The sequence below is a fragment of the Callospermophilus lateralis genome, unplaced genomic scaffold, assembly GCF_048772815.1.
Source record: "Callospermophilus lateralis isolate mCalLat2 unplaced genomic scaffold, mCalLat2.hap1 Scaffold_84, whole genome shotgun sequence".
Lineage (NCBI taxonomy): Eukaryota > Metazoa > Chordata > Mammalia > Rodentia > Sciuridae > Callospermophilus > Callospermophilus lateralis.
In genome coordinates, this window is record NW_027516477.1 from 6,589,184 (window position 1) to 6,877,541 (window position 288,358).

A 288,358-nucleotide genomic window follows, 5' to 3' on the forward strand; every position below is an offset into this window, starting at 1 on the left:
ACTGAAGTAATTAAGGACTAGGGAATAAAGGAACAGCATCACAATAACTGTCCATTCCTCATTAGATCTCATTTTCTTTTATGAAAATTTAAACACTTTTTAAGAAATGTCATGGGGCTCAACTGTTCTCTTGCTGTGTGGCTGATTTTTTAAAGGCAGAATAAAATGTCCATTTTCAGCAGTAAATAGAAATGAGGTCATTAGCAGAAGATGAAGTCACCTTGCCACATTGTTTTCTTACCAGGAATAATTAATGACCCCTTAGGACTTTGGAGAAATTTATGCTTTATTCCTGTCTTGCTTACACCCATGTATACACCCACATGGAGCACTGGCCCTCACTATCAGTTGCACATCAAACATTTCATCAAAGCACATTTAGCACCATTTTAAAAGGAAGCTCCATCTTTTCTGATCTAAATTTTCCAAATGACTAGATAAATAAAAGGTGATGGTTTCATTGTCAATTACACTATGGAAACGGTGTAAAAGTACCTGACTTTTAAGAAATAGTGGCTATTTAATATTTGATTAGAAAAGGGCAAGCAATTAAGCCTGAATCTGAAATAAACATGGAAATGAGGAAAAGTGATGCCCAAATAAATCAATAATCAAAAGTAATTCCTGTGTGTCCTCCTACTTAGGAGGGCTCTGTCAATGCTAATTTCTTTGGACTCAAAGGATAGGCTGGAGATTTTACACAGCATCGAGTTCAAGTCAGATACAGAAGGCACTTAACAGGCTCTGAGGAAAGTGGTAGAAAACAGAGTTGGAAAATCAGCATTTGTGCTACCTCAAGGTCTCTGCTTCTTATGCAAAGTAATAAATATGTACTCTTACACACTCGTTGGTTCGTTGCCCCAACAGTTTCTAGGCCTCCACTGTCTCTGCTATGCAGAGATATAAGGAAAGATCTATATCTATCTCACCATTGCACTGTAGAAATTCCTTGCAAAGTCTGGGAAACAATGACAGCAGCAGTTTCTGCAGTTTTAATAATTCAGCCCTAAGAAAAGGCTGCTTGTGTTAAACAGGATATGTGTGCATGTGTGTGACCACTCAATTTCAAATTTCTCAGAAATGTCTTATTTGTATTGTGTTTGAACCTTATGCGAACTTTTCAGCTCTTTAATTTTAGTTGACAATAACTATATATTTTTAAATGAGATATGACATGATTTTCCATAGAGGTATATAATATGAAATGGTTAAATCAAGCTGAATATGGTATCTATTAGATCACTATCATACTTATCATAATTTATAAGTATCATAGTTATCATTAGTAAAAGTACCATATACTAAATATTTCATTGTGAGAACACTTAAAATCTACTCTTTGGGCAACTCTGAATTATAAGATACCTTATTTTTAACAATGCAATAGATCTCAAAATCATAATCCTCTGTCTAATGAAATGAAACTTCTCTCCCTTCGACCAACCTGCCCATTCCCCTATTTCACACGTGGTAACCCACCATTCTACTCTCTGCTCCTATAATTTCTATTTTTTAGATTCTACATATTACTGAGATCATGCAGTCTTTGTCTATCTGTGCATGGCTTATTTCACTTAGCATAAGGTCCTCCAGTTCCGAACATTCAATTGCAAATGACAGAATTCACTTCTTCTTAAAGATGAAATGTCATTCCTTTGTGTATACATACCACATTTTCTGGTCCCTCTACCAGTTGAAGGGTGGATTCCACATCCTGGTCCTTGTGAAAGATGGACATGGGAAGGTGCCTCTGTCTCCAAAAATGATTTCATTCTCATCTTTGATTGCAACCATTTACTACATTGACCAACCAGCATATTGATCAAATCCTCATACTGCTATTACTTTACATTAGATGCCTTTTTATTAATCTCTCCCTCTTTATCATACACCATAATCAATGTAAAGAATAGTTTCTGGACAAGGAAAGATTCATGACTAAAGGAATGAACCTTTGTAGCATACTCACAACTTCTATTTTCTTTTGGGGAAAAAAGAAAAATGAAAGAAATTAATTCAATTAGTAAATACAAATGTTGCTATAGTTCAGGGACAACTGTAAATAGAACCATCATACTTAATTAAATATTTGGATTGGTTTAAAAGAGTATTCACCTTTCTAACCACTGAGAGCTACTTTCTAACAATTGAGAGTAACCCAGTCTCTCTTCCACTATTTGCATTGATCAGGAACAAGGAACAGTTAGATGAAACTTAGCTAGAATAATATGTTGCTTTTATTCTATCCACACCTTTTACTTATGAGCCTCTTGAAAATGACGGCTGTTTATATCACATGAGATTCTTTAATGTTTTTCTGATCTAAAATTGATTTCTACTAGTAGTTGTCTACTCTTGAAGTTAAAAGGACTTTCCTTATCTCTTATTTATCAAAATTCCCCCTTATAGTTTACTAATATGCCATTTTCAGTAACAGACCAATATGCTGTGTTAGCCAATAAAGGCATATAAGTAAGAATGGGTGGGATTTGGAGGTCTGCTGTGACCAAGCAACATTGTAACTACATGGTTCTGTATAAGGCCACATTGTGACCATGGGATTCTCTAATGCTGGGTCCCTGCATTGCACAAATCTCAGGTGACTTTTTCCGGCTAATGGATTAGTGACCTTTCTACTCAATTCTCAAGGAGAAAACTATTCTGACTCATGCTCTAATGCAAAAAAAAAAGAAGAAAGAAGAAGAAGAGAAAAAGAGAAAAAGAAAATATAATGCTTCAGCTTCAGTGTGATTTGCAAACTGTAGAGCAAGTGTCCATTGAGGTAGGTAGAGTTAAAAAAAAAAAAAAAAAGAAAGGAAGAAATAAAAAGAAAAGAATTCAACTTAAAATAGGCAGCTAAGCTCATTTTGTCCCAGGCAAAAAGGTTTCAAAATTCATGCCATAACTCTCAATTGTTAAAAAGGGAATGGCCTTTTAAAGTGACCCAAATATTTAATATAATCTAAGTATTGTGGTTCTATTTACAGTTGACCCTAAATTAAAGTAGTTTATATTTAGTAATTCAATTAATTCCTGTCATTTGCATCCCCCCCAAAAACGAAACAACTTAAAATAGAATGTAAAAACACCTGTGCTTTTCTTTAAAAAAATTTTTGTCGACTCCAAATATATTTACCTGAAACAATACGAAGAAAGAAAGAAAGAAAAAAAAATAACAAAGAAAAGAAAATCAATGTAACCACCTGCTCCTTCTTTCAGACATTTCTCTATAAGGCAATTCTAATAAAGGAAACAGGCCCATTTATGAAAAGAAAAACCATCATGCAAGTAATTTTCAACCAACAAGATGCAAAGTTTTTCTATCAAGAAAAAAAAAAGTAGACCTGCAGTTGAAGAGCAAAGGGCTCCACCTTGATCAAAGTAAAGAATCAGTTACCTAGGTATTCTGAACAGTTTGACATAAATGTTCACTGTTCCTCTTCCCCATGAGGAATAGTAAACTTCATTTCATCAACTACTAATTCAATAGTGCACCTTCAATATATTTTCCCTAATGAAACTGTATTTCTCTTTTCCATAAATTCATAAGAAATAAGTTGTTCTGCTGATTTCCCTTGTTTCCTTTCATTGTTTTCTTTAATATGATGTCAGGTGACATAAATATCTCTGTTTTTTTTGTTTGTTTGTTTGTTTTTGCCAATTACAGTCAGGCAGTCGCTGGTATACAGCATGTGACAGCATTGCCTCTATTTTAGTTGTACTGTCACACTCAAATCCTCTGCTACAGAGTTTTCCCATCTTCTACAGATCCTGTTGTTTAGGACCCTGAGAATTATAACTGCCACACTGGTTTTGTATTGTATTTTATTTCAACAACATATCTTCTGGGCAATTTATGAGCAAGTTAATTTCTTTCACCTCTTTATTTTATTAATTCAATTAGCTGACCCTCATCTGGCAGGCAATGAACTTCATAACTTCACCTTGAGTGTGTTAAATATTTAGACTACAATGTTTCTCATCTAGTGACCTCATAGCTATGTATCATTTCTAATGCTCATTGACACATGTCGTGCTTGGGCTTTGCTAACAATAATAAATGTATTGCTTCTCTTCAGAGAAAGATTTTCAAACTTAAATTAATGAAACTGTTATTGCACCAATTTGTTCTTCAGAGGAAATATGCACAAAGGTAATGGGAATAGTCTCAGCAACAAGGATTTGGTCATCAACCCGAGGTGGCCAGATGACCATGAATGGAGGCAGGGAGAAAGAACAGGAGACGTCCCTCCAAGTCTCCTTTGGGATCCTGTAAGACATAAAAGGAAGTGCTCCATAACTTAACCAGGAAAACCAGCAAAGATAATGCCAGGTAAGAGAAATCCAGAGGGTACAAATATTGTGAGAAAGAGAGAGAGGATTGGAAGAGCTAGTCCTGGGGGCCAACATGCATGGTGTGCATTCACTGGGAACTGTGGAACTGCCAAAAGACTGGAAATCCAGTGTATGGAGGATCCATATACAAGCTGTAGCTGATGGAAAGATGGAACACTCATATGTCCTGTAATATACACTGAGCACTTGCTATTTAAAATGTGTGAATTGTACTAAAAATAGCAAAACCATGCCATCAGTTAAAAGGTACTAAATCCAGCATATCTTTTGTAAACCAGATATGTTCTCTCTGAAAAAATACAAAACATCCATGACTAGGGGTTTAGCTCAGTGGGAAAACATGCTTAATATGTTGGAGTCATTCCACTGTATGAGTTACTCAGCTTGATCCCCAGTCAATCAATAGCAACAATAAAAAAAAATTAAAAAGAAAAATAACTAGCACTGAGTACCAATTGTGATCCAGATGATAAAATTTTTAATTTATACATATTAACTTCTTATTACTCACATTACTCACCAAAGTGCGTGTATTATCACCCCACTTCACAAATGAGGTAACTAATATAATGGTGGATGGCCATGCAACATAGTAGAGGATTTAAACCTAGGAAGCCTGGGTCAGACCATGAACCCTGCCCAGAGCTGATTTCTCCACATAGTCACACATTCATGTGAACAATAATAAAATTTTGACACTTCAAATGAATTCATTAATTCAGAAAGTTTGGTGACAACTGGTGTTTAAGATCTTCTATATCTACTCCTTCAAAGATTCAATCTCCTTTATTATTTTTTATTTATTGGTTCTTTTTAGTTATACATGCCAGCGGAATCCACTTTGATATAATTCTACAAGCATGGAAACTTTCTTATTCTAGTTAGAGTCCCTTTCTTATGGATGTACATGATGGTGGGATTCGCTGTGTTGTTTTCATGCATGTACATGGGAAAACTATGTCGGAGTCATTCCACTGCCTTTCCTTTGCCTATTTCCTTCCCCCTTCCTTCCCTCCATTCCCCATTGTCTGATCCATGGCACTTCTATTCTTCCCCCTGCTTATTTTGGGCTAAATGTTTAAATGTATTACTTTAAATGTATTACTTCTTATAAAATATTCTAGAGTCATGGTAAAAGTACAGCTATTGGTCATATAAAAACTAAAATTTAAAACAATCATAAAAATCATGACTAGAATCCAACTTTGGTTCTGGGACCTGCTAGGTGGGCAGGTCAGGGCAAGTGTCTCTTCCACTTTATGCTCCAGTTTCCTTGTTTGCAAAGTCAAGATAATAGTAAAAATACCTGTCAGACTGGCTTATTGTATGGATTAAATAATACATTATGATTGTCCCTCAAGATGTTCAGGGACTGTTTCCAGGATCCCTGCAGATACCAAAATGAGCAAATGCTGAAGATCCTTATATAAAAGGGTGTGGCATTTGCATATGACCTTTGCATACTCTATTCTATCCCTTAAATGAAATCATCTATATTTATGATATCTAATATAATGTAAATGTCTTCTAAATAATTGCAATAATATATGGGTACTCCATGCCTAAGATGGGGTTATGTCACTATAAAAAATCAACAACTAGAAATATCATAGGTCAAAATTCTGATAACCTCCTGGACATTAGCAACAGGGTACAGGGTCAAGTCTTGGTAGTTTACTCTCGTGATTGAGTTGCTGACTGAGAGCTGCACCTGGCTGCCACTGCCCAGCACTGAGAGAGGATTGTACTACATAGGTGCATTCACTCATCCAAGGTAATAGCAAAATTCAAAATTCGAAGGACAGTTTCTTCGGAGGGCATATGGCTCAAAAAACTGTATGTGAAACTATCCATCAGTGCATCAGAGACCGTCTGCATTGTTTAGGGGATAATAACAAAAACACCTGCAATGTTCAGTACAGACATTTTTTTAGGAATGTATCTGATCCATCGTCAGTTGACTCTTCCAGAAGTAGAACTTTGGGGTGCAGAGGGCTACCTTTCCCTGCAGTGTCCATTCAGACACACTTAAGAAAAATGGTGTTAAACAGATGTTCCAGGGTTATGGCTTTGCTTGCGTGTCTGTCCTGTTTAACTTCCTCAACCAGAATCCTAAGAGGAAGTCAAGCATTGCACCTGCAGATGTCGTGGGACAAGCAGGGAGGCAGGGCGGAATAACACACAAGGGCAGTAACCAATCCTCCCAATCCCACCAGAGCAGATCCTGCAGGCAAGAGGGCAGGCAACCACCAGGGACTTCAGGATGCTGGTATCAAGGTGGCTTTCTGTGCTCTGTTGGCAGTGAGATGCTCCACAGTGATGAGGTGTGGAAACTCCTGACTCTCAAGACCAAGCAGGGCGAGGCATGGGGTGTTGTTTTCTAACAGTATTTTGGTTTCACTCAGATAAACACTATTGGATGCATAACAACGATTATATGTAAAATAGCTGAAGGTGGCTATTGTCAGAATAGACTTTCATCAAAACAACTAACCAAACAGATGTGCACAGATAGGTCAAAATAAAAGAATTTTGCAAGGGGGGAAAAACAGAACTAAAATTTTTCTTCTCAGGAGAACAGAAGCCAAGATTTTTTTCTGGAAAAAAAAATCTTCTCTACCCTGAATAGAAAGTGAAAAGGGCTGAACTTTGATATTGAGAGATATTAAAAATGCAGGGATGACAAAACACAGCATCCTTTCTGCTAAATTAGAGTGACAGTGTGGCGTGAGTAGCACAGGCAGGGTTCACAGTACAGGTGGCAGAGCGGGAGCAGGGAGTGGGTCTGCCTCTCTGCACGGTGGTGGACCCAGCAGTGATCAGGATTCTATTTTGAACTCGCTTTTGGAAAGATTTCCAAATGGGAGCAATCATTTCTAAATGTCAGTTGACTGTCTCTAATCTTAAATCGTGGAAGCACCTCGTCACACCCCTGAGAGGACAGGGGGCACTGGCTTTGCCTCTGAAATCAGAACAGCTGCTCATTAAATGCTCATCCCTGAGCTCTTTGTTTTTTGGTAGGATTCAGATATTCAGTGAGAATGAGAAAAAGGTCCCAGTTCCACTTAACTTCTGAACCTTGAAGATGACACATGGCATGAGGAAGGATAAGAGACTTAATTTGTATTTAACATTCTGGCATCATACGTATAAAATGGGACCCTGATAATTAGAAATGTCCTTTGCTTTACTTTTGTTTGATGAACTCTCAGTCTGGGGTTAATGGGAGATGTGGAAAGGTGGGTGTTGGGTCCCTGGGAGTCCCATGGCTAACGGTAGAGGCTGGATGGTCTAATGGGGCCTCTCTGTGGAACCCCAGAGCCCATAGCAGTGCCAGGAGGACTTCTGAAAAAGTCACTCAGACAAAATCACCTGACTCCTTCTCAAAAGGTGGGTGCCTAACAGGCAGTGAAAAGAATTCAAAGTTAACCCTGATACATTTCAAAGGGACATTAATTTAAATAAGTGTCCTCATTGTAAATGCTGAGAATCTAATATGTTAGATGCTTTGGGGGTTCATAAAACATCCTCAAATATTAATTAAAAAATTCTTATGATACCAATTGAGAGGCTGTCAAATCATTTATTTTAGAATCCAACTATTTTAAAATATGAGTCTAAAACTAGCTATAAAGCAAATTACAGCATATGAATACTTAAAGACTTTTATGACTGCTCAATATGAAAAAACACCCTAAGATATAGATAAAATAGTTCTGGGAAATGAGTAATGTTTTTATTCTTATTAAAAAGAAGAAGAAGAAGAAGAAGAAAAGAAAACCCTCACTAGCAGTTAAAACATAAAATGAACTCTGGCAATTACATTTATTTTTAATAAGGTTTCTGGATAGGTGAGATTCCAAGGGTCAGCTAAGAAAGAGTCCTTGAACACACAATCTGTCCTTTCTTTGTCTGGAGAGCATCCCACAAAATTGCCATCAGGTACTCAGACAAGCGAAAATTGACTGGCCCTTTACAATCTCAGCAAAGAAAGTGCTGGTGGTCCACATGGTGGGTTGTCCTGGATACAGTCAGAGAACTCAGATTTGATAAGAGCTCAGCCAGCCAGCTCACTGGACTTTCCTTTTTTTATCTCTACATTAGTTACCACATTTTACTTTAATTATTGAAGCGAATTCCTGCTGTTTTGTGTATTAGAGATCAATATGTGTACTCTTGGCATTTGTCCGACAAGACTGATTAATTTTTCAGTTTGGATGCACACTGTCAACATGCAGCTTTAACTGACTTTGTGTGAAAAATACTGATGGGAGAAATGGAGTCTAATATTTTAAATAAAACTTTAATTTTTAGAAACGACTCACTTGTCTCTCAAATACTATAGATTTCGGTAGACATTTATAGACAGCTTTATGAAACTGCTTCTGCATTTGTCAAAAGACTAAATCAAATTAAATCTCGCTGATAGCATCAGTAAATTTAACAAGTTGGATTAATTTTGGAAGCTATTTTAACACAGGGATCAATAACCAGGAGGTTTTTCTGCTTCCATTAAAGAAATCAGGTGTTCCTGCTTTCTCCTGGCTAGGTCATGCCCGATTCGTATAAAGACCTAATAAAAATTATTTTATATAAACTAACATGATAAATAAAAATAACTTGCAAAGGGATGTGATTTTTGTGCTTTACATGCTTGCTTTTACATATACTCGGAAGACTATTCAATAGTAGTAAAAATGACAACAATAATAGTTGAAGTAGGTACAGCAACAGTTCACAGTTCATCTGCTACATTATTAAGGTTACTTCCCAGCCTCCTATGACACAGGGTACGATATCTCTACTTTGTGTCAACTCCATACTACAGACAGGAGCCTATAAAGAGTAAGTAAGACCTCACTAATTCAAGTAAGGGAAGAAAAGTCTGCACCCAGGCAGATTTCTAAGTCCTGCTCTTCACAGCTACACAGTTCTGTTCCTACTGACCCAGTCTTGCTGTTGTGTTTCCTTTTCTTGCTTAAACCCAAGATCTTTTCCATATGCCAAAGAAAAACAGTCTGAATATTCTGATACCAAACCCAATGCATTGAAAGCAAGCTTCCTTATTCTCTCTGAAATAAATAATGAGCTCCTGAAAGACATAATTAAGATTCCTGGGAACATGCACAATAATCATTTGCAGGAGTCAACACTAAACCTTTGCCTTTCTTTAGATGTCCTTTTTTTAAATTGATCCCCTACTCACATGCCTCCTTCACCTCTCATTGTAGTTAAAAGTTACAGGGAATTACATGCAATGATCTTCAAAAAGTATTGTGTGAACTATAGAGAACAAAAATGGCATTTATTAGTCAAGTAATCTCATTAAGGAGCCTGACTCCAACAGTTGATTCCCAGCTCTGATAGACCCGGATTCCCAAGACCTGCAGCACTTGACCTGGGGTGGAACTGGGGCACAAAATGTGAGCTTTTGTTAAAGGGTTTGACTATATGTACAGAAGAGGAATGTTAAACAATTCTAACCGCATGCCATTTTATACTTCATCTCTGCTGAGAGTCTGCTTTTTTTTGAAGAAAAGCCTATTTCATGACAGAATAATTCGCTGCAATTCCACAGTTCTCTATGTCAATGTTCCTCCATCTATACACCCCAGAAAGCTTTGAGCTGTACTGGGGGAAAAAAATCAAGAAATAGACATAAACCATTTGGAAGCTCCACAACACAGTCTCAAAGATAGGCATCGGAGAGCAAGCAGAAAAGCAGAAAGAATCAGGGACAGAAAGCACTCCTTCCCTGGAGAAGTGTGCCTTGTCATCTTGCTGGCAAAACAGCCACAGCCTACCAGGCAAATGGGGCTGGCCCCACATCCTCCCTAGCTGACAGCATCCACCCACCATAAGTTTGTCAAATACCTGCTTTACACTCAGCTTTCTCAACACAAACTCCACCATTGTAAGGGTGGCAATGGAACTGCAAGAAAAGTCAGATTCAGCAGTGCTCAGACGAATGGGCATATGGAACCAGGCAAGCAGGATTATGATATGAAGGTTAATTTAGGTGAAAAGGTACAATTAATAAGGCATTACGTAACTCCGAAAGTCTTTTCTTTTACATTTATTAGTTTCTCTTCCACTACTCTATTCATCAAGGTGTAAAAGGAACTCATTTCTGGCTATGAATTACCAGAGAGGTGTTTCACCAGAGGAATTACATGCCTAACAGCCCGTAATGTGAATAAAGGCGTTTTAATAGTTTTGAATTTGGCAGCACAGTAAAACATTATGATCACCTTGAGATTTATAGGGAAGTTAGCCACCTTGCTCAATGGGAATAAGCTCCACCTGAATATCTGTGCTTTGCCTATATGGTTCCTTCCTAAAATGCCAATTTTTCAGATTAAAGAAGATAAGAGATACTATGGACATACAATGGCTGACCATGTGGACACTGTAAATACTTGCTTATCATGTGAGGAGATAGCAACAAGCACTACTCAGGAGCGTGGGCTTTGCTCTGGCTCTGGTTTATCAGCTCTGTGACCTGGAGCTGGGTACTAATACTGAGCTGGTTCCCCAAATGTAAAATGGAAAGAATCATGGGGCCCCTGTGACCATTAAATATGTAATCCATGCAAAGGGTATTACTGTAGCAGGTACTAAATGCTCAATAAATGCCAAGTGTCATTATTATAATTATTCTTTCATACTTTCATATTTTTTTCTAGTTTGGGAATTGAATTTTTTTCTTTTTTCCCACATGTTCATTGGTGCATCATAGTTTTACATAAAGATGCCATTTGCCGTTAACATATTCGTACATGCACATGATGTGACAATATGCATTGGCCAATATCACTCTCTAGTACTTCCCCCCTCCCTCCCCACCTTCTACCCCTGGTCCCTTTCCTCTGTTGATCTCCCTTTGATTTTCATGAATTGAGACACTGTCGTCTCAATTCTACCAGAATTGATACGTGACTTTACTCTTGTGCAGAGAAAGGCTCTTGGATGAAAAGGAATGGGAAAAGGAAAGAAGGAAGAATCAGGAGGAAGTGGAAATGAAGGCTGCAGAGGGGGTTGGAAAACTCAAAGGAAAGATGGGAGAGCATGTAAACCAGACTCGAGGAAGGTCAAGTGCTGAATGTCAAGTGCTTCTGCGAAGACAAAGGGGCACACTTAGGCAAAGAGGGGTCCTGATAATTGGAGGTGGCAGGATGAGGGCAGGCTCAGGTCCCCTCACACTTCCTCCCATCCTCCCCCTCCTCCCCCTCCTCCCTCTCCTCCCCTCCTCTCCTTTCCCTTCTTCCTTTCATTCTACCAGCAAACATTTGTTCAGGAGCCATGAAACCATTAGATCACCTTTAAAAGAATGTCTATAAAAATCTCAATGACAAAAGTCCAAAAGATTGGACCTTAGGGAGAAAGGATATTGTATAGCAGAACAAAAACAGAGCGCGCACAGTGCGAGTTATGCATGCGCACAAAAGATGAGCAAAAATGGAGGAGCTCTCTTCCAGCATCTGGAGGTGGCGTGTTGATGGACAGTGGCACACGTAGTTATATTCGAAATGTACCAAATGACATCGGTGCTATTAAGAGTCTACAGAAACAGACTTGGGCAGGGTAGTCTGGCACAGGACTCATCTTTTAAACTTCTGAATGGAGTTTTAGCATTTCTCTGTGTTAAATGGACAGCGTGGTGGGTTTTTACATAGTAGCACCCATGAGACCATCACTGAGATCAAGAGCCTAGCAATTTGGTTCCTGTATTTTGGAATTGTATTATATATCTTATGCTCTATTGTGATTTTTAAAAACCAGGTGAAGATCTAGCCAGGCTGTACCTTTGATCTGTGGCTTCTAATCACTGGGATCTATTATGTACATCAACCACAACCAATTGACTTCTCCTCCATCCTACCAGTAGACTCCAAATTTATTTCCAAAATCCCAACAGTTCAAACACTGAAAGGAATATCTTCAAACATGAATCTTTACCCAACTATGTGAAAGCTTGCTTGTTCTAATGTAGGACCATCAGCAGAACATCTCACAAACCAATGCCAGTGTGTATTCCACAATGCACATCCCTCACATCCCTAAGTATTCCCCACCAGCAGTGCAGATCTGATTGTAGTAGTTAAAATTTGTATGCTTTGCCATTCCATAATTTAATTAAAAAGGAAAAAAAAAAACAAAAAGAAATCAACTTACATTCTTTTAAAACTTTTGATTTTCTTCTTCTTTTTTTTTTGGTACCAGGGATTGAACCCAGGAGTGCTTAACCACTAAGCAACCTCCCCAACATTTTTTTTAAACAGGGTCTTGCTAAGTTGCTTAGTGCCTCACTAAATTGCTGAGGCCAGATTTGAACTTTGATCCTTCTGCTTCAGCCTCAGGAGCCACTGGGATTATAGGCATAATCCATGTAGCCCAGCTTGATTTCCTTCTCTTAAATTTAGTGTTCCTTCCTTGACATATTTTCCAAAATGTGTGCCTCTCCCTTTCTTAATGATTTGCAAAGGGATGTTATCAGAAGTAACACTGAAACGGAGATGTGATTATCAAGAAAGAATAAATTCTCCAAAATCTGGGAGTTCTAAGCTGTGGAACAGCTAGGACAAAGGTCCTCAGGCAGGACAGAGTCTGCCCAGGGGAGGAAGAGTCAACAGAGACAGTGTGACTGGAACTTGGTACAAAATGTGGAAAGGGTTACACATGAGGTCAGAGAGCAAGAAAAAGCCAGAAAAAGCTCCATGATTCAAAATCTGCCAGACAGTGTAAGGTTTTCCTGTTTCATTTGCAGTATTTGCTACTGTTGAATCTGACCATTTACCATCCATCAATGGATCAACAATGACAAGCACAACAGCAGCTGATATACATCTGAGAACTTAACAGCAATAAAGTAGATCAATGATTGTGACTCAGAGTACTTGGAGTGTCATAAGAGTACATTCTACAAAAATCTCAATAACAAAAAAGTAGCCGATGCAGATATTAAGCAGAGGGGATATTATGCAGCAGAGCAAGACACTTGGCTGAGAGACCTCAGAAAACTGCTTATTCCTCATAGGAAAGTCTTAAAAGAATGATAATAATAAACTTATCTAATTAGAGCAGTCTGTGGAGATGCTCATCTCAATTTAATATAGAAATGAGCCAATACAAGATGAGGGATTTTGAGATTTAAATTTATGGACAAAAGTGTTCTTCTCAATTATTAAGTCAAAAACTCAAAGGGTAGTAAGTTAATAGCTATAAAATTGAAGGAGAAATAAAGACTACATTTGATTAGTGAAACTATTATATAGTAAGTCTCAGTAAAATACAAACACTTCCAAGATGTTAATTAAGCATATAGCAACAGAAAGATGTGATTTTGAAACACTATGTTATAAGGCTATTAGAAAAAACAAAAATAGAAGATTTAATTTTAAATCCAGTAGAATACTTAATTTTAAATCCCATCATGGCAGAGAATCTGTCTGTTGTTCAGATGGCATGAAGGATGCACTCTTTATTGGGACATGTGACATTCTCCATTTGTCTGTGGTTAACCGTTAAAAGTTATTATGAAGATGATAGTGGTGGCGGCCATCAGAATTTTCCATGAAAAGAAAGATACAAAGGACAAAAAAAACTAAGGAAAGTATATTTATATTTTTCTGAATATAAATGAAAATTTGTAAATATTAAAGGAAAATTAATCCCACTTTGTAAATTTGCTGGATTTTAAGAAGCCTGTGAGGAAATAACAAAGCTAAACAAAGGCTAGTTTTAAAGCCTTTGTGATAAATGTTGAAACAACCATTACAAAAAAGAAAACCACTAACTTCTTTTGACTATCAGTGGCTCTTAATTTTAAAAGAAGATGAATTTTTTTCATTGCTCTTTGTTGGGCAGCCATGAAGATAATAATTTTATGAGCATGGAATTGCTTTGAACTCATAGAAAAGAAGATTGTACAAATACAGTAAGCTTGTTTTTTTTCACATAAATAAATATACAGAAAATGTTAAATGTGCAAGGAAAATGAAATACACAACACATTAAAACAAAATCAAATAATATAAATTGATACAATGATATTTTAAAGATGTAATTAACTGGATGCCCTGAGAAGTCCTGATTAGAAATTTGCGTGTATAGGCCAGGAGTATTTATTTAGTTCCTTGCCCAGTGTTTCCATTATTTTCTATATCATCTGCCAGACCCTAAGCCTCACTGGACCAGAACAACTCTATCTCTGTGTCATCAAAGGGTGCTGGAATAGGAGCTCAGAATGCAGGATTCAGCAATCAAGCTGTCCTTACCCAGCCAGCAGCTGCCTGTTACTGCTGTGTGTGCGCGTGCACATGGACACATATGCACACCCCAAAGAGACACCAAGACCACCACAAGACAGAAAGATAGATTAGAATGTAGCTTCCAATAATTATATATTAATAAAGCATTCATTTTAGTACCTAGCACTAAGCAAGGTAATTATATTAGTGCTTTTTAAAAACTTAGAGTCCAGCCATCTGGGCCTTCCTAGCTATTAAAATGCCAACCTTTTGACAAGTTATTTTAATATTGTGAAACTGGATCTCCTTATCAACAATCTTCTTACTCCACATGATTTTTCCCCCCAGGGGTAAAATGTGAAATTGATCAAAGAAGTATTCAGCATGCAGGTTTTCAAAAAAATACAACTTTTGCCCCATTGTTTCTGTATTAATTCAATTACACTATTTAAATGAGTATCTCAAATTTTGTTCTTAGTTTACTTTTAGTATTATAAACTATCTTAAAAATGGAAGTCCCACAGTCAGAATGGCAGTGAAGACATTAGCTAAGGGTGAGAACTGTTAACACCCAGTGTCCTTTGTACACATCTGGATCCATCACTTATCACGGGGCTGAGAGGTATCTCCTGGAAGCCTCTGGCCCTCACTATACAATGAGCAACATGAAGGCAAAGCTAGGCCTAACCCATTATTGTATCCTTATGGCAACACAGAATTCATGTAAAGTCAGGCTTGCTTAATTAAATGAACTACTTATGCTAAAGGGATTAAAAAAAAAAAAGTCATGATCCATCTGCTTATGCCTGGCTGTATTCTACAAATAAAATGGTGAGCCAATTTTGGATGGAGATTTATAACCGGGTCTTAAAATCATTAAAAGTAAATTTCTGAATGATGTGTCTAATTAAAATTTGTCAGTAAACTTTATGCAAAGGAAAGATTCTCTAGATAAACAGGAGGCTCTTTCTTCTTCTTCAAAGATCCAATTACTTTTTCTTTTAACTTCCTCATTCGTTTATCTTCAAACAGGAGGTGTTCATTATAATCTCCATTTAACAGATGGGAACACTGAAGTTCAGAGCTGCTAATAAATTGCTTTCTCAGGAAACGGCAGCATCCCAGTAGGGTCACGGTAGAAGTCTCCCATCTTCCATTACTCTTTCAATTAGAATCTGCTTGCGAGTCATTAACACATTTGTTTTAGCCTGAAAAATAAGCCTCCTTTGTAGCGTTCCAGAGTGGGAAATTTCCACCTAAGAAAGACTTATTTCGGCAGATTTTGTATGAACTTGAAATCACAGGCCATGGTGAAAACACTGTGCTCCTTGGGTTTAAAGGTGTCTTTGTGATCAACAATTCCCAGCAACTATGGCAACAAGACACCTCTAGCTGTTTACTTTTAAGGTACTATAGAATTATTTATGGATTAAGGTTACTATAACATTGCATAAAGTGAATTTTACAAATGAGAAAATAAAAATTCTGAATATGTAGCTTTGTAAATTAGTGCTAGTAATTTCCTTGGGTTATGTAGTCATATATGAACATTTCTGCTCTTGGGAAACAAGAGCCTGGCAATAACTAGGATGCTTTATGGATTAATTTGCACACAAAAGGACCATTTACCATAGCATTTTTGTTTGCTTAAATGTGTGAATCAGTGTTCAACATCAGTTAAACAGAAACCAAAGGCAAGACTGTCCCTGTATTTGAGTTTCAAAATAAAGAGCATAATCATGATTTTCACTTGTTTTATTAAAGATATTAATGCCTGTGTAAGAAAAGAAGGAAGAAAAACCGAAGAGGAAGACACTGTGACCTTGGAGTAGAGAAATGCTTCTGAACAGATATGTGACATGTGCCTGGCTTCTAGGAAAAAAAAAACTTGTTATTAATTAATGAAAATGTCCAAAGAGAGGTCTAATGCTTTTGGGTTCCAGGACTTAACAAGTTCCAATTCAAATTTACCCTTGAGACACAAATACTCACAAGATGAGTGTTTCTTTAACCAAAACATATTAATTGTTCATACTCAATGCCATTTCAAACTATTCTTACTGTAACTAAACTATTTTTCATAAAAGTAAGGGTACAATATGAAAAGAATTAGAAGACAGCCCTCCTCTGTTCAAATTTGCATACTGTATACTCATATTCTCATTGATTCATCTTTCTCCCTATACCTGGGCCCTCCACCCAGAGTTATTGAAACTAAGTAATCAAGGGTCCACATAAACATTAAAAATAGTATTACTGAGAATTGCTCTAAAATGTACAAGACTCTTTTCTTAGTAAACCGAGTCTGGGAATGTGACTAAACTCCTGTTGCATTAGCCTTAAGCATTCTGGTGTGATGGGGGAAACTGATGTCAGGAGTGCTGACAGAAGCTCTGGTGTTGGAGAGCTGTGTGGCTGCTTCCCCACCCTCTCCTGTCCCCCATTCTCTCCTGTCCCCAAACCCCTAACTCTCTGCTACTCAGCAAGCCATTTTTCCAGAGCAGACATTTTTCCAACCATTCTCATCTTTCCATAGCAATCAAATTTTTACCTCTGCAGGCATTTGAAGCTGAGTTTTAGGCAGTAACTCTGGCTGGGAAACACTAAAGCACAAAGCCCACATTCTCAGAGTCAATTCTGCAAAGGATCCAGGGTCTTTCATGTTGCTCAGACTGGAGGGTGAGCTCCCGAAGAGCAGAGCCTGGGAGACCTGAGCCCTGGGGTTCACACAGCACATCTTCCTGGGGCATCCATATCACCATGTGGAGACATTAAAGGGTAAAATGCAAAAGCTGTACGAATCTTCAAAGTAAGGGAGGAGGCTTCAAAGGAAACTCAGGTTTATGGTTGCTGTCCTGCGGGTATGTTCCACATTCCCTAAGGTCTGTTGTTCTCTTCCTCCTCTTAACGAAAGATACAGAAACACTGATCAAGGCCTTTGTATGGGACTATGTCATGAACAGGTGAGGTTTCTGATAATCTAGCTGGAGCCTTTAATAACAGGTTATTTTCCCCTATTAATGGCCCTCCAAATGAAATCTCACCTGAGCCCAGAGCAGTTTCAATCTTCAGAACTGAGCATCTTCCTTCTGTTTTATTTAGAAGCATCCCTTTTTATTTTCCTATTACATTACGAACTATACCTGAAATTTATCTTTATGACAAAAACCTACTCTAGTACATTACCTTGAACCAAGTGGGGAGCCAAAAGCATCACAAGAATCCAGTGGGATCCTGGCATCTCTTTATTGAGCACCTTCTATAAACTAAGTGTTATTCCCATACCTAAGGACACAGAGCTGAAAAACGTAGCAAAGCCCTAACTCAAGCAGAGGTAGATTCTCATTGCTGTGGTAAAGGATGGCAATTTTTAACATCTTCAAAATGAATAAGCAATGAAATGAAAGAAAATGAAAAATACTACAAAGAAAATAAACCACCCCAGGTGATGTGCTGTATCTGAGAGATTGGGAGGAGAGGGTGCTTTAGATGCAATGCTCAGGGAAGGGGCCATCTCTGTTAAGCCTGAAAGGCAAGGAGTGAGGAGGTGGATCTCTGAGGCAGAAGGAAAGCCAACACAGAGTCCTTAGCCTGATTTCTAGAAGGAACAAAAGGGCATGAGCCTGGGTAACCTATAGAAGGGGATAATGAAGAAAGGACATTGTTATGGTTTAGATATGAGGTGTTCCCAGGAAGCTCATGTGGGAGATAATGCAGGAATGTTCAGACGTGAAATAATCAGATGATGACAGCTGCAACCTAACTGGTGGATTAACCCATTGTTGGACTATTAATCTGAATGGCTTAATGGGGTTAACTACAAGCAGGCAGAGCATAACTAGAAGTATGTCACTGGCCATCTGCCCTTGGGGAATTATTACATTATCCCTGTCACCTTGTAGTCAAGCTCTCTCTGCTGCCCAGCTGTCATGAAATGAAAGCTTTCCTACCCCACACTCTTCTACTATGATATTCTGCCTCATCTCAGATCTAGAGCAATGGAGCCGGCCAACCTTGGACTGAAACTCAGAAACCATGGACCCCAAATAAACTTCTCCTCCACTAAGTTGTTCTTGTGAGGTATTTAAGTCACAGCAACTCAAAAACTTACTTATACAGTGGCTAGCAGGCACTAGATGGAGACTAGTTGTTTTAGGCTTTATGGGCAAATAAGAAATTTGTATTTGACTTTTCTCTGATAAGCAGCTGCTCAAGTGTTGTAGGCAAGAGAGCAATGAGGCAGGTTCTGATGATGTGGACAGCTGCTGCAGGAGGAGGCTACAGAGGAAACAGATAACCAGACAGGAGCCACCTCCAGTGACCAAGACTGATGGTTTCAAGGAGCCTTAGTGAGTTGTAAAGATGAGCAACATTTAATTAAGAACTGTGGGAAGAATGTGAGGAGAAACTGGAAGAGAAGAACACACCTCAGATGTGATATTACATATCAAGACACCTGGGAAAGGTCAGGAAGCACCAAGTGGTTAAACCCACAAACCATATGAAGCAAATTTATCACCTTAGGTTTCTTTTTTTGAGGAATGATTCAATCCCAACCTGACCTAGCCTGGGATTTCATTTGCAATATATGAAACCTGGGAAGCAGTCTATGCTCAATATTTAAAATTTCCAATCTGTAATTTTATAGAGTATTTACCATTATAAAATGGTTAAAGGAAAACAGAAGCCTGTTTGAAAACAGGATATTTCTGGGCCTCTGGATATACTCTGACCTCCTGTATTTTTCTTGTTAGTCATTAAACTAATTAATCCAGAGCAGCTGAATTAAAATTCCTCTTCTGATTTTCTTTTTCTCTCTTATCTCTGGGCTCCTCGATACTCCCTGTTCTGTCTCCTCAGGGTTTCCATTATCAGGAAATGGCCCCTCCTTATCACATAAAGTAAACTTTCTACTTGCTTCCTCCTCCCTGTGGCCCCCCCTCTTCTGACCTCAGGTACCCTCATGCTCTAGGCTCCTGCAGGACTCTGTTCTTTCTCTTGTCTTACATATGGCCCGGTCTACACCTGCCTCTGAAAATCGCAGAGTAATTAGAGAAATGTGAATCAAAACTAAGATTTCATTCTCACTCCAGTCAGAATGTCAGGGGCTATCAAAAATACAAACAACAATAGGTGTTGGCGAGGATGTGGGGGGGAAGGCACATTCATACATTGCTGATGGGACTGCAAATTGGTGCGACCACTATGGAAAGCAGTATGGGGATTCCTTGGAAAACTTGGAATGGAACCACCATTGGACCCAGGTGTCCCACTCCTCAGTCTATACCCAAAAGATTAAAAATCAGCACACTACAGGGGCACAGCCACATCAATGTTTATAGCAGCTCAATTCACAATAGCTAAACTGTGGAAGCAACCTAGATGCCCTTCAATAGATGAATGGATAAAGAAACTGTGGTACATATACACAATGGAATATTACTCAGCATTAAAAGAGAATGAAATCATGGCCTTTGCAGGTAAATGGTCAGAATTGGAGAATATCATGCTAAGTGAAGTAAGCCAATTCATAGGCTAAATTTTCTCTCTGATAAGAGGATGCTGATTCATAATGGGAAGGGGGGGACATGGGAAAAATAGAGGAACTTTGGGCAAAGGGAAGGGAAGATAGGGAGGGGGCATAGGAGCAGAAAAGATGGTGGAATGAGATGGACATCATTACCCAGGTACATGTATGACTGCACACATGGTGTGAAACTACATCATGTACAACCAGAGAAATTAAAAGTTGTGCTGCAATTGTGTGTAATTAATCAAAATGCATTCTGCTGTCATATATACCTAATTTAAATAAATTAATAAATAAAAAATGCAGAGTAATGCTGGATGATCTATCCCATAGAAATCCCACTCCCAGAACAGAACTTTGAATACTGGAAACACACAAAACATATGTACAAAATAAGCAATGACATGAATTGCTAGGCTAAACTGATCTCCTTAAGGAGTTCACCGTCCTGTTCAGCAAGTGCCAGGAGATCAGGGCTGTTCTTTCTTCACCAATCTGGTTGAAAGTAAATTTGCAAACATTCACTAGCTAAGCAAATACTTTCTTAGGCTTAGCAATGTGCTGGGCATTTCATCACACTGGAGAAGCAGAGGAAAGGAGGATGGCTGCCAAGTCCTTTCTGGGTCCTTGACCCTGGGATGAACTACTTACATTCCAGTCTCCCTTCCACTATGAAGCTACCTTTAGTTCCCAACAAAATGTTTGTCTCCATTTCAGAAAAATCTTCAAATAAAAATATTTTTCCATGCAAAATTCAACATGTCCTTAGTATCACCCAAGAGACAACAATATATATAGGTAGAAAGGTTAGAGACATCAAGACATCTGATTTTAAGTATGACCCTACCATATATAGTAAGATTGGATCCAAATCAATTGACCTGTGGTGGTCTCATTGTCCTCAAGAAAAGAAATAAGACTAGATTTTTCTATTGGGTGTTTCATGCTCAGCACCCTACTAAGAAGATTATAAAATAAAGTATGTAGCTTACTCCATGGTCACTGATACATATTTTTTTTTGGGGGGGGGCAGGAGTTGGGGGTGGCTATAGAAACATTTTGAAATGAAGAAAAAGAAGTAAAAGAACAGATGGATTAGACAAAAATGGTTCATATGCCAATTGTAGAAAGATCACTACCAGTCTTGGCTAATTGTGCTCTTGAAGTAAAATCACACACACACAATGTTTCAAAATAGTCCAAACTACAGACTAAACTTCATGATCAAAGATTCTCATCACAGCCCTAGAATAGCAGGATTACAACTGGATTGACCAACAATAGACAAAGGAAGAATGAGAGGCCACTCCTGTAAACATGAAGAGCATCTGTCAGGACTATGGAAGGTAGTATCCTTGGTGATAAAAGCAATGGAATTATCTTCAGAGATCATTCAAAAATGACTCTTACAATTGCATTTTCTGAGAATTGATGGAAGGCATGCAACAATTCTCTAAAAACTAAATGTCCCATAGACTTAGTAAATGAATATGGAAAAATAGTATTTTTTATAATAGTCACAATCATTTAAAAGCAATATGTAAATGGATATCTTTCACAAAAGAAATCTGTAGTTTAATGCATAAAGAAACTGTAATTGGCTGGGAAATGTTAAGACTTCATGTAAAGATATAAATCACATTCATGAATGTGAAATTTCAATATTATAAAGACATCAATATTCAAACAACATACAAATAATAGAAATTAAAAATCTTGAAATTTTAAAAATGATTCTGATTTGCATTTAGAAAGTGAATGTATTTGATATATAACATACATATACATGAGTATATGTAGACATGTGTCTATTTGCAAAACAAGCTGTATAATAATATAACTTTCCATAAAACTGCTAAAACAAAATAAAATTAAAACAGGCAGAGCATGTAAATAAAGTGAGGCTGTCAGAAAAGAATAATAAGACAGAATAAAGCAATACAAAACTGATTCTTGTATGTATTTAAGTATTTGTTAATCTAACAAATATTATCTGAATGAAGTAGCTTTTTTGGGGGGGTACTAGGGATTGAACTCAGGGGCACTCAACCACTGAGCCACATCCCCAGCCCTATTTTGTACTTTATTTAGAGACAGGGTCTCACTGAGTTGCTTAGCACCTTGCCATTGCTAAGGCTGGTCTGGAACTTGTGATCCTCCTTTCTCAGCCTTCAGAGTTGCTAGGATTACAGGTGTGCACAACCGCACCTGGCATGAAGTGGCATTTAAGAGAAATAAGAGAAACAGTTGATTGAAGAATGTTGGGGTAACTAGTCATCCGTTTGGCAAATATGACAAGTTCCTCCACTTAAATTTAAAATTTTAATTTGAAAAATTTAACAATAGTTAATATTTGTTAAGCCACTACTAGGCGACAAGTGCTCTGTTAATAAGCTCTTGTGAACACATGCATGATTATACACCATCTGTATAGCAACCCTGTTGGAAGGTGACACATCTATTTTATACACATGGAGAATGTGTATATTCCCAGAGCAGGACAGCTAGTGTGGACAGATCCAGGATTGGGACTCAGATCTGTGGAATCCTGGGATCTATCTAGGTTTTTTTCTTTTTTCCTTTTTCTTTTTGACAGATAAATACAAATACAAAAGTTTTTAAATAAATAAAATACTTTTTTATTTTAAATATAAGTGCTAAAAGAAGCACACAGATGAATGTTTTCAATGTAGGGATACATGGTTGGCTTTATCAACCATGACAGAAACCACATATCTAAGAGATATAACTATGTAGAATTTTCATACATCAAAGGCAAAACCAGAAAATAAAAATAAAACCCACTAAATATAATGTCAAAAGGTATAAAAATAAGAAAAAAAATGAACTGTACAGGGTAATCAAAATAGTGTCTTAAAAGATAAGGAATGATTGAAGGGTATTATTTTCATAGTTTAGTTATTTATTTTTACAAAAAAAAGATTGTTTACAAGGTGTTTTCACTAACATTGGCAAGTGCTTTAGTTATAATGATAAAGTGCAAATTTATTTGCACAGGGATCCTTGATTATGGGGAAAATGTACACAAGAGAAGAGGGAGAATAAATAGAGCAAAATGATGGTTGTTTTGGCACTGGGAAAATATGGATGATTTTATCTTTGTTATTTAAACTTGCTTAATTTTCCCAATCTTCTAGAGTAAGCATCAGTGCTATTATCATCTGAAGAAACCACCAGGGACTTCTCCTTTTTAACTGTCTCTGAGGGGAAGGCTGGGGCTTGCTGTGAATCCTGCCTTCTCTGTCTTCTCAGGCTACCTGCAAGCAGTGGGGGTAGAGGTGGGTAAACACTTCCTCCACCCATGTGCAATTTCCCTTCATCCAGGCAGTTTACTGTCTTAGCAAATCTATAATTCCACCAAAAAAGAAAAGAAACTACATATGTTTGTGCCTGTGCACATTTACCCAACGGACACAGTGAAACATAAATAACAGCTACATTATCTCTTATTGCTTGTAATTATTTTGTTTCTGCCAGAGGAAGAAAGCAATAATGAAAAGATAAATAGAAGGATTTCAGCAGAAACATATACTTATTAATTCTTTTAAGAACTAAAATGTCAACTCCACTTTGTTTATTATAGCAGACCTTGAAAATTATACAAAGGAATAAAGGAAAAATACAAATTCTCCTGCTCAGCACCTTATTCTCAAAACACAGGATTTATGGAAGGAAGTCACATGATGGAAGGCACCCTGAATTCTCAGTTTAGTTCTAATTTCAGTTTCAGTACTAAAACTAGACTTTGTCAACTCTTTTGTTTAATGTCATGCTTAAGATAAAGCAATGTGGGACCCTGGTCAAACAATGAAATGAAGGCTTTACATTATCTCTGAGCACTACAAGAATCACCACTAGAAAATATAAAGGTACTGGTAGAACAGAGACATGCCCAGTGTCTAGCAGAAGATCCAGAACTCCTGGGTCCCTCCAAAGCGTCTTCAAACAATGTTGAGAAAATACCAATAAATAAATGTTTGTGACAAAGCAGGACCCCTCATTGCGTGGACTCAAAGGCATCTCATTTTGAAGCAGGATAATAATGTGTCCACATTTAAGGGAACCATACTGTCCCTCCTCTGTGAACAAGCAGCTTATTTGCAGAAGCCACACACAACAGGCTCTCATGACCACTGGTGCCTGTGGGCAACGTGGTGGGTCTCCAAATAACCTTTGATCCGTTATTTTCCCTGCTTAGCCATAATGGTCCAGGTAACTGTTGGCATCCCACAGTCAGCTTACAACTCAGAATAGGTAGGACCTTGAGAGGTCATCAACAATGCTTCAATAAATTGTGCTCCGCTCCAGGAAGAAGTCAACTTCAAGCTAATGTGCTTCAAAGGAAATTAATTTCCCACTGGTCTTACAACTTTGTGTTATATAAATCCCCGGATTTAAGACTAGGAATAGGGCTGAGGTGCTTTTGGAAATGTCTTAAACTAGTGTTTAAGAAAAGGAAAAAAAAATCGTTAGAACATGGAGTTGTGAACCTTTCATAAAAGGTTTGTGTTGAATTAATCTTATCCCTGGATTGCCTCCATGATAAAGCAACAGTGGTTGGTTTTTAAAAGGAACCACAGAAATAGGAAAACAAGAAATTCTCAGCAGTTAGTTTATGTTTTCTTTCACTTAACTGCTTTTAGATCTGGAAGAGTCTTTGTCTTAGAGGGCACACGCCTGAGCCTGAAGGGCTTTTTGTGTAACTCTACTGTACATGCATTTCCAAACCAGGCCAGGCTGTGAGGGCCATTCTCAACTACAACCTATCTAGATCCCAGCCCCCAAGATATGGCAGCGATTGTGTTGAGCCTTTATACTGAGAAGTGGTGTTCTCCAGAAAACATCTCAGGCTTTCCATGTGGAACCTTGCATGCAGCTTTGTGAGGGACACCTCTTCTTTCTCTAAGGCACCTCTTCCTTCTCCAAGGCTCCCTACAGTGGGTGCTCTTGCACTCTTCCCTTCCAAAATAATTTCCATAGTCCATCTCTCCTTTCGTCTTGCACTGAGGATTTCATTGAGAACACCTGGAGACTGTTTCCTCCTTGTCATCATAGACTTTTTCTGGGACTAAGATGAGTGTCATTGTTGTTTTAGCCAACTTTTTGCTGCTATAATCAAAAAACCTGACAAAAACAATTTTAGGAGGAAAAGTTTGTTTTAGGGCCTACAGTTTTCAGAGGTCTCAGTCCATAGATAGCTGGCTCCATTCCTTGAAGATTGAGGTAAGGCAGGATATCATGGAGGAAGAGAGGGGCAGAGGGAAGCAGGTCAGGACATGGCCACCAAAATCCAGAGAGAGTGTGCCATTTCAATAAGGACAAAATATAAATCCCAAAGATATGCCCCCAAGGACCCACCTCCTCTAGACACATCCCACCTGCCTCCAGTTACCACCAAGGCAGTCCCTGTCAGGGGATTAATGCACTGATTGGGCTAAAGCTCTCATAACCCAATCATTTCACCTCTAAACCTTCCTCCATTAACTCCCATATGAGCTTTTGGAGACACCTCACATCTAACCCATAACAACTGTCCATGCAGTTCTCAGCCCTGGTAAATTTGTTCAATTTCAAGGGCAAATGTTCTCTATTCCTTTTGCTAATGATCTACATTCAGCTCAGAAGAAGTAGTTTTCCAGGATACAAATTATTCAAGGACCCTGCTTACACACACACATATGCATGTACTCCCTGTTATGGTCCTTATCAGGAGATCTTATCATAGTCCTAGTAAAGCAAATGAGGAGGTCATTAGCCTGGGGCTGTCTCTATAGCTTGAGTTCCAATCAAACTGAACTTGGAAATATTTGTTGTAACCAACTAAAAGTGCAACAAACAAAAGTCCCAGCCAATCACAAATAGCCAACCAGCTTATTGATTACACAGTTAGACACCTCTGACTAGACCACATCCAAATAGATCAAATGCTTCATCACATCATACCCAATTTAGGCAAACACCTAGCTTAGCCAACTCAATGACATTTCTACTTAAAAGCCACTAGAGTACAAGTCTCCGAACCTCTTTGGGTTTTGAGGGCTATTGTATTCATGAATCATTCCTGGCTCAAATAAAGTCTGTTAAATTCATTTTGTCTAAAGTTTTAATTTTAACAAGTCTGATAACCTAATTCCTACTCAAATTTGCTCTATAATCTGTCCTTGATTATGTGTATAAAAATGTTCACTGGGTGAGGTGGCACACTTTTGTATTCCCAGTGGCTCAGGAGGCTGAGGCAGAAGTATTGCAAGTTCAAGGTCAGCCTCTATAATTTAGCAAGGCCCTAAGCAAATTAGGTAGACCCTGACTCAAAATTAAAATAAATAAATAAATGAATAAATAGGCCTGGGGTTGTGGCTCAGTGGTAGAGTGGCCCTGAGTTTCAATCTCTAGTACCAACCAAAAAAAACCAACAAAAAACTGAAAGTTCAAAACAACATACTGAGATACTATTCCTTGAGCAACGCATTCTTTGGTATCAAATCTTCTATATACCATTTTTGAGAATTACAGGTTATATATTTAATGCTTACTTCCTTTTGCAAAAAATAAAAAATAAAAAAAGTCCATTCTTTGCTTGTTTTAAGTTCTGCCAATATGGAGCCATTCAGTTATCCACTCAGCTCTAAATTCCTCAACACTTTCAACTTCCTGGAAAATTCCATGATGGGATTACGATGCTCCAATCATGATGACTTGCCTTTGGCAAACCCTCATTTCTTTCAGTTTAGCTCCAGGTTCTTGTTGATGCTTCCTATCTTGGAGTATGTATTTTCAATATACCTCACCAGGAATCAAAAGAAGTGGTGAATTCTTTAACACCTTCTGTGGAATGCAGGATGAACACTGCCTTTACAGAGGGAATGTTGCTCCTCCTAAATGCCTAGAAAGATCCAGAGTATCTCAGCTGTCCCCTCTGGGTGTTATGCCCCTCCTTAGGCATCTCTACCTTTTTCTAATAGTCCACAATTTGACTGATTATCTATTGCTGAGAAAAAAATCCATTCGTGTGCGGCTCAGGATGCTTCATCATCTGCCTACTTCTAACTTAAGACAATAAATCTGAGACTCAAAACTCCAGCTACAGACCCAAAAATAACTTTCATAGATTTCTAGTACTGGATTAAGAAAACTCATACAAAATCTGTGTTGCTGCCTTGGGAAAAACAAAATATATCACATGAGTATCTTAAGTGGTTGGTAATATTAAGTGTGTGCCAAGAATTAACATTTCATGTTTACACCAGATGTCAGGTAGAGTTGTTCTCTCACAGAGCTGTCAAAAAACATAACACAGAGAGAAAAGAGCAAAGATTCCTGGGGGAGGTTAGCAGTGCTTAAAGGTTATAATGATTGAAAACACTGCTTAAGGTCTACATCTATCACCACTTCAGTTGTCATTTCCTATCTCAAGTGGAAACAGAATAGACCTTCTTCAGAGGTTTGTGGAAGACTATATATTTTGGCAATAGAGTTAAGAACACGCATGGCTACTGGCACCAGCCAGAATGGATCCCCCTTCCTCTGAAGATCAGTGATTATAAATGATGGATGGACTGGTTCCCCTACCAGAAAACACCAGCCTGTTGTTATGAATAGAACAGATGTCATGTCATCCACACATAATTAATTGAATTTACAAAATGCCAGAAGTATACTAACTAGTCAAAGCAAACCTTTAATTTTCTCCCCCAGATTTCATACTGATATAATGAAGAAACTACCCACTAAATATCAAGAAGTCTACAGCCAGGCTGACTCTGAACAATTCAGGCCAATACCTCATTTGCTCAAAGAAAAAGTAAGAAGAGAGACCCCTCCTTTCCTCCCTCCTGGTCTCTGATCTCCCTTCTTTCTTGGCCTCCCTTCCTCCTTCCTTCCTTCTTTCCATCCATCTTTTCTTTCTCTTTGCAATGTGTCAGTACAGGATTTCATCTTTAATGAATATTCATATGGAAGTTGATTCACATATTTGAAGAGGAAGTTGTAGCTATTAGAAGGCTGTATACAAAGCCAATCCTAAACAACATTCTTTAACAGAGCACTCAGTAGGGAGTATATGCAACTTCAAGCAAGGTCAACATTTCCTAAAGGGAGCATTTCAGGATATTTGGTCCTGTGGGATGATCGCTGAACACAGGGCTCTCTTCTCAAGTAAGTTTGGGAAATGCTGTGTGCTAATTCCTACTCTTGCGCATGTGAAGTTAGGATTAAAGGACTCTGGTAGCAAATGTTTCTTTCATTTGCTTTCCTCCACATTTATGAAAACATTTTTTAAAAATCACACTCATATTTTCTATTATGCTTAAAACAACTGCACAGGAACACACTGAAAATGCCACTTAGTGTGAGAGTGAACTCTGAAAATAACACTTCGATACAACCACAAACCTACAAGAGAAAATGCGAAGCTTGCTCTGGCAGCGGAGTCTTAATGTTCACTAATTGTATCTAATGTATCAATCCGCCCATCCGAGAGTCCTGTCAGGGAGGCAGTAAGCTTACTGGTTTATGCAATGCAATCAGTAAATGAGTGATGGTACAGAAGGCCTGCCGCATGCTGCGAAAAATTTCAAAAGGAAATTTAAAAGCAGTAAGAGGAGTGTGATGCAAAAGTGTAATATTTCCTAGTATGACGATGTCACTAAAAACACACAGTTTGTAACAAAAAGGGGTAAGAGACCCTCAAACTTTCCATATTTACATAAAAATGGGCATTTGGGAAAACCAGTAGTTTACTTGTAGCTGCAGTAGAAGGATTCAGTACTATCCTACTTATTGTGCTTTTTGGGGGGGCATCTTCACTAGAATGGGCTTTAGCTGACACCTGTCATTCATTTTTGAGGTTTACCTCTTTCCAGATAATATCAATCCCCAGCATTCCTGAGTTGGGGTGTATATTTAATGGACTCACTCATTATACACCTACAACTCTGCTGTGTTTAGCTGACTGGTTTGCCTCACACTAGGGACATAAAACATTTGCTAAAGAAAGGCAATAATGCAAACTAGATAAGAAGGGAGATGCTTAATTACCTCAGAAAAGTATGTAAAGCAAATATGGAAAACTCCAGAATGGAGATGCTACTTTGAAATGCTGCAGGCCTCCAAGAGCCCATGAGGAGATGCTTTAATTAGCCTTGTTTGGAATCATTTTATGTACTGCTGAACCTAATAAAGGTGAATTTTTAAAGACTACAAATCATACCCTGTCTCTCAGATTTGTGTCCCCTTGGATTATGGTAGGAGTGGGGCTTATTCAATTTTTTTTTTAATTTGCATTACTTGAATGTCCTTGAAAAGAACTTTGAAAATTTTTCTGACAGATTTTCATGCTTTTCTTTTGAAACTGTACAAGGTACTTTCTCTGTGGCAATCATCAGTGGGGGCCGAGCATCACCTGCACTCCTTGGGTGTGGCATGCAGGGGACCATTGTCCTTCCCAGGCTGGGGGAGGGTGCCATTTATCATTATAACATATTGAAATTATTTCAATGTTTTCTTCTTGGTAAAGGTACAATATGATAAACTAGCTATGGTTTCTAGATCTCTATCAAATGGGGAAGAACTCACAGATGAGTACAAAGTTCAGAGCAGAAAAAAATGAGAGAACATGATAAATCATGGTACTATTAAGATTTATTTTTTGTTCTTCTCTATGTATGACAGGATGGGTTTTGGCTCATTTGGTTAGCACTGGACATGATATTTGTTCTGTAAATGGAATGAGGAAGAGAATTAAGACATATAATTATACACATATATACATGTATATGCTCACATATATATGTACACACATCTTTTATATATATATATATATATATATATATGTATATATATTATATATATATATAGATTACATGTGAATTATATAATATATATAAAATATGTATTATGTGTCATACATAAATTATATATCTTATATTTGATATGGGTAAATTATATATTTGCAAATAGAATAAAACATTGAATTTTCTCTGTGTCATTAAAATAGTATGTCTTCATTAGAAACAACTTGTTTCCAAAACAAAGATGTCACATGGAAAACAGTTCCTCAAGGCTACAAGAACATGAAATAACCTTCATTATCATGAAACACTGAAGCTTTAGAGTCATTTGTTACTGCAACATAACCTAGTAAATGTTGACAGATACAGAGCAAATTTCATATAAATGGTGGAAAATGTGTCTCTGTGGTTAATGGGCAAAGTGTGTCTGTGTCTAATGAACTTAACTTAAAGGGATATTAAGAATAAAGCCATGGTAAGAATTGTGGCCTGGAAATGGGAAATATGTGTGACAAAAAACTTAATGAATTCAAATAAGAACTGCATTTTCTATTTTTTTTAATGCAAGTAAAGTAAATGATGCTGTTCAAGAGAGTCAGCTATGTTGCCAGAAAAAATAATTGCCCAAGCCTCAAACCGCCTTCCCCCTTCATTTGAATCACTCGGCTGGCCTTGCAGACTCTGAAACTAGAGAGCTGACTACCACACAAGCTCTGTGAACCAGTTCAGAGACAGTCTGGAAGTCTCCCTGAAAGCTGCAAACATGACCCCCTTTATAGTTTCTTACCTTTAAATCCTGCTATTTATTTCAATGTCCAACTTACTAATTTTAATGCAGAAAAACACACTGCAAATAAAAGATGAGTCTAACCAGAAAGGTTATTACCAATTTTGAAACTCATTTCTATAAGATTAATCTGGGGTTTACTCTAGAAAGAGACTCCTCCTGTACCCCCCTAGGATTCAACACTCAGACACAGACACACAATGACCACAACAACCACAATAAACAAATTCAAGTACTCCTGTACAAGGTGCCAAGCAGGACCTGTGAGGATCAAAATCTAGGCAAACTTAGCTAGGTGCCAAGAGGGGTAACTGTGAGCATCCACAAACACAGCAAATGCAGGGTGCCCACCCCTGCTCCACACTTGGGAAGGGGGAAGAGAGTCAGGGTGCCCTGTGATGTGCAGCTAGACACACCAGCTACGCTGCTCCTCTGCTCTGCAAGGCAGTAGGGTTCATGAAGAAAAAGTGCTGCTGAGATAGGGACTACCCAGCTTGTCGATCAGTGAGCATCACTGTTCTGGATAAACCAAGAATCTATTCCCATTTTTGAGTTTAAAATGTCCCATTTAATAAAATTCACCCACTAAAATACTTGGAATCTTACACATGCTCCAGCATATATCTCTATCCTTTCAAATATTCAAATATGTATGACTTAAAGATAAAGTGAGACTCAAAGAGCACCGGAATCAAAAATCCCCTGGATCAGGAATAGAGAAGTAGATTACCAGGAAAGCTGCCACTCTGTGGAGTTGGAATCTCTGGGAACAGGACAGTGCAATCTAAATTTTACAAAAGTGCTCCAACTCCACTTGGTAAAATGGCTGACAGAGATTGCAAAGCACTGGCCTTAAGGCACAGGACAATGTCATGTGTTTGTTTGGTTCCCAAAGGGCTTATTTATAAAAGCACAGATCTACGTCACTGTGGCAGAGATGTATTCTGCCAATAAGTTTCCACTGCCCCCTTGGCACAGGGTGGATTCCATTTCCTCACATCTTTGGCTCTCAGATGGGAACTTGTGACCAGGGACAAGGCCACAGTAGGTTTAGAAACAGATTCTTGGAATCTCACTGAAAAACACACCATGCACACAACCCCCTTTAAGTTGAGAATGTTTAAATCCTGGTATCATTTCAAGTCCATCTGGGTCCAACAAGGAAGGGGATCAATTTTGAAACTCCAGTCCTACTAGATTAAATTGGATTTAACTCTACATAGCCACACCCCCTTGGGATGCAACACCCAATAACAGTGACAACCACAATCGACAAATTCACACCATCCTTGGGAGAGATGCAAGCAGAGCCTGAGGTGCTCAGAAGCTTTGCAAATCTATCCAAGAGAGGTGTCCGGTCCTGTGTCCACAACAAGGACATTTGAGGGTACTTGGGTGATATGTGGCCACCAGGCCTACTCCATAAAGACCACAGCTCACCCTTTTCCCTCTGCCAGCTTGATAGAGTCAGAAAGATCAATCTTGGAAGTTATGTGTCCCAGTAGAAGAGCAAAGTGAAAGGAGCTATAGTCTTATGGTCAGAAACACTCAACTTGAACTGACCTGAGCGAGAAACAGCACTTGGTGTGAGTGAGCTACACACATTTTCAGGTTTCTTGGTTGCAGCCGCTGGTGTTATCTTACTTAAAACACAAAGTGCACATGCACATAGTTTGAGAACAAAGCAACCAACACTTTTACTCTTCTCTTTGTTAGTGCACAGATTAATTTTTAGTCTCCAATTAGTGGTGATACTACCATGTTTTTCTGCCTGATGATAAACAATGAATAATCATCCTCGCTTTTTTTTTTTCATTCTTTTTTTTTTTTTTTCCTGGAGGGTGTCAGAAAACAAAGCCTTTACCAGATCTGATTTGCACTAAATTCACAACCTAATTTTTACCTAGAGGAGAAAACATCCGTTAAGCTCTGCCATTTTAAAGTAAATGCTTGCTGAAGCTCTATCTCGGTTACATGAATTTAAACTCCCAAGCTTCCACATGTAATTTTCTTGATGGGCTTAAGGCTCTGTCTGACTTTTGTCTGGGGGTGGATGGAATGAGAGGAAGGAGTACTCTGCTGTCTTTCAAGTGGGAGAAAATGATTTTCTCATCATACCATGGCAGACCATTTAGGGCATCTGAGAGTGGATTGGGAAGAAAAGGCCTGAAGCATGGCTACTGGGATAAAAATATATAAGGAATGGCTGGTGGCATCTCTGATCTTCAGGACAAGTTCACCCCTGGACTTAAAGTGTAAGCAGTAGTGAATGAATCTATAGTTTCTTCAAATTGTCTTCCATGTCCCGACTCTCTCCAGGGCTATGTGTGATGTGTTCAATGCCGACTTTAATCAAAAAAAGGATGCTGGGATAGCCCATGGGGCAGCTGTCAAATGTGTAGCTTTTGTGACTTTTTTTTCCTTCCTATTCTCCATAGCTTGGTTTCATTACTAAACACACACTACATGTACACATAAATACACACACACACACACACACACACACACACACACACACAGAGTGGTGTAGCTGTAATCATAATGCCCATTGCAGAAGACATAAACCTTTGCTTGCAAGAAATAGAAGCTTAAGTAAAGGCAGGATTGCAATATCTGGTTGCAGGCAGGCAGGGCTCCATCTCTGCTCCCTGAACAACAGCTTTCCCAGCTGCCTACTGCACATGATAAGAAGGAACAGCTTAGAGTTCCCCAATTCAAGATTACAGACTCTCAGGTCAAGTACCAAGTCCCCTGGAGAAAACATCTGATTGGCCCAGCTTGTGGCAGGCATATCCCTTGGGCCAATCAGTGGAAGTCAGATGAAACAGAGTACCTGCAGGCTCTACCTGTGCCTGTGACGAGGGAGCCCCAGGGAGGGTCCATCACTGATGCTCCCACAGTTTGGACACCTCAAAGGCAGCCCTTTCCTCCATCTCTGAACATAACTGTCCTGTTACAAAGCAATCAAGTCTTCACCCTCAACCACAGATAATCCAAGAAGCAGAGAAACCCAGCCATTTTCTAGAATCATGTTTTCCAAAGGGTAAAACATTTCCAGGCAAGACAGTCCCCTGAGGTGTAGGCAGGAGGAGAATCTTTATAGATTTACTTCTATATAATTTTAATTTGTGCCCTTCCAAAGGGTAAATATTTCTAAACTTGCAGTATATTTCTATCTATGTAGATAAACCAGGTATTTCAAACAATTCACATAAATTACCTTCTTAAATTCTCTCAAAGATAGCAGAAGGCTAGGTGCTATGGCCTTCCCCCATTACAGAAAGAAACAGATACAGAGTTTAGGCTACCTACCTCAAATTCCACAGGTAATAATGCTAGGTTCAAGATTGGAATTCAAGTGTAATAGCTCTGCTGATAACATCTATGGTGTGTGTGTGTGTGTGTGTGTGTGTGTGTGTGTGTGTGGTGAATGATGCTTAAAAATGATTTAGTTATACCATCAGGAAGATTTGAAAAGCCCAGTTCTAGAGGGTGAAAAATGTGTGACTTTAAAAAAAATTGCAAAACTTAAGACTGTGAGCATAAGAAAACTGTTCATATTTTTCATCACAAAGCAATGGACCTAGACCTGAAGACTACATCTGGTGCTTTGTGAGTTTGCAGGAATCACAGCACTGCCCTGAACCTCAGCTGGTCAACACAGAATGAGAGTGCTTTTTCTCTCCTTGAATAAACCCAGTACCACTAAATAATTGCACCTATTATTATCATTTTAGAGCTACTAGGTTAGTTACCAGCAAACACCTGTCCTGCTCCCTAGAGAGGCAGAAGTCCCTACAAACAGGGAATCTCCTAATTACCTTTCAATTTACAGCAAAGTCAGCTCAGTTTTTCACCTGGGGAGTGGTTTTTGATGAAACTCAACAAACACTGATTTGAAAATATTCCTATAAAGTTTATCACAGCAATGCTCTCAGGTTTTCTATTTAACATCAAGCTTATCCAAGTGAAGGGTCATATTTATGATGGTAAGACATACAACATCTTCTACATATCAGGGGTTTGGCTGCATGAACAAATTAATGCATGAATAAAATGAATGGATAGATGGAAGGACAGAGTGATGGATGAATAGACAGATGGAGAGAAGGCAGGCAGGGAGACAGGCAAGATGAGTATTTTTAATTCACAGTTTCCACATTCCAGCAATTTGAGAAACTCAGGATTATTCATCTTCATTCTCCACTATGAAGTAGCTGAGCATCCATTAGGATTATCCATTACAATGGCCATTTCTTTCAGAGATCTAAATATATCCTGGACATCTATACAATAGTGCCTGACGTTTATGCACAATTGATTCAGAACATATGTGTCTCAATGCACTATTAATCCACTAATATTTTAGACTCTAAAAAACGTTAGCAGTTACATAAGCATTGTCATATATTCAAAATACAGTTTTGCAATTGTGATATATTGTTTATTCAGTCTATAGATGGATTCTCTAGTTCTCCTAGTTAGAAGCAATGTAATAGAAACAATGCCTTGAGATATAGATGCTAATTCTTCCATAACCTACAGTTTTAGTTTTTGCAGCTGTGACCAAAAGACCTGAGAAGAACAATTAGAACAGGACAACTGGTTCATGGTTTCCGTTGATGATCAGCCAACTCCATAGTTCTGGGTCCAAGGTAAGGTACAACATCATGGCTGAAGGGCCAGGTGGAGGAAAGCTACTCAGGCTCAGGACATGGCAATTAGGAAGTGGAGTGAACTCCATTCACCATGGACAAAATACATACTTCAAAGGCACACCCTTAGTGACCTGCCTCATCCAGCCACACCCCACCTGCCTATGGTCACCACCCAATTAATTCATATCAGTGAATTAATGAACTTATTAGGTTAAGGCTCTCATAACCCAATAATTTCACCTCTGAACTCCCTTGCATTGTCTTACACATGAGCTTCTGGGGACACTTCATGTCTAAACTATAATACTTACCAAACACCTACTTCTTCATATCTTGATTTCTTTGAAATCACTTCCATTGTTATTGTTTGGTTCATTATTGGTATGTCATTCAGAGGTGTGTCTTTTCTCACCAGAGTAACCAGTAGGCAATTTGCTGTCTGTAAAATAGAGATAAAAATATCTAATTACTTACTTAATTTAACTCAAAACATTAAATTTTAAGTTATAGGCTTGATTAACACTTAAATGATTAGAAAGTGAAAAATTATGAAAATAAATGCTTATGTTTTCTCCAATTCTTTTATATTTGCATTTAATTGACAAAATAACCAATGTCAAATGGCTGAAAAGTTCATGGTGCACATCTGTATTCTCAGCTACTCAGGAGGTTGAGGCAGGAGGATCACAAGTTCAAGTCCATCCTGGGAAACTCAGTGAGACCATATCTCAAAACCAAAAGGTCTGGGAATGTAGCTCAGTGATACAATCCTCAGCGTATTGCCAAATTTCTTTTTTTAAAAAGCAAGATTAAGATAGAGGATATAGCTCAGTGGTAGAATGCTTGCCCAGCACAAGAAAGCCCTGGGTTGGATGCCTAGTATCTCAAGAGGGGGTTAGAATTAAATTACATTCTCATTATTCTGCATCTTGTCTTCCTCCCCACCTTGTCCTTTCTTTCTTTTTCTTCTTCTTCTTCTTCTTCTTTTTTTTTTTTTGGTGGTATGGAGAATTGAACCCAGGACCTTGTGCATGTTAGGCAGGTGCTATACCACTGAGCTACAACCTATTCCTTTGAATGTTTTTCTTTCTTTCTTTCTTTCTTTCTTTCTTTCTTTCTTTCTTTCTTTCTTTCTTTCTTTCTTTCTTTCTTTCTTTCTTTCTTTCTTTAAACAGGGTCTTACGAAATTGCTAAGGCTGATCTTGAACTTGTGATCCTCCTACCTCAGCCTCCCAAGTTTCTGGAATTACAGATGTGATGCCACTGCACCTGGCTTCTTTTGCCTAATTTTAATGTTGAATCTCTAGCACATATATGCTTAATTTCTAAAGGACATTTTTTAAAAAATATTTTTAAGTTGTACATGGACGCAGTGTCTTTATTTTGTTTATTTACTTTTATGTGGTGCTGAGGATGGAACCCAGTGCCTCACACGTGAGAGGCAAGCACTTTACCACTGAGCCATACCCCAGCCACCTAAAGGACATATTTGAATTCTGTTTTTATAGGTTTATAGAATTTTAAAATTAAGAATTTTGGGGAGATGGGGGGTGCTAGGAACTGGATGATAGAAGAGACCTCTAAGCTATATCCTTTAGTCCTTTTTACTTTTTATTTTGAGACAGGTCTCACTATGTTGCTAACCCTGGCCTTGAATTTGTGATCCTTCTGCTTCATCCTTCCAGGTTGCTGGGATTATAGACAGACATGTACCACTGTGCCTGAATTTCTCCCAACCCCATGCTGTGAATTGAACCCAGGTTTTCTTACATGCTAGGCACATGCTTTTCCATGGAGCTATACCCAGAATTAATTTTTTTTCTTTTTTCTAAATTAGGGTTTTTTAAGTGACTTCACAATTATTGTTTGTAAGGTTTTTTAAATTATTAATTCAACAGTAATAAATAAGGCAATGGTCATAGTATTTTTATTTGAATGAAATAATATTTATTTAGTATCTGCTGTATTCTAGTCATTGTGGTACACTCATTTCATAGGCTCATTTTAATTTTTAAAACAACTATATTTTTTACAACAAAGGGAACTAGTTCCCTATGGTTGAATCTCCTTGGGTTGAAATTGAGGAAATTTGTGATGGGGTACAGTTTGAAGATACCCATTGTAACCCCTTTTCTATTCAGATGAGCAACCTGAGCTCCTAAAAAGCTTTTCTTGAGCAAGTAGTACTATAGCCAAATATCTTGGCCAGACTGGAATTCCTTCTACTATCCCTAGAGTAGTTTGCCTTAGCTTTGATCTTAAAGTAATTTTAAATTAACAACCATAAGTGAAAAGTATGATTGTATTTTGTTTGCAATATATTTTACTTAATAGAATGAGAAATTTAATATTTGCTTTTAATTTTTTAAAAAATGTTTTCTTCTTGAATTGTTAAGCATGATTTGACCACATATATTTAAGTAAAAGTAGACTATTAGACTATTAAGAGCTATTTTTTGAGGTTCTTTGCTTAAAAATACAGAAGTTCTTCATTTTATTCATTGTAATTTTTTTAATATTTATTTTTTGGTTTAGATGGACACAACAGAATGCATTTATTTTTATGTGGTGCTGAGGATCAAACCCAGGTCCCGCCCATGCTAGGCGAGCGCTCCACCACTGAGCCACAATCCCAGCCCCTCATTGTAATTTTTAATAATTAATTTTTATTTTTTGTGGGCTGGGGAATAAACTTAGGACCTCACCCATTGCTAGGGAAGTGCTCTACCACTGAGCTATACCCTCAGCCCAAGTTCATCATTTTAATATATGTGAGTTTATTAATATTTTCCTTTAGTCATTTTTTATAATATAAAAGATATTCTCCAATACTCTCTTCTGAAAACTTTTTTGATATTTTTAGATTCATAATTGATCTGGAGTTGATTTAGTGTATAGTGTGAAGTAAAATTCCAATTTCAGTTTCACATATTTATACCCATATTACCAGTGTGCATTGGAAAAACAACACTTTTTGTGTTCATCTGCAGAGCCAGTGTCATTAATTCTCTATATATCTGTGGGTCTCTTTCTGAAGTCTTTTTCTCTTATTAGTATTTGTCACCCTTATACAAATACTATGCTATCAATTTATACAGTTTTTAAATAAAATTTGGTTTCTGACTTAGCAAGTCTTTTACATTGTTTGACTCATTTAGGCCCTTTTCACTTTCACACCAATTTTAGAATCATGTTATCAATTTTTGCAAAGACTAGTTGGGACTTTAGTTGGGATGGGATTGCAATTTATTTATAGGTTAGTTTAGAAGAAATAGACAACTCTTGTAATGTGAGGTTTCCATTTAATTGACAAATCTCTTAATTTTTAAAGGCACTCTATAATTACTTAGTAAAAGGTTTGAATGCTTTTGTTAAATTTAGACCAGGGTACTTAACTGTGGTTTTTAATGCTTCAGGAAAACTTTTTTTTTTTTTTTAAATCTGCAGTCCTTTAAGCTAGGTGTGTTTGAGAATTGAAAACTTGCATTTTAGAAATGTTAGGCATGATTACAGTTGGGGCAGACTCTGATGTCCATGTAGTATTTCCTGTACATTAGCATTTCCTGGTAAAAAACAAAAGTAATCATGCCTTTTGAGTTACATGAAAACTATAAATACTTTTACTTCAGTTCAGGAGAGGTTTTGCTGTCAAATGAGTTAGACATAAACCTTGTCTTCACTTTGGATTTTGGAGTTGTGGACCTTTATTATGATCTTTTTTTTTTTTTTTTTTAAGAAACCCAGTTTTACCAAGCTCAATGGTACACACCTATAATCCTATCAGCTCAGGATGCTGAGGCAAGATTGCAAGTTCAAAGGCTGGGGTTATGGCTCGGTGGTTGAGTGCTTGCTTTTTTCTTTCTTTCTTTCTTTCTTTTTTAATACTGGGAATTGAACTCAGGGGTGCTTGACCACTGAACCACATCCCCAGCCCTATTTTGTATTTTATTTAGAGACAGAGTCTCACTGAATTGCTTAGGGCCTTGCTAAATTGCTGAGTTGGCTTTGAACTTGCTATCGTCTTACTCAGCCTCCCAAGCCACTGGTATTTACAAGTGTGTGCCACCATGCCTGGCTTAAATTTGATTTAGTATTCAACACTCTTGCTGGATATGTGTATGTGCATGTGCTGTGTGTGTGTGTGTTGTTGAGGATGGAACCCAGGGCCTCATGCATATTAGGCAAGCACTCTTCTATTGAGCTACATTCCTAGCCCAGAAGTATTGTTTTATATAAATCATTACAATTTACTTATTTATTCTGTCAATGAAAATGTTTTTTATAATTATGAAAAATAATTGCTTTAAACATTTGAGTAGATAAAAATTTGAGTACATCTCTCAGATAGTTATCTAGGAGAGGAATTACCAGGTCATAAGAGATGTATCTTTTTGCCTTTAGAAGATATGACCATTTTCCCTAAGTTGTTGTCCAGTTTCACACTCAGCAGTAGAATGTAAGTAGTTCCATATTTCTCCAATGCTTGGTATTTCTAATTTTTAAATTGTAGCCATTCTGTCTATCAGTTAATCTTTGTTCAGGTTATGAATGGAACATGTGTTATTTCCCCTTGTGTAGGCATTTGCCCAGCCTGGATGGTGCTTAGCCTCTTGGTTTATTTAATTCTATTAGCCAATAAGTTTCTGACCTGATTATAATATATGGTAGTTGACATCTAGAAAGATATTCACTCACTTGAATCAGATTTATTAAATTCCTACCAACTTCCTGGTGCCACTGTCAGAACCAGGACACTGAACAAAATAATAGATTGAATATAGGTTCTCAGCAATCAGAGATTAGTTTCCAAATCTTTCAAACAACCCACCCCCTACTAATAACATTGTGCATATTGAAAGTATGCACAAAATAAAAAAAATATAAAATAAATAATATTTTGAAATGTTTTGCTTATTTTCACAGGAGCATATTATCATTAATATATAAAAAGTTTAACATATATTGTAGGTAAGACTCTGTGATAGCAAACAAATCTAACATCTCAGTGGTTTACAAAAACAAATATTTTCATTTTGTTCATTTTGTAAGTCTGTTATGAGTTGGTAATGGCTTAGCCCAATATTGTCATCACATTGCTTTCATCTGGACTATGTGATGGAGTGGCCTCTATTTGGAATTTTTTTAATATAATTTTTTAAATTGTTGATGGACCTTTATTTAATGTATTTATTTATATGTAGTAATGAGAATTGAACCCAGTGCCTCACACATGCTAGGGAAGTGCTCTACCACTGAGCTATATAACCCTAGCCCTGGGATGTTTTTAAGTGGAAAAGAGAGCACAGCCAACCATACCCTAATTATTACAACTTCTGCTTGGAAGAAGTATTATCTATTATTTCCATTCATATTGAGCCACAGCAAGTCATATAATTCTTCCCTAGAACAGGTAAGAATAAAAAATGTGTGAGTGTGTGTGTGTGTGTGTGTGTGTGTGTGTGTGTGTGTATCAGCTTTATTGAGAAAGAATTCAGTTGTGCAGTTCATCCTTTTTTTTAAATTGTTTTTTTTAGTTGTAGATGGACACAATATTATTCTATTTATCTATTTTTATGTGGTGCTGAGGCTTGAACCTAGTGCCTCACACATGACAGATGAGTATTCTATCACTGAGCCTCAACCCCAGCTGCAGTTCATCCTTTTAAAATGTGTAGTTAGTGTATTCAGTTGTGCCACCCATTTCTGCTATCAATTTTAGAACATTTTTATCACCCATAAAAGAAACCCATTAGCAGTCACATTCCTAATTTTCCACCAGTCTCCCCAGTTCTGGACAGCTACTGAATTACTTTCTTACCTACTCTTATTACTTAATATAAATGGAATCATTATTGTCTTTTGTGACTGGCTTCTTTTACTTAGCATACTGATTTTAAGTTCATCTGTGTTGTAGCATATATCAATGCTTCATTCCTTTTAATTGCTGAAAAATATACCATTGTATGCATATACTTATGGATATATCATTTTATTAATCTGTCCATCAGCTAAGATAATTTTTGTTGCTTAGAATTGCTGGTTCTTATGAATAGTGCTGCATGAACAATTCATGTGCAAGTTTTTAAGTGAACATGTTTTCAGTTCTCTCATGTATAAATACAGGAATGGGCATTGGTCACTCAGTTTTTAACATTTTCAAAGGAACTTCAAAACTGTTTTCTGAAGTGGATCCACATTTTGCATTTTTAGCAGCAACGTATGAGACTTCCAGTTTCTCTACATCTTTGCTAACGTGGTATTTTTTTTTAAATATTTATTTTTTAGTTTTAGGTGGACACAATACCTTTTTTTTTTTTGAGGGAGAGAGAGAGAGAATTTCAATATTTATTTTTCAGTTTTTGGCGGACACAACATCTTTTTTTGTATGTGGTGCTGAGGATCGAACCCGGGCCGCACGCATGCCAGGAGAGCGCGCTACCGCTTGAGCCATATCCCCAGCCCGCTAACGTGGTATTTACCTGTCTTAACTTTTTAGCCATCCTAGTCAGGTGGTAGAAGATATTTTTGGATAACAAATAGAATGTACAACACTCAACTTGTCTGCCCATACCTACATAATAATGTATTAAAAATGTTTTTGTTGTTGTTGTTTTTGGTGCTAGGGATTGAACCGAGGAGTGTTTTACCTCTGACCTACCTCACCAGCCTTTTATTTATTTATTTTTAATTTTATTTTGGAAGAGGGTCTCACTAAGTTGTCCTGGCTGGCTTTGAACTTGCAGTCCTCCTACCTCAGCCTCCCAAATCACTGGGATTATAGGCCTATACCACTATATCCAGCAAAAACATTTTTTAAAATCAAATATTTTTCTCTTCAGAGTGGTAGTTCTTTGATGGATGAGACCAGCTCACTCATCAGTTTCAATTTAGGGCCAAATGAATGAATGAATGAATGAATGAATGTTAAAGACATGTTAAATGATATAGAGACATAACAAAAGAACTTTGTGAGGGTTTACCATGAGAAACAGTAATTTCACATCTGGAGCTCAACCATTTTAAAAGAGTTTTGAATGGCATATTAATCTGTTTTATGAATAGTGGAGTTAACTAAATCTCACATTAGTGCCACTTTTGAGGTTAAGGAAATTATTTAAGTTGTCTATAATCTTCATAGTGTGCACACTGAGCTATATCCCCAGCTCTTTTTAATATTTATTTTTATATTTGTAGTTGAACACAATAACTGTTTATTTATATGTGGTGCTGAGGATCAAACCCAGGACCTTGCACATGCAAGGCGAGCACACTACCCCTGAGCCATAACCCCAGCCCCTCCCCAGCTCTTTTGATTTTATTTTAAAATTGGGGCTGGCCTTGAAGTTGTGATCCTCCTGTCTCAGGCTCCTGTGTACCTGGGGATATAGGTATATACCATAGTGCCAAGCACAGAACATGTGTTCTTAATTCAACATTAAAAAAAATTGTAATGTCTTGGGACTGGGATTGTGGCTTAGTGGTAGAGCACTTGTCTAGCATGTATGAGGCACTGGGTTTGATTCTCAGCACCACATATAAATAAAAAATAAGTAAATAAATAAAGGTCTACGAATAACTAAATTTTTTAAAAAAATTGTAATGTCTTATTTTAAAATAATATATTTGAAATCTGTGAAGACTATCATAATTTCTACTTCTGAGAATTTGAGAAAAATCCTCCATTAAGTTAATTTAGGGAGGAAGAACTTGGTGAAATTTAATAGCATAAGAGTTCTAGAAACTGTTGAGTTCCACATTCAGAGAAAAAATAATGTCATATGCTCTTTACCAAATAAAGCAGATAGTGTCCCTTTTTACTATGGAAGAGGGAATTGAGGGATGAGTAGGGAAAGAGAGGTTAAAAAAAATTATTGTTTTTGAATGCTGTAGAATCAGAAATCTACAGCAAAAATATTTGAAATAACTTTAATTCTAGAGAAAAATGTAAAATCAGGTGTTAGAGGAGGTAACCTAAAAACTTCCATTTGGGAACTGAGTAACCTGATGACTTTACTTAAAAACAAACCCCCAGTAATTTTGATAACTTAGGGTTAGTTAATAAATGCTATGAAACAGTGTTCCCTTGGCAGTGTTGTACTTAAAATCTGATGGATTTCTATTTTTAGCCTGTTTCATTATGCCCTTGGATAGAAAAGAAAAATGCTTTTTATATATAAAATGAGAATGCTTTGTATCCCTGCTTGGCCGGGCAGTATTTAACTCATGCTTATAAGTTAAAGTGGTCCAGCATTTATTCATTTTTGAATCTTATTGGTAAAGGAAAGTGTAGCCAATAGAGGAGACTTGGCCTGGACAGGAAGGTGGAGCTTTTCAGCCAGGAGAGTTTCTGGCGAGGATGGAAGGAGCTGTGTATGGTGTTTGAGAAATATACATCAAACATGTGTGTGTGTGTGTGTGTGTGTGTGTGTGTGTGTGTGTGTGTTTATATGTCTCACACATATTGAAGTAGTGCCCTTAATGAAAACATTCTGCCTCCAGCAATTAATGAAAATAAAAAGAAAGAAAGAAAGAAAAAAACCAACTCAACTCTGCTTGTTTTTCCACATGACTGCTGAACAATTGCAGCTTCTACTAGGAGCCCTTCTCCTGTTCCTGGGAAAATACTCAGGCTGCTGGCATTTGCATAATCGTCTTTATGGCTATTGTGGGCGGGCTTGGGCTGCTGACACAGAGCTGCAGACTGGCCACCTGTCCAAAACAAATGAACTCAGCCTTTGTGCAGTATTATCTGGTTCTCCACAGTGTCACTTCTGAGTAATGAATAATTTGATTAAAATATTATGAAACTATTATTTAGGAAATGTTTGTGTTGAATTTAAATCCTCCATTTTGAAAAGAGAGAAATTTCCTCTTTCTTGAACTGGCATAACTGTTTTCATGCTCTTCTGGCATAGTTTGTATTTGCTTTTGTGAAATTATCCTCATGAATATTAATTAGGGCTGTGAGAATTTTAAAAGAAACTTTGAAGATGATTTGTATTTATCCTAATATAAATTATAAATTAAATGTTGTCTAATGTTTTCTAGCAGAGCATTTCACTCATGTGGAATAATGAATTAAACATTTAAAGTAAACAAAGAAAGAAAAAATATCTAAGGTCCTGAAATAGTAACCAATTCATCATTCTTTTTCACTGATAATCAATCCAATAACTCATACATGAATTTAGGAAGATTTTGTCCTCACAGCATACACATTACTATGTTAACTAGTTTTATTAATCATCTGCATTTAGCTTGTTATTACACATATACATTGAGATTATTTTTAATTACATATGATAGACTTACATGTGACACACTGTTGACGTTTATTGTACATAATGATCAACTGAAGTGAATTTATATGTTAGAATTGTAATTGTTGTAGTCATATATAACAAAATTCAAATGTCAAATAAGTGCTCAGTGAGTTAGTAAACACACTTTAATAATTACTTGCTTGAGTTTGTTTTGCTTATCATAGTAATCACTTCTCCTAGTTTTCATTAAATATTTATTGAATGTGAATGAAAGATCCAGTGCCACTAAGAGATATTGTCAACAACCTGTAGTAGTAAATACATGTGATATATATTAATGTTTTTATTAATGCATAATAATTATACATAATAATGTGTTACATTCATTTTGACATAATCATACATGCGTGGAATTAATTTGTTCCATTTTAGGCTCTAGTAGTTCCTCTTTTCTTATCATCCTCTCTAACCCTGCTCCCCTTTCTCTACTGGTCTTCCCTCTATTTATTATTTTTTAATTGATATATATATATATATATATATATATATAGATAGATAGATAGATAGATAGATAGATAGATATACACATACATAATGGTAGAATTCAGTGCACTGAATTCTATAGAATATGTGCACTATAATTTGGTCATCTTCATTCCACAGTTCTTCCTTTTCCTGTCTCTCCTCAGTCTTCCTCAGTTTCCTTTCTCTACTCCACTGATCTCCCTTCTAATATCATGGGAACCCCCCTCCTTATTTTGTTCTAGCTTCCACATATGAGAGAAAACATTCATCTCTTGACTTTCTGACTGGCTTATTTCACTTAGTGTTACATTCCCCAGTTCCATCCATTTTCCATTAAATGCTATGATTTCATTCTTTTTTATTGCTGAGTAAAACTCCATTGTGTATAAATACTGCCTTTCCTTTTCCATTCCTCTGTTGATAAGGCATTGGGGCCAGATCCATAATTATTGATTTTTACAATAGCTGTTATGGTTTGCATCTGGAATGCCCCCCAAAAGTCTCATATGTTAAAGGCTTAGCCCCCAGTGCAACAGTGTTCAGAGGTGGAAAAGTGATTAGGTCATGAGGGCTCTGACCTAATTGGTGAATTAATCCATTGATAGCTGAGTGGACTACTGGGAGATGATGTAAACTATGTAAGAGGTAGGTCTAGTTGGAGGAAATAAGTCCCTGGGTCTCTGCCCTGGAAGAGTTTTATCTTGTTCCTGGGCCCTTCCTTACTTGCCTGTGTTCTCTTTCTCTCCCCCAATCTCTGCTTTCTGGCTGCCACACTTTTCTGTCATCACATTCTGCTTTGCTTTAGGCCCAAAGTGATAGAGCCAGTTGACCATGGGCTGAAGCCTGCGGAAATCAGGAGCAAAAATAAATCTTTCCTCCTTTAGGTTGTTTGTTAGGTATTTTGGTCACAGCAATGGAAAGCTAACTAATCCAACATGTTTTGAGACATATTGGAATTGTCCTTGTTGTATAATAAGACTAATTTTCAAGAGTAGTTTTAGTTTCATAAATAAATTGAGCAGAAAGTTATAGAAGTGGGCTCATATACTCTTGTTCCATTCAGGCACAGTTTTCTTCTCTGTCAACATCCCACTCCTGTGGTATATTTGTTACTGTCAATGAGCCTGACACACATTATCACCCTGAGACCATGATTAGAGTTCACTCTTAATATTGTACATTCTGTGGATTTTGAAAAATGTAAAAGGACTTCTGTCCTCCATTATAGTGATACATAATACTTACACATAGTAATTTTACTGCCCTAAGAACTATCTTCTGTGCTATTTGTTCCTCTTTTCCTTGAACCCCTCACAATCACTGATCTTTTTACTGTCTCCAGCTTTGCCTTTTCTATAATGTTATATAATTGGAATTATATAGTATGTAGCTATTTTAGATTGACTTCTTTCACTTAGTAATATGCATTTAAGGTTCTTACATGTCTTTTCAGGACTTGACGCTAATTTCTTTTTAGTGATGAATAATGCTCCGAAGTCTGGATGTACCATGGTTTATCCTTTATTTACTGAAATTCTGTCCATATTTTATGACTAATGATACTGAATCTGAGATCTAGTAAATTGCTCAGATTCACATATATAATTCATATGAAGTTGAGAATAAAATCCATCATCTAAATCTAAAAGTAGAAAGTTCACACATATTTGGTGAGTAAAAGATGATTTTATATACATGAATTGGTTTTTAGCAGCACCTGCCCTTTTGTTTGCCTTTGTGTATTGACGTATATAAAAGTGTTCATGTGACTATGTGGATTTATGATGATACTTTGAAGTTTAATTTTTTTTTGCAAACTGCGCAAATAGCTGTAGATTATTCCTGGAAAAATAATAAAGAATATATTGAAAATAATTCTGATAATGCAAGCACAAGCAAACAGAGCAGAGAAAAGAGCAGAGATGAGGCTTCTTTCCAAAAAGCTCATGAGCTTAATTTTAATGTAAAAACAAAGATGGCCCAAACAGACCTGAAATGGGTAAGGCAAAAATAAGTTGTAAGACCACTCAAAAATAGATTTATATATAGCTACTTTTGTACTGATGAACTGTATCCTATAGTCTCTTGAGAGAGTAACCATCAATATGTAATATATGAACCTTTACAATTAGAAAGACATTGGAAAAATTGTTTTATATTTATCTTATTCTTTTAAGTTATATTTTATGATCTAAAATAAATACACAAAGTATCTGGATATGTTTTATAACTAAATATACTTGTTTATTTATTTTAGGAGCATGTATCCAAAAGTTGTTTTTACTAATGAATTATATAGTCACAAGGATTTGGAGATCTATATTCTAAACTGTATTAGTACTGTTTTGAAAAGTTTCATGCCAACTTAACTGAGTTATTTCAATGTTGTATCTTTCCTTTCCCTATTACATTTATGTAGATATATGTTACCTTCCCTTCCTTTAGTGAAAGACTCATTCATCTTTCTAACTAAGAACAGGCCTTCTGCCTTTGTGATTTTGACCCTAACACTTTCCAGTTTTGTTGACTTTGTTTTTATTACTCTCACCCATTTTCTTCTGGATTTCAGTCCCTCTTTTGCCACTAGCTTCTCCTCAGCCTATAAGTTTTTCTTCCATTTTTTAAATTAACCAATAAATGCTTTCCTTAAACATATCTCTTTTAAATCTTCTGCCTTCCCTTATTTTATTTCCACTTGAAAATTTATACTCAGGGCTCAGTGGTAACGCACTTGTCTGGCATGTGTGAGGCACTGGGTTCGATTCTCAGCACCGTGTATAAATAAATAAAATAAAGGTCTATCAACAACTAAAAAAAAATTCTATACTCACTGAACTTTTTGAGGGCTGACAATACACAAGAATCACCTCTGTTCTTTCCAGAGTTCAGTAGGTTCTGTGGTATGGGGTAAATATTTTCTAAATGTTTACCTAATGATGAATATTACATTATGAGTAACTCACAGTTCTAGTCACAAAGTCTCAGACCTGGCCCTGCAGAAACTTAGGCTCCATTAGGGAGGTAAGACCTGCTTATGAGGAATCAGCAGGAGACCAAGTCCAAGTAAAGGAGTTATTTCTTCCCAGTGAGCCAGCTGCAAACTAGATTGTGAGAAATAGATAGGATTTGGAGAAGAATGGTATTACAGCTTGAAAGTGATTGTGGATAAAAATAAAGTGTTTCTGAAATTATTATGAGGACAGATAACGTTGGAAAGAAGTAAGAAGATCCATTTGGGATATGTCAAGTTGATATAACTTGATAGAGGTAATGAGGTGAGTATTATTTTTGGTACTGGGAATTGAACCCAGGACGACTTAACCACTGAGCCATATCCCCAGCCCTTTTTTGTATTTTATTAGAGATAGAGTCTCTCTGAGTTGCTTTGGGCCTTGCTAAGTTGTTGAGGCTGGCTTTGAACTCATGATCCTCCTGTCTCAGCCTCCCCAGCCACTGGGTTTACAGGTATGCACCACCATGCCCTGCAAGCCAAAAAAATTATGTGTTGGAAAAAGAACTTTGAAGTAGAAGTCATTGTCATAATGTATACGAGTGCTGTCCCTCTTCCTTAGTAGTGGTCTTGTGTAAGTAATTTGTTTCCTTAGTCCAAGAAAGTTCAACTGGATAAATTCTAAGTCCCTTTTAGAATCAGTCATCAAAATTTCTTTGTGATACATGGTATTGTATATGATGTTTCACCTGGAAAGGTGACTGTCACTATTTCTGAGGGTCTGCACTGTGCATAACAAGTTTTGTAAAGCTAGAAGGAAATTAGGACTCATATTCAGAATATAAATTCTAATTGATAAGATAGATATACATAATAGTTAAAAATTATATAATGTCATTAGAGTTAATCAGATTTATATAACTAAATGCCACATTCACGACATAATGTGTAAGGGCCCTAAATTTGTAGGAAGATATGAAATGTGGAATTAGAATAGGTAGAAAACATAGGTATATTGAATAGATATGGAGTAGGAGTACATTCTTTTTGACCAGTGAAAGGATTTTATCAAAAATGCAGAGTTAAAAATTATAGCCAAAACTATGGAATAATTACAAAGTCAGTGTTAGCCAGGGGATAGGAGAAGAAGAAACAAGTGCATAGAGCATAGAGGACTTTTTTTAGGGCATTGGTAATACTCTGTATGATAATACATCTGTTTCCAGTTGTGTTAATGTTTACCTTTAAAGCCTGCCCGTACTCAGTTCCAGGAAGCTTGGAAGACCCTTGTTTTGATCCCAGTTGTGCTCTTGGCTCACTTTCTTCCCTCTCCAAGCTGGTTCACTGTTAGCCTTTGGTTTCTTCATCTAACTCAGCAACACTGAAGTAGATAATATTGTTGCCTTTATTTTTGTGATAAAGAAATGCAAGATAAAGGCAAGCAAATTAACTTACTAAGGTCCAGGAATTAAACTCAAGTATGTGTTCTTCACCACTGTACCAGTGATTTCTCAATAGTGCTTGCCCATCAAAATCACTTGTGAAGTATGTTAAAATAATAATGTCTTAACCCTATTTCTGGAGTCTCATTCAGCAGGTGACATTTATTCTTAGCGGCCCTGTGAAGTTATTTTTAAAATTTTGCTTCAAAAGTTCTTGTAGTACTTTATACCCAAAGGATTTTCATTGGTATTTGTGTTGTCGACAGATCAGAAGTCTTGCTTGTTCTGATTTTCAGTCCTAGTGTATAGGTATTCTCTTTTGTTACTTAGAAGTTCTGTGTCAAAGTTTACCTGATCTTTGATAAATGAATTAAAATACTTAATTTTACTTGAAAATTTGCAAATAATTCATTTTTTTGCAAATCACTTTATTGAAGTTGAAAAGAAAAGAAAAACTTTGGCACTGTAAGGAATGTAGTATCAAAATAGTTGAAACTTACTTTGACCTTTTCATTGAGTGCAATTTATCCACCAATAGAGATTTTGTTTTTCTCCCCCTTTGTACTGGGATTGAACCCAGGGACTTGCATACAATAGCAGGTGTTCTACCACTGAACTACATCCACAGCCATTTTAAAATTTATATTTTAAGACAGGCTCTCACTGTGTTGTCCAGGGTGATTCTCCTAGGTGTCCTTGTGATTCTCCTGCCTCAGCCTCCTGACTGTAGGATGCTATGTTTTGTTGATGTAGTCCTAAATTGAGATTTTTTTAAAGAGTAGGGAACTGTAAGCCTGTATCTTATTAATACAAGCTTAGCCTCTGGTACCTAATTTTAAGATTGGTAGTAGTTTTTGGAGGATACTCATTTATGCTATAAGCTTAGATAGCTGGAAATTACTTTAGAAAGAGTAATATTTGAATCTTTGGTGCCATTAAAGTCACCTTAGCTACTTGACAAATTTTAGCTTTGTGTTTTGAAGTAGGTACAGGCAGTTTTAAAAGGCTTTAAAATTTTTTAGATTTAACTTATCTGTAAGTGTAGTTAAAGAAAACTTTAAAAGGAAGCAATAACTCTTTAAAAAGGCAAGATATTTGCTAATAATGATAAATTGTGGGTTTTTTTGAAAAAATGTTTATTTTTTGGTTATAAATGGACACAATACCTTAAATAGAGTATTTTATGTGGTGCTGAGGATTGAATCCAGGGCCTCAGACGTGCTAGGCAAGTGCTCTCCAACTGAGTCACAACCCCAGCCCCTGATAATTGCTTTTTTAATTTCAGTCATTTCTATTTTTTTGCAATAGTTATATGCAGGAGCATCACAAGTTTGCAACCAGCTTCAGCAAATTAATGAGACAGTGTCTCAAGATAAGAAGTAAAAAAGGGCTGGGGATATAGCACCCTGAATGGGAGAGCATCCCTCAGTTTAATTCCCAGTACTATAAAAATTAAAAAAATTAAATGACTAACAGTGCTGAATGTTCATGTCATAAGCAGTGCTCAACATTCTGTGTAAACCTGTGTACTCTTTTTTCAGTCTGATCACTAAAGACTCCTTCACCTTAATTATTGAGATATGTTAAAAAAAAAGATGTAAAATGAAAACTTCTGCCAAGAGGAAGATACTGTTTAAGTATGAAAAAAGCCCACAGACGGAGAAAATATTTGCAAATATGTATCTGATAAATTTATATCACCAAAACATAAAGAAGTCTTAAAAATCACCAGTGACAAAACAAACAACCCCATTTAAAAGTGGGTAAAGACCTGAACAAACAACAAAGATACACAGATGACAAAAAAGCCTTTGAAAGATGCTGGGTATCATCTTACGAAATTGACGGTGAGATACCAGTACATACCTGTTTGAATGGCTAGATTTCAAAATAATGATACCACCAATATAAGCTAGAATATTGAACAACAAGATGTCTTCATTGCTAGTAGAAATGCAAAATGACACAGCCATTTTTGGAAGCTAAACACATTCTTATCATATGATCAAGCAGTTGTGTTCCTGGACATTTTCCCAAATGTGTTAAAAACTTATGTTCACACAAAAATCTGCCCACAAATGTTTGTAAGCCACTTTATTCCTAATTACCAAAACATGGACACAACCAAAATGTCCTTCAGTAGGGTGAATGGCAGATAATGTATCAAGCCACTAAAAAGAAATAAAGGGACCTTAAAATGCATATTACCAAGTGAGAAAAGCCAATATGAAAAGACTATATACTGTATGATTCCAAATATGTGTGGGAAAAAGCAGAACTATAGAGATAGTGAAAATATCAGTGATTATAAGAGATTGTGGGGAGGAGGTAGAGAAGGAAAGGTTGAGTATATGGAATATTGGAGAATTTCAGTACAGTGATATGTTATAATAACTCAATGGTGAGATATGACATTGAGCATTTGTCAAAACTTATAAAACAGGGATGGGGTTGTAGCTCAGTGGTAGAGGACTTGCCTAGCATATGTGAGGCAATGGGTTCAATTCTCAGCACTGCAAATAAATAAATAAATAAATACATAAATAGATGTCCATCAATAACTAAAAAAATATATATTAGAAAAACCTTATAGAACAGTACAGAATGAATCTTAATGTGCCAATTAACAATGTGCCAATATTTTTTCATCAATTGTAACAAACATATCACACTAATTATAATAAATGTATTATACTAGTAAAAAATATTAGTATTTAGGGAAACTGGTAGGAGGGACTAGTCAATTGTATTGTGTAATTGTTACATACGATAGTGTATTGTATGATTGTTCACCGAAATGGAAAATGGGTCAGCTCAGCAATTATTTACTAAATACTGAAATGGGAAATGGGTCAGTTTAGAAATTATTTACTAAACAAAGACTGTGAACGACTAGGTTTTTATAGCCCCATTCTTTAAAGAACTTATAGACAGCTTTTTAAAAAAGTTTTTTTTTAGTTGTAGATTAACATAATACCCTTATTTTATTTTAATGTAGTGCTGAGGATTGAACCCAATGCCTTACATGTGCTAGGCAAGCACTCTACCACTGAGCCACTGGGGTTGTGGCTCAGTGGTAAAGTGCTTATACACAGCTCTTAGTCAAAACAAATAGTGATTTGAGATAGCATATAATTATATCTGAGTAAGTTGAGTGGTCTGAAATTATTTTAATCTTTGAAAGACCTGGGATTTAGATGTAGGCTTAACTAGTTAGGTGATCTTATTCCAGTTACTTAACCTTTCAAGATTTCCTGTGTATCTGCTATATAACGTGGTAGTCATAAAAAGTTCATTAAGAAATGTGAACCATCTGATACAAAGTAAGCACTCAAATATTATTTTCAATGATTAGTTATATATTTTTTTCATCTGAATGTTTACCTTGAATGTTCAATCCCATTTTGGCTATTTTTTTCCTGGATTTCCACCTCCACTTCCAGATCACTACAGTCAAGCATGTGGGATTATTATTTGCTTGCTGATTTAATGCATTCTAGTTTCTACATTGGAGAAGGAATTGCTTTTACAGCTGTCTTCAGACCAAGCAGGCAGCCCAATTATGATAATATAACACTTTTTTAAAAAATAATTTTAAAACAACAGAAACCAGCTCATGCCCATAAAAATGTACATGTCAGGGACCTGAAGAATAGGTCTCAGATAATCTTTTCCTTGAAATATAAGTTTAATGAAAAAACTTTTTTCAAAAATTACAATTTTAAGGATGTTTTCTGACTTATTAATGTTCTAAATAAACCAAAACTATGGATATTTTACTCTAAAAATCCAGAAGTTATTTTTCTGTTTTCTAATGTTGTAATAGACTCCCCTAAATTCAGTCTTTAACACCTAATAATTTGATTATTTATAGAAAGATGACTGTAACTGTGTATCTTTTTCTTTTTCCCAAAATATAGGGAGAAGGAAACAAGAAATAGTTACAAAAGTGTAACTATCACTTTTAGGTTAGACAATCTACAGAAAAATAGAAAACAAATTTAAAATTATTGAAATTATAGAATGAGCCTAAGTCAGTACATTCTATTTTGTCTCTAACGGGAAATTGCTTTAAGAATAAATGGAGGAACTCTACAGGACAAAAAAAAAAATTTTTTCCCTGGGGGAGATGGTTTAAAAACTTTAAAATAAACCAAGTATTTATTATTTAACATTGGGTAGATTTGGCCTTGCTCCTCCTTAAAAGGAGAATACCTTTTTTTAAAATATTTATTTTATAGTTGTAGTTGTCAATACCATTATTTTATTTATTTATTTATTTTTGAGGTGCTGAGGATCGAACCCAGGGCCTTGCACATGCTAAGCAAGCTCTCTACGGCTGAGCCACAACCCCAGCCCCCACCCCAGGAGGACACCTTTTATTAAATAAATTTCCAAGTTCTATACTCATATTGATAACAGCATTATGTAAACAGGACAGTTAACATGTTCTCAGACTGATGCCAATGTAACCCGTTTATGTATGTATGTATGTATGTATGTATGTGGTGCTGGGGATTGAACCCAACATTTTGTGCATGTGAGGCAAACACTCTACCAACTGAGCTATATCCCCAGCCCTAACACATACTTTCATGAAGTTGTCAGAATGATACCAGCATTCGGTAAAGCTGAGCATATGTTAGACAGATGACTTCTGTGTCTTTTCTGTATATTAAAGGCAACGCTGAGTTTTGCGTAAACAGAGTAAGTTGAGATGATACATCTAAGTTATTATTAGAACTGTAACTTTCTGAGGAAATGTCTTCTAAAATTTTTTTATGATTCTACTTTAAAAATGATAATAGTAATGTTGCTGTTAATCTGAATTCAATAAAAGAAAGACATTAGGCTTTTTAAAATTTAAAAAAAAAACAATTTTTATGGAAAACTACTTTAAGGACAGAGATTTCCTGGGCACTAAAGAAGAATTCATTATGTAAGTAAGAAAAGCTTCAAAGAACAAATTGGATGTGTACAAGTTAAAATTTGTTCCAATAACTCAATCCCACTTTCTCCTATTTTTTATATCACCATTTTTTTCAGTTATGTCAAATTATTACTCAAATAAGTAATAAAATAAAAAAAATTTTTTTAAGAAAAATCTTTTTATTTTTATAGATGGACACAATATATTTATTTTGTTTTATTTTTATGTGGTGCTGAGGATCAAACCCAGTGCCTCACATGTGCGAGATAAACACTCTGCCACTGAGCCACAACCCCAACCCATGCACTTGTTTCTGAACATCCTAATCTTGAATGTCCAGCTCCCAAAAGGAGCAAAAACTAAAGAGAGAAAAAGGGAACTGGTCCATTGAGCACCTTGGAAATGACTCCAGCCTGAGCCTGATGTGCTTGAAACAGTTGGGGGAGAGGTGCAACAATGGCTTCCTACTTTATGTCTGTGCCTTCATGATCATAATGAGTAATCAGTGATCGTAGCACAACATAGGATACTATTTGCTCACTCTGGTTCTCCCTAACTGTATGGAAACGTTACAAGAGCGTATGTATGACTACTTGCTACTGGGCTGGGGATAGAAAATGAATAGCCACTCCTAAGCTAAGACTGCAGTTGACCAAAATTGTCCACCATTTACTGTTCAGATCTTCTGTGGAAGTTGGAAACTGTGTTAGTCAGCTTTTCATTGCTGTGACCAAAGTACCTGGCAAGCACAAACTAGAGGAGGAAAAGTTTATTTTGGCTCACAGTTTCAGACCATGGTTGGCCAACGTCATTGCTCTGGACCAGAGGTGAGGCTGACTATCTTGGTGGGAGGGCATGGCAAAGGAAAACTACTCAGATCATTTGGCAGTCAGGAAAGAGTGGGGAGAAAGGGCTTTGAGAAGTTAAACCCTTCCAGGACATGCCCCCAGTGATCTGTTTCCTCAAACTAGATCCCACCTCCGAGCAAATTAATCAATGGATTAATTCACTAATGAAATCAGAATCCTCATCCTTAAAAGCCCCACCTCTGAATTTTGCTGCATTGGGGACCATGCTTTTAATACTTGACCTTTTGAGGGGACATTCATATCCAAACCCTGACAGAAGCCTTCAGTAGTCTTCAAAGTTCCAAAATAATTGCATCTGACACATTCTGCCAGTGTCTGTATTGGGAGACCTACTGTGTCTTCTATTCTGCTTGTTTCCCCAAATCCTCTCCTGTGATGTTCTAAGTGGTTTCTATAATTTTTGCTTAATCCCAATTTTTATTTCCACTTAACTATGAAAATGATGTTTCAAAAATACAAATTGAAGGGGCTAGGGATATAGATAAAGTAGATAAAAGTGCATGCCTTGCAATGCACAAGGCCCGGCACCATACACACAAACAAAAACTGATTTCTAGCCTCTTATATACATACCTGTAATCCTAATAGTTCTTGAGGCTGAGGCAGGAGGATTATGAATTCAGAGCCATCCTCAGCAACTTAAAGAGGCTCTATCTCAAAATATAAAAAGGGCTGGGATGTGGCTCAGTGATTAAGCACCCCTGTGTTCAATCCTAGCAATCAGAGAAATGCAAATCAAAACTACTCTAAGATATCATCTCACTCCAGTCAGAATGGCAGCTACTATGAAGACAAACAGCAATAAGTGTTGGCAAGGATGTGATGAGTCCCACTCATACATTGCTGATGAGGCTGCAAATTGGTACAGCCAATTTGGAAAGCTGTATAGAGATTCCTTGGAAAAGTGGGAATGGAACCACCATTTGATCCAGCTATTCCTCTCCTCAGACTATACCCAAAGGACTTAAAAGCAGCATTCTACAGGAACACAGCCACATCAATGTTCATAGCAGCACAATTCACAATAGTTATACTGCGGAGCCAACCTAGATATCCTTCAGTGGATGAATGGATAAAAAAAAAATGTGACATATATACACAATGGAATTACTCAGAATTAAAAAAGAACAAAATCATTGTATTTGCAGGTAAATGAATGGCATTGGAGAAGATAATGCTAAATGAAGTCAGCCAATCCCCCAAAAAACAAATGCTGAATGTTTTCTCTGATATAAGGAGGTTGACTCATAGTGGGGTAGGGAGGGAGAGCATGGGATAGATGAATTCTAGATAGGGAAGAGGGGTGGAAAGAAAAGGGAGGGGACAGGGGATTAGCAAGGATGGCAGAATGTGATGGACATCATTATACAAAGTACAAGTATGAAGACTTGAATTGGGTGTCAGCATACTTTATATACAAACAGAGATACAAAAATTGTGGTATATATGTGTATTAAGAATTGTAATGCAAAAAAAAACAAAACCCCAAAACAAAAACAACAAAGTACATATATAAAGGCATAAAAAATAATTAGCATGATGAGTTACTCTATAAATAATGTAATAATTTGTGCCAAAAAATTAAATAATGGTTTCTATGGAAATAAAAATAAATTATCTCTAGATTACTCAAAAACAAAAACAAACCCAAACAAACAAAAGACCTTTTAATAGCATTCTGTTGTTTTTAGTATATCCTCTTATACTTGAGGTGTCTGTTATAATTTAGACATGAGGTGTCCTCCAAAAGTTCATGTGTGAGACAATGCAAGAAAGTTTAGAGGTGAAATGATTGGGTTATGAGAGCCTTAACCTAGTAAGTGCATTAATCCACTGATATGGATTAACTGAGTACTAACTGTAGGCAGATAGTGTGTGGCTGGAGGAAGAAGGCCGCTGGGGGCTTGTCTATATTATTTTGTCTCTGGTGAGAGCAACTCTTCTCTCTTCCTGTCTCCTGTTCCCTCCCCCTTCCTTCTTGGTAGCTTTGTTATGAGCTGCTTTCCTCCATCACATTCTACCAGGAAGTTCTGCCTTCACCTTGGGCCCAGAGCACTGGAGCCAGCCATCTGTGGACTGAGACTTCTGAAACCATGAGCCCCAATAAACTTTTCCTCTTTTTCGTTGCTGTTGTTGGTTGTTTGGGTACAGTGTTCTTCCTGGTGTTCCTAGTGTATCCCTTGACTGACTCTCTACTTTTATTGCTGCATGCCCTGCTTCTCTTAGCCAGTTAACTATGATATGTCTTTTTGATCTTTAATTATGTACACATTTGTCAACTAAGTCTCTCTGGATATGCAACCCATTTCTCCTTACTCATAGGTCCTTTTTCCATTCTTTCTTAGAGCACTGCATATCTACTTTTCATATGACTCTGCACTATTATTGTATTTATCTGTTTAATTTTTTTTTCACTGAGAACACAGCTTGTAGAATGATTTTGAGACAGCTGAAGATTGTTACTCAATTGGTATATCATTTAGCAGAACACATTTAGATGTGGTCTGGGACTATTTAGCTTTTTAAAAAATTCTTAATCATAAGGATATACTGATAGAGATAAACTTTAATCACAATAAAAATTATAATTCTGTAAACTAATTCCAGATGATCTGTGTTTGATTCTTAAGTATTATTTATTGAAATTATTATCTAAACAAAACCAAATATGTTGCCAGGTGCAGTAGTGCATGCTTGTAATCCCAGAGACTCAGGAGGCTGAGGCCGGAGGATTGCCAGTTCAAAGCCAGCCTCAAGCAATGTTGAGGCCCTAATCAACTCAGACCCTGTCTCCAAATAAAATACAAAATAGTGTTGGGGATGTGGCTCAGTGGCCGAGTGTCACTGAGTTCAATCCCTGATACCCCCCAATGCTCCCCAAAACAACCAAAAACTAAATATGTTACCTTTTTAACCATTGCCTCCAGGCACTGCACATGTAAATATTTATTTTTCTTTCTTTAAATTTTTATACATTTAAATTTTTTTATTAGAAAAGGGGGCAAAAATCCTGCTTAGCCTATCAAAGTGTCTTAAAGTACATTTAAAAAATATGGTAGCTATTAAATTCAGTTTGCCTTTTTACTTAGTAGCAGTAAATCTGCACGTATCCATATGTTTTGAAGTTTTCTCATATTGTTTAAAGTCAACAAAAATTACAAAATATTTTCCTAAGTGTTAAATTAGAAAATTCTAAAATAAGATTCAAAAACTGTTTTATTTCCATTTTTAAGAATAGCTTTTAATTTACAGACAAATTGCAAAGATAATACAGGGTTTCCATATGTCCCTCTCCTGATTTCCCTTATTACTATTACTATATTAACATCATTTTAGTGCATTTCTCACAACCAAGGTATTAACATTGGTACATTTCTATTAATGAACATGTGTACTTTTCTTATTTGGATTTCACTAGTTTTCCCCTCTGTCTTACCTTTCTCCTTCCCTGGTTATCTAGTATACCACATTATATTTAGTTCTTGGTCTCCTTAGGTTCTACTAGTCTGTGATTATCTTTTTTTTTTTTTTTTTTTGGACCAGAGATTAAACCCGAGAGCACTTAACCACTGAGTGACGTCCCCAGCCCTTTTTATTTTTTTATTTTGAGATAGGGTCTTGCTAAGTTGCTGACACTGGCTTTGAACTTGTAATCCTCCTGCCTCTGTCTCCTGAGCCACTGGGATTACAGCCTGCACCACCACACCTGGCTTTCTGTGATCATCTTGTTTTTGATGATCATGATAATTTTGAGGGGGTATCAGTCAGGTTTTTTTTTTTTTTTGTACAGTGTTCCTCAACTTGCATCTTTCTTAGGTTTTTCTCATGATTACATTATAATTATAGGTTTTAGGGAAGAACACCTCAGAGGTGAAGTACCATTTTCAACATATTACTTGAAGGGTACATGCTGTTATGGAGATTACTCAGAAAACTTAGAATGAAACCACCATTTGACCCAGCTATCCCATACCTTGGTTTATACATCAAAATCAGCATACTACAGTGATGCAGCTACATTGATGTTTATGAAAGCTCAATTCACAACAACTAAACTATGGAACCAATCTAGATTCTTTCAACAGATGAATAGATAAAGAAAATGTGGCACACACACACAATAAATATTACTCAGCCTTAAAGAACAATGAAATTATGGCATTTGCAGGTAAATGGATGGAACTAGAGAATATCAGGCTAAGCAAAATAAGCCACTGCCAAAAACCAAAAGCCAAATGCTTTCTCTGATACAAGGAGCTGTGGTGATGCGAAGGATGGTAGAATGAGACAGACATTATTACCCTATATACATGTATGATTTTACTAGTGGAATGACTCTGAATCATGTACAACCAGAAGAATGAGAAGTTATGCTCCATTTGTGTACAAAGTGTCAAAGAGCATTCTACTGACATGTATAATTAATTAGAACAAATTTAAAACTTTTTTTTAGAAAGGGTACATGTTGTCAGTATGATTTATTACCGATGATTTATTATTATTTATAACTTTTATCACTTGGCCAAAGTAGTATTTGACAAGTTTCTAAGTTACTTTCTTTCCTCCTTATTAATGTACTCAGTGAAGCCATCTTCAGGGGGTGGGGATTTAAGCTCTATTTCTTTGAGTGGCAAATGTCTATTCAAGTTATTTGGAATTCTATATGGGAGATTTGTCTCTTTTCCCCTTTTATTTACTCAATCATTTTTTAATATGAGAATGAACTTGTGAGTATTCATTTCATACTTTTTAAATATTTTTTAGTTGTAGATGAACACAATATCTTTATTTTTATTTATTTGTTTTTATGTGGTGCTGAGGATCGAACACAGGTCCTTGTGCATGCAAGGCAAGCGCTCTACCACTGAGCCATAACCCCAGCCCTCATTTCATACTTTAGGTTGATCATAATCCTATACTACTTTATTTTGTGGTTTAAATTGTTCCATTCTTGGCCTTTGGGAGATCTTTTAGGTTGATTCCTCGATCCCTTTGACAGGGTCCCCATTTGCAGGGAGGGTACACTTTCTTACCTTCTGGCATATTCCCTACCCTAGCCCTTGAATCAGACTTTTCTGTAAGGAATCTTGCTTCCTTTTAGTAGAGAATGGAATTTGACACCAAGATCTGGGCACTACTTTGGGTAGTGCAGTTTTGTGGGATTTTGACAAATGCAGTCATGTATCCTCAACTGCAATACCATATAAATAAAAAATTGGAAACAACTGACAGTAATATGAAGTCTTCCAGCCCGTTAACATCATATCTCTCTGTTCATTTTTGATTTCTTAACTGTATTTTGGAGTTTTCCACATACAGATCATGTGCATATTTGTCAAATTATACCTGAAATATAATGATCATAATTTTTAAAAAATACCAATTTCTCACTGAAATTATATAGGAGAACAGTTAATTTTGGTATAATGACTTTGTTTTTTTTTATTATTATTTTTTTTATTGGTTGTTCAAAACCCTACAAAGCTCTTGACATATCATATTTCATACATTAGCATACATTAGCTTCAAGTGAGTTATGAATTCCCTTTTTTACCCCAAGTACAGATTGCAGAATCACATGGGTTACACATCCACATTTTTACATAATACCATAATAGTAACTGTTGTATTCTGCTACCTTTCCTATCCTCTACTATCCCCCCTCCCCTCCCCTCCCATCTTCTCTCTCTACCCCTTCTACTGTAATTCATTTCTCACCTTGTTTATTTTCCCATTCCACTTACAACCTCTTATATGTAATTTAGTATAACAATGAGGGTCTCCCTCCGTTTCCATGCAATTCCCCTTTTCTCTCCCTTTCCCTCCCACCTCATGTCTCTGTTTAATGTTAATCTTTTTTTCCTGCTCTTCCTCCCTGCTTTATTCTTAGTTGCTCTCATTATATCAAAGATGACATTTGGTATTTGTTTTTTAGGGATTGGCTAGCTTCACTAAGCATAATCTGCTCTAGTGCCATCCATTTCCCTGCAAATTCCAAGATTTTGTCATTTTTTAGTGCTGCGTAATACTCCATGGTGTATAGATGCCACATTTTTTTAATCCATTCATCCATTGAAGGGCACCTGGGTTGGTTCCACAATCTAGCTATTGTAAATTGTGCTGCTATGAACATCGATGTGGCAGTATCCCTGTAATACGCTCTTTTAAGGTCTTCAGGGAATAGTCCGAGAAGGGCAATAGCTGGGTCAAATGGTGGTTCCATTCCCAGCTTTCCCAGGAATCTCCATACTGCTTTCCAAATTGGCCGCACCAATTTGCAGCCCCACCAGCAATGTACAAGAGAACCCTTTTCCCCACATCCTCGCCAGCACTTGTTGTTGTTTGATTTCATAATGGCTGCCAATCTTACTGGAGAGAGATGGTATCTTAGGGTGGTTTTGATTTGCATTTCTCTGACTGCTAGAGATGATGAGCATTTTTTCATGTACTTGTTGATTGATTGTATGTCCTCCTCTGAGAAGTTTCTGTTCAGGTCCTTGGCCCATTTGTTGATTGGGTTATCTGTTATCTTATTGTCTAATTTTTTGAGTTCTTTGTATATTCTGGATATTAGGGCTCTATCTGATGTGTGAGGAGTAAATATTTGTTCCCATGATGTAGGCTCCCTATTTACTTCTCTTATTGTTTCTCTTGCTGTGAAAAAACTTTTTAGTTTGAGTAAGTCCCATTTGTTGATTCTTGCTATTAACTCTTGTGCTATGGGTGTCCTATTAAGGAATTTGGAGCCCGACCCCACTATATGTAGATCGTAGCCAACTCTTTCTTCTATCAGACGCAGAGTCTCTGATTTGATATCAAGGTCTTTGATCCATTTTGAGTTAACTTTTGTGCATGGTGAGAGGAGGGGGTTCAGTTTCATTTTGTTGCATATGGATTTCCAGTTTTCCCAACACCATTTGTTGAAGATGCTATCCTTCCTCCATTGCATGTTTTTAGCCCCTTTATCAAATATAAAATAGTTGTAACTTTGTGGATTGGTCTCTGTGTCCTCTATTCTGTACCATTGGTCCACCCGCCTGTTTTGGTACCAGTACCATGCTGTCTTTGTTACTATTGCTCTGTAATATAGTTTGAAATCTGGTATCGCTATACCACCTGATTCACACTTCCTGCTTAGAATTGCTTTTGCTATTCTGGGTCTTTTATTTTTCCATATGAATTTCATGATTGCTTTATCTATTTCTACAAGCAATGCCTTTGGGATTTTGATTGGCATTGCATTAAACCTTTATAGAACTTTTGGTAATATCGCCATTTTGATGATGTTAGTTCTGCCTATCCATGAACAGGGTATATTTTTCCATCTTCTAAGATCTTCTTCTACTTCTTTCTTTAGGGTTCTGTAGTTTTCATTGTATAAATCTTTCACCTCTTTTGTTAGGTTGATTCCCAAGTATTTTATTTTTTTTGAGGATATTGTGAATGGAGTGGTTTTCCTCATTTCCATTTCAGAAGTTTTGTTGCTGATATACAGGAATGCCTTTGATTTATGCGTGTTGATTTTATATCCTGCTACTTTGCTGAATTCATTTATTAGTTCTAGTAGTTTTTTTGTAGACCCTTTTGGGTCTTCTAGGTATAAAATCATGTCATCCGCAAATAATGATAATTTAAGTTCTTCTTTTCCAATTTTTATGCCTTTAATTTCTTTTGTCTGTCTAATTGCTCTGGCCAGTGTTTCGAGAACTATATTGAATAGAAGTGGTGATAGAGGGCATCCCTGTCTTGTTCCAGATTTTAGAGGGAATGCCTTCAATTTTTCTCCATTCAGAATGATGCTAGCCTGAGGCTTAGCATAGATAGCTTTTACAATGTCAAGGTAATTTCCTGTTATCCCTAGTTTTTCTAATGTTTTGAACATAAAGGGATGCTGTATTTTGTCGAATGCTTTTTCTGCGTCTATCAAGATGATCATATGGTTCTTATCTTTAAGTCTATTGATGTGGTGAATAACATTTATTGATTTCCGTATATTGAACCATCCTTGCATCCCAGGGATGAATCCTACTTGATCATGGTGCACAATTTTTTTGATGTGCCTTTGTATCCGATTCGCCAGAATTTTATTGAGGATTTTTGCATCTAGGTTCATCAGGGATATTGGTCTGTAATTTTCTTTCTTTGAGGTGTCTTTGTCTGGTTTCGGAATCAACGTGATGTTGGCCTCATAGAATGAATTTGGAAGAGCTCCCTCTTTTTCTATTTCCTGAAATAACTTGAAAAGTATTGGTATTAATTCTTCTTTAAAAGTTTTGTAAAACTCCGCTGTATACCCATCCGGTCCTGGGCTTTTCTTGGTGGGTAGTCTCTTGATTGCTTCTTCAATTTCCTCCATTGATATTGGTCTGTTCAAATTGTGTGTATCCTCCTGACTCAGTCTGGGCAAATCATATGTCTTAAGAAATTTATCGATGTCTTCACTATCTTCTATTTTATTGGAATATAGGTTTTCAAAATAATTTCTAATTGTCTTCTGTATTTCTGTAGCATCTGTTGTGATATTGCCTTTTTCATCCCGTATGTTAGTAATTTGAGTTCTCTCTCTTCTTCTCTTTCTTAGCATGGCTAAGGGTCTGTCAATCTTGTTTATTTTTTCGAAGAACCAACTTTTAGTTTTGTTGATTTTTTCAATAGTTTCTTTTGATTCAATTTCGTTGATTTCCGCTCTGATTTTAATTATTTCTTGCCTTCTGCTGCATTTGCTGTTGTTTTGTTCTTCCTTTTCCAGGGCTTTGAGATGAAGTGTGAGCTCATTTATTTGTTGGTTTTTCTTTTTTTTTGAGGAATGACCTCCAGGCGATGAATTTCCCTCTTAAAACTGCTTTCATTGTGTCCCATAGATTCCGATAAGTTGTGTCTGTATTTTCATTTATCTCTAAGAATTTTTTGATTTCCTCCTTTATGTCTTCTGTAACCCATTGATCATTCAGTAACATATTGTTCATTTTCCATGTGATATAGGATTTTCCCATCCTTCTTTTATCATTGATTTCCAGTTTCATTCCATTATGATCAGATAAAATGCATGGTATTATCTCCACCCCTTTATATTTACTGAGGTTTGCCCTATGGCATAATATATGGTCTATTTTTGAGAAGGATCCATGTGCTGCTGAGAAAAAAGTATATCCACTTGATGATGGTTGATATATTCTATATAAGTCAGTTAAGTCTAGGTTATTGATTGTGTTATTTAGATCTATAGTTTCTTTATTCAACTTTTGTTTGGAGGATCTGTCCAATGGTGAGAAGTGTTGAAGTCACCCATAATTATTGTATTGTGGTCTATTTGATTCTTGAACTTGAGGAGAATTTGTTTTATGAACATCGCAGCACCATTATTTGGTGCATAAATATTGATAATTGTTATGTCTTGTTGGTGAATGGTTCCTTTTAACAGTATATAATGGCCTTCCTTATCCCTTTGGATTAACTTAGTCTTGAAGTCGATTTTGTTCGATATGAGGATGGCCACACCTGCTTGTTTGCGAGGACCGTGTGCATGGTATATTTTTTCCCAACCTTTCACCTTCAGCCTGGGTATGTCTTTTCCTGTCAGATGTGTCTCCTGGAGGCAGCATATTGTTGGATTTGTTTTTTTAATCCATGTTACCAGTCTATGTCGCTTTATTGGAGAGTTTAAACCATTAATGTTTAGAGTTACTATTGCTATATGGTTTGTACTTCCATCCATGTTTGATTATTTGTCTCTCTCTCTTTTTTTTTTAATTTAGTTTATTTCTCCATGATTAGCTTTCCCCCCTCCGTCAGTCTTTACTGGGGCACTTCCCACTGTTGGCTTTGGTTATTGTTTCTCATTTCTTCCTCGTGTAGTGTTTTGCTCAAGATATTCTGCAATGCTGGTTTTCTGGCTGCAAATTCTTGGTGTGTAGCCAATATTGTGGTGAGCATCACCGGTGCACTCAGGATTAGAGACCCGCCCAGTCCAGGAGGAAGAGCTGCTGCAGAGTGACTGGCTCCCGCTTACTGAGAGGAGAAGCGTGGCCCGGGGGGCACAGCTCCACCTACTGGAAGAATAGGGAATCGAACTCTAAGACTGCATGTTTTTTTTTTTTTTTTCTTTTCTCTGGTCTCCTGTTTTATTCACACTATGGATGATCTCTCTCATACCATAATTTTAGTTAACAATCTGAATTGATGAATCTAAAAGACTGCATGTATTAATTTTTTTTTTTTTGGTTTTGTTTTGTTTTTGTTGTTGTTTTCCCCCAATTTTTTTTAATTCATTTTATCTTATTTTTTAATACTAATTTTCATTTTTATTATTGCAATTATGATTTCTTTTTAATTCTTTTTAATTTTCTGTTTCCTTTCTCTCTCTCTTCTTTTCTTCTGTCTTTGCATTTATTTTCAATTCTCATATTCCCCCTTCCTTGAATTCTGCCTGATTACTCTCATTCTCTTTGGTGACTTATTCCCTCCCACTATAATACCTTTCCTCCCAAGCAGCAAATAAACTTATAGGAGTAATCAACAACTCAGTAGTCAAACAGAACAAGAAGCAATATGAAAAAGCAAGGAAGGAAAGGAGTACAAACAATGCAGGAAGGCCTAAATATCCAGGAGAATATAGATTCATCAGAAAAATGGTCATATAAAGACCTCAAGGAATACCTTAGACAGATGGAATGGAACCTTAAAGAGGATACGAGACAGCAAATTCAAGCAGCAAAAGAACACATTGAGAACGAATTACAAAAACAGATAAAAGAAGAAGTTAAGCATCTTTATCAGGAGATAGAGATTATAAAAAAGAATCAGACAATAATCTTAGAAATGAAGGAACTTATAAACCAAATTAAAAACTCAAATGAGAGTATCACTAACAGAGTGGAGCAAGTAGAAGCCAGAACGTCAGATAATGAAGACAAAATATATCATCTTGAAAAGAGTCTAGCCAACTCTAATAGGCTGGTTAAAAATCACGAGAGATGCATCCAAGAGATATGTGATAACATTAAAAAAACCAAATTTAAGAGTGATCGGGATAGAGGAAGGCACAGAGATTCAAACCAAGGGAATGTGTAATCTACTACATGAAATAATTACAGAAAACTTTCCAGAAATAAAAAAGGAAACAGATATACAAATTGTAGATGCATACAGAACACCGAGCATACAAAATCAAAGTAGACCAACGCCAAGACACATTGTTATGAAGATATCCAATATACAGAACAAAGAGAAAATATTAAAAGCTACAAGAGAAAGGAGGCAGATTACATTCAGGGGTAAACCAATAAGGTTAACAGCGGATTTTTCATCTCAGACACTGAAAGCGAGAAGATCCTGGAACAACGTATTTCAAACACTGAAAGACAATGGATACCAACCAAGAATTCTGTATCCAGCAAAATTAAGCTTCAGGTACGACAATGAGGTATAATGACTTTGTATCTTGCAATCTTGCAAATAACTCAGTTATTAGTACCAGGAGTTTTTTTAAGATAAAAAATCATGCTATGTGAAAAATTATAGCTTTATAGCTTTATTTCTTCCTTTTAAATCTGTAAGTCTTTTATTTCTTTTTCTTGCCTTATCATACTAGGTAAATAGGACTTCCGGGAAAATGTCAAAAAGAATTAGTAAGAGAGGACATCTATACCTTATTCCGAAAGTATGTTAGCAGCAGAGTTTTGGTGGATTTTTAAATTTAGATTAAGGAGGTTTCCATCCACTTGAAGTTTTTTGAGTTTTTATTATAAATTAGAGTTAAATTTCATACATTTCTTATTCTATATTTGATCTTTAAATCAAGACAAGTTATTTAAAATGTCTATAGCTCTTATTTTTTACATAATTAAATAAAATTAATCTTTATTTTTCATGAAAGCAAAAAAACTAAAATATATATTTAGTGTTTAAGCACATAATAACATTAGATTAATATTTCATTTCATCATGAAATTAATAGAAAAGTAATTAAAGGTAATTTATTATGTTATTTAAAAGATATACTGCTTAACTTTTTTTCCCAATTATGTATTATACAAAACCATGAAAGATATTTCATAACTTAAGGAATAAAGTTCTTAATCTTTTACTGTAAATGTGATTTAAGAATATAGCAAAGACAATTATTTGATCATTCCATCAGTTTGAAAGTATTTAGCTTATGTAGTGAACCTAATTTTTAAATGATACTTTGCCTGATGTTGGGAAATTCATGATAAAAAAGTGTAGTATGGGGCTGGGGATGTGGCTCAAGCAGTAACACGCTTGCCTGGCATGCGCGGGGCACTGGGTTCGATCCTCAGCACACATAAAAAAAAATAAAATAAGATGTTGTGTCCACCAAAAACTAAAAAATAAATATTAAAAAAAATTCTCTCTCTCTCTCTCTCTCTCTCTCTCTCTCTCTCTCTCTCTCTCTCTCTCTGTTAAAAAATAAAAGTGTAGTATGTCAAGACTATGGTTCCTAATATTCCTAAACATAGTATTAAAGAATATGGTTTCCTAATATTTTAAAGAGTCATATGATGGTAAACCTTTATTTTAAGTTTTATTTAAAACATTAAGTTTCAGTATATGCTGGGTCAAGAACAGTATACAAAATAACCTGTGCCAGAGCCATGGAGGATCCTCCTGCTTAGCTTGCTGTGGTGAATGGGCCAAAGGTTAAACCATCAGTCCATTTCCCAGTATCTACTCAACAGTGGCTTTCTTTGTATTTCTTCATTTGTTAAAGCAATAAAGCAAGAGTTATTGAGAGGTAAAAAAAAGCAAGTCTCACATCAGACACTGATGGCTTTTTAAAAAGTTGGAATGGGATGTCACTGAATGTTCTAAAGGGCATATTGATAGAACTACATCTTTATGGAAGTCACTGCTCCAGAATGAACTATAGTAGAAATCAACATTATGCATCAGTGATACTCCTGTCAATATAAATAAACGTACGTCACGTCTAGTGGACAAATTTCAGAGAGTAATGCTATAGGCTGGGAGAGTGAATTTTATTTTTTATTCTAAGCCATAGTTTATTTTCCTTAGCAAATTAATTAGGGTAGATAATTTTCTATATAAATAAACCTTTCATTCATCACATGTAACTTTAAGCATGATGTAAGAGAAAAACTAGTTAATTTAAGTGTAGAATGATACTAGAGGCATGAAATATTGTTTAGGGCCTTTCCTGTAGTGGCCCCAGTGTATTTCTTAGCTTCCATGCAGATTAGGTTTTGAACAGCTGCGCAGAGCACACAGAAATTGTGATTCCTGCCTCTGTGAACTAACTTGAATAAAGTCTTTCATCTAGAGATCGCACTGTTTTTGTCTGATTCATGAATCCCTCATCTTATCTTTGAAGGGCCCATTCAGTTTAATACAGTTCAACTTTGTGGTTTAGAGTTCTAGAAACTGATGTTGTAATTTATAATGCACAAAAAATTTTAACATAATTTCATGCTTTTTTGAAAATTAGATAAAATCCACTTTAAAATTATGTCTTTTGTAAAGACTTTTTGATAACTTGCAATTCTAGCTTAAACTTAACTAGGCGCCATCTTTATGACTTTAAGAATCTTAGCAAATGTCCTATTTTTCTGTATTTATAACAAGGTAAAAGAAATGTATGTGTGAAAGGACTTGGTAATTTAGTTCATTTGTTCTGTATGGAGAGTACTGTCACTCTGCACAGTGTTCTGGTCCTGCTCATGAGTGAGAAGAGGTCCATGTCACATCTATGTTCTGTGTGAAGTGTTCTGCAAATACCTAAAGAGCCATTTGATAGTTGTTCAAGACCTAATCTGCTAAACAATTTGTTAGCAGCAATCAAACAGAAAATGTAACTTATATGTAATTTGTAAAGAAAATGCCACCTGATCTTTTCCTTATTTGGGTACTTTACCACATTGTACCACTTATGTGGTAGTAACCAAGCCTAACATTTTATTTTGTATACTTATTCCTCTCTAACAGATGAGTTCTTGTAATGAATTCTTGTTATTCAGGGAGCTTGACTTATTTCAACTTTCATAAAAATTAACATGTGATACCTTCTCGGCATACATGTGGAACATACTGTGGATATTCCATTTCAATAGTGATAATGGTCAAATTTGATTATAATTTTATTGATCAATTTATTTATTATATTAAGGCACCTACTCATAATTTCAAAAATCTAGTGCAGCATGTTTTTTCCTTTGAGAATACAGAAATTAGGAATCAGAGAAGTTTTTTGTTTTTTGTTTTGGCAGTACAGGGGATTTCACCCAGGGGTACACAACCACTGAGCTACATCCTCTGTCATTTTTATTTTTTGTTTTGAGACAGGGTCTCATTAAGTTGCTACAGCTGGTCTTGAACTTGCAATCCTCTGGCCTTAGTCTCCCGAGTCCCTGGAATTACAGACAGGCACCACTGTATCCAGCAGGAACCAGAAAAGTTTTAATCAAGTATTTCTAACTCAGAATGTCAAAAATGCAAAAGGAGATTACTGTTATATATTAGAAACAGTAATGTAGGAGGCATTAATTTATACAATCAGTGAATGTTATTAGTAATTAAATGCTAGTCTCTGTACCATAACCTACGGCTATAGTGATTTAAATAAATAAGAGAAAATCTTTACCCGATGGAACTTGTAATCAACCAGACAACTATAATTTAATCAGATACTAACCATCTATAAGAATTATGAATGAGTAGTGTTGTATGAGAGAAAATAACTGGATAGAGGGTGAACTATTTTATGTAGAGTGGTTAGAAAAGTCATTTTAGAGAAAGATACAAAAACCTGAAGTATGAAAGTGTGCCTGGATTGTGTGCTCTAAATATGGTTTCTTACTGAAAGGAGTCAGGTATTACAGAGAGAAGCAGGTCTGTGAAAGGATCTGTTAGAGAAAACAAAGAAGCAAACAAATTCTTGGGGTACAATATAGAAGCCAACTTGAAAGGCACAATTTGAGGACAATTTGAGCATCTAAAGAAAAATAACTGCAATTAATTGGAACATATCATTGTTTAAAATACATGAGTTTACATGAGTTTAAAATGTTACTTTTAAAATTCATTACTCATCTGTGGAACAAAATGGAACAATCAAATATTTATCCCATCTTTTCTCGCATCTTTTCTCTTAAGAACTGCACCTCAAAGCAATAAAATAGTTCAGGGATGGATATTATTTGTAGAATTATAGCTAATAAATGCAGGAAGAATGATAAATTGTTATGCTGGATTGAAATGAAATTAAATACCTATGCAATGAAACTTTTTACATTTTACTGTATGTACTTTTGAGTGTTTTGTGTTAGGAAATATATGTATCAGTTTAAAAAGCAGTGAGACAGAGTTCAGCAAGTAGGAATGGGAGTGATGAGAAGATATTTCATGCCATGGGAATTGTAGGAATAAGGTACAGAAGTGACAAAATACTGCATATATTCAGGGAAACCTTAGTAATTGGGTTTCCCAAAGTATGAGATAGGTTAAGTGAAAGTATTATATATTGTAGAATACAATTCCTGGAAATAGTGGAACCAAACTATTGCCAAGTTCAGGAGGAACTTGAGATTCTAAGATGCATCAGTTCCTGCTACACTTTGGAATAAAATGATGCTATTTCAACAAAGGCTCTCAATAATGAATTTAATTAAGCCAAATTGACTTGCCAGCAGATCTTATTAGAAAGTTACCTTGTATAGAGTGAAACATTGATTTTTTAGTCGAACAACGTTTGCTTAAAGTAGATGGTCTATGAATTTCTGTGATTGTTCTTCATTTCAGCATAGTATTCTTCTTCTTATTTTTTTTTACACCTACAGGGTAGAAGTCAATATCCCCAAATTAATGATTTCTTTAAAAATCCAATTATGTTGGCCCTGCTATAATATTAGAGGACCATGGCTGTTATTATCTAAAAGTAATATGTTACATAATTGGAATGAGTATTTTAACTTCATTTCCCAACAAAAAAATCTTCAAGAGTCCCATAGCTCCTCCATATTATAGATATTGTTTTGTCCAGATTTATATTACATAGATAATAGTAAGTGGGTTTATTTTTTGGTAGAACTAATTTATTTGATTTGAAATGATTTCTGTTATTATTTTTTGTTTTGTTTTTTGTTTTTTAAAGGAAAAAAAAAATCTCGAATCTGTCTGGAGAATTACTAGTATGATACACCACCAAAGTCTGCTCATTAATCCTTAAGCCATTGTTTGTCTGTTTGCTCCAAATTAAATGCAGTCTTCCTTCTCTTGAATGTGAGAATTTGTTGCTAGCACTTAGAAATGTGCCCACACCTCAGCTAAGGAATGGTGGGAAACTGAGATCTCAAACTGTGTGATCCAAGCTCTGGAGTTGGACAACTGTGTTCCCTGTTTCATACCAGAGATAGTTTGTTCTATGGTTAGTCAAATGGTCTGGTGAAGTGAAATGCATATCACTTAAGTTTCAGTGTCTTCATCCTCAGGCTCATCTTTTTCCTAAAAATGGAGACGAGAGGACTGGACAATAATGAGAGAAGTTTGTGATGTTATGTCATTGGCTCTTTACTTCTGAATTAAATTTTCATTTGGAACAATGGGATTTTCTAACTAATATGTTTTAATGGAAAGAGCTTCCTTTATGACACAATACTTATTTTAGAAAAAAAAAATATTTTTTTTAACAGCGTATCCAGAAGTTGGCTAGTAAGTACCTGAAGAGAGATTGGCCTGGAATAAAAGCTGATGATCAGAATGATTACAGGTAACTTAACTAAGTGGTTTTTTCTTATTTTCTTTAAAAATGGTTTTACTCAGAGCCTTATTACATACAGCTAACATAACAGCCTAATTTTTGAAAGAATTGTTTCTTTGCTATGTTTTTAGACACAATTTCAGAATTATAAATTTTTTTATTTTCATTTTTTACATTTTTAACATATGTAGATACTCTGTATAAATTAGGTCATTTTCCTATGTCTTACACTGAGGTTGCATATAATTTCTTTAATATTCACATATGAGATATAAAGAATCTAGATGGCAGTGGAACACAAATTTGTTTTCTTGCTGACCTATGATAAAACATATTATTGCAACAATAATGAGGCAGATTGTACTATATTGTGATGATCATGGATTGTTTATTTTTGAAGTAAATTCTGAATTTGGAAAGATGAGATTTTGTGGTACTAGGGGGAAAAATTTTCTAATATGTTTTAAGGGAAAGAGCTTCCTTTGTATAACACAATACTTATTTTAGAAATGTGTGTATGTGTATATAAACAGGGTATCCAGAACCTGGCTTGGTAATATCCTATATAATTAATAATAATATTAATTAATAATTTTAAAGAAGATATGTTGTGATGGGATATAAATTGTCCTTAGTAACCTATCAATATTGAATGTGTAATTTTGTTTAGAATTCGATGTCTTTTGGGGGGTTAATTTGGTAGTATGTGTTGCTTTTTGTGCTCAAGGCTGTTCTTAATATTGGAGGACCCAGAAGTCAAAGATCTTAGAACTGGCTATATGGTTGGAATTAAGAAACAATAATAGAGAACCCGTGGTAATGAAGAACTCAGTATTGAAGTGTATGGTTTAGAGTCTGAATGTGAAATCAAGCTTTTGAATTGTCAGTAAAGACTGGCAACTATCAGAATTTCTGAAGTATGTGATAATGGGGCTAGAAAGCTCAAGCATATACAAGAAACCCTAATAGTTCCTCCCAGTGACTAACTTAAAAGGTAGCATGATAGCTTTAAATAATAGAATGGTATAATTCCAACTTAGAGTATTAAAACAGAAAATAAAGTTCTAGGCAAAAAAGACAATTAGAACAAAATCTTGATGTGAGGCTGAGCATGCTTAGAATTACTGATATGAAGAATTCATCCTGACCCAGAAAAGGATTGCTTGTTAGGGAATAAAGGAGTCCAACTTACAGATAAGCTATATCCCAACTTAGTTTGAAATTCAGTATTAAAGTTACCAAAGAAATAGGGAATTAAGGTGGTAACTCAGTGGTAGAGCACTTTTCCTAGTATGTGTGAGGCCCTTGATTTGATCTCCAAACCACACAAACACACACACACACACACACACACACACACACACACACACACACCAAGAGAGAGAGAGAGAGAGAGAGAGAGAGAGAGAGAGAGAGAGAGAGAGAGAGAAGCTGTACTTAAGGCAAGCTTAAGCAAACATTTATTAAATATTCAGTATACATCAGACACTGCTAGGACCTTTCACTTGTGTCCCATGATTATTAAAATAACCTTGAGGCAGATTTAATTATCCTTGTTTTATACACTAGGACCCTGGGTCTTGGGTTATATACCTTACTCAAGGTCTATTAAAACGGACTCTTTATACACTCATGCATTCATTCTTTTTTTTTCTTTAATTCAAGATGTACATATGTAATACCTACTAATGTCAGCTACTAAAGGAGATTTCAGGATTAGAGACACTAAAAGATATGATGTTTGTCCTTTAAGAGCTTACAGGAGTTAGCCACTATAAATGGTTGTCCTATCAGGTCGCAGTAGTAGAGGTGTATTGAGACCATCAAGGAAAACTTAAGCTTGGATAGTTTAGTCTTGAGCTCTGGCAAGACTTTACCAGTTTGGTAAATGAAATTCTAAGTAGAAGTAACATCTTTAAGGCATAGAATATGGGAAAATATGAATATTAGCTAGCAGTGAGCAGTTCAGTATGTGAAGTATACAGCTTGGGGGATAGACAGAGTGGTGGATATGGAGAACATCTAAGGTGGCATCATAAAGGACTTTGTGTATTATATTATGGAGTGTCTCTTTTTATTCAAAAGATAATGATGACATTGAAAAATTTCTACAACAGGAATGATTTGATCAACTTCCGTTAATCACAGTATGAAGGTGGATTAGAGGGGTGTGTAAGGAATTCAGGGAGCATAGACTCAAATGAATTTAATCCCTTCTCATCTCTTATTTAAACTATGGAAATAATAGTAAAAATTAGAATGTGGGGGGGATTTCAGAGTTATGTTAGGAGACTAACGCTAGAGGACTTGCAGTTGATTTGGCAGTTTTGTTTTTTTTAAGTTTGTTAAATTTGTTCTGGGACAAACTATAAACAGTTGTCTTTGTATCTAAAATAACTCTTGGCATATAAAATGCACTTGATAAATATTTGCTGACTGGCTGACTGAAAAGAAGTAAGTGGAGGGGAGGAAGGGATTGTACAATGACTCCCAGGTTTTTTAATTTAGGCATCTGGGTTCTGAAAAAAAGAAAATAGAAAGATCAGTACTGAGTGTGAGCATGGGAAGTGTGGTGTTCTTCATAGTTTTTTGGGGGATGTGGTGCTCTTCATAGTTTACATGGTTTTAGTCATTTTAAATTGTTGAATTTTTAAGTTTATATTTGTGTTGGTAGTTTAAAAATTCTTATCCAAGTTATTCATGCTTTTCATTAAGGAGGTAAATAGTACAAAACAGTTGTGTGGCATCTCCTTTCCCAAGCCTCTCTATTCTCATTCCTACTCCATGGAGTTATTGCTATAAAAAGCCTATGGTATTTTCTTTCCCTTAATTATTTTCTGTGTGATTTATTCATGAACATACACAGTTTTGCCCTTCTTGACAGAACTGGAATTATTGTGTGCATATGTTTCTGTAAACAGTGTTTCAGAGAAACACCCTTTCATAGCAGTACGTTTTGGTGTCACGATATGGATGAGTTATAGTTTCGTATCCATTTCCCTATTTGGTAGTTACTTAGTTTATGACTATTACAAATAATGCTGCAGTGAATAATTTCCTTTTGCACATATCTTCATACACTGTGGAAGTATATTCTTAGGGTAAATTCTTAGAGAGGACACTTTAGGTGAAGGGTTTATATGTTCAAAATCTTGATTGTAGAAATTGTCCTGAATTTTAATATATTTTACATTTCTTCTAATACTATTTAAAAATCATCCAATTTATTTACTTACCAACAGTACATGTGATCAGTCTTTTATATTGTTTGCCAATCTGTTGATACATGTATTATTTAATGCCATGAAATCCCATTTTCCTGGAAACTAGACTTTAATGACACTAGTTTCTCTCCCCCTTGCTTTTTCCTTAAATGTTTGAGAAAATATTTTCAGACTTTTCTCTGTAAATGTTTCTAAAAGTTCCCTTAGCTCTCTAGTGACTCTTCTCAGTAATCTTATCTATATTCCTGGCTTTAACTATTGTCTATAAACTGACAATGATCATATACTTTTATTGACTTTCAGCTTAGAGAATAAAAAATCAAGTGCCTGCAACTTGACCTTCTTTCTAGATCTCATCTTCTCCTATCTGGAATGCTAAGTAGCTGTTGCTCTGTCTGGGATCTTTCCTTTTCACATTTTTGTTGTTGTTATTGTTTGTTTGTTTGCTACAAGATAATAAACTGTCTTTGCCTTTTATCATAATTGTCTGTATGTGTTTGTAAAATTGGCCTCCTCCCACTCCCCTGGTTGAAAATCTTGTTTCTTCTTGTCCATCGGGTGAAGTTTAAATTTCTTTTTGTGATTTTCAAATCCATGAAAAATCTGTCTCTCCTTATCTCTGGGCATTTCTTCTCCTTGATCCTCAGTCCTCCTGCCTTTGGCAATAGTTTACAGGTATAAGTGGGTGAATGTATTTATATTTTACTAGTTATAACTTAATTATGGCAAGTATTGTTTTTCAGTTGTAAAAAGTGATATAAAAGTGTAACGTATATATTTTAGTTTAAAAGGTAAAGTCAGTTACAAAAAAGATGAGTAATTATGCAGAAGGTATGCACCCAAAATAGTGTAGGACATATGCAAAAGATTTCAGACACATAGATCTCAGTATAGCTTCATTGGAATGAAAAGGTCCTCTTTAATATTAGCCTTGTTACTAAGATTAAAGAGTCTTATGTCAGCAGAATAGTGAGGTTTGGGAGTCAGACAAATGTGGGTTTTAATCTAGGACCCTTCATTCCCTCCTCTCCTCCTCCAGTGACTGCAACACCATACCCATTTTAGGTGCTGAGAATATAAAGGTGACTTAAACAACCCTTCTGCCAGCTGGAGCCCATGTTCTAGTGAGGGAAGACAGTAAAACAAGTGTATAATTAAATACATATGTCAGTTGGTGATAAGGACGTACGTTTAGTGAGGTGGATAGAGTGCCAGGGAGCTGTGGCTCTGCAGTCACTGCACTGTGTAGAACACTGGTGGTTAGGGGAGGGGGCAGAGGCAGAAACTGCTGCAGTAATCCATGCACAAAATGATGGTGACTTGAGGATGGTCACAGTGGAAGAGATAAACTGTAATTAATTTCTATTATGTTTTGTGAGTCTAAGCAAACAAAATTTCTTGATGGAAGCAGATGTGCAATGCGAGAGAAAAGTGAAGAATCATTGACAATTCTGTGGATTGAGTTTGAGCAACTAAGTCTGAGTAGCTGTCAATGAGATGAAGTATTTTGCTACAGTAGAGTCTAGGGACATTAATAATTTGGTTTTGGACATGTTAGTTTTAAGATATAATAAATGTGGGTATGTTAAATAGGCAATTAAAGGTTAGGGAAGATGTGTGGGCAGGAATTAAAAGTTCAGGACAGGTCAGCATGGTGATAGTATGTAAAGCCATGAGCTAGATGAGCTCATCCAAGAGTCTGTGAGAAGACGAGAAGCTGGAGACTGACTCTGGAGCACTCCAGCATTATAGGGCCAGGAGATGAAGAAGAACCCCCAGAACATACCAATAACCAGTGAGTTAAAAGTAGACTGAGAGAGAAAAATGTCCTGGAACTCAAGCATTTTTTTTCCTCATTTGCATTTTAAGGAAATGAAAGTATAGTGAGGTGAGCTACATATGATTGTATTGGTTAAACTAAAACTTGATTTCAGGTCTTATGCCTGGTAACTGAATTCCATGCTTTTCATGGTACTGCATTGTTACAGATATGTTTACTTGCTAGTAATCTGCTAATCTCTAGAGGTCTTTTTTTAAACTCCCTTTATGATGAAAGGATTTCTCTTATTATTGTATAATCTTCATGATTCAGACATTCATCTCTTCATTCCTTTATTCATTCAACACATTATTGTAATCATTCCATATTTACTGGGCCCTAGAAATACCATAGTCAGCAAAACATACACTTGGCCTTCATGGAGTTTTCACTTTAGTGAGAGGGAAGGACATTAACTGAACTTTTACATAACAAATTTTTATAATTATAGGAAAAGTGCTTCTACGTATGAGCACTTTGCTTTGAGTCTGGGGGTTGGCCTGGTGGTGATTATGAAAGACTTCTCAGAGGAAGGTATAATTAAACTAAGATTTGAAGAGTGAACAGCAGTTTCCCAAGTGAAAGGGTGAAGGGAAGAAGGTGCTACACTGAGGGAAGAATTCCTTCCCTTTGCCAAGACCTCCCTTCCTCTGTTAGAATTCATAATGTTAGCTTTTCATTTTTATTTTGATTTTAAAATGCATTACACACACACACACAAACACACACACACACACACACACACACACACACACACTAGTTGTAGAAGGACACATACCTTTTGTTTATTTATTTTTGTGTGGTTCTGAGGCTCGAACCCAGTGCCTCACTCATGCTAGGCAAGCACTCTACCACTGAGCTATAGTCCCAGCCCGAAAAATGTATTTTTAAGTATAGATTAATAGTTGATGAACTTTTCATAGTATTGAACTTTTCTTTCACTTCACTCTCTGGGAAAAATCAATTATTTGGACTGTTTAGGAGTTCACCTCAAAAGTCATTTGCTGTGAAAGGCCAAGGAGGACACCAGTTTTGCTGTTGTGAATTCATTAATGCTTTTATACTGATGTTTTGTTTTGTTTTGCTAATGCAACATATTGAGTTTTTCCAAAGGGATGGTGACATATCTGCCAAAATAAACAAATATTTTATTCTCAATTGATTTGGTGTATTACATGCACAGATCCCTAAGACTCCTTGGTTAAAAAACTATAGTTTATCAAGTTTTTTTTTAAGTTCTAACTAGTATAGGGACCAGGCAACTTTTCTTTTTCTTTTTTTACACTGTCTTCTATTGACCCATAGCTAGCATATTTTGTAGTATATGGTCCCACACATTGCTATAGTAGAAAATCCATTTGAACACTAGGAGGGAAATCTCAGGAGATGAATATTAAAATTACTAAAATTTTACTACACATAGGTGTCACATTTTAAAATACAAAGTATCATCCATTGTTATGGTGAGTTATAAGATACATTATGGCTAATGGAGGAAAATAAGAGGATTGGCTAGGCATTTAACAAATTAGGAGAGAAGGTTTGAAAAGGAAATTGATAGAAAAAAGCAAAAGATGAATTAATTTTTTGACTTTACCAAGAGATTGCTGAGCACATTTATCAAGCAAGGTGGTGGGACTTGCTTGGAATGACTACAAAGCACAGTGTGATGCTGAGCACATTACATCGGAGACTGATGTAGAGCAACAATATCAGAGATTCCTTTTGTTTGACAAAATGGACTTTCTCAAGCATATAAGCAGTTAGTTGTTTATGACATTCATTTTTTCTAGCCAAATGGGTTTATGTAAGACAGTATAGTTGAAAGAGAATGTAATATAGAGGTAACCAATCTTCATCTTTATTTCTATACTGCCATGTTGTATGACCAAGAGTTACTCTCTAAATCTTAGTCTATAAAATAGAATACCATGATGAAGTAATAAAATCTGATATTCATAATGATGACCCTGTGACAGTGAAAGTCCTGAAAAGTCTAAATTATTCACTATTTTTATAGTGTTAGCTTTGTCTCAAATTGTAATCTTTTTATTCCTTTACTCCCCATTGCTGAATAATAGTGGGGTAGAGTATATGCCATGCTTTCCTGTATGCTGAAATATTGCCTTGAAGCCAATATAAATAAACATTTATGGTTCTGAAGAAGATATTTATTCTGTCAGTGTTTGACAGTGAGCAAAATATTAGATTTTCTTGCATTTTCCTGCCTAATACTTCTCTGTCCCTCTTTGAATTTAGGAGCATGTATCCTGTTTGGAAATCCTTTCTCGAGGGAACAATGCAGGTAGCCCAGTCTCGGATCAATATATGTGAAAATTATAAAAACTTCATTTCTGAGCCTGCCAGGACTGTGAGAAGCTTAAAAGAACAGCAACTAAAAAGGGTATGTTCCCACTTTTTTTGTGTCTTTTATATATTTTAATACCTCACTGCTACATTTGCAGTCTGTAAAATTATGCTAAATTGCTTTTAAAAATTTGAATGTTTTAAAAATATGGTCACAGATGTTTTTGGGTGACATTTTACTAGAATTTCTCAACCATGTTTTATTAACTGATAAAGCTGAGTGTAATTTGAATTCATGGAAATTGGGAAAGTTCAGTAAATACTCCTTAGAAATATAACTCAAGTAAATCCACCTGTATAGTTTCACAGTATGGTACAGTTGGATGTATATTAAAATAATTGTAATTAAGTCCACTATATCTAGAGAACAGTTTGTATTAATTAGCCTCAGTTTCAACTTGTGCCATTTTGCATAATTAATCTTATTTTTAAAAGTCTAGTGTACTCTAAAGTTGAATTGTGTAGGATATACATAAGTAAAGTTTTTTTTCAAAAGGACCCATTTATTTGATTATCCAGAAATTTAAAATTCATAGGAAAAATATCATTATCTTATGTGATTGCTATAGTATGCTGTTGAAAGTATATGTTTGAATTGTGTCCTTTTTGGAAAGAGACTAATAAAAATGAAGATTATCATGATACTTAATAAGAAATAAAAGTTTTTTTTAAGAAGGTCTTAAATCAATAACTTTTTTTTTTAAGTTATAGGTGGACAAAACATCTTTATTTTTATTTTTATGTGGTGCTGAGGATCGAACCCAATGCCTCATACATGGTAGGCAAGTGCTGCAACTCTGAGCCACAACCCCAGTCCCAGTTATTGAAGTTTTTTAATAGAGATATTAATACTTCAGAATAGTAAAGCAATTATTTAAGGAAATAATATTTCAGAATCCATCCATTGTTCCAATTCTGATTGTCATTTTTAAAAATACTAATTTTCTTGTTTGCCAAAGATGATTTCAGTTGCATAAAATAAGTGTGTTAAATGCATATATGTGTATATATAAAATTTTAACCTCTTAAAAAAGAGCACTTTTTTCATAGTTCTTTTTTTTAATTGATTTTAAAAAATAAATAAATGACAGCGGAATGCATTACAATTCTTACTACACATATATACCACAATTTTTCATATCTCTGTTTGAATATAAAGTATTTGACACCCAATTCGTGTCTTCATACGTGTACTTTGGACAATGATGTCTATCACATTCCATCATCTTTCTAATCCCCTGCCCACTTCTTTTCCCTCCCACCCCTCTTCCCCATCTAGAATTCATCTATTCCTCCCATGTAGAGTACTTTTAACACATTTGTATAAAAATGTTTATGCTTATCTTTGCCCAAAATTATCTTGTTCATTGTAGACTATGTGATTAAACTATGTGACCACTCATCAATGATCTTAAGTTGGAAGAAAATGTACATTCATGTATGTGTATGTATCTGATTATGCAGAAAAAGGAATAGAAGGGAAGAACAGAGAAATAATACAATTTAACTTGCTAATCAGGCAGAAATATTGTGGTTCAAGTTGCCATTGTATTTATCAAATCTAACTGAATTACTGAAAAGTTCTACTTTTTTCAAAATCTGAATCTTTTTTTTTTCCCTGAGGGGTGTATATTCTATTGGAAACCTTAAATATTCTTCAAACAGAACCATAATCTTCAATCAGGCTCTTGTGTGCCCTACACAGAAAACTGTGGTTTTTAGGATTAAAGGCAAGGAGAGGGGAAAATACACTGGATGAGTGCTTAAATTTGGCAAGAGGATCTCTCAGGATGAATGCTCTTCAGCCAGTTTATCAGCTTTTGCCACAACTTCTTCAATGGGTCCCAATTTTTATGTGGTGCTGAGCATCCAACCCAGGGCCTCGCACGTGCTAGGAGAGCGCTCTGCCGCTGAGCCACAAACCCAGCCCCCAAAATCTGAATATCTTGAAAAACATTTAGCTACTTCTTTGCTTTTCCACTGGTGGATAGATTCAGACCTGAATTATACAACATTCCTGGGGGGGAAAATATTTGAGATTTGATAGGAATTAACTTGTATCATGATATAGATGATAATAATGGCATTTGTGTTTACAAAGCAGTTGTTGAATGTTATACAATGGGCATAACTATCATGAACCTGGGATTGCACATAACAAAACCTATTTCAAACTGGTGTAAGCCAAAATGAGATTGTATTATTTTTTATATCTGAATACTGCAAGACTTATTCAGGCATTGGCAAATCCAAGGCGGGCTCAGATGATGGTAGTAGAACTCACTCTTTCTTTCCATTAGCTCTGCATTCTCCAATGGTTTCATCTTTTAGTAACTCCTTCCACTTGTTGGTCCCCAGAATGCCACATTTAGAAATCTTCTGGATAGCAATCCCAGATTTTCAATTTTTCCAAAAGTTGTAGTAAAACTGGTAGAATGATTCTTCATATTGGCTACATCATTTTGCATTCCTACTAACAATGTATGACGAAGCTTCCAGTTTCTCCACAACCCTGCCGATACTTGTCTTGTTTTTTTTTTAGTTGTAGTTGGTCACAATACCTTTATTTTATTTACATTTTATTTTTTTAATGTGGTGCTGAGGATTGAACCCAGGACCTCACATGTGCTAGGGGAGCGCTCTACTGCTGAGCCACAAATCCAGCCCCCCACTTTTTTTTTAATCACCATCACAGTTGTGAGGTACTATTTCATTGATTATAATTTTGATAATGGTTAATGATGTTGAGTGTTCTTATATTTTTATCATAAATTTTTCCTCCACTGTTAGCTTCCTAATTTTATAATACTATAATTCTTTTAGTAATTACCTTAGAGATTTCAATATGCTAATTTATTAGATTACCTTGATTTAGTAATTTTACTGTTCCCCAAACTTAGTCCCAAATTAACTTTCATAATCTACCTTGAATTAATATTTTACTACCTCATGAACAATACAAAAATCCTCTAGCCCAGTGCAGTGGCACACACCTACAATCTCAGAGGCTTGGGAGTCTGAGGCAGGAGGATTGCAAGTTCAAAACCAGTCTCAGCAACTTAGCGAGGTGCTAAACAACTCAGCGAGACACTGTCTTTAAAAAAAATACAAAAAGGGCTGGGGATGTGGCTTAGAGTTCAATCCTCGGTACCAAAAAAAAAAAAAAAAAAAAAAAATCTTTCAGCGTGTTGTTCTTTTTATCTTCCTATTATGACTTTTGTTTTTTTAGACCTTTTGACTCTGTCCATATTTCTTTTATACTTTTTCTACTTTGTATTTCTACCCTTTTTTCTATATATACTTCTATTGGTCTATTTGGCTATTTATTAATTCTCGGTTCTTCTATTCCTAATATTTTAAAAACTTATCTTTTGGAATCTTAATGTATTTTTTCAGTTACAGAGTTTTAATGTGACTTTTTGGAGGTTAGATTCCATTTTTCAGTTGTAATTCTCCCTGTTTTCCATGTGCTCCTAATCTGTTTCATAATTCCACTAAATGAATCACTATGTGTTTTTTTTTTTATTGTATGCTGATCTTCTTGGTTTTCATTATTTGGTCTATGGCTTTAGTGTGCCTCACCATGCTGAACATTGTGGATCAAACATGTGAAGGTTCTTGAAGATGTTATTTCCAAATATGGTGATATTTAGCAGGCAGATAGAATGCTAGACCTTTGTCCTGTTAAGGTCTGGTTTTGGGGGTCTTCTAGGGGTGATCTATTTTACTTCTTTGGTCTTAACTGAAAGTACGGGATGCTTACTCCAAGACCTTTCTACTCTGACAAAACTTGAACTCTAGCTTTTCTTCTCAGCATCATACAGCAACTCTGATCTTCTGATCTCTGACCAGTCATTACCTACTTTTATCTGCTGGATTTCTTGGCGTTTCATTCTCCATATACCTATTAGAAATCAACAGATGACTCAAGGGAAAATCACATGTAGTGTTTTGAACTTGCTCCTCTCTGTAATATCCTTCTTTCTAGATCTTTGCCTTACAAATTCCTGATGTTTTCATCATCCCCTGAACTACAGACTATCTCCCCAGAATAGAGTAAGAATACTATTTTCTGTTTATATCCTATTTCTGTGCCATGATTCAACAGATGTCCTAAACGGAGGGAAAGTCAGGTTGAGTGGAGAGTTATGTAGGTGTGGTCCTCTTCTAGGTCTCAATTCTGTAAGACCGGGGTATGCTTTGTCCAATTTTCACACTTTCCAGACTATAGGAAGATAGGCTAATTCAAATTCTGTCACCATGAGAACCAGTTTCAACTTAATATTCTCCCTCTATAACATTAAAGTTAATGTTCTTTTTATAATGTTCTTTATTTTGGCAGTTTTCTTTTGTATACTTGGGAATAAACAGACAAATTATAATTATGAAGGACTTAAGATTATAATGAAAATTACAATGAGAATAATACCATAATCTTTTCTGGATCATTTTTTAAAAATATTTATTTTTAGGTGTAGTTGGACACAATTGCTTTTATTTTATTTATTTTTATATGGTACTGAGGATCGAAACCAGGGCCTTGCATGTGCTAGGTGAGTGCTCTACCACTGACTTACAACCCCAGCCCCTTCTGGATCATTTTTTATATGTGAATATTTGCTTTTAAATCAGAACAAGATCCACAGTAACATAAGGCTTTTTGCCATTCTTCTGTTTACTTAGTAGTGCCTTTGTCCATATTTTTCTCATTTATACTAGAGTTTATCTACCCTCCTTGAAATAACTGTGATTTGGGGGTTTGGGTTTTAGCTCAGTGGTACAGCACATCATTAGCATCTACAAATCTCTGCTTGGCCCCCAGTGCCACAAAAATAAAAGAAAGAATTGTGGCTCATATTTGTCTAATAATTTAGAATTTGTAAACTGCCACCATATCCATTATAGTGTTATTAGATTTAAAGAGATTTAGATTTGAACCTAGAATTTCAAAAATAAATAAGTAAAAATAACAAAAAACTGTTGAAATTCAATATTTAAACAGTTTTACAGAAAAATACATATAATTCATTTACCTTAGTAGACTACTTAAGCTCTTAATCATTTTATCTTCTTAGAACTTAGAAAAAACAGACTATTGATTATGAAGAAATAACAGAATTGGTTTATTCTTTTTTTTTCTTTATTGCCATGATATCTGCAACAGCAAGCCTTTTATGGTTGCTCTTCTTATGCCTTACCTTAATGTCAGTCATGATTGTTAGGCAAACTGTGACACTATTTGACACAGTACTTGAGATGGAAGTACCAGCTGTGCGTGGAATTCTAATTTGCAATTTTAAAGTCATTAAAAGTGCTGATTTTTCTCCTGGGTTTCCATCCTGAAGGAATAATGCATGGTCCTTCAGACAAACTCATTTCTTTCAGCCTGAAAACTAAAAATTGTATTAATTGCACTTTTGTATTTTACAGTGTATGGACCAGTTGACAAAGATCCAAACTAAATTACAAGAGACAGTGAAAGATTTGGCTAAAGGCAAAAAGAAGTACTTTGAGACTGAGCAGATGGCTCATGCAGTGCGAGAGAAAGCTGACATTGAGGCAAAGTATGTATTTTAATATTTCTGAGAAAATTATTATGCAGTTAAATGTTATTTTTGCTAATTAATACTTTGTTTTTTGTTTATATAGCATATAGATTTGTTCTTAGGTTGTGTTGGTTTCATTTGTTCTACATATGTTATGTACTTTAGGTCCCATTTTCATTTTATATTGACTGGTTTTTATCTGTTAAAGTGGCAAAGTAGGAATCTCTGACCTTTAAATTGAATATTTAGACAAGATAAATGAACATTGTACGAACAGACTTGAAAACTTATGGAGAGTCTAGTAAAAGTCATGATGATATCAGAAAGTAGGGTTTAAGAGCCTCATTTTATCATGCTAGACTCTAAAATTCAGTTATAGTTGAAATCTCTATGATATCTCAAGATGTCATTGAAGGAACAATGGCACATCAAGTGAACAAGAGCACTGACCTCCTTTTAAAACCCTATCCCAAGCACTGTTTTTTATTGTACATGTAATTCTCATATTTCTACTTTTTAAAGTATGCTTTAACAATTTTGTCAATATTAATTTCAATATATGTGAATTATAGTCCTTTATTTTGAGACTTTTTTTTAAATTTTATTTTTATGTGGTGCTGAGGATTGAACCCAGTGCCTCATGCACACTAGGCAATTGGTCTACCTTAGAGCCACCACCCTAGCCTGAGCCTATTAAGGAAAGGAAGGAACTGGCAATTGGTAATAGGAGATACCAATCAAGCGATAGAGATTTTTGCAATGACACTTTGAGGAAGTGTGTTAAATATTGGTGGGGGGGTGGGAAACCTGTGTTATAGAACTGAACTTAGGAGGCTTGTGATCAGGAGAGCTAAGACTTCTGTTCACAGTGCTGATTGTTGCAAAATCTAGGAGTCCAAACTCGTAGGCATGAAATCAGAAAGGTTTGGACAATTGTACAAATAGTCCAGCAAGGAGGGGGTTACCTCTAACATGTTGTTTTGTTGTCATTGTTGAGACAGGGTCTCTCTATGTTGCCCAGGCTGGGATCAAACTATTTATCCTCCTGACTCAGCTTCCTGAGTAGCTATTATTTATAGGTGTGTGCTAACACATCTAGCTTCCTAAAATGGCTTTTATCTGCAAGAAATTTAAGCAACTTTGTCAGCAATTTAGGAAAATTCAGGGGTTCCTGGGAAGTTTATTTAGTATGATGGGTTGATGAATGAATACTCACTGAATACTTGATATTACAGTGTAACATTTAATATTTTTCGAATTTAAGTTTATTGTTTTTATTTTATTTTTTGAGCATTCAAATATTTCCCATGCATTCATGGAGTCACTAAATCCATCTTTCCAATAAGATCTGGAGGTTAGCAGATCTCAGTTGGGATTATTGTACCATTCTGGCTTTTAGGAACTTGTCTTTTAAACTCTCTGGGATTCTAGAACAGAGAATTGACAGATTTGTAGAGCATCTACAAATGCCTAATTTAGCCATGGGTGGACTGTTCCTGAGAAGTGTGTATTTGACTAGGTCTATTTCACGGAACTGATCACGAGGAACTGCCTTCTCATGAGGCCAAATTCAAAGTGAGACATTTTACTTCAGTGTATAACTTCTCTGGAAAATTAATTCAACTACAGAGTAAAAAATTGGCTCTATGTCTTAATTCAGTTAATATTTATTTAGTCATTATATTGGGCACTATGTGTCACAGATAAGATAGGTGCGCTTTTGTGCCTTCAAGGAATTTAGAGCATATGATTTAAAAAAGTAACTTCATCATTTGTCTATTCATAGTAAACTCAAAGAAATTATCTACCTAAAGACACTCACCTAGTCACTAATTGCTTAGAGTAGTAATCTGAAAACACTGTTTTGAAAGCATAGAAAATGGAGAGATTACTATTGCCTGTTGATAAAGGAACCTTTATAGAAGAAGTGATGCTTGGGCAGATTCTTGGAAGAAGAATGAGTATGTTTTTTTTTCTAAGCAGAGATAGGAAAATCAGGAAGGGGACTAAGCACTGAAGTAAATATAGTTTTGATGGATGCTATGATAGGCCCATTAGGAGAGACTACAGGAGGAAGAGGGTTAGTCTGAAGGAGATGGTAAGTTCCATTTTGGATATGTAAATTCTGAAGAGCCTGGGAGACACTGACATGGATATATTTGGGAGGTGATCAAATATCTGTTCTTATGTGAGAATTTGGCACTGAGAATTGAATTCTGAAGGTTATAGGATGTCCATCAGTTATAGGGATGCAGTCATATATACAGTGAGATATGAATTTGAATTTGGAGACCCAAGGAACATTAACATTTGAAGGATAGATGGTGAAGACTAGTACACAGTATAGTTTTTTATTTGTATAGTGTGTGATTTTTAAAAATCCTTATTTTTTTTAGATTGTCATCTTCAAGGACATTTTATGCTATTGTTAATGCCTACCTAAATACCATACAAGAAGTGTATGCAGATTAGCAAATGAAGCAGACGCCATAAATTTAAATCTATAATTTTATGTTGGACTATCCATGTGCAAGTCAGCCTATTTGGATAATGACTATTTAAAAAGGAGAAATGACAGTGCTTCAAGCACAGTCTTTCTTACCCTGACAGGTACTTTCAAATCTTAATATAGGTAATCTTAGCTTTCCTACATCAAAATGAATAGAAATATGATTAATAAAAACAAAAAATTCTCATAAAATAGGAATACAACTAGGCAGGAAATAACAGAAATATCTTAGACCCAATTTTTTTAAAGCAGTGGGGAGGAGTTAGGAAACTGTATATTCATCCCTGAATGTATTCTCTCTTGTTAGAAATGCAAGAGGCAACTTTTGGTGTCCTCTTCACAGTGTCTGTACACAGACTGGCTGCTTCAACTTCTAGTCCCAAATGGTCTGCAACTCTGCTTCATACTAAGAGGCATAGCTGCCAGTGCATGCATTGAACTCTCCCATGGCAATCACCATGACACTGCAGTTAAGACAAACATTTCAGCTTCAAAAAAATCATGGCTGTGGGACTGTTGCTTGTTCCTTAGCATCTGTCTGTTGATTTTGTCTATGTACTTATCTCTAGCCTTTAAGTAAAAGCAGCATACTACTGCTGACTGACAGGTTATAGTCCCCCCCCAAAACTTAGGCATCAAGGGAGATAGGTAAGAACACCAGAGTGGGAGAAGATTAAGTAGAACAAAAGTTTACAGGACAGAGAGTCTTAAGGGCCTTCTTAGTAAGTTCAGATTACCTTTAGGAGGGAGGGGGCACACAGGCAGGCAAGAACCCAAACACAAATCATTTTTAATGAGGGGATTAACAAAAGCAAGGACTTTCTAGAGCCTATAGATTGCATTCTGGTGTTGTACCACCTGACACACATAGCTCTGAGAACCTTGGTCTCCCCAGGTTGGTTGCCCTGGGGTTTCTCTGACCTTTTGTAAAAGAACTGAAGTGTGTGGAATTATATGATACTAGGAATAACATATAGTTTGATGACTCTTTTTTATTAGAATATACTAATATATTTTTATTTTTTTCTTGGTCAAATTGTATTTTTAAGGGTATTTTAAATATGTTAATCCCAGTATTTTTATTTTCCTATAATATTAAATATATATAATATATAAATAAAGGCAAATAAGCATCACTTTTGACCTTTGTAAATTCACTTTAGAACAGTGTCTTGGAAAAGGGTTATTAATTTTTTTAGTAATTATAACATTTGGTAATCTTATTATGATATAATTTTATTAAACATTCTTTTCTATTTTTATATAGGTCTAAACATAGTCTTTTTCAATCAAGAATCAGTTTACAGAAAGCAAGTGTAAAGGTGAGTTTTTGAAAGGTATATTTCACAATTGAGAAACCTTACCTTATATTTTAAAAGTTTGAGGTCTTTTGAGAATGGAAGTGGGGTTTTTCTACTTTAGAGAAGCATTTCAAAGTCAATAACCCAGTGAGGAACTTTCCTTCCCAGTGATGGGATTTTTCACCCAGGTGTGGACACTGGACATAGCTTACTTCCCAAGACTGCTTGAGGGGTAGGTTTGGATGTGTTACAACTCATGTAGTCTGTGTATTTAACTCTTAGTCCAAGAGACAAAGTGCAGGGGCTTTCAGAAGCGCTGTAGAATCATTTCACTCAGACTTAATACCTTAAGACCAGGTCTTCTGGGCTGGTGCAAGTGAGTTTTTCTGAGGGGCCCTCAAACTGGAGTACCTGTCAAGTAAGCTTAGAGACCAGAGTTTGTTGCCAGACTCCCCACCAACAGGAAGTTTTTCTGACACATTTGGATTGTTGATTTTTAAAATACTAGTATCTAAAACCTCCAGATTTACCCATGTCTTCAAAAATAAGGAACCTTTATTTAGAACCTTTATTTTCCCATCTCAATAAACTCAAAAAAATATTTTTCAGTTCTGTAGCAAAATTTGGAATTATGTTAAGTATAAATAACAAAGGTTTAAAATGTTCTCCCCATGTTTTCAGGTACTATTTCATTTCTTAATAGTGAAGTATAATTTTTACATACATGTAAATGTTTTCTCCACATTCTTATTTTTACTCTTGGTGGGGAGCCATTAATTGCTGTGTTTCCATACAGTATCAGTTTGCACTGATTTTTTTCCTTTTATTATTATGTTTTAGTTAAAAGCCCGGCGATCTGAGTGTAATTCCAAAGCTACCCACGCAAGGAATGATTATCTTCTTACACTAGCAGCAGCAAATGCACATCAGGATCGCTACTATCAAACAGATTTAGTTAACATTATGAAGGTAATACAGTTTTAATATCTGTGATAATTTTGTTTCATTAAAAACAAACAACCCATGAGCTGGGTGTTGTGTACATAGGATTAAGTATAGAATACTAACAAGGCTACTTTCTATTTCATTAGAATGTGCTCAATATTGGTGACCGACCTTTGTTTTCAAGTAATTTGGAATTAATTTTTAATGTTTAAAGCCAATTCACAGTAAAGGATTGCATTATTCCTTAGACATAGAAGATATTTGCTAAATAGTGATTATTGATATATAAAAGATAAGATTGATATATAAAGTGTGACATAATTCTTAAGCTGGGAAACTGCTTCTGAGCTATTTCCTGAGATATTGAAGCTAGATAGAATCTTCAAGTACCTTCTGAATTATCAGAGAAAGGCTGGTATTTCAGCATAGTTTTATTTTTTGTTAGGTTGTACTGTTATTTGTTATTTTCTGCAAAATATTTTTTTAAAACAGGTTTTACAAAAAAAGTATATAGTATGAAAATATTTTTATAAAAAGGTGTGTTTTTTATATTTTTATAGTGTATTGCTTAAGAAAGTCTGAATTACTTATTAACTAGAATTTTGGCTATTTTTTGTTTTTAAAAAAACTTGGATTTTTTCCAAGTGCCATGATTTTATCTTTAGTAGGTGAAATTATGCATTAATATTTGATGATTTTTGAGTTGAACAAACAAAAATGCTGGTGGTTATATGAAGATGTCTTCTACTCTGGGTTTTACTCTGAAATACTGAAGATTGCATTACAATTTGTATATCCTGGTCTTTCCTCATCTATACTACCTGTATTTATTTTGAACTTTCACAGAAGTAAAGGAAAGGGGGAAGGGGAGAAGAAGAAAACCATTTTAACCCACTGCCAGGCTGCCTCTACTTGCAGGCAGACAGACTCCACTTTGAATTGCATCTCCTTCTTTCCTGTTTTCTTAAGAACCCAAACATTGGATTATTCTATCTTTCTCTTATATTTTCAACACAGCACTCTCAAATGGGTAGTTCTTAATGACTCTTCAACACATATATTGCTATAGTTAAATTGCTTGTTTTAGGAAATCAGCAATTAAAAATGGGGTTACAACTGGCGCAGGCAGTCTTTTTACTACAGAGGCTCTGGGAAAAGAGATCAGCTTTATCCAGAAATTACAAGTTCCTTGATTGAAAGTAAAGATGGAACATTTCCTGAGACCTCTAGCAAAAGGCAGGAATGTTGGAGGATGTCAAACTGGACTAAGAAGTAATTTATTGCAAAATTTCTTCTTTCCGGGCCTGAGGTTGTAGTTCAGTGGTAGAGTGCTTGCCAAATACTTGTGAGGCACTGGGTTTGATAAAAATAAATAAACAAAATAAAGGTATTGTATCCATCTCAAACAAAAAATATATATATATTTTTTTTAAATTTCTTCTTTCCTTTTTGTTTATTGCCTGAAATCCCCTTTTCTGCCATTTGTCCTGTTGCAACTTCTGCTGGTTAGAACATAGGTTAGAATAATGAGACAGGAAATTATTTTATATCCAGATGAGAACTCCATGTACATTTCCCCAAAGAGTATTTGACATAGAGGTTAAATGTTTTAGCATCTTATTATAGTGATTCAGACTTACCTGAGAATTGGCCTTTCATTCATTCTAGCATGACTGCTTTAGGAAAATGTATTGTTTCAAACAATACATTTACTGAAGATGATTTTTTGCACAGCATTTGATTCCTTATATCCTGTATATGTCTACCATTAGATCAAAGCTGATAATCTACAAATTAAGTATCCCTTATCTGAAATGCTTGGTACCCGAAGTGTTTCAGATTTTAGATTTTTGGATTAGAGATGCTCAGTCCGTATAATGATTTTTTTGTCCCTGTGAATATTTACTTTTAGAGCAGCAAGGGCTATATTCAAAGCACAAAATGGGCCCCTGTAACATTTTTCTTCTGTCAATTTCTACTTTCCATTTCTGTGGAAAAAAATGGACAAGATATCTCCAACTGCTTCTTTCTGAGAGAGAAAGAAGTTGGTGGGGAGTGACCTGAAATCTTTATTCTCTATCAGGTGGGGCATGGACAGTTAAGGGTATTCAGCATCAGGGTAGTCCAGAGGTCCGTGGTTGCCATTGGTGGGTAACTGGACAAAGTACACATAGGGTAGGATCATGCTAGGATAATAGTAAACAAGATAGCAAAGCATTACTTTTTTGTAAACAATTAGCACAAAAGCAGTTAGTATTTCTGCCAATCTCTGAAAACCATGAAGACAGTAACTCATTAAACCTTAAGGTGTATTGAGGTGTCTTACACCCAGACAAAGCAGGTTCCTGCTCAGGAGATGTGAGCCACCTGGGAAAATAAAATGTCTGAAATAATCAGTAAGAAATACAGAGCTAAAGGTTAGAGTTTAAAAAGTGGATCGTCTGATGGGTCTTCCAGTCTTGATAGGAGCTGGAACTGGACAACTGAAAAAGGGGGAATATATCAAGGACAGGGATAAGGTTTTAATGGGAGGAGTCTTATTTGGTGCTTCTTTCTTGGTGTGGTAGGTCTTGCAGTAAACAGGTTGATTGGTATTTGACAATCTGCACCTATCTTCCAGAGGCTGTCTGGTTCCAGCAAGTCACTCCCCTCTCCAGAGCTGAGTTAGAACTTGAGCAGTAGGTTAGGCAGGGGGCCATGTAATCAAGCATTCTCAAAACAGTGTATTCCTACTGGGAGTTCCTGATACCAGGCTTCCCTGCCTAATGGCTCCACCACTGCTCAGTTTACCCATGGCTCATAGATGGCTCTTGGCAAAGATGGGATCTAATGTTCCATTGATTTGTAAGTGGAGGCCGTTTAAGGCTTTAGAAACATTAGCAAAGTTGTTAGAAACATAGACAGCATTTAGTTGCTAAACTCTGTCACATTTAATATGCTTAATGCCAGTTTTTATTTTTCATCCAGCAAGAAGCCATGACTTCTTAAATGATAAAACAGTACAAATTTCAAACCAAGATGTAGTTACCCTTTTGAAACACCAGAAAAATGTTCTGGCTTTCAGATATATACATTGTTAATTTATTGTAGCATTTCCTTACTTATAATATTCTTAACTGTTATTCTCCAGGGCTCAGACCGCATTTTCTCTTAACACATTTGCTTGTGACATGACCAATTCTGTATCCTTAGCTTCCTTACTTGTTTCATTAACTTCTTCCTCTTCACTCTTTTCTTGTACCAGTTGGAGTCTGTGTGTTTTCTTCAGTGTTTGAGAAAGCTTCACCTTGAACTATGAATTTCTCAGCAGCTGCTAAATGTGCTTGCCGAGGTAAAACTTCAATCTTGGCTTTCCCAAAAACTATATAGGTATCTGGATCTGAACTCTTACAGACATCTGGTTTTGTGATGACAAAGAGGATATTCTTAGATATTTTTGGATATTCATTCTAATAACCGAGCCTATCAAAGACCCAGTTTGGACATAGATTTCTGTGCCTTCTTTTCACTTTCTGTTTTACTTTACTGACTGATTCTTCATCGATAGCATTTAGTTTTTATAATGGCACAGGTGTCCCCTACCATGCATATTTTAAAATGAGCTAATATTAGCTTAAACAGCAGCAAAACTAAAATGTTAGTCTGAGGGTAGCTTCAGTGATAAGAGTGTGCACCAAGAATGTAGAAAGCCCTGGATTGAATCCTAGCACCACTTAAGCAAACAGACAACCCATTTTGTTTTGTGGTATAGGGAATCAAACCCATGGTCCCATGCATGCTAGGTAAGTGCTTTACTACCGAGCTATATCTCTAACCCAAATCCTATGTTTTCAAAATTGAATCTACACCAAAAGAAGATGTCCTTCAATAAACCAGGAAAAAATACCTTATTGGTGGAACCTGTGCTCTGCCAAAAACAAAGAGAAAATTAATGAACCTGACCAACTGTCAGATTGTTAGGTGTTCTTGAACTTCCTTTGAAGTCCCCATGCTTGTTTTTAATCAGCATTAGGTAGATTATGCTTCTAATTTTTCGTTTCATGAAACATTTTAGAATATTGATTTAATATAGAGGCAGAAGATCCTTAAAAATGTAGTGTGACTAACTTATTTCTTCCTCAGGCTAATTCTGTGGATCTGCAGTATTGGACAACTCCCATCCATCACTCTATTGGCTTCCCTCACTGAATTGACCACAGTTTTGGGGTACCTTATTTAGAAATGCTTATTGTTCTGAGTAGATGTTAAAGTGATAATGCCCTAGTTAGAATCTTTTTTTTTAATTATATGGACAGTTTAGAAGCAGAGGATTTTGTATTGAAGACTTAAGTACCAGAGTTTTTTTTCTATTGCAAAGCTGATCTTTGGTCTTGGCTTTGGAACATATTTCATCTCCTTCTGCCTTCTTCGGCACCAAAACAATTGATTATTCTATTTTCTCCATATAGTTCTTAAATTCTGCTGCTATATTGACAATTGTTGGGATCTTGGTGATGATACCTCATCATGTCTGTCTTGGAGTTACACGCCACTAGTTGCCCTCTGTCTGATGCTAGCAAGTTGTCCTGAGATCTCCTTTTGCCGTCTCCTCTCTGGATCTTCAGCTTTTTGTATCATATGTCTTCTTTTTTCTTAGTACCTTCTTGAGAAAGGTATAGAAAGTAAGCTTTTTTGAGGTGCTGTATCTATGAAAATGTCATTATTCTGTGCTTATAGTTGGGTATACAGTTAAAGGTTGAAAACTGTTTTTGCAAATGTCAGAATCCATAATCCATTGTTTTCCTGTTTCCTATATGGCTTGAGAACTCAGAGCCATCCTGGTTCTTGGATTCTTGTGTCTGATTTCATTTTTTGCTTTTCGTTTTTAGAAATTATGGACTATTCTTAGTATACCCTTGGATTTCTTGGATTACTTCTTCCCTTTGTTTTTCTCTTTCTGGAACTCCTTCTATTAATGTGTTGAGTCTCCTGGTCTGGTTTTTAAAATTTATTTTCTCTCTTATTTTCCATTTTTGTTATTATGCTCTATTCCTGAGAGAATTCTTCAACTATTTATTGAACGTTTAACTTTTTAAAAATAGTTTTATTGTCTAATTATTCCTTTTGTTCCCTAAATCTTCCTTTTTTATACAAGGTTTCTAAGGAATATGACTATATATTGACTTTTTTTAACTCCAGTGCTATCAGTAATACAGTTAACTTTCAAGTTACTTCTGCTTGTATATGCTTATATGGTATCTGTCTTAGTTTGAGGTAGGATTTGTCAAATTAGAGCTTCACTGTAGGTAATCTGGTAGACCATTTATGGGGGAAGCCCCAGTATTGATATTCTTAGCTGGTTCCTCTTGAACTTGTCAAACCCCACCCCACCCCCTCACCCCCCCTTCACCCCCCTCATCCCCCTCACCCCCTTCATTCCCCTCATCCCCCCTCCCCTTACCCCACCCCATTCCATCCCACCCCGCCCCACTCCCACTTCACCCTACCCCCCCTGCCCAATATACACACCCTCCCTTTGCTGTCTTCTGAAGTCACTTCTTCAGATCTCTTTCCTTTGGTTGTTTTCTGAAGAACACTTCCCTGACCTGGTTACTCCTCCCAACCATGAAAATGGTTTATCTCATCTTTGTAGCACATAGTATAGTTGCAGTTTACTTAGATCTATGACTACGTGATGAGTACCTTGTCTCCCATTTACCTATACTTTCCATAAAAATAGTGGTTGGTTGTTTTATTAGAGATTTTATCCTTTCTACCTAGTTCAGTATATTTTTAATGCATGAGAAATGTTTGTGAACATTTGAACATACTGAACAAATGAATGAATAACCAATCTTGTTTTAATCCTCACGTGATAAATCATTTACTTCGTAAATGAAGAAATTAGATAAAGCTTGAATTCAAATCTGGCACGTCTAATAGAAGGGCTGGTGTCACTAATTCTTTACATGATGCTGTTTCTTTGGACTTCTTTTTTCTTTTTTTGTTAAATGGAGCATTGTCTTTTTCTTTTGGCTTCCATAAGGAGCCATGAGATGATGAAAGTGTTTTTGTTCATTTTGAAGCATGGTATACAAGTTACATTATTTTTTTAAATAACAGAAGTTCTAGCTGGGCCTTGTGGCACATGCCTGAATCTCAGTGACTTAGGAGGCTGAGGCAGAACGGTTGCCAAGTTTGAGGCCAGTCTTGGCAATTTAGACCCTGCATCGAAATAAAAGGGCTGGGGATATGGTTTAGTGGTAGAGTACCATGGGTTTGATCCCCAGTATGCAAAATAAATAAAAGAAATTCTAGTATATTTTAGATAACTCTTGTTTTGTTTATGGGAAGGAGAGTGTAAAAGAGACTTCAGTGCTTGGGAGTGAGAATGGAGCAACTATTTAGGTGCCTTGCACTATAAGATACTACAAGTGCTTTAAAAACCATTATTTATTTAGTTTTTATAATAATTTCCTAATAAATTTATTTATTAAACTTATTTAACAGATCAACCTCAGAGACTCAGTGACATCCAGTTATTATATTATAGCCAGGACTTAAGGTCTCGGTGTTCTTTCCTGGACACTCTGGTGTTTTCTTACCACCATACCATTCCTTGTTAGTAAAAAATAATATAATAAGCAGTAGTATATAGTGAATATAGTAGTATATAGTGAATATCATGAATTCTGAGAGAATTATAGTATAAAATTATTTGTTAAACATTGCACATTCTCTCCTGTTCTAATAATTCTTAAAATGATGATCATGTCTCTATCGAAATATATTTGGACAGCTTCCCCAAGGCATACTTTTTATTCCTCAAGCAAGTATTGATTAGAACAAATACTAAATATATATTGCTCTGTGTCTGTATATTGTCAGGCTAGTGGTTTTTTTTTTTTTTAATCTTCAAACTAAAAATCTATTGCTAAACCGTGGACCTGAGATAACCAGTTTAATCAGATCTATAGAGAGCAACTTAACTGGCTGCTGGAAAATGAGATAGTTGTTCCTTAAATGTTCTTTTGAATAACATGATCTTGTAAAATATTTTTCTTTTTAAGAGTTCATACAATATTTTCTTTGTGGTTTGGATGAAGAAAAATAAGGCACAGTACATCAGAGTAGAAAAGATAGCATTAGTCAATCTAATGAAAGACTTTAAAAGCTTAATAATATTGGGAGCTTATTTCTAGACAAATGTTTTTTGTTCTCATTGAAAGTTAAACATGTCTGGACTAGTTGATAATTGGGCAAAGTAATTAAAAACTTTATCTGACATATAATATCTAGAAAATATGATAATTTGGTGTATATTTTGCAGACTCTTTTTGGGGGGAGTAGTCAATAAAGAGAAAAATATTATTGGTGTTCAAGTCCCATTTCTGGCTTTTCTAGCTAAGCATTAATTATTCCAAAAAGTCTTCCTCATTCATATTTAGATTGTATAGCTCTCATCTTTTTTATTTTGAGTTCTGGCTTTTCTGGTATCTCTGCCATCTCTAGCTGGTATACTTCTCTTTCATGTAGTAATACTTTTTCACTTAATGAATAAGCATGGAAGTCCCCAGATTTCAAACTTGACTTTCTGCTTCTCTTGTTTTACATCCTTTTTGAAAGTCCCTTTTCTTAGGGAGAATAATCATTTGCCCAGTTTCTGCTAATATTATACAGTTCTTAAATATGCCTGAAATCTTGTCCTTAACATTATCCATATTTATTATGCTTTATCCATCTGTGGCAGAAACTTTTCTAAATTAGAAGCAGTTCATTTCCTCCCCCCTTCTCCCCATGGTTTCCACCAGTAATCACCCCATCCTAGGGATCAGGTGATGATCAGGGCTTAGAAACTGTAATGTCCAATATGGCAGTCCTTAGGTACATTGTGACTATGTAAATTAGTTAAAAATGAATAAATTTTGGGCCCAAGGAGGGTGAAGCCATGGGATTAGGTTGAGGGGGCAGGCCCAAGTGAGGACGAGCCAGGTGGCTGTTTTGAGGCCCTACTGTCTCTTGGCATTTGCCTCTTCAGTCCTGCCATCTCTACAGCTATCACTACCAGAGGATCGTCTGCCCTTTGCTGCAGACAGACATACAGACACACACACACACACACACACACACACACACACACACACACTCACACACACACACACACACAGCAAGTAGTAGTTGAATAGGAGAAGAATGGCGTTGAAACAGATTTTCAGCAACAAGTGCTTTGGGGTATTGCAGAACATTTTGAACATGACAGTATTGATCTGAACTGAAAAATGAAATTTTCTGTCTACTTACCACCAAAGGCAGAAAGTGGAAAGTGCCCTGTACTACATTGGTTGCCTTGTTTAATTTGCACAGAACAATTTTAAATCAAAATCTAGTTATTATCAGGCTGCCTCAGAACACAGCTTTATCATTTGCTCCCAGATACCAGCCCTCATAGCTGTAATACTAAAGGAGAAGGTGGAGAGCTGGGGTGTCCGCACTGTTTCCTGGGTTTTATGTGAATATCACTGAAGATTCTTGGAAAAGTAACTTCAGAATGTACTCTTAGGTAACGAAGAAGCTTCCCAACTCATAAATACCAGTTTTTCAGTGGACCCCCAGTGGATGTCTATTTCTGGCCACTTTATGGGAGGTCAAGGAGCTCTAATTTGTCCTTTGAAAAATCCCAGAAAATACAAAACTGTGTCAGCATTTGCTCCAGTTTGCAACCCAGTGCTGTGTCCATGGAGCACAAAACCTTTAGTTAATATTTGGGAACAGATCAAAATAAAGGAAAGGAATATGATGCAACCCATCTTGTGAAGTTCTGTCCAGGTTCTCAGTTGGACAAGGGAAAATGACCAGTTTCTTCTAGATGGACATTTACTCCCTGATAATTTCATAGCTGCCTATATAGAAAAGAAAATTTCTATTGTTTGTAGATGATAGGAGGGCTATGATCATAGCTACTACTTCATTGCAACCTTTATAATCAATCATTATGCAAAATACCTGAATGCATGAAAAACTTCTGATAAGAAAATCTCTTCAGGATTATAAAAGTTATAATAAACAGAATCGCTGAGGAAAAAATTTTGAAACATTGGATTTCATGGTGCCGAAAGAACTTCATTCTACACTTGAGTCTCCTGAATAAATATATAAAATCTGAAAAAAAGAATAAATTTTAAAATTCTTTTTATTGCCACAGTAGCCATAGTTTAAGTGTTCAGAAACCCATGGGCTAGTGACTACCATATTGGACTGTGCAGTTGTATTTTCATTGTCTCAGAGCGCTACTGGACAACAGTACTCTGGAGCTTAGTTTTTACTTGTTTTTCTTCCATTGTGACTTCTTCTGTCCACTATCAACCCTACTGACCATTTTTCTTGATAACAACAGCTATAATTACATTCTGTTATTTCAGGAGTAATTCCATTTTCACTTGTACTCTAGACCTTTATTTATACCTTATAATAGAACAGAAGTTGGAAAACATTTTCTATAGAGGGCCAGATAATATATATTTTAGGTTTCTGTGTAGTAACCACTCAACTCTGCATTTGAGTTTTTACTTGGTGATAGGCGCTTGATGATACAAAAATGAATTGGATAGGATCCATGCCATCAGTGAGCCACAAATAAGAAGGTTATGATTCTCTGGAGCAGCTCTCCAGGGGCTTATGGAATATGACATATTAGATCCTTTTCCTGCTATATTGATCATATTATGCTTGGCTCCCTGTGACACAAAGAGAGTCTTTTGCCAGTCTTATCAAACCTCAAAAACAGTTGTTTTAAAATATTTTTAGGAGTCAAATATTTTCAGACTCCTATATGGAATCTTTATACATAAAGCAGATGAAGGGGAAAGCTATTTGGTTGTAAAACTTGAGAGCGTGTTCCTCTTGGTGTGTGTTTCCCACTCCTCTCACCTGCCTGTGCCACTTCCCTTAGTTCTTTCTGTGGTTCCTGAGGTGTTGTGCTGAATACTACAGTTCCTTGAAATATAGTTTGGAAACAAATGTTCTAAAAAGGATATTCCAACTAACAAATTTCTTGTAAATTTTAAGTTTTATCTAGATGATCTTCATTCTAGAATTTACCAATTAATCTTTCAAAAATGTAAATTAGAACCTAGTAATCTATACCCTGCAGTGGCCAGTTCATCACAACGGGCTTAGACATTGTAGCTTGACTCTGAGTTGAGTATCTTTGCTGGAGAATCAACAGTGAGTGAGGGATGCTGAAGCTGAGCATTCATAGAACTATTTAAGAGAAGCATATAGAGCTGGAGTTGTAGTTCAGTGTCAGAGCACTTGCCTAGCACATGTGAGGCACTGGGTTCAATGCTTAGCATGGCATAAAAATAATTAAAGGTATTGTATCCATCAAAAAGAGTAATATATAGGGTGACAAGAGTAAGAACTTTGAAGAAATTAACTTGTTTTTAAAAAATCTGTTTTGGAGAGGTATAGTTAACATACAATAAAATGCAATTGTATGCCAAATCCATTTCATGCATTCCCACTTTGAATCTCTTACTTCCTGTATTACTGCCAGCTAGAGAAAATGCTCTGCTCTTAAAGGGCTAGTGTGATTATGTTAAACCTACCCAGATAATCTCTTTTTTCTTGCCATTTATGATAACACAATCCCAAGAATGATATCTCATCATATTCACTGTTTTTTTGTGTGAATCTGACTACTCTAAGTATCTCATATACGTAGAATTATGATTTATCCTTTTGTGTCTGGCTTATTTTACTTAGCGTAATGTTTTCAAGGTTCATCCATGTTGTAGTATATGTCAGAATTTCATTATTTTATAAGGCCAAATAATATTCCATTGTATTTACATACTATATGTTGTTTATTTATCCACTGATAAATGTGCGTTCCTTCTGCATTTTAGCTATTGTGAAAAATGCTGTATGAACATGGAAAACATATTTTGAGTTCCAATTTTCAGTTCTTTATACACACACACACACACACACACACACACACACACACGTATTTTTTGGTAATGGGAATTGAACCCAAGAGTTCATATTGTAGCATGTATTACTATTTATTCCTTTTTATGATTGAATAATGATATATCACGTTTTATTTACCCATTCATTAGTTGGTTAACATTTGGATTATTTTCACTTATTAACTGTTACCTGTCTGACTCTTTATTCTCATCTCAGATCTCTCCCTTTACTCTTTACCCTTCAATGAGTGATTCTCTTTAGTTTCTCAACCATACCAATCTCCTTCCTATACCAGTGCCTCCTCACTATCACATTCACTTTTTTTAATTAACTTTTATTTGTTCTAATTAGTCATACATAACATTATAATGCATTTTGATGCATCATACATAAATGGAGTATAACTTCTCATTCGTCTGTTGTGCAGGATGTAGAGTCACACATCTATATCAGGTCATGTAATTACATTAGGTCATGTAATCATATGTGCACATAGGGTAATAATGTCCAATTCATTCTACTTTCATTCACATTCACTTTCTTAACTCCTGCATTTTCCTGTAGTGCTGGGAATCTAACCCAGGGCCTTACATACACTAGGCACACTTTCTTAAGTCTTAGGGTTCACACATAGTTCTAACCTATTTCTGTAGGAAAGCCTTCCTCAAACTATATTACATTCCTTTATTTTATATTCTCCCTGCATCGTTTTTTAATACTCTTCTTAACTTTAATTGTATACTTGATTATATTTTTTTTTGTTTTACCTCCTGCCCTTAGTATGCTACAAAAAAACAAAATTATGTGTTTTCTGCTCACAGCTGTATTGCTTGAGCTTAGCATAGTACCAACATATGTATCTGTTAAGTATATTAATGCATGAAATCTATTTGTGGTGAAACCTATCAACAGTACAGAGTTTTCATCTAATCCAATTTCTGTTAAATCTTGTTCACAATCAAATATAACATACTGCCTAAAGAAGAAAAGTTTTAAAGCAAGGCAAGTTTTGTTTGATTCCTGATTTTATCACTTAAATAGTTTTGTGAACATAGGCAAATTATTTCCCTTCTGAAAGCCTCAGATAACTAGTATATAATATGAAGCTGCTAGTAAGTATCCTAGTTGCTTTGGGAGTATTCAGGGAGGTAAAGTATAGTAAGCATTTCTACCTCGACCCGGTATACAGTAAGCACACAATAAATGTAAAAGTTATTATTATCATATTATTATTATAAGGTGCTTAGACATTTATGAATTCAGAAAATTCGTTGAGAGTCTACTAGTACCTGGTACTCTTTTGAATATTTAAGATATACCAGTTAAACCAAGACAGACTTAATAAAAAGTACACATGGATCACTCTGTATATGTCAGGTGCTCATCTAAACTATTTACTTTCATTAACCTACCAATTTTCTGTGAATAGATACTATTATCATTATCCCTATTTTTATCAAAGAAGTAATTGAAACAAAAAAAGATAAGTATCTTGCCCAGGTTACACAGGCAGGCAGGCAGTGACACAGCTGAACCATGGATTACACCAGCCTACCTCCCATGTACTTTCTTCTAACCACTTTGCAGTACTACATTTTGTCCAGGGTCATTTCCACTAATGCCTGATGAACGAGGATATTTCATTTCTTTGGCAGATCTACAGTCTAGTAACTTTAAATATTTAAAAAATAAATGAAGCCAGGCATAGTGCACACGCTTGTCATATTAGAGACACTGGAGGCTGAGGCTGAAGGATTGCAAGTTCAAGGCCAGCCTCAGCAACTCCATGAGACCCCCAGCAACTTAGCAAGACCCTGTCTCAAAATAAAAGTTAAAAATAATTGTGGAATTATGGATGTGGCTCAGTGGTTAAGTGCCCCTGAGTTTAGGCCCCAGCACAAAGATAGATAGATAGATAGATAGATAGATAGATAGATAGATAGGTAGATAGGGTCCATTATGGTCTCATTTTTTTTGACTTTTATTTAATCTATGATGACTCCTGATGATTACCTCTACCTTTTTACATTGTGAAGGTATTTGTTCAATCATCTTTTCCAGAAGTTGATAGGAAGTCATGTTATCTCTGTCATTTTTATGTAAGGCACATTTTTACTAAAAAAAGTAAGGGGAAAACCTTAAAGTTTATGTCCTTATTTGACAATGATTGAAGGAAGAAAATCTCAAAGTATAAATAGAGTCATCACTTAACTTATATAAAATATATTCTGTACATTTTCCCAATTTTTCATTGACTGTCAACAGCCTATACCAGTGATTATTAAGTTTTTTTTTTGTCTCAGACCTCTTTATACTCCTAAAAATCATTGAGAACCCAAGGAACTTTTATAGATGTGGGTTTGCTTAATGATACTTACTGTGTTTGACATTTAAATTGAGAAATCTTTTAGACACAAGAATGCCTAGGTACAGATTTCACTAGCTGTCAGAGTGTCTGTGTCCTCATCTATTTTCTAACCTCTGTAAAACTCCACTATGTGCTTGTGAGAGAATGAAAGTGGAAAATGCAGATGATGTCTTAGTATTATTATGAAAATAATTCTGATCTTGCAAATTCTCCCAGCTGCCCCTTGTTCTCACCTTGGGTAACTTCTGCCATATACTAAATAATGTTATTACTGTCTTCAGCTGGAAGAAACTACTAACACTAAAATTGAAGATCTGATTGAATGTTTCAATAATAGTACTTGTTAAGGACTACCTAAATGCTTTAGATGCTTTTAGAGATGGAACAGAATCAGCCTCTTATTGCAGAGAGTTTAGTATTTACACATTGAATTTAAATGCAGAGGACAAAGTGTTAAGTGACATGCTCTTACCTTAGTACCACTTGCAATTTATAAACTGAGTCGCATAATACCATAAGATATATTTGACTGCTTATAATTCTCTTAACATATGATTAAACAAAAACAACAGCATATTTAGAGATATCAACTTTGCATTTTGTTTAGGGTAGCTTACTTAGTAACTTGCTGGAAAGATTTGGGTAAATAGAGAGCAGAGAATATTGCTATCCTCAAGTCACTTAATATTCAGTTCTCAAAAGTGTTTATTTCTCAACTACACATACTTCCTGTACTTAAAACAGGACTAAATGCACAGTTCAAAATGACTGGAAACACCTAGATATGATATACCCATAGAGCAGCTAAGAATTGGAAAGGCAGAAGCTTTGTATTTAAACTGGACATTAAAGAAGAAAAAAAGGGTCCAAAGTTATTGTATTGAAGATGAGAAGCACCAAGTGAGCAATTCTAAGATACCTTCTTTATGTGTGTAGTACCTCCCCATTCCTAGGTCATCTTGTATCCACTGTGCGACCAGCCAAAAGTGCTTTAGATCAAATGCAGGAAAAAATGATGACAGAAGTGCTTGCATCTCCCTCCCTAAGCACACTTTACTCTGCTTTGACCCCTATGTTTCTGATTGGCCTTCATATAACTTGGGAATTCTTATTATCAGAGTATATTTCAAAAGCAGGGATTCTTTATTATCCTCTTCTTTATATTATGCTCTTCTCCCACACCTACCCCAATATTATCAGGACAGAACTCTTTTGGTGGTTACAGAATGGGGGATAATATTTTTATTGGAAATCTTTGCAGCTTTAAAGGAATAGGGATGGCAAATTGATTTTAGTTTATGTGCCTGTTGTAATATGTGCTTGTTAGTATACTGGGCCAAGAATTATTCTGAGATTCCCAGGCCAGCCCCGTTAGCAATCGTGGTCTTAGCTTCTGTTGATCATCATGCGATTTACATAATCTGTAGATCTCAGTTGAAACAGGGACTGACTTGGATTGCTCCTTTCAGGAAACACAGAAAGTTACTGGGAGCAGTTTCTTTGAAATGGCTATGTGCAGTTTATTGCAAGCAAGCCCATGTTTAGTGTGCCCCTGACTGTGACCGTGGGAGCAAATCTAAATTAACAGTCTTGATTGTTAATCTCAGAATGTGCTGCATCTCTCTGATGTATAAAGACTGTAGAATATATGAAATGGAAGAATAACAATTAAAATAAGATTAAGATTTCAAAAATAAGTGAAGAGTAGTGATAGAATTTTACAGACTACAAGTGGCTGGAGCCTCCCATCTTCTAATAGTAGAAAGATTCACAACTCATGTACATACATGCAAAGGGTTACTATGAGCCTGCATCATATCCTGTAGAAGTGCTGAAGCAGAAAAATAACTGGACTAATCAAGTCCAGTACTCTTACTTTCATAGATGGCATCCAGGCTAGTTGTTTCAATAGGCTAGAATGTTCTTTTATAAAAATAAGATTCTGAATTGCTTTTTTAAAATCAACTAAAAAATTTATTCCTTAGGGAGATTTGGTTGAAGATAGTTTTACTTAAATTTTATCACTTTTAAGTGATTATACATAAAACATGGAAGATTTAAGAGACCATTCTCTGAATGGTGGGAGTTTTGTTTTATATTGATTTTTTTTTGGTGGGGGGGCATTACTGGGGATTGAATGCCAGGCCCCTATACCACTGAAATACATCCCCAGCCCTTTTTATTTTGTATTTTGAGACAAGACAGGGTCTTGTTAAATTTCTGAAGTTGACCTTGAACTTGTGATCCTCCTGCCTCTGCCTCTCAAGTCACTGGGATTACAGGCATGTGCTGTCTGAGAGCAAATTGCAGACTTGATGCCTCATCATCTCTAAATACTCTAGATGTTATCACCTCCAAACAAGGCTATTCTACCTAACCATCCACATTAGGAAATCAGCATCATTATATAAATATCATCCAGTTTACATATCAAATCCAAATTCTACCAAATGTTCAAAAATATCTCTTTCTGGTTAATTCAATTGCATATCTCTTTAGATTCCTTCGATTTGGAAGAGTTTTTTTTTTTTTTTAAGTTTTTTAGTTTTTATCCTGTCTTTCATAACTTTGACAGTTTTAAAATATACAGCCTCCAATTCTGTTGGGTGCCTCTCAGGCCATGCATTCTTGGCAAAAATATCTCAGAAAAAATGCTGTGTCTTCTCAGTATACCATATCTAGAGGTGTATGAATGATGTAATCACCTGTCTCATTCCTGGTGATGTTACTCTTGATCACCTAGTCAATTTGGTATCTGCTGTGTTTTCTTCCACTGTAAAATCATCTTTTTTCCTATGTAATCATGTTATTTCTGAATGTGTTTCCCAAAAATACATATGTAATGGTATTCGAAGGTAGTCTTGGGGAGGTGAGTAAGTCATGAGGGCACAGCCTTCATGGTGGCTTTCATGCCTTTGTAAGGCCTGAGAGAGAGACCCCTTGCTCTTTCTACCATGTGAGGACACAATGAAAAGGTGTTGTCTGTGAACCTGGGAGTGGACCCTCACTAGACACTGAGTCTGCTTAATGCCTCCATCTTGGACTTCCCAGCATCCAGTAAGGTGAGAAGTAAATTTCTGTTGTCTATAAATCTTCTAGTTAATAATATTGGTTACACAATCCAAACAGGCCAAGAAATAATATTTTGTGAGGAAACTATGCCAATTGTATTCCTCATCAGACCTCCACCTACCAGCCCTGGCATGCTTAAGTGAACCCTCCTGAACTCAACCACTTTTATGATGGTTACCAAATAGTAATTTTCTATTTTTCATCATTCCTTCTACAATTTTTAGTTGAAACTCTACTATAAGGGAGAAGTTTCTTATTTTCCCCCTCTCATCCCTTCATGCATTCATTCATTTCTTAATCATTGTGTTCATGGATTTCTATTTTCTTTCATGGATTGAAATTTGTTGGTCTTATTATTTATATTTATGTTCATAGTGTCCCATACACAACCAACAGGAATCTCTTTAAGCTGACTCCTGTCCTTTACTGTGTTCCCTTCATTCTTTCTTTCTGGTCTAAATGTTCCAGACTTATTGTGTACTTTTCTTGTACCATTTCTGGGAAATTATTTATGTACACACTGTGATGTTATGATATAAAATATATATTTGATCTCTGCACACATGCCACCTAGGTGTTTAAAACCCTTGAGACAAGGGCACTAGCACAATCTTTTATTCTTGTATTTGGTCTTTTCCCCAGTTCCTGACACAGAACTTCTAAATCTTTTTCTTAGGTAATGGGAGCATCATTTGTTCCAATGAGACCATTCTTGGTGGGCTCCTGGATGGCCTCAGGATAGGAGATGGTTGCCCAGGGAACTGACCATAATTAGAAAGTTGGAACTTCTAGCCCAACTTCCCTGGAGGAGAGAGGAGCTAAAGATGATTTGATCACCAGTGGCTAATGATGTAATCAATCTTGCCTATATAATGAAGCCTCTATAAAAATCCAAAGGAGGAGTGGGGGTGTAGCTCAGTTGGTAGAGTGCTTGCCTCACATGCATGAGGCCCTGGGTTCAGTCCCCACCCAGCAACACACGCACACACACACACACAAGAAAGAAAAAAAAGGAGAGAGTTCAGGGAGCTTCTGTATAGGTGAACACATGGATGTTCCTGGCAGGTGGTGTGCCTATAAAGGACATGGAAGTTCCACCCCTTCTCCCACACTTCATCATATACATCTCTTTCATCTAGCTATTCATCTGTATCTTTTGTAATAACTTTTCTAATAAATGCATAAATGTATGTAAAAGTATTTCCCCAAGTTTCGTGAGCCACTATAGCAAACTAATCAAACCCAAGGAGGGTTCCACGAAACTGTTACAAATTTTTGTGTGTTTGATCAAAAATACAAGTCACAACCTGGGATTTGCGATTGGCATTTGAAAGTGGCCAGTACTCTTGTAGGACTGAGGTCTTAACATGTGACATCGATGCTGTCCAGAAGGGCAGTGTCAGAATGGAATTGAATTAGAGTATCCTCAGCAGGTGTCTGTTGGAGGATTGTCACATACATATCTAATGTCAGAAGTGTTAATAATACTGACTGGTAAGGGAGACTAGGAAAAGCACTTTGTTTTTTCCTGTCTTTTGCACACACATACAGCTGTATCTGTTTTTATATCTGTCCGTGTATGTGTATGTTTTTGTGTGCTCAATTTACATTGAGCTGTCCAGTTCAAATCCTGTACTTTTAAGATCCTTTCCTGCCTCCCTCCTTCCCTTTCTTCCCAGGGTCTTGTGCATGCTCAGCAAGTGTTCTGCCACTGAGCTACATTCCCAGCCCTTTCTTATTTTTGTTTTGAAACATGGTCTCCCTAAATTGCCCAAGTTGGCCTTGAACTTGTGATCCTCCTGCCTCAGTCTCCCAAGTAACTGGAATTTCAGGAATGTGCCTTCACACCTGTTTTACCTCCCTGCCTTTCTATTTGTATGTAGATGCTATGTTGAACAGTGAGAAACTTGACTTCCACAACCTAAATACATTGACTTATTTGCTGTTTCTGTGTCAGTCCTCTCCTGACCACTGGTCACCTATTCAACCTTTGATTTTCTCTTCACAAACTTGCTTGTCTTATTCTTTTCTTAATAGAGGCAGCTATATCTTCGCTGTTGCTTAGGCTAGAAATCATCCTGCTGCCCCCCTCCAAACTCCACATTATACCATTGGTAATTCTTTTAAGTAGAACCATTTTTCCCTCACCTCCACTACCACTATTTTAATTCAAGCCACCATTATTACATCTGCAAATACTTAAAGTCTTCTCTTTGATTCTCTGCTTCCACCCCTTCCTTCAATATGAATTCCTTCCACATTAGCCAAAGTGATCATTTTAAAACCTAAACTAGATTTTGTCACTCCTTTGCTCAAAACCTGCTAATAGCTTCTCTTCTCTTCAGTTTAAAATTAAAAATTTTATGGGGTCCTATGTTGTCAACCACTCTTTGTTTCAGTGTAATTCAATATTGGCTTTCTGACTATTTCACACCAAGTGCCTCTCACTTCAGGACCTTTGAACTTGCTGTTTTCTTAAGCAAGCTCTTCTTTTAGATACCACTTCTCCCTTACTCCACTCAGCTCCATTTCTCAGATGTGACTTTATTAGTAAGATCTCCCCTGACTAATCAGTATAAGATAGCATCTTATCTTCATGCTTTATCCCTTCACTGTGTTTATTACATTATGGCAACCTCTGACGTAATATGCAGAGGAGGACTTTTTGTCTTTTTCTCTATGCACAGTATTTCTAGCACCTAGGATAATGTGACAAATAGTAGGCTCTTGACAGTCAAGTACCATATGATCTCACTGATGTGGAATCTAAGAGTTGATTTCATAGAAGTTGATAGTACAGTGGAGGTTATCAGAGGCTGGAGAAGGGAACAGGGTTGGGGAAAGTTGTTGCCTGGGCACAAAACTGTAGTTAGATAAGAGTTAAGAATTTCTGGTGCTGTTGCACGGGAGGATGACTATAGATAACAAGACTGTACTGTACATTTCAAAAAAATTAGAAGAAAGGAATGGGCTTCCAGTGCTTTATTATGCTTCTTAATCTGTGAAACCATGTATTCATCCGTGGAAATGCGGCTAATGACATCCTTCTCATGAGTTGTAAATATGTGTAAGTGCCTCCTGCATAGTAGGGATTCTTTATTCATTTCTCTTTCTACCTTCCCTCATCTTCCACCATCTTCTTAGTCAACATAACTTCATGTCTTATCTATATCAAAAAGCTCTTATGTATATTAACCAAATTTTCTTACCAAAATAGTGTAAGGTGAACAGAATTAAACAAAAAAATATAGAATTATTTTTGCCCTAAAAGTGCTAAAGGCTAATATTAGATTAGTATTTTTCCTCAGTGAGTTTATATATATATATATATATATATATATATATATATATATATATATATATATGTAAATATTTATTTCTGGCATTAAAATAGAGAAGAGAGAGTTGCCTCATTTAAGTGACCAAGTAAAACCAGTACAAGTTGACAGTTCATGGGGAGTTTCCAGCAATAGACTCATGGTTGCTCTTCCTTCCTATCTTTGTCTTCATATAGACATAATGGAAAGCTTTGGGGATTTTTTTTTGTTCTTGCCTGAAATAAAAATGCTCTAAAGTGTACATATTGAGAATATCAACAACATGTGGACCCTGAAAACTTATTGTTTAAGTGAAAGAAACCTGTGGCTTTTAGTATTCTTATCAGCTAGTGTTTTCCCTCAGCTTTATGAAAATAAGACCTTTATCTGCTGTTCTGAACTCTCACCTCATTTCCACAGCAAACATGATCAACTGCTGTAAGATATAGAATTTATATGAATCCCAATATTGTAACTATAATGCAATAATAAAAAATTTAAAACCTTTTTAAAAAGAATTTATTAGAGACTGTGAAAAGGTAGATTTCAAATCACTGGAATAATAACAGATTATGAAAGAAATGATGTCAAGACTCTATAGAAAAAGAAAAATGTTCCTCTTTTTATCATACCAGGCTAAAGTAAGTGATAAGATTGTTGAAGATAAATTTAATAGAGAAAAACATGCATGAATGTTTACTTGGTCTTGGTGTGGAGATGAGATTTTTAAGAATTCTAGCAAAGGGTAGATTATATGGGAAAATGGTAATAGATTTGACATCCTGAATCATAAAAATGTGTCACAATAGTAACAACAACATCTAACATATACTGAAGTAAGGGCTAAGCATTGCAATAAGTACATCCAAGTTAAAGTTCCAAGGTTGAGAAACCTGGCCTATCGTGCCACTCTATATTCCTTTTTATTTTTCCCTGTTATCATAGACAACACTGTGACAGATGTTTTGCCATGGTATAACAAGTATTACTAGTTTCTCAATCTTTTTTGCACCTGTGTACCACTTGCTATTCTGCCACTTAGCAGATGTCTTCTATGTTAGTTTTTTGTTACAGCAACATCCTACTGCAAGATACTACTTCTCTTTTAATTAGGATTAGCTAAAACATGGAGATGCAAACTGCAGTGGCTCACACACCATAGATATTCATTAGTTTTCATGCAGTAGCTTAGGTGATTAGCAGTTCATATGATTAAGTTCTTCCTCCTGAAGCTATTCAAGAACCCAGATAGCAGAGTGGCTCTTCCACTTTCCCTCATCACTACCCTGACTAAATCTTGGTCACTGACTTATTTGGGTTCTAGCCAGTTGACTTAGGAAAAGATAAACAAATATCTATTCTCTGAAGATCTAGTCTGGAAAGTGGCATATATTACTCTGCTCACATTGTATTGGAGAACTTAGATAGAATGCTGTACCTGACAGCAAGGGAGGCTAGGAAATGCAGTCCCACCATGTACCAGGAAGAAAGAAAGAACAGATTTTGGTGGACAACAACAAAGAGATTCTGTACATCCACTATGTATGTTCTCAATCTGATAAACCACATGATAATATGGGAATTAAAATATTCCTATAAATCAATAAGAAAAATTAAAATATTCCAAAACAAAGAAAAGCTACAAATTCAGGTTTAAAAAAAATTCAAAAGACTAATGATTATATATCAATGGTGGGTTGATTTTTAACAGAGGCATTTAATGAGGGAAAGGATATTCTTTCAACAGAAATTAGACCTTTATCTCATACCATACATAAAAATTAATTCAAGATGAAAGACCTAAATATAATGTTAAAACTATAAAATTCAATAAAGTGTAAGTCCATGTGATCTTAGAATGTACTTTCTCAGATATCACCAAAAGCTCAATCAAACAATGAAGAAATAAACAGTTTATAGAATTAAAAACTTTGGTGCATCAAAGCTCTGTAAAGAAAGGGACAAGAAAATCCACAGAACAGAAAAAAACTATTAGAAAATTACTCTTATCTGATAAGAGTCTAATGTCAGAATATATAACAGAGCTTTACAACTAAACAATGAAAGGATGACCCAGTTGTTAAAATGGACAAAGAATTTCAATAGATTTTTTTCCCAAAAAAGATATGAAAAGATGTTTAACAACATTAGCCATTAGGAAAAGGCAAACCCAACTATAATGAAATACCACTTCACACTCACTAGAATGGATAGAATTAAAATAGAACAACAATGTTGATAACAAGATGAAGATGGCACACACCTGTAATCTCAGGAGGTTGAGATAGGAGAATTGCAAGTTTGAGGCCAGCCTCAGCAACTAAGCAAGACCCTGTCTCAAAAATAAAAAGGGCCAGGGATGAAGTTCAGTGGTAAAGTGCCCTTGGGTTCAATCCCTAATACCACACCTCCAAAAAAGTAGAAACAACCAAAATATTCATTAACTGATAAATGTGTTATATAACTGATAAACAAAATGTGTTACATCCATATAATTTGATATTACTTAGCCATAAAATGGAATGCAGTACTGATTTATGCTGAAAGATAGATGACATTAAAATCACAAGGTTAAATAAAAGCAACCGGGTACAAAAGGTCACATGTTGCCTCATTTTATGTATATGAAATGTTCAGAGTGGGCTAATTTATAAAGTGAGAAAGTAGATTAGTGATTGCCAGGAGCTTCGGGGAAGGGGAAATAACAGTCACTACCTAATGGGTGTGAGTTTTCTTTTGGGGATGATAGAACGTTCTGAAATTAGATACTGGCAGTAGTTGTACAACTTAAGATACTAAAATGAAGAAGTGATAAATGGGACATCTCAATAAAAAACAATTTTTAAAAACTAATGACTGAAAATCTTCTATCCCAAGAATCAAAGAAATGGAAATTATGATAATGTTAGTATCAATTCTATTAAAAAGCTAAGTTAAAAATTTGTTAATACCATCTCACTCCAGTAAGATTGGCAGCCATTATGAAGTCAAACAACAACAAGTGCTGGCGAGTATGTGGGAAAAAGGGTACTCTTTTTTTTTTTTTACTTGTTGTGCACAATTTATTTTTTTTTAATTTTTTTTAATATATCATATTTCACACTTTGATTCAAGTGGGATATGAACTCCCATTTTTACCCCATATACAGATTGCAGAATCACATAAGTTGCACAACCATTGATTTACATATTGCCATTCTGGTGTCTGTTGTATTCTGCTGCCTTTCCTATCCTCTACTATCCCCCCTCCCCCCTCCCCTCCCCTCTTCTCTCTCTACCCCCTCTACTGTAATTCAATTCTCCCCCTTAAATTTTTCCTCCTTTCCCCTCACTTCCTCTTGTATGTAATTTTGTATACCCCTGAGGGTCTCCTTCCATTTACATGCAATTTCTCTTCTCTCTCTCTTTCCCTCCCACCTCTCATCCCTGTTTAATGTTAATCTTCTTCTCATGCTCTTCGTCCCTACTCTGTTCTTAGTTACTCTCCTTATTATCAAAGAAGACATTTGGCATTTGTTTTTAAGGGATTGGCTAGCTTCACTTAGCATAATCTGCTCTAATGCCATCCATTTAAAAGGGTACTCTTGTACATTGCTGGTGGGACTGCAAATTGGTGCGGCCAATATGGAAAGCAGTATGGAGATTCCTGGGAAAGCTGGGAATGGAATTTGACCCAGCTATTGCCCTTCTCGGACTATTCCCTGAAGACCTTAAAAGAGCGTACTACAGGGATACTTCCACGTCGATGTTCATAGCAGCACAGTCACAATAGCTAGACTGTGGAACCAATCCTGATGCCCCTCAATAGATGAATGGATAAAATAATGTGGCATTTATACACAATGGAGTACTACGCAGCACTAAGAAATGACAAAATCATGGAATTTGCAGGGAAATGGATGGCATTAGAGCAGATTAAGCTAAGTGAAGCTAGCCAATCCCTAAAAAAAATGCCAAATGTCTTCTTTGATATAATGAGAGCAACTAAGAACAGAGCAGGGAGGAAGAACAGGAGGAAAAGATTAACATTAAACAGAGTCATGAGGTCGGAGGGAAAGGGAGAGAAAAAGGAAATTGCATGGAAATGGAAGGAGACCCTCATTGTTATACAAAATTACATATAAGAGGTTGTGAGGGGAATGGGAAAAAAATAAGGAGAGTAATGAATTACAGCAGATGGGGTAGAGAGAGAAGTTGGGAGGGGAGGGGAGGGGGGGTAGTAGAGGATAGGAAAGGTAGCAGAATACAACAGTTACTATTATGGTATTATGTAAAAATGTGGATGTGTAACCGATGTGATTCTGCAATCTTTGTAATGTTTTGAATAACCAATAAAAAAAATAAAAGCTGGATTAAATATTTTAAAAAAATTTGTTAATATGGGGCTGGGGATGTGGCTCAAGTGGTAGCGCGCTCGCCTGGCATGCGTGCGACCTGGGTTCAATTCTCAGCACCACATACAAACAAAGATGTTGTATCCGCCGATAACTAAAAAATAAATATCTAAAAAAAATCTCTCTCTCTCTCTCTCTCTCTCTCTCTCTCTCTCTCTCTCTCTCTCTCTCCCTTTCTCCCTCTCCCTCTCCCTCTCTCTCTCTCCCTCCCTCCCTCCCCCCCTCACTCTCTCTTTAAAAAAAATTTGTTAAAACATTCATATTCTGTTGTTGAGAGTATAAATTGATACAGCATTTCGGGGGCGCTGTTGGTACTGTATGTCACATGCCTTAAAATGGATCCTATTTTTCTGAGGGGAACAGAGGGAATGGAACGGGGAGTGGTTTGGTCAACAGATATTGTGTTATCATTAGATAGGAAGAAGTTTTGGTGTGCTTTTGCATAGTAGGATGACCATTTCAAAAAGCTAGAAGAAAGGATTTTGAAAGTTTTCACCATGAAGAAGTGATAAATGTTTTAGGAGATAGATATTTTTACCTTGATTTTAAAAATTACATGATGTATACATTTAGTAAAACATCACAGGGTATCCCATAAATATGTACAATTTTTGTTTTTACATATCAGTTAAAACATTAAATAAAAATAAACCATATTCTTTGCTTCAGTAATTATATCTCAGGAATTTATTTGAAGGATATAAATAAATGTATGTGAAACTATTTGTCTACATGTATAATCAAGATGGGATCACTGAAAGCAACTGAAATGTTAAGAAATAAAACATTCAAAGGCCTGGGAGTGGCTCAGTCGTAGAGCACTTGCCTAGCATGTGTAAGGCACTGAGTTTCATTCTCGGCACCACATAAAAATAAATAAATAAAGGTCCATTGACAACTAAAAAAACATATATTAAAAAAAGAAAACATTCAATAATTAGAAGTAATTGAAATACTTTATAAGAAGCAGTAGTTAATTTACGATATTATCCATAATGATACCATAAAATTGTATTGAGCAAAATTAATTTAATTTAATTTAGCTTTAGGTCTAGTCATACCACTTAAGTACAGATCAAAGTTTGGGTGGCATGAAATGGGAACCTGTAAAGAAATTTCTACAGCTCAATCATAGCTCTGGAAAACCTCTTAAATCTGCTTTTCTTGGCTGAAGTGGTGCCTGTGTATATGTCTGGAAGAGAAGAGTTCAAGTCTCTCTTATGATACATCAAATTTCTTACCTAGGAAAAGTTTAAATAAATTTAAACATAGAATTTAGGTCCTCTACTAAGTTTAAAGCTCTTGATTGAGGCATAAGATACATTGGAAAATGTTCAGGCTTTATAATCATGAAAACCTGAATGTAAGTTTCTTACTAGTTGTGTAGTGTTGACCAAGTAATATGAGTAAAGGTTTAAAAAAACCTTTTCCCTTCTGCCTGGTAATTTGGCTATTTGTTAATGTTTTAAATCTGTTATCCAAGCATATTATTGCTCCCTAAAGAGCTTAAGAACTTTTCCCCTAATTATCATCACCCCATTTGAAATGTTGGTACCACAGATAGATCATGTATCTGCTTATGAACCATGACCCTTTGGAGGACCACAGATCTTTGTTACATATAAGGTTCTTTTGCCCCTCCAATTTTTGACCCATTGCCCCTGTTGAAAATGTTTGCTGAAAAGGCTTTGTATATGTTCTATGTCAAAAATGTTACTAGGCAACATTGCTTGATAAAAATCATGCCTGTTGAGTAAACTGTATCTAATGGGAAAACTGTAAATATTTAAAAGACCATATCATTGAGTTTGCCTGAGGACATTGACTCTGGTAACAGTGTGTCCCTTGCAGAGACCTGCAATCTATACCTATAGCATTGTTATAAGAGATTTTGGGCCCTGTGGGAGAAGAGGCTATTAAACTAGAATGACTTCCAAACCCACTAATGTGAGTCTCATTTTCTTGGACCTGAACCTCACCTGGGGCAGGGGAAATGGGGCTGGGGTGCAAAAAATAACTCTAGGTAGCTGTGTGAGCTACTGCGTAGACTGCTGCAGAGACTGTTCCTACAAAAAATGAATACCTGGAGCTACCTTCTGGCAGGCTATAATTTTTGTCCTATATCTTTCTATGTAGATTAGTCTTCTGAGTGTGAATGTTTAGTTGAGCCTGAGAAATTCTTCTGGCTATTATGCCTAACTTCTCAAGATTCAGTTTCCTGCTCTGTAAAATGAAAATGTTACCAACCTTACAGGATTTTGTGAAAACTAGAGATACTATACAAAGCTCCTGCCACAGAAGAGCTATTCTGTGAATGGTAGCTACTACTGGGTTCATCCATCATATTTTTTACGTAAGTATGCTATTTTCATAATACCCATTTCCAGTGACTTGAATTAGAGGGTATTGTCAGATGTTGACATTTTGAGCATAATAAGTTTTGATTATATAATTGTTTATGTTTAACTCTTTGTCATGCAATTAGAAGTTAGAGTTGTCAGCATCACAGTGAATAATGACTAAAGCCTGAATATTTATCTTCATATGTACTTAATGTGGCAGTTTACAATATTTTATGTGCCTTAGAACAAATATATCAATTACAGATATCAATTTTTATTAACTTCTTTATTCCCTGAGTATGGATAACAGTTTACTGTTTCTTGGCATAGCTCTTATTTAAAAAAGGGGGGTATTTGAGATAATTTTATTTTAATTTTTTGATACTGGGGATTTAACCCTGGGGTGCTTAACCACTGAGCCACTGAATATCTATATTTCCCACCCCTTCCTGAGGTTGTTTTTGTTTAGTTGGTTACTATTAGCCTTTTCAGTTTTTTCTTTGAGACTAAGTTGTTTAGGGTTTTGCTTGTTGTTGAGGCTGGCCTCAAACTTTTGATCTTCTTGCCTCAGCCTCCCAGGTCACTAGTATTACAGGCATGCATCACCATGCCAGGCTGAGATAACATGTTTTAGAATATCTGTATTTCCCACCCCTTCCTGAGGTTGTTTTTGTTTAGTTGGTTACTTTATTGCTTATCCAGGCTAATTTTTCAGAGTCTCTTTATCCTGCAGTGTGCAGCCACTAGTATCTTTGCTCTTTTTTATTGTTTTTATTTTGGAGCTTTGTATTCATTCCCATGGTTTCCCCTATGCTTCATTGCTTGGCAGTCAGCCAGAGACTGGTCCCAAACTGTACTTTTAACACTCACAAACAGTGCACTAGGCCTTTGCCCTCTTTCACTCATGGGTCCATTTATTAGTTGAGGACTGCATTCCAAGTTTAGGTAGTTTTATTTTTACTGCCTTTACTTTGTGCTGTGTTCCCTCATTTCTCCCTTGCAGGTACAAGTGGCCTTCCTGTTCGTTAGGGTCTTGTGGAAAACATGGCTTTTATTTCCCTGGATTTGTGTTAAATCCAGCTGTTGGTCAGATGTTCACCCCAACTGGGACCACAGCCCTAGTCCAGTAGAGCCACTGCCTTTTCTGGTGTACTCCTCATTATTTCACTTGAAATGAGTTTTCACCCTCTGCTTCAAATCAAGTCAGTCCCTCTTGGCAATGAACCTGCTAGTTCTTTGCCAGCTTTATTCTGGTAGGACTGTTTCCATATAAAAAAGACAGGAGAACTGCCCTAGGCAGGAATACCACAGATTGTCTCTGTTCTTACACAAAGTTCAGCAGTTTTCAGTTTTGGGTTGATTTCCAGAGCCTGTAATGGCAGATTTTGATAATTTTATCCAGTTTTATAGGGTTTCATTTTGGGGGGCAGGGTATGCCAACCTACTCACTCTGCCAAGCCAGAAATCCCACCTCAGTAGATTTATTTTAAAATGCAATCTTTGTTGAATTTATCTAGTTCTAATGGATATTTAGATTCTGTTTAATTTTTCTATGTATATAGTTATCAGTTGATTATAATGTATTGTTGTTTTTGAGTTTGGGAGCCTTGGGTGAGAGTCGTTTGTTTTTTGCATTTTTAAGGAAGAGCATGTGATTTTTATTTTTCATAATATATCAGAATATTTCATTCTAGAATAAATCTTACTAAACAATGATGTACTTGTAAAATTCATTCTTCAGCCAGGCATAGTGGCATACACCTGTAATCCCAGCAACTTGGGAGGCTGAGACAGGAAGATCACAAGTTCAAGGCCAGCCTTAGCAACTTAGTGAGACCCTTTCTCTAAACAAACAAACAAATAAATAAAAAGGATTGGGGCAGTGGGGTTGTGTGCTTTCTAATGTGTGAGGCACTGGGTTCGACCCTCAGCACCACATATAAATAAATAAAATAAAGGTCCAACAACAACTAAAAAGAAAAAGAAAAAAATGGAATGGGGATGTGGCATAGTAGTAAAGTGCCTCTAAATTAGGTATCAGTACTGAAAAATAAATAAGTAAAATAAAATTCACTTTTCAGGGACTGGGGTTATAGTTCAGTGGTAGAGCACTTACCTGGCACAAGTGAGGCTCTGAGTTCAATCCCCAGCACCACAAAAATTAATTAATTAATTAATTTGAGCCACTTTTTTATTTTTATATCTACCTTCATAAGTAGAATTCATCTTTAATTTTCCTTGCCTACTTTATATTGTTCCAAAATCATGCAAATCCCCCAAATGAGTGGAGTCACTTTCTGTTTTCTGGAATCATTTTTTATAAGCTTAGGATGATCTGCTTGGTTCATGAACTTTTGGTTGAACATCTCCAAAAGTATCTTGAGCTCAGTGTCTTGGGAAGTGTGACTACAACGATGTGTGTTATTTAAGATTCTGTCTTCTGATTCACTTTCTTCTCAGCTAAGCTTTTTTTTTTTAATATATTTTTTTAGTTGTGTATGGACTCAATGCCTTTATTTGTTTTTTTTTAATGTTTTTAGTTGTAAATGGACATAATACCCACCTTCCTTCCTTTCTTCCTTTTGTGTTGAGAATCGAACCCAGGTCCTCACATGTGCTAAGCAAGTGCTCTACCACAAGCTACAACCCTAGCCCACCTTTATTTGTTTTTATGTGGTGCTGGGATCAAACCCAGTGCCTCACTCTTGCAAGGCAAGTGCTCTACCACTGAGCCAGCCCCTTAGCTAGGCTTTATGAAGTTGGTTGTGATTGCTTTAATAATCTGGCTTCCACTCCCAGTGTACCAATAAAACTGTTCTCACGGTGTCAGAAATAATGGCATTATTACCTTTTACAGTTATTATTCTTCACAGCAGCATTTGGTAATTAGCCACTCTCTTTTTCTCAAACCTTACCTTTTCTTGGGTTTGATAAAACTTAACTGGCTGCTTCCATTTTAACTATTCTTTCTCACTTACTAGGATAACTACAATAAAAATAAAGCAAATAGCATATCATATAGCATACTATTGTATAGCAAAAAATAATAATAAAGTATCATTTGATTTTCTTTAATTTTTTAAAAAGGTGTATTTTTCATTTGATATATTTTTCACTTGGTTACTAACGTAACAAAAGAAAATTTGCAGAGTACAGGAAATAACCCCACTGCACAGTAGTAAATGATTCTCTCACCTTGGCATGTTCTTTCTTGTCTTTTGTTCAGTCCCTAGGATTTAAAAAAAAAAAAAACAAGTGTGTGTGTGACAATTTGTGAATGAACATGGGCTATTATTAACATTTTAAAGATTTAATTTTTGCTTATTTATAAGTTAAACATTTTTATTTAGTAATGATACTAAGCAAACTGACATTTAAAGTCATTTTTAAGTTGTTGGGTTTTTTTGTGTGTGTGTGTGTATGTGTGTGTTTGTGTGTGTGTGTGGTGCTGGGGATTGAACCCAGGGTGTTGTGCACACAAGGAACGCACTCTACCAACTGAGCTATATCCGCAGCCCTCTAAAGTCATTTTTAAATACTTATATTCTCTTAGATACTATTTTAGACATGGATGATACAGTGACTATTAGCAAATAAAATGATATTTTGTATAACTGCATTTTATAAACAACATGTTTCTGATCAAAGTGGTTTATCAACAGGAATATCAATATGCTTTATGAAAGATCTTTTTAGTATTAACAGTGTGGTGCATTTTCTGATAAGCATAAACAAACACAAAGGACCATTTAAATATTATTGGAGTGGTTGGAGATGTGGCTTAGTATTAAAGTGCTTGCCTAGCATGTATGAGGCCCTGGGTTCGATCCCCTGTACCATGAATAAATAAATATTGTTCCAAGATTTCAGTCTTTGAAATCTTAAATAGTAATGAGTTAAAAAGGCTAATACTTGGGCTGGGGATATAGCTCAAGCCGTAGGGTGCTCGCCTGGCCTGCACGGGGCGCTGGGTTTGATCCTCAGCACCACATAAAAATAAAATAAAGATATTGTGTCCACGGAAAAACTAAAAAAATATATATTAAAAAATTCTCTCTCATTCTCTCTCTCTCTCTCTCTCTCTCTCTCTCTCTCTCTCTCTCTCTCTTGAAAAACAAAAGGCTAATACTAATGGCAAAGCAGTTTCCTACTTAGTTAGGGCTGAAACTTATTTCCCTTGCTTTTGTGAAATTCGAGCCCAAGAATCATCTACGTGAGGCCATAAATGCCTTTTCACTTTCTACATGAGGCTGTTATGTTGTCACACTAGGAGCTCCTGCCAGAGGGGCTGTGTAAGCAGGGCACAGATGTGCTCAGAGAAGCCCCCTGGAACTTTACTACTTGCTTATAGAAAGAACCACCAGCCTGCTTCATAGATTTCCTAAAGGTCAGGGAAATTTCTCTAAGAGATCAAAATCTAACAGAGAAACTGAAAAGATTTTTACCAATTAGGCAATTTTTAACATCTAAATAAACTTCCATAATTCTTTTAGCAAAATTAAGTTAGAATTGTAGATACCTTAAACTTTGGAATAAGGAATTGAACTTTTTTTGTTTTAGAATTTTAAGCCCATTCCTTAGAAAGTATTGAGACACACAGTCTATGGAAGCATCAGTCTTACTAATTGGAAAAATAAAATGTTTAGTTGTGATTTTCTTTTTTTTTTTTTTTTTTAGGGAGGAATTACTGTCATTGGTGCTGAGAAATGGATCCTGTGTTTCTTGACCTTCTTTCATAAATGTCCTTAGCTAATGATTTTTTCTGTGATCCAAATACTGTTTCGCAAGCAGAGTTTTTTTACTGGAATTGACTTTAGTATAGACATGTTAACGTTTATAATAAAGAAAACCAAATTCTTTTTTTTAATAGATTCTGAACTTGAAAGATTTGGTATTCTAAATAACTAAATATCAAAAAAGTAAAATTTAAATTTTAAAATACCCTACATTACATATTTAGTAACTCAGACACCACTCCTCCCCTCCCTACCCCGCATAACCAAGGATTGAATCCAGGCTCACTTAACCATTGAGCCACATCCCCAGCCTTTTTTTTATATTTTAGAGATAGGGTCTCACTGAGCTGCTTAGGGCCTTGCTAAGTTGCTGAGGATGGCTTTGAACTAACTATCCTGCCTCAGCTTCCTGAGCCATGGGGATTACAGGCATGTGCCATTGCGCATAGCCTATATTATTCTTTAATTGTTTCACATGTTTTATGTTTTGTATTTCCCATAGTGCCTTGCAAGACACAAATTGAGAAGCCCTATCTGAAATGCTTGGGACTATTTTAGATTTTGCAGTTTTTCAGATTTGGGGAATATTTGCATAGATTTTCCCAATTGAGCATCCCTAATCTGGAAATCTGAATTGTTCCCCCAAATCCACAATTTTTTAGTATCGTGGCATTAAAAACATTTCAGATTTCATAGTATTTTGGATTTGGGAGTTTTAGATTAGGGATGCTCAACCTGTATTGAGTGCACTCAGGGATCATTTTCTCCAGAAAATCTTCCTTAAATATTAATATTTGTCCAGATGCCTCTCTTCTGTCACCGCTGGTAGTTAAAATTATCCTATTACATGCTTGTTTTTAATACTTGGAGCATTTCTCATGGTTATTTATTTAAAAACAAATACAAATTCAGTTTCAACATAGTTCTTGACACACAGTTAAGATCTCAAGAAATATTTTATTGAATTGAATTGCTGGGTATAATTACTTAAATATTGTGTTTATCACAGGTTCTTTTATATCATAGTATCCCAAAATTGCACAGATTTGGCAGATGCAAAGAAATTTAGCTGTCACGTGTACAGCATCTGCCTAATATTGTTTCTGTTAGATGGAGGCTGTTGTGGGTCTAAAAAGAATCAGACCACCAACCAGCAATTGTTGTTTCATAAGAGAACAGTTGAAGCATATAAGAGGATAGGTTTGTTTCCTTTAATGGTTCCACATGTCCAAGAAACGTATATTAACTCTTCTCTAGAATTTCAATGTAAAGAACATTTAGAGGGCTGGGGATGTGGCACAGTGGTAGAGCACTCGCCTAGCACTTACGAAGCCCTGGGTTCAATCCTCAGCACCACATAAAAATAAATAAAGGTATTGTGTCCAACTATAATTAAATAATAAATTTTTTTAAAGGAACATTTAGATCAGCATCAGTGATATTGCCTCATGAACGAGACTTGATATTCTTCATGCTAAGTACTTTCTGGAGTTTCAGTACTTCATCATCAAAAATACACAGAAAGGATGCCATGTAAATAATACAGTCAAAAGATAGATATGAGAAAATTCTATGACTAAATTGGAATGTCAAGAATAGTTCTGTTTGCATCAGTTCTACCTATTGTCTTATCTTTACATTTCTCTGGTTCAGACACCTGAAGACCTGAACTTATGTCAGTTTCTCTGTATGAGGTCTTTTTGCCCTCCAGGTCTGTTTGCTCCAGCTCCACATATGTGCACATATCCTCACTACCTATGGGTCATCAGGACCACTGCTAAAGAAGTGAATTTCTTTGCTGCTGGGGTGGTGCAGTTGATGAGCTGCCATTTTAATGTTTCATTTTTAACAACAACAACAAAAAAGATATATGAGACATGTAGAGAAACAGGATGTATGGCCCATATGGAGGATAAAAAAGGAGTCAACAGAAACTGTCCCTGCAGAAGTTACGGGGGACTTATTAGTTTAAAGATTTAAAAGCACCTATTTTTATTATAGCCAAATAGCTAATGGAAACCATGTCTAAAGAAGTAAAGGAAATTATAAAAATGAATCTCACCAAACATAAAATGTCAACAGAGATACAAATTTTAAAAGGGAACCAAATAGAAATTCTGAAGTTAAAAAGTACAATCACTGAGATGGGGGTGTAGCTTATTGGTAGTGCTTGCCTAGCATTTGTAAGGCCCTGAGTTTGACTCCCAGCATCACACACTCACATACAAAAGTATAATAACTGAAATAAAATATTCTGAATGTTTTTGACAACAAAATTGAGCTGGCAGAAGAAAGAATCTGCGAACTTAAAGGCAAGAATAATGAGGTTATCTAGACCAAGAAAGAGTGGATAATGTAATGTCTGCTTTAAAAGAAAATGCGTGAGTTAGGCGCAGTGGCACACGCCTGTTATCCCAGTGTCTCAGAAGTCTGAGGCAAGAGGATTTTGAGTTCAAAGCCAGCCTCAGCAACTTGGCAAGGCCCTAAGCAACTCAGCGAGACCCTGTTTCTACATAAAATATAAAAAGGGCTGGGGATGTGGTTCAGTGGTTGAGTGCCCCTAGGCTCAGTCCCCAGGACAATGCATGAAACAATAATTATTAAACATTTTTGATGGACTTATAATGTATAAAGATATATTTCTATGACAATAAATAGCACCAAGAAGGGAGGGAATAGAGTCGTATGGGAGCAGAGTTGTTGTATGGGATTTAAATTAAGTGTGTATTAATCCAAACCAGATTGTTTTAAGTGAAGATGTTAATTATAATCCCTGTCAACCACTACAAATACAGCTCCACAATTATAGTAAAAGAAATAAGAGAATTAAAATACAGCATAGAAAATACCTATTTAAAAGACTTAATTAGAAGATACTGTTATTATCTCTTTATTTTATAGATAAGGAAATAAACTTAGAAGTTATACTATTCAAGTACACAGTAGACTCAAACCAAACCTGTCACCAAAATTCCTCACAGTCTTTTTTTTTTCTTTTAGTCGTCAATAGACCTTTACTTTATTTATTTTTATGTGGTACTGAGAATTGAACCCAATGTCTCATACATGCTAGGCAAGCACTCTACCACTGAGCCACAACCCCAGCCCCCAATCTTACATAGTTTTATAGGAAAATTGGTAAAATTCTCTGGTAGAAATGGTTAAGTTTTATTATTCCATCGGTTCAGGTGTGTAAAGCTCAAGGTTAAAAGTCTTTGTAGAGGGGCTGGAGTTGTGGCTCAGGGGTAGAGTGCTCGCCTAGCACGTGCGAGGCCCTGGGTTTGGTCCTCAGCACCACATAAAAATAAAATAAAGGTCCTTGGCCCATTTTTTTTAAAGAGTCTTTGTAGAGTGATACTGCTAGTAGGAGCTGGACTGGGATTTGAATGCAGGTGTGCGTGGTTCAGGTTTCCTCTTGGATGTGCCGCACTGGGGTTGCTGCCTCAGCATCATGTGGTTGTAGCACATTCAGACTGCCTGGCCATGAGCAGTACAGCAGATCTTTTGGCATCTGACTTCACTTGTGTGCCAGTAGACAACACAGACTTTAGAAAAGCAGTTTTGAATTTTTTCTTTGTTGACTTTGTAAGTCACAGACAGAGACTTTCCTATTTCCTTCCTCTTTCACAGAACTCTTATGTAGCTCAGAGATCTAAAACAAAACAACCAAGTATAAAATTAGGTGATGTGTTTTTAATTTTACTTTATATCAATTGACAAATTCAGCCACATGTTCAGATATTTACAGTAATGCAAAGCAGCCGTACTTGCTTTGATTTCTTTTGTTGTTATTATTATTGTTGTTTTAATCTGTAAGAAGCTACTTTCTCTGCAGGTACAGCTTGGGATCTTCTGAGAAAGATAAACAAAAGCATACAGACAATCAGTGTTTGCTTCCAACATCAGCAAAGGAGAACTGTAGAATTTCAAGACAGCTCACATTTATCATTTTGATATTTATTTCCTTGACTTTTACCAAAGACTATTTTAGAAATACTCATGGCTCTCAGAAAAGAAGTTTGTTTTTCTAGGCTGCATTAAGGAAATTCAGGAGATTTTAGCATAATGCTGACTAAAGACTTTATGACCTTTCTGAATTGAAAATAAGGAGGCCACTGTTCTCACATTAGGGGAAATTGCATCAAATGCTTAGAAAAAAAATTTCTCCAAATTTCTAACTCGTCATATTTTTTCTCTTCAAATAAGTTCCAGGGAATTTATACTTTCCTGTAAATTAAATGTTCAGTGAAACATCTTAGAATTCTAAGTTTTTCATTTGTCTTTAGACTATTTCCAATTTTTCTTACTATTTTGCATATTTACCATTATGGGTTTTGGTTCTAAACTCAACTGATTTTAGAAATAAAGCAGATAGAATGAGTAGAGGGTAGAGTTAAGGTGAATGGATAACAGGTGATGTGCAGCTAGCTAACTGAAAAGAGCATGGCTACTGAAGGCATTCAAATTCAGGTGTTTTGTTTTTCAAAAACACCATTGGACCATTAAAATATATTGCTGTTTACGGGTCCCATTGTTTCTCAGCCTAAATATTACAGAATTCTCCTTTTTTAAGAATTTGTATTAGGTAGTCAGTCACATGTTTGGCATTTTTTGTTTGTTTGTTTTGTACTAGGGATTGAACCCAGGGATGCTTAACCACTGTGCCACATCTCTGGTCCTTTTTTTAAAAAAAAATATTTATTTATTTTTTGAAACAAGGTCTTACTAAGTTACTGAGTAGCTTACTAAGTTGCTGAGGCTGGCTTTGAAGTTGTGGTCCTCTAGCCTTAGCCTCTTGAGCCAATGGAATTACAGATGTGCACCACTGTACCCAGTTTGACTGTTTTTTAAAATGTACATTTGGTTAAGTTACCTACCAAATTTTTCATATGGAAAACAACCAAGGAACTGATATTGTCAGGTTAGTTCAGTATTTGTATAAACCTTGAAAGAATGCTTTCAATTTCTGAGCATTTTTAAAAAGTTTTATGACTCTTTACACAGGTCTCTTTGAACTAAAATTTGTGCACATCTGCTCAATTTGAAATTGAACAAGTGTACTTTGAGAACATTCTTATGTCTTAGTTAAATGTTTAAATGCTAGACAAGACACAGATGCATCTTTACTATGCATGTCCTTATCAAACTTTTATAGTTGTGATACTTTTACATTTAGCATAAGCTTTAAATAGTTATTCCTTCAAATTTATAAGAATAGATGCAGCTTTTGGATTACATTTTATTCATCTCTGACATAAAAAGTTGTTGCCTTAAGGTATTAGATCCACTTAGATAAAGGAATATTGAAAAGCAAACTATTAATTTTATTTGCAATTATCTATGTGAATCAAGGGTTGTTGATTTTTTTTCCTTTTAATACAACCAAAACATACAATTTAGATATGGTTGATATAAGCTACAGTTGTCATTCATTCATCTTTAGTGAGGATTCTTTTGATTGCAGGTAACAAAGACTCAACTCAAAGTAGCTTTAAAAATGGGAATGTGTTGGCTACTGTAAACAAATCACAGAAGAGCTTGCTTTAGGAACTACCCTATTCCAGGACACTGCCCAGATCTCTCTCTCTAGTCCCCCTTGCCATCTTTACTCTCAGATTTCTCATCACAGCTTTTCTTTATGAGTTGTTTTAATTCTCTCCTACACAAATATGAATAAATATCTACAAGGTGAGAATAGTCATGTGGTGTGAAAGATAGGCCATTTTGGACTTGTTGCGGCTTCTATCCCAGGATGCTCTAATTTAGATCAAGTGCCTGCCTGTGCCCAGTAACTGCAGGCAGAGAGCAGGGATATTAAGTTCTGCCTTGCATTACCAGCTTGGTCTTAGGAGCTTGCCCCTATGCTCAGGGAAGCAGAATCTGTTCTGGGAAGAAGGAAGCATGCAAAGTCATGTATCATGCCATGGGATTCTACATCAGATGCTATACTATAAAGTTTTGAAAACACTACATTAGACAGAATTTTGTGAGGTCAGTTACTTATGTGTCTTTTCCAAAATTTTGCTAATTATAACATCATTAGGCTTAAATTTTTAGTTATGAGGTTCTGTGTGGGTGCATTCTTCTTCAATCCTGTGAATTTTGATCCATGTGTTATTTGTAAAACAAATATTTATTGAGCACTACTAATATGTCAATCTCCATAATTAGCACAGAAGATGTAGTGATGAACAGACAGGCATGATCTCTCTTCCATGTAGATCCCAAGGAAAGACAGACAAATATTATAAGCATGAGGTAACATGTTATGAAGCAGAAAGAGAAATACCTTCAGGAAAAAAAAAAAAAGCTAAGAAAGAGAAGAGAGATATCCAGAGTAGATAATGATCAAGTGAAGTTCTTCAAGATGAATAAGAGTGAGCCAGAAAGGGAGGGCTGAGGGTAATCAAGGCAGAGGAAAGCTTGTGTGAAAGCTCAGGGAGTATTGGTGGAGCTGAAAGATGTGTGTTGTACAGAAAGTGTAATGAGGAAAAGAATAAGAGAGTAATTAAGTGAGGAAGCAAAAGACATAAACCAAGTCAAATCATGTAGTCCATGATAAAGAATTTTTTAAAAGCATCCTAAATGTGATAGGTGGCGAGTGGACAGTGTTGAGCAGTCAAGTAAAATAAGTAGTTTCAAAACATCCTCCTGATTTTAGTGTGCAAGTGGGTTAGTGAGAAGGAACAGCTGTGTGCAGGGCCACAGGAGATTGTTACAGTGGTATAAATGAGAAGTAAGAAAAGGACTTTGAGGACTGCGGGGTTAGCTCAGTAGTAGAGTACAGGCTTTGGAAAGTATGAAATCCTATGTTTGATTTCTAGGCACTGCAGAAACAAACAAAAAACTTTTTTTTTTTAATTTCCAGTTTCTTATCACTTGGACCCATAGAGCTAGCACAAGACCTAGGCATAGTTGGTACTCAGTATTAAGGTCACAAGAACTATGTGTGTGTGTGTGTGTGTGCGTGTGTGTGTGTGTTTCACCTTAAAATGCATGTCACTCTTTTAAAAACTCATAATGCTTGTTTTATCATTTGCTGTATGTTAAAAAAAAAAAAAAGACTTCAGTGGTTCCTGCAAACACTTTATCGCTACCCACTACCAGCATTTCTAAGCCAAAACCTTTATGTCAGAAGTTAAATGTTTCCATTTTTTTTAAAAAAAGTTTATAAAAAGCATGTCTTAAGGTAGGGATTTTATTCCAATTTAACACCAGCAGTTTCTGGTCATATTACATAACAACATGGATATTGTATTAAAGATATCTGTGCTGCTTGTATTTCAAGTGCTTGATGGTGCCATCTAGTGGTCTGATCACTTCAAAAGGTGAATATTTGCTATTTGGGGACAGAATTTTTTTTAAAAAATCAATTTTATAAAAAAAAGGTTAATGCAATAGACAAACATAAGATACCAATGGAATTTAATATAAAACCTTTGTTGAGTATTCTTATATGTATCACCAAAATACCTTCAGGAAAAAAAATAGCTAAGCAAGAATGTATCAAAATTTAAAGCCTTCATTTATCAAAAGTCACCAATCAAGAAAGTGAAAAGACAGCTTACAGAATGGGAGAAAATATTTGAAAATTACATATCTTGCAAGAGTCTAGTATCCAAAATATGTAAAGAATGCTTAAAATTCAACATCAAAAAGACAACCCAATTAAAAAATGAGTCAAGGACTTGAATAGACATTTCTCCAAAAGACATATATATGGCCAATAAGCACATCATTGCATTAGAGAAATACAAACCAAAGCCATAGTGAGATACCATTTCCCAACCACTAGAATGGTTTTCATAATTTTAAAAAACAAAATACCAAAACCAAAAAATAACAACTGTTGGCAAGAATTTGGAGAAATGGGAATCCTCATGGACTGGTGGACAGGTGTAGCCACTGTGAAAAATTGTTTTAACAGTTTCTCAAACAGAAAAATAGAGGATTACCCTGTAACCCAGCAATTCCATTCCTAGGTATATTCCTGGGAGAAATGGTGTCAGAGTTAAATGGAGAGACGAATCTCCAAAAGAAAAAAATAAGGTTTTATTTAGGAGTAATAAAAAAATAAGATTGCAGTCCAGGATACCTGTACACAGGCCAGGATGGCCTTTGATATGTCCGGAAAACAAAGGAAAGGTTAGTGGTTTCATTGGACAGAGGAAATCTATGAAAATGCAGATTTAATGGAGGCGATTTCGCTGGATTAGCCTGCCAGGGAAGTTCCTGGAACAGTCATTAGAAACCTAAGTGTTTCCCATGACCTCTGGACTCTGTTTTAGATATGAATGACAAGAACATTTTCATTTGTGTGCTCAATCTTCATATAGGTGTTCAAACAAATGTTCATAGAAGCATTATTCATAATAGTGGAAAGGGAATGAATTTTTATCAACTGAAGAAATGGCTAAACAAAAGAGTACATCCATATGGTGGAGTATTATTTAGCTGTAAAAAGAAATGAAATATTATTACATTGATGGACCTTGAAACATTATGCCAAGTAACAGGATCCAGGCCAAATATTATATGATTTCATTTATGTGAACTGTCCAAAATAGTCATAGAGATAGAAAACAAAACAGAATCTGAGTCATTTTTTAAAAATACTTTTATTGTTTTTTCTCTGACCTTCCTTTGGTAAGTATATGCTAACTAAAATGGAGGAGATTTTTTATTGAGTAACTGTTCCAAGAGTTGTGCCTGGATTCTTTGCTTTTATTATTGTATTAAATGTCTGTGCCTCCTCTGACATAAAGTATCTAGAGAAATTGTAACAAGCAGATGAGTAAAGATCAGAAACCAGAAGTTTTTGTCTCCATGTCATGTTCTGTTTCACTTTCAGCTTTACCAGTGTTGAAATTTACCTTTTTAAAAATATCTTTTTTTAGTTGCAGATGGACACAATACATTTATTTATTTATTGAATGTGGTGCTGTGGAGCCACAAAACTAGCCCCTGGATTTTACCTTTTGTAGTTGCTTTTTTATTAGAGAGATTCAGCATTTCTCAAGTGATTGTTAACTGTTTATATTATTCTTACTCAACAGTCTATATCCTGTGCATTTATTATTAATAGATTTCAAACTGAACTTTCATACTTTTCTTGTGGACATAGAGGTATTATGTGTCAACTTTATCACAACTTTTTTTTTTGCTTTTATTTGCACCTCTATTCTAGGCTCTCGATGGCAATGTGTATGATCACCTCAAGGATTATTTAATAGCCTTCAGCCGGACTGAGTTAGAAACATGCCAAACTGTGCAGAACACATTCCAGTTTTTGTTAGAGAACTCCAGCAAGGTAAAGTACCTTCACTGCAGTGGGTGGTGTTAACCATTTCAGAATTCAACGTGTTTTTGCTACAAACAAAACAAAGAAACTAATGTAATACTAGAAGAATGCTTAAAGGACAACTGTCTGGAGACAGCATCCTTCTAACTCATCCACAGGGGAACAGAAACATCCTCCTACTTCAGATTGAATACTACAGTATCATGGTTTTTGACATATGCTGTCATTCTTCAACACTAGTCTTTTCATTTAAAATTACTGATCTGTCAACTTTGCTCACATGTCCCAATGTGTGTAGAAAAAATATATGTAATTTCTTTTCTTTAGGTTCTAATAGAGTAAATTTTTTTGTAGTGGAACTATTCTTTTGAAAGATTAATTATTCTTGTGATTAGTAAATGTTATATTCTTCCTAATAAATGAAATACATAGTAAATGTTTCCTGACTGAGTGCATACATTTATAAAAATGTATGTGTTTTGTAGCTGCTGCTCTAAAAGATCCTGTTCAATTCTCTTTTTTTGGCAGGGGAAGTGGGAACTGACTATATCTTTTAGAAACCATTTGTAAAGGGATCAGAGTATCCATCTTTGCATGACAGTATCCAAAGACGGGAAAGAAAAGGGGCACAAACTTTTTATCCTCCTTATGTATATATTCTTTTCAATATACCAGAATTTTAATGATCTATTAGAAAAACATTAGAAATGCAAAGGTGATGGGGAAATATAAACATTACTACCCTGGTACTTTAAGTCTTGTCATATGTCTATTTTGTATATTCTTAACCCCCAGAATCCCCCCCCAAAAAAAAACAGAAGGATTCATATGTAAAAAGAAGGATGGATGGATAGATAGATAAAAGTGTGTGAAAGAAAATGAAGTAAAATATTAATTGCAGAATTACAATGGGTATCTAGGTGTTCATTATCTAATTCTTTTTATTTTACTATGTGCATATTTTAAATTTTTCACAAGAAAATGTTGAAAAAAGGTCTGTAAAAGCATCTTGGCCAGGCTGGGGATATAGCTTAGTGGGAGAATGCTTGCCTAGCATGTGTAAAGCTATAGAGGCCAGGAAAAAATACTTTTTGGTCTTTTTAGTTGTACATGACAGTAAACTGTATTTTGACATATTATATATACATGGAGTATAACTTTCCATTCTTGTGATGTGGAGTTAACACTGGTCGCATATTCATTTATAGACATAGGGAAATTATTTCTAATTCATTCTACTGTCTTTCCTATTCTCATGCCCCCCTCCCTTCCCTTCATTCCCCTTTATCTAATCCAATGAACAGCTATTCTCCCACCCACCCCATTGTGTGTTGCATCCACATATTAGAACATTCAGCCTTTGTTTTTTTGTGGTTGGCTTATTTCACTTAGTATGATAGTCTCCAGTTCCACCCATTTACTGGCAAATGCCATAATTTTATTCTTCTTTATGACTGAATAATATTCATTGTGTGTGTGTGTGTGTGTGTGTGTGTGTGTATAATCACATTATCTTTATCCATTCATCTGTTGAAGGCACCTAAGTTGGTTCCATATCTTAGCTAATGTGAATTGAGCTGCTATAACCATTGATGGGGCCACATCACTATAGTATGCTGATTTTAAGTCCTTTAGGGATATGCAGAGGAGTGGGATAGGTGAGTCAAATGGTTGTTGCACTCCCAAGTTTTCTGAGCAATCTCCATACTGCTTTCCAGAGTGGTTGCACCAATTTGTAGTCTATGAGTATACCGTTTGCCCCACATCCTTGCCAACATTTATTGTTACTTATATTCTTGGTAATTGCCATTCTGACTGTAATGAGATGAAGTCTCAATGTAGTTTTAATTTGCATTTTCTCAATTGCTAGAGATGTCGAACATTTTTTGTTCGACATCTCTAGCAATTATATTTGTTGATTGATTGTGTTTCTTCTGTGAAGTGTCTGTTCAGTTTCTTAGCCCATTTATTGATTTGTTTGTTTTTGTTTTTTTTTCTTTTCTTTTCTTTTCTTTTTTCTTTCTTTCTTTTTTTTTTTTTTTTTTTTTTGTTAAGTTTTTTGAGTCCTTTATATATCCTGGAGATTAATGCTCTATCTGAGGTGCAGATGGTAAAGATTTTCTCCAATTCTGTAGGCTCTCTCTTCACATTCTTTATTGTTTCCTTTGCTGTGAAGAAGCTTTTTGGTTTGACAGCATTCCATTTAGTATTGATTTTATTTTTTGGGCTTTAGGAATCTTGTTGAGGAATTCGGTTCCTAACCCAGCATGATGGAGATTTGTGCCTGTTTTTCCTTCCAGTAGGCACAGGGTCTTGCCAAGGTCTTTGATCCATTTTGAGTTGAGTTTTATGCAGGGTGAGAGGTAGGTGTTTAATTTAATTTTGCTACATATGTATTTCTAGTTTTCCCAGCACCATTTGTTTTTGTTACTATAGGTCTGAGTATAATTTAGGTTCTGGTATTGTGATGCCTCCTGCTTCACTATCTTACCAAACTAAGGATTGCTTTGGCTATTCTGGGCCTCTTATTTTTCCAAATGAATTTCATGTCTGCTTTTTCTATTTCTATGAAGAATGTCATTGGAATTGTAATAGGAATTGCATTAAAATGTGATTCTGCATCTGTATACGGGGTAAAAATGGGAGTTCATAACCCACTTGAATCAAATGTATGAAATATGGTATGTCAAGAGCTTTGTAATGTTTTGAACAACCAATAATAAAAAAAAGGAATTGCATTAAATCTTATAACACTTTTGGTATGGCTATTTTGACAGTATTTATTCTGCCTATCCAAGAACATGGGCGATCTTTCCATTTTCTAAGTCTTAAAGGAAGCATCATAACTTAATTCCTTCTATGTAGTGCTTAGTTTCTGACCATTTACCAAATCCTTTTTATTCATTGGTCCATTCAGGTTTTCTGCTTCTTTTTCAATACATTTTGGTAACCTGCATTTTCTAAACAGTTGTCTATTTCAGTTGTTACCAGACTTGATGGCATAAGTTTCTCATATGCTTTTTTGCCTCTGGTTATTTCTCTTTTTATTTCAAATATTGCCTTGCTTTCTTATTTTGATCTAACATACCAGTCCTTTATTCATCTTTGCCAGAACCAGCTTTTGTTCTGCTTCCCAATGCTATGTCCCTAAGTTTTACCTTTATCTACATTATTTCTTTTTTTAAAGTTTATGTTCTTGTCTTTCTCAAGCTTATTTTCCTATTTAGGACCTTTATTTTCAGTCTTTCTGTTTTCAAGTAAACCCATTTAAGGCTAAAAAATTTCTCCCTCTGTGATATGTAGGGCTTTTATTGTTATTTCTATATTAACCCATGAATTATTTAGAAGTGAATTTTACAGTTTGCATTCAGTGCAACTATATGGTAAGGTGACATTTTTCATTTCTAATTTTATTGGAAAACAATTTTTATTCATATTTTTATTCTATCCTTTTAAACTTTTTTGAAATTTCTTTTTCCAAGAAAAAGTTAGCTTGGGTACAGTACTGGTAGTTTAGAAAACATGGTTATAACAAGTCGCTAATATTGTACACACACCTAATTTCCTAGGATTTTCTTTAGCACATCTACATCTCATACTGTGAAACCCATGTCATTGGTATTAACATGCTCATCTGATGGAGAGGAACACAGACTCAGGTAGTTTATATGACTTACCCAGGGTCACATGCACATAGTGCTCTATGTATTTTTCTACTGTGTTATACTATGTTATATTATTCCTGTAGTTTGTTACTTTAATTTAAAATATATTAAGAATTTATGAATTAGTTTGGATACATAAAGAGATAAGCTTTCATTTTGTGCCTTCCCTAATGTGAGTGTTTTGTTTCCCAGGGATGAGCAATTAATGAGATGCTCTTATGTTTATGGTGAAAGTGGTGGGAATAAAATTTTAACAAGAATGATATATCCGGGAGAGGCTCCCTTTTGTTCCAAGTGAGAAAAGCTTACACCTACAAGTTTTATGCCTTGTGCTTTTCTGTTATAAAGAGCTTGTTACATGACTCTTGTCAAACTGCTGAAGGCAACTAGGTGATTTGATAACCTACTGGGAAGTTTGAAAGTCTTTAGATTTTTTTACTGTACATCATTATTACTCTGTCTTCTGAGGTAAAAATCTATTTTTCTAACATGTCTAAAATGTAACATATTCCCAAAGATATTTGGGGGGTAATTCATACTGACATAACACACTATAATTGTTAAGGTGCTGTCTATATCTTTCATCCTCTAAATAAAAACAGCTGGGTCTAGGAGCTTTTATTAAATTTTAATTATTTATGAAGCTTGCTTTTCTCCTTAATATTTTATGAAAAGGTTTGTATGTAACTGAAGCAGATGTTATCATAGATTATTTTCTCTGGGATCATAACTCTAAAACTAGCTCTACTGGCCCTAATAGTTTATGTGTGATTGTTTTCTGTCTATATAAAGAACTCCTACTGATGAATAACATAGCTCTTTGAACAAGTCATAAAATAACAATGTTATTCTGTATTTCTTTTGAAAGTTAAATTCTCTAATATTACCAATCTTAATACCTTAAAGATTAACCAAAAAAGTAAATTTAATAAAATAAGGTGAAAAATCACTTGATCACTTTAGTAGACACAGAAAAAACATTTAAGAAAATTCAACCCCCTTTAATGGGTTGAAAAACTCAGCAAATTAGAAATAGAAGGGAACTTCCACACCTTGATAGTTTTTGTGGAAAACCAGATTTAGTATCATACTCAATGATAAAAGACTGAAAGGGTTTCCACACTAAAATCAGGAACAAAATGAGGATGCCTGCTTTCACTCCTGCTATCCACCTTTGTACTAGAAGTCCTAGCTAGAGCAATTAGGTAAGGAAAAGGAAAAGAAGAATTAAAATGACCTCTGCTTTCAGATGACATGATTATATGTAGAAAACTATAGAATTCGTGTAATTACTACTATAGCTAATAAAATAATTGAGCAAAGTTTTATCTTGTGGGTACAGAATCAAACACAATAACCCATTGTGTTTCTACACTCTATTAATGATAATTCTTTTCCAAAAAGAAAATTAAGAAAACAATTGCAGTTATAATAGTATCCAAAGAATAAAATACACAGGAAACAAAATTTTTTTAAAAGAGAGAGAGAGGATTTTTTTAAAAAAAATTTTAGTTTTTCGCAGACACAACATCTTTGTTTGTATGTGGTACTGAGGATCAAACCCAGGCCGCACGCATGCCAGGTGAGCGAGCTACTGCTTGAGCCACATCCCAAGCCCAGGAAAAAATTTTTTGACCAAAGACATTGAAGAGTAAAAACTATAAAACACTGCAGAAAAAAAGAACTGAATAATTGGATTATAATAAATGTTTGTGGATTTGAGGCTTTCATATCGATAATTTTTAATATCTTCCAAAATGATCTACAGATTTAATGCAATCCTGTCAAAATTCCAGTGACCTGTTTTGCAGAAATGGAAAAGGCACTCTTCAAAGAGAGAGAAGATGGGAGGGGAGGGGAGGGGGGATAGTAGAGGATAGGAAAGGTAGCAGAATACAACAGTTACTATTATGGTATTATGTAAAAATGTGGATGTGTAACCGATGTGATTCTGAATCTTTGTAATGTTTTGAATAAAAAAAATTAAAAAAAAAATTTACATGGAACTGTAAGGAACTTTAAATAACCAAAGCAACATTGAAAAGGATAAACAGTTGGAGGACTCACACTTCCAAATTTCAAAACATACTACAAGTAGAGTGTGGTAGAAGCATAAAGATGGGCATATAAATTAATGAAATAAAATTGATACTCTAGAAATAAACACATGTATCTGTAGACAATTGATTTTTCCACAAGGGTATTATGACCATTCAAAGACAAAAGAATAATATCTTCAACAAAAGTTCTGGGACAAGTGCAAAAGAACAGAGTTTAAATAAGTCGAACCTCTGCTGCACAAAAATTAGCTCAAAGTGTATCAGTGATCTAACTATAGGAGAAAATATAAAAGTAAGTCTTTATTACTTTGGATTTAATAGTGTATTCTTAGATTTGACATCAAAAGCATAATAAGACTAAAAATAGGGCTAGGAATACAGCTCAGTGATGGAGCACTTGCCTAGCATGTGCAAGGCCCTGAGTTTGATCCCCCAACATGGAAGGAAGGAAGGGAGGGAGGGAGGGAGGGAGGGAGGAAGGGGAAAGAAAGGAAAAGGAAAGAAAGGAAAAGGAAAGAAAGAAAGACGGGCGGGGTGGAGTTATAGCTCAGTGGTAGAGCACTTGTCTAGCATGCGTGAGGCTAGACACTGGGTTTAATTATCAACCGCATATAAATAAAGAAAGGTCCATCAACAGCTAAAAACATTTTAGAAGAACAAAAAAAGAGAAATTAAAAAGAAGAAAAAAAGCAGATAATTGTACTTATCAAATTAAAAACTCTTAACACATCAAAGGACACTATTCAGGAATGTTTTTTTTAAAAAAGACCCAAAGATGGAAGAAATGTTTGCACATCTGATATTTAAATTTATCTATTAAGGATTTTATAAACAGATTTATATAAAGGACTCTTACAACTCAACAACAAAATAACAATTCTTAAAATGGGCAAAAGACCTGGGGCTGGAGTTGTGGCTCGGTGGTAGAGCATTGCCTAGCATGTGTGAGGCCCTGGGTTCGATTCTCAGCACCGAATTTAAATAAATGAATAAAATAAAGATCCATCAACATCTAAAAAAATATTTTTAAAAAAATGGGCAAAAGACTTGAGTAGACATTTCCTCTGAGAAGATGTACAGGCAATAAGCACATGAAAAAACGTTCAGCAATTGTTGGTCATTATGAACACACAAATTAAAACCACAGTGAGATATCATTTTCTGCCCACTAGGATGGCTTTAATAATTTTTTTAAAAAGTTAAACACATAGTTACCATATGACTCAACTTCTGCTCCTAGGAATACACTTAAGAATATTGAAAACTTAAAGTATTAAAACAAAAAAATGTACATGAGTGTTCACAGTAGCATTATTTATAATAGTCAAACAGTGGAAACAACTCAAATGTTTATCAACTAGTAGTTGAGAAAGTAAAATATGGCATGGTATATACATGCAGTGAAATATTCTTTGCCCATAAAAAGGAATGAACTACTAATAAAACAAACAGCATGCATGTTACAGGAAAAAAAATACCATAAAAAATATAAGATGATATTGTTATTGGCTGAATTGTGGCCCTCGGAAATTTCATGTTGAAATCCTAACCCCTAGTACCTCATAGTATGACCATATTTGAAGATAGACTTTTAAAGATATAATTAAAATAAGGTCATTTGGGTGGGTCTAATCCAGTATGACTAATGTACTTATAAGAAGTTGAGAATTATAGACATTAAACAGGCACAGAGAGACCATATGAAGATACCAAAAAAAGGTGGCAGCTCTAAGCCATAGAGAATGGCCCACAGTAAAAACCAACCCTGCCAGTATCTTGATCTTGAACTTCTTTCCTCTTGACCTCTAAAGAAATCTGTTTCTGATATTTAAGCTCCCCAGTCTGTTGTACTTTGTTGTGGCAGCCCTAACTACTTAATGCAGATGCTTTCCTTGTTAATAATCAAGGAAAGACTGGGATTGTGGCTCAGCGGTAGTGCACTTGCCTAGCACATTCGAGGCCCTGGGTTCAATCCTCAGCATCACATAAAAATAAAGAAAATAAAAGTATTGTGTACAACTATTTTTTAAAAATAATAATAATCAAGGAAATGAAAATTAAAATCATCATGAGATTCCATTTAACCTGTCAAAAATAAATGTAGACAAGAATGAATCTTAGCAAGACTATGTATTAACAGAAACATGCTGCAATTTGGAAGACCCAATTTGAAGATATTTGGGCACAAGGGAGTCTTGTGGTGATGGTTCAGTTTAGCATCTGGACTATGGTTTGTGGTTATATGAAGCTACACATGTGCATAGAGCCATATAAATGAACATACCCAAAGGAGTAAGTGTATAATTGGTGGAATCTATTAACCTTTATGGTGTATACCAATGTCAATTTTCTAGCTTTTTATTGTGTGATAGCTATGCAGGATGCTGACATTAAGAAGTACACAGGAGGGCTGGGGATGTGGCTCAAGTGGTAATTCGCTCGCCTGGCATGCTCGGGGCGCTGGGTTCGATCCTCAGCACCACATAAAATAAAATAAAGATGTTGTGTCCACTGAAAACTGAAAAATAAATAAAAAGAGAGAGAAAGAGAAAGATCTTAAGAAGTGCACAGGACTCCTTTGCAACTTTTTTCCATTTCCTTGACTAGAAATCTGAAATCTTAAGTGTCAGCAAGCTGTACTTCCTCCAAAAGCTTTAAGGGAAAAACAATTCCTTACCTCATTGGGTGTCTGTGGCCACCTCACTCCACTCTCTGCCTCAGTGGTCACATTGCCCTCTCCTTTTGTCTGTGTAATTTTCTTAATATCTTTTGTTTTTTGAGAGAGAGAGAATTTTTTAATATTTATTTTTTAGTTTTCAATGGACACAGCATCTTTATTTTATTTTTATATGGTGCTGAGGATCAAACCCAGCACCCCGCGCATGCCAGGCGAGCGTGCTACCGCTTGAGCCACATCCCCAGCCCTCTTAATGTCTTATCATTGGATTTAGGGCCCACCTAGGTAATCCAGCATGTTTTTATCTCAGAATCCTTAATTACATCTGCCAAAACACTTTTTCAAAAGGAGGTAACATCCACAGATTTCAGGGATTAAGACATGGGCATATCTTTTGGGAAGTTACCTTCAGCCCACTATAAATGTTAATATCATAAAAAGAGGCAAGTCAGGGCAAACCTTCTCATGAAAGTAAAGCCTACCATGCCAAAACAAACAGAAACAAAGCAGATCCAAACAAACACAAACCTGAATCTAATTAAGCCTCTAGATTCAAAAGCCAATTTAAGGAAAAACAGGAAGTAAAACATTCCCAGGATGCAGTCAACAAAATTCAGACTCAGAAACTCAACAAAAAAAACCTGGGCTTCTTCAACAATTGAATTGATTGCAAGAGAGGAAAAAGGAGGAAGAAAGAAATTTACAGTGTATGTAAAGAATATCATCTTAAGCAACATCAGCTTTCCCTCACCAGATTCTCCCCACCACTCCTCACCCCATCTCACCTCTTCATTCAGGATTCAGTATCATCTTCTTTGCTCTCCCTGTATCCTCTATGTGCTTCCATAGTGTGCTTTAGCTGTGTAACCTATTTAGTTCTCCCAGCTTCCACATTATAAGCAACATCCAGTTGCGCTCTGGGGACTGACTTTATTTGGATCCTAATTCGAAAAACTTTTAAAGAATAGGGAAATTTGAACACTAATTGATATGTTAGTCTTGTAAATTTTAAACTGAATGTGTTTTCTTAAGACCCCTATTCTTTTAGATAGGATATTGAAATGTTTATAGATGAGATTGAAGTAAGTCTGGGACTTACTTCAATATAATTAGTGACAGAAGAAGTAGATGAATTTATAGATGAAACAAGATTGTCCATGAGGGGATGTTTTTGAAAACTGGGCCATGAGCACATGGAGATACATATTACTATTATCTCTACTTTTATGTGTGTTTTGAAATTATCTATAACAAAAAGTTTAAAGTCTGTAAGAATTGACCTGTCCAGTCTGCCCTTGCCCCACCCATCATAGTGCTTGAGGATTTGTTTGGCTAGTGATCCTCCCAGCTTTTCTTCATGGTAATGAGTGAGGCTTTGAGGGCTGGATCATTAGCTTTCAGTTATTCTAGCTTAAAATTAGAACCCAAGAAAAGAACAAAATACATTTCCCTTTGAGAATACGTTTTTTCAGTGAGTATTCCTTGACCAGAACCTCCCCATAATCCTCACCCCGTCTCACCTCTTCCATCTGAATTCAGTATCACCCCTTTTGCTCTCCCTGTACCTTCTGCGTACTTCCACAGTGTATTTGAACTGTGTAATCTATTTGGTTCTTCCAGTTTTCACATTCTAAATTACTGGAAGATACTAACACTATTTGCTGTTTTGTTCATCTGTGGATTCCCTTGTCACTCCTATACTTAACGTTGGACCTGGTAAGCTCTATAAATGGATGATTGAATGGGGGGGAGGCAAGCAGTGGAAAACTGGGATTGCACTTGTAAATAAAATATAAAACACTACATTATCCTCTCAAGTAGTCCATCCTTTTCCCAGATTTCCAAGGTAAAACTACAGAACTTTTTTGAACTTTTTTTCTTCTGCCCATCCTCAGGCAGAGCTGCTAATGAGGTGTAATGCATTGCACATGAAAGATGAGTAACCAGTGCAGAAAAATGCAATTTGGGTTTCTGCATAATCAAATGTTGCTTATTTCCATTTTTTCCCAGAGCATATAATTCATTTTCAGAGACCATCTTTCTATGCTGTTTATTTTGCTGTTCTATGTATATTCCTTTTCAGTCTGTCTTCTGAATTATTTGTTTTAATTAGTTATACATGACAGTAGAATACATTTTGATATACATAAATGGAGTATAACTTTTCATTCATCTGGTTGTACATGATGTTATGATTACAGATGATGTAATCATATATGCACATAGGGTAATAATGTCCAATTCATTCTAATGTTATTCCTATACCCATGCCCCCTGCCCTCCTTTCACTCCCCTCTTTCTAGTTCAAAATACCTCTATTCTTCCCCCTCCCCCATTGTGAATTATTATCCATATATCAGAGAAAACATTTGGCCTTTGGTTCTTTGGGATTGGCTTATTTCACTTAGCATGATGTTCTCCAGTTTCATCCATTTACTGGCAAATACCACAATTTTTTTATTCTTTAAGGCTTGGTAATATTCCATTAGGTATATATACCAGTTTCTTTATCCATTCATCTGTTGAAGGGCATCTAGGTTGATTCCATAATTTAGCTGTTTTGAATTGAGCTTCTATAAACATTGATGTGGCTGTATCACTGTAATATGCTGATTTTAAGTCATTTGGGTATAAACCTAGGAGTCGGATAACTGGGTCAAATGGTTGTTCCACTCTCCACACTGCTTTCCATAGTGGTTGCACCAATTTACAGCCCCACCAACAATGTATGAAGTATACCTTTTTTCCCACATCCTCACCAACATTTATTGTTGCTTATATTCTTGATGATTGCCATTCTGATTACTCCAGTAAGATGGAATCTCAGTGTAGTTTTGCATTTCTCTTGATTACTAGAGATGTTGAACATTTTTTCATATATTTGTTGATTGACTGTGTTTCTTTTTCTGTGAATTGTCTGCCCATTTATTGATTGTGGTGTGTGTGTGTGTGTGTGTGTGTGTGTGTGTGTGTGTGTTAAGTTTTTTGAGTTCTTTATATATCCTGGAGATTAATGTTCTATCTGAGGAGGTGTGTTTGATAAATCTTTTTTCCATTCTGTAAGCTCTCTCTTCACATGCTTGAATGCGAAGAAACTTTTTAGTTTGATTCCATCCCATTTATTGATTCTTGATTTTACTTCTTGTTCTTTAGGAGTCTTGTTAAGGAAGTCAGGTCCTAAGCAGATGTAGCAGATATTTGGGCCTACTTTTTCTTCTATTAGGCACAGGGTTTCTGAGTGTATTTTAAGATCATGATTAGAATGCAACCTACTGGGAAAAAGTACAAGAAATTTTCTGGCAATATCATTTTGTTCTATAGATAGGATTATCTTGCAGTTTCCTAGTGAATGGCAGTTTGTAAAACAGACTTCTAAGAGCCCATCAAACTTCAGAGTTTGGAGAAACTAAGAAACCAATGCTCCCTTCCCTGTTCACACACATACACACCCATTACACAGGATAGCTTTTCATGACATTTTGCTCTCTTAAAATAGTGCATATTGTTTAGTCTTTAAATCTGGACTAGTTGCTAAACTAGTACTTTCAAATTTAAACTCTTGAGAAAATAGGACATAGAAGTAATAACTCTTATCTTAAAAAAAGGCATAACATTATCATTTCCTTTTGATCACATAGTGTTGGATGATTTCTCATTTGTATAGAAACCAGCTGAGTAAATCTTAGACTTTAGAATGTAATTACTGGACATTTTAACCTTATTCAAGACTTAAAGATATCTTATTTTCTCTGTAGGTGGTACGGGACTATAATCTTCAGCTGTTTTTACAAGAGAATGCTGTATTTCACAAACCTCAACCCTTCCAGTTCCAGCCCTGTGACAGTGATACTGTAAGGGGAATTCAGATTCTCTTATCATTTTTTTAAATTATATTTGTGCTTACATAGTTATCATCCTTGGAATAGACAGGGAGAGCTGAGTGTATCTCATTAATTTTGTAACAACACTATGAAGATGTAGAGAAACCATGACATTTCTTCTGTCTACCATGTAAGGAACACACCCAGTGTCTTTATACTAACAACTTCCTACTGAATAAGATGAAGTTATGAAACAAAAGTAATGAAAATCTGAAAACTGAGGGAAGAAGAAAAATTATTCAACAGATTTATTAATATGTACATTATGCTTTCTGTACATGAAATTCTTTTATGTTATACCTCTCAAAGAACCCAGTGGTTAAATTTTAACCAGAGTAGAATGAATAATGTAATAATATATATGGGCATAGAGATATTTTAATTGGCTTTAGAAAGCAATTATAGGCCTTTGATAATTCATTTAAGATTTTAGAATGTTAACATAAACCTCAAATTGGCAACTTTTAGAGAACTTACATTAATTATACATTTTTCTTAAGTTTAAGGGAAATGTTTGCCATTATTTGAATTTTTAAAATGATGAACAAAAATATGAATTTTTTGACACAAAATAATGAAATTTAGCTTCTACAAAATGAGAAGTAATATTGGCATTCTAATACATTCTCTAAAAGTAGGCAAACCAAGAGGGAAGTCAAATTATATTCAAAAACTCTTTTAGTAAATTTAGAATCTGAAAGGAGTATATGATATATTTTCAGAGTTTAATGATATCACTTTAATAGAAATGTATTTGTTGGTGACATCCTCATTATTTTTCTTATATTTTGAATAGCCCTGTTAATAGCTATATAAGGAAATACAGGACTGGGGATTGTAGCTCAGTGGTAGAGCACTTGCCTGGCATGTATAAGAGCCTGGATTCAGTCCCTAGTACTGCAAAAAGGATAGAATAAAATAAGAGAAATATTTAGGAAAAAAAGAAATATAGGAAATTAGTATTTGCTTCTTAGATAGTGGCTTTTGCCATTTATATTAGTGACCTTTTGAACAAATCAGATTTTTCTTAACGACTCAATGATATTGTCCTATAATGTGACTTCTTTGAAGCTTGGGATGAATGAAGTAGAGCCTTAGAAGAAACAGAGCACGGACAAGTTTATCAAACTTGACTTAAAATTGTGACTAACTAGAGAATATTTTATTTTTGCCTATTTGTCACATAAAAATCAATCATCTCACTTTCAAAGGCCAATTGTAGCCCTAAGTCCTTCTATCTTTGTTTCTAAACACTGCTAAATGTTCTTAGCTGTTGTGTTCCTGATTGCCTTATAATTCTAACTCTGTGCTGTGTTTTCTATCCTTGTGCAATCTTTACTGGGTAGAGTTTAAGAGCTGCCCAACTGGTGGATATTGAGCTCTCCCCTGTCAGTGCTTTGAGAATGACCATAGCTGAGGTATATCGGTGTATGGGTCAAGGGTGGGAGGGATGGAATGTCTGGGGTTGCATGTTAATGAAGGGTGGGACCTGGTGTGTGACTGAGTCATAATTGTCTATATACAGGGCCCCTGAATGCATGAGCAGTAGCTTTCTGATTTTCCCTTATAACCTAGGAATTTCCTTTACTTTGTATAGTAAATTGATTGAGCTTCTCATTTTTCCTTTTGTCTGAAACACCTTAGTTTTCCCAACAGGAGTGTGGGAAGAACCCAAGAGCTAATCTTGGCTGTAATAAAGAAGGAACTGTATCCTAAGAAGGAAAAGAGATTTGCCCAGAGTCATGTGGGGAATGAATGACACATAGCTGTTTTGATTGCAGTTCTAATGCTCTTTCTGTTATGCTGTTGTTTCCTGAAAAAAATGTTGGAAACTTAGAAGCCATTAATTTTTTTTCATAATAGAAAACAATAAATACCTGTGGTTTTATAAAAATCCTTATAATGATTTTGAAAACGTTAACTATAAAATATTTTATGTATAATTTTTGTTGTTATAAATTAAGCATTCTTATTGCTTACAAAAAACAAATTTACAAGGTTGGGGATATAGCTAAGTGGTAAAGTGCTTGCCTTGCATGTCAATTCCCAGTGCCAATAAATAAGTAAACAAACAAACAAATTCCCAAGCAAGTATTTTTACTCAGTATGGACCAGTATTTTTTCTTATGGGAATGGAGCCATTGTTTACTTGCTTCTCAGGTTTTACTTCTTGGAGCTGGTAGCACAAAGCTTGGCATGAAGTAAAGAGAATACAAGTCAGTGTCCATTAACTCATTTTTTCTGCCAGCTGAATCTTGGACATGTAGGAAGTACCACTCACCTCTATCTTCAGTGTGTTTCTGAAATTGCTCTTGTTGGTTCTGTTTTGAAACATATCTCAGTTCAACAAACACTGAACCCCTACTGTATGTTCCAGTCACTCAACTAAATGCTAAGGATAGCTATGACATGCTGAACTATAGACCTCAGGCTAGATGAGCTTTCTGTCTTTTCATAAGTTTATTGAGGCATATTTACATATCATATAATTCACCCATTTCAAGTGTGTTCAATGATTTTTAATGAATTTACCAAATTATGTTTCATCATCATAAATAAGTTCTAGAATATTTTCATGATCCTGATATGATCCTGCATGTCTATTTATTGTTAATCCACATCACCCCTCCCAGATACAGGCAACCACTCTTTCTAGTTTTATTCTTTTTAGATTTGCTTTTTCTAAATTAAATCATACAATATGTGTAGTCTCTTATGCTTTGCTGCTGTCATTTAACATAATGTTTTCGAGATTCATCCATGTTGTAGAATGCAGCAGTATGTTTTGTTCCTTTTTATTGCTGAATAGTATTCCATCATATGAGTATACCACATTTTGTTTATCTGTTTATCTATTCATCAGTTTGAACATTTAGGTTGTTTCTCACTTTTGCTCTTATGAATAATGCTACTATGTTAATTGCTATGCCAGTCTTTGTATGAATGTGTTTTCATTTCTCTTGGGTTACTGGGTCATAGTAAATTCCTGATTAAGTGTTTAGCAAACTGCCAAACCATTTGCAAGAGTAACTGCAGAATTTCATATTTCCATCAGTATTGGGTAAGGGTTCTCATTTCTCCACATCTCCACCAATATTGATTGTTATTTGTAGTTTGTTTTTTTTTCCCATTTAACACTCCACTATTGAGCTTCTTCCCCCCACCAGCCCTGTCTCTTTGGTTATAGCCTTGCTCGTGGTTGTGAAATATCTCATGGTAGTTTTTATTTGCATTTGCCTATGACTAATATTGTTGAATGTTTCATGAGCTGATTAGCCATTTATATATCTACTTTGGGAAATGTCTATTCAAAACTTTTTTGTTCATTTTTTTTATTGGATTGTTTGGATTAGATTTTTGAAGATGAATTGAGATTTATCTTATAGAAATTGAGGAATAATATGTCAGGAAGTTAAGACAGCAATTGAAAACAAACAAACAAAAAAAATAGGTGGCATTCATTGAACATTTATTTTATGCTAGACATTTTTCTAATTACATGACCTATATTAAATAATATAATCCTCATGACAGCCCTATGTCTTAGGTGCTGTTTTTCATCTCCCCTAATCAGGGTCCCTCAACTAGAAATTTTATAGCTAAAACATTTGTAAGTATACGACCTATTCCTGAGATGGCAAATAGTCTTGGGATGAAAGAGAAACTGAAAATCCCATAGGCATATGTTGCAACCAGATTTTATGTTTGGTAATTCTATATACATTGTTAGATGGAGAACTATGGAATATTTTCAAGTAGGACAAAATATGATGAGATCCATTGCAGAAGTAGGACAGTATTGTTCTTTATCAAAATTTGAATTAAGACTATGTAGTTGCTAATATTTTCTCTAAATTTTGGTAAGATACATGTAGGAAAGTCATAGGATGTTTAACGTTACTACTGTAATAAAATATAACTTATTATCATATACTGTGTTAAAACTTAAAGAGAAAAAGTTTTCAGATAATCCACTTCAAATTGCAGTGTTCTACAAAAGTTCAAAACATCCAACTAAAAACATATAGTCACAGTATTAGCATAGGAATTTATTTAAGGCTTGGAATTATTATGCCTTTTATTTCCGACTGATAGAATTCCCTTTCATGTTATCTTAATATATGATTAATCATAAGATGATTACAAGTAACAGTGACCAAAGGAAAGTGTTGTTTGATGTGACCTAGTAGCTATCTTGTGGTTAATATTGAAAGGAGCTAGCCAGGCATGGTGGCACATACCTATAATCCCAGTGGTTTAGGAGGCTGAGGCAGGAGCCTAAGCAACTCAGGTAGACCTGTCTCTAAATAAAATACAAAAAAACCCCACCAAAACCTGGAGATATGGTTCAGTGGTTAAGCACCGCTGGGTTCAATCCTTGGTCCCCTCAGTCAACCCCCCCCCCCAAAAAAATAATAATATTGAAAGGAGGTTTTCTTGTCTATTGTCTATATTTCCATATTGTGTTATTGATTTCTAAAGTATCCTTTCTTTATACCTCATTACCATTTATCAGATGATAGTAACAAGTCAAAAATTCTTTAAAAAAAATGAGCAGAGTACATCTTTCTTTGCAGAAATGAGTTTTTAATGCAAAATTATTCTGAGGAGGATATGGAATGTATCCTAAAACACCTCCCTAAATAACAGGTATTCTGTTTAGAATTGACAAGTACATTGATTAGAATATCAGTGTTGAAGAGTCATTCAGCTGTCACACAGGTCATACTGGTGTTAGATATTCATACAGGTATTATACAAGAACAAGTCCTAGGTCTTAGTATCTAAAACTAGCTGTTTATATTATATATTTTTAAATTTTTTGATGTATTCTCCTTGTATATAAAATGACTATTTTATTGGGTATGAAATTAAACTTTTGACTCAATGCCTGGCACATAGTGGTCGGTAAAGAGCTAGATGGATCTTTATGTTTTTCCTTTTTGTTTTAGGTTTTGCCCCTCATTGCTTCAGGAAATATCAAAATATCAAATATAGAAGATACTACAAAGATTACAAAATCTTGCAGTACTTAACTTCCTTTTTAAACAGAAGTCCCGTGGGACTTCTGTTCTCTTATTGTATTACCCAAAGTAAATCTTATTAACCTCTTTCTTAGCATTTTATAAGCCTGAAAGGCAATAGCTGACAGTTACCTCCCTATGACCTGCACTTTTCAGCATCTCTGTCCTGCATACGTGCCCACCTTCTGTTTGCAAAACCAGTAACATAAGTCCTTCAAAGTGTTTCTCACATCCTATGAAAAAGCACAAGGTCAACCAGGGATAGGAAAAAATATGGGAAACACACGTCTATAAAACTTGGATAAGTATGATCTATAGAGGCAGCAAAACAAGGAAATATTCTCTCAAGCTTCCTGGTGGGAATGAGAAAACCCTTTCCTCTTTTCTTTCCTTGAATTGTAATTAACAAGATCTTCAGAGATAATGGTAGCAAAAGGGCTGACATAAAATTTCTGATACATGGTATTTTCCTGTTATTCTGGCCACCATTTCAGATATTTAACTCTGCCTTCTCTAGATTAACAGTTACATTAAGTAAAAAGTCCACTTGCTTGAGGACATCTGCATATTTAAGGTTTGCTTAAGTGGAGTTTTTTTGTTTTGTTTTGTTTTGTTTTGTTTAGTGATGCTGAAGATTGAACCCAGGGCTTTTAAATGTAAGGCAAGCACTCTACCAACTGAGCTATATCCCTAAACCTTAAGTGGAGCTTTTTATGCATTTATTAAAATTAAATATTTAACAAGAATTTCCCTTGTCTATAAAGGACCATATTGGGCTAATGTATCCTGTAGCAAATTTACCTGGAAATTCTGTTACGTAAGCCAGGTGTACTGGTGAACACCTATGATCCTTGCCAGGCTAAGGAGGCAGGAGGTTCGCAAGTTGAAGGCCAGCCTGGGCAACTTAAAGAGACCCTGTCTCAAAATAAAATTTTAAAAAAGGGTTTTAGGTATAGCTCAGAAATAGAATGCTCCTGGGTTCAATTCCCAGTACCAAAAGGGGAAAAAAAAATCTCAAGTTATGGGTAGCTCTTTCCACTGGTGGTAATTTTGTATTTATATAGCAATGTCTCATAAACAGGAAAGATGATGATAGAGATTCTGTGGAAAATCTTCCCATTCAGGAATTAGGTGCCAGGTATATGTGGCAGGTGGCATCCAAAACTGAAAAGCTGCAGCTAAAGACATGAGCGCTACTTTGTAGAATCAGCAGTGTTGACAGGTAGGCATTCAGTAGGGGTTGTTCTCATTTCTTCAGCCTTCCAGAAAGGGTTTATTTGATTCTCATAGAAAGCCTACCATCTATGTGATAGGCCCTCTGCTGGATTAGTCACCTTCACCTTTCTCCTGAATTAGTTCCTTCTCTAAGCATCCAGAGAGCTTTCAATAGATGCCTTGGTGATGTATTGACGTACAGGGTTTGGGGATTTTGTGTGTGCGTCTCTGTGTGTGTATTGGTTTATATTGAGTATTGAACCCTAAGGCACTTCGCCATTGAACTATACCCTCAGCTCTCCTTTTTTATTTTTAATTTTGAGATAGGGTCTCACTAAGTTGCTTGAACTTATAATCCTCCTGCCTCAGCCTCTTGAGTCACTGAGATTTCAGGGATATAATTTTTGCTTAGATTTGCCCTTGCTATTCTAGCTGTTCTGACCTAAGAGAATGGTACTCCTTTATCAGAGTTCTCATCAGCCTTAATGGAATTGTACTGTACATCCTTTTAACCAGTTGTCCAGTCTTCCAGAATTGCCTCAAGACTCAGACCACAACATTAATTCTCTAGTTTATTCACCTGAAAGACTAGGCACACAATCCAATTATGCAGTTGAACTGCCACTTTTCTCTGCAGTGAAGGTGCTACTGTCCCAGCTTGATCAGAATAAGCTTAAGACATGTCTTTGACAGTACACTGCTCCACCTCCTCTCCAAGGTGTGTGTAAGGTTTAAAATATGTGACTTTAGGTTTTACAGACTCTTACCAAAAAAGGCTTGGGGCCAAATCTGTTTCAAAATTCAGAAATTTTCAGAAGCAATCCCTGTACCATCATTACACACTGAATAGGACATGAGGAAGCACCTGATGATCAAACAACACAGTATTTTTTGCAGTAAAACATTTCAATATTCATACCAAGTTAAATGAATAAAAGCCTATAAATAACATCTCCTTAGTTCAAGACTAACTCACTTTGCTTCAAATGAGTTCTAAACTTAAAAAAAAAAGATCTTTGTGATTTTCAGAGCATTTTGAATTCCAGAATTATAGATTCTGAACCTATTATTGCATTCCAAGCACAAACCTACAGAGATCCAGGTCTTTTTACTTTTTTTTCCCCTTTTTCTTGAGATGGGCATTTCACTCTGTTCCCTATGTTGCCCTGGCTGGTCCAGGACTCATAGAGTCATGCTGTCCTCCTGCCTCAACTTCCTGAGTAGCAGGGACTACAGGAGTGTACCAGCATTCCTGACAAAAGGGACCTCTTGAGAATAAATAAAAATTAACTTAAATAAAAATTAACTTAATTGAATATATTAGAAAACATCAAAAAGAATTAGTGGATTGGGCTGTAATGCCAGCAATTCAGGAAGCTGAAACAGGAAGATTGAAAGTTCAAGTTCAGCTTCAACAACATAATAAGACTGTCTCAAAATAAAAATAAAAAGGACTGGGGATGTATCTCAGTGGTAGCATCCCTGGGTTCAATCCCTAGTACTAAAAACAAAAACAAAAAAAATTTAAAATAAGAATAAGACGGATTGATATTAACTTGATAATATCCACCAATGAACTGAAAAATACAATTAGTACACACACTTTGAGTGAAGGTTAATGAGGGCTGGGGATGTAACTCAGTGGTAAAGTACTTGCCTTAAATGAGGATTAATGAGATTGTTCCTGGTACAACAACCCTAATTTTATCTTTTTTCGAAATTTGGTTGGAAAAATAGTATTTTACTGTGCTAGTGGTTTTCATTCGTCACTTTTTCTCTTTCAAATGAACACATTTTGGGTACAGATTTGAAAAGTAAGGACTCTGTTTCCTCTGTGAAATCAGCATTCTCTCCCAGCTCACATTGTCATCCTATACAGGTACTCAGATATCTGTCTGAACCTTCTGTGCCCTTATAGTAACTTTAAAATGAATTTAAATTAAGCTGGTACAATGGCAAATGCCTATAATCCCACCTACTCAGGAGATTGAGGCAGGAGAACCACAAGTTCAAGGCCAATTTAGCAAGACCTTGTCTCAAAAAATAAAAAGAAATAAGGATATAGCTCAATGGTAGAACAACCCTGGGTTCAGTCCCAAATAAAAGGAATGGAGGGAGAGGATGGGAATGAATCTTGAGAGGTGTCTGAGGACAAAATAGTTGAGATGTGTTAAAATTGATTTATCATAAGTACTAGAATGTTAATTTCCTTTATTTAGTTCTTTAAAATTATTTAATTTATAATTTTTAAAGATCTTAATATTTTATTCTAAATGGACTGGAAATTTTTAAAAACTTAACATTGCTAGTTTTTAAAGCCTTCTCAAACTTATTTGAACCAGTTCGGGTTTTTTTGTTTTGTTTTGTTTTCCTCAAGGAAAATTAAATCAGTTAAATGTCTTATCTCTAATTAAAAACCTTTCCAAAGTTTCATTCAAAAGAAACTTATATTTTAGCAGCGTCTTTTTAATATTATTGTCTCTGTGTTATTAATATTAGTACTAACCAAATAGTACAATTAGTGACAAAGTATAAGCATATATGGACAGCATGGAATCTGAGCCAGCAGGGTCTCAATACAGGCTCTAGACCCACTGCTTAGTGGTTGAGTGGCTTTAGGGAAAAAACAACCCTTTCTTCTCTTCCTTCTTTCCCCTCTCCTCTTCCCCCCTCCCCACTCACTGTTTTGAGACAGGGTCTTACTAAATTGCCCACACTGGCCTCTAACTTGTGATCCTCCTACCTTAGCTTCCCAAGTAGCTGGGATTACAGACATGTACCATCATGCCCAACTGATACATAACCTTTTCTGAGCTTAGATTTCTATACTGATAAGTTGAAAATAATAATTTCTGTGTATTAGGATTGTTTTGAGAACTAAATGAAATTATGTAGGGGCTGGGGATGTGGCTCAAGTGGTAGCACGCTCGTCTGGCATGCGTGCGGCCCGGGTTTGATCCTCAGCACCACATACCAACAAAGATGTTGTGTCGCCGATAACTAAAAAATAAATAAATAAATATTTTTTTTAAAAAAGAAATATGTAAAGTGTCACAGAGATTAAAGAATCAGTAAATGGTAACCTTGTTTTCAAAGTTATCATAACTTTATAGTGTTCTGATTATAAAACATGAAAAGAAAGTTTTTACCCAAAGTATACAAGAGTCAAAACATCATATTGTTTCCCTCATTGCTAGATTTTAAGGTTTTCTTTCTACTGCAATATGAACTTCCACTTTAACTTAAAGTAGGAATAAACATGCATACATTCTCTTTTTAAAATATCATATCATATGCCATAAAGTTTAAAATGAAAAAACAATGTTTCCACCCAAATTCTCAACATTCAAAGTAATCATTGGTAAAATTATATAGATATGGATACACAAGTTCATATAAATAGATTTATACTAACCAAACTTGAATTTAATCTCTAGCACTCATTAAATTCCAAATAAATTTATATTTTAGGAATATTATTAAATTTTTATTGGGACCCTTTTGCTCTTTGATTAGGCTAAACTCCCAGATAATGCTAGGAAGATATCTGGAGCTCAGAGCAATAGCATTATTTTTTTTTATTTTTTTATTTTTTGGTACTAGGAATTGAACTCAGGGGCACTTAACCACTGAGCCATATCCCCAGATTTTTTTTTTGTATTTTATTTAGAGACAGTGTCTCACTGAGTTGTTTAGGGCCTTGCTAAATTGCTGAGGCTGGCTTTGAACTCGCTATCCTACTGTCTCAGCCTCCCAAGCTGCTGGGATTATAGGCTGCACCACTGCACCCTCCTACAGTAGCATTATGAACATAATTTTTTTATTACATGCTTTTTGAGACTGTTATCCAGAGAACATTATTCTCTCTGGCCAAAAATGATCCTACTTATTCTAAAATTTATTGCTGGGTTGCTGACAACCTGAGATTCCATCTCCGGACATGTTGATTTATAAGTAAGGAAACTAAGGCCTGGAGAGGCGGGGTTAAGTTAGCCAGGGTGACACATAAATGTATTTTAGATTTCAATGACTGCTTCTTAAAATATCTAATAAGTTCCATAAAGTAAGAGTTTGCAGAAGTCACTAAATTTGGAGATTCAGATTTATTCCTTCTTTATTCATGTTTGAATGGATTTTAGAATGCAAATTTAAACATACAGCAGATTATATTAGATGACCTTTAATTGGATGAGTGGAGAAAAGATGTCAATTCTAAAGTCAGCTCTGAGAACCTGTGCTAAAATTTGTGGCACTCAATAAATTAGTTCTCTTTCTCCCCTCTTCATTCTGTTCTTACCCACATAGAATAATTTTGTCTCTCATCAGTCAGAAACTCATTCTAATAAAGTAAGTTTGTTCTTTTGTCTCTAAAGGCACAGTCCTAATAATCTAGTACCCTGGCCCTCACTTTGGAATCAGGGCATTCAGTTATATTTGCATAACTAGCATTTACTAAGGACATTCCTGTGTTTGTGTTAGGTCCCAAACTAGGTGAAACACTGCTCAGGCCCTCAGATTGCCTAAGAGCAAACTGAAGCCAGTGCAGCACTGGCATGGCTTGATGTTGGCCTGATAGTGGAGACTCAGTGACTTCTAACAAACTAAAATCAATTAATATAATGGGTATAGTCAAAGTAAAAGAGCCCCTTAGTCATCTGGAGAAGTCAGGGAAGATTTCCTGAAAAGGTAGCACTTGAAATGAGACTAGGAGTTTGTTTATGAACAACACAATAAATAAATAAATAGGAAAACTATTCCAGCCAAAGGAAATAGAACTCAAAAGCACAGGCTTGTATTTAGATTGACATTTATTTTGCAGCAAAAGAACAACGTGCTTCTGAAACGTTTTTACTAATATCTCATGATTTCTAAAATTATTCTATTTCTGAACATCTCAAGAATCAAATTTAGTTGACCCTCCTTTACGTTAATAGAATTTGTAAACTGACACCTAACCTTTTATAGCATCCCTCTTCAAGTTCTAATTTGTTTGTGTGTGTCTGTGCATGTGCTACTGTTATTCTGAGATTATATGTATGCTTCTTTACAAATAAGCAAATTGAGTAAGTGAGCTTTTCCAAAGCTAGGCTATAGTGCTATCTGTTATTTAATTATTTAATTCTCATATTCTGCTTCAAAAAGATACCAATGTTCTTTAAATTAGGTGATTCATGTCTCTTATATGTTACCATTCTTTTATATATTTCAAATACATTTTTAAAAGAATAAAGGGAAAATATTTAAAAAATGAACTAAAAATTAAATTAGTCATCATTTAAAAAGAAGCAGTCACCTGCAGCTCCTTCACTATAATCAACCACTGTAAATATGACCACTCTAAAAGATAGTGATAGGGCTGAGGTTATAGCTCAGTGGTAGAGTGCTTGCTTCTCACTTGTGAGGCACTGGGTTTGATCCTCAGCACCACATAAAAATAAATAAAGATATTATGTCCATCTTTAAAAAAAATAGTGATCTACATTATAGCCTGACTGATAGGATTTGGGGGATGATTGGGGGAGTTCCGGGGATTGAACTCAGGAGCACTTGACCACTGAGCCACATCCCCAGCCCTATATCGTATTTTATTTAGAGACAGCATCTCTCTGAATTGGTTCGTACCTCACTGTTGCTGAGGTTGGCTTTGAACTTGGAATCCTCCTTTCAAAGCCGTCTGATTCTCTGGGATTACCATGTGCCTGGATGGTAGGATTTTTGATAGTGACGATGGCTGAGAATATTGCTCTGTGTGTTGTTTAGCACCCTGGACTGTGTTTGCTTTGTATAATATTTTTATTTTATTAAGATATACGTTATAAAGAGCTTTCACATGTCTTCTGTGACCTGACTTCAGAATTTATGAAAAGATTAAATTGCAAGTGAGTCTCTAAAATTCTTTCCATTTCATTATATCTCTTTTTATTCTAAAAATCCTCTTTGGACAATTCATATTTAGGAACTTATTTTCTTAGCTAGACACAGTGAAACATGCCTGTAATCCCAGTGGCTCGGGAGGCTTGGGGCAGGAGGACTGTGAATTGAAAGCCAGCCTCAGTAATTTAGCAAGGCCCTAAGCAACTAAGTGAGACCCTGTCTCAAAATAAAAAGGACTGGGGATGTGGCTTAGTGGTTAAATACCCCTGTGTTCAATACTCAGTATCAAAAAATAATTTTTTTTTTCTTGCCAAAAACAGTAACACACACCTTTAATCCCAGCTACTCAGAAGGCTGAGGCTGACCTCAAACTTGGGATCCTCCTGCCTCAGCTTCCACAGTTGCTGGGATTATAGGTGTGTGCCACTATACTCAGTATGTCTTGTTTTTTAAGTGCTAAATGAAGGCCCTTTGGTCTAACTACTGAGTATAATAGTTGCAATCAGAATAACAATATTTTTCTCTCTGTTCTCTCTTGTGTTGTAGAGTCGACAATTAGAATCAGAAACTGGGACCACAGAGGAGCACAGTCTAAATAAAGAGGCTAGGAAATGGGCCACACGTGTGGCACGTGAGCACAAAAATATTGTTCATCAACAATGGGTAAGTGTAGTAGAATCCTGGCCACATTCAGCTTAAGCCAAGTGTCAGACCCATTTAAGGAGCTAAATTTTATTAATGTGAAAAGCACCCATATATGTTTTTTTTTGTTCTTTCTCAAACTCAACAATATAGTCTTATCTATTTATCTTAAAAATTCTGTAAACCTTGTAGCAGCAACACATTAATTCACCTGTTTGCCATAAAATTGCCTAAGAAAGACTAGTGATGGTGTATTACAGTTTGTTGGCCGGGGGAAGAGGCATACATATGATAAATTAAAGTAGACTTTCATCTCTCAAGACAAGTTTTTTTGAAGACACAGTTGTAAATTCCATGAAAATATATTTTCAAGACTAAACTCCAAGTGCAAAGAAATTATTTTAAATATGGTATTTTTTTTAGTTTGATTTTTAGTATCTAGATCCTCTTTCTTTGACTTCACGTCCAACTTCTTAAAAGAATTGTCCACACTTACACATCCTGACCTCCCTCCTACTTTTCAGCTCATTGTGTTTAAGCTTTGCCTTGCTTTCCTTCTGATCATTCCTTTCCTTCTAAATTTATCATAATCACCAGTGATGTCTGTTGCAAGATCCAAAGTGGACACTTGATCTCTCGTTTTTCTTAACCAATCAAGTTTCATCATAACTAACAACACCCTTCTTCTTAAAACACTCTTCAGCCCTCTGTAACTCAGCATTGTTCCAGTTTTTCCTCTTCCTCTTCAGCCTGTCTAGATTCTTTCATGGGTTGCTCTTTCTCTATCCAATGGTTAAATATTTAAATTCCTTAGATTCCTGAACTAGGCTGTCTTTTTTTTTTTTTAACTCTTTACTCTCCCTATGGTCCATCTCATACACTGCTATTTTTTCACTTTCAACCTAATCATAAACTAATATTTTCAACATTGGGCCTTGCTTGCTGCTGTATCCCATGTATTTTTTTTGCCTACTTTGACATCTTATTTCACTTGTCTCACAGGAGACAATGTTTTGGGTTTTGGGGGTTTGTTGTTGTTGTTTGCTTTTTGTGGGTTTTTCTTGTTGTTGTTGTTTTGGTTTTGGTTTTTTGATTATTAAACTGGGAATTGGACCCAAGAGTGCTTTACCACTGAATTGCATTCCCAAACCTTATTTTATTTTATTTATTTATTTGGTACCTGGGATTGAACCCAGGAGCACTTAATCACTGAGCCACATCCCCAACCCTCTTTTTTATATTTTATTTAGAGACAGGGTTTTGCTCAGTTGCTGAGGCCAATGTTGAACTCACCATCCTCCTTATTTTAGCCTCCTGAGCCACTGGGATTACAGGTGTGTGCCACCACACCCAGCTTTGTGTCTTATTTTAAAATAGGTTCTCACTGTGTTGCTGACAGTCTTGTTAAGTTGCCGAGACTGGCCTCAAACTTGGATCTTCCTGCCTTAGCCTCCTGAGTCACAGGATTACAGTCATCCGCCACCATACCCAGCTTAAAAAAATTTAAAAAGCATTTTTTTAATAATGTCTTTCAGGGGCTGGGGATGTGGCCCAAGCGGTAGCGCGCTCGCCTAGCATGCGTGCGTCCCGGGTTTGGTCCTCAGCACCACATACAAAGATGTTGTGTATGCCAAAAACTGAAAAATAAATATTGAAATTCTTTCTCCCTCCCTCTCTCTCTCTAAAAAAAATAAAAAAGATTTATTAAAAAAAAATAATGTCTTTCAGTGTTCTGGGTATTGGTAGTCTCAACTTGGCAGTTATCACTTTATAATAATCAGATAATGGCCAGTGCTGGTGTCATCTCATGTGAAATAACTGGTTCTTTTTTTTTTTAAAGAGAAAGAGAGAGAGAATTTTTAATATTTATTTTCTTTTTAGTTTTCGGCGGACACAACGTCTTAATTTGTACGTGGTGCTGAGGATCGAACTCAGTGTCTCGCGTATGCCAGGCGAGCGTGGTACTGCTTGAGCCCCATCCCCAGCCCCCAAAATAACTGGTTCTTAGGCTGGGAAGATCTAAACAGTTGGGAACCAGAATGCTAGGGCTTCTTACACACTTCTGTCTCTGTGTGGTCTCTCCACATGATCTCTCCAACATGGTGGCTTCAGGTTGGCTATACTGCTTACATGGTAGTACAAAGCCCCAAAGATATAAGTTCCAAGAGTGAGAAAATAAAACCTGTGTATTCTTTTGACCTAGCCTCAGAAACATCATTGGGATTGTTGAATCATATTTTATTGAGACAATCACAAAGGCCTGTCCATAGTTCAAGGAGGTAGGACATACACTCTACTTCTTGGTGGAGAAGTAACGAAGTTGGAAAAACATGCAGAATGAGAAATGTAGTAACAACTTTTGGAAAAACATAGTCTTCCACAGTATACCTTATGGTTAAAAGTTATAATTAAAACTTCACATACCTCTGACATGCAAAATACACTCACTTCTTATCCCCCAAAGCCTGGGATTTTGGGTTTTTTTTTTTTTTTTTTTTTTGCTAAAATCTGTCCACAATTAATAAAAATTGTAAACCAAGAGCTAAAGCTCAGTAAGCCTGAGGCAGGTAAAACACAAAGAAAATCACACCACAGTGCATCATAGTCAGCTTTAAAATACAAAAAATGTTTAACAGTTGTCAGGCGTGGATATATACACCTATAATCCCAACTACTCAGGAGGCTGGGGAGCAGGCAATCACAAGTTCAAGACCTGCCTGGACAACTTATTGAGACTATTTAACAAAAAAAAGGTTGGGGATGTAGCTCTGTAGTAGTAGTCCCCAGGTTCCATCCTAGTATGAGATATTGGGATGGGGGGGTGGTAATTGATTGTCCATAATGAAAAATCAAAAATGTTTCCTTCAAGATCAAGAACAAGCTAAGAATGTTCACTTTCACCATGTTTACTCAACATAGGAGTTCTAGAGCAGTTATAGCAAAGTTGCCATAGCAGTTATAGCAAAGTTGCAGGATGCAAAATAAAAGCAAAAAAATCAGTTGCATTTCTAAATAACAATGAGCACTGCAAAAAGGAAATTAATACATCTCCAGTACCACAGCAACAATAAAAAAAGGAAATTAAGAAAGCAATTTTATTTCTAGTAACACCAAAAAGAAAATATCAAGAAGGTAAAAGACTTGTACACTGGGAACTACAAAAACATTGATGATAGATTAAAGAGGGCATAAGTAAATGGAAAGACAGTTTATGTTCATTAAGTGAAGGTATTGATAAGATGACAGTTACTCCCAGAATGATGTCCAGATTCCATGTAATTCCTATCAAAATCCCATTGGGAATATATCCAGTATTCATGGAACTGAAGGCAGATATTGTTTGGGGTTTGTTTTATGGGGGCTTCTTTTCATGTGTTTGTTTTGTTTTGTTTTGTTTGTTACTGGAGATTGAACCCAAAGGCATTTTGCCTCTGAGACACATCCACAGCCCTTTTTCTTTATTTCGAGACAGGGTCTCATTAAGTTGCTGAGGCTGGCTTTGAACTTGTAATACTCATGCCTCAACCTCCCAGATAGCTGCAGATATTGTTAAATGGCACTTAATACCAAAATGTTCTTCAAATTCAATGTAGTTCCCTTCAAAATCTGAACAGTGTTATTTACAATAAAAGACAAAGCCATTCTAAAATTCATATGAGATCTCAAGAGACCCCAAATAGCCAAAATAGTCATGAAAAATAATAAGGTTAGAGAACTCCTACTTCCTGATTTCAAAGCTTATAAAACTGCAGAGATTGAGGTAGTGCAGTACTGGCATAAGGACACATATATAGACTTTAACTACATATGAAATCTATTTTTATTTATTTTGGAGGGATGGGTACTAGGGATTGAACTCAGGGGCATTCTGCCACTGAGCCACATCTTCAGCCCTGTTTTGCATTTTATTTAGAGTTGGGGTCTCAACTGAGTTGCTTAGCACCTCACTTCTGCAGAGGCTGACTTTGAACTTGAGATCCTCCTGCCTCAGCCTCCCAAGCTGCTAGGATTATAGGCTTGCGCCACTATGCCCAGTATATGAAGACTATTTTTAAAATACCAGTTTTCCCCATATATTCAATGTAATACAGGTTAAATACCCAGCATTTTTTTTTAATTAACAAGCTAATTCTCAAAGATATGTGAAAATGCAAATCATCTAAGATAGCCAAAACAATTTTGAAAAAGAAGGATTAGATTTGAGGGCTTTCTCCACCTGGTTTCAAGACATAAAACTATACTAATCAAGATGTTTTAGCATTGGTATGAGGATATACTTACAGATGAATGGAACAAAATGAAGAGTCTAGAAGTAGGCCCACGCATATATGGTCTGTTGATTTTAGACAAAGGTATAACAAACTTGTAAAAATGATAAATATATATATAATAACATGCCTTGCACATGTGAGATACTGGGTTTGATCCTTAGCACCACATAAAAATAAATAAAATAAAGGTACTGTGTCCATCTACAACTAAAGAGAAGAAAACAAGATTGAGTTCCCTGTCTCCTTCCCAGCTATTAGCTAGAGGCTGTCTTTAGCCCCTAGAAGCTACTCTTCCTGGTCCTTGCACTTGTGCTTCCGGTCTCAGAATCAGCAATGGCACACTGAATTCTTCTTCTTAGAATCTCTAATTTCCTTTCTACCCATCTCTTATCTTACTCTAGCCAGAGAAAATTCTTTGCTTGAAAGATATCACATGATTATATTGAACTCACTTAGGTAATCAAGGATGATCTCATTATTTTAAGGTTCCTAACTCTAATACTTCTGCAAATTACATCATACATACCCACAGTTTCAAACACCAGGGTATTTACATCTTCAAAGCCATTCTGCTTATTACAATGATAAAACAAGAAAACAACATCTATCATCACCACTACTTTTCAGTGTCATATAGGATTAGTCAATGTATTAATTAAAGAAAACCAGTTAAGAGATTTAAATATTAGAAAAAGGCACATCCATCATTATTTATTAATAATATATGTACCCAAAATACCAAGACCCAATTGTCAATGATGGTTTAGTAAAGTGAACAAATACAAGAATATATTTTTAGAAATCATTAATTTTCCAAGGTTAGGAATCTGGCTCAGTGGCAGAGCATTTGCCTAGCATGAGTGAGGCCTGGGTTCAGTCTTCAAAACTGAAGGGAAAAAGGAAAACTTTAGTTTTCTCATTAATCAGAAATAATAAATTGCAAATACAGTGGAAAAAAGTTATTCATCACAGCAGTAAAATACTGATAAGGTAAAGGAATATAAAATTTTAATGAAACTTAGAAAATATATTTGGAGAAGCTTGACATTCTGGCTCTAAAATTTACCTGGAATTCTTTTTATAAACACACAAGAATGAGACTTACCACATACTAAATCATAAAATAATGGCCACAGAAATTAACTGTAATCTAATACAAAAAAATAGCAAATCTATTAAAGAACATATGATAATTTAGAATAATGATCTTATCAAGATACCATTTTTGGCATACACAATTGCTAAATCCATTTACTAAAGGATTTACTAATTCTTTTCCCCAAAGATTTGAAATGTCAATCAAGATGCCATATTTCAGGTAGGAGGGAAATATAATGATGAACAGTGTATTAAAAGCTGCCAAGAAATTATTGTTAGGTTTGATAATGGTATTATGGTTGTATAAAACAATTCACATTTAGAGATATTTATTATAACACGTAGGAATAAAATGACTTAATATCGATTTTTTTTTCTTCAAATGCTGTAGCAAAGAACAAAAAGGATAGGTAAAGCAAATTTTAACATTTTTTTGAATCTCAGTTATTAATATATGGGATTTATTGTAATAGATGCTCTAAAACCTTCAAGTATATTTGAATTTTTTTATAATAGAAAACATGTTAGCCTGGGGGTATGGCTGAGTGATAGAACATGTATATGCTTAGCATGCATGAAGCCCTAGGTTCAATTCCAAGCACTACCAAAAAAAAAAAAAGTTAATGGTGTTGGGGTTCGAGTGTGCAGAGTTTAGCTCCCTCAGGCCTGACAGTGTGCAAGAGCTGTGGCTGTGATTTAGGTCAGCTGAGGCAAACCTCAGTTAGGAGGAGGAAACGTTCTCTTCCCCTTATCGCAAGTCACAAGTTCTGCATGGTTTGGCCAAGAGGAAGAAGCTTCCTGCATACTTGTCCTAGGAACAGTACATTCTAAAGAAACAAATGCCTGCTCAGGGGAGTAGACAATGTCTACAAAGAACTTTAGGAGGGTACTTATCAAATAAGCAGGAACGATCTGAAGTTAGCTCTGTGTATCCGCTGAGGCATGTTATCTGGGCAATGTGGGCAAAGTGTTATTGAAGAATTGCTTGCTTTGTTAGAAGAAGAATATAAAAGGAACTTGCAAATAAACCTCAGCATGCAGTTGCAATTGCTGCCTTCGCTCTGCATCCCCTGTGTCCCGGTTATTTCGTGACCCTTACCCAGGGACCCGAACGCACTAGACGTTCACATAATGGCATTTCAAATCTTTGGGGAAAAAAGTTAGTAAAAATCCTTTAGTAAATGGATTTAGCAATTTTGTATGTTTAGGGAAAAATACACCATTAGGTTTCTTTCTTCCACTATATACAAAATAAATTTTAGAAAACTAAAGAGCTAAGTGCTAAGCGCTAAACATATGACTATTAAAAAACTAGAAGAACCTAGAATATTATATATATATATATATATATATATATATATATATATATATATATATATATTTAGTTATCAGTGGGCCTTTATTTTATTCATTTATATGTGGTAATGAGAATTGAATTCAGTCCCTCACACATGCTAAGCAAACCCTCTACCACTGAGCCACAACCTCAGCCCCATATTTTTGGTATATTACAGATACCCTTTTTTTTGGACGGGGGGTGGGGATACCAGGGGTTGAACTCAGGGGTACTCAACTACTGAGCCACATCCCTAGCCCCATGCCTTTTTTTTAATTTTACTTAGAGACAGGGTCTCACTGAGTTGCTTAGCTCCTTTCCATTGCTGAGGCTGGCTTTGAACTTGCCATCTGCCTGCCTCAGCCTCCAGAGCTGCTGGGACTACAGGCATTTGTCACTGCGCCCAGCCATATACCTTTTTAAACAAAACAAAACTCAGGAGCTATAAAGGAAAAGACTGATAAAATGTGACCACATAAAAATTAAAAATTTCTGCAAAACAAAAGAGCATTAAAAAAGGAAAGGGGATAGAGTAGAAGGAAATGTTTATAACAAATAATAGGGAAAAAAAGGAGTAAATATCTTGAAAGAAATATATCTTAATAATAATTAAAAGATTAAAAAAGTGAATTGAAATAGAAGTACAAATTGCTAGCAACATATAAAATGATTCTCCATTAATTAGAGACCTGAAAATATGGTGAATTACATTTATGGATTTCTGGATGTTGAGTCAGTGTTCCTGGGATGAAACCCACTTGATCATGGTGCACTGTCTTTTTAATATGTTTCTATGTGATTTGCCAGCATTTTACTAAGAATTTTTGCATTTATGTTCATCAGGGATATTGGCCTGAAGTTTTCTTTCCTTGGTGTATCTTTGTCTGGTCATAGGTTGAGTTTAGAAGGGTTCCCTCCTTTTCTATTTCATAGAATAGTTTGAAGTGGATTGGTGTTCTTCTTTGAAGGAAGGTCTGGTAGAACTCAGCTGAGAATCCTTCAAGTCCTGGGCTTTTCTTTGTTGATAGGCTTTTCATGGCATCTGCAGTTTCATCGCTTGAAATTTACCTGTTTAAATTTTGTATATCTTCCTGATTCAATTTGGGTAGGTCATATTTCTCTAGAAATTTGTTGATGTCTTCAAGATTTTCTGTTTAATTGGAGTATAAATTTTTAAAATAGTTTCTGATCATCCTCTGTATTTCAGTGGTGTCTGTGGTGATATATCCTTTGAGTTTTTTCCCTTTTTCTCTTGGTTAGCATGGCTAAAGTTTTCTCGATTTTATTGATTTTTTTTTTGAAAAACCAACTCAACAGTGAGATTATTTTTTAAAAAATACATTGGCATAATTCTAAAGACTGGCAAAATTCAGTGTGGGTAAGATACAAGGAAGAGTAGGTACAACTTTGTGTAGATAATCTGGTAATGTCTATTAAAATTAAAATGTGCAATTTCTGCTTTTATATTTTTTATCTTAAATATTCCTATATGTGTTCAAAAAGTCATTGACTTTTGTACAAAACGTCATTGTACAAAGGGTTCTTTGTACAGAGTCACGTATAATGTTGAGAAACTTGAAAATTCAAAAGGCAAATAGAGTAAGAATAAATGAAACATGGTACAGTTAAATTCTTGGATCTATAGATTAATTAAAGAGAATGAGGTCAGTCTATTTATACAGACATGAAAAGCTTTCTTAGAAAGATTGAGAAGATAGTATATCTAATTTTATTTTTTTAAACAAAATTTTCTGTTTGTTTTTATATAGAGAGAAATGCTCAAAAGTGGTTTAGAAAAAATAAAAATTAATTGATGGTATGACAGTTTTACCCCATAATGGATTATACAATGTAATAAAAAACTTTTGTCATTTTGCATTAATTGTTTTGTAACAGTATTTTATATTCATGTAAATTTTAAAAACTAAAGGTATGCATGTCAAAACTTGTACAATCCAAGTAGGATCTGTAGATTGAGCCAATGTCAATTTTTGTACTCTATTGCAGTAGCCCCTACTTATCTGCAGTTCACTATCCATGGTTTCAGTTACCTGAAGTCAACCACAGCCCAGAAATGTTAAATGTAAAAGTTCAGAAATAAACATTTTAGATGTTTTAAATTGCACACCATTCTGAATAACATGGAAGTCTCATTCTTTCCCACCCAAGATCCAAAACACTTTAACCATAATTTTTACGCTACGTACCCTATCCACCTGTTACTTACTGAGTAGCCAGTTAGATTATCAAATCTGCTGTTATAATATCAGAGTGTTTTGCTTAACCTTTTATTTTACTTAATAACGACAAAATACAAGACTAGTAATGCAAAGAAGGCACCATGACATAAAACAGATTAATTCTTCCACTGAGAAGCATTGTTGCAGGGCTTATAGAAAAATACATAGTAATTTTAGAATTCAGTATTACCAGCATTTTTAGCATCCATTGAGGGTCTAGGAAAGAATCTCCTAAGGATAAAGGGAAACTACTAATGTAAAGTTATATAAATTTTTACCACTGGGGGAAGTTGGGTGAAGGGAGTGTGTACTAGTTTTGCAACTTACAGAGTCTATAATCCAAATTTTTAGAATTAAATAAATAAATGAAACAAAATTACAAGTTAAGGAAAGGATAATAATTTGTTAAAAAAGGAATCATGGTTTTAGTTACTAAAATCTTTCAAATAATCATTCAAGGAACAAAGATGAGAAGGAGGATTATTCTCTGTACCTGTTTTCTCTTTAGGTTCTAAACAAACTTGAATGCCATGGAGTTGCTGTATCAGAACAAAGCCGAGCAGAACTGGAACAGAAAATAGATGAAGCTAGAGAAAATATTCGTAAAGCAGAGGTAAGGGGGCAGCTAACTATGGCATTTTGCCCAACTCCAGTCAATGTCACAGCTGTGATGTACACCTTTGAAGCTGAGTTCCTACACTTATTAAGTTGAAGGGGAATCACCATTTAATTTATGTCCACAGTAGTATTATTGAGTGCCTGCTTTGTAGAAAGTATACATATAGCAGACTTTGAACCTGCTGTGAAGAGTTCATAATCATGAAAATTACATAACAAAAGAATTAAATCACAATAAAGATATTAAAGTTTAACAAAGTAAAATTATAATCAAGTTAATGGTAGAGATATTTATGTTTATATATAAAATGATAACTTATATATTATAGAATATATAATAACATTTATATATAATTTATATATTATATAATAATACATAGTAATATATTTACATAAGATTATATATGTTTATATTTAGAACCTAAAAAATCTCCCTTATATGGGTGGTTTCTGAATCCAGGGGCATGAACTGGGTCTTCAGCAATAGAGATTTGGTTGAGAAGCGATAGGGCATTATAAAAGTAATTTTTTTTTTGACTCATGAGATCTTTTGAAAGTTGTATAAAAACTATGAAACCTCTCCCACAAAAAAAGAAATGTACATGTTGTGTACAGCATCAGAGTTCATCAACCCCAGGCTAATACTCCTTGCCCTAGAGGGGGAGAGGTCAAAATGAGAGAACAAGAAAGTATTAGCAAAAGGGGGCAGGCACAGGGTAGAGTTTGGCAATTGAAAGTGATTAGAATAACAGATTTTTGTAAGGAAATGTGATAGAAAGTAAGTAAACTATGTCCAGTTCACAGAGGACACACATGTGTATTCATCTACTCTGCTACAGCATGATGAAGGGATATGGAGGTAGACATTTAAAAAAAAAAGACCAAGACTTTACAACTCTCAAGAGATATGTTCTTATTAGAAAAGCCTAAAGAATGCCAAAGATAACCAAGACTGTGAAGCACAAGTGCCAAAGAGTGGCCATACAAGTATGCTTCAGGAAGTGGAGGACACGAGGAGCATTGGGGAAGGGGTTTTCAGAGCAGAGGTAGGACTTAGGATGGTGTTGGCCAGTGAATAGTATTTAATTAGTCAGGGAAAAGGGAATAACATAGATCTGTGGCTTGCAACCTCAAGAAACAGAACTTGAACCAAAATATGAAGGTAGGAAGGAGGCAGGTTTTAGTTTGATGTTGAGAAATATTTTCTAAGAGTCAGATCTTCTGAGTGGCAGAATAAGTACATAATGCAACACTGTAAGGGCTCAGGATTCTGGGCAAGCATCTGTCAGGGACTCTGTACAAGGAATTCTGGCATTGGTTGAAGGTAATCTAAACTAGTGATTTTCATACACCCCTTTATTGCTCTAGAGGTTTTGAAAAAGTGCTTCCGTGGTTGTGGGGTAAGGGTGAGGTGACAGAGGCAAACACAGGGTATATGAGCGTGTTTTTGACATAGCCCCATGGAAGTGATTTGAACCAGAATGGGTTTGCCATCTTCATAGTCTAAAGAAGCTCTGGTAACCTCTCCTCTGCTTCTTTCCTGGCATAGTCTGACCCACAGCCTCCATAGTGAGAAGGGCAGGGTGTGCAGTGAGCAGACATTTTCCTCTCTGAATTCAGAGTCACAGCTAAACCACTACCCTCTGGTGCTGGCCAAGTACTGCTGGCGGGCCCTTGCCAGTTTGGAAAACACTGGCTTGTGGTAGAAGAGATTATTATTCTATTGTTTTGTTTCTCTTCACTCTGGATGAAGCCAGTATTACCGCCTTAGTGGAACAGAAGTGATTACCTTAGAACAAGTCTCAGAAGTTTTCTGAAGGGGTTGTACTTATATTTTCCATTTACAGACTCCATCCATGGTATCACTATCTAGTACCTTAACTCCACTAGTGCCTTTACTACCACATCTTTTATAGTAGTAGTACTAACAGCTGTCAGTCTAAATAAAGGCCTAAATAAAGGCCAGTTGACCTTTTATTTCCCTGAGTATGAGTATGCTAAACTACACTGTTAGCTTAAAACTAAAAATATAAAGTGAGATTCCCACAACAGAATATTTCACCTCTCCTAATACATTTAAGTCTGCATTCTCAAAGATCATTTTCGTTCCAAAATATGGAATATGCTAAAATTATAATGTCAGATTATCTCAGTTTTCAATGTCTGTAAAATGTAATTAATTCTATTTTCTTAAAATGATCTCTCAGTTTCCTCATATTAGAGAATTTTTTAAAAATTCCCAGCTAAAATTAACTGGCAAATAGGAGGGCATGTGTATTTGGGCAGTACTTACAAGATTATCATAATGAAATTTTTTGATAGACTAGAAAACAAGAGAGATTGACATTAATTGTTTTGTACATACACTTTTTCTTTTCTCTGCCTGTATATCTTTTGCATTGGTTTTTCTGAATTGCATAGTTACTCAATAGCTTTTTACCTAATTATAAATACCTGTTACAAGAGAGAGAAAGGTGGTTAAAATTGCATTATAGCTTTCAAGATTGGTTTTTAATTCCTGCTAACAAGAGCCTTATTAAGAATCTGCTTTATCCAGTCTTTCCTATATTATGTCTCCATTCAGTGTTGCTAATTAGAATAAAAGTCATTTGTGGTCTTTTGTAATAGATTAAAGAATCTTCCAACTAGAAGAAATTCAAAATATAAAAAATGCTTTTCCAAAGACTAGAGATCTTTAATTCTTGTCTGGTTAATTTGGGGCAGATTTACTAACTGATTAATTCAACCACTGCATCAGCTATGTTCCAGATACTGATGAAAATACTATACTCACTGGGCATGGTGGCACACACCAGTAATCCCAGTGACTCAGGAAGCTGAAGCAAGAGGATCACAAGTTCAAAGCCAGCCTCAGCAACTTAGTGAAGTCCTAAGCAACTTAGCAAAATCCTGTCTCAAAATTAAAAAAAAATAAAATAAAAAGGGCTTAGGATGTGACTCAGTTAAGTTCTCTGGGTTCAGTCCCAGATACAACAACAACAAAAAAATAATACCAATAGTGATGGACAAACTCTTGTTTTACTGTCATGATCTTTGGATTGTCTCAGGAGTATTTGTAGGAGCTATATCATGTCTTCAGCCTCTAATTCAGGAATTTGAAATAAGACAACTGTTTAAATGAAATGTTAATTTTTTAAATTTTATTTTTATTTTTTGATACCAGAGATTGAACCTAGTGGCACTTAACCACTAAGCCACATCCCCAGCCCTTTTTAATTTTTTATTTTGAAACAGATGGTTAGGGCCTCACTGAGTTGGTGAGTCTGACCTTAAACTTGCTTCGATCTTCCCGCCTCGGCCTCCCAAGCCACTGGTATTATAGGCATGCACCACTATGCCCAGCTAATAATAATGTTCTTAGTATGGTATTTAGGAATTCAAATTTTTTGAAATGCCTTTTGTCATATACACACACATTCATCATTTATGTTATTTTTTACATAACTATTTAAAAAGTAATAGCTTAGAGTGTTACAACATAATGATGTTAAATGTAATTCCCATGTTACTACAATGAAAATGGCTATACAATATACAAAAAGAAATGAGAAGGGAACTAAAACATGACACTGAAAAATCAACTAAACACAAAATACAATAATACAGGAGGAAGTAGGGACTAAAAAGCTATAAAGCATATATAAAACAAACAGGAAGACAGAAGTCCTTCCTTATCAGTAATTACTTTAATTGTAAATGTATTAAATTGTCCAGTCAAAACTTAGAAATTGGCAGAAATTTGCTTTCTATAGGAGACTCAACTTTAGATCCAAAGACACAGACAGATTGAAATAAATGGGTGGAAGAAGATATTCCATGCAAATAAGAACCAGAAGAGATCAGGGTTGCAGAAAGACAAATACTGTGTGATTTCACCTGGATGAGGCACCTAAAGTAATCAGATTCATAGACAAAAAGTAGAATGGAGGTTACCAAGGGCTGGGAGAGGGAGAATGGCAAATTGTTGTTTTTTGTTTTAGTACTGGGGATTGAACCCAGGAGTGCTCAGCCACTGAGCCATATCCCAAGCTCTCATTATATATATATATATATATATATATATATATATATATATATATATATATATATATATATATATATATATATATATATTAGAGACAGCATCTTACTGAGTTGCTTTAGGGCCTCTCTATGTTGCTGAGGCTGGCTTTGAACTCACAGTCCTCCTACCTCAGACTCCCGAAAAATTATTGTTTAATGTATAGGGTTTCCGTTTTGCAAAATGAAAGAGAGCTGGAAGATAGTGGTAATGGCTGCACATCAGTATGAATGTACTTAATGCCACTGAACAATACACTTCAAATGGTTAGTTAGCATGGAAAATTTATGTTACATACACTTTACTACAATAAAAAAGAAGGTGAGCCAGGCGCAGTGGCACATACCTGTAATCCCAGCCACTCAGGAGGCTGAGACGGAGGATCGCGAGTTCAAAGCCAACCTCAGCAATGGTGAGGCGCTAAGAAACTTAGTGAGACCCTGTGTCTAAATAAAATACAAAATAGGACTGGGGATGTGGCTCAGTGGTTGAGTGCTTCTGAGTTCAATCCCTAGTACCCCCACAAAAAATAAATAAATAAATAAAAAGAAGATGAGGGCTGGGGTTGTGGCTCAATGGTAGAGCACTTCCCTAGCACATGTGAGGCACTGGGTTTGATTCTCACCACCACACAAATAAATAAATAAAGCTATTCTGTCCATCTACAACTAAAAATATTTTAAAAAATAAAGAAGAAATAAATAGATAGATGGATAAATTTAAATAAAAATAAAGGTATTGTGTCCATCTGCAACTAAAAAAAATATTTTTAAAAAAGGTGTGTGTGTGTTCTTTAAAGTAGCTTGTAAAGAAGTCAAAAGTTTTAAGTAGTAGTCTAGTCTGTTCATGACTTATGTTGTTTCAGAATGTTTTTTAGTTTACATTATACCTTTTTTCTGGGTTGGTCGAGTTCTGTTTTTTTGAACAATGAAATGATTAACACAATAAGGAAAAAATAATGTGAGAAATCAAATATAGGACATTTTTAGTAACCTCCTTTGGTGTAAGATCTGTAAGAGGAACTATAGACTACATTATCCTTTGTCCAAGATGTTCACTAGATTCTATGATCTGAATTAAATGTGTATTTGAAAACCAAAGTCCAGCCAGGCACAGTGATGCACACCTGTAATCCCAACAACTTTTGACGTGAAGGCAGGAGGATCATGAGTTCAAAGCCAACCTCAGCAAAAGCTAGGCACTAAGCAACTCAGTAAGATCCTGTCTCTAGATAAAAATACAAAATAGGGCTGGGGATGTGGCTCAATGGTTAAGTGCCTTTGAGTTCAATCCCCAGTACCAAAAACAAACAAACAAAAAAATCCAGAGTTCCGTTATATAGTATCAGTGAATTAACAAAAGAAAAATATCAAATTATTCTTTATATAAGCACACTTTTATAGATACAAGTTTCCCCCACACCTGGTACTAGGGGTAGAGTGATTGAACCCAGGGGTACACTACCACTGAGCCATGCTCCCAGCCTTTTTATATTTATGTTGAGATAGGGTCTTGCTAAGTTGCTGAAATTGGCCTCAAACTCACAATCCTCTTCCCTCAGTCTCCTGGGTTGCTGGGATTACAGGTGTGTGTCACTATGCCGAGCCCTGTTTTATCTTAAATTGTCACCTCATAAAGTGCTATCATACATGAGTAATTTAAAATTACTGTGCTACTCTTGTCCCTCAGTGACTCAAAAATAATTAAGACCCTTGTTGTAATGTTATAAAAAAAATCCAGTTATGTAAAAAGGTAAGGCCTCATTATTACAAGGATAATGAAATGACAAGTTTGAACCTACTATAAAAACAATTTTCAATCATATTGTGTCCAAACTTACATTATGTTAGAGCCTGTTATTGTGCAGTTTTACTGTACTCTTAATGTTAGCAGACCTCTTGACTAATCACTTTTTTTTTTTTTTTGGTATGGGGAATTGAACTCGGGGCATTCGACTACTAATACCTACTAAAATAGGCCACATCCCCAGCCCTATTTTGTATTTTATTTAGAGATCAGCCTCCCAAGATGCTGGGGATAATTATAGGCGTGTGCCACCACACCAGGCAACTAATCATTTTTTAAATTATTTGTTGCAAAAATTTTCAAGCATACAGAAAAGAGAAGAATAAACATGGACTTACTGACATCTATATTTAACATCTATATTATGTTTTGCAATATTGGCTTTATACGTTTATTAGACTGACACATTATTTCTGTTCTATAAGGTGCAAGTTAGGTCTACCAGCCTAGTTAGAGGCAGGTTAGATTTTAGGCTGGAATGCTTCAGTGGTGATGCCATGTTTTCCATAACATCAGGAATCATATAGAATAAAGTTGTCTGCAGTTAATGATATGAGTGGTCATTTTTTTTAAGCTAAGGGCAATAATTTAATGCAGTAAGCTAAATTCACACAAAACCTGTATACTGTGAACTACAAAAGTGGTTTTTGTAGTTACAGTTTTAGTCAACTACACATTTCCACAAGTACTTACAAATATGTTAAAAAAAAACTTCCCCAAATGCTTATCCTACCATTAGCTCATTAAATATTGCCATTCCTGCTCCTGAAAGTAGATGATTGGGAAAATGATAAAACTTAAAAAGTAACCTAGGTCCAAAAGGTTTTAAATCAAAAAAGTCTTTCAACATAGAAGCATCAACATGAAACTTTTAAGTTTCTAAAAAAATAAAAATTAAAAAATCACTCTTTAGAAAATATTAAAACAAATTATCATTTAAAACACATAAACATTCTTACAAAAACTTGTAGTTTCAAATATCATCTCCTTAAAAGAAAACCAGTTCACTATGTTTAATAACATCTCAGACCACTGTTGTCTAAAAACTTCAGAATATGTAAGGCATATGTCTCAGCTGTCATAGTCAAAATGACACTTAGATTTCACATATTAAACAGCTATAGTATAGCTTATAATGGCACAAATATACCTAACACATAAATACTACTTCATCCTTTAGATAGTCAAAAGTCAGAAGGAACTGCATAATTTGTAAGGTACTTTAACTTACGTGTAGTCATTAAACTCAGTAAGTAATTCAAGTATAGTCATGTAAAGGCAGGTAATTAAAGGCTCAAGGACCACTCTAAGATCAAAGACATGAAAATAAAGGCTGAAAACTTTGTTTCTCCATCTTTCATTTACATGCCTAGATATTAGGACATTACTGAACAAAATACACAATTATTATATATGATTTCCACAGAATATAATGAAATTTCATGAAGTACAAAAATTATCAATATCCGTAGTTTGCTTCATCAAATGCTTTTCTAGCTCGTTTCAATTCTTCATTCATGGTAAGCAAGTCTTTAACCCTAGCAAACTTCCTTGGGTCCTTTCGAATCAAGAAGACCATATCTTCAACTTGTACTCGACCTTGTCTTCCAATTGACATTGCCTTGTGAGTCATTTCAGTGATGAACTCAATGACAAGATCTTCAAGAATATCCACTGACTCAGTGTAAGGATTCTGGTCATCCCCAAACCCATACATCATACATCGTAATTCTTTAGAAAAAAGTCTCTTTCTTTTACCCTGTCCACCTTCTGCACCTCCTCCAATTTCTTCATTTTCCTCCTCAAAGGTCGGGTCTTCTTCCTCATCTGCCATCATGAGTGGTCACTTAATTAAGGTAGTGCTACTGGGTCTTTCTCCTGTAAAGGTTCTTTTTTACCGCATTGTGTTTGTCGAAGTATTCATTATTTCTGGTGGGGTGAATAGGAATTTTCTATCTTGAGTATTGTTCTGACCTGATAGGTTTTTTAAAATCAACTTTATCAAAATATACTATATATACAGTAAAATATAACCATATTAAATGTATAATTCAATGAACTTTGACAAATATATAGCCTAAATCACCACCACAATCAAAATATAAAATATTTCTGTCATCTCAGAAAGTTCTCTTGTGACCAGGTAACAACGGAAGTGTTTTCTATCTTATGGATTAACTTTACTTATTCTGTATTTTCTTTAAATGAAAGAGAGTATGTACTCTTGTATCCAGTCTCTCCCTTTCGATACATATATTTGTTTACCCATTTACCTGTTCATATATATTTGGGTTATTTCAAGATTTTTACTCTTTATTTATAAGAATATACAAGTAATATACAAGATTGGACATGTTTTGATTTCTCTAAAAGTGGAATTGCTAAATCATATTGTAAATGTGTGTTTATAAGAAACTGCCAACGTGTATTCCAAAGTGACTGTACCATATTATACTCCCAAGATATGGGAGTTCCAGGGGCTGGGATTGTAGCTCAGAGGTAGAGCGCTCGCCTAGCATGGGCGGGACCTGGGTTCAGTCCTCAGCACCACATAAAAATAAAGGCATTGTGTTGTGTCCATCCATCTACACCTAAAAAATAAATGAATAAATGTTAAAAAAAAAAAAAAAGGATATGGGAGTTCCAGTTCCTTCACCAGCAATTAGTATCATTGGTTTTTATATATTTGGCCATTTGAGTGGATATACGATACATTTCATTGTGGTTCTGATTTGCATTTGATTGCTAAAATGCTGAGTCTTATAATTTTTTGGCCAAACATATATCCTTTTTAGTATTTTACCCATTTTTAAATTTTGGGTCAGTCTTAATTCTATGTATTAATCATTTTTCAAATATATGTATTGTGAATGTTTTCGTCAGATTTTGGCTTGCTTTTCATTTCTATATTGTAAATTTTTAATTTTGGTGAGATCTGATTTATCAATATTATCTTATGGTTAAATCTTAAGACATTTTTGGCCCACACTAAAGTTGTGATATATTCTCTTATGTTTTCTAAAAAGTGTTGTAATTTTAGTGTTCTGTTTGGGCTATGATCCTAAGAATTATTTCAGTTGTTGAGGTCCAGTTTGAGTTAACAGTCATGGTTTTTCTTTTCAACATAGAGATACAGTTTTCCCAGCAGTTTTCCTCATTACCTTTGCAACTCTACTGAATACAACTGACTATGTATGTGTGAATCTTCCTTTGATTGTGTTCAGTTCCATTGATCTATATGTCTATCCTTATGCCAGTGTCCAGTCTTAATGACTTTAGAATAATAAGTCCTGGGATCAGTTACTGTAAGTCCTCAAATTGTTTGGACTATTCTCATTTTCATCAGCTTATCAGTTTCTACAAAAAAAAAAAAAAAAAAAAAAAAAAGATGGCTGGTATTTTGATTGGAATTATACTGAATGTATAAATCAATTTGATGAAAATTGACCCCTCAATAATATTGAGGAGTCTTACCCTATGTATTTTCAGCTTATGAATTTTTGTTCATTTTTTGTTAGATTAATTCAGTTGTCATTTTCTAAATCCCATATTATCTAAATTTGGCCCCATATTATCTAAAGTTGGAGTCCATTCAGAGTGTCTTCTGTATCCCTTTGATGTCACCCCCAATAGTTTGAATACTTTCTTTTAAGCACAACAAGCTTTCATAGGCTCACCTTATATTTTCCCTGCCCAGACTTAGAATTAGCTCCAAGGAGATCAGATTTATTTATTTGTTTGTTTGTTTGTTTCCTTTCTTTCTTTCTTTCTTTTATTTTTCATTTTCTTTTCTTTAGTTGTTATTGGACACAACACCTCCATCTCATTCATTCATTTCTGTGTGGTGCTGAGGATCAAACCCAGCACCTCGAATGTGCTAGGCAAGCACTCCACTATTAAGCCATAATCCCAGCCCTCAGATTTCTTTTAATAGAGAATGAAATTTAGGCACTAATGTCTGAGCTATGAAGGTCTGGGCTTATTACTGTGAGCGTCATTTATTTTTTATTCTTTCTTAGATTTATTTTTTTTAATATTTATTTTTTAGATGTAGATGTACACAACACAATGCCTTTATTTTTATGTGGTGCTGAGGATTGAACCCGGGTCCTGCCCATGCTAAGCAAGCGCTCTACCGCTGAGCCACAATCCCAGCCCCTCTTTCTTAGATTTAGTGCTATGCATTTATTATTGTTTTATGATCATGAGTTAATTTTGGTATATCCAATTAAATTTAAAGTTAGAGGGATTTTATTAAATTTCTTTGATTTTTTCCCACTTTTACATTGAAAATCTCAGTACTTTTTTCCTCTCCTTTTTTAAAAATATCTTTATTTATTTTTGTGTGGTGCTTCACACATGTGAAGCAGGTGTCTTCCACTGAGCTACAGCCCCAGCCCCTTTCTTTCTTTTTATGGAACTTCTTTATCCTTTTATACATATTAAGCAGTATCAGAACTACAAAATTTTTAGATTTCTTTGCAACTCTTTTTGAATGTAGAATATATCTCAATAGCAGTTCCTGCCTTTTTAAAAGTATTTTTTAGTTGTAAATGGACACAATACCTTTATTTATTTATCTTTTAATATTTATTTTTAGTTGTAGTTGGACACAATACCTTTGCTTTACTTATTTATATGTGGTGCTGAGGATCTAACCCAGTGCCTCACCCCTATGCTAGGTGAGTGCTCTACCATTAAGCCACAGCCACAGCCCCCAGTTTTTGCTTTTTGTAATGGGAGTATATTAGACAGTTTTCTGTTACTGTAACAAATACCAGAGATAATCTCCTTATAAAGAGAAAAGTTTGGGGGCTGGCATTGTAATTCAATGACAGATCACTCACTTAGCATTTTTGAGGCCCAGGGTTTGATTCCCAGCACTGGTGGGGTGGGGTGGGGGCCCAGATAAAGTTAAAGAGAAAAGCTTTATTTCTGCTCCTAGTTTTGAGGTTTTAGTTCATTTGTCCCATCCCACTGCCTTTGGGCCTGTGGTGAGGAAACACTTCATGATGGGGAACACATGATGGAGCAAAGCTGCTTACCTCATAACCAAGCCACAAACAAGACAGCAAGAAAAAGGGGTAGGGTCCCATTATCCCCTTCAAAGTCATACCTCCTGTGACTGGAAGACCTCCCACTGGGTCCTACAAGTTTCCACCACCTCCCAATCATACCAGGCTGGGAACTAAACCTATAACACATGGGCCTTTAGGGAGCATTTTAGATTTAAACTATAGTAGAGGGATTAGCTTATAAAAGGCTCACTGTTTTGTATAACAGTTATTAATCTGGGATAAAAACATTAAAACAAAAATCATTTGACAGAGATGCTACTATACGACTTTACCTAATTGGCATTCACAGACTATTCTGCTGCACAAGAGTAGAATGTATGTCTTTTAAAATACACATGTACCATTCAGCTGCATTATATACTGGATTGTTAATCAGTCTCACTAAGTTTATAAAGATTCACATACAGGGCTGTGTGTGAGGCACTGGGTTCAATCCTTAGCACCACATAAAAATAACCATAAATATTTTTTATTTAATTCATAGAACAATTCTGGGGGTGGACACATTTAACTCCATCTCACAGATGAGAAATATGATTTAACTGAGATCATACTGATTTTGGTATGATTTTGGTATGATTTTGGTAAATTGTTTTACCAATGGTTCCTAATAAAACTTGTCGCCTTATCTAAGCAGTCCCCTCCCACACTGACTCTGGGCATTCTGTCCTTCTACAACTACAAAAAAAAAAAAAAAAAAGATTCAAAGTAAGTTCTGTGACCCATCAGAACTAAATTAAAAATCAGTAACAGAATGATACCTGGAAAATGCCCAAACATACCAAAATTAAATTATTCAAACAATAATTTGTTGTTGCCTTTAAAAACTATCCCTAACTTTATAGCAAACGCAGCAGTGTTTTATTGATTTTTACTATGCTGGATGTTAACTGCATTTCTTTTACTGGTTTTTCCTGATATTACTTAAGCACTACATTCAGCCATAGAGTTGCCTGGAGGGCTGGGTCTTTCCTGTGTCTTCTTTCATCCTCACATAGGTAAAATTGGCCTCCCTAACAAAGTTGAATGGCCCTTATCAGTGAGCTTCGGCTTCTAGCAAATGGATTTGGCCAAACCAAATCACAAGGACAAGCCCAGAATCAGTATGGGAGGGGACAACTTGGACAAGAAGGCATGATTCATTAGGAACCATTGGTAAAAAAAATTTACCAAAATCAGTATGATCGCAGTTAAATCATTTTTCTCATCTGTTAAATGGAGTTTAATGTACCCACCTCAGAATTTTTGGTTAAGTAAATTTTTATGAAATTTACAGAAAGGTATATTCCAAAGCTTTTAATCAGTTTGCATATCATCAAAATTGATTTGAAAACACTGGAAAATTCTGTTTATAAGCAATTGTTAAAATATAAGCAATTGGAGCTGGGTGTGGTGGCACACGCCTGTTATCCCAATGGCTGGGGAGACTGAGCAAAAGCAAGGTGCTAATCAACTCAGTGAGACCCTGTCTTTAAATAAAATGCAAAATAGGACTAGGGATGTGGCTCAGTGGTTGAGTGCCCCTACTCTCAATCCCTGGTATCAAATATATAAATAAATAAACTATTGAAATCTCTTGAGGATTTTGAGGAAACAAACCAAACTAATTCCCCCTGCTCTATGCTCACAACACAGATCACTTTCATGATCCCAAAATAAACAAGAATTTTTTTTTTCCCACCAGCCAGCAAGCATTCAGTTCTTCAATAGACACCTGGCAGTGATTTAGTTCGGCTCTGACATTATCAACCTGGAAATGGCATCAGATCCCACAGATTGGCCCCAGATTGCCCCCACTTTAGATACAAGTCACAAGCCCAGGTTTCCAGAACTTCTGCCAACTGCCTAAAAATTGGGATTCCCACAATCCCCTTGCTTTTAGGCCAAATTAACTGGCTAGAGCCATTCACAGAACTCAGAGAAACACATTTACCAATTATAATGGGTATTTTAAAGGATATGAATAAACAGCTAGATGAAGACATATATAGGGCAAGATCTAGAAGAATCCTGAGTCCAGAAACTTCCATTCCCATGGAGTTGTATACCACCATCCTAACATGAAAATGAGCTTTTGTTCACCTTCCTGCAAGCCTCCATGCATGCAACTGTCCATAAGCTCTCCAAACCTTCTCATTTTATGGAGACTTCATTGCATAGACATGATTGAAGTATGGACAACCACGTAGAAATTTATTGGACAAAGGAGTATGTTCTAGTGCTAATAGACTGAGTGGGGAAACCAAGCAAGGCCTGTCCAGATTCTTCTTGGCCTCTCTATGCATCATTCATTCTTACTGGCATGTGATAGGACCCCTCCTGAAATGATGTCTTATGATCTTCTCTCATATAGGTACACTGATGATTTGGGGGATGGGATACTGAGGGTTTAACTCAGGGACACTCAACCACTGAGCCATATCCCTAGCCCTTTTTTGTATTTTTATTTAGAGAAAGGGTCTCACTGAGTTACTTAGAGCCTCGATGTTGAGGTTAGCTTTGAACAGTGATCCTCCTGTCTTGCCTCCCGAGCCACTGGGTTTAAGCATGTGCTAGGAGGATTTGTAGGATGAACCAGAAAGCAAAAAAAAGAAAATATTTGATTGGTTAATGTGGAGCAGTAGCCTTATTTAGATCCTTTCCTGTTAGAAGGTAGTTGGCAGTTTTTGACTGATGAAGCTTTTTTCATTTTACCCTTTACACTGAGTTGGGTTCCTATTTATTTACATAGGAATCCAGGATACTGGAGCCACCTTAGTCTCATGGCCTACCAATTAATTATTTTAAAAATTAACATCAGATCAAAAATTAATTCCAAAGTAATCTAAATGTAACAGGTAAAATTATGAAACTCTGAAAAGAAACCATGAAGTAAGTCTTTATGACCTTGGATTAGTTTCTTATATTTGACACCAAAAGCCCAAGCAAAAAATGTGGGGGGAAAACTACATAAATTGAACTTCATCAGAATTAAAAACTTTCATACTTTAAAGGATGCGATCAAGCCAAGTGTAGTAGCAACACGCCTGTAATCCCAGCATCTCATGGAGGCCCTCAGCAACTTAGTGAGACCCTGTCTAAAAAAAAAAAAAACAGAGAGCTATGGATGTGGCTCAGTGGTTAAGTACTCCTGGGTTCAATCCAGAAAAATATAAATAAAGGATGCAGTCAAAAAGGTGAACAACATCTCAGAATGGGAAAAAATGTTGCAAATCATGTACTTGATAAGGGACTTGTTTCGAGAATACATGAAAACTCATCTTAAAAAGACAAAAATAACAAGACAATCAGCCCAATTTTAAAATGGGCAAAGACTCTGAATAGATAATTCTCCAATGATGTACAGATGGCTAATAAGCACTTGAAAAGATGCTTAACACCATTAGTCATCAAGGAAATGCAAACAAAGCCATGAGTTTCACACCTACTAGAATGACTGGAATCAAAAAGGCAGACTTTAATAGTTGTTTGCCATGATATGGTGAAACCATATGCTGCTGGTGGGATCAACAGTGATTCTGCAAGTGAGTTGTTGCTTTATGACCCAACAATGTACTCCTATCTATACACCCTAGAGAAATGAAAACATGCACACAGAAAAAGTTGTATATGAATGTTATAACTACATTATAATAGTCAAAAAATAGAAACAACCCAAGTGTCCATTAGTTGACAAATACAGAATATTATTTGGCCATTAAAAAGATGGAAGTACTGATACATGTTACAACAGAGATTAATCTTAAAAACATGCTAAGTGAGGGGCTGGGTTGTGGCTCAGCGGTAGAGCACTCGCCTCACACATGTGAGACCCTGGGTTTGATCCTCAGCACCACATAAAAATAAACAAAATAAAGATACTGTGTCCATGTATAACTAAAAAAAAATTTTTTTAAAAACATGCTAAGTGAAAGAAGCTAATCACAAAAAATCCACATATTTTATGATTTAATTTATATTAAATATCCAGAAGAGGCAAATCTACAGACAGAAAGCAGACTAGTGGCTGCTCAGAGCAGCAGGGAATGAGCAATAGCTCAATCATACTGAGCTGTTTCAGGGATGATTAAATGTTCTAAAATTGACAGAAATGATTGCGTGCACTGTGAATGTACTATAAACCATTGAATTGTAGTCTTTAAATGAGTGAATTTATGGTATATGAATTATATGTCCATAAAACTATTACCAAAAAAGGGAGGGAGGGAAGACAAAAGAAAGATAAAGATTCTTTTTTTTTCTGTCTTTTAATTACATATTAAATTTATTTTTTCATGAGCGATCAAAAAAGCTAATTTTTCAAGAATATTTACCAAATGATGTCCCTTTAAGCCAAAACTCTAATTACTTTACATAACAATCTATATGATACCCCAAACCATTCAATTTTGAACTTTAAAATGGTTAGGATGGTGAATTTTGCCTCCATTTAAAAAAAATTATATGCTTTAAAATCTCTTAAGATAACAACATTAATTCAGCCATAAAACCCCACTTGAACAAATCAGAGATCAGGTTGTTTTTGACACCAACTTCCCAAGAAGAGGTCGACTAAAATTGTATTATGAGTGGAATCTGTGAGAGTCGAACAGAAAGCCACCAAGAGAGGGTCATCAGAATTCTCTCATTGGGGGTGCTGGGATTGTGGCTCAGTGGTAGAGCACTTGCTTAGCATGTATGAGTTACTGGGTTTGTTCCTCACTACCACATACATATATACATACATACATACATACATAAAATTAAAAAAAAAAGAATTCTCTCATTGGAAATTTCAAAGTTAAAAGAAAGAGACCACCATTCTAATATGTGAAACAATTAAGCTGAATTTATTACTTGCTAAATAACAGAATGATCTTTTTTGTTTTTTAATTTATTCTAATTTGTTATATATGACAGCAGAATGCATTTCAATTCATATTACATATATATAGCACAATTTTTCATATCTCTGGTTGTACACAATGTAGAGTCATGCCATTCATGTCTTCATATATGTAGTTAGAGTAATGATGTCCATTTCATTCCATTTCCTTTCTTATCCCCATGCCCCCTCCCTTCCCATACCTTCCCTTTGCCTTATCTAGAGTTTGTCTATTCCTCCCATGTTCCCCTCCTCATCCCCATTATGAATCAGCATTCTTATATGAGAAAACATTTGGCATTTGGTTTTTTGGGATTGGCTTACTTTACTTAGCATTATATTTTCCAACTCCATCCATTTACCTGCAAATACCATGATTTTATTCTCTTTTAATGCTGAGTAATATTCCATTGTGTGTGTATGTGTGGTGTGTGTATGTATATGTATGTATACACACACACACACACACACACACACACACACACACACACACACACACATATACAGTTTAAATATCCAATCATCTACTAAAGGACATCTAGGTTGGTTCCACAGTTAGGTATTATGAATTGTGCTGCTATAAACATTGATGTGGCTGTGTTCCTGTAGTATGCTGTTTGTAAGTCCTTTGGGTATAGACTGAGGAGTAGGATAGCTGGGTCAAATGGTGATTCCATTCTCAGTTTTCTAAGGAATCTCCATACTGCTTTCCAGATGGCTGCACCAATTTGCAGTCCCACCAGCAATGTATGGGTGTGCCTTTTTCCCCACATCCTCTCCAACACTTATTGAAGAGAGAGAGAGAAAGAGATTTTTAATGTTTATTTTTTAGTTTTCGGCGGACACAACATCTTTGTTTTTGGTGCTGAGGATCGAACCCGGGCCGCATGCATGCCAGGCGAGCGCACTACCGCTTGAGCCACATCCCCAGCCCTGTTTATATTCTTAATAGCTGCCATTCTGACTAGAGTGAGATAAAATCTTAAGAGTTAGTTTTGATTTTCATTTCTCTAATTGCTAGAGATGTTGAACATTTTTACATATATTTGTTCATTGATTGTATATCATCTGTTCAGTTCCTTGGCCCATTTACTGATTGGGTTATTTGGTTTTTTTGGTGTCAGGGTTTTTGAGTTCTTTATATAACCTAGAGATTAGTGCTCTGATGAGCATGTGGTAAAAATTTGCTCTCATTCTTTAGGCTCTCTATTCCCCTCACTGATGTTTCTTTTGCTGAAAAGAAGATTTTTAGTTTGAATCAATAACATTTGTTGATTCTTTTAATTCTTGCACTATCGAGACTTACAGGACCTAATCCAACATGATGGAGATTAGGGCCTACTTTTTCTTCTTTTAGGTGCAGGGTCTCTGGTTTAATTCCTGGTCCTTGATCAACTTTGAGTTGAATTTTGTGCATGGTGAAAGATAGGGATTTAATTTCATTTTGTTGCATCTGGATTTCCAGTTTTTCCAGCACCATTTGTTAAAGAGGCTATCTTTTCTCCAATATATGTTTTTGGCACCTTTGTCTAATATAATTGTAATTATATGGGTTAGTTTCTGTGTCCTCTATGCTGTACCATTGATCTACCAGTCTATTTTGGTAACAATATCATACTGTTTTTGTTACTATTGCTCTGTAGTATAGTTTAAAGTCTGGTATAGTGATGTCACCTGCTTCACTCTTCTTGGCTAAGGATTGCTTTAGCTATTCTGGGTCTCTTATTTTTCTAGATGAATTTCGTGACTGCTTTTTCTATTTCTATGAGGAATGTCATTGGGATTTTGATTGGAATTGCATTAAATCTGTATAGTACTTTTGGTAGTATGGTCATTTTGACAATTTTAATTCTGCCTATCCAAGAACAAGGGAGATCTTTCCATCTTCTAAGGTCTTCTTTAATTTCTTTCATTAGTGTTCTGTAGTTTTCATTATAGAGGTCTTTCACCTCTTTAGTTGATTCCCAAGGTTTTTTTTTTTTTTTTTCTTCAGGCTATTGTAAATGGGGTAGTTTTTCTTTCAGAGGATTTGTCACTGATATACAGAAATGCCTTTGATTTATGAGTGTTGATTTTATATTCTCATACTTTGCTGAATTCAAACATTAGTTCTAGATGTTTTCTGGTGGAAATTTTTGGGTCTTCTCGGTATAGCATCATATAGTTGGCAAATAGTGCTAATTTGAGTTCTTCTTTTCCTATCCATATCCCTTTAATTTGTTTCTTCTGTCTAATTGCTCTAGCCAGTGTTTCAAGAACTATTTTAAATAGAAGTGGTGAAAGAGGGCATCCCTGTCTTGTTCCTATTTTTAGAGGGAATGTTTTCAATTTGTCTTCATTTAGAATGATGTTGGCCTGGGGCTTAGCATAGATAGCTTTTAGAATGTTGAGATATGTTCCTGTTATACCTAGTTTTTCTAGTGTGTTGAACATGAAAGGGTGCTGTATTTTGTTGAATGCTTTTTCTGCATCTATTGAGATGATCATATGATTCTTATCTTTAAGTCTATTGATGTGTGATGAATTACATTTATTGAACAGAATGATCTTTACAAAACATTCTCTCTAAACAAAGCAAGAGCTGATATGTAGGATTTAGGAAAGCATGAATTTTAGGGATTGGCAGACTGGGAATGTTTTAGGGATTGACTCACTCCTAGCATGGGTGGAGGTTTTGTTTGGGGTTTGTTTGTTTGTTTGGTCAGTTATTTGGTTGGGTTGGAGGGAGCAGTATTTTCGCTGCTGGAGATGGAACCCAGAACTTGATTATAAGCAAGTGTTCTACACTGAGCTGCACACCTCACCCCCTGCTCCCAGCCATGGTTTTTGGAGATGGCAGACTACCCAAAGCAGAAGTAAAGGCATGAATACTGGATGAGGCTGGAGAAGATTGTCAATCAGACAAGCATGGAGCTGTCACTGGAGGATGACTTTCAGAGGCATGCCTGTTGTAGCAGAGCAGTCACTGTTTCAGACAGATTTAAAATTGGTTTTATAGTCACTTGTTTAGTAAGTTTTTTTGTAATAAGGACTAAAGATGAGGCAGTCATTCCCTTTCTTGAATTTGTAGAAGAGGAACTTTTTTCCAGTCCCCACTATTTCTGACAGCTGCATCATAACTTAAAAGCAAGAAGACTATTAATCAACAAACAATCACCAAAGGCAGCCAAATCAAAAGGGAAGTTATTGGGGCTGGGGATGTGGCTCAAGCGGTAGCGCTCTCACCTGGCATGCACGGGACGCTGGGTTCGATCCTCAGCACCACATAAAAATAAAACAAAGATGTTGTGTCCACCAAAAAATTAAAAATAAATATTAAAAAAAGAAGTTATTTAAGCTTGTGCTGAAAATATTAGAATTATTAAAAAGAGATCATTTATTATTAAAAAGTGGTTATTGAAAGGAAACAGTAGTTTTTAACTCAGTGGCACTGAATGCATCTTAAGATTAATATCAACTGAAGTAGTATACCTCTTCAAAGTAAAATCTTTTCTTAGAAGAGCAAATAGAAGTTACTTTATATAGGATACTCATTCAAAACAATTATCAAACACTTATCAGAAGAATAGCACCGAATGTCAGTGCTCCAGTCATTAAGGAGCCTAGTTATATTTAAAAGGTCAGCAGTTGCACAGATGAGTATAAAGTAATGTGTATGCTACCACATTTTGAGTGGGTCTGTATAACCTGCCTTGGGAGCAGAGAAAGGGGTATGGAGTAAGGAGGCGGGGTGGTCATGAAGATCTTCAGAGAAAGGATAATATTTGAACTGACTCTTGAAAGGTAGGAACTCACCAGACATCAAAAGGCAATAAAAAGATATTATGCACAGAGGGACCCTCATAAACAGAGGCATGAGAGCACATGATATATTAGAGGAACAGCACATAGTAGTGTGGGAGCGCAGGGTGTGTGGAAAGTAGTGGAGGAAATAAGTTGAATTTGAAAGATGGCTTGTTCCATGTTAAAATTTAGTTAATTCTATATTCAGTAGGCACTCCAGAGTTTTTGTAGAAGATTTTAGCAGGGAAGTGACATGATGAGACCATGCACAGCCTGTAAAAGATGGATTATAGAGGAAAAGAAAAAGACCAAGAGTTGGATTATAAGGCTGAAAATACTGGATTTTAGGATGTTCTGAGGGGTAGCCTTGTTAACGGGGGGGGGGGGAGTAGGCTTTATGGCATACTTCCTTTTCCTATTCATAAGTTATGTATTTTTAAATTTTTATACCTTTATTATATTTATTTATTTTTATGTGGTGTTGAGGATCAAACCCAGGGCCTTGCATGTGCTAGGCGAGCGCTCTACAGCTGACCACAACCCCAGCCCCTCATAAGTTATATTTGATGTGTCATCAGTACTATGCTCTTGTGAATATACAGTCAGTCAAGGGCTGGAGGTGTAGCTCAGTAGTAGAGCACATGCTTATCTAGCACAAGACCTTGGTTTCAATCTCCAGCACATACCCCCACCCCCAATAGATAGATAGAAGGAAGAAGTATGCTATTGCCATGTTTAGGGGGACTGCTCTTGTGTTTATGTTCTTTTCCTTTCTCCTCCTCTCTGCAAATGATAAATTACCTTTTATACCCAAGAAGAATTGCTTGTGAATATCAAGATTGTCCTAAATAAATAAATGGGAAATAATTTAATAATGAAAGGGGGGAAATGCCTTGATTTCTGATCATTTTCTTGGTTTCCTTAGATAATTAAGTTGAAAGCTGAAGCCCGGCTAGACCTGCTAAAGCAGATTGGCGTTTCTGTGGACACATGGCTAAAGAGTGCCATGAACCAAGTAATAGAAGAACTGGAAAATGAGCGATGGGCCCACACTCCTGCAGCCACCAGCAATGGCACACTACACTCGGTATGGTTTCTTTTCTTGGATATGATGGGCTTTCACTAAAGGATGAAAAAGAAGTACAGGAAAAAGAAGAGAGAAGATAAAAGCAGTTTGTTAATGTTTTTTTTAATGTGCAGAAAAAGAATACATTGTCATTAATGGGGTTATCAATGATTATCTACCAATCTCATTATTTATTCTATTCATGAAGTAAATGTACTTCTTAGCTAGAAGTAGTAGAATAGAAAACTTAACCTAGCCTTTCTGAAGTTTTCAGAAGTCATCTTTAGTGAAAATGAAAAACATTCAGAGTTGTAAAATCTTAAAGAAGTGTGAGTGAGGCGTGGTGGCACACAGCTGTAGTCTCAGTGACACAGGAGGCTGAGACAAGAGAATCGCTCAAGTCCAGGAGTTCGCACCTTGCTTGCACAGCATAACCATACCTGTCTCAAAATTAAAATAAACAAATTTTCAGCAGTGTGGAGGCTCAGTGTAAAGGTAACTCCAGCTCCCACAGGCTCTCATACTTGATTGTCAAACCTGGGGCACAAGCTTAAGTTTTCTTACTTCACATCCAAAGGTCTTTCCACTTGGATGTCATCCAGTTCAACTTTGGTTTGTCATGTTAAAGATCTAAGAATCAGAAAAGTTCATTGATTTCCCTGATACTACATAGGTGGATATGTGATGCATTCTAGTCAGACCTAATTCCTACTGCCACCTTGTTACCCATTACTCTCTCTCATCTTGTTTATTTCCTTAATGGTGTTATCACAGTTTGTACTTCTCTTCTTTGTTTTCTTTTGTTTATTGTCCGTCTTCCTCTCTGAAATATAATTGCCATATCTGCCTAGTTCATTGCTCTGCACAGCTAAATGTCTGGCACATAATAGGTTCTTCATATTTGTTGAAGGAAGAAATGGAGAAAAATATGGATACATAGGTGGGTGGGTGGAACAGTAGCAAACTAAAAGCTAAAATCTCCCAAGTTCCACTGTATTTGTAATGTTGTGTCCTTCAGAAATAAAGCGTCCTTGATAGAGAAATTAGCCAAAGTTTTAAAACATTCTTAGAAGTTTTTTCAGTTTTTTCACATAACATTCTGATTTTTTAATGGGCATACACTTGCACATTTAAAAAGGATTGTGTGTGGGTATACATTTAAGAAGACAAGATCTATTGAAGGTTTATTTTTATTTCACTATTAATGGTAATTCAGTCCAGGGGAAAAAACCACACATCACCCAAATGACTTTGGGGTTAGAAGAGCTTGCCATGTTTTCATTAGAACAGAGTTGCTTCATGTCATGGAATATTTCTTCCTATTGCATCTTTTAAAAGATGTTAATTCCAATCTGCTTTAGGTTACTTTGTTGTATAGTTTATAATGTCAGCAAATTCTGGGCACAAACTTGCTTTTGGCTTCTACAGCAGCAGCACTGTTTCCAACCAATCAAACCCATTACTATCCTTGGACTAGCACCTCTTCTGACTAAACCACCTGAGAAGGTCCGTATCACTTCACATTGTGCTTACTTCCAGGCAAATTGGAGGTAAATAAAACTTGTTTCTCTCCTCAAAGAGCTTACAAGCTGGGAGAGAAGACAAGACTTTCATAGACCTTAGTGATACGTAGCAGTGTGTGACTGGGCCACTGTGTGGCCGCATGAAATTGCTTACCTCTATCATCAGCACACCTTGGGAAAAGTCACTTTTTTCTGGATTTCTGAGAGAATGTTAAGTTAATTGATTCCAAGATCTCCAGCTCTAAAATCTCATAGTTCTGTGACATGCAGCCAGAAAAGCTCAATACTAGTTAGAAGAAGTTTGCCTCATGCAGGAAATGTCATTTGAAGGTAGTCCTTGAACAATTTTAGCAAAAAATAAAGAGGAAGGGCTCCTGGGTATAAAGGAGGGGAATGAAGGAAATGTGTATCTAGTGGTATGTAGACATCAGCTCATCTAGAGACATGTCTCTGGTAAAGAAAGTATTTTGCAATCTCATCCCACATTTTCCTTCTATCTAGTCAGTCTTGGTAATCCTATGTCTTCCCTCCTCATTGAGGGATTATATTTTGTAGAAGATCTACTGACAATATAAATTAAAGAGAGATTCAGTCACAAAATTATTTAATGAGGTCCCAATATTTATTTAACCTGCTTTTGAATAACATCTCTAAAATAACTTAGAGAGGATTGTATCTCTTCACACTGACAGCTAGCTGGCTGACAAATGTAAAGCAGAAGCACACATTCTAGTAACCAAATATTTTCTTCCATTATAGATGCCAACAAAAGCATTAGTCATCTAGAAAATATGATTGATACTACTGGTAGACATTAACAGTATAACTGAAAATTACCTTATAAAATATAAATGTTTTTTCAATATACAGTCTATTTACCTTATAGAATAAGGAAGGAACTATACTTGAGCATTGACTCTTTGTCTTCTGCTTCATACGTGGTACAGAATATAAAACTGGGAAGAAAAAAAAAGAATCTCAGAATATGGCAACATTGTTTAAAAGGAGAACAGTCTGCTGGTGTAAATGTTCAGTTGGTGGGTAACTGAAGAGCTTCCTGTGTTTGAATTGCTGCCAGTGACTTAGTCTGTCTTCATGTCATTCATCCCTCCTTTTTTTTCTTTGTTTTCCCTTACTCAAAATCCACAACCAATTTACAACCTAACTTTTGAAATTATATTAACTCTATGATAGGAAAAGTTACATAACTATATTACAAAAAAAAATTAGAAAACAGAATGGGGAGGCAAATGACCAAAAGTTCCATAACACTACAGATAGCAATGTGGTATAATTCGTTCCTCTTTTCTTTTTTCATTTTCATGTAATTGGCAAGCACAAATTATATATATTTATGGTATACAACATGTTTTGAAATATATTCATTACTGATATATATATTTTAAATATATTTATCATAATTAAATTAATTTTGTATTTTTCCTGCCTAACATGCCTTGTCACTAGATGATCTTCATAATTATTCTTCCAGTGCCTGTACAGTATTCCATTAGGAAGGCATAATAAAATTCACTTAAATGTTCTCTTATATGCTCATTATTTAGACTGCCTCCAAATTTTTGCTATTTTAAATAATATAAAAAATTTTTACACATATAATTGGCTTTCCATATCCCTGGATTCTGCATCCATGGATTCAACCAACCACTGATCAAAAAAATTGGGAGAAAAATCACTTCAATTGTGAACATATACAGACTTTTTTTCTCTTATCAATATTCCCTGGACAAAATAGTATAGCAACTTTTTTAAAAAATATTTTTTTAGTTGTCACTGGACCTTTATTTCATTTATTTACATGTGGTTCTTAAGACTCGAACCCAGTGCCTCACACATGCTGGGCAAGCACTCCCATTGAGCTATAACCTCAGCCCCAGTAACAACTTTTTACATAGCATTTACATTGTATTAGGCAATGTAAGCAATGATTTAAAATACATGGGAGAATGTGTGTTGTTTAATATGCAAATACTATGCCATTTTATATTAGAGATTTGGACATTGATAGATTTTGGTATCCATGAGAGGTCCTGGAGCCAACCTGCCTTGGATACCAACAGGTGACTGTATTTTTCCATATTGAGAATTTTTCCTGTAGTACAGATTTTCAGAGTGGGATTAGTTGGTCAGAGATTTGCAGTCCTTGTTTAATATTGGTTTATTTTTTTTCTTAAACTTTCTAATTATAGCTAATACTATGTACTTGTCTTCCCTATCTTTAGCCACTTCCCCCAAATATTGAACAAAAGCAAACAGTCAACTTTGTCTAAGAGTATGATGATTGAATATGAGAGTTACACAGAAATTCTGACTCCAGTCATTATGAAGACCATGTTGAATAGTATGATTGAAATGCAAGGAAATTAATCTTTTTTTGTAATGGAAAACCTCTCAAATTTATTAGTAGATTAAATATTTTTAACCGTTGAGATGTAGTTTAGTTCCATCAGCCCAGGTATTGCCTAATAGTTCTTGCAGTATAGAGGTCTTTGTTTTTGAATATGAAAATCTGTTTTTGGTTTAAGCTAATCCCAGTGAAAAGAAACAGCGGATTTTTATAAATGCAAACTGTTGAAAACAGTTTGTAGAATGTGCCTACAAAAATCTTCAGTTGCTTTTGCATTTACAGTATTTCCAAATGAGCAATCGTGGTTTTTATTTAACTAAACTCCATATTCAAAAGAGCCTACTCTTTTAGTGAAACTAACAAATCCTCAGTAGGAACAGCTTACTTCAGTAAGTATGCCTTGAGCCAGTCCTTCTTATGAGACCCTTCACTAGGTACTGAGAATTACTAAATTGAATATGTCTATTAAGTTAGTGCCCACAGATCAAGAGAACCAGTCTCACTTAATGACAGCTACGGCCAAAAGGTAGGTGAAAAGATGTACAGAATTTCACTCTGAGGGGATGTATACTATGTTCCTTGACTTTCTGCATAGCCATAATAACAAGTGCCAATCTAGCAATCCCATTAATGGGTACATATTCAAAAGAAATGAAATCAGTATGTTGAAGGAGGTTATCTACTTTCCCATGTTTATCACAGTGCTATTCACAATGACTAAGATATGGAATCAACCTAAACATCCATCATCAGATTTCTGGGTTTTAAATTGTGGCATTTAGTTGGGCTCAATTGTGCATATCTGTCCAGCAACTTGGGAGGCTGAGGCAAAAGGATCACAAGTTCAAAGCCAGCCTCAGCTACTTAGTGAGACTCTAAGTAACTTAGCAAGATCCTGTTGTAAATTTAAAAATAAAAAGGTCTGGGAATATGGTTCAGTGGTTAAGTGCCCCAGTACCAAATAATTAATTAATTTAAAATATGGCATATATATATATGAATGTTGTTGAGCCATAAAAACAGTGCAGTCCTGTCATTCATGACAGCATGGATAAATCTAAAGGACATTATGTCAAGTAAAATAATCCAGGCACAAAAAGATAAATATCTTATATTCTCTCTTATATGTGAAATCTTAAAAAAAATTATCTCAGAAGTAGAGTTGAATGGTGGTTCCTAGAGATTGGGATGATTGGGTGAAGGTATATGGTTAAAGGAAATATGATCATAGTTAGAAAAGAATAAATGAGGAGATCTATTGTACAGCAAAGTAGCTATAGTTAATTATGGTATGTTATTTATGAAAAATGTAACAAAAGTAGATGTTATGCTCTTAGTACAAAAATGTGAGGATAAATAAATTTTAAAAAATGTATGTACATATATGTTATTACTAGAAGAAAAGCCATCAGAAAAGATAATGAGCTGAATGCAGTGGCAAACTCCTGTAATCCCAGTTACTCCTGAGACAGAAAAGGCAAATTTGAAAGCAGCAGAGGCAACATAGTTTAAAAAAAAAAGTAATGCTATTTATCTCTACCTAGTGGAATACTGTGTTGTTATTATCAACTTTATTTTGTTTATGATGACTTTTTTAGGAAATTAAGTTATTAATTCAAAGTTCTTAAAACTATCTCATCAATTATGATTTCTATGAAATAAAGGAATTAACTTAATTTTATACAAGAAAAAAATAAAGTGCCTGACACAGTTTCTTATACATAGTACATGTTAAAAATATTTATCTGAACCTCAGAAAAGCCATTTACTCTAGTTCTGACAGGTGCATTACTACTCAATGGAGGGAGTTCACATTGATAGAGTGTATTATGACCCAGGTATTCTGCCAAATACAATCATACGTTATATATATGTGCACAATTAATTAATGAGCACAAAAATCCTGAGTGTATTTACGTTGAGGACACACACTTGGGAGAATTAAATACCTCCTGAAGGCACACAGCATATAAATGAAGAGAAGTGACATTTGAACCAAAATATATCTCCCTCTGAAGTCCTGCTCTTTATCAATTATTTCACCATCTCTGAGTTCCCTTTCTTCCTCTAACTTCTATGATGTTTTAATAGCTGTGCATTCTTTTATTATTTTTCATTTCTGAAGCATTTGTTGAATCATCATTGAAGGTCCCATTTCCAATGTAGTTAATGGTTTTATAGCATCAAGTACTGTATGAAAGATGACATTAAAATTCCCAAGTTTTTTTAATATTTTTAACAGCTTTACTGTGATAGAATTGACATACGATAATCTGCACATATCTAAATGTGCACAGTCTAATACATACAGACACATGTATACACCATGAAACCACCACCATTATAATGATGAACGTATCTATTACCACCAGAGGTTTCCTCATTTCCTTTGTAATCTGCCTTTCCCATCTCTCATTAGTCAACCAGTAATCCACTAGTGTTTATTGCTCAACATTTGTTTGGTTTCATTGGTGGATCTATTTGTCTAGTTTGATGCCAGTACTCCATTGTCTTAAGTCCTATAAAATTATAAAATGTTTTTTTGGGATTGGTTAACTTCTCTTAGCATTATCTTCTCCAACTGCATCCATTTACCTGCAAATGCCATAATTTTATTCTCTTTTAGTGCTGAGTAATATTCCATTGTGTATATATACCACATTTTTTAATCCATTCATCCACTGAAGGGCATCTAGGTTGGCTCCACAGTTTAGCTATTGTGAATTGTGCTGCTATAAACATTGATGTGGCTGTGTCCCTGTAGTATGCTGTTTTTAAGTCCTTTGGGTATAGTCTGAGGAGAGGGATAGCTGGGTCAAATGGTGGTTCCATTCCCAGATTTCCAAGGAATCTCCATAGTGCTTTCCAAATTGACTGCCCCAATTTGCAGTCCCACCAGCAATGTATGGGTGTGCCTTTTTCCCCACATCCTCACCAACACTTATTATTGTTTGTCTTCATAATATCTGCCATTCTGACTGGAGTCAGATGGTATCTTAGAGTAGTTTTGATTTGCATTTCTCTAATTGCTAGAGATGATGAATATTTTTTTCATATATTTGTTGATTGATTGAATATCCTGTTCTGAGAAGTGTCTATTCATGTCCTTGGCCCATTTATTGATTGGGTTGTGGGTTTTTGTTTGTTTGTTTGTTTGTTTTGTTTTGTGTTTTTTTTTTTTTTGGTGTTTAGCTTTTTGAGTTCTTTATATACCTTAGAAATTAGTGTGTGATCTGATATATGAGGGGTAAAAACTTGCTCCCAAGATGTAACAATGGGTGCCCATCTAATGATGGTCCCGTAAGAATTATGTCATCTAAAATATAGAAAGAAAAAAATTGTCATGTAGTAACATAGGCCTCTTAATTTGGTAAGCATTCTCTGCGATGTTCACACCATGATAAAAACCCCTAACAATCTAACAATGCATTCTCAGAAGTAGTCCCCATCTCTAAGCAATGCATGACTGTGATTGGAATCAACCTATACTATCTGTGAAGATAGGATTTGAAGAGGGAGACTGTTTAGGAGTCTTAAGGTGTTCCAAGTAACAGGTTGGATTTTGTTGAGTAGAAATAAACACCATCGCCCCCAAAATTATAAAATGTTGAAGTCAGGGAGGATAAGTCCTCCAACTTTTTTTTTGTACCAAGGATTGAACCCAGAGGCACTTAACCACTGAGCCACATCCCAGCCCTTTTTATTTTTTATTTTGAGACAGGGTTTCACTAAGTTGCTGAGACCGACTTCGAATTCACAATCTTTCTGTCTCGGCCTCCTGAATGCTGCATTTATAGGCGTGTGCCGTCACACCTGGCTCCCCCAACTTCTTAAAGATGTTCTCAAAGTTGTTCTGGGTTTTCTAAATCATTTTTACATAATTTTTTGTCAGTACTGGAGATTGAACACAGGGGCACACTACCAGCTCTTTTTATTTTATATATTAAGACGTAGTCTTACTAAGTTGCCTGAGCTAACCTTGGACTTGATCCTCCTGCCTCAGCTGCTGGAATCACTGAAATTACAGGTGTGGTGTGCCACCATGCCCAGCTCCAGATATTTTTTGTTACTGGTCTCTTTTTTTTCCCCCTTTTGTGTGTGTGTGCGCACGCGCGTGTGTGTGTGTGTGTGTGTGTGTGTTGTTTTACTATGTATTGAACCCAGGACCTTGTGCATGCTAGGCAAATGCTCTACCTAGCCTTTTTTTTTTTTTAACAGGGACCACTAAGTTTTGCAGCCTGGCCTCAAATTTGTGATCCTTTTTCCTCAGCTTCCCAAGTAGTTGGGATTACAGTCTACTTGCATCATCACACATAGCTGTTAGTGATTTCTAATTTGTTTCTGTTGTAGTCCGACATACTTGACATACTTGAATCCTACTAAATTGTTTTGTGACCTAGTATATGGTATATCTTGGTAAATGTTTCTCATGTACTTGCTGCTGTTAGATATTATGTTCTATAAATGTCAGTTAAGTCAAGTTGGTTCTTCTGTATCCTTACTGGTTTTCTGAGAACTCCACCTGATGCCCTGAGCCTTCTGAGGTTTTCTATTCTATTAGGAGAGAACAGGAATTATTGTCAAATCTGTGCAATATCTGTGGATCATTTTCTCTAATCCATTTGGGTGGTTCTATTCTTAACCACACATACTTTCTTCATATAACATGTACTGATCAGTACTCAGCTGAATACTTGTCCTCTGCAGATTTCCCATGATATCTGTCTATCTCTGTCTCTCTCTCCCACCCTCCTCTTCATCACTCTGCAGTCTCAACTCCAGCCACTTTGGCCTTCCTGAATTCCTAGTTCTACTTCATCAGTTCTGGGAGACCATCATCCTCTCTGCCTGGATTTCCTCTCCTTATGTCTCTGCCTAGGAACTTTTTCTGGCAGTAGGTCATTACTTAATGTCCAGTGTCTTAAAAACTATATGTATACACACACACACACACACACACACACACACACACACACACACACACACATATTTATAAATACATATTTATTAAACATTTTTAGTTGTAAATGGACACAATACCTTTATTTATTTATTTATTTATTTATTTATTTATTTATATGTGGTCCTAAGGATTGAATCCAGTGCCTCACACATGCTAAGGAAGCGCTTTACCACTGAGCTATAACCCCAGCCCTCTTCCATATATTTTGAACAGTTTTTAGTTAGTTTAGACCCTGATAGTCCATCTTGCTTGGAAGCAGGAATCCATTTTCCTGATACTTTTTCACATATTTCATAACTTTTTGTGTCATATTTGGAATAATGTTCACTGTGATCACTTCTCTGTCCACATGGAGTTCAGAGGTTCTGTTGTTTATTTTCTATAAGCAGCTGCCTTCCCCTGTATTGAGTATTAACAGATTCTTTATCTAGATTCTCCCTACCTCATAGAAACAATAAAAGCTAATGGTTTATTAAGTGCCTTCTGTGCAGCAAGCATGCATTAATTGTTTTAAATGTATTACCTCATTTAATCCTTATGGTACCCTGTGAAGCAGTCATTAACTTCATTAGAGAGATGAGATAATTGAGTTGGAGAAGTTAAGTAGTTTGCCCAAGGTCACACAGGAGGTGACATGGTCAGCTCTCACACTCAAGTCCAACAGACTCAGAGCCCACTGCTTCCTAGAGAGTACCACAAAGCCCATGGTGCCTATCTGAGGTTATTTTGCTGAGTACAAGAAGACCACTACTAAAACCAACTCAAAAAGATTCTTCTTATCTGTCCTGGCAATAACAGTAAGCATTTTACAACATCTAAGGAAGGAAAAATACTAGTACAGCTAGAAAAAAAATCATTTTGATTGAAGTTCTGTCAAGTGACCGGAAGAAAAAGAATTGAGTGCAGTTCTTTAGATAATAGAAGAAGAATGTAATTTTAGAAATGCTGAGTCAAGAGGGTAGAGGAGGGGGCTGGTGTGTAGCTCAGAAGTAGCATGTAGGAGACCCTGACTTCCATCTCCTCCACCACGGGGCGGGGGTGGGAAGGTGAGGGGTTGGAGCCAGGGCTGTGGCTCAGTGGTAGAATACTTATCTAGCATGTGTGAGGCACTGGGATTGATCCCTGGCACCACATACAATAAACAAATGAAATAAAGGTATTGTGTCCATCTACAACCATAAAAATATTTAGAAAAAAATTTTTCTAAATAGTTTTGTGAGGGTAGAAGAGGGGAAAAGGAAGAAATTATTCTGAGATGATATGATTCCGGAAGGTGCTGGAGCAGTGCAGAAGCATGTGTTGCTGTCACTGAAGCCTTTCATTCCCTTCCATAAGAACCAAAAAATGAACTCAAAAATAGAGCAGGGAAAGGAATGTTTAGTGTCAACCATTGTTGCCAAGTTAAAATGTCTTGAATTGATTCCAAGTGCCATAGCACAGTACAATATTAACATTTTATATATTTTTTAGAAATTTGTTCTACCTTCATTTTTATAAATGTATGAGCATTTTTAAATTTTTTTGTAATACCCACATTTTTTAAATGTTTATAACCTTTCTTAGAGTGTGAAGGGAATGTCTTATAGTAGTTGAAATATTTTTTTTAAGTTAGTGTTATGGAAATTTCTAGAACATCATCCTTATTTTTTGTATAACACCATTCCCTGTAGGAAAAAACAATAGAATCTGAAGTCTGAGATTTGAGAAGTCAAGATCTAAACTTATTTTGCCACTGGCCTGAGGGATTACAAATGAATAACTGTAAGATCAGGCACAAGATTACCTCACTGACATGTGGAGAATTTTCAGTAATAATTATAAATGAAACTATGTCAGGACGTTTGAAGTGGTGGCAGTAAATGTGGCAGGAAAAATGTAGTTTATTCTTCTAGAATTCCCTGCGGGTCTCTAGAATTTCTTAGATATTCTTAAAATTTAGGAATTCTTAGAATTTTATAAGAGGAGTCAATTTAAAAGTATTAGTGATCCTCCTCCCCCTCCCCCTCCCCCTCCCTCTCTCCCCTTCCTCCGTTTTTCAGTTGTAGGTGGACACAATACCTTTATTTTATTTATTTATTTTATGTGGTGCTGAGGATTGAACCCAGTGCCTTGTACGTGCCACTGAGCCACAACCCCAGTCCATCCCTCAGTTTTCTTTGTCCTGCACTCCCTTGACAGACAACTATGCTTGTGTAAATATTATTTATATTTAATATAGCACAAATGGTGCTATAGATAAATACATATACATTTTGAACATCCAATACTACTTTAATTAATATGCCTTTTAGCTATGGTGGGTAATATACCTTGAGACTCAGATTAGAAAATTATATATTTTCCTGTGTAACACTGCACAGGGGACTTTTCCTTTTGTGTCAATATACCTGTTTATCATCTAGTTATACCTGTTTATTATTTAGCATATAGTTCTATGACATTAAGTAAACTTCACAATGTTGTGGCACTGTCCTCAGTATCCATCTCATCTTGCAGAAATGACTTCCCATTACTCACCGCAGTTCCTGACAATCACCTTTCTACTTTTTGTCTCTATGATTTTGACTCCTCTAGATATCTCATATAAGTGGAATTATGGGGTTTATTTTTTTGTGACTGGCTTATTTCACTTAGCATACTGTCCTCAAAGTTCATCCTTGTGGTAACATTGTCGGAATTTCCTTCCTTTTTAAGACTGAGTAATATTCCATTGTATGTATGTACCAATTTTGTTTGTCTTTTCATCTGTTACTGGACACTTGGGTTGCTTCCACCTTTTGGCTGTTGTAAACACTACTATTGTGAACATGGGTTTACAATTTTCTATTCTAGTCCATGCTTTTAATTCTTTGGGGTTTCTACCCAGAAATGGAATTGTTGGATTATATGTAACTCTATGTTTAATTTATTAAGTAAACACCATACTACTGTTTTTCCACACCAGCTGTACTATATACAGTAACATTAACAGTGTACAATGGTCCAATTTTCCACATCCTCATCAACATTTATGAAAATAGCTTTTTGAAAATAGCCATAATGAGTATAAAATGGTATATCATGGTTTTAATTTGCACTTTCCCAATGATTAAACATGTTGGGATCTTTTCATGTGCTTCTTGTCCATTTATATATCTTCTTTAGAAAAATATCCATTCAGGTTCTTTGCCTTTTGTTGTTGTGTTGTTGCTGCAGGGTTGGGAGGATCCTGGGGATTTAACTTAGGGGCACTTGACCACTGAGCCACATCCCCAGCCTTGTATTTTATTTAGAGACAGGGTCTCACTGAGTTGCTTACCACCTTGCTATTGATGAGGCTGGCTTTGAACCCACAATCCTTCTGCCTCAGCCTCCCAAACCACTGGGATTTCAGGTGTGCACCCTGAACCTGGCTGCCTATTTTTTAATTGGGTTGTTTTTTATTGTTGAGTTTTAAGCATTCTTTATATATTCTGGATGTTAATCCCACATCAGGTATATGATTTGCAAATACTTTCTCTCATTCTGTGGGATCCTGTCATTTTATTGTCCATTGATGCAAAACAATTTTTAATTTCGATGGTCCAATTTATTTTATTTTAGCTTTTTAAAAAATTTTTTTGGTACCAGTGATTGAACCCAGGGGTGCTTATCCACTGAGCCATATCCCCATCCTTTTTTATTTTTTTATTTTGAGACAGAGTCTCGCTAGAACCTCAGTAAGTTGCTGAGGCTGGCTTTGAATTCAGGATCCTCCTTCCTCAGCCTCCCAAACCACTGGGATTACAGGCATGCACCACCATGCAAAGCTATTTTATTCTTTTGTTGCCTATTGTCAGTCAGTATTTAAGAATAAAAAGTGAAAGATACTAATAAATATTTCTTCTCTATTTGAAACATATTTTACTTTTGATTGTAAAAATGATCTCTATCCTCTATTAACATGCATGCATGAACAGACAGTCCTATCTATGTATAATCGAATAAGTAAATTAACATTTTGGAACAGTTCAATTTTAGGTGATTTTCCTGTTTCCAGACATTTTCTTGAAGCAAGCAAACTAGCTAATGGTTTTTAATTTTTTCTAGCTAAATGCAGATAATGAAAGAGAAGAAGGAGAAGAGTTTGAAGACAATATGGATGTTTTTGATGACAGCAGTTCCAGTCCTTCTGGTACCTTAAGAAATTATCCACTCACCTGCAAAGTTGTTTATTCCTACAAGGTTTGTATTAAGATATTGCTGATATTAAATTGTGACAAACCTAAAGATACATGTGACTGTGTCTACCCAGCTTCTCACAGGACACCTAGCATAATGTTAGTATTCAGTTAATATCTAAAGGAACGAAACATAATGATGAAGAGTTTAAGCTCTGATATTAGATTTCTTGAGTTAAATCCTGTCTCACTGCTTATGAACTACATGAGGTTACTCTAGTCAGCCTCTTAATTTCTATGAGCCTCAGTTTCCTTATCTACATGATGGGGATAATATTGTAAAATAAATGTGAAGATTAAATGAGAGATTACCTTTATAGCAAAGCACTTGGCATAGTACCTAGTTCAGTAAATACAGTATATTCAGTAAATACAGCTCTTACCCTTACTCTCTATTGCCTGCTTGGCATAAACCCTCCATTAGAATGAACCTCAAAATTCATATCAAAATAAAATTGTTTCCCAAAGCAGTTTTTAATACTTTGCCTTTACTCATCCTAATATAATTCCCTCTTGTCCATATTGAGCAGGAAATCTGGATTAACAGATGCCAGAATTTCCAAACTTGGTTTGGTATAATAGTTCTTACTCTCTCTCATCCTTTCCTGCTTATCCAATTACTTTATATTCAACACAAAGTAAATGGTGTTTCAATTTTCCAGTTCCTTTCTTTCCCTCACTCCCACATTCAGTCTGTCAGCCAGTCCTGTTGTGCCCACCTCCACAACATATCCTGAATCTATTCACTTTTCACCATATTTACTGCTCTCATCTTTATCTAGGCCATTTCTTTGATTGTTATAAGATGGGGATGAGCCCTCATAATTAGGCTTCTTTGACACTAGCTTCCCAACGATCCATTTTCCAGCTACAATTATTTTTTACATATAAAGGAGTTAATTCCATCCCCTTTTCTAAAAAAAACCCTTTTTAAGCTTTAAATGTTAATTCCATTCCTTTTCCTAAAAAACCGTTCCCAGCCCGAACTCTTCACTGGAATCCGTAATGTCTAGCCTGATCGGACTACAGGCATTCTCCCCAGCTTTATGTCAGGCCATTCCTCCACTTCACACACTCAGTACACTGGCCACTCTGGCTGCCTTTCTGGCTTCAAAAGTACCAGGTTCCTTCCTGAGTACACATCTTTGCACTTGTTGTTCCCTCTGATTAGAACTGTGTCTCCCCATATATCTGTTGACTGCCCTTATCTTCATTGTAGTTCAACTCAAATAGCCTCCAAAGGTCACCTCAGCCACCTAAACACATAGCTAGCTCTTTACTACTCTATCCCATAACACTGTTTTGTTCACCATACTGTCATCTCTCACTCAACTACGGGAATATGATCTGAGAAATGCAGCATTTGGTGACTTTATCGTCATTCAAACATTGTAGAGTGAGCTTATACGAATCTAGATGGTATAGCCTAATAGACACCTAGCCTGTGTGGTAGAGATATATTATTTCTGTTCATCAGACCATGACGAACAAAACAACATGAGATTAAATCAAGCACAAGATAAACTCATGCAATCCAAAGATGCAATAAACGTGACATGTACAAGGCTACTGTTGGCCAGCATAAATTGTTTTACAGTAAACTTGTTTTTTTAGTAAGTAGAGATTACACACCAAAATAATGATTAAAAGTATATTAAATATAAACTAAAACCTAGTTGTTTATTATCATTATCAAATACTATATACTATACATAATTATGTGTGCTGTACATATATATGATTGGCAGCATGGTGGATTTGTTTACACTAATGATGCCACAGACATATGAATAATATGTTATACTGTGACATCATGATGGCTACAATGCTGTTTTTTAATTTTTCATCTCCATTATAATTTTATGGGACCACCATATATGTGTGATCCAGTGTTGACCAAAATGTCATTATGTGGTACATGACTGTATAGCTCTTAGTGCCAGCCAGATTAAGTCTTACTTGTCTTCATATTTCTTTGCCTGGTTCCCCATTAAAGGCTTATGAAAGTATAAACTTTGTGTTTGTACCTTTTCTGTGTCATGAGCTCCTGGGACAATGCCTGGCACACAGTGGGTCTTGGATTAATAATTGTGAAATTAATAAGTGAATGATGTAAGGAAGGCATGAGCAAATGAATCCTTTTCTGGCCCCTATACTGATAGAGAAAGCAAGAGGAAAAGGTTAATGCTAAGGAATAACAACAGAGGGACTGTTCTGAGAGACTCTTTAACTGTCATACACTGGGCACTCTCACTCCACTCCCCAGTCCTGTGTTGCCAAAAGCTGGCATTATATACTTTTCAGTATCAGCTATTCCTGGGTTTTTTGAGTTTAACATCATTTCATTATATTTAAATTCATAATACTTGCTGTTTTCTTTAAAAAGTTAGGGTTTTTTCCTAGTGTACATTGTTTTGATAATGTTTTGAAATTTTGAAATCATCTTCTAAGAAATTTGGGGATATTTTACAGGACATTTTTAAACTAGGGTTCAGAATGTTTTCTGATATCACCTCTCCTTGTTATATTTACATGAAAGTTTCAAAACTAATTAAGATCCTTAGATGGAGAGAGTTCTAAGTGTCTAAATTGTTTTAAACAGCTCACATTCAGGCTGGGGTTGTGGCTCAGTGGCAGAACGCTCACCTAGCACGTGCAAGACCTGGGTTTAATCCTTAGCACCACATAAAAATAAATAAATAAAATAAAGATATTGTGTCCAACTACAATTAAAAAATAAATATTAAAAAAAAAACAGCTCACATTCACCCATTGATCTATCACAGTACCTCCATTAATCTATCCCAGATACGTCTCTGTGAAACCAGACTATCAGAATCTATTTAGGGCTGAGTGCAGTGGTGCATGCCTGTAATCCCAGCAGTTCAGGAGACTGAGGCAGGAGGATCATGAGTTCAAAGCCATCCTCAGTAATTAGCAAGGCCCTAAGCAACTCAGTGAGACCCTATCTCTAAACAAAATATAAAAAGGGGCTGGGGATGTGGCTTAGTAGTGAAGCGCCCCTGGGTTCAATCCTCAATACAAAAAAAAAAACAAACAGAATCTATTTAGTCAGTTAATCATGAGCTAAAACTGAGTGCACAATATGTGATAACTTTTGTGATATAAGAATTAATATGACACTATCCCTGCCATCCAGGAATAGACAGACTACGCAGTAGTTAAATAAATTTTACAGACAAGATGGCATTTAAATTAAATCATAATCTAGACTTTTCTAGGTAGAGAGAGAAGATAGGGAAAGGAAGGATCCTTCTAAGCAAAGGGAACAGCAGATATGGAAACTGGGATGAGAGGATAGGGTGTTGAGAACAGTTTACTTTTGGATGTGTAGGAGCGCTGAGAGGTGGGGAGTAACAGAAGATCTAAAGGCATTTGCTGTCAGATAATAAAGGGCCTTGTATACTAGGCTCAGGAGTTCGGTTTTTATTCTGGACTTTAAGGAGATAACTTTGGTATTTGTGTAGAAACTCAGGAGGATAAATTAGAATAGAGAGATCAGCTGGGCACAGTGGCCCAGGCCCATAGTCCCAACTACTTGGAATGCTGAAGCAGGAGGAAGATGGCTTGAAACCGGGGTATTCAAGGCCATCCTCATAGCAAAACTCCATTGCAATGAATGAATGAATGGAAAAAAGAGAAAGAGATTGACTTTGAGCCTAATCATGATTTCTGTGGCCTACACCAATAAAAAAGGACTAGATGAACCTGGTGAGAACACAGAAAAGCTATATTTAATATTCAGATTCAAAAGCTTTAAAAGTATTCATAACTTTTAACCTTATTAATATCCATCCTAAGGAAATGAGCCACAATATAGAAAATGTTTTACATACAAAATATTCTTTCAGGGTTTGGGATATAGTTCAGTGGTAGAGTGCCTACCTAGCAATGTGTGAGGCCCTAGGTTTGATCCCCAGTACTGCAACAACACAAAAGTGTTCTTTCATTATCTTCTACTTTATAATAGCTCACAGTTTGCTATGGAGTTTTGTAACAGACTGAAACATATTAGGACTTAAGGAGACATTGTGAGACCTTGCATATATTTAATAGCCATTGACTGACCACTTGCTGCCTATAGTTGGAATAAGTGAGAAATACAGTCCCCGCCTTAAGTCATTCTAATAGGGAACTCATAAGGACTAGCAGTGAGCTAGAGCACCATGGTAGTCAGTGTGTGATGGACTCATGGAGTCTTAATGAAAGGAAGAAGCAACTGGCTCATTGCCAGTGGTCTGAGAAAGAGAGCTGGGCCACAAGTCATGAGAAGCTACTGCTTCTTTGTTCATTTCAATCTCTTCAATAACCCTACAAAGAAGATATTATCAGAAAACACCATTTATTCAGCAAACAATTACTTGAGCATCTTTTTATACAAATACTTTGCTCTTTCTAGGGCCTGTGATGTAGCACTGATCAAAACAGACAAAAATCTGTCTTTATGGCACTTATGTTCTGGTAGAAAAAAAGAAAGAAAGAAAACTGAGACTCAGATGGTCTCTTTCCCATAGAAACAAGACTGAAACTAGACTTTTATACCTATAATAATCAAATCCATTCATCAGATAGGAAAGCTGGAACAGAGCAGGACAGACAAAAGGAGCAGCCGGGTATAAGCATAGAAGCAAGAGAGACATGGTGCACCTAGACCACAGGGAAGAGTGTGCTGGTCCAGGGTACCCCGAGGCTCACAGGGCCCAGACTCTAGGTCTTGATTGCCATGTAGAGGAAAACCTTGTACAAAAGTTGTCATTGGTGTGTGGTGTCAGCACAGTCATGCTAGTGTCTGCTTCTGCTAGAAGACTCCTGCTGCACTGGGCCTCAATGGCTGTTGCACAAGGACAGCAACATATCCTGCTTTGCTCTCACACAGGGTAGAGACTGGTATGGTTGTATTGAGACTTTTTAAGTCTTGGCATGTAATTTAGGAAAACGGCTTTACTACAGAAGTACCTTTTACTGGTATATTCAGGACACAATGTGGTTTTAGAGTAGCAAAGAAATTCCATTGGAAAAGCTATCAAGAGTAAATGTGGACCAACACTAATTATCTCATTCAACAATTTATCCAATGCTTAAATCCTGAAATTGCCCATATTTACCTCCTGTTGACTAATGATCTTGGCAGTGTCACATGGCCCTCTCGTATGCTGTCTTTTTTGTAGGATGATGTTTTTGTATATGCTGAATTAATTATATAAAAAATATCCTCCAAGCTATTTGGCTTTTTTTATTTCAAGAACAGTAATAACTTACCTATCACTCTTCAGACTAAATGTTATAAAACATCTTCTTTTTTAATAGAGAATCTTTATCATATAGACTTAACTCATTTAATTCCAAATTTTAAGATGCATTAAGCCTGATTTTTCTTTTTTACAAAGAGTGCTGCACGTCCACATCCCAATAAATAATAAAGAACTAAATTATTTTCCTCAAAAAAGAATAATTGAGGCCAAAATTGACTCCTCTGCTGTGTATAACTATGAAGAACAAATTTTTAAAAAGAGTAAATGAGACAATTTCTATCAGGTCCCCTCTCATCCTGCAGGAGTTCTGTCTCTTTTCTTTTCAATTAAATAAATTCTCTTTTACACTTAAAAAAAAAGTAAATAAGTGGGTTTCATATATTGACATAAGAGGTAATTTACTTAAAATCTGGTCCTGGAGTGGCTGGGGATATAGCTCAGTGGTAGGGTATTTGCCTAGCATGTGTGAGGTTTTGGGTTCAAACCCTAATACTGAGGGGAGAAAATCTAGTCTTATAGTATTCTCTGGTTTATCACCCATTTTCAAGACTGTTTTTGTCTTAAGGAGCTATGGTAGCTTCAGAATCTGGGTTTTGATGAAATGTTTAAACCTTGCAAAATGTGGAGTGAATCATAGAAACTGACTAACTTTCTTGCCCAATTTTTGCTTGTGTAACTTGGAGATATTTTACACTTTGAAATTGTGAGATTTGAAAAACTATATGGTCTCAGTTGACAATTTTAACTGATCTTGGGACTTGGGGGAAGCTTTTAAGGCTTTTACCAGAGAGCCAGAAGATACTCACAAGGCCACCTGTTAATATGACATACAAGGCTCTTTAGGAAGCAAAGCCAAACAGACTCTCCAACCCCTCTGTGGAGCCTCTGAGAGTCTCCTCTCAGGTTTTGTTGTCCTAAGGGAAAATCTGGTGACTGGTGCTATCAGGGACAATAAAGCCATCACAGATTGTGTAGAACCTCTAAGGATCAACCCAGTCTTCATACTAATATTGGAGCATAATCCAAATTTTGCCTGATCTCAATCATGGCCTTTCCCACAATTTTCCTCTTTGGGCCACTATTTTATAGCAATTCCAGATCAACCCTCGGCATTGCTTAACCTCCATCCAATCCATGTACATAGCCCTTTGCATTTTCCATGCACCTCCATGGTAGCCTTTGGTAGCACTTCCGTTTCAGTGCCTTCTCCTCTGCCTGTGCTTCCCAAGTCGTCATGGTTCTGTGCTTATTCATCCTACATTAACACCCCAATCCTCAAGAGAATGGCAGGACTGTCATTTTGAAGAAATGGAGGCTGAGTAACTTACCACTAGGTACCTGAGCTGAAGCTGGAACCCACATCCTTCACTTCCAGCCCAGTGCTGATCACTGATCTGATTGCCTCCTGAGGATCCAGTTTTAGTTGCAGTTTTATTTTGTTTCATTTTTTTAGAGTAAAACTTCACCTCATTATGATAGTTTTACAGCATTGAAATTTTTATGTTTCTCAAAATCATTTCAATATTTTGATCCCCAGTTTTTGTTCTGACCAGCTCACATCTGCTCTTTATCTAACCTTTTTAATTTTGTCCATGACCATCCTCCATTGCAGGCTTCTCAACCAGATGAGTTGACCATTGAGGAACATGAGGTGTTAGAAGTGATTGAAGATGGAGATATGGAAGACTGGGTAAAGGTATATTCCTTTGCTCATATCGCCCCTCTTGTGACATTTTTAGGAGTTTGTTTTGGTTCTTATTATGTCCGGTCCAAACCTTTGTGTGTGCAAACCTGTTTTGTAACCATGTCTTTTACCCAGGCTCGAAATAAAGTTGGCCAAGTGGGTTATGTGCCAGAAAAGTACCTACAGTTTCCCACCTCGAACAGCCTACTGAGCATGCTGCAGTCCTTGGCCGCTTTGGACAGTCGGTCACACACATCCAGCAATTCCACGGAAGCAGAACTCGTTTCAGGCAGCCTCAACGGAGATGCCAGTGGTAAAGACTGAAACAAGGCACACTTTATTTGGTCACATTTGACCTAAACTGTATTACCCTAGGAGTAAGCCTTCAGTAGGTTAAAAAGCACTTTCTTCCTGTTTTTTGTTTCCCTGTTTTGATGACAGTGAGTAAAAAAATTACAACTTTGAGTGGTGCTCTCTGAGTTGTCATGTGAGCATAGGGGTGGTTGCAAAAGCAGCCTTGACTGTCTTTGTTCTTAACCAGATTTGTCTCTCTCTTGCTTTCTAGTCTGTTTTGTGAAAGCACTTTATGATTATGAGGGCCAAACAGATGATGAGCTATCTTTTCCTGAGGGAGCAATCATTCGTATCTTGAACAAAGAGAACCAAGATGACGATGGCTTCTGGGAAGGGGAATTCAATGGGCGAATTGGAGTGTTTTCATCGGTGCTAGTTGAAGAACTTTCAGCCTCAGAAAATGGTGATACTCCATGGATGAAAGAGATTCAGGTACCAGAGTGGGGAGAGCTGAATTTTATAATGTTTAAAGGGATGGAGGTGTGGCTCAGTGGTGGAATGTTTACCTAGTACGTTCAAGGTTTGATCCCTAGCACTGCTGAAAAGAAGAAAAGAACAGCTGCTTTAAAACATGATTAAAGAAAATAACTCCCTAGGGTCTCTTGAACCAGGCAAAAGTGGGTTGCAGTCTCTCTGCCTCACCCTCCCTGTTCCAGTCCTCAATTGCCAGATGTCTATATAGCTGAATTTCAGAAACCAGAGACTTGACGGTCAGACCCTTGTGGGATATGACCCTATTATGCCTTCATTCTTCTGCATTCTGTGAATCTATTAACCAAAATACTAAATCGTATATAGCATATCAAAGGTTGGTTTGGTGGAGAGAGAAAAAACAAATCAGAGAGAGAATGTGTTATGTCCATGGTTAGTTTATGTGGTACAACTCTGAGGTAGCTCTTTGTTCTATCACACTCAGAGCCCTACCACATAACCCAGGGCCTGCCAGAGCCCCTGTCCCACAATAAAGGGGCTGTAAGGTTTTGCTCATCAGTAGGAAACTTGCATTTACAGGAAGTCCTAATTTATTCAGTTCAGTTTTTCTCTGGGGATCTGTTACAGCAGCCTGGCAGATAGAAGAATAAAGTGTTTGCCAATCTTGTTTGCGTGATAATAACTTAGCCTCACATACAAGAAGCTCAGCCAGTTATTGTATCTTCATATGTAAAAACAGTACAATTTGTCCCCTTTTTTGTTCTTCCTTAGCTTTGTTGAATTGACTAATTTATCATATTTTCAATTAAAAAAGAAAAGTTTAGAGAATGGTTTGAATTGGTAACTGTTTGAAGATAAACTAAAATCAGTAATATAATGAGATCTATGATAGGAAACTGTTAAATGCATCATGAAACAGTTTGGGGTAGTTATTTTAGGTCTATTTGCTGATGAGCAAAAGGCTGACAAGCTTTAACAGTCATAATTTAGTCCCAGAGAAAAGGAATGTGTGTTCAGCAGCAGAGAAGAAGCCAGCTCTCTTTCCTGAGGCCAAGAGCACCTGGTAACCTTGCCTCCTTCCATGCAGATCTCTCCTTCCCCCAAGCCGCAAACATCCCTGCCTCCGCTACCGCTGTATGACCAGCCTCCCAGCAGTCCTTACCCCAGCCCGGATAAGAGGAGTGCCCAGCTCTTCCCCCGTCTCCTTCAACAAATGGTAAGGGTCCTCTGGGCAGGGTCTGAGTGCATTTTATTGCACAACACCACATAAATTGAGCTTTTTAATTCTCTCCCTTAGAAAATAGCCTCCATGCTGAGTCACCAGGATTCTCACAGGCATCAAGGCATACTCCTGAGACCTCATATGGCAAACTCCTGCCTGTAAGTCTCCTAGCTGGCAGGGTTATAGAATGCATAGTTCTTCCAAATCAAAATCAGCCCCTGTGTGTTGCCAAACAAGGATGAAATGAATTTGGGAAGGTAAAAAGATTGATTGAGGGGCTGGGGTTGTGGCTCAGAGGTAGAACGCTCGCCTAGCATGCATGAGTCACTGGGTTCAATCCTCAGCACCACATAAAAATAAAATTTTGTGTCCACCTATAACTAAAAAATAAATTTAAAAAAAGAGCGATTAAAAAGGCTAAGTGGGTTATGTGCCAGAAAAGTATCTACAGTTTCCCACCTCAAACAGCCTCGACAGCTCTAAAGTCAATTCATCTTGGATCATTTAGTTTATACTGGAACACTTCTCACTGACATGGTAAGATCACAAGATAACCACTGTGCAGGTGTATTTCAATTGTATTTCAAACTCTAGGAACATTGAAGTAGTATAATTGTAACATAAAAACAATTGTTTTAGCAAGTGTTTATTAAGAATCTATTTTCCAGGCCGTATTTGCCTCTTTGAGGAGCATTGAAATACACTAAATGACCTCAAAGAACTCCTGTTCTCAGGGATATATTCTGACAAATAGTTACCTATGCTCACCCTTCACTTTACTGCCATCTTAGTTCCACTACCACTCCTCTTCAAGGTCATGGCTTTCATACTGGTAATCCAGTGGACCCTTTGCAATTCTGTTTTCCTTGACCTTTATCACCATTTCTTGAACCACTAGGTTGATTCATTAAGCAGATGTGCTTTGAGTTCCTTATTAATGACTTGGGTCTTAATATTTTTTTTATACTGGGGAATAAATCCAGGGGCACTATACCACTGAGTTATAGCCCCAGCCCTTTTTATTTATTTATTTTTTCAGACAGAGTCTTACTAAATTGCTCAGGCTGGCCTCAACTTGTGATACTCATGCCTCAACCTCCTGGGTAGTTGGGATTACAGGCTGGGCCACCACACCTGGCAGGGACTTGGGTCTTGATTCTAAATGTGATTGAAAGCCATTGTGAGGTATGAAGCAGGGCAGTGTTGTGATTAGTTTTGTATTTTAAACACATATTTATGGCTACCAAGTGGAGACCAATAAAAGGTGGCAGAACTGATACAGGAGCCATTAGGAGGATGTAGCAGTTGTCCAAGCAAGAGGCATTAGTAACATGGGCTGGTGGGTAAGAGTAGAAATGGAGAAATCGGGGCTAATTTTCTTGTCCACCACACTTTGCTGGCTGGCTCTATACTATACCTCCAGCTCTTCCTTTTCATTGACCTTAGCAGGTTTCTCCTCCTCTCTCCATCTCTGCTGATACTTTTCATGATCCTGTCCCTAGACTGCTTCTCCTGAAGTCATTCAACATATTCTCCCCAAGTTACCTATTCCCATGACTGTGAGAACCAAATCCCAGAATCATGTCTCTCAGTGAGTTTCAGACTTGTGGTAATCTCAACTTATATGTCTGAGACCAACCCCCAAAACTCAGCAAAAATTAGTGAATTACCTTCCCTCCAAGACATGTTCCTTCTTCCATTTTGCCTGTCTTGGTGAATGGATCCTCTATCCTACCAGTGCTCTGGAGGCATTCCTCAGACCTTCCTGGCCTACCTGCAGTCATCACCAGGTCTTGCCAGGTTTACCTTGGATACAGGTCTCAAAACTCTTCACTGTTCTGCTTCCACCATTCCTGGTATCTAGTTCAGCTCACATCAGCCTTCATTCTGAAAAGTCTGGAAAGTCTCCTATGTTGTCAGCTCACTTGTCCTGTTGCCCACTTCCAATCTCTTCTCCAAACTGTTATCTGAGACATCTTTTCATGGATCTGATATGCCTTACAATCCATCAAAGACTCCCCTGCCTACAGAGTAAAGCCCAGATTTCTTTTTTTTAAATATAGGGTTTTTTTAATATTTATATTTTAGGTGTAGATGGACACAACACAATGCCTTCATTTTTATGTGGTGCTGAAAATCAAACCCGGGTCCCACCCATGCTAGGCAAGCGCTCTACGCTGAGCTACAATCCCAGCCCAAGCCCAGATTTCTTATAACATGTCTCAACAAGGCCCTTCATTTCTTGCCCCAGCCTGCCTCTCCAGCCTTCTCTCTTAGAACTGACTCCCAAGACATGCTGAAATGTCTTATTTCCCTAAGTATTGCGCTCTTGCCTTCCAGGCTTTAGCTTTGGAGAAGGATTTTAGGGCTTTAGTAACTGTTGTGCCCAGGGCTTTTAGCCCAGGCAGCAGTCTCATTTGTAGACTTGACATTTCATCCAGAACAGTACCTGCTTTTCGGGGTGGGAAATTTACACTGAAAGTATGTGCCCATGTCATTGGATAGAGGACTGGTTGGACTTTGCAGATGCTCCAGCCTGAGTCTGGAAGCTGACTTACAAACCAAGACTTTGTTCTTTACTCAGGTCCGAGCGGCTCCCCCTCCACCCACACAGAACCACCGAAGGCCAGCAGAGAAGATGGAGGATGTGGAGATCACAATGGTGTGACTATGGGCTTGCCCTTTGTTACCGCTACAATCAAGGCCAGGCTTGGAGTTTGGCCCATCCTGTTGTTTAGGCACCTTTGCATGATGGTGACTCTTTAACAGAGCAAAACCAAGGCAGATTCTCTGTGACTGGGTGGCCTGGTGAACTCCTCCCATGTTTTGAATATTTTGTGCCTTTTTTTGTTGTTGTCATTTTCTATGTCATCTGTCCTACCATAGCACAAATCCTAGTGGGCCCTAGAAGCAGAGGGGAGTAGCCCTCATGCCTAACAATGGTCCATTTTTATAGGAGATTCCAGACCAGGCCTCATTCCAGGGAATAGTCACAGAATTCTGATCATGTGTGCTCGTACAGTATATTACTGTGGCCACAAGGATGTGGCAAAAATCTCATCATTCTTCAAGTGGCTTTTGCTCATCTGATTAAGTATTAATCAGATTCTGTTGGCTCCAAAAGGAAACAGAAGGAGGGATTCAGGAGAGGCTGGCTCCTTCCCGAAGTTCGTCCCCAGATGAAGAGTGAAACCATACCGGGAAAAAGTGGACTGCCCATTGCATTAGCGCCAGTTGCATTAACGCACATCTCTTCCACAACTAACAGATTTAAAATAATAACAGTGTCCTTTGTATTAATATTTATGCCATTCATTTAGTATTAGTGGGGCTAATCTGGAGGGGGCTAAACTAGTAGCCTCATCTTGCCCATCACATAGACTAATAGAAAGGAGGCTACGGCCACAGCAGAGATGGAGCTTCCAGATCTGAAATGAGCCGGTTTAATGTTCTTTTTGTCTTTGGACATTTTTCAACTCAGTTTTTACAGCATATACTCTTCTGACCAATATCTTTAGAACCTGAGTGTCTGATAAATTAAGGACACATGGCTGCTTGTTGAGCTTCTCTATCGGGGAGGTCCCTAGCACTATTTTGTTCAAAAGCTAGTGCACTGACCCAGACAGCCTGGTCGCTGTTGGTATAGACAAGCTGTCACTCATGAATAATGCAGCTCCAGGTCCTCCCTGATGCTTCCTAGGAAGGAAGAACATGTGGGCCTGTGGAGGAAACTAGCTTCCTGAGCAAGAAAAGACTCTGACTGCACATCCCACACAAGTGCAGACTGATGAGGAAGAGGAGCCTTCTGCGAGTCCCAGGAGAGCTGGGGGTGGGAGGGGTGCTCAGCAGTCTTCAGCACTGGGAACAGCGTGGGGCTCTGCTTTCCACCCATGGAAGGTAGGGAGTGTGTTACCTAGGGACTGAGGGAGGCTTGCCTGTTGCTTTTCTGTTTTGGCTAAGAAATCACATTTTTTAGAATTTAATCCAAAAGTTGTATTATGCTTTGAAAATCCCATCCCTCTTAAGAATCTTTAGAAACTTGAAATGCTCACCAAACATCCCTGTGGGATTTTTGACAAAATGTAGGGTCTGAACCGAAGAAGTTTTCAGTTATTCATTTGATCACTTCAGTAAAAATACCCCTTGACTGTTGGCTATGGTTTTGGTTTTTCGCATTTTGTAAACTGTTGATCTACTTGAGGTCTTCTTATGTTTATCAAACTTATTCTTAAGTTTAAAAAAGCAATTAAAAGGGTGGTTTTTTAAAGATTTTACAATTTGTGGAAATGTTACAAATCTAAAAAGTGCTTATTAAATAGAGCAGTTCAACTTGCCACCCAGTCTTCTACTCTTTCTTTAGCTAGCCAAATTATCCTTGAATTTGGATTTTTCACAACTTCAGAAAGTTGTTGAAGTCTTTTGTTAGATCTTAAAATGTTTCTTGGAAGAGCTGCTAATTTTATTTTTAAAAACAAAGTTGTAAAAATATGCCTCCGTTTTAAAAAAATAATCCCTCCCTCCAGGACATGTAACCCAGCATCACCATGCACAGGGCAGGGCTCAGAAGGAGTCTCTGTGCAGATGCGCTTTCTTTACAGTGGCTGTAAAAAATTTGTATTTATTATGTATAAAATATTGAATAATAAAAAAATGGAATTAAGTTTTCCAAGTTTCCTTTTAAAAAGGTTTGGTTCAACAGGCTTTTCCCAAAATACCATGTTTCTTACAAAGATACTCTTGGGCCCTCCTTTACAGCATTTAACAAATTCGGAGAGCAAGTAAATACACCATGGGACACAGACCCAGAGACCACTTTTGTGCCAGGTATGATATCCTGGGTCCTAAAGATGGAAAGAAATAACTAATGGTCTTTGCTTTCAAGGTTCTTTCCCAGTGGGGAAAAAAGACGGCTACATAACAATGAGGACAATATTATGAGACATGCTGGAAAGAAAGGGCAGCAGCATGCTGGTGAGCTAAGGAGGGAGCCTGGAGGATGTGACCACTGGCTTCCTGGATGTGGTCATTCTGGATGCTTCTCCCCTTTCCCACAGCTACATCCTACGAAGTAATGAACTGAGTGTGTATAAGGACATTTTATTGGTCCCAAGAAGGATATATCAAGTATGCAGCACAGGGTGGTCTCCACATACTCCTCACATCATTTCTCCCACCTCCTGGGTCCTCACCTTAATAACTGAGATCCTCGATAGTCTCCTGCTGTACAGGAACACACAGGTCCCTCAAGAGGCCTGTGTGAAGGGATGTGTGTGAGGTGTCCAGCCATAAATCTGGGACACAGAATATTTCCATCTTCTGCTTTCCCTGCAGTGCAGGCTGCTCACATTTGAGATGGCTGTTAGCACTGGAGGCTTAGTCTGTGACCAGGGGCAAAGTTCAGCTAATTGCCCCATCCCAGTGTCGCAGCTAACCGTAGGCCTCCTTCATCTTAGGAACAAGCTTGATGCGGGCAAGCCAGACTCCCAGCATATGGCTTGCAGCACTTCCTCTCTGACCCCACCACCCAGCCCACGTCCACAAGCCACACAGAAACCATGTGATGTCATCTGGCTTCAGCCCTGATGCTGTTAAATGAGTGATCCTCCCTCCAACCTGCTGCAACCCCAACTTTAAAAGAAATGGAATGAGTGATTTCGAAGAGTTTATCCAACTCTTATTCTGGATCAGTTCAGTTATTCTAAGATACAAGTAAAAATATCACACAGCAGGTCACCGTAGCTGAGAACAGACCATGTAGATAGGCTTCTTGGAAGGCAAGCATGCTCACCACTCCACCACCAACACTGTTCAGCCATGGCTGAAGATTTCTTAGAATAACAAAAAAATGAAAAGAAAATTCCAGCAATTGGACTCATCCACTGGCACAAACTGTCATGCTCCAGGTTGTAATGACATCTCAGGCTGTACTAGTCACTGCCGAGGGAACCCAGCCACAGTTTTTGGTTTTGGTTCCAGTTACTGCCCAGCCCTCTTCAAGTAGCTTTATGACAAAATCTGGCAGCTCTGAAACCTTTGCATTTGTTTTGTTCATTGTAAAGTTTTTCCTGACAGAAATATAACCAAATAATAGAAATTTTAGATTAAAAGGAAGAGAGTTAAAGTTTGTCCTGAAACCCCACCACTTGACACAACCAATTGAGTTTCCACCTAGGTTCTTCCTATGTTTGCTTTGTTCCTGACTGATCTGCCAAGAACCATATGAATGCCAAAGAGCATCTTGTTCCTGGACTATTTTCCCTTGGTCCCAGTGGCCAAAAAAAAACCACACATAGTCCTTATGCCATGTCTGTTTCTGAGAACTCTGATCTGGGAATATCTTCCTGAAGTGTTTTATCCTGAAGCATTGCAGAAATGAACCCATGAGTAGGGTCCACACCCCTTCCACACTGTACCAAACACTTACCACAGCTGGCTGCTGGGAGGGGCAGGAAGAAATGGGGGGAAGAGACTGTGTGCAAGCCCTGAGCTATCTCAGATTTGCCCTGAGGGGCTGAGGCTCAGCCCTTCACCTTTCTAGGCCTCATTTTCTTCATCTTTGAAGGTAGGAGTGAGAAGGTAATGCAAACTTCCTAAAGTCCAAAAGGATCAAATAATATAATGTACAGATGAGCTGAAGATATTATTTCAGAGAAAGCCTAAAACCAGAGGTGGTGTGTCTGAAGATAGCAATATTCACACATTCTCACAAGTGGGTCCATACCTTGTGTCAAGATTCCTTCAGAAACCAACTCTGTTACTCTGTCCATTCAGCAAACTACTGTACCAGGCTATGTTCTGGGCACAGGAGTTCAGCCCCTGCACAAACAGGCTCACATAAGGTGGGGGAGTCTCAAGAAAACAGAGGAGCCAGGGCTAGGAGATGACCAAGGGGTAGTAGGTACCAGAACAAGGGTGTCTGTCATTTAAGGCCTCAGATTAGGCAGGGCAGTTGGAGGTACTTAGGCCTACAGAAGAGCTATGTCACCTGGCTGATGGGGTGGGGAGAGCCTTGGAACAGGAAGTTTGACAGATGGCAATATAGAGCCTGGAAGCCACTGTGATTTGCCTCAGTTCTGCTGTGTGACCCAGAACAAGCTCCTGCCCTCTCTTGGGGCATCAGTTCATGTACGTGGCAAGTGTACAGGTCATTCCAGTTTGACTAGGGACCTAAACTCAGGCAGACAGCACCCAAATGCCTGAGTACTAGAACCCCAAACACTAGGGTTGGGGGTGTGGCTCAGTGATAGAGTACTTGCCTGGCCTGCATGAGGCTCTAGGTTCCATCCCAGCACTACCAATAAAAAGAAAAGGGCTGGGGTTGTGACTCGGTGGTAGAGCACTTGCCTAGCATGTGTGAGGCAATGGGTTCGATTCTCAGCACCACAAATAAAGTCCATTGACAACTAAGAAAATATTAAAAAAAAAAAACAAAAACAAACTTGAGCACTGACTTCTGAAAGGCCTAGAGAGGTCTTTATCATTAGCCCCTTTGAGCACCTGCCCTGGGCATCTGTGGCCTCTCCCTCCAGTCTGCCTCTCCTTTCAGATCTGCTCCTCCAGGAAGCACAGAAATTTAAGGTGGACATGTACTCCATGAGGCCACACCATCCCACAGTGTATGATCAGGCCTGCCCCCATAAGTGGAAGGAAGGCCTTCAGGGAAGCTGGGGTCAGGGAGGCTGCCATCCCAGAGAGCGAGTCCCGTCATCTCCTGGGCTGTCTGAGCAGTCTGTGATGTGCTGAGCTGTGCCTTCCAGTGAGGCACTTAATCTGAACGGCAAGTTTCCTTCTCTCCGTTGTTCCTGCCTCCCCCTCACTTTGAAGGACACTAACCCTCCTGGCTTTAAGGGTCAGAATTGAAGAGAGAAGATGCAGGGAGGAAGCCCAGTTAGACACAAAGCTGGAATCACCCCCACTCTGGTAGTGGTGGTAGTTGTGGTGGCTGAAGTGGGGGGCACGGTGCATCACTGCCCAGGGAGCCTAAAGTCTGACATTTGTATGATGAATGCAGTCACAATGCAGGTGTGTGCAAGTGTGATCTTGACTCAACCTCTGAGCCTCATCTTTTCTCATCTGTAAAATAGGTGATAACCATATCACAAGTTGGTTGAGAGGAACAAATGAAATTACCGGAAGTACACTGGAGGCTGACACGTTAAGTACTTAGTAATGGTGGCCACTGGGACATCATTGGTTTTTTTCAGCCATCAGTCTCTGGGGGGGAGGCTGGTGAAAGGACTCCTCAGAGACCAGACAGCTGGTGACCCCTGATGGCCACTAGGGACCAGAGCGGTAGGGCTGGGGCAGGGGTGAGGGGAGCTAGATTATTGAACTCACAGAGTGCCTGCATAGGAGAACTTAATGACTTCATAAACATTCCCTGAGGTTTCTCTGAGCCAGACCTGATCCCAGGGAACATTCTGTTCCCATCCTGGCCTATTTCAAGAGCTCCATGGCTTATAATGGAGGGAGGCTGATAACAAACAAGAAAGGGTAGGACCAAGCCTGGTAGATGAGGAAAGGGCTGTCAGTAGGGGAATCCTGAAGGACGAATTTTACTTGTGGGCTGGGAGGGACAAGAACATTCTGGATAGAGAAAAGCACATGCAAGTCACATTCAGAATAGCAAGGGAATGAAGATGCAGGCCAACAGGGTGACTTCCAAAGGCTAGATTTCAAGCTGAGGGGTTCTTCTGAAGGCAGCAGGGAAAATTCAAAGAGTTGGCAACTTAGAAAGTCACTGGCTCTGGCAAGTACGGGACTGGGAGGAGACAGTGAGTCTAGAAGGTGGCCTGTAGTGGCAGCAGGGATGGAGAGAAGCATGAGGCACAGCAGCCTCAGGATCTGGTACTATGAGGGGCAGAGGTCACATGCACAGATGACAGGAGGCAGCTGGGTATGGCATCCAGAGTTCAGGACTGCCGTGCCAGGAGAAGTAGGCAATCTGGGAGCAATGAGTAGATTTTGCCATTTGGCCAACACCTTTCTGTCTTCACTGACCTGTGCCAAGCCCTAGGCTACAGAAAGAAATGGGGTGCTGGGTTCTGCCCTGTGAGTTCAGCCTGGACTGGGGCATGTTGTGGGGGTGAAATTTGATGCCAAGGTAAATGAAGGCCCAGGCTTAAGCTGCCCTCCTCTACCTGGGCCCTGCCTCTGGAGGAGGAAAGGGGGCCAGTGTACCAAATACTTTGATATCACTCTTGTTTGTTAGGACCCTTTCCACCAGGACCCCATGGGCTGCTTGCTCCCTTTTCAGCCCACTGTGTTGGTTTGGCCTCAGGGCCAGGTTGGACCCAAGGCTACATTTCCATGGCTCTGAAAGGCACTGGTTTGGGCTGTCCTGAGCCGTTCTTCATGTTGTTTGCATGATTAAGCTGGGCAACCTGCGTCCCTGGGCTGGCTCTGCCAAAACAGCTCTATGCAGGAGGAGGAAGGAGACCAAACCAGATTTCCCTGAGCCCCCAGCCCAGGTCTCCCTGTACCCCACAAATGCTGCAAAGACGCAAACAGACAATTTTGTTAGTCACCCTCCCTAAGTAAGTGAGGAGATACATATTTTAAAAAGACTTTTTAAACAAGAACACTGTTTTTAAACAAACAGACCAAGTCCTTCTGGGCCTTCTTCCCCATTAAATTTGGAGGCCACCCCCATCCTGTGGGCTCTGGAGCTCTGTGAAGCAGAGGGAAGCTGTTCTCCAGCCCAGGCTGTGGGGGTGTAATCCTAGCGCCAGAGCACAACCTTCCTGCCCTGGTCCACGCTCACCACGTGGCTCCCGGAGCAGCACCAGGCCACAGCGTTGATAGCAGCACTGAGGAGAGGGAGAGTAGGGTTCAAGGGGAAGCAGGACCCAGGTCTGCAGCCTGGCTCTGCCCCCCAGTATTGGACCTAGATAGTTTGAGGCCCTCTGTGAGCCCATTTCCTCATCTGTAAAGTGGGTATCTATAAAACACACGTGGAAGGATACCTGGGTGCTTTGAAGGGCTGTGGGGGTGAAGGTTTGGAGACAGGGGCTGGGAGATGTTAGAACCTGGTGTCAGGCAGGACTAGTAGGAGGGTAGTGTCTGCTCACCAGTGGGGGCCCTGAAGGCTGCTCTCCAGTTTCCCAGTGTCAACATCCCAGATGTAAAGGGCTCCATTTGAGGAGCCTGCCAGTGCATAGCTTCTGTCAGGGCTGCAGTGGCCACAGCAGAACAAGAGAAAGTGACTCAGGTAAGGACACACACAAGGACCAGGTGGGGTGTACTCGAGGATGGGAAAGCTCTCACAGACACACCTGAACACAGCTTTGGTCCAGTCAGAACCACATTTGAAGCCATCATCCCTAAAGACAAACAGGGCTGGGGTCAGAATGGAGATCACTGCCGGTCCTGTCCCCAACCAGGGGCTTTGAGAGCCCCATCTCTCTAAGGTGTCAGGTACCTCAGCAGGTCCTGGTCAAGAAAGGCAGAGAACTTTTACAGGAAAAGAGAAACACAGCTGCCCCAATAAAGGCCACAGGATCAACAGGCAGAGGCTAGTACCTGAACACCTGGCGGATATTGCTGACCCGGAGGTCGATGACCTTGAGTGTGTTATCTCTGGAGCAGATGAGCAGGTGCAGCTGGTCATGGCTGAGGCTCAGGGAGGTGACCCGGCCCTGCACAGGAATGACCTGGGTGCAGCGGAGACCCCTGAGGAGAGAGGGCTAAGGAACAGTCCCCCAAGCCATTCCTGAAAAGAAGGGACTAGTTGTGGTACCCTTCCTAACCAACAAAGTCCAGAGGCAGGTCTCTGCCAGTAACTAATCTCCCTTATCCCTCCACCCAGCTCCCTCCACTGAAGAACGTGGTCAGACTTTGATTTGAGAAGGAGCCCTTGAAACCCTTGGATCACTAAAATAAACACTGGAAGAAAAACAATGAAAAGTCTGTCTTGAAAAACTTGAGAGAAGGAAGGGCTTCAAAGGGCAGTCCCTGCACACCAGCAAGACCAGCCTACATGGGCCCTGCACTGGCTCCAGCTCTGCATTTGTAAACCATTCACCCAATGCTGGGCTCTTCTGTTCAAAAAACAACTAAAAACATTTCTTGGTTTTTTAATTGAAGCGTGGTAGCCAGGCATGAAGGCACATACCTATAACTGCAGCTACACAGGAGCCTGTGGCAGGAAGATCCCAGCCTGGGCAACTTAGCAACACTCAGTCTCAAAATAAAAAGTAAGAAGGGTTGGGGATGTAGCTCAGTGGTAGTGAACCACTGGGTCCAATCTCTGGCACCAGAAAAAAAGTAGAAATAAAATGGAAAAAGTTGTTTGTCCATCTTGGTTGTAAAGCCCAGGCAGTCAATACTGGACTGAGAAGTCACAAGGAAAGTGGCACAGCTTCCCAGGGGCGCTATGCCCCATGAAGCTGTGCCCAACAGAGGATACCAGCTGGTAGTGCCAGCCCCATAGCTTTACTCCCCCAAGGAATCACCATGACCCTTCCTGCCAAGGAGCAAGAACTCCAACACTCTGACCCCAGGTCCACCAGCCACCCACAGTCTGCCTGTCACCTGCTATCCCAGAACCGGATCTTCTGGTCATTGTGGCCACTAATGATGATGTGGTCCCCGCATACCACGTCGTTACAATAGGAAAGGACATTGATAGTTCTGGAACCTAGGGACCAAGGGGTAGAGCGCAGGGTCTCAGAGGGTTGTCAGGAGCTAGCACAGTAGACACGTAGAGATGCTGAGGTCCAAAAGGGGCAGTGTTCTCCCAAGACTAGAACCCAGATCTTCCCAGCCCAGGGCTCAGTCCACCTCTTCTTCATCTACCCAAAGCTTAAAGTCATGAAGAAATCAGATAGGGAACACCAATGGGGCACAGAGAAGGATGACCTTGGAGGATTTCACCCAAAATGTCTTTGAATCCCAGAGCCACTCCCAGAAAGCAGGGTAGGTTCCCTTGTATCTGAGGGAAGGGGGGGATGGGAGGTGGAGTTGGAGCTGAGCCTCACAGTAGGCACGGCCAAGGTCCCACTCCTTCACTGTCCGGTCTCTGCTCCCAGTCACCGCCTGGTGTCTTGTTAGCTTGAATTTGGCAGCTGTCACCTTGTCCTTGTGTCCAGACAGTGTTTCCTGCCCCATCCCAAGTCTGGATCAAAGGCATGGCCAAAACCCCATAATAGCACCTCCCTCATCCTAAAAAGGACCCTTGACCCTTAGGCTGCCTTCCCAGTCAGGTCTCACCTTGGACCGTGCCTCTCCCACCTTCCAGAGTTGGGTAGCCTGATTGTAAGTAGCTGCCAAAACCTGGGAGCCCTGGAGAGATGGGGAGTGTTAGAGGTCTGAGTCTAGGCCTGGCCAAAGGCAGCATCTTTCAGTCCAGAGAACTATGGTAGGGGTGGCCTTAAAGGTTCCCATGGCCCAAGTCATCAAGGAAGACAAATGAGCCTCAGGCCAGCAGGAGTGATATATGCAAGAGCCCAAGGACCCAGCTTTTGGATACTGTTACTGATGGGAGCCTCTGCCCACTGGTATAGAGACTGGGGTGTGGGGAGATAATCCCATGCTACTGGGGCAAAGTCCCCTCACCGAGGGGTCGAAGTCCACACTGGTGATGCTGCCACCAGCTCCCTCAAGGGTCTGGTTGGCCTCCAGACGACCTGGCAGGGCAGGGGGAGAGCAGGGAAAGGAACAGGTGAAATGAGGTCACTCACAAAATAGAGGAACTGGAACCCAGAGTGGGAACAGGAGTCTCTCTTAAGTTAGAGCACAGAATCATGGAGTACAGTTACAGCCTGGGCTGCAGGGGCCTCAGGGGGAAGCTAGGCATTTCCCAGATAGGGCTAGAGAAAACCAGAGAGAAGGGAATGTCCATAGGTCACACAGCAAGCCAAGCCAGACCAGCTGGAGATCTGCCTCCTCTAGGAAGCCTCCAGGGGTTGGCTCTGAGTCCCTAACCCAGTTGTAGAGCAGAGCTTAGCACAAGATGGACAGTCAATGTTTGTCTCCTGACTTCTGGCAGGTGGAGTGATACCAAAAGAGGTGATGGCCTGGTGAACCCAAGGACTTGTTCCTCTAAGGTCTGTCTCTGTAAGACTGATAAGGGACCTCCCCCTCCCCCAACAGAGGCCCATCTGCACTCAGCCCTCCCCATCTTGCAGGCCTAGGGGTTCTACCCTTCCTCGGAGAGGCATCCTCAGAGTGCTGCTCCTGCAGGGGGGTTCTGTAGCTATTGCTCACAGGAATGTTCCAGGTAGAGGCAAACACAAAGAGGCCCACCCAGGAGCAAGCTGAGAGTAGATCTTTAGAGAAAGTACTGGGTTGGGCTGCAGGGAGGGGTCCTTACCTCCTACCACATTCCAGAGGTGGATAAGACAGTCAGCCCCACCAGTGGCCAGGAGACTGCTGTTAGGGCCAAAACATACAGCATTGACTTCAGAAAGGTGGGCATCCTGTGGGGAAAGGGAAGGTTGGTGACCCGGGCCTTCCCCACATATGCTTGTTTGTGCCCCCTCACAGGCTCACTCTCAATGTGCCTGTGCACACATACAGCCTGCTGCTGGCTTGGTATCCACACCCCAGGTCTCTTCCCAAATCCTGAGTTTCAAACTTAGCCCCAGCAAATATCTTCATTTCTGCCTGGTCCCCTGAAGCAGCCTCCCAACTCTGCCTCCCAGCACTCTCATTGGGCCACCTACTCTCTCAGCCTCCCATCTCCCTTTCCAGTCTATGCCCCCATTGTAAAGAGCCTGAGCAGTTCCCACCGTGGCCTGTGGAGACAAACTCCTGCTGGTCCTGGGGGTCTTGCTTGCCTGGCCTGCACTCCCATATTGGCCCCCACACATGTGGCCCAGTTCCTCCCTTACCAGGACATCTTGAGCCCAAGTAGGAAGTCGGGCAGCCACACACACAGGGATGCTCTGGTATCGCTGCTCAGGGGCACCCCCAATTGAGTGACCTCTCCTCTTCTTGAAACTGCAGGGGTAGAGTCAGGAGGATGTTCACCAAGGCCTTCTGATGTGGGGGCTTCAAGCTCCCCAAAGGTAGCAGCAACAGGAAACAGACATGGCAGTAGCAGAATATGGCCCCAGGATCCAACCAGCCCGTTCCCCAACCCAATTTACCCGGGATGGAGTGGAGAATACACAGAAAAGCACAGAACAAGGGCAGGATTGGTGGTTGCAGGAAAACTTCAGGGCTAATGGTTAGTATTGGCCTTGCCACTGCTTGGCTTTGTGACTGAATGAGTTCTTACATTCTGAGCCTTAGTTTTCCAATTGAGTGAGAGTTCCCATTTGGCCTCAGGCTGGAAATCTTGGTCCCCTGTGAGGACCTTGGATAAGGACAGATCCCTTATAAGCCTGGAAGATAGCTGAGTAGGGGTTAAAAAATGAGTTCATACACCTGGTTCCTGCCTCTGGGGCCCAAAAGAGATACACACAGACAGTGGGCACCATATGGATGAACAGATGAGGCACATACAGAGACCAAGCCTGGGCTCCAGAAGCCTGACATGAGGCTCCAATAGGCCCAACCCCTTCACATACACAAATACACACACTTACTCTAGCAGCCCCTTCACCACATCCACACAGTGGGACAGAGTCAGAGAGGTGGCTGAGGCAGACCTGGGGCAGAACCGAGAACCACGTGCTAAGGGACTGGCTGGTAGGTGTATAGGCAGCAATCTTTTATCCCTATACTTTGCTGGAGATCTGAAGACTCATAACCTCTAGAGCCTATAACAAGAACTTGACTCCTTGAATATCAGGAGAGTTGTAATCCAGACCAACCCAGGAAAATGCAGGCAGGGAGGGACTTGACAATGGAAGTCTCTACCATGATGATAAGAACTACCAACCCCCCCCCACACCCTCAGAAAATGCTCACAAACAAAAGCTCCTGGGAGGCTGAGCTAGGGCATATGGGAGTGGGCAGATGAAGTGGCCTCAGGCTGGGACAAGGCTGGGGGCAGTGAAACCTAAGCTGGTTGAGTAATCTCAGAAATGCCCAACTGTACTGGGATGTCTCAGCCCACCAGGGCTGCCAAGAACTTTGGAGACCAGTGTCTCAAGTCCCTCTCCAAGGTTCCTTCACTATCCCAGGACCTAGACACCAGGGACCTACAAGAAAAGACTGAGGAGAAAAGCCTTCAGGCTGGTAAATGGAACCAGGAGAGAGCAGCCTCAATAACAAGTAAATCAAGACTTGGGGGGACTGAGAGTGTGAGCAAACATCTACATATGTTCTTATGTTCATACACACTAAGGTATTCGCAACCAAGCTCCTGTATACATATGCCCATGTCCTCGTGTGTACCTACCCATGCACACACCTGTGTTTACATACATACATGCCTAGGACAGATGAGCCCTGGGCCTTGCCCACAGTTCCCTCCTCATGACACCCTTCACAAGCCTTAAACCCCACCCCAGAGCTCTGGTCCTAGGAAGAAGAGAAAGCAGTGCATGTTCAGTGAAAATGACCCCAACTACCCCAAGCACTGTAGGTCAGACCAGTCCTGGGCTGTACCCCAGCTTCTCCCCAAACTCCTAGCCCCAACCCACCAGCTGGCCCCAAGGTCCTAGAAGAAGACAATGGCAGCCTCAGAATTCTGAGACAGCCAACTGGGTCCTCACCTGAAAGGCCTTTTCCACTTCCCACAAGCCTCACTCTCCAGGGACTCAGGCTTAATAGCCAAAGCCAGAGTCTCTGTCTGCTCTCTGATCCCATCATGTAGAGTGTGTGGAATCCTGGGAGAGAGGAATAAAGCTCAGGAAGTCCAAAGCAACAGGCCAGCCCCTCCCTGCCCAAGCACTGATTACAGTGAAGATGTGAATTCCGGGCGGGGAAGGGTCCCAGTGGGAGGGAGGATGTGCGGTGGGCACATGAACTTGCTCCTACAATCCACTGCAAGGATCCAGTGGACCCTGGATTGCTGCTGTGTCCACCCACATGCATTCAGGGGTACCGGTGTCGGGGAGTGGGGAAGATGGAAAAATGGGCACACAGTCGGGCAACTACAGAGTACAGGAGTCAGATCCGGTCCCTCCTCACTCTTACTCGCTGATGCTCACAGTCCGTTTGGCAGCCTTCTTTAGTTCCTGGGACACCCGCGCCTGATTGGCCCTAGTGGGGGAAAAAGCATCCTAGGAGCCAGAAGATTCCAAGGTGGGGTACCAAACGCCCCTGCTTTCAGGTTCGAGCCTGATTTAGTCCATTCTCCCCAGGGGGCAGTCCCCACCGCTGACTTTCAGGCAAGGGCGAGGCCAGACTGAGGAGGCTAGTCATAGAACAGGTTGGGGCCCAGCCCTCTTACCGTTCTCGGCTGCGTTCTCGTTGCACTCGGCTGCGGCGCGCTCCTTGCGTTGCAAGAGCTGCTCCAGCCGATCGCGCGCCTCCTCCTGGAGCTTGCGCAGAGCCGCCTCTTGGTGCCCAGTGTGCACGCGCAGCACTTCGTAGGCCTTCCGCTGCACCGCATTCTGCTTCTTCTACGAGGCTGACCTGCTGCGCCCTCGCCTCCCGCAGCTGCGCCACGCGGGCCTCCACAGCCGCCAGCCTGGAGGACCCGAAGCGCAGGCAGTGCATCCCAAAACGCTTCCATCACCGCCCAGTGGGGACCCGCCTAAGACCCCAGAGAGATCTACCCATGGCCACCGGCCAGACAGGTGGTTAAGCCACGTCCCCAGCCAAGCCTTCGCCCTCAGAGCCGTGCAGTTCGCATCCCCCAAACACAAGCCAGGGTGGTCATGGGGGAAGCTGTTGGGGCCACGCAATAACCCTACCTGGGCCAGAGGAGGGCGCAATCCCTTTCACCCTACCGGTACTCACCTGCTTTGCCGCTCCTCCAGCTCCGACTGCAGGGCATCCAAGGCTGCACTCTTCTTCACCACCTGGTAGGCCATCTGTGGGGGCAGACAGGTGGTCATGGGCACCTCTGGAAGGCTCACCAGGCCTCACGCCCCTCTCAGGCAGGAGAGGCTGGAGGGACAGAGCCTGCCACCACCTTCCACGGCCCCTTCCCAACAAGGCTCAGATGAGTTTAGGATCGTGCATAAGGATACAACAGAGGCTCTAGGCTCAAAAATCTGACTCCTGAGTTTCAATTCTAGCTGTGTTGTGCCACTTATTTTCTCTATGACCCTAGGGGTGTAGAGACCCTTGGAAAGTGAATCTCCTTAGCAAGCTTCGTTTTCCTCACCTGCAAAATGGGAATGATAGTGCCTACCTCCATAGGGTTGAAGGAATGCTGAATGAGGCAGGGGTACAGATGAGATGACCCTCACCCTACCTCCATAGAGCAACCCAGAACTATTATGAAGAAAAATATTTAAAATAATAGCAGATGATTATCTAGCATTTACACGTGCCATGCTTTATTCTGAGCACTCTACACATGTTAACTCTTTTAATCCCCATAATAACACCATATAGTAAACCCACCAGCCTCATTTTACAAATGAGAACATTGCTACAGAGAAGTTAAATGCCTTGTCCAAAGTCACACAGCTAAGTGACAGTTGATATTTGAACTCAAGCTACCTAACTACATCATGCTCCAAGTAAAGTGTTGATCTACAGGGAGGGTTCAAGGGATGTGAGTTCTATTCCCTGCCTCTCCAACATTTGGCTTTCTTTACAATCCCTGACCAACTGCTGGCCTGCCCAAGCACAGATCTCAGAATACAGAAGCACACAAGGCTAAGAACAGGAATGGACTGTGAGAGTACTGAACCCAGACTGAGTCGTGGATCTGCCCTGAAAGCCCGGAAGTAGGGTGAGAATCATTACATATTTACCCCTGCCTCACTCCACATTCCTTCAACCCCAGAGCCAAGAGATGGGCCAGCCATGAAGATGAAATTTGGTTCCCTTCTTTCAATGCTGAGGGGTCAGTGAGAGAAACAGATCCAAGGCAAGGCAGTGCCCATCAGTGTGGCAAGAGAAAAATGAGGGCCAGACTCTGAGCACCTCTGGCGCAGCAAATACAAGGAAGGGATGGGGGTGGGGTAGGGGGGTACTCTTATTGCTAACATCTGTTCCTGGTACTTTCTCACAAGCCCTGGTAAGGATGGATTGAGGTGCGAGACTGAGGCTGTCTACCTGCACTGATATAACTCCCTGGGTGAGGGACTGGGAAGACCCCCTGCACATGCAGACAGGGCCCCTACTTTTATAGCTGGTCCAATTTACAATGTTTATAATCCTTCTCACCACTGAGCAACCTAATCATCATCCTCGTCACCTATCACTTGCTTTCATTTCTGTTGTGTTATACCACTCAATATTTTTTTATTGGTACTTGTCAAAATTCAAATGATAGGAAAAAAATTCAAATGATAGAGGTAGAAAACAGATGAGTGGTTACTACCAGTGGTTAAGGATGTTTGGGGAAGGGTGAGTGTGACTAAAAAGGGATAGCAAGAAGGATGTCTGGTGGTGATGAAATTGTGCTGTATCCTGATGAATACAAATCTACAAATGTTATGGCATAATGTCACACCATTATCAAGTTGCAACCACAGCATCAGCTCTGGGGGAGAGGCTCTCAATTTGTCTATAGCCCCCTTCCCACACTTGTGTTGGGCAGGTGACTCGGCTTACTGTAACTGGACACATGTTTACTGGCCCATCACACTCTCCTCCCTTGAAAACTCCACAGGGCCAGGTCTGTTCACAGCTGCACTCCCTGTTCCTTGGACATAGTGACTGTCAATAAATATTTGTTGAAAGAATGAAGAAATCACAAAAAGTAGATTTCTGTGGGTGGAGTTTCAAATCTAGAATCCACCTCTCTAAGCCTCAGTTTCCCGCTCTGTACCTACAATGTAGAGGATTAACTAAGTTAATGCTTGCCTAGTGCTAAGTGCTATATTATGGAAGAGATGGTGACTTCAATTATTTTATTTATTTATTTATTTATTTTTATTTGTGGCCCTAGGGGTTGAACCCAGGAGTACTCTACCACTGAGCTACATCCCCAGCTCTTCTTATTTATTTATTTTGAGATAGAGTCTTATAAGTTTCCTAGGCTGGCCTCGAGCTCACAATCCCCCTGCCTCAACCTCCTGAATCATGGGATTACAGGGTGTACCACCCACAGCTGGAGATGATTTTAGATGTGATGTCTCTGCTGAGCAAGAGTCCAGTGTGCAGAAAAGAAGGCTGGGTAGAGACAGGTCCAAGAGTCAGAAGAGAAAAAGAAAGAGAAAATCCCTGTGGCCATGGGAGCCAATGAGCACACTCAAATGAACACCCACATTTAAAGGGAGGAAGGAAAGGAGCCAGAGAAGGAACTCAGAAGTAAAATCTACAGATATAAGAAGAAAATCAGAGGAAATAAGTAGGGTAAAATAGAAGCCAAGAGATGCCATTGCAGGGGACAGGCAGGGCAGTAATGCTAGGTGGAAGTGCCAAGTCCTGCCTACAGACTACATCAATCTTGGTTGTTTGTCTGCAAATATATATTAACCATCACCTGATGCTGGGCCCTGGGGTTGCCTGGACAAGGGGTGAAGAGTAGGCTCACTCAATGCTTGCAGCACTGGACTTTAGGGGATGCAGCAAACACAGGAAGTTCTGCTCACTTCCTGGTTCCCTTGACAGTATCTCCCTGCCCCAAGTCCTTGATCCTGGCCCTGCCCCATTCTTGATCCCTTCCCAGCTTACCTCACCACAGTCCAAGCAGAGCCCCTCCTCCTCCTCCTCCTGCCAATTCACCCTCAGAGTGCCTGGTGGTGAGCTTTGGTCTGAGTCAGGCCCTGACTTCTCCCTGCCAACCAACCAGAGAGAGGTGCTTATGTCCCCTCCATTCACCCCAATGCTCAAAGGCTCCCAGTGTCCCATGAAAAGCCTGAAATAAGAGCCGTTAACTTCTTCTTGAGGAAAATGGAAGCCTGAAAGCCACTCAAGGAAAAAGCAAGGACTGAAGAGCAGTCAGTGGTGGAGTGCTTGTCTAGCATAGGAGAGGCCCTAGGTTCCATCCCCAGCACCACAAAAAAATAAAATAAAAAGAAAAAAAGGAAAGAGCAAATCTCAGAAATGAGCTTTCATGAGTCCTGTGCTCTGGCCTTGTGTTTCCTTGCCAAGGACCTTCCTCAAAAAAACACCTGCTAACTCTGGCCCCAACCCATTCCTTGATCTAGTCTTCACTCTCTTTCTCTTTGGAATAGGGAGCAAGATCCTTTCTGTAGGCATCAGGTAAAGAACAGGGAGATGGAAAAAGGCTAAGGAGGAAAGACAGGAGTGCAGGGTTAGGAGGTGAAAGGGATAGAAAAATTCAGAGAAAGAAGGAGAAAGAAGATTTTAAATCAGCTGGCCTGGGAGAGGGCCTGCCTCTCCAGAACCACCCCTGAGTAGCAGCCAGGAGCCATTGAGGTGCTGGGAGAATATGACCCAGTATGGGGGCTGGTGGGCAGGAGGGACTAGAAACAGGCAGCCTTTTATGATCACTGATACATATACTTACCAGAAGCTCTGATGGGTGGCAGAAATAACATCATTTGGCTTCTTATGAAGCTTCTCTGAGAACTTGGCCAACAGCTCAGCTTTTTCTAGAAGATGATTATCTGGGGGTGCAAGAGGGTGAGTTGGGGCAGAGATAGACACTTTCCAGCCATCCCCCGGCATACAAGCTAGAAAGGCTGCAAGAGTCCAGGGATGCTGGGATTGAGGCAGCTACTGGTGGATGGGTTGTGCCCCTTGCCTGAGAGCTGTTTGTTCATCTCTACAGGACCTTTTTTAGTGCTGGCATAGACCACCATGTCACCCAGGAGAAGACCTGTTCTCCCAGGGACAGAAGGATCCCTACTTCTGGCAACAGGATGGCTGGGTCCTGCCTGATGAGGGTCCTGAAGGACGCCAGGGGCCTAGGATTGATTCACCTCTGCCCCAGACAGGGCTGGCTCCAGAGCATGATGAAACAAAAAGCTGTACTAGCCTATGACCTTCAGCAAGTCACTTCCCCTTCAAGGGCTCTAACTTCACACTAAAGTAATCCTAACTTCCCCAGAGTTGGTGCAAGTTCCCCCAGGTCAAAATAGAAAGTCCTTGAGCAATTATCCAACAGACCTTCTTAGGTTAGGTGGTTAGACCCTGGATTACACACACCCACCACCATGCACGATAACTTCCTCTTTTCAGTTACGGAGCAGGCTGGGGGGTGGTAAGCCCAGCCTAGCTTCTCAGCTCCCTTCCCTCACCCAGTGCCCTGCTTGTCACCTTGACTGAGGTCCCTGGATTTAGCCTAGTTCTCATACAAAACCCCACCTCAGCTGTAGTAAAGGCACAGCACTGGTCCCCAGCAAATCTTAAAAAGGTTCCATTATGCCTAATTTACATAGAATAAATCTGAGGCTTGGGGACATGAACTACCCAAGACCACAGAGATAATAGGAATTTCAGTCTTTCTGATTTCAGCCTTCTGGGTTGCTCCAGACCCTTAGATTTGGAAGTCCCAAAAAGGGATTGGGGGTGACTCTTTCCTCAAACTGGGAGGTTTCCCTGTCTATCGAAGCCCTTAAGTGAGGCTGCCTGGAGGTAGGGGAGAGCCTCAGGACCATCAAGAAAAAGGCCCAGCACCTGGAAGATTGCAGAGTGATTTCCCAGGATAAGAAACAGATTCGGTCTTGGGGACTTACCAAGATTAGCTCCAGTGAAATAGCAGCAGGGATTGTGGCCAACCCCAAACTTTTCTCACTAGTTCCAGGGCAGGCTGGAACTAGTGAAAAAAACTAAAACTTCCAACCCCAAACATACAATCTCAGGTGACCAATGGTCCTACACACAGATCCACTCTTGTTCATCCCATCCTGAACTGCCCCACCCCTACCCCCAACGCACACTCCAGCTGCCCAGAAAGCTCCAAAAGAATCTGACTTCCCAGCTCCCTTTGAAATCCTGCGGCCCCTGCTTCTCCCTCAGGCTGGGGTGTGCTGAGCACAGAGAAGCTTCGTGTGTCCCAGTCATCTATAGGCGGCAGCAGAGCCCAGATTCAGAGCTTTCTCCTTAGAGATGAAGAGTTTCACTGTTACCCTAGATCCACCAACAAGCGGCTACTCAGCCTTCCTTCACTGGGTTAGAGACTAAATGGTTTGATCTGGTCCTGGGGACCATCTGAGAGGGAGGAAAGCACAAGAGACCTGGCAAAAACAATACTCAGGGGCAAACGTTCTAGGAAACCCAGCTCGTGGGGGTTGAACCGAGCCTTGAGGGGGTATCAACAAGGATCTCTCCGCCCAAGAGAGTGCTAAGAAGAGCCTGGATTGGAAGGGACGGGAATCCTGGCCATTCAGAAGTGGGGCGTGGCAGACAGGTTCAAGTCGAAAGACCTCGGAAGCCAGAAGTCGCTGAAGCACTTGGGTCACGGCTTGAACAGCCAAACCTTCTTCCCAGGCCGGGAGCCCAGCCTCCTCAATGGCCATTTTCTAAGATGCTCAAGGGCACACTCACAGGCCGGCACCAGCTCCAGGAAAAGTGCCTTCTGCGTGCGGTCCCGCTGCTGTAGCTGCCGCAGAATGTGGCGCTTATAGCCGGGTCTCCAGCCAGTGCCCTGGGCGCGGCACTCGGTAGCAGGCGCTGCAGGGGCGGGGGCGGGGCCTCTCGGGGACTCCAGGACGTCGGGGTCGGGCGGTGGCGGGGAATCCCCGGCCGTACCAAGGGCTTGATAGGGATGGAGGAACTGAGCGCACTCCTCGGGGGAAGCTGCCGCAAGTCTGCGCCGCTGGGGCCCCACCAGAAAATTTTTGCCTCACAGGGTGCTCCTCTTGCTGTCAGGGGTAATAAGTTGGGACCAGAATCGAGGCCCTGGGTCAGCTACCCCTTTGCCTGTTGGCGCGCTCCGGAGGCGGGGCCTCCAAGGCCAAGTCCAGCGTTCTTCCTTGACCCAAACGCGCCGGGACTCAATTCTAAAGTGAAGGATGCTTAGAGAACAAGAGTCTTTTTATTTTCTTCCGTCCGGAGGATGCTTTGGGCTGTAGGGATCCAGGCTGGTGTCACAGATGCCATAACTCATTGCAGGGGCAGACAAGTGTTCCTGGAAGGAACGCCGCCTCGCGACCAAGACTCTCCCTAGCTGGGTTACACCCGGTCTCTTGGGTGTACGCAGACACAGGGCACCCACAGCATGACAGAAGCACAGAGGAGGAAGAGACAGAAGGGAAGAAATCCTTCTTTCCGGAGATGATGACTTTTGAGTTGGCCAGAGGAGAGAAAAAAAGATTCTCGGCCGGGGGCGGGACGCGGGGGGGGGGGGGGCAGTCCTCAGAAGTTTGACGACATAAAAATTCCCATGGGTTGAGGGCTGCTAGGTCAGGAGTCAGAACTGCCTATGGAAGGGAACAAGGTTTAGGGGCCCAGTTGGTCACAGACAGTTTAGGTCCCTAAGATTAAAGGGATGCAAGCTGGGCGCGGTGGCACAAGACTGTAATGCCAGTGATTCTGGAGGCTGAAGCAGGAGGATTCCAAGTTCAAGGCCAGTCTCAGCAATTTAGCAAGACCGTGACTCTCTGGGGCTAGGGCTATATTTCAGTTGGTATAGTGCTTGCCTCACATGCATAAGACCCTGGGTTCAATCCTCTGCACCATAAAAAAAAAAAAAAGATCCTGTCTCAAGAGGAGACCCTGACTCAAAAGGATTGGGGATGTTGCTCAGCACCCTGGGTTCAATCTACAGTACCAAAAACAAAATCAAAATAAATTAGTTAATTAAATTAAAAGGGGATGCAGCTGTTTTAATCTCGGAAACCCCCTTGATCCAAAGAAACAAGAGGTTTGTTTGCCTGAGGTTTTATGGAGTAAATGGCTGAGCTGGCCAGTAGCCCAGTATCCTGAATCAGGGTCCAAGAGTTAACTTGTTTGGGCAGCCTCTGGAGGAGTAGAGACATCTCTTGTGGGTACACTTGACAGTGTATCGTGGATTTCATGGAACGTGATAAAATTGTCTCTGGCCTATCCAGAGCTCTCAGAACACAGGCTTGGGTGAGGAATCAAAAGAGCGCTTCACTGGGCCAGCCTTACCCTGGGAAATACTGGGGAAGGCCCAGAAGGTGGTCCTCTCAGTGAAACAAAAAGAGAAATTAGGCAATGTCAGGTAGCTTTCTGGGCCTTGGAGGTGACAGGTCTGTTGAAATTCTAATGGGGATGGGTCACAGAACTTGGAAAGTAGTAAAGGCTAGTGATAAACCAGCACAGTGCTTTAAAATCACAATAAACTGGGCTCCTTGGGCCCTTGTGGCCTTTGCATATGCTGTGCCTGATCTTTGGAACAACTTCCTGTCAAGCTAGTACATCTCTTCACCTCCCCAGGGAAAACTATGCTGTGGTCTATGGAATTCCTCTTGGGATAAGGCCTGAGTCCCAGGTATCTGCATCCCTCCCACCAACCCAGGCCTGGCCTGAATATTTCACATGACTATTTCTGTTGCAGGTTGGTAGTAACAATCACCAAAAGGCATGCCCAGTCAAAGGACACAGTACCTGTGGAGGCCTAGGTCAGTTAGTGAAAGTGATCAATTTATTTTAGGATTAGCTAACTCTCAGATACTTAGAAAATGCACATTGGAGGGTGTATTAGCCCAGCTATGAGGTGCAACAAGCTGTTTTTATTGTTATTATTATTTTGTACCAGGGATTGAACCCAGTGTACTTAACCACTGAGTCACATCTCCTTTTTAATTTTTTTTTTTTTGAGTCAGGGCCTTGCTGAGTTGCTGAGGCTGGCCTCGAACTTGCAATTCTTCTACCTTGGTCTCCCAAATCACTGGGATTATAGGCAAGAGCCATCACATCTGGCTAGTTGTGTTATATCTGAATATTATATAATAAAGAAGTGATTGGCTTCTACTGAAAATATTTTCCATCTTTAGAATATGACAGAATGTATTATAAAATTCACTTAAAATACAGAGCTGAGGTTGTGGCTCAGTGGTAGAGTGCTTGCCTAGCATGCTCAAAGCCCAGGGTTCAATCCCCACCATTGCAAAAAATAAAATTAAAAAAAAATAGGGGCTGGGATTGTGGCTCAGTGGTAGAGTGCTCATCTAGCACATGCAAGGTGCTGGGTTTGAGCCTCAGCAGCACATAAAAATAAATAAAATAAAGGTATTGTATCCAATTACAACTAAAAAACTTTTTAAAAGATAAAAAAAATAATACTAAATAAAATAGAAAGAAGGAAAGAAAATCTTTCAGAACAGGAGAAAATATTTTCAAATATAATCGGATAAGGGCTATTATCAGGAATACATAAAGAACTCCTAAAAGTCAACACAGCAACACCCAATTAAAAAAAATGAGGAAAAGATATGAATAGATATTTTTCCAAACAGCATAAGCAGATGGCCAGTGAGCACATGTTGACATTACTAGTCATTTGGGAGATGCAAATAAAATACAACAAGATGCCACCTTACACCTACTAGGATGGATACAATAAGGGAAAAAAGTGTTAGCAAGTATGTAGAGAAAAATGGAACTCTCATGCACTGCTGGTAGAAATGTATGGTAATACGTTTCTGTGGAAAACAGTTTGGAAGTTTCTCAGAAGGGTGAACATACAAGAATCATATGATCTAGCAATTCCACTCCTAGGTATATATCCACAAGAATCAAAAGCAAGGATTTGAGCCAAGTATGGAATCCCACGCCTGTAATTCCACGCGATTCAGGAGGCTGAGCCAGGAGGATAACAAGTTTGAGACCAGACTCAACAATTAAGCAAGAGACCCTTTCTCAAATAAAAAGGACTGAGATAAAGAAGAATGAAATTTGCTGGTAAATGGATGGAAATGGAAAACATCATGCTAAATTAAATAGGCCAAACTCAGAAACTCAAAGGTCAAATGTTTTCTCTCATGAAGAAGCTAAAGTAAAATAAAGAAAATGAGGAGGAAAGGATTGGATATCATAAAGATAAAGGGAAGGTCAGCAGTGTATTAGATCAAAAAGCAGAGTGGAGGGATGAGAAAAGGGAGGCAATGCCGAATGAATTTTGTGCACATATAAATATACCACAGGGAACCTCACTTTTATGTAGAAGTAAAAAGAACCAATCAAACATAAATAAATAGATGAGCAAAAGGAAGTTTAGCAGAGTAGAGGAAGGGGAACAGGGAAGGGGAAGGAGGATGGGAGAAAAAAAAGGGGAGAGAAAAGGATGGGATGGTGAACTGAAATTGAATCCCATGCATGAGTTCATTGGGATGAACCCAATTACTATGTATAATTATAAAGTTCTGATTTAAAAATTAAAAAGAAAACTTTAAAACTATTTTAAAAATAAAAAGGGCTGAGCATGTGGCTCTCTGGTAAAGTGCCCCTGGGTTCCCTCCCCAGTAACAACAACAACAAAAAAAAAAAGGTTAATAAACCTTAAATGAAAACAGCATAGTATTGGCACCAAAATAGACTGGTAGACCAATGGTACAGAATAGAGGACACAGAGACAAACCCACATAAATACAGTTATCTCATACTAGACAAAGGTGCCAAAAACATATTAGAGAAAGGATAACCTCTTCAACAAATGGTGCTGGGAAAACTGGAAATCCATAAGCAACAAAATGAAATTAAATCCCTATCTGTCACCATACACAAAACTCAACTCAAAGTGGATCAAGGACCTAGGAGTTAAACCAGAGACCCTACATCTAATAGAGGAAGAAGTAGGCCCTAATCTCTATCATGTGGGATTAGGCCCCAATTTCCTTAATAAGACTCCTATAGTGCAAGAAATAAAATCAAGAGACAATAATTGGGATGGATTCCAACTAAAAAGCTTCTTCTCAGCAAAAGAAACAATCAGTGAGGTGAATAGAGAGCCTACAGAATGGGAACAAATTTTTACCATATGCTCAGTAGATAAAGCACTAATCTCTAGGTAATATAAAGAACTCAAAAACCTTAACACCAATAATAATAATAATAATAATAATAATAATAATAATAATAATAACCCAATCAGTAAATGGGCCAAGGACCTGAACAGACACTTCTCAGAAGATGATATACAATCAATCAACAAATATATGAAAAAATGTTCAACATCTCTAGCAATTAGAGAAATGCAAATCAAAACTACTCTAAGATTTCATCTCACTCCAGTCAAAATGGCAGCTATTAAGAATACAGACAACAGGGCTGGGGTTGTGGCTCAGCAGTAGAGCGCTTGCCTCACATGCGTGAGGCCCTGGGTTCGATCCTCAGCACCACATATAAATAAATAAATAAAAAGAAAGGTATTGTGTCCGACTACAACTAAAAAATAAATATTAAAAAAAAAAAGAATACAGGGCTGGGATTGTGGCTTAGCGGTAGAGTGCTCGTCTAGCACATGCGAGGCCCTGGGTTCCATCCTCAGCACCACATAAAAATAAAATAAAGATGTTGTGTCCACCGAAAACTGAAAAATAAGTATTTAAAAAAAAAAAAGATTTGGGGCTAGGGATGTTGCTCAAGTGGTAGCGCGCCAGGCGTGCGGCCTGGGTTCGATCCTCAGCACCACATACAAACAAAAAGATGTTATATCCGCTGAAAACTAAAAATAAATTTTAAAAAATTTAAAAAAAGGTATATTAAAAAAAAGAAAAAGAATACAGACAACAATAAGTGTTGAAGAGGATGTGGGGGAAAAAGCACACTCATACATTGCTGGTGGGACTGCTAGTTGGTGCAACCATCTGGAAAGCAGTATGGTGATTCCTTGGAAAACTTTGAATGGAACCACCATTTGACCTAGCAGCACAATTCACAATAGCTAAACTATGGAACCAACCTAGATGCCCTTCAGTAGATGAATGGATAAAGAAACTGTGGTATATATACACAATGGAATATTACTCATCATTAAAAGAGAATAAAATCATGGCATTTGCGGTAAATGGATGGAGTTGGAGAATATTACGCTAATTGAGGTTAGCCAATCCCAAAGAACCAAAGGCCAAATGTTTTCTCTGATATGTGGATGCTGATTCATAATGGGGGTGGGGTGGGGGATCAAGGGAGAAATGGAGGAACTTTAGATAGGGCAAACAAGAATTTGGGGAAGGGAGGAGGCATGGGGGTAGGAAAGATGGTGGAATGAGCTGGACATTATTACTCTAAGTACATGTATGAAGACACAAATTGTGTGACTCCTTTGTGAACAACCAGAGACATGAAAAATTGTTCTTTATATGTGTACTATGAATTTAAATGCATTCTGCTGTCATGTATAACAAATTATAATAAATAAATGAATTTAAAATTTTAAAAAAGTTAAAAATGACAATTTTACCACAATTTAAAAATCCTCACTCAGGGCCAGTATGATAACACATACCTATACTTCCAACTACTTGGGAGGCTCAGGCTATAGTATCATTGGAGACCAGCCTGGGCAAGAGAGCAAGAACCCATCTCAAGGAAAAACCAAAACCAAAAACAAAAACAAAACATCTCAGTGAGATAGTGCACATCCATAACCCCAGCAACTGAGGCTGAGGAGGCTAAGGCAGGAGGATCAGAAGTTTGAGGCCAGCCTGGGAAACTTAGCAAGACCCTGTCACAAAATAGAATATGAAAAGGGCTGGGAACTTAGCTCAGTGGGTTCAATCTTGAGTACCACAAAACAACAGCAAAAACAGCTCACTCAAAAACGAAATGCAGGCCAGGCACCATGGTACATGCCCATAACCCTAGAAGCTCAGGAGTCTGAGGCAGGAGGATCACAAGTTCAAAGCCAGCCTCAGCAACAGTGAGACCCTGTCTCTAAATAAAATACAAAATAGGGCTGGGGATGTGGATCAGTGATCAAGTGCCCCTGAGTTCAATCCCCAGTCTCAAAAGAAAAGAAAACAAAGAAATGCACAATCAACTAAGTCAAAAAAGAGGCAATAGGGCTAGGGATGTGGCTCAACCAGTAGTGTGCTCGCCTGGCGCGCGCGGGGCGCTGGGTTCGATCCTCAGCACCACATTAAAAAAAATAAAGGTATTGACAACTACAACTAAAAATAAATAAAATTTTTTTTTAAAAAAAAGGAGGCAATAGGTGGAGAGGACTAGAGTGCAACTCAGTGAATACTTGCAGCATGTGTGAGGCTCTGGGTTGGGTTCTGAGCACTACAAAAAAAGCAAGCAAGGACAAAAAAAAATGGAGAGAAACTACTTGCAGCATACATATAAAAGTAATAAAATCCAGAACATATAAATAACCTTTGTAAATCAACTAAACAGAAACCCACTATAAAAATGAGCAGTGGAGCAGATACAATGGCATTAATCTGTACTCAACTATTTGGAAGCTGAGGAAGGAGGAATGCAAATTCAGGGCCACTTTGGGCAACTCAAAATAAAAGTCAAAAAAGACTAGGATGTAGTTCAGTGAGCCTTGATTTGTTCTCCAGAACTGGTGTGTGTGGGGGTGAGAAACAGTGATTTTTATCAGAAGAAAAACAAGTCATCCACAGAAAATAAAATTGCACATTAACTAGTAAAGTGTAGCTTAAAATTCAAATGAAAGGTTTTGGAAGCCTTGTATCAGCTATGGATATTGGTTGAGCCCTTAAGACAGGGAAGCTGCTTTTCTGGGAACTCCTGGGTGAAATTCCCAGGATGGCGAAAGCCCAGATCATCCTCCAGGTTCAAACAAGGCAGTCAGTTGGGAGATGGGCGGAACCTGACAAGCAACAAAAAAACTGTTTTTCCCCCACATTCTTATCCTGTTTTTCCTGAAGAAGCTCCTTACTATCCCCCTTGGTCTGTACAGCTATAAATAAAGCAAGTGCAAGTTTTTCTCTTTGTTAGGATCAGACCCATCAGGGCTATTCTCCTGTCTAGCCCTTGCTTTTTAATAGATAATTCTTGTCTTTGTCTTTAATTTCTCTTTTTTTGTAATATTTATTTTTTAAGTTGTAGTTGGACACAGTACCTTTATTGCTGAAGATCAAACCCAGGGCCTCAAACATTCTAGGCGAATGCTCTACCAATGAGCCAATATCTAAGCCCCTAATCTCTTAATATTACTTTCATAGCTTTTATTTCCCAGCCAGCCCACACACCCGATAGTTAAGCACTCCATCCTCATGCAGGATGTGGGCAGAAAAGTCATCTTTTATTCTTCAGATTGGCAAATGAATAATTTTCTTTCTTTTTCTTTTCAATTTTTTTTTAGTTGCAGATGAACACAATACCTTATATTTTATTTTATTTTATTTTATTTATTTATTTTTGTGGCACTGGGGATTGAATCCAGGGCCTTGTGCATGCAAGGCACTCTACCAACGAAGCTATCTCCTCAGCCACTATTTTATTTATTTTTGTGTGGTGCTGAGGAAGCACTCTACCAATGAGCTACAACCTGTTTTTCTTAAAATTAGTTGATGCAGGTATGGGAAATGGAGTCCACCATTTGTAGCTGGTGGAGTATAACCTGGTTTATTTGCTCTCTTGGGAGGGCAATTTGGCCACATCTGATAAATACACACACCCTTGGATCCAGAAGTTGCAGTCTAGTGCTGGACAGGATGAATAGTTACTTTATCACAATACATCCATAAAAAGGAATCCAGGAGCTTGGGTTGTGGCTCAGCGGTAGAGCGCTTGACTACCATTGTGTGAGGCCCTGGTTCCTCAGCACCACATTAAAAAATAAATAAATAAATAAAACAAAAGAATTGTGCCCAATTATAACTAAAAAATAAATATTAAAAAAAATAAGGAAACCAGTACAATCCAAAGGAGCTAGATCTGGATGTCCCGACACTGGAAATATATGTCTGAGATACTTCATAATACTGCTTAAAACCCAGCAAGTTTATTTTTTGCTTGATATTTATGTTATGTTTCTAAATGATAACATCAAAGGTTTAGACTGCTGTTTGCAAGTAGTTTTCACAAATAATACCTTTGGGATTGGGTTGGCTTTATTCTCAGTACATGAGAACACAAATAGCATTGTAGCTGCTTTTTTATTTTCCTAGCTTTGGCTTCTCAGTCTTAGTGCCATCTGAATGTGTTCTATATGAAGTTTTATCAGACAAATTTAAATTTCTGTAAAAAAAATTGGTAACAATCTTGGGCAGGGGCTGTGACTCAGTGGTAGTACACTTGCCTGGCATGTATGAGGCACTGGGTTTGATTCTCAGCACTGCGTATGAATAAATAAGGGTCTATCAACAACTAAAATAACACTAAAAAAAATTTTGGTAACAATCTTAAGGCAAATGAACAGTTTTTATGTTGTTAACTAATTGCCCACCAAATATTATAACTAATTAATGTAGAATTAAAAATGAAATAGTTTAAAGGTGTGAAATGGTTAAAAACATCTAGGGTTAAAACATCTAGGGGTTGGGAAAAGTGAGTTCATCTCACAACACACCAAAGGACCCATGTGAGTGTTCCATGAAAGATAAAAGGAAAAGTTACTTTCCTTATTATTATTGTAGGTTTGAGAGAGGGGCATAAATTAGGTAAAGTTTTTTGTTTTTTTACAGTTTTATTTTCATTTCACCCAAAATAGGCACTCATATAAATTTACTTAGTAAAAATTTTCATACATGGGAGTCCAATAACTTGACCAAGTTTGAACTTGTGATATAAAATTCACTACCTAGTTCTTTTTTTTTTTTGTGGTGCTGGTGATTAAACCCAGGGCCTTGCCTTTGCAAGGCAAGCACTCTACCAACTGAGCTCTATCCCCAGCCCACTACCTAGTTTTTAAAGAGAGAATGTTATAGAGAATGAATCCCATTTCTCCAGTTTCTTCCTCAAGGGTAGTTTCTATAAATGAAAAAGAACAGTTTGACATGATTTTCTGATGATAATTCTACCTAAGAACTTATGAGAATATTATTTCCCTAGATTAATACAGCAGCTTCTCTTTTTTTCTTTTAATATGCACTGCTTCATATGTCATCCTTGTGCAGGGGCCATTGTCATTCTTGTGCAGGGGCCATGCTATCCTCTCTGTATCATTCCAATTTTTAATATATTTGCTGCTGAAGCAATCACAATATGGCAGTTTCTTGATTGAAGAATTGTACTTGTTATTTTCCTGGTTGCCTTCTTAGAAACAAGTATACATTTTTAGTACAGCCAACTTTTATTTTTCCATTGCCCCTAAGTTTAAAAATATTCACATTATAATAGTTCACATAGTTCTACAGTTAAATAGTTTTAGTCATTTTCTATCATAACCAAGGCAGACTCTTTTTTAAAAAGTCTTTCAGAATCCATTTAAACTGTCAGCATCATATACACAGTAAGAACAGCTGCATAGAACCATAAATCTATTTGTCAACCCTTGGAGCTTACTAATACATACATATAGCTAGATATGTGGAAACTCCAGGGAAGTGCTCCAAAGAGGCAGCCCTCCTCCCAATTTTGAGGTGGAGCTGTCGTTCATGATGAAAATCAATCATTCCCTGTCCCTTGTTTATTGTGAGTTTGTGACTTATTCTGGAAGAGGCCACAACCTATGTCACAGCCCACATTGAGAGCAGGCTGTGTCCTGTCCTACCCATTACCACTTTTGACATCATTCTGCCAAAGAACATACCCCTGGGGGTGATTTTTGTGAAAAGTATAGCAGAAGTTTCTGTTCAAGGAGCATAGGCAATGGGATTGACAACTGAATTGGCTATAACAGGAGAATGGCCATGTTCATTACCCACTTGGGTTTATCCTTAGCCCAAAATGGCTGAAGAAGAGTGACACAGCTGATGGCACAGTCAGCACAGAGCAAAACTCCCACAGTCAAGGTCTGTGACTTGGTAGTGTTATCTCCGGATAGACAGTGGTCCTCTAGTGGCCCATCAGCTTGGTGTGCTGGCTGAAGCTGCATGCAGGCCACCATAAAGACCTTGATTTTGATCAGCAACATTATGAGCACTGGGGGCAGGACACAGCCAAAGAAATTAAAATATTGGGACTGGGGTTGTGGCGCAGCGGTAGAGTGCTTACCTCGCACATGTGAGACCCTGGGTTCGATCCTCAGCACCACATAAGAATAAATAAGTAAAATAAAGGTTAAAAAAAGAAATTGAAATATATTATATAATTAATGAGGACCACATTCTTAAATAGCAGCAACTTTCATCTATGGTTTCATCTTGGGACTTTCTTTACTGTGGTACTGTCTTTACTGTTCCACTCTAGGAATGAAGTCAATCCAAAGCTAAAGGCAAAGACCCAGAGGACAGCAATAACCATCTTCCCCCTGCTCAGGACCTAGTGACTAAAATTATACACCCAAGTGGGACACAGATAGGTGCCTGTCAACAGCCACAGCCAGGAGACTGAAGGGGAAGCTCTGAGCATGAGCAACAAGCAGGTGAGGAAGACAGCTGCCAAAGTCAGTAAAGCTCAGGTTGATGGTGATAGCAAAGAGAATAACCTTGGCTAGAGAGGGACCAGGAAGTAGTTGGCAGGCACCTGCAGCCACTCAACATGCCCACTACTGTGCCCTTCAGCACAATGCCCACTATATACAGCCTGTCTACACTTCCAGCAGCATGACCCAGCACCTCCACCTGCCTTAGTCAACCACATCTGGACAGTAGGTGATAGACTCAAGCAAATCAGAGCCATGTATAAAGGGGTCAACATCAGGTCTGCTCTGCTAAGTGGATGCAAGGTACTGTTTCCTTGGAAACAATGAAGTTAATATGGGTAGATTTCTTTAGAATTTTATTTATTTATTTTGGCACCCCTGGGGATAGAATCCCAGGGTACTCTAACCACTGAACTATAACCCCAGCCCTTTTTATTTTTTATTTTGAGACCAGTCTCACCAAATTGCCCAGGTTGGCCTTGAACTTTGATCCTCCTGCTTCAGCCTCCCAAGTGTGTGGGATTACAGTTGTGGGCCACCCAGACTCGTTAGAGTAGAACACATGTTCAGAAACCCCTTATCTCAATCTCTGCCCCGGGTGTAAATTCTGTCCATTTAGTGAGTTAGATCCCCCAGGCAAGAGTTTCATTCTTGTTTAAACAATTCAAACAGCTGTTTCCAATAGCCTATAATTTTAGAAAACAAGGCTGCTCAGTTAAGTAAGGAAGAAGTAGTCACTTAAAGCAAAGGGTTGTTAGGACATTTTTATGGTTGTGGTATGTATTTAGGAAAAATATTTCTTGTTAATTTTACCACCTTCAGGCAGGTGGCGCACGCCTGTAATCCCAGGAGATCGGGAAGTTGAGACAGGAGGAGTTCAATCCCTGGAATAAAAATAATAATAATAATAATAAAATACCACCTTCTATGTGTCTGTTATTTCAGCCTGATGAATAGCAGGGCAGATTTTTACAGTCCAAACTAATTTTGAGGTTTCCAGGGACAAAAACTGAGGAGGGAGCTGCAAACTGATAAAAGTTAATTAAGAGGGCTGGGATTGTTTTTTGTTTGTTTGTTTGTTTGTTTTTTTAAAGAGAGAGGAGAGAGAGGGAGAGAGAATTTTAATATTTATTTTTTAGTATTTGGCGGACACAACATCTTTGTCTGTATGTGGTGCTGAGGATCGAACCCAGGCCTCACGCATGCCAGGCGAGCGCGCTAGTGCTTGCCTAAGTGGTAGAGTGCTTACCTAAAACGTGTGAGGCACTGGGTTCCATCCTCAGCACCACATTTATTTATTTTTATTTTTTATTTTTGTTTTTTGTGGTGCTAGAGATTGAACCCAGGACTTTATGTGTGCAAGGCAAGCACTCTATCAACTGAGCAATATCCCCAGCCCCTCAGCACCATATTTAAAAAAAAAATACAATAAAGGTATTGTGTCCATCTACAACTAAAAAAAAAAATACATTAATTTCAAAATGAATTCGATTAAGTACAAATTTGAATTCATGCATGGCATTTATCCACATGTCAAGTGTTCAGTAATCACAGATTAATGGCTATAGTATTGAATAATACAGATAAAGAACATTTCCATTATTGCAGTAAGATGATAATTGAGAGTGCAGTCTCCGAGGAGTGATGGGGAGGGGGCCCTGTGGGAGTTGCAAACTAATGGGTTGTATTCTAAGACACATCCTTTCCAATGCTTGTGCACTCCTACGCTAGCTACGCGATTCCGCCACTCCAGGTTCAGAGCCTGAGTTTCGCTTGCAGAACCCCAGTAAGGTCCCCAAACTCTAAACTCCCAACAGGCGGCGGGTCCTTCTGCGACTCTGACTCTTGGACTTCTGGGAAACGTAGTCTTTACAGCGTTCCAGCCCCAGGAAGGTCTTAACCGCGAACTACAGCTCCATGCGGGGGTGCTTTGAGGTTCCGGTGGGATTGACTACGGTCTCGTGTCTGCGGCGGTGGATGCTAGGATCGACGCCTGAGGTTCAGTGGAACGACGACTGAGATGCTGAAAATAGGGTGAGGAGGAGATAGTGATCACTCTGTGCCTCCCGTCGCTCCTAACATCTCCGCAGCTCTGGGGCTGTGGAGACGCCCCAACCTACGCGGAGCCGACTGAGTCCCCAGGGAGTCGTGGTGACAGAACGGCCACAACCGCTAGGGGGACTGGAGCGCGCAGGCTCTAATCTGAGGAGGAAGAGCCGCCAGAGGGTTCTGGCTTGGCCGGAGGCGGGAGGCTGGAAGCGCACGCGCAAATGCAGGGCCTCAGGCGTCTGTAAACACTGAAGGGCGCCTGCGTAGTCTGAGCGTCTAGGGATCGACGCGCGGGGGCGCTTCAGCCAAGAGAAGAGCAATTAAGTAGTAATGTAGCGGTCCAGTCATCTTTCTGCAGCCTTTTATGGTTTCCCAAACACAGTCCCCCTCATTGCCTCTCCTAATTAGATCCTCACACTGTCCTTTTACAAATGGAACAAATCAAAGAAAGCCACACAGCAAGAGTCCCAGCATCACAGAAAGTTAAGGACCAGGGAAGGACCAAGATTTCAGGGCTCTAATCCAGGATTTGCCTTTGATTTGCTGTGTGACTTGGGTATTTTTGTTCCCTTGGGAACCTAAGCTTTCTCATTTATAAGTGGATTAGCTTGTTGGGAGAATCAAACGAGATCCAGGGATGAAAATGAAATTCCCAAGCAGTCTATAAAGGCAAAAGATTATTATAGTTGGGTGATTGCAGACTGAGGGACCCATTTCCTCTTTCTACAATTTGCAAAACTGAGAGTGCCAAAAGGGGTAGGGGCTTGCCTCAGGTCTCAGCAGCCTGTGAGCAAGAGTGAAACCCAACCCTCCTACTTTTGGGCCTGGAGTCCTTCCTTGAATCCAAAGGAGCAGTGTGTCTTTGTTGGATATAGGTGTAGAGAAATAAACTGTTTCCCTGAGGGCCTGGGCTTCTGCACATTGGCCTGTTGGAGGAGTGTCCTGCTCTGTTGAGGTGACCACCAGAAGCAGGAAACTGAGGAGTATCAGGAGAATCCTGGGGGAAAAGAACAGTGTTGCTGGAGATGCTTCTTGGGACTTGACAAAGGTGAGTGCAGGAGCCCAGTTGTGACAGATGATGTGTCACTATTAAGGGGACAGATTAAATAGAAAGGAATGATAGGACTTGGACTCTGTTTTTGAGCTTGAGAGGCACAGATGACTCCAGTTGGGCCAGTGGCAGCTGGAGGTGATACACCAGCTGGTCTGGGTGGTGAGGAGAGGAAGTGATGCACATTGAGGTGAGGCTGTGGGAGCCACTAGAACAGATGGAAGAGAGGTGGTAACTTGCCACCTGCAGGATCATGCAGCTGCTCAACAGGGAAGTGAACTTTTCTCTGTATCTTGTAACAGAGCTGGGCTATACACAGCTGTTTCCCTCTGGAGAGCTCTTAGAGGTTCTAGGGGTAGGTTGTGGTAAGAACTGGGAGATCCTGAGGTTTGATTGCTGTTTGGACCTCCTCAGGCAAGTAAGGCAATTTGGCTATTTATAGAAATAGGAAATCCAAGATCCTCCCCTCTTTCAAGTATCTAATTCTCTGGGCCTTCACTTGCTTCTGTTTTTCAGCCAGGGAAACTGAGACTAAAGAAGAAAAAGGACTCTCTTAAGGACGCATAGGAGTTGGGGGACAAGTAGACTAGAATAGGGATTTTTTTATCACATAGCAGTAATAATGACATCAAACATTTATTAGGTATCTAATGTGTACTCTGAGAAGAGCTTCCTTGGGGTAGCAAATGGAAACCAGGATTGCAGTCAGACCTGCCTGGTTTTTCACCAGCCCTCCCAGTGATTCTGGGTGAGTCACTGCCCCTCTCTGAGCCTCCAGTTGTTCTGTAAAGTGGAGGTGGTAAGCCTTATCCAGGGCTGTCTTGAGGTTTAACTATAAATTAAGTTAAAACCTGTTTAGTGCACAGAACAGCACCAGGCACATAATAAGCACTTAATAAACACTGGCCACTGTTGTTCCTCGGGAAGACAGGTTGAGACAGTCAGGTTGCAAATGGGTTCTCTTCCAGCAGACATGCAGCATCCCCTGGTCTGCCCATGTCCCTGATTCCTCCATACCATGCCCCTCATACTTCTGGAAGCCAAGGGAAGACCCAGGTCCCCATATTCTCCTCTGGCCTCAGAGCCTGGCAAAGAAAGAGATGTCTCCAGTGTTAACACCTCCACATGCATTCCCCACACCTGAGGCCCAGAGTTGAGACAATTCTTTCCTGAAGTTGTATGTTACATGCCTGGACAGACCAGAACTGACCCTGGGATCTCTCCAGCCCCTTCAGGGTAGGGGGTTGTACCTGACTTCTCTTCCCTGTAGGGCAGAATTCCAAGAAGACTGACAGCAGGTTCTTAGCCTGTGTTTCCCCTGAGTGGAGCAGGGATTGGGGGCAAGGAGGAATTTGGGTGGAAAACAGGCCTGCCAGACACCCCACCCCCAGACCGCCCTGCTTGATGATGGAAGCCTGACACAGTGGTCATTTCAACTTTGATCCATGATTGACTAATAAAATTCTGGTTGAACCCCTTATTTATAGAGGAGGAAACAAAAATCTAGCACTGCCAAGAACTCACTGAGAGCCTCAGAGAGGAGGGAGGATTCTGGTTCAGTATATAGCTTTCTGACTTCAGGTGAGGGCTCTGCCCAGCAGATGAATTGGAGTGGGCAGGGCTTTACTTCACCTCTCCTTCCCCTAGTTCTGCTTTGAGCCAGACCTCAATGTGGCCACCCCACCCAGGCACATGAGCTCTAGTTGGGGTTGAGGGAGTTGGGAATGTGGAAACATCAGGGAAGGCGGGGTATAGACAAAAAGAAGTCCAGAGCTGACCTGGGGCAAGTGGGAGCAGGGAGCTCTTGGTGTGTGGCTCTTGTGGGATGCTGGGGCCTTATTAATCAGTCTGAGGTAGCAGAAGATAAAAATACTGTGGGAGCACACTCCTGGAGGAGGCTAGCAAAGCAGATTCAGGAATGAGTCATAGATCCCTGGCCCTAAATTTAGAAGGTGCTGAAGGAGGCAGCCTTCCCCTGGGGAAGACTTGGAGATGCCTGCTGACCCAGGGCACCAGGGATTCAGGGCAGGAAGGAGTGGTTGGCAGGAGTTCCCTGAACTGTAGCACTCCATCCTATAGCTGAGCCTGCTAGAGGCCTGTTCCAGGGGTAGATCAAACCCAGAATGAACCTTAATACAGGACAGAGCCTTCAGTCCCATTCTTAGAGTCCCTGGGAACCCACCCACTCAATCCCTTCACACAGTCCTGAGAACCAGCCTCTGCAGTGAGGACATTTCAGAACCGTGCTGCCCACTGGGTGGGCATGGCCAGGCTTCCTGTGCCACTCGCGCTGCCATTCTGATATCTATTTATCAGACACCAAGGAGAGGAGTATGGATGTAAGAAGCTAATGCCATTGAGTGAAGGTCTCTCAAAGGGGACCCAGCCAGACCTTTTGCAAGCTCCTCTGAGAAATGAGGATGAGGGAGAGGGACAACATGTCATCGTATCCACTTTTGCCTTATTCTCAACCCTCCAGGCTCCAGATTAACACAGGTCAGGAGAAGGGAGAGGAATCAAGGAGGACATGCTTTGGGGTCAGATGCCAGACCTGGGGGTAAGGAAGCTCAGGAGATAAGATAGACAGTTGCTGTGGCATTCATTGAGCACTCAAAGAGCCTCCTCTTCCATGCTCCCTTGCCCATCCTCCAGAACCTAAAACCGGACCCCTGCACTGAGAAAAGTGCTCTGTCCTCATTCTGATGATGGAAATCCTCGTAGTCCACCCATCTTAGAAGTCAGAGAGCTGGCCGGGCACATTGGCACCTTATAATCCTAGTGACTCAAGAGGCTGAGGCAGGAGGATTCCCAAGTTTGAGGCCAGGCTTAGCAACTTAGTGAGACACTGTCTCAAAATAAAAAAAGATTGGAGGCAGGTCATGGTGGTGCACACCTGTAATCCCAGCGGCTAGGGAGGCTGATACAGGAGGATTACAAGTTCAAAGCCAGCCTCAGCAATGGCGAGGCACTAAGCAACTCAGTGAGACCCTGTCTCTAAATAAAATACAAAATTGGACTGGGGATGTGGCTCAGTGGTCGAGTGCCCCTGAGTTATATCCCTGGTACCCCTGCCAAAAAAAAAAAAAAAAAGATTGGGGATGTAGCTCACTGGTGAAGTGCCCCTGGGTTTAAAAAAAAAAGTGGGACAGCTGAGACACAGAGAGGTTGAGTAATGTTCTAGATCACACACTGAGTAAGGTGTTTTAACCAGACAGTCTGGCTCCCTGGCCCAAGTCATTTTCCTAGACTGCTGAGCTAGGTACTTTACCCCATCTGTCAGGCCTCTTCTTCCATCCTTCCAGGCCCATCCTCCAGTCCCTGCACCCAGAACCTTGGAAGCAGATCTTTGGGGCTATGCAGGATCCTGCTGCCCAGGTTACCCATAGGCTTCAGGAAAGGACAAGTTTAACTGGCCCCCAACACTGCCATGCAAGACTTCACAATTGATGGCATCCTCCTTAACTCTGTGGGGGAGGCCTCTTGAGCCCCACCATTCTGACAGGAGTACATCCTAAAGAGGTGCAGTAGGAAGGACTGCAGCAGAACCACAGGGGCTCCCCACCAGGGAAGGCCCCAGGCTTGTGCTAAGGACTCCTTCTAACAATATCTGTTGGGACCTGCTGTCTGCAAGAACCGAGTTGGATCTCTGCCTTCTAGAAGCCCTAGAATTTCCTTTCAGAGGTGCCTGATCCATCTGCTGACCTTGAGCCTTCCCCTGGATTTGTGCTCAGGCTAAGAGGGTGGAGGTATCTTGAGTATTTTCAGGAAGGACAGGTTGTTCAGTCCTTCTTCAGGGTGGATAGAAACTCTAGTCCTGAGACTACAGCCCCTTTCTGACAGCCCACATGACTTCCTTCTTTTGGTTCCTTTTTAATCTAAAACCTGGGCCCCCAGTGCTCTGACTAAGTACAGTTTCACCTCTTGGAACTAGAGGGGCTTCCAGGAAGAAGTCAGAATCACATTTTGGGTAATAAAGAGAGATCAGGAGTCCACACCTAAGACCCCCCAGGCTATTATCTTTTCAGAAAAAAGAGGCTCCTCTGGGACACATTGCTGGCCTGAGTGCTGCTGGTGAGTCTGGGAAACTCAGATACACCAGGGGACATAGCCTGGCCCAGGTATAGTTTGATTTCCCATAGCTAGGGGAAAACACACTGGAGCACCTAGGATAGCTTCTGTTTCTTGCTGGGCCTTTTTTTCCCCCTCAGCTGTCAAATGGAGCTAATGGTCCCTGCCTGACATTTCACTTAAGGTGTGAAGGTGAGACAAAATGAGCATGAAAGACATCCCCTGGTCTAGTGGCATGTCACAGAAAGAAGGTGCAGAGGTTTTTTTTTTTTTTTTTTTTGTGTGTGTGTACATGACAACTTATACACCACTATGACTTGGGTGCAATGTGCATATTCCCCTGACACAGCAGGCATCTGAGGTCTGTTTGGGAACTGACATGTGACTGCATAATGCTTCAAGGTTTTGTGACGTGGGTGTGGCAGTGCCTCAAATGTAAGGTTGCCAGATTTAGCAAATTTTGGAGATTTAGTAAAGTTAATCATTGCTTCTCTGAAATTTAAAATTTTAAATTTCACTAGGTGTCCCATACTGTGTGTGTGTGTGCCTGGCACATGCTAGGCAAACACTCTACCACTGAGCTACCTTCCCAGCACATTGTTGTTGTTGTTTTTTTTTTTAAACTGGCAACTTCACTCTGATATTGTGTGTGACCATGTATGTGTATGTACCTGTGCTGCACTGGCCATGTTTGAGAATGAGATGGTGTATATTTGTGTATGATTCTGATAAGACATTGAGATGATGTATGTGACTGTGACAGTGTCACCAGGAGGAGTAAGGATATGGGTAACTCTGGGTGATGAATGCAGTGGCTGTAGCTCCCAGAGGTTGTAACAGCGCCCTCAGGGAAGTGTGGGCTATTTGCTCAGTGAGGCCCATCAGGGCCAGGAGACCGCCTTGGGTAAACATTTAGATCCGGGTTTGTATGGGACTGAGATGTAGCTCCTATTGCCACTGTAAAGAACACGTCCCTCTCCAGGCTAAGCCAGCCTTGGTGGCCTCAAAGTGCTTTGTCCTGGACCTTTCTTGAGGGCCTATGGAACTGAGGCTCTGCTGCTTCCTAGTGACATCACACAAGTCACTGTCTAATCTTCTAGAATAGTGCCCCTAGGATATTGCTTTTTTGCCCTAGAAAACTTGGGAATTTTCTCCACCCGAACTAACAGGTAGCATACCCCTGAGGAGGAGGTGGGGGCAGAAGGCACCAGTGGTGGGCCTTCTTACCTCCCAGAGGGGAAATTGAAGTAGTCATCTGTCTGTCTGGCTAAATGGTGAGTAGAAATGTGTACCTAGGAGCAAGTCAAGTCTTGCAGGACCCCTATTGTACAGGACATGGTCAGGGTGGGAGGCACTGGTGGTGAGGATGGAAACTAAATCTTGAGGATTAGAGAAGGTGGTGACAATGCCAAGGACCCCACAGGCAAATGGAAAGAGTAGTATGTAATGGGGGTTAGGAGTCAGGAGTCCTGGGATTTTTATTTCTGCTTGACTCTGCTAGCTGGGCCTTCTGTTTCTTTTTTTGGGAGGCTGAAGCCAGTTGACATTAGTCTGAGGGGTTTAGATGTAGTGTGGGGAGTTGGCCAAGGGGTGACTCTAGGCAGATGCCCTCACCGCTACTCCAATAGTTGTCAGGGCCTATGAGCAAAGTCTAGTGTAAATGTCTAAACAACTCACTGACTCCCCCAGTCCTGGGGTCACAGTCTAGGGGCTGGACCCAGAGGGATTCTGCTTTGTGTATGATTTGGGCCCTCCTGGAGCCTCAGCTGCTCTCTCTAGGAGGGGCATAATAAGACTCAGTCTTGCTCAGAGCCCAGGGTAATAAGTCCTCTCACTCCCATGAGGAGGCTTCTCAGTTTGCTAAGCACCTTCTTGTACACACTTTCACCTTCTACACCTACCCGGCTCCGCTTAGTGCTGTTCTTTCTGGGGCCCAGAACAGTCAGACATGGGCTCTGCCCTGGGCTCACAGAGGCACCTCCATCCACCTCCTGTGGGACTTGGGTCTGGGGCAGGGGGCTGAATGGGCAGAGAGCAGGGGTCATACTTTGCCAGCCCTTTTCACTGCTTAATCTTTCATGAGAATCATACCTAACATGTCAAGGTGTTACTTTAATGCTTTTTGTTGGAGCCATACATTTTTGGACCAGTGCATTCCTCCATGCCCTACCCTGTCCCCGAGTTATATTTTTGAGTGACACTGGCATATGTACAGCTCTTCATTTCAGTAATTCTCAGAAGGTATTATTATTCCAGATGAGGAAATAGGCTTGGAGAGAATGTGTCACCTGCTTCTGGTTACACAGCTAGAAAAGGTTTTGAATCTAGGTCTACTGACAGACTGTGGGAAGCAGGGATGGCCTAGGCCTGGGACTCCTGTCCAGATTCTGTCCCCAGGCTCCTTCCCATTCCTTACTCTTCCACTTTTGAATATCAGGCCCTTAGCTATGCTGCTCAGTGGTGTTGTGAGACTTGGTATGTTCTGTCATGTTCAAGGAGATGTAAAGAGCCTTAGAATCAAGGACACTCCTTTGCAAGGGCAAATTAATGAGTAGAATGGAGTGATGCCCTTCTGCCTACCTGCTGGCCAGCCAATCTCATCTGAAATCAAGACCCATTGATGAGCCCAGGGCATAGCCACCTGAGCCCAAGAGTGCCAGATCACCCACCTTTACTGACCTAAGACCCAAAAGACCCAAAAGATTTATTCTTGTCTTAATCTGTGTTTAGATGTGAGGGATGTTTTGGTTCTTGCCATCTTGCCATCTGTATCTTCCTGGGTTTCTGTCTCCTCCTCAGATTGGCAGCCTTCTGGGGTAGGGAGTTCCTTCTGTCAGTTTGCCCTCACTGCCTCCTCCTGCTGTCACTCCAATCTTATCTTACTGTCTGTTGAGATGTGCTGGGTGGGGGGATGCTAAAAATACAGAAGCCACCAGACCAGTGCTGCCATCTCTTCCTCATGGCTGATCCCACAGGTTATAGTCCAATTCCACAAACCGGACTTGGGTCTGCTGGGGTCCCCTGTGGCTCTCCTACCAGCCTGGAAGCAAAAGTGTCTTCCTCAAGGCCTGGGGAAGACAGTAACGTGGCTAGAATTGGGCCAAGGGCAGGGGAGGTAGATTAGAAGTCAGAACCTGGTTCCTCCCCAGCTGAGAGCTAGCCGCCCTAACACCTAATCATTCCAGACTTTTTCTTTTTTCTTTCTTTCTTTATTTTTTTTGTAGTTGTGGATAGACAACGTGCCTTTATTTTAGTTGTTTATTTTTATGCGGTGCTAAGGATTGAAACTAGTGCCTCACAAGAGCTCTGCCATTGAGCTAAAGCCCCAGCCCCAAACTCTTTCTTTTTTTCCAGTACTGGGGTTTGAACCCATGGGATCCATACCACTGAGCTGTATCCCCAGCCCTTTTATTTTTTATTTTGAGGGAGGGTCTCACTAAGTTTCTGAGTCTTGCCTTGAACTTTTGATCCTCCTGCCTTGGCCTCTACTCAGGGGGCCTCTCAGGGGGTTGAAGCAGGAGGATTGAAAGTTCAGGGCCAGTCTCAACAATTTAGCAAGACCCTGTCTCAAAAATAAAAAGGAGTGGGCTGGGGATATTGCTCAGTTGGAAGAGTGCTTGCCTTGCATGCACAAGCCCCTGGGTTCAATTCCCAGCACACACACACACACACACACAAATAAATAAATAAAATAAAAAGGAGTGACTCCTGGGTTCAATCCCCAGTTGGGGGGGGGGGGAGAGGAGTGTGAATCTGGAGGTTGGAGGTGATTAATAGAGATCTAGAATCATCACATGGGCCTCATAAGGACCTGCAGCTCATTGTACAGGCTTCAATTTGCTGAATGTCTTGCTGTTGTCTTGCTGTCATGGCTCCCGGTTCACCCCCACTCATTTTTAAAATTGGGCCTGATTTACAAACATCTCAGAGCCTTGAGCACTTCAGGAAGAGACACCTCTATTTGTGAAGACACCATGCTGACTCCTTATATTTACTCTTAGTGCCTGTTAGCAAAGCTGTTCTATCCCAGGGCTCTGGATGGTGAAGCCAGGATATGCCTTCTGATTCCCTCCTTGTATAGGAGGAACCAAGGTCCAGAGATAAGCAAGTAGAGCAAGGAGCCCTGGGTAGGAAGAGGCTGAGTGGGCTTGTGTCAGATAGCTATAGACTCACTTTGATACTGGGCCAGTGGTAAGCATTTGTTGGACCTTGTTAGGTGCCCATCCAAAGGAGCTCAGCAGAGGCCCTTCCTGCTCCTGTTTAGTCCAGGGCCAGTCATGGGACAGGTTGCCACACTCATCCTGACCTGACCTCAGAGAAGTTGATCTGTTAGCCTTAGTTCACACAGAGTAGCTGCATACAGAGATGCCCTCTTCTCCCTTTGACCTGGAGCATGTGGAGAAATACATTCCTGTTGCCAGGGTCCTGCATACAGGACCCAGGGAGCAAGGGGGCAGCCTCCAGGCTGGAAGGGGTGACTGGAATGCTGGTGGACATATCTCCCCAGAGGCCATGAAGCTCTGATCAGTTAAGCCTGGGAAGGGACCAGGAAAACCTCAGAGGTCTGGGGCCTGATGCTATTTATTGAGAATCTAGTCTAATACAAGGGAGATGTGTGCTGAGAAATGGTGACTTTGGACAACAGCCTGAGGAAGGGGCTGGAGGAGTCCTGGTAAAAGTCCCAGGTGAGAGTGAGACTAGAGAGGAGAGTTTGCCCAAGTCTGCCTAGCCTGTGAACCTTGAGCCAAGTGAGAGCAACTTCCGGCTGGGTTGGCACACTCCAAAGGGAATTGGGTTGGGTGTGTATAGGCTTGGTGTGACTCTTGGTTGTTGGGGTTGCAAGTTTTGGGAATCCCTGAGTTGCTGTGAGGCTGTCATCCCTGCGAGTTAATCTCTTGATTATCGTTTGTGTGTGTGCCCATCTTTGGATCTCGGGTGTTCTGGTGACAGAGTGCCTGTGTGTAAATAGGTTGTTGCAGAGGTGTGTACCTGTGAGGGTGGGAGGGGGACAGCAAGAGGGGATTCATAATTAACTTCCAGAATCCCTCTCTTAACACCTCGCCTTCCTTCCTCTGAGCGTCCACTCTATCTTGGCCACTCCTCACCCAGCCCCCAAGCCCTGCCTGAGGACTGCACCCCCGCCCCCGCGCGCAACGGGTCCTCTCCCGGGGCGTGTAAGGGCGGGCACTAGGACCCTGCGGGGCGGGGCGGGGCTCGGAGCTCCTTCTGCTTTACCTCCGCAGCCTGGAAAATACCGAGCGAGGCAAGCCGAGCCCGGGAGCCCTCAGCCTAGCCCGGAGGGAGGAGCGCGGGAGGGGGCGCGCAGGGCGGGGGTGCGGGGCGGGGCCGGGCGTGGGACCCACTGCTCTTCCCCCCAGGGCCCCCGCGCGGCCCCTGGTCGCCCGGGCAGTGGCGGCAGCGGAGGCACTCGCACCCCGGCCCCGGCGGGCCCCGGCGGAGCAGCGGACACAGGTGAGTGGCCCTGCCGGCCGGCGCCCCACCCCGCCCCCGAGCTCACCTGCGCGCATCCCGCGCCCGCGCCGCTGCCGAGTTAGTTGAGGCCGTCCGGTCACCACTGCGGCGGGGGCCCCCCGCCAGACCGTCCGTCACCTCGGATCCCCCTGTCCCGACAGGCTTCCGCGGGTCACCCGCACCCCATACGCAGCCCCCGCGCCGGACCGGGAGAGGTCTGGGGTCGCTCATGGCGGGTAGCCCCCATGACTGTCCTGTGCCCGTCCGCCCTGCCCCAGGGGCCAGCGCCTGTCTAATCACAGCAGTTCAGGACCCCAGCAGCTCCACCCGCGCCCCCAGCACTCTGACTCCGGTCCCCAAACCGGTCTTGCAGGTCCCAGGAAGGTGGCGTCAGCATCTGCAACCGCGTCGACAACGTTGTCAGAGCCTCCGCGAAGGATCCAGGAGAACCGGACTAGGACCAAGGTGCTGGGCCTCCCCTCTTTCCCAATGGAGAAGTCAGCGGCCTCAACAGAGCCTCAAGGACCACGGCCAGTCCTGGGCCGTGAAAGTGTCCAGGTTCCGGACGACCAGGACTTCCGCAGCTTCCGGTCAGAGTGTGAGGCTGAGGTGGGCTGGAATCTGACTTACAGCAAGGCTGGCGTGTCTGTGTGGGTGCAAGCTATGGAGATGGATCGGACTCTACACAAGATCAAGGTAGGGGTGCACTACTGCACCTGCAGCCTCCACCACACTTTACTGCCTCATCCCAGGGTCTCCTGTTCTTGCTGCAGGGCCACAGACCCCTGGGGGTGCATCTTGGCCCAGAAGGAGTTTCCTGCCAGGAACTAGGAGGAGACATGGTCTACTGGGCCAAGTCTCCATTATACAGATGGGCCAACTGAGGCCTGGAAAGGGGATGTGACCCACTCTGGCTCTATCAGTCGAAACTAGACATGCCCCTTTTTGCTGAGGAGGGGGACTGCTGCTAGGCCTATCCAGGAGAGTGGTCTCCCCCAGGGACCCCTCTGTCCAGCAAGCCTCCACTTGGCCCCTGAGTTGAGTCACCCTAGGCCAGAGACTGATCCCCTTTTCTTCCTAATTCCTGGTTCTCAGCCTGAGCTGGGTCTCCTCTCTGCCTGATCTTTCCAGCCTGATCCCTTTCTCTCTCCCTTCCCTCCGTGGCAGCTCCCTGAGTCTCCAGCAGGGGCTCAGCATTGTGGCTGGCAGATTGTGATTGCCAGATCATGAAGGCAGGGCTTTGACGTCCCTGCTTTGCACTGGGACAGGCTGGGGTGGGCTGGGGAAGCAGGGAACCTGTGGTCAGGTCAGAAGCCAGCTCAGAGGACAGTTGTAGACACAGCAGCCCCTCACAGGTACCCTCTCACTCCCCTGCAGCTTTATGGTTCTCTGTCAGTCATGAGGTAGACTTGGGGTATGATGGGTAGATGGGACAGAGGCTGAAGACCCTGGTGTAGGGCCACAGTAACTTTCCTGATACCTCTGGTGTTGCTTTGAGTAACACATTTTGAGGGTGTGTAGATTTCCCTTCAGAGGGTTTCTTGCTTCCTTTCCCTTGCCCTCTTCTCCCTTTGACCTGGAGCATGTGGAGAAATACATTCCTGTTGCCAGGGGCCAGGACGATGGTCTTTTTAGATAGGACCTCTCCTGCCTGGGACCTAATCTTTGACTTCATTTGGGTATACTGCCTCACACCAAACTTGAGCTGTCTGACCTTTCCCTTCTGATCCTGTGCTTTTCTGCCTCATTTTGCCTTAATCATTTACTGCTTTGTCCATCTTGTCCCGACATGATGTGGCTTGCTCTTTCTGCCTTCTCTTTTCTCCTCCACAGCTCTCTGCTTACATCCTGGCCATCTGACTCTTTCTCTTTGTGTTTCCATGTGTGAGGGTGGGAGGGGGGCAGCAAGAGGGGGTTCTGTCTGTTCCCAGGCTTGAGGACCCTGGGCTGGGATTTCTCAAATCCATATCTGAACTGAGGAGCAGGGAAGGATAGGGCAGCTAAGAGGTTCTAGCTTGATACTGCCTGAGGCAGGAGGGACAGATTCTATCTTCCCCACCAACAGGGGAGGGATGTTTGTTGAAGGAAGGTGGAAGGAAGAGACTAAGGAACAAAGCTAATGAAAATTGAGTAAGGTGACTACAAGGGAGCCTGATTGTGACCCGAGAAGGGCTTTTGGCTGGTAGTGCTCAGGGAGGTGGGAAAGTGTAGTTTCTTCACCAAGGTTGGTTCTGGGAGGTGGGTACTCCCACCCTCTGTCAATAGGGTGGAGCTGTCTCCTCCATCTGGCTTGGTTAATCAGTAAACCCAACTCAGCCCAGAGTTGGCAGGTCTGGGGGCCAAGTTGCCACAGTAGACCCCATGTGACCAGGTCAGACTTGTCAGGTGGCCTTCCTTGGGGGTGGAAGTCTTAGAAAAACTGGGATGTTCTGGGCAGGGGGTATATACCCTGGCTCTACTTCCCTCTCAGATTGAGCAGAGGCTGGAGGTGCCAGAGGGGTCTTTGAAAGCCCTGTTTCATACTACCCTTCCCCCCACACTGGGGTACAGGTAGTGAGGCCCAGAGGAGTCAGGAGCCAGCCCAGGGTCACACAGCTAAGTTCTAGCAGAGCTGGCTTAAAGTCCAGATGTGCTAGCCTCCCAGTCCTACCCTCTCCCTTACTTTTATTCTCATTCTTCCCCCAGCTCTTTTCCCTGCAGTAGAGGAGGTGAGCAGAGCCTAGACCTATGGAGGAGACTAACACCTTGGTCATAAGCATCCCCAGGGCCAGCCCCCCTTCCTTTCCTTCCAGCATAGCAGATGGAACTCTGGGAGCTAGGCAAAGGCCTCTTTGAGCTACCCATCCCCAAGATTCTAGTACTCTCAGGTGCCATGCAGCTAATCCTATTTCTGATAAGAGCTCCTTCTCTGAGCCAAGCATGTTTCTCCTTCAACTAATTCACCCTCAGGCAAGTCCTGGGCAGTAGTAGACTTGTTGCCTTGTTACAAAGAAACTGAGGCTGAAAGAGAAGATGTCCTTTCCCTAAGGTCATGCAGCAGTTGAAGCAACTGGCTCCACAGCCTCTGCCCCTCTGTGCATAGGCTCACATCATTAGGCAACATCTGGCCTTTAACCCCATCAATAACTCTTTGAAGAATCAAGAACACAATGTTCTCATCATCCCTTTCTTTTTTGATAGATGACAAAGCTGAAGCCTGCAAAGGGGAGTGACTTGTCAAGGTCAGACAGCAGGTTGAAGCCAGAGTTCCAGGGATGACTGGGTCACCCCTAATTTGATGAGATTGACACCCATTGGGGAGAGCAACTGCTTAAAATCATGTACTGATGGAAAGAGTAATCAGTACCAAACACACTCACCTGACACAACTGGACTTATATCTGACCAAGTGTTTGGGTGTCTTGTAGCCCAGTTAAATTTAGAGATAAAATTAAAAATGTACCATGCAATTGATAATAATGGCTTGGATGATGTGGTTGTTGTTGACTCTAAAATTGGTAAAGTGGGCAAATGGTATTGAAATCATGAGGATACATAAAAGCATTTATAAAGAATTCAAGTGAGAAAAAATTAGACCCAGGACAAGCCAATGACAGTTTTTGATAATCTTATGTTGGAAAGTGGAGTATAGATCACAACAAAGATTTCCATGGAAGAAAAAAACAAAGAAAATATCAGATAAGAGAGTTCAAGTAAAACTATAAAAGATAAAAAGGTCAATGGTATCAATTTTTTGTGGAGTTCAAGGAAAGTAGTATTAAAATATTTCATTTGGATTTAGCTTTAAAGAAGTCATTATGAAAGAAAGTATTGATGCCTGGCATGGGGGTGCATGCCTCTAATTCCAGCTCCTCAGAATGCTGAGGCAGGAGCATTACAAGTTCAAGACCAACCTCAACAATTTAGCAAGATCCTGGTTTCAAAATAAAATAAAAAGTGCTGAAGATGTAGCTCAGAGGTAAACCACCCCTCTGTTCAATTCTTAGTACTACAAAAAAATTTAAAAAAATGTATTGGTAAAGTGATAAAGACAGAATTATCTTGAACTGTGAGAAGATATGATAATATCTTCATATACATTACCCACACAATTTAATATTTTATATTGCTAGACATCAAACCCAGATAGTACTTAAATAGAGACAAGATGTTAATAAGTTTGTGTTCAATATCATTTCTTTCATATCATTACTGATTTTCTATAATCTAAACACATGATGATTATTTAGTTTCTATAGCCTTATGAGCCCCATCATTCACTAAATAATTTTTTTTCCAACATGTTCCCTCTACCAGAAAGAGTTTCAAGAACTCTACATACCTCTGTTATGTCTCTTTAAGTAACTAATGCTTGCTATTTTTCAGATCTTAGATTGTATTAATTAGTTTTATATTACTATTAAAAAATCCCTGATGCAGACTAACTATATAAAGGAAAGTTGTTTATTTAGCTCGTAGTTCTAGAGAATCAAGCATTTGGCACCAAGCATCTGCTCTGTCCTGTTGAAAGCCTCTGGTGGATTGCATCAGAATGGTGGAAGTACCTTCTTAAAAAGGAAACAAGAAGGAGACTCAGGGGTCAGGATTGCATTTATAATATTTCTTTCTTGCAAGAATTCATAGGTTCCACAAAAGCTCCTCCAATGATGCAAGCACTCCTACTAGGATCCATCTCTTTAAGGGATCCACAACATCTCCTAGTACCACAACCCTGGGGACCAACTTCCAACACATCCAGACAATAGCACATGTCAATCATACTTTACTTTGAGAAGATTCTATTGATTTTCCTAAAGAAAACTTCCTCTAGTAAATGTTATTACTGGATTAAGTGCTTCTTCTCTTGGAAATTTCTTCTTCTTTTCTTTTTTACTAGACTCTTCCTTGATTAATAACTGTTTAGATCACTAGAACATAAACTTTATTGAAATATGGTAGATTATTTTTCTTCTTTTAGTGCTTCCACAGCACTAACCAGTCTCTCACAAAAAACAGATTCTCTGTAAGTATGTGTAAAATGAGTGAATATACAAAATTAACCAGAATGCGTTTAGCTAAAAATTGGAAATGTACATGCTAAATGAGGTAACATAGTCCACAAGAGTTCTGACCTATAGCAACTATTGATACTCTATTTAAAAGATGATAATTATTTTTCTAGACTAGAACATGAAATTTGATCATCTTTATTATCATATCAAACTTATAAAATATCTAATTGATACTTATTTGGGGGGTTAATAATTCAAACAAGATTTTATTCCTTACAAGCTTTTCTAAAACACTTTAGAGTTGTTCGATTTTTATAAAGGAAAATGAAAGAATCTCAGAGAAAATATATCATGTAACCTATAATGCCTAATTTTTGTTTCAAGAATTTTAAATACCTAAAGTCAGTTGCAGCATAGAGGATTTGAATAGGAAAAATATTTTACTCAGAATGATGACTGTATGTCTTATAAACCACTAGTGAATGATATATTTGTAATTTTTCCTGGAATCAAGCAACAAATGTATAAACACAGAGCCATAAACTTACATAATTTTAAGAAACCTTATGCCCTTAATGAAATTTCCTTTAGAGTAGGAACCTTGTCTATAGTGTCCACAGCAGATCTTCATATATATTTTTGTCTGCAATAATCTTCAGTGTTTTATAAAGAAGCCAAATGGATAAAATCTCTCATTGTCAATAAGGGCTTTTCTTACACTGATGCTGAATTTCTGACATTCAAATTCCTCTATTTTTATTCCATCTTGCCATACAGGGCAACATTACAAATGTTTGAACTTTTTTTTCATTATCCTCTTCACTTTTGCAAACCTTTCAGTCTTTCTTCTGGTTATGTATGCATTTGTTCCACAGAAATCATGGTTTTCCAACAGCCTCTACTAAAGGCACTGTTGTCATGTCTAATTTATTTTGCACTTGACAATTTCATTCATGTTAAGTTTTATCTTGTTCCCATCTTTATTTCACTGATTTTTTATGCCATATTAGCTATTTCTCATAGCCTTGATTATTCTAAAATGTTCTTGGCAAATCTCCATTTATACAAGAGTATTAAGAAAATATAAACAATCTAAAGCGAAGAGTTCTGTGAAACACTGATGGACATCTTTTGCATTTTCAGCAAATATTCACATTATATTACATGAAAATATTCTTCTACAAATACCTTAAGCATACTGGATAACTTTTGACAATTGCTGGTCTTATGCAGAGCTTAGCTTTTGAGAAAAACAAGTTGAGAAACCAAATTGGAAAGGTGCCTAAAAAAGCAAAAGTGGGAAGAACAAGCTAACAACTATTTTGCTAATTGGTGGAATGGACAAGTGTTTGGTTATTCCAGTAGCCAAGAGACGGAAGTTCTAAAGGTAACATAATAAGTTGAAATCAAGGACAAATTCATGAAGTGGGGAATTGGTACCTTACACAAAGGAGTCCTGAAAAAGAAAGAAAAAGAAAGAAAGAAACCTGGCTAATTTAACAGACTATTGCTAAGTGAAAATCTGAATTTAGGGAAAATATATTCAGAGGCAAAAGATGATGAAAAACACAATTGAGCATCTTTTTCTAGGTTATAGGAGAACAACAGGTAGGAAAAATCACTTTAATAATTGATAATCATAAATTTCCCTTGATGTCTACTTGAGCTTAATTAACATTATTTGCATTCAGACCAAGAAATCAATATTAAATGGTTCTAGACTGTGAGCAACACTTGCATGCCTAATGACACAAAATTCAAAATATTTCTTTTGAAAAGAAATGTACTTTAAAATAAAAAGTGTGAACTATCCTGAATGATAACATTCCACTGAACAGGATCTTGCATTTTACAATGACAAAAATACATCAAAAGAAATATATATCTGTCAGCAGATATAGCAAACAGCAGAATTCAACTGCCAGCAAAGTTAGATGGTGGAAACCAAATAAGAATTCAAGTTATTACGAGATATAAGAAAACTGTAAGTTACTACTCTATTTAAATGAGTACATTTAAAAAGCATAGATTCTAAAACCCCAAAATGTATTCATTAGATGAATAACAATAAAAACGCTTGTGGAATAGGGCAAATAAAATGTCAATATAACTGAAAAGAGCACTTGAAATCTACTTGTTGGCAATAACTAAGTTATCTTGAATAAAGGACAGATAGATAAGGGATGATATCCATGAGAATAATTAGTAGTTATAAAATGTATTTGAGAAAATCTAATTTTCATCTCATCATGATTCTAATAAATGAGAATATTAGAGAATGCTGAACAAAGGCAAAAATAAGTTCTTGAAAATCAAAACAAAGATTAAAAAGGTAACTCATAAAGAAATGGGAAAATCAAACTGACACAGATACTTTACAGCAATAAAAACAGAAGCCAGTGGAAAATGGATAAATTCTTCTGAGTGCCAAGAGAAATGCTATCAAACTAGAATTAGTGATCAGCTGATCTATGATTTAAAATGATATAAATTTTAAAACGAAGATTTTTTCATAAAAGAGAACGTTACCAACCCTCAACTCTACAACAAGTGAATTTTGAACTTGAATTATAGAAAGAATAAAATTAAGCCCCCAGAAAATATGTTTTCTCACAGAAAGAATGAAGGTGTAATGAAAATAAACAAATGTGTTGGACAAATAAAAATTTTCATATAAAGCAATAATCATGAGATGTTCAGGGGGAGGGAAAATAAAAGAAAATGGCACTATAATAGAAGATAATAATTACATGTGCAATTGGAGAAAATGATTGGAGGAAAATTATTGCAAGGTGCTTTTATCCTCTAACAAATAATAGAGCTATTTCCGGCTTACGTGTGAAGTCAGGTATATAAAAACCTACAATGTAGGAACATTCAACAAAAAGAAGAAACAGGCATTTAACTTCTAAATACAAGATTGCTAGAATAAGCAATAAAAAGATGAATAAAAAAAATGATAATAGCATAGTAAATCTCCAGTGTTGAAATGACAGCAAGACAATACAAATGTGGAATTATCAGAAAATTCCAAACTATTTATTCTTACTTGTATACTGCATTTTACAAAGGAAAGTCATCTATATTTTCTCATTTAATCCTCATGAAACTTTGATTATATTAAAGAGGCCATGTGATTATATTTGCTTGTTTCACAGATAAGTAACTGAGTTATTTTTTGTTTTGTTTTGTTTTCTTTGATTTTTAATGTGTTTGTATCATTGATTTCTAAAATTAAAAAGACCAGAGGGAAATATTCAAGTCCATGTCAGCTAGGTTAAGTATGTTTGCCATTCCAACTGAGTGCATCAGCCATTCAAAAAATTGTGAGTATGTGGATCATGAGAAAACTGAATGTATGACATTGTAGGACCCAGTGGACCTGGAGTTGTACAATGATTTTGCCATTCTCTAGAAAAGCAGATGAGTCCAAGTGCAATCAACTACTATCTGTAGTTTACTCTTCTTGCTGTAATTACTGTGTTCTTATCATGTAATCATGACATTAAGTTACTATGTCATTTCAGAATTTGTAAAAAATTCAGCAACAAATTTGCTACCATGTCTTGTCAGAATCCATTCTTGCTTCATGCACCCCTTGTTTGAATAAGGAAAGAGCTGCCTTCTTTCCCATCATTTAAAGTCTAAAAATTTCATATTTTAGTAATCACTAAGTGTATATGTTAAGAAACGTCTCAAATTACAAAAAAATTAATTGTAATAACTAATTATAAAAATGTTTTTCATTGTGATATTTCCCTGTATCATACCTGATGCATTGATCATGCCCATGTGTCCTTTTATCCTTGTCCCCCACCCACATGGTCTCCTCTCCACTTTACTGCCCCCAGCATCCTTCCTAGTTCTCAGTGGTTTCTAGCAGTGCCTCTTCTACTTCCAGGTTGTGTGTGTGTGTTTGTTTATTTTAAGTTTCCACGTGTAAGTGATAACATGTGGTTGAGGGCTTAGCTTTCTTTGTCTGACAACTTTTATTTAAGTAGATATTTTTGAGTTCTGTCCATTTTCCTGAAAATGTCAGAATTTAATTCTCCTTTATGACTGAATAATATCCCATTGTGTACACATATACTATATTCTTCATCCATTCCTTTGTCCACGGGAACCTAGGCTGATACCCTATCTTAGCTATTGTGAATAATGCTGCAACAAACATGAGTACACAGACTTTTCTTTTGCATGCTACCTTCATTTCCTTTAGTTATAAACCCAGGAGGGAGGAAGAGAGAGAAGGAGAGAGAAAGAGAGAAAGGAAATGGGCTGAAGAGGAACCCCTCTAGGGCATCCTCCAGTGACCCACCTCCTCCAGACATGCCCACCTGTCTGCAGTTTCTACTTAGTCTTTCCAATTAACTGGATGGACTGATTAGGGGGTTAAGGCTCTCATGATCTAAACCTTTCACCTCTGAACATGACTTCAGTAACTAGTTGGGGGCTATCTCACATCCAAGCCATAATACCATTTTTCTTTTTTTGAGCAGTGTCTATTAAGATCATTTTTCATTTAAAAAGAAATAAATTACTTGTTTTTATGTTGTTAAGTTTGGATATTAATTCCCTATCAGAATAACTGGCATGAATTTTCTCCCCTTCTGTATTGTCTTTTCACTTTGTTAATTGTTTTTCTGTAAAACCTTTTGAAATTACAGACTTAAAAATTCACTAATAGTAATTAGATGTTCTCTTGATTTTTTCTGTTTTACACTTATCAATTTGCAACTTCTCCTCTGAAGTTCAGAAAAAATCAAACAAAATTTTTTTTTTTTCTTACTTTGCTTTTCACCTTTCTTCCTTGTGCCTTTGGCCCAAAATTGATATTATTTTTTCTATCATCTTTTTATTTGCCTATAAGTACAATAAACATTCATAACACAAAACAAAACAAAATTTATCGGCTGCCTTTGGAAGTTTTTACTATATTACCTTCAATTTTGGCTCCGCATCCCTTCTGTTTATTTTATATGTTAGGTTCTGCTTTGTTAGTCAGGAGATCTCACTGATTGACAGGCATTTCTGCAGGCACCTGATTGATATTCCTTTCCCCCTCAGGCTGCTTTGTTCTAAGTCGCCACCACCGACCTAACACTAGTCATGAAAGATTGAGCAGGGACAAGAAAATACAGGGTGACTGACAACCATAGGGAACCTTATCTGAGAGGCAAGCACCTATAATTTTAAGATCATGTCACAACCTATCAGGTGGCTGGGACTCTCCCTTATCACCAAGCTGCTACAACATCCAATTACCTGCCAACCAAAATACAGGCAGTTACTGGCACAGTGGTACACACCTATAATCACAAGGGCTCAGGATGCCGAAGCAGGAGGAGTGCAAGTTCAATGACAGCCTCACCAACTTAGTGAGGCCCTAAGAAACTTAGCAAGACCTTGTCTCAAAATAAAGAAAAAAAAATGGTTGGGAAGGGGGTCCCAGTTACAAACAACCAAAAAAGGACAAAAGCAAAAACCAAAACCCCCACAAAGAAAAGTTGCTGAGGGCTCTTCAAAGGATAATAAAGTGATGAAGGGGGCAATGAATTGAGGCTAATGGCTAATAGAGAATCAATGTCCTTGAAAACGTCATCTTTTGAGTACCACACCATCCTTTCTTGGTGGTAGTTATACAGTTCCTACGCACAGTGTCAGTAATCAAGAAATGCACCTGGGCTGGATGCTTTGGAAACTTTCCTGGACTCCCAATAATACTTCATTGCAGGAGTGGTATATCATTCTCTTATCAAAAACTGGGCCCTTATGTCTCCAGTTCCAATCCAATAACAAGAACATGGTTTTGAGAGAAAGAAAAAAAAAGTTTTATTGCTTTGCTAGCAAAGGAGAAGCACAAGGGAATCCTGTTCCAGGGCTATGATTCCCATCCAGGGGAGAGGGTTTTTTTTTTAAGAGCTGATTCAAAGGCTATATCCAGGTATTTTCTGTTCAGAGGGTAATTCAGTTGTTAATCTGGAAGACAGTGATTTCTTAAATCTTCTTGTACCATCCTCAAAGTCTGAATTATTTTGTGTCTGTGGTGGGTGGTTGTGCTTAGACAGATAACTCTGCCCAGGATGGGGTGGGGAGGAAGATACTCCTATATGTAGAGAGAGGGAAACAAAGAGAAAGAAAAAGGAACATACCTTCTTTAAATATAACTCACAGTGGCAGAGCAGCAAGGGCTATATTCAAACATAAGTGAACCATTGTTACGTTCCCTCCCCTGAGAGGACCCGCTTTCTCCCTCGAGAGAGTCCCCTTTCCTTTTTCCTGTTCCTTCAATATACTCATCATTGCTACTCTGAGCTACATGTCTGTACTACTCCTGGTGTGATCACAAGAATCAGAGAGAAAGGACTGCCATGGCTGCCTGTCTTTACAGCAAGTCTTTGCCGGGTAATAGAGTGACATACACTGAAACTCAGGAATATGTAACTGTCACAGTGTAATATAAGAAATAATCATTTGGAATGATGGACTTTCATATTCTCTAATGTTGTGATGCAAAATATTTGTCCCTTTATTAGATCAGTAGACAAATTCCTTAAGTTTTGTGCTTCACATAAAACTTAATTTAAATGCAATCTTTTAAAATCATTGGTATCAAAAATTTATACTTTGTAAGTATCTAATTAAATATTTGTAATAAGTGTTTATATATGGATAGGATACTTAAAGGCATATTTTTTTCACATCTCCATTCACTTAAAATATTTTATATATGTTAGTTTATATAGTTGCTTAGAAAGTATATTTCAGAAAAACTAAAAGGTCAATGTGAATATATATTAGAGGGGCTGGGGCTGTAGTTTAGTGGCAGAGTGCTCACCTCGCATGTTGGAGGGACTGGGTTTGATCCTTAGCACCACATATAAACAAGTAAAAAACAACAACAACAACAAAAAAAAAGAGTTCCATTGACAACTAAAAAACATTATTATTATTAGAGTGGGTAAAAATATTAGAGTGGGTAAAAATAGTTGGTAGGTGACTTATGACCCCAAATATACTTTATTTAAAAAGTATAACTGCCAAAAATATGCATGCCTAATGATAACTCCTATGGTTTTAGCAAAACAAAAACAGAAAAAAATAAAATTAAAAAACCCCTAAAACAGAGTACTTCAATTTCTGAACAAGGAGGATGATGTGCTTACAGCACACTATTTTCAATGCAGTGATTCAAGTTAATTCTTATATTGATGTGTATAAAAAATGATTTTTGTGTTTGTTTGCTCTGTTTTGGAATTAGAAACTTCTACACTAAATTGAAAGATGGTCATAGTCTTCTAAATTTCTTCTGAATTATCAAGTGAATTTTATTCAAGTATTTGAAAAATCTTAAGTCTCTATCAGGCAAAAACTTCTGTGCCTAAAAAAAATGAATATTATAGATGTGTGTGTACTGAGGTAAAATTGTAAGAATCATTCCTATGTTTCTAAAACAATCCCATTTTTATGCTGTTATAAATTACAAACATATGTTTGTAATATTATTTATGTTTCACTATGACATTTTATTAAAACAATGTATTTCTTAAATTGTATTCTAAGATAATATTACATTGTATAATAATTTAATTTATGAATTTTATATAGTGAAAGATTTCTATTTTTTATCATCTGCAATAATGATCTTTAGATCCAAAAGTATAGTTTTCAAGTAAACCTCTATTTTATGAATATATTAAATTGATTCCACAGTCACACAAAACTAGGAATATATCAAAAAATATGACAATTAACAATACACTATACTGAGGAACTTGTTTTATGGTCTGTTAGAGAGGTCACTGTTTGCCTCCATCCAATTTAATATCCTGTTTAGCATTTTAATTAAGAATCTAGTAGAGCAAGTAAATGGAATATTAATAGGGTTCTTATATTATACAAAATAGAGAGGTGTAACAAACTATATCAAAACCAGAAATCATACAAAATAAACATAATGAGGTTAGTAGCAGGGGCAGCAGAGAACAAACTGCAATATGTTTCAGAATAAATGAGTTGACACACATCTGAAGAAACAGACATGTAAGTTTTTCCAAAAATAAAAACATGAACAATAGGAAAGAGAAGATGAACAATAGGAAAGAATATCGTTTATGAGGAGTCCGTGGACATATTGCTATACTGTGCCTTGTATAGAGATATTATCTCAGCTTAAAGAAATTGAGATCTAAATTAATGAACAAATACTAAATCCAAACAATTTCAAGTTCTGTATAAGTTTATATATTGAGACCCTTATAAACTTTATTAAATATTAAAATATATACAATTAAAATATCTTAAATAATATTCTACTTTTTAAAACCTTATATGTATGTTTAGAATTACTTAAAAGCTTAGGTATGAATTTCTAATCTCCACTCTAAGAGACTGTTCTGTAAGTTTGTGCAGACCCTTAGAGCCCTGGACTCTGCACCACATAGCAAGGCGAATAACACGTGTCTTTAAGGATATGACCATGCACATATCCAAGCGCTGTTTGCCCTGTAAACAATGGCTTCATGGTCTGTTCTCAGACATAGGGATAATCACACCTACAGTCTGATCATCCATCAAGACAATAGAATTCAGCATAAATCCAGCATCCACCATAGGCCTTGATTTCAATGTTATTCTGCTAAGAAGTTCAATGTCCTGGAAGTCCAGACCATATTCAATAAGAATGATGTAAAATCACTGTACAAGATCTCTTACATGCTTTACCCATGCTCAGCCAGTGGTAAGATACAGCTAGAGTAGGGTCAGCACACACATTGTGTAGCAGCCCCCAGCTATAGAATGCGTGTGATTCCACTCCTTCATTCGGGTGTGAGTGCATTTCACCTATTTGACAGAAAGCACTGAATCCTGACCATGGTTTAAGAATTGTACCACATTATGAATGGTACACAGAGCTTCATCTTCAAGCTAACACCTTGGAATTTCTTTGAAAACTCATTATCTTTGAATGATTTTTAACATCAAAACACAATAATAATTTTGCCCTGCTTTACCAAAGAAGAATTTTCAATACAGAACAGTTCATGGCTCAGCCATAAGCAAATACACACCACTGTAACAATTTTCCTTTAAAGAGTGCCTGGTCTGAGATCAAGTTATTAAAGCTCCCACTTTGGTAGATAAGAAACATTATAAGTATTTAAACAGTGGAGCTGTCTGAACCACAGCACAAAAGAAACAAAAGAAAAGACATTTCTGGAATACATAATAATTCCATCAGAATGAATTATTACCCTTTCCAGATTCAGGGAGTTCTTTTTAAAAACTGACGTGCCACCAAAGGACTTGTTGTTCTATTTGTATTTTATTATGAACTGTCATTCTCTCATACTAGACAGATCAGTTACTCAGCAGCAGCAGACAGATCAGCTGGATACTCTGCAAAACATCACCTTGATCCACTATAGTGATAGCATAATACAAATTAAATCTGAAAGAAAAATATAACAGTACTCTGTATGTCTCGGTAAAATACAGACACACAACACACGCATACAAACAAACACAAAATTATCATTAAGCTGTAGGACAAGTGAAATCCCATTTAATTGTAAATTAATAAGACAGTAAATTTTCAGGAGAAAGGTGAGAATCTAAGATTTTATCACATGTCAATTTCAGCAACTGGTAGAATTGTATACTGTATTGCATAGAGCACCAGCAGTGTACACCCCCAGGGATAAATAACCAGGGATGCAGAGGTGTAGTCCAGCTGTTCTTAGTGTAATATATTACCCTTTGTTATACATCTAATAATATAAGCTACTTGGAGATGCATTAAGTATTTTGATCATTTTTACATAATAACACAACTGAATAGAATTGAACATTTTTATTTTGTTTATTTTGTAAAAAAAAAAGAGGGTTCTAGTGCAACATTTTAAAACTGGTCTTCAGTGGTAAATCAGATTATCAGGAAGCCTCTTGTTATGCAAAAAAAGAGAAAAAATGGAAAAAAAACAAAAAACCTAAACGTGTGTGTCCCTTTTCAATATGTTTTTCCTCTCAGTGTTAGGGTCTGTAAACAAGTCAGGATGGTGCCTGCTGGCAATCCTATTTACCAAACTTTGACTATGAAACTATTTTATAGCTGATCTTTCTTTGCAAATGATTGTCCTGTGCATTTAAATCCAAGCTCTTTAGCTTGATTACTAAGACATGGACAAGATTACCCTCCATGCCCCCAATTTCTCTTGACTTTGTGCTTTCTTCTGTGCCCTTTTACTTACACTCTACTTACCATGATGTTTCCACTGTCATTCCAGTCTGCTAAAATGCTCTCAAGTCACTGAAACAGAGAGTTATTTGTTCTTCATCTTAATTGCTTGTAATAGTGCTGTTCTGCCAATCCAAAACCCAATTTACACATTTTTATGTACATTAAATATCCTTATATATGTTTCTATCTGATCACAATATCTGTATACCAAGAATGTGACTTATAATTCTGTATCATTCTTCATTCATACCAAGTGAAGTCACATATAGTTGATATTCCTCAAATAATTATTTTATTGAAATAATAGAACTTGTTTTAATGTTATGGCAAAACTTTGTTCTAGTAAAGAAATGTCTAAAATTACAATGAACTGTTTTTACTGTAGTAAACAGTGAAATTAGCAGTAAACAAGTATGTCATTTCCAGTTATTGAACCATTTGACACTTGGTGGTATTTACCTTAGGGCTTGTTAAAATAAATTTAAAAACAAAATAGTGGTAGCTAAGATTCTCCAGACACAGAATCAGTAGGAGAGCTGGATAGATAGATGATTGATAGATAGGTAGATTATAGGTGGGTAGATAGATTAAAGATAAACCCTCATTGTTATACAAAATTACATATAAGAGGAAGTGAGGAGACAGGGGGAAAAACAAGAGAGAGAAATGAATTACAGTAGATGGGGTAAGGAGAGAAGATGGGAAGGGAGGGGAGGGGGGATAGTAGAGGTTAGGAAAGGAAGCAGAATACAACATACACTAGTATGGCAGTAGGTAAAAAAGTGGATGTGTAACCGATGTGAATCCGCATTATGTATATAGGGTAAAAATGGGAGTTCATAATCTGCTTGAATCAAATGTATGAAATATGATATGTCAAGAACTTTGAAATGTTTTGAACAACTAATTTTTTAAAAAAAGCTAATAGGTAGACAGATTGATTGACTTCAGAAATGGCTTTTGGCTCATGTGGTTATGGAGGATGACAAATCCCATGATCTTCCATTTGAAGCTGGAGAAACAGAAAGTTCAGATGTATGACTCCTTCATGTTGTGAAAGCTTAAGAAGTAGGGGTGCCCATGTCTGAGAAATGATGAAGATAGATATTTCAAGGCAAGAATTTAATCTAAAATCCCCACCTGTTTTGTTGTTGTTGTTGTTGTTCTACCCACATTGCTGAGGGATGATCTTACTTATTGAGTCTACTGATTCAAATCCTAATCTCTTATGGAAACACCCTCACAGATACACCTTCAGATAAAATGTTTTACCAGCTATCTGGGTGTTCCTTAATCTAGGCAAGTGGGTACATATAATTAACCACTACAAAAGGTTTTGCTTCAAATGTATGCCAGTTCAAACTTTCATTACATATAACAAAATTAATTTATACCAAACAGCATGATATTGGAAGTCCTTAAAATAGCAAATAATAAAACAATGATGAAGTCATTGCACAATTGAATTTTGTTTACATTCACAGAACTATAATTTTAATTATAAATGAATTCCATGAATTGAAAATTATGTATTACCAGATAATTTCATCTGGTGAACAAATTAAAAATATCTGAAGTAGCTGAAGTTCCAAATTTACTCATATTACTAAATTAATTCGGATAGATGTGAGGTACTAAGATTTTCTACTTTGGTTGTTTCTCATTTTCTTGGTAAAGTTGTGTGTAGAATATTATTGTCAATATCTTGAACAACATTTTCAAAAACATAAAATACTAAGAATATAAGCTGTTTTTGAAGCAAATACTAATATGTCCAAATGTTTAAAGTGTTTTGAAGATAACAAACCATGTGTGTGTGTGTGTGTGTGTATTATACATAGGGAGAAGTAAATGCATACATACGTTGAGAAGTAAAGTCATTTTTTTTCTGTATAACTATTGGCAGCTACTTTTCTTTCTATGATTATCCTTGTATTTTTAGGGTAAAAAACACACGAATATCACACTGGAGAAATGAATGATTCTCACTAGAAAATTTGCATTAGGAGTTTCAATTTACAACTCACATTATTTTTCATACAAGTTTTCATTTAACTTGGTGAGTTATTTTCTCAGTGTTTGGCCTTTGTTTTTTTGTAAATAATAATACGAATTAATGACAATATCTTCATGTAATCATAATCATTGAAAATTATGTGAAGCCATGCATGCATTTGAAACTCTCTTATAAATAAATTTATCTTAAGAAAATTAAATTAATTCAATATTTAGCTCCTGTTAGCCTTTAAGAGTTGACTTGGAAAGTAATGGAGAACTAAACGGTCAGGGGAGTTGAAGTCAACAGATTTGTGTATACTAAATAAAACAGAACAAGCAGGCAGAAAGCACTGGGAATAGGTGTGTCATAAGGAAAAGTACACAACGTGATGAAGAAAGGAGCTGTGAGAAGTAGGAAACATAATTTTTAGGTGCAATAATTTTCATCCTATAAATCTTTATTCCTCTCTATTACTCAAGAAAGAATGCTCCTATGTGTCCCTCTGTCCCCATTTCTATTCAAACTCATTTTCCTCTACAGTTACTGCTTTCACTGAGATTCCTCCTGCCACCTCTCTGTGAAAGAAGTATTGATTGAATGATAAAGCAAATCCAGTTACATGGCTGTGGTGATCTCATTTCACAAAAGAGTCCAGAGAAATAAATGTATCTTTAGAGGAAACTGCAGAACACTTAACGTTTCTGAAATCCTAAAATGCCAACCAAAAGAACATTTCCAGGGGAAAGGAATGGCTAAAAAGAGCATGTGTCAGAATAATGCTGAAGGAGAGACAAAGCAAAATATTCAGCACAAGACCAGAACTGAAAGAGTGACCACCAGACCACTGTTTATTCTTTTCATTTTTAAATTTTTCTCAAATATATTAATTTTAATCTACCATTGGTTATAACTACATCTGAATATTTGATCTTTAGGCATTTACCTTTTGGCCACACCTGAATTCTGAAGTTAAATAATAATTCAAGGGTAGAATAGGAAAATTGAGTACTGTGATCAAATTAAGTCAGCTTCTGTGTAAGATAACTGAATCACTGACCTAGGCTATTAAAAGAAAAAAATGACATCATTAGAAGAAAAATGATACCATAAAAAGGTATATTAATATATCTGGCTCTAAGATTTATTATTAAAAATTTCTCCTAAAATCTAAAGTTCAATTTGAGAAATCTGTCATTTTAACCCTCAGTGTTTTCAAGATTCTGGCCGTAGGATGCATGAGTGGAGCTGGACAGATAATGTTCCAGGCTTTTTCTACATAGTGGGCACATTCTATAGACTTGTACCCTCTTTTCCTCTTCTCTTGATCCTCCCTCCTCCTCCAGGGACCCCTGCCCCCTGTATCTCTTGGAGTCATCTTGCTGTCACCAGTGATTGTACAGGCACTGCAACAGCACAGGAAAATCATATCATGATGAATGTCAAAATGGCTGGTGATGTTGCTAATTCTATTCAGGTTAAATGATATGAAGATAATATACTGTTATCAGATTTAAAATAAAGATTTAGTTAGTCCAGAATGAGAAGAAAATTGCATTGATTTATAAAAATCAAGTGGTTATTAATGGAAAAACAAAAAAGTATGAGAAACTGTCACAGCCAAGATAAGAGGAGTCTGAGACATGAAGAATACAGTTAAGTAATGTGGTATTCTAAATGAAATTCTTGAGTACAGAAAAGATATGAAATAAAAATTAGAGTTATGAATGAATATGCACTTTTGTTGATAGCAAAAATAGCTTATTAATGTATATAAGCTACTAACACTAGAGGAAAAGCAGGTTCAAGGTACACAGAAACTCTATATTTTGCCACTTTCCTGGAAATCTAAAACTATTCTCAAATTAAAAGTTCATTACAAAACAATAACATAACCATGGAAATTTATCCTAGGCAGCTTGTTAAAACATTAGTTGTCAGACATCTGCTAGCAAATGCATTATTTACCTCAAGAGCTCCCCAAAGTTTTACAGTGTTGGGAAGACCTAAAAAAAAGCTTTCTTGACAGAAAGGCACACTCTTTTAAAGGTTCAGGTCAGTTGCAAGTAATGATACAATATTTTGTCAATATTTAAAATGCTGTAAGTACATTTATAAGAATTTTTTCCAATAGCAACAGTTGTTCATAGTAACTTTCTCCTGAACTTGTACCCCCAGAAGGTTAGCATTCAGGAAGCTCAGCTGCTGTCTAACAAACTTAATTAATAAAAAAGTCATTTCCGAACTGTAACTATGAGTAACAGCACTTCAAGTGTGCTAGCAAGCCTACAAGTTAATCAAAATGCTAATACAGTACAAATTAAAGTTGTGATTAACATTTCACAACAGCTGCTTAAGTGAATTGATCACACAAATTGGTTAAGCATTACTCATTTCCAATAGCCCCAACCAGGAAAAGGGTTTTTATGTGGGGATGCAGAGAGGAGCTTCGGGGAGAATGATCCTTCATAATAGCATCATATCCTCATTACACCATCATTGAATTGCCATACAAAAGCTTACAGGTAAAGTCACCCATGAGAAAATAGCTCCCAAATTATATTATAGTCCTTGAAGGGAGATTGCTTGTAAATCCACAAGAGTAATTAAAGGTGTTTAACACTGCAAAATACACACATTTGTGTTAGTTTCGGACATGCTAAATACACCAGCTCAGTGCTGCTTCCCTAGTGGGGAATGGTGCTTTCTTTTAAGGGGTGTTCTGGTCATTATCCTTTGGAGTTAAACTGTACCTTTGACTATCCAGGATGACTTTTCTCCACCACTGTGTGAATCTTTGTAAGAGTAAATCATTCAAGAGTAATCTCATTTCTTAAAACTATTTGCTTTTAAATACCCATTAATAAAACGTCATCAGGTTTTTATGGCAAGATTTTAGCTTCTGGAAATCTGGCCAGGAGAGCAGCCAGATTAGAGTTTACTCTGCTCTTTATGAATTTGATAACACTACACAAATATTTATAACAGAGACTACATTTATTGGTAGACAATTCGGATTTGGTAGAAAATCTTAAATAAGTGGGAATCTGTATACATAGAATAAATCTACCCTTTCCAAATTTTTCTTATGAAAAAACTAGAAAGGAAAAACTGAAATATTTATTTCATTCTGAAACTGATATCTACTATATGCCAAGCACTGGGCCAAAGTCATCTTAATAGTGATGCGACAGGTATTGAAAAGTTTCCAGCACATCTTAGGTGACACAAAACCTCCAAATATATGTTCAAACTATTGATATTCTTTGAAACATGTCATGATAGACATGTTATTGACTGATAATCTACCTGTCTTTTTAGCAGAATGATTTGAAGAAGCTTTCTAAAGCCTGTTGTGCTACACTAACTTTTGTTTTCATTTGATTTAATTATAAACATTTAAAAATTTCAAAGAATTTTACTAAGAGTAGTACTGAAGATTACCTGTCATTTGCTGTATCAAAACATTTCTTGCAAGTATTGGATTAAGGATTTGACTAAGGACTTGTTTTGTTAAATTTGATACTACCTTAGGACTATTTTCACTGATAACTGCATTTGACTCTGCAATTCTAAAACTGACATTCTTCAATACACTGCCAATCCACTGGGCCTATGCTTAGTGCACACATAGGCAAATATTCCTAAAAGGTTACCTGAGCCCTGCTCCATAGCAGTTCCACTTCCTGGCATCATCAGATATTTCTGTGCTTCTTAATCTACTATACATGGGAAGCATTTGTCAACGAGACATAGACCTCTCTTATAGTATCCTCAATTAAAAGGCCTTTTTTGAGTTTACCAATCTTTTGTTGTTGTTGTTGTTGTTTTGGTGCTGCTGGGGACCAAATCCAGGGCTGGAAAACTGTTTCTGTGTCCTTTACTTTCCTCTTCTCCGACTCTGATATGTGTACATACATGTGCACACACATATATCTTATGCATCTCTATCATTATAGAGAGTACAGAAAAATATAATATTGGCTATGTGAAATGTAATATATTTTTAATTTATTAGATGTTGTTATACGAATAAGAATGTCAAAGTACTATTTTGAAATTTAGATTAAAAAATCCCTGCCAATAAACTTTAAAAGATCTATTTTGCAAATTTCAGAAGGCTCTCTATAAAATAAAGAGAATAAAAAATTTTTAATGTTAATTCACTATGACACCGTAAGGATATAGAAAAACTACTAACCATGAGAATCCTAAGATTTATTTACTTGAGTTCCCAACTTATTGTTTTACTTTATGACAATTAATAATGCTCCATGCTTGTAAGATATTGTTTAAACTCAGACATCAGGGGTTAAGTGATCTACCTAAGGTTTCATAGTAAAATGACAGCAGAGGAAAATTATAGAGGTGGTGTACGAAGTCCCATCCATAAAGGACAGGATCAGGTTGCTGTCCCATGAATGCAGTATATAATTTTCAATCGCTAGGAGGGCTGTATCTTGGAAAACTGCTGAGCCAATACTTTCTATGACTAAGAGTACCCATGTATCTAAATGAGAACAAAGGCACAAAATTAGAACTATCAATCAGTCTTTACAGAAAATTTTAATCTGAGACAATTTGAGAAACAAAATAAAAATGACAGCAAGGCAGTTTAACCAATAAGATAAAACAAACATCTATGATTCTATAGTTATGTAACTGAATAAAGTAATAAATGTGAAAGAAATTTGTATGACTTTATACTGCAACTTCAGGAATGACAGAAATAGAAAATCCCAATAGTGGGATTAATGCAGATCTTAAAAAATTCCAGTCATATATTTTAGCTGTTCCAATTTTATAAAATACATTATTCACTAAAATAGCACTTGTTTAAAAAATGTCTCAAACTAGAGTATTAACTTTTCCTTTTGATTTTGTTTAATATATGACAGCAGAATGCATTACAATGCTCCACCATGTTGGCTTAGGAAAGGACTTCCTCAATAAGATTCCTAAAGCACAAGAAATAAAATAAAGAATCAATTAAAAAATCAATAAAAAGTTTCTTCACAGGAAAGGAAACAATCAAGAATGTGAACAGAGAGCCTACAATATGGAAGAAGATCTTTGCCACCAGCATCTCAGACAGAGATTGATCTCCAGGATATATACAGAAATCAACAAACTTAACCAAATAAATAGGTAAATAACAACAACAACAAAAAAAAAACAAATGACCCAAATGACAAATGAGTTAAGGAACTAAACAGGCACTACTCAGAAGAAAAAATATGAATGGTCAAAAAATATATGAAAAAATGTTCAACATCTCTAGCAATTAGAGAAACACAAATCAAAGCTACACTGAAATTCCATCTCACCCCAGTCAGAATGGCAGAGGTTCATTTATATATTGTTGGTGGGAGTGCAAATTGGTGAAAATACTCAGAAAGCAGTCTGGAGATTCCTTAGAACACTTGGACTGGTTGTACATTCTGTGTCGAAGGAACTGCTGAGCTAGAGTCAACACTATAAATACAGAGATTTAATAAATTATGGTATAAAGGTGTATTAAGAATCGTAATGCAAAAAATTATGATTGTATTGCACTGTTATTCCACTCCTTTCTTTATATCCAAAGGACTTAAAATCAGCATACTACAGTGACACAGCTACTTCAATGTTTATAGCAGCTCAATTCAAAATAGCTATGATACCAACCTAGGTGCCCTTGAAGAGATGAATGGATGAAAAAAATTGTGGTATATATACACAATGGAATATTACTTAGTCATACAGAAGAATGAAATTATGGCATTTGCTTGTAAGTAAATGGAACTAAAGAATATCATGCTAAATTAAATAAGTCAGTCACAAAAATCCAAAGGCAGAATACTCTTTCTGATACGTGGATGATAAGTCACAACAAACAGGAGGGATTCGAAATTCACTGGACTAGACAAAGGGAAATGAAGCAAAGGGAGGGGGTGACTGCAATAGGAAAGACAGTAGGATGAATATGGAATATCATTCCTATCCTCATATATAAATAAATGACCAGTGTAACACTACATCATGTACAACCACAGTAACAGTATCCTAATTGTAACAAGTTACAATTTATTCTATGTATGTATAATATTTCAAAGTATACTCTACTGTCATGTAAAAAATAATAATGATAAAAAAGAAAAAACCCTTTCTTTTTCATAATGTTATAGCTGAAATCAAAGAATTCTAGAATTTCAGAAATGATGGGGACTTTAGAAATGATTTAATACAATTTTTTAGGAAAAAGTTCCAGAGAAGTTGTGACATCCCTTGTGTCACACAATAAATTGGTAGTGGGGGTAGAACAAAAACCTGATTTTCTTTCTTTAACAAACTGTGGAAAAATTTGGAAGCCCCTGATTGATATCATGTAATGAAATCATTATGTTTTCTTTGGAGTTTTATTTAGTTAAATTAAGTTTGCCCTGTTCCTACATTTATTCAAGGAGTACTGACAACAACAGAAAAAATTCCTCAACAATGAGAACCAGAATAAACATGTGCAATCACAGTTCATCTATTTCATCAAGGAATAAAGCTCCAGTGAAGTTGTGAAACTTGCCATCATAAAGTATGAAAAAGTGTCTACCTATTCTGGATCACAGTCTCCTTTTCCAGCTTCCACTTTCCAGTAATGTAGACTTCATTGCAATCTGAGACACATTATGCTGTTTTATAAGCATATAAAATAAAATTAAATGTTTAACTGAAAAAAGTAAGAAACTAACTACCCAGAACAATCTTCAGATTCAATATAATCCCTAACAAATGCCAATAGCATTTTTCTTAGAGATTGAAAAAATCTAAATTATTAAGGAACCATGAAGAACCAAAAAACCAAAGAAATCTTGAGAAAGAATAAAGTTAGAGGCATTCTACTTCTTGACTACAAATTGTAATACAAAGCTTCAATAATTAAGATAGTATGGTGCTGGCACCAACATATACACATAGACTAACAGAACAGAATAGAGTCTAGAAATAAACAAACATCCTGTCACTAATCTAACAAGAATACCAAGAAGGAAAAGGACAGGTTTCAATAAATGATGTTGAGAAAACTGAACATCCACGTTTAACAGAATGAAACTGGAACCTTGTCTTACACCATATGCAAAAATCATCTCGAAATTTACTAAAAACTTAGATTTAAGATCTGAAACCATAAAACTCCTAGAGGAAAACAGGGAAAAAGATCTTGACACTGGTCTTAGCAATGAGTTTTTTAATATGTTCCCAAGAACACAGGAAAAAAAGGTGCAAATAAACAAATAGGGGTGCACCAAAGCTACAAACCTTCTGCACAGAAAAGGAAGCCATCAATGAATTTTAAAAATAACATATGTAATAGGAGAAAATACTTACAGATGTTAGTAAGGTGTTAATATCCAAAACCTATAAGGAACTTATATAGCCCAAGAACAAAAAGGCTAAAAATTCTATTATAGAAAAAAAAAGGTGGAGGGACAAATGAGGCCAACAGATATCATTCTGTTGAAATACAGAATGGCTAACAGACATGAAAAGGTGCTTACTTTCACCAATCATTGGGGAAATGCAGATCAAAATCCCAGTGAGGGCTGGGGTTGTGGCTCAGTGGTAGAGAACACATCAAGCATGTGAGAGGCCCTGGGTTTGATCCTCAGCACTACATAAAAATAAATAAATAAAATAAAGGTATTGTATCCAATAACAGCTAAAAAATAAATATTTTTTTAAAAATCACAATGAGTCAACAACTCACATGTGTTAGAATGAATATTATTAAAACAATGAAGGTATTGGCAAGGATGTGGAGAAAAGGAAACTGCTGCACACTACTGGTAGAAATGTAGTTGGGGAAGCCATTATGGAAAATACACATGAACAGCCTTAAAAAATTACACATGGAAAACATCATCAGCATCATAGGAATTCTACTTTTGAATACATATCCAAAAGAAATGAGATCAATGTCTCAAAGACATGTACACTTCTATGTTTATTACATCATTGATTAGAAAAGCCAAGATAAAGAAACAGTCTAAGTGACCCAAGAGGGATGAAAAAAGAAACTGAAACACAATGGGAGATCTTTCAGCTTTACAAAAGAAGAAAATCTTGCCGTTTGCAATACTATACTTTGTGTTAAGAGAAATAAGCTGAAAACAACAAAACACTGAATAATTTCACTAACAGGTGCAATAATAAAAAGTCAAATTCATAGAAGCAGATTAAAATAATAGTTAAAAGGGGTGAAAGTGGGGGATTTGAGGAGATATTGCTTAAAGGATACAAAGTTTCATTTATGTAGAACTAGTTTTAGACATCTAATGTACAGAAGGGTGTCTGTATTTAATAATATCGTATTAATAGATTTGAAATTTGCTGACTAGATATTAAATGTTCCCACTGCAAAAATATGTGATTATCTGAAGTGATGGATATCTAGCTATCTTCATTCTATCAATTATTTTATAATGTATATGTATATTTAAGTATCACATTGAACACCTCAAATATAAATCATTTCTATTAAAAATAAAATAGTATTGGGAAAAATTTACTAAATATGTTTTAAAAAAATTAAAAATCAATACTTGTTTGATTCTGGTGTTATTTGACATTAATTGATAATATCAATATTTGGAGGAATGTAGCATAAATTATGTCTATATTTCCTGTGTATAATCGAAGTGTTTTAAAGTATTAGCATTTCATTCATATCCAAAGAATTATTATGAATCATTATATTCCTAACAAGTTCAGCTAAGAATTAATTACCTCATAAAAGAAGTACCCATGAATTATAGATATGAGGATGTGTGAGCACTATATACATGAGAAATTCACGTAGAAGACTCCAAAGTTGATATCAATTTTTTTTGCAACAAATTATTCTAATACTGATCTGGCCCCCTGGAAAATTCACTGAGAGTATAACAAAGCTATTCACCAGGGTATGCCAGAATATTTGGACCTGGCTAGTTTAGAGATATTAACTATCTTTTCTAATTGAATATAATAAGCACACAATATGTTCAACATACCTTTGAGGAGGGATACTTGTTGAAGACTCTGAAAATAGCTAATTCAGCTGCAACAGTATTTCCTGATCTAGTGTGTGCTCCAACTAGGACACTAAAGTCTGTGTGATACAGTGTATGAAATATTTGTGTCTGCACAGGGTTAAAGTGGCTGAAGTTGTACAGGGCTTCATATGCTTTACATCCTAAAGCCATAATTGGCAAAGGCTGAAGATCCAGTAATTCTGAAAAGATCCAACAGTTACTTCTATACAATAACTGAAAAAACATGCACAATACTGAATACTGTATTATAAAGAATAACATTTCCTAATTATCTCTAGAGAAGAACATATTTAATATAAGTTCTTATACACCAGTGACACATATTATTCAGTCACTACATTTAACATAACTGATAACAGAACACTTTTATTGAAGAATCTCCTATAAACCAACTATATATTTCTCTTCCAAAAAGGGAAATAACTTGAATAAAAGTACATGACAATATGTATGTTATGGTACAAAAATAAATCTGCCATAATTTGTAAAACAACGAAAACCTCAGACTCAGCAACTTAGTGATAGTCTATCTCTCAAAATAATAATAATAATAAAAAGACTGGGGATATGCTTCAGTGGTTAAGAGTCCTTTGGGTTCAATCCTGGGTACCTTGTCCCTAAAGGAAAAAAAAATAAAAAGATGACTTTAAGAAGTTATCTTTGCCCCACCCATTGCTCTACTCTATTACAAGGATAGCTGAGAGCTAACTTCATACTCTCTATGTCTGATTATGATTGTTTAAATTTTCCATAGCTCTGGAAATCCAGGAAGGAGGAAGACATTGCATGATAAGGCATGCAATGTTAATCAAACATATTTTTTTTAAATAAAAGACTAAAAATTAAACATTGTACAATGTCAAATGCACAGTTATTGATAATGTTAAATTAAGAAGATCTATTACAGTGATTTTACCTAAATGGTATGTTTATACTATATCAGCTAATTATATAAATAGGTTGATATGTATTTGGTTGCTTAAGAAAGAAATTATTAAATTGGCATTAATATACAATGCTAATATATGTGAAATTAAGTACTTTAATGAAAGAAAGAAACCTAGCAATGATATTGGAAGCATATATTTTAAGTTAAAACATCATCACTTCCACATATTTTGAACTTATGAGATTCTAGATATCACATAAACACATTTGATGAAATAAGACCAGAAAGACCCTCTGCAATAAGTAGATTACTAGATTATACAGTTTCAATATCATTCTATTTTGATAAATTTTTTTGGTTTTGCTATGCCAAGATATCAAAGAGAAATTGAGATGTAGTATAAAGAATCTCTCAATGAATAATATGAATAAGGTGTACATTTGACAAAATGAAAGATTATAAAGTCATATTTAGGTCTCCTTTCACTTCTGAAAGGACTGTCAAATAGCATGCTATTTAAAGTAGTCAGAATAACATTTTTATTCTGAAAAGTCAAACAGTGTGTCTGAAATATACATGGGAAAGAAAATTTGACTCCTAATTTATGTCTGTAAAGTAAATTAAGGACTTCTGAAAATCAATACTCATCAGTTATGAATTCTCAAAAAACGAAATTAGTATACTAGTTTCGAGATTTTTTGAAATAGATTTCAGGGGTACTTGAAAGTATCACTGCAAAGATTTATTCATGAAATTTTGCTTTTTTAATAAATCAAAACAGAAAGGCATTTGTTCATTTTATGAAAACCTAGAGTTTATACATTACAACAATAAAAATGCTGCTGAATGCTCTTACTATATATCCCTTTTAATAATTTGTTATATATATACAAACATTCCAAAATCTAAAAAAAAATGTAAAATTTGAAACACTTCAGGTTTTAAACATTTTGGATAAAAGATAACCTGTACTAGAAATAAGTTTATTTGAATTGAAATAAATGTAAGAAAAAAGAGAACCTGTACTAGAAATAAGTTTATTTGAATTGAAATAAATGTAAGAAAAAAGAGATATCTCAAAACTTTCACAGAGAATACAGATAAAATGATAAATGACAATTACAATGGAAAAGGAAGGCTATATGGAGAAATAATGATTATATATACAGATGAAAGTCCAATAACAAAGAAATAGTAACTCTTATCATTACTATGGTTATCAGAATTGACTAAGCCTACTTTAATGCTTTTGGGGCTTAAATAAACAAAAATTAAAGGTCCACAATTTGACTATCTACAAATACTTATTTGATTTTGAAAATTTTGAACATACAGTTTAGAAACAATTTTTCAAGTAAGTTGGACTTTGATTCAGAATAAAACAACTTTATACTTGTCAACATTAATTAAAATAACAATTTTGGGAAGTCAATAATTCACATCAACACATTAATGTTCAATTTGTTACCTGTATGGGGCTGATGCCTGTCTGGTAGAATCAGATGTTAGAAGTTGATAATACAAACAGCCTCTGCTCCTAACCGTCTATCAGAAACTGCTTGGATATAGTATTGGGAAGGCAAAGGTTCAAAAATAGGGATTGCAAATACCAGTAGTTGAGCTTCTTTACTAATGACCTAATGTGAAATAAAGTCTAAAATAAATAAAGTTCTTAGTAGTCAATTCTTAATAGTATCTATACCAGATGTAATAAAAATAAACTATGTTGGATTTCTAAATAGCTCAGATATTCAGGTACTACAGTAACTTGTAGGTGATTTCCTTCTGAGGATTATTTGATATAACAGAAGGTAAAAATTTCTACTCACTTTATATTATGTATATATATATATGCTATCATTATGACATGTTACCAGTTTGATTCATTATCAGAATTTCCCAAACATGATTCATGCAATTATTTCCTGATTTCTATAATTTCAAGTACCATATTATTATTTACTTAATATTTTTCTTTAAATCTGATCAGTATCTTAAGTGGAATATCTGAAATCTCTTAAAATGTATATGTTACATGGTTATCAAGAAGAAAAATGCATGAAAACAAAATATTGCTATAAAATAGTATTGGTATCTAGTCAAGATTTTCAATCGGAAGCTTGCTTTCTCTTTGATAAAAAGAGAAATTACAAATAAAACATGAGTTAAAGATGTAACAACAATTGAGTCTTTACAGATAATTTTACAAGGAATGATCTTTTCACTAAGCAATTTATTACTTTGCACGAAATTATTTTTACCCTCCTTATTTTATATATTCCATGCCTCTAGAAGCCATGCCTTAAACCATGGTAAAGATAATAAATGAATTTCTTGAACTAGGATCAGACTGAATAATCAATATTGTCACACTGAATCTCTGTGTTCCTTTGAAACAAAACAGGAAAACAGAACATAACAAAACTTTCATGGCACTCTGAAATCAGAGAGATAGTAAAAAAACAAAAATTGTTTATATATTTTTTTATGATAGCTAAATAATAAGGTTATATTCACCTGGTTTAAAGAGCTAGAAAATACTCTGAATGATAAATATGATCATTTGTAGGATCTCCCACCCAAATCCACCAGGGTTCTCCTACTGTCCCATGGACCTAGAATAAAAATTATCCTACTACTATGAAAATCATAACTCAAGTAACAGTACTGTTTACATATCAGCACCTATTAGTCTAATAAATTTTGATATATAATTTATAAAACAAAGTTCACTCATTTAAAGTATACAGTTCAATGGTTTTAACATATTTAACAAAGTTGTACAACTATGAACATAATCTAATTTTAGAACATTTTTATCACCTCCAAGAGAGTACTTATATTCATTAGAAGTATGGACATGGCTATTCTAAACACTTTGTTAAATGGAATGATATAACATATGGTCTTCTGTGACTGGCTTTTTAAACTTACCGTACTATTTTTATAGTTCATCCATGTTTTAAACTGCATCAGTACTCTGCTTCTTTTTATTGTCAAATAATATTCCACTGGACACATATATCATATTTTTTTAATATAAGCCAATCTCTCTTTTTTCCATATATGGTCCAATACTGTTCAGTATTCACTTCTTCCTCGGGGACTCATGAAAATGAGATCACATCCCAATCATTTCTCCTCCAAATCTTCTTGTACTGTTTCACATGAGCTTTTGGGGGACACCACATTTAAACCATAACACCTGGGATAATTTTGATTCACATAAAGCCAATCACCTCATGACATTCTCGTGACAATATCTATAGTAAAGGAGAAGTCCATAACAAACACTTGGCATAATTAGACTGGGGGGAGCATGTATTTGTGGGAAGAGGGCTTACAGTTTATGTTGTGGGCTGAGGAAGTGGGTATGTGTTCCCCTTACTCCATTAAAAGTGAAAGAGAAGCAGGAAAACATTTGGGAAGTATCCAACAGTGTGAGCAGAGCAAAGAAGAGAATGTAGAGCTTATTGTTCACTTAAACTTTTACTGTGATACTGCTGATATACATAACAGATCTTTGAAATTAGTTCAATATTAAGAAACAAAATGAGAATAAATATCACTGAATGATTATTATCATTTATGGGTAGGATCTACATTTAAAATACTTAAAACTTTGCTAATATAAACTATTTTAATTAATTGCTAATTTTTTGGAGGGGGTAGTGGGAGTTGAACCCAGGGCCAGCAGCTAAGCCACCAAGCAATATCCCTAGCCCATTTAATTTTTTTTTTTTAATTTTGAGACAGGGTCTTGCTAAGTTGCTGAAGCTGACCTGGACTTGTGATCCTCCTATCTCAGCCTCCAGAACTGCTGGGATTAAAAGCATGTGTGACCACATCCAGCCTTAATTGCTAATTCTGCTAAATAACTTCATAAAATTTGGAGTGATTTTTGCTCTTTTGCATAAATAAAGAGATTTCACATGTAGGTTCAAAATTTATATTGAGTTATATGCATTCATGGATATGTCAAAATTAACAATGTAAACTATAATGTACTAAAAAAAAAATAAAAGAAGAGAGAAAATAAATTTATTGGGGCTGGGGATGTGGCTCAAGCGGTAGCGCGCTAGCCTGGCATCCGTGTGGCCCGGGTTCGATCCTTAGCACCACATAAAAACAAAGATGTTGTGTCTGCCGATAACTAAAAAAAAAAGGAGTAAATATTAAAATTCTTTCTCTCTCTCTCTCTCCCTCTCTCACTCTCTCTTTAAAAAAACAGAAAATAAATTTATGTTATATAATATAAAAATTCACAATATTTTTTTAAAATATTTATTTATTTATTTTTAGTTTTCGGCAGACACACATCTTTGTTGGTATGTGGTGCTGAGGATCGAACCCGGGCCGCACACATGCCAGGCGAGCGCGCTACCGCTTGAGACACATCCCCAGCCCCCACAATATTTTTATATCTGGTAAAATATTTTATTTTCACAGAAAAATTCATTTAAGCACTTTCCCCCCTTCTTACCTATTTCATCTTTCCTCATATCTTTCAGCTTATCTACAGTAAGATTTTTTTTCTTCTAATCTTGTTAGAATGTGTGGTGGTAACACTGAAAATTGTCTCAAAGGGTTAGCCCAACCCCAAAGCCTCTTGTTGATGACTTTACTAAGATTCAGGAGCCTGTAGGTCATGGTAGGCCAACGTTTCCTCAGAGCAATTTCAAAAAGGGCACGAACAATTCTAGCTGCATTCTGAAGAATAAAAGGGGGAGATTGGTTGTTAGGTCCAATGTATTTTTAAATTTGTCATTAATTTATTATTCAAACTCAGTCTTCTAGAATGAATTAATAAAATCAACAAAGCAGCAGGATATAAAATCAATACCCATAAATCAAATGTATTTCTCTACATCAGTGATGAATCCTCTGAAAGAGAAATCAGGAAAACTACCCCATTCACAATAGCCTAAAAAAAGAAAAAAACAAAAACAAAACAAAACAAAAAAAACCTTGGGAAATGAACTTAACAAAAAAGGTGAAAGACCGCTACAATGGAAATTACAGAATAATAAAGAAAGAAATTGGTGGAGACCTTAGAAGATGGAAAGATCTCCCATGTTCTTGGATAGGCACAATGAATATTGTCAAAATGGCCACACTACCCAAAGCACTATACAGATTCAATGTGATTCCAATTAAAATCCCAATGTCATTCCTTATAGAAATAGAAAAAGCAATCATGAAATTCATTTGGAAAAATAAAGAGACCCAGAATAGCAAAATCAATCCTTAGCAAGAAGAGTGAAGCAGGAGGCATCACAATACCAGACCTTAAACTATACTACAAAGCTATAGTAACAAAAACGGCTTTTATTGGCACCAATAGACATGTAGATCAATGGTACAGAATAGAAGACAGAGAGATAAATCCACATAAATACAGTTGTCTCATACTAGAAAAAGGAGCCAAAAACATTCACTGGACAAAAGATAGCCTCTTCAACAAATGGTGCTAGGAGAACTATAAATCCATATGCAGCAAAGTGAAATTAAGACCCTATCTCTCACCATGCACAAACCTCAACTCAAAATGGATCAAATATCTAGGAATTAGACCAGATACCCTGAGCCTGACAGAGGAAAAAAAAAGTAGGCCTAAATCTTCATCACATCAGATTAGGCTCCAACTTCCTTAAAAGACTCCTAAAGTACAAAAAATAAAATCAAGAATTAATACACAGGATGGATTCAAACCAAAAAGCTTCTTCTCAGCAAAAGAAACAATTAATGAGGTGAAGAGAGAGCCTACATTTTAGGAGTAAATTTTTGCCACAACACATTGGAAGAGAATTAATCTCCAGAATATATAAAGAATTCAAAAAACACTTATAAAAATCCCAATCAATACATGGGCTAAGGAGCTGAATAGACACTTATCAGAAGAAGATATACAATTGATCAATGAATATATGAAAAAAATGTTCAACATCTTTAATAATTAGAGAAATGCAAATCAAAACTACTCTAAGATTTCATCTCACTCCAGTCAGAAGGGCAGTTATCAAGAATACAAACAAAAAGAAGTGTTGGTGTAGACGAGGGGAAAAGGTACACTCATACATTGCTGGTGGAACTGCATAACTGTGCAACCAGTCTGGAAAGCAGTATGGAGATTTGGAATGGAACCATCATTTGACCCAGCTATCCCACTCTTGGGTCTTTACCCAAAAGACTTAAAATCCACATATTATAGTAATGCAGCCACATCAATGTTTATAGCAGCTCAATTCACAATAACTAAAGTGTGCAAGCAACATAGATGCCCTTCAATAGATGAATGGATAAAGAAACTGTGGTATATATTCACGAAGGAATATTACTCGGCATTAAGAGAATAACATTATGGCATTTGCAGAAAAATGGATGGAGTTCGAAAATATCATGCTAAGCAAAGTAAGCCAATCCCCAAAAAACAAAGGTCAAATGTTTTCTTTGATAAGTGGATGCTGATCCATAATGGGGGAGGGCATGGGAAAAATGGAGGTATTCTGATTGGGAAAAGAGGTGGGAGGGAAGGAGAGGGGATAGGGAGACAGAAGGAAAGATGGTGAGATGTGATGGACATTATTACCCTAGGTAGATAAATGACTGCACATATGATGTGACACTGCATCATGTACAATCAAGAGAAATGAAAAGTTATGCTGCAATTGTGTACAATGAATCAAAATACATTCTTCGGTCCTGTATACCTAATTAAAATAAATAAATAAAATTTAAAAACCCAACAACACTATTCATTACATTTAAATAAAAATAAGAATTTTAAAATAAAAAACATTTAAAACATACTTTTTCTATATTAAATCTTTGAATAAAATTACAAATATAATGTAATAGAATAATTACATGAGATAACATAATTATATAAGATTAAAGTTTACTTCTCAACTTAATAAAGGTATTTCTAAATAAAAATAATCAAAATGTATACTTTAAAGGTTAGGATTTTTTTAAATTTATGCTTAGAATCAGGTATGGTGGCACACACCTGCAATCCCAGCACCTCCAAAGGTTGAAGAGGAGAATCATAAATTCAAGGTCAGCTTCAGCAACATAGCAAAACCTTGTCTTAAAGGAAAAAATAAAGCCAGGTGTGCTTGTGTGGGAGGCTGAGAAAGGAGGATTGCATGTTCAAAGCCATTCTCAGCAATTTAGCTAGGCCCTGAGCAATTTAGTAAGACCCTATTTCAAAATAAAAAAAAATAGAAAGGGTTAGGGATGTGATTTAGGACCCCTGGTTTCAATCCCTAGTACTAAAATAAATAATTAAAAGAAAAAAGTAAAAAAGGACTGAGGATATATTTCAGTCATAGAGAGCCTCTCAGTTCAATCTGTAGTATTATGAAAAACAAAGAAAAGAAATGAAAGACAAAGAAGACAAAAAAATAACTTACTTTATTTCACATGATGGTTTAAATATATGAAGAATTTTTTACAATAGCAGTTTTTAAAAGTTATAAATTAAATGAGCTGTAGGTTTAGGGAACAATTTTCTTTCAGTATTCAATATTTAAAATCAGAGACCTATCATACTGGAATATATATATTAGGCCTTATATAAGATAGATTTGTTACTAAGCCAAGCAAACCACTAACTTTCACCCCCAGTCCTGATTTACAAGCACAGGTTACATAAAAGATGTA

At 37.5% G+C, this 288,358-nt stretch overlaps 1 non-coding gene and 4 pseudogenes across 1 annotated transcript; 2 read left to right on the top strand and 3 right to left on the bottom strand.

The window, feature by feature from the left end:
- Positions 1–79,407: 79,407 nt before the first annotated feature.
- LOC143641094 (F-BAR and double SH3 domains protein 2-like) lies at positions 79,408–210,260 on the top strand (annotated as a pseudogene).
- On the top strand, positions 97,982–98,806 carry LOC143641103 (S-formylglutathione hydrolase pseudogene; annotated as a pseudogene).
- Positions 172,125–172,617, bottom strand: LOC143388157 (transcription initiation factor TFIID subunit 13 pseudogene; annotated as a pseudogene).
- A 7,053-nt stretch (positions 210,261–217,313) lies between the features above and the next one.
- LOC143641093 (protein Atg16l2-like) lies at positions 217,314–228,117 on the bottom strand (annotated as a pseudogene).
- Positions 228,118–239,437: 11,320 nt separating this feature from the next.
- Positions 239,438–239,541, bottom strand: LOC143388159 (U6 spliceosomal RNA). The gene has a single exon (XR_013089951.2). It is a non-coding gene; the product is annotated as a U6 spliceosomal RNA (small nuclear RNA).
- Positions 239,542–288,358: the final 48,817 nt, after the last annotated feature.